This window comes from Esox lucius, chromosome 13 (assembly GCF_011004845.1).
Source record: "Esox lucius isolate fEsoLuc1 chromosome 13, fEsoLuc1.pri, whole genome shotgun sequence".
Lineage (NCBI taxonomy): Eukaryota > Metazoa > Chordata > Actinopteri > Esociformes > Esocidae > Esox > Esox lucius.
In genome coordinates, this window is record NC_047581.1 from 11,953,953 (window position 1) to 12,242,310 (window position 288,358).

The following is a 288,358-nucleotide window of genomic DNA, read 5'->3' on the forward strand; positions in this document are numbered from 1 at the left end:
ATTACTACACTTTTTTTAACCCTGTTTCCAAAAATTTGGGACACTGTGTAAAATGTAAAGAAAAACAGAATGCAATGAGGTGCAAATCATTTAAACCCTATATTCAATAGAAAGTAGGACAAAGACAACATATAAAATGTTGAAACCGAGAAATGTTTGTCCTGCACAAGGCTGGGATGGGCTACAGGACAATAGGCAAGCAGCTTGGTGAGAAGGCAACAGCTGTTGGCGCAATTATTAGGAAATGGAACAAGTTCAAGATGACGGTCAATCTCCCTCGGTCTGGGGCTCCATGCAAGATCTCACCTCGTGGGGCATCAATGATCTTGAGGAAGGTGAGGGATCAGAAGAGAGCTGGGACCACAATCTCAAAGAAAACCATTAGTAACACACTACGCCGTCATTAATTAAAATCCTGCAGCCCACGCAAGGTCCCCTTGCTCAAGCCAGCGCATGTTCCAGGCCCCACTGAAGTTTGCCAATGACCATCTGGATGATCCAGAGGAGGAATGGGTCATGTGGTCTGATGAGACAAAAATAGAGCTTTTTCATCTAAACTCCACTCGTCGTGTTTGGAGGAAGAAGAAGGATGAGTACAACCCCAAGAACACCATCCCAACCGTGAAGCATGGAGGTGGAAACATCATTCTTTGGGGATGCTTTTCAGCAAAGGGGATAGGAAGACTGCACCGTATTGAGGGGAGGGTGGATGGGGCCATGTATTGCGAGATCTTGGTCAACAACCTACTTCCCTCAGTAAGAGCATTGAAGATGGGTTGTGGCTGGGTCTTCCAGCATGACAACAACCCGAAACACACAGCCAGGGCAACTAAGGAGTGGCTCCGTAAGAAGCATCTAATGGTCCTGGAGTGGCCTAAGCCAGTCTCCAGACCTGAACTCAACAGAAAATCTTTGGAGGGAGCTGAAAGTCTGTTTTGCACAGCGACAGCCCTGAAACCTGAAGGATCTGGAGAAGGTCTGTATGGAGGAGTGGGCCAAAATCCCTGCTGCAGTGTGTGTAAACCTGGTCAAGAACTACAGGAAACATATGATCTCTGTAATTGCAAACAAAGGTTTCTGTACCAAATATTAAGTTCTGCTTTTCTGATGTCTCAAATACTAATGTCATGCAATGAAATGCAAATGATTTACTTAATTATACAATGTGGATTTTTGTTTTAGATTCCGTCACTCACAGTTGAAGTGTACCTATGATAAAGATTACAGACTTCTACATGCTTTCTAAGTGGGAAAACCTGCAAAATCGTCAGTGTATCAAATTCTTGTTCTCCCCACTGTGTATATATATATATATATATATAGATAGATCACATCCACCGTCATTATGTAAATAATAATACCTGCCAAAAATATTTATTTTCCAGCACCCTTTATACCCTGCTCATTGCACTATTATCAGTCTTACTATGTTATTGTTTTGGTTTATTATGTGTATTTATGTGTACTGTATATTACAGTTGGTGACTCTTGTTGAGCGTCCTTTGTTTAAGATTTTTATGAGTAAGCACATGAGCCTGTATAATTCAGAGTCAAATTCTTCATATGTGTACACATACCTGGCAAATAAAACTGATTCTGATTCTGTTTTTATTAGCATTTTACCCAGCGTCCCAACGTTTTTGGAAACAGGGTTGTACTTCCTATTTTAGGGCAATTGGCTTTACATGTGTTTCTGGTCAGTTAGATGTTTTTCATTAAATAATTTGTCGAAGCATAAGAGTGCTGTCAATGTCAGTCTTTATCGTAATGTTTGCATCTGCCTTTGGAGTCTGTTGTTGGTGCCTGTCAACACGAGGACCAAAAAGTTGTCAGTGAAAGTCAAAGAAGCCATTATGAGGTTAAACCATCTGAAATAATAAATCAGAAGCACAATCAAAACCTTAGGCTTACCAAAAACAACATGTTTGGGGCAGTTAGTAATTAAATATGGTTGACTTGCCTCTGTGCTCTGGTGGCTCCTTGTGGCACCTGTGGACTCAAACAAAGGACAAGGCCAGAGAGTGCATTCCTTTTAGTGTGTAAGGATTATGATCTCAACCTTCTAGTTGAAAGAGCAAAGTGAAGAAAACTAAGCCACATTGAATGTGCTTCAGAAGACACATTTATCGACATAGACTGTCCGATGTCCACTGGGAGTATTTGCAAGAAATAGCAGAAATAACTACGTAAAAAAGTGTTGTCATTTCTAATTATTGGAACAAATTTGAATAAATAAAATATTTTTTTAGTAACTGTTTCATTTCAAAACCAACCTTTTGGGAGTGAAAATAAAATGTTCACTCTGGAATACTTGGGCAATGTATATGCATGAAGAACCCTGGCTTTCAGTGGAAAACAGCTCTCTTGTTCTGTCTTTTACCCTTACAATCTCTATTTCCTTCAATACATCTTTTTGTCTGTCTTTGTCTTTCACTTCACCTTTTCTCTCTTTAACACGTTCTGTTTGGGAATGATGCATGACATGCCATGCCACTAAAGATGCAATGACTGCTAATACTCAGCAACATTTTTGAATTTTGAAAGAACTCAGAAATACTACATATGATGAAAAATAAATGTCTAGCTCACAGCTGAATGTAGCATTTGTGTTAAAGAGTTTTTCCTTCATTTTTTCTTATAGTCTGCATGCACTATTTTAGCCTACCCAGTGTAGCACTGCTTAGTTTCTATAAGTCCTTGGTAGTGTAATTTTGTAATAGGCAACTAAAACAGTTATACAGTGTACTTGGTCACTGATGTAGTTAATGCCTGGTGTCAATGGAGCATGCTGTCCTAGCCTCCATACTGTCATGGTTCTGTGCTCATGCAGCAATAACAGTTTCCCCCGATTTTTCCTATGCACACCGCTCCCATTGGTTCACCTTCACTCAGTGAGACGTTGGGAGCCCGTGGGAGCCAAGAGGCTGATACTCGGCCAGGCACAGGTTGTAAAATCACTGTGCATTACAGAGGGGCGGGTCGGCGAGATTGTTGAGAGCTATAAGAGGCTATTAATTAACTAGGGCTGGTTCTTAAATCCTAACTGCAAGGCAGTTAGAGATATTTTTAGATTAATTTGATTAAGTTTAAAACTGTAAAATCATTTGCCTAGCTATTTGCTTTCAGTAATTAGCTATTGTATCTCATTTCACTTTCACTTATCTCATTGTAATTAGTTTAGATCGTATTTTGCATAGCCTACATCTCAACTACTTTGTATATGCTGTTCCAAAACCAATAAGTAAGGCATGGATCAATCAATCAAAACAAATTGTTAATGCTGTCATAAAGTAGGTTTTGCATTTCCAAATCTAATATTGCTCCTAGAACTATTTGTTATGCATAAAAACAGATCCTTGTAGATTCATACCAAAAACAGTTGAAGCCTACAGTACAGCACCAACGCTTACTGAGGAGCAAGAGACCGCCCACAGTTAAGAAAGCGCGGTAAGGAGCTTTAGCCAATGGAATTTGAGCATATCCGGCTTCACCGGGAAAGGGGGAAGTTCAGATAGTTGTCATTTCAGCTACTCATGGTTTTCTAAAACTTAATTCGAATGCAACAACATACAGGTTCGTAGCTCATTTCGTTTATCAGGTTTATAACTTTTTGAAAATATAACGGTCTTATGAACCCGTGGTTTCAAAAACAGTTTATAGTTGTATTTGAAGCATCAAATAGCAACTGTGCCTGGCTTCGCTGCTGACGGCGTTACAAAGAAATCCTGGTAATTATGGCTGCTAAACGTGTATCGCCTATTTTGTGCTTACCTACTCATGGTTTACTTACTACTTTACCCACTACTCAGATTAAGTTCTCTCTGGTATAGTGTTTTTTGGGTCCTGTCTTTGAACGATATAAGAATTTATTGGCTATCATATCAACAGAGTGGTTACATGTACGTCTCAAACCGAGAGAGAATGACATACTGACATCTTGTGGTGGCTTTTAAGTTTTCTCTTTGAAGAGCTACATAGACTGTTGCAGCCATAGTTATCTTGTTACAGCACACCTTTGAGCAACAACACTCTTGTTGAATTCATGCTGAAATTATAAAACTGTTACTAATTTTGTCTTCCTGAAATAACTTAATTTGAAACGTTTACAAACACATAATTGACCCTTGTAAGGTGGGCCAGAGAAGTGATTAATTTAAAATCAAGCAAAACCTGAAGTATTGTAGCAAGACACTGGGAGTTTATAAGATGACTAAGGAAATAATACCAGTGATCTGATTTGGCGTAACAAGCTGCTGTGATGTCATCAGTGCCAGTAGAGCAGAGCTTTGTGGGCTCCGATGTTTGCATCTCTCCTTTACTTCTCACTGAAAAATAATTCCAAGAAGAAGACAGGTTCTAATTAACTGCCGAGGGTGGTCTCATCTTGTACAATCACAACATCTGAAGAATTTCATTTTAAACATGAAAATAATTAGACAAATCTGCTGTGCCTTTAGGCCCTTCATGTTTTAGCTGATATTTCCTGTAATGTTTTTTGTTAGAACTCTGTCAGTGCCAGTCTTTTATGATGTTTTTGTTACAGTTTAAGAGCCGAATTTAGGGTAACTCCTAAAAAATCCTGGGTGAATTGTAAGCCAGGTTGTCTATATAGGGGACAATGGGGACGGCCTAAACCTCTGGTTCCCTGAAGGAGGGAAAGAGGTCTGACACCTACAGTAAATCGGGTACACACTCACCTACCAGCTGCACAACCTGAGCTCAACACTTTCAAGGCCAGAGGGTACTCAAGCCCAACCGGAACGTGGTTGAATCAGGACACAGCACCTCGATAGCAAAGGCCCTCGTTTCGTTGTATCCTGTAACATCCTCCCGGGGACCAGGCCTATGGCCATACCGGAGGCATTTCAAAACAATCCTTCATACTAACCTGCACTTAGGAATACACCTAGCTAGCTTATTAGTGTGTGGCCGGACCCAGTTAACCCCCTGTGTGTCCATTATGTCAGATAATATAAGCACAGTTGGAAGGTCCAAACATCTGTCTGCATCATTAGTTGACATCTCTTGATACTTGATGACATACTTAAAGGCCACTTCCTTGTGGGACAGGAAATACAGGGAATTGCTTCTGGTAAAGTCATCTGGCACCAAAGTACACACGTTCACCGTGAGAAGTTGTCTTACACAAAATGGCCTTGTAAGGTGTTGCAGCTAAGAAACCATTCTTGCGGTCTCTTCTGCTTGTTGACTTTCAACAATTCAAGAATTGTTTCTAAGCTTTAACATGCCTTACATTGACATTTCTTTATCATGACTGCTTCCAGCCACACAGCCTGGCATGGTTTCAGTACAGATAAGACATTTTGATTGGTGCAACGAAGAGCAGAGGATCGATGTGGGAGGGGCTGAGCTGTGACCACACCGTCTGGAAGGCTGGACTTCAGTGTTGTCCTTGTGCTCCCATTGGCATTGAAAGAGGTGTTTGAACGATTTCGGGTTGTGAAGTCGGTGCAAGTACACCGGTCCGTATATGCCGTAGTGCAGTCACCAACGGAAAGGGAACCGTGGCATAGCTCGCAAAGTGATGTTTCTTCTTGACTGATTAGATTATTTTTGATACGACGTCAACAGTTTCCTAATTGAAAAGGTCAACTGTCCTTGACTGAAAGTCCACAAGCACAGCCCAGAAAAACCAATAACAGCAATATTGACTCGGTGTGTCCCGTCTTGTCCCGCCCCTGAATGGGTTTTGCAAACGGCACTGTTCAACCTCCACGGTGTGCAGAATCGTGTGATCCCATCACAAGTCAACAAGAGGCGTTTGTTCTTAATGTGGCTGGATCTTTTTTTCTTAAAACAAGTGATTCTATATTCACATGTCCCAGACGAACTATAGGGGCTTTCCAGCAGAGACGATGGCAAGACATTAAACAAGTCGTGTGTAGCGAGGTGGTTGTAAAACAACCTGTGGTGTCCCTCACAGACCTGTCATTATAGCTAAAAACAATAATTACACACAAGCTCGCCAGCTCCCGAGATGCGTGCGCGTACACGCACGCAAACACACTGTTCTCAAGCTACACACACGTAGTCAAACCCCCCTGACCAATTCATCCTCATCATCATAAATGGTGAAAAATGGCTGGAGGCTTTCAAAAACATGGGTTGCCAGAGAAGAACGACTGTGTAATTGCTGTGGGTTGAGTAAAACAGAATGTGAACAACACTTCCTTATCACTTGGCAATTCTATTTTAAGTAGAGTTTCATTTCCCCCCCCAATTCTAATGGAATCGTTTAGAAAATACCCTTCACAGATAAGAGGAACTATACTCACGGTTTGGGAAAAGGTCTGACCTAGCATTGGCAGAACTGTACACCATAAATTGCCATAAACTAAGGACATAAATATTAAATAATCCTCTGTGTATAGTAGCCTTAATTACACTGAACAAAAGTATAAACGCGACACTTTTGTTTTTGCACCCATTTATCATGAGCTGAACTCAAAGATCTAAGACTTTCTCTATGTACACGAAAGGCCTATTTCTCTCAAATATTGGTCACATATCTGTCTAAATCAAATTTATTTATTTCAATCAAATTTATTTATAAAGCCCTTTTTACAACAGCAGTTGTCACAAAGTGCTTTACAGAGACACCCGGCCTTAAACCCCAAGGAGCAAACAACAGTAGTGTTGAATTTCATTGTTGTAAATCTGTGTTAGTGAGTACTTCTCCTTTGCAGAGATAATCCATCCACCTCACAGGTCTGGCATATCAAGAAGCTGATTAGACAGCATGATTATTGCACAGGTGTGCCTTAGCCTGACCACAATAAAAGGCCACTCTAAAATGGGTAGTTCCGTCACACAGCACAATGACACAGATGTCGCAGGTTTTGAGGGAGTGTGCAATTGGCATGCTGACTGCAGGAATGTCCACCAGAGCTGTTGCCCGTGAACTTAATGTTCATTTCTCTGCCATAAGCAGTCTCCAAAGTCGTTTCAGAGAATTTGGTAGTACATCCAACCGGCCTCACAACCGCGGACCACGTGTAACCACACCAGCCCAGGACCTCCACATCCAGCATCTTCACCTCCAAGATCGTCTGAGACCAGCCACCCGGACAGCTGCTGCAACAATCGATTTGCATAACCAAATAATTTCTCAGAAACCGTCTCAGGGAAGCTCATCTGCATGCTCATTGTCCTCATCGGGGTCTCGACCTGACTAGTTTGTCGTCGTAACCGACTTGAGTGGGCAAATGCTCACATTCTATGGCGTCTGGCACTTTGGAGAGGTGTTCTCTTCACGGATGAATCCCGGTTTTCACTGTTGGCAGACAGCGTGGCAGATGGCAGACAGCGTGTATGGCGTTGTGTGGGTGAACGGTTTGCTCACCCACACAACGTGTTATGGACAACGAACACAGGTGCATTTTATTGATGGTATTTTGAATGCACAGAGATACCGTGACGAGATCCTGAGCTAAAAAACATCCCAGTTCTTGCATGGCCAGCATACTCACCGGACGTGTCACCCATTGAGCATGTTTGGGATGCTCTGGATCGGTGTATATGACAGTGTGTTCCAGGTCCTGCCAATATCCAGCAACTTCGCACAGCCATTGAAGAGGAGTGGACCAACATTCCACAGGCCACAATCAACAACCTGAACAACTCTATGCGAAGGAGATGTGTTGCACTGTGTGAGGCAAATTGTGGTCACACCAGATGCTGACTGGTTTTCGGACCCCCCCAATACAGTGAAACTGCGCATTTTAGAGTGGCCTATTATTGTGCCCAGACTAAGGCACACCTGTGCAGTAATCTTGATATGCCACACCTGTAAGGTGGATGGATTATCTCGGCAAAAGAGAAGTGCTCACTAACACAGATTTAGACAGATTAGTGAACAATATTTGACAGATATAGGCCTTTTGTGTACATAGAGAAAGTCTTAGATCTTTGAGTTCAGCTCATGATAAATGGGGGCAAAAACAATAGTGTTGCGTTTATAATTTTGTTCAGTGTATGAAGGACATGAGCATTTGTTTTGGCTTTAGGCCTGTACCTTAAAATGTTGGACTTGAACTAATGATTGTTAGGTAAATCTTGTCTTTGAATACATTTGGGACATTTGTTTAACCATTTTGAAATTATAATAGTTTTTAAACACTTTGGATACTGATACATTTTGTCTCAATCAAGAACTGAGTTTGGTTGCCTATATTCTTTGCATGTCATTTCTGCCTTGTCTCACTCTAGTGACTCCTTGTGGTAGGGCGGGCCCCTGCAAGCTCAATTAAAGTTGTGTGGAATGCCTTCACAACTGGTGTGTGTGTGTGTGTGTTGATGAAAATGTCTTACTTTATATTTATCAGACTCTGTCTGCCGTAGACCCTACTCTGCAACAATCCTCCCTGGCCCTGCTGTCACCATGTTGCAGACCCGGACGGGGCCTGCGGCTTGCCTGGAGCCCCAGGAAGTAGCCTTCTGGCTGGGGAAGGCAGTAGAGTGGGGCCAGGCTGAGAACCCTGACACCCGGACAGACACCTGCGTCCACCTGGGTCCTCTTAAGGCCTTCCTCCAGCTCCTCCTCACACACCTACAAACTCAGGTGAGTGGAGAGACGCCCTGCCCCGTCCTGATGGCTAGAAAACTACAATACCCCTATACTAAGGGGTTAGGGCAAGAGGAGAAGGGGTGGTTTCTAGACCAGATCAGGGACAGAGAATCTACTGGTGCTGGTACTGGATGGCGAGGGAGTGTGAGCGTAAAGCGTGTCACAGTGCAGCCTGGCTCTTCCAGCTAATTAGTGCAGCTCATCAATTTGGCTGAATCATTTAGAGCTTGGATGATTAATGAAGCACTATGCTACTGTAAACACTGTCAGGGCATGCCCTACCACACACACACACATACATGCACAAACACAAGCACACACAAACACAAGCACACACAAACACACAGAGGTCTCTCTTAAACACTGGCTAGTCTGTCTTAAGTTGGCAGCACTGCAACCTATGATGTTGAGTTAGCCAGCTAATGGTGGCTAGGGACTGCCAGTGCTAACCTAATGTATCCCTGCATCAAGTGTAGCAAAACATTTTGGGGGGATGGGGCTAATCTGAGACTCCTCTGTTAGAGGAGCTGATTACTTCCCACCTTCTCTCTTTCTCTCTCTAGCTTCCTTTCTCCCTCTTTTCTCACCCTCGCTCTTGTCTCTCCCGTCTTTCTTTGTCTCCCTCTCTGTCTCTGTTCTCACTCTCTGTGTCCATCACTCTTCCTCTCTCTTTCTGTTTCTCTCACATTCTTATTTTCGTGTGTGTGACAGCATTCACACACACACACACACACACACACACACACTCTCTCCCGCTCAGTTTTTCTCCCTTTTCTCACCCTTGCTCTTGTCTCCCCATCTTTCTTTCTCTCTCTCCCTCCTGTTCTCTTTTTGTTTTCTCTCTCTCTGTCCCTCCATCTCCCTCTTTCTATTTATCTGTCACACACACACTCTTTTCCACACACACTCACTCTCTCTCTTTTTGAAAGGGGGTCTTTATAGCGCTCCGTCACCACTGCTGGGAACAGACCTGCGTTGAGTTTTTCTTTCATTGATTTTCTCGTGTTGAATTCTAAATAGAGTCCTAGAACTATGCCGGCCTATACCCTTTATGTGGACCGGATCTGAAAAACTGTGATCAGGTCTCCGTCACCAGTCTCTGTCCCTGTCACCTGTCCCCATCACCAGTCTCTGTCTCCGTCACCTGTCCCCATCACCAGTCTCTGTCTCCGTCACCTGTCCCCATCACCAGTCTCTGTCTCCGTCACCTGTCCCCATCACCAGTCTCTGTCTCCGTCACCTGTCCCCATCACCAGTCTCTGTCCCTGTCACCTGTCCCCATCACCAGTCTCTGTCCCTGTCACCTGTCCCCATCACCAGTCTCTGTCCCTGTCACCTGTCCCCATCGCCAGTCTCTGTCTGAAGGAGAGACTGAAGGAGAGAGGGATGGGGAAGGAGAGAGGGATGGGGAAGGAGAGAGGGATGGGGAAGGAGAGAGGGATGGGGAAGGAGAGAGGGATGGGGAAGGAGAGAGGGATGGGGAAGGAGAGAGGGATGGGGAAGGAGAGAGGGATGGGGAAGGAGAGAGGGATGGGGAAGGAGCGAGGGATGGGGAAGGAGTGAAGGAGAGAGGGATGGGGAAGGAGTGAAGGAGAGAGGGATGGGGAAGGAGAGAGGGATGGGGAAGGAGAGAGGGATGGGGAAGGAGAGAGGGATGGGGAAGGAGAGAGGGATGGGGAAGGAGTGAAGGAGAGAGGGATGGGGAAGGAGTGAAGGAGAGAGGGATGGGGATGGAGTGAAGGAGAGAGGGATGGGGATGGAGTGAAGGAGAGAGGGATGGGGAAGGAGTGAAGGAGAGAGGGATGGGGAAGGAGTGAAGGAGAGAGGGATGGGGAAGGAGTGAAGGAGAGGGATGGGGAAGGAGTGAAATGGGGGGGGTTGAAGGAGTGAAGGAGCGATAGGGAGGAAGATAAGGAGCGATGGAGAGAGGGATGAGGACGGAGTGAAGGAGAAAGGGATAGGGAGGGAGTGAAGGAGCGATGGGGGGGTGAAGGAGCAATGGGGGGAGTGAAGGAGTGAAGGAGCTATGGGGGGGAGTGAAGGAGTGAACGAGCTATGGGGGGGAGTGAAGGAGAGAGGGATAGGGAAGGAGTGAAGGAGCGATAGGGAGGGAGTGAAGGAGAAGGAAGGAGTGTGAAGGAGAGAGGGATGGGTTTCATAATTGGAGTGAGATCCTTTCCCGGCAGAGAGCTCGTAAAAAGAGCGTCTGAATAAAACACTCTGCTCACTGTTGCCTTCTTTGATGAATTCAAGACTTTATTGTGGCTATCGCCCCGAGGTTGAAGAAAAGATTCCAATTAATACCAATTTCCTCATTCGCTTTGGGTTAGGACTATGGGAGCTGTGCGTATCTGTTGGGTTTTCCTTCTGGCGGGTCGGGGCCTGCTGGATACAATCACAAACACTCATTCACACTCTCTTGGAGTTAAGTGTGTGTGTGTGTGTGTGTACACTACTTTTGTGTAAAGCCATTGTGTGTAACGGCCAGGTGTGTAGTGTTCAGATCAGACTTCCACACAACCCAACAATGTCACATTGATCCACCTTGATCCAAAGATAGGCTGTGTTCCAGGTGGCTCCCCTTTTCCACATGGCTCTGCCCCACTTGAACAAGGGCAGATAGTGCACTGTTTAGCCAATAGGGTGGCGTTGGGAGACGCACGGCACGACGGGTGTTTGGTGAATCGACGTCGCCTAGTCATGTTTGTGGCCTGATGACACAATCGGACATATAAAGGACTCCTGCACAGTCCATTGTAACTTCCTGGTTGGCTACCTCATGACCAGTGACCGCTGTCTGGGTAGGCTTCACACACACACACACACACACAACAGATAGATGTCTGACGCTCTGCGTTTCATTACGTACAGTGTTAGTGTGAAGTCACTGCCGTGCATATTGTTTTGACTCATTTCTGGCGAAGAAAACTTTTTCAATAGTCACACTGTAGTGAAGTTCTTATTGTAAACGAACCTCCCTCCTGGGTTCCATCACATCACAGCACACGCAAACAAACGCACACACATGCACACAAACGCACACACACACACACATGCACACACACACACCGGCGTGTGATGTAAAACTGAGACCATGTGTTCTGTAGGGCTGGAGCAGAGCCACGCTGTCAGTGTGCTCCAGTGTACAGTATGAAACGTTGGCTGAGACGGCCGGCTCGTTAAAATGATGAACCGAGGGGACGACACCTCTGCCGCCCTGATCGTGACACACACACTTCGTGACACGCATGCCCACGTTCGACTTGTTTAGCGTGCAGCATTGATGGATGCTCTGTGGTTATCGCCCTGGGTCCTCGCTAGTCACACTGCTGGTTAAGGTGGCGTATTTGGGCAGTCATATGACGCGACTAGCTGCCGTCCCCAACAGGACCGGCGCTGGCACGGCTAGACACGTACGTCCAGTTTGTACACTTCTTATGTCATGCTGCTGTCAGCTAAAGGGGTTTGTCCCCAAATGCTCATGTGTCCTGTGACCTTTTGACCTGATGGGCCCTGCACAGACGCTGATGTTGGGACTGCATGTCAGTGTTGTGTATGTCAGTGGATTCTGCTGTTTGTTTCCAGAGCTCCACCACAGAGACCATGAGGACTCTTCCCTTTGTTGGCCAGTTCCTGGGACGCCTCTGCTGGAACCCCTGTGTAACTGCTGACGGTGAGTTGACTGTCACGAAGCCACAGACGGAGGGACGGACGGAGGGGGTAACTTTCCGGTCTTGTGTTCAGCTGAGAGCCGCCCGCTGCTGTTTCGGTGTCTTTGGAGTCTGTATTCAGAGGAACCTCAAAATGCTGTCGAGAGGAAGGCAAACCAATGGATACGGGTAAAGACATTTAATGTGTCTGTCTTCTCATAAATCACTATGTACAAACAAAATGTTTTGTAAAATGGTATTCCAACCAATCATTTAGTCTAGTTAATATGTAAAATAAAATGTAAATAAAAATATGTAGTTTTTATGACAATAAATACAGATTCTCTTTCTGTTATTATACATTATTCAGTGCCTGGATGTAAATGTACTGTAGTAAATAAGGTATCAGACTTCAAACCTACAACAGAGAAAACTGTATGACGATAAAACAACAGGACATGGTTTGTTAAAAACAACATCCAATTATTTTAATATGACTGGAGCATATAGGACGCTTATTCAGATGAAACACAATTGATCTGATATATTTTGGAATTAAGGCTAAAAAGTTTGTTCTTAGTCGTAACACATTTTCCCAAGTTGTTTCAGGACATTGAATATTTGTCTACTTCCAAAATTTTTATAGGTGTGAATTTTCTTTTTTTGTGTGAAATAGATTCTGTCATGCCGCTGTACCCCATATCACATTCTTGCTGAGAAAACATGTAATACTTGTAATATGCAGGGAGTGCCAAGTTCCTGTTGGAAATTCCTGCTGCTCCTTTAAGGTTTCCATTCGCCTCTTTGTAGCCACCTTAATGAGCTTCGATCTTGCCCTGTCACCAGTTTTGTAGGGACTTACTGTACTTTTTAATGTCCTGGTGGTGCTGTCCTTTCTCCACTTTTTAAAGATGGTATTCACTGTGTTCCATGATACAGATTTAAACTCTTGACACATTCTCATATTACTGAATTATAAATGGTACATTGAATGGTGAAATTGTGTGATGATCTAACAGTGAACACAGTCAGATCAACAATCAGGAGGTGGATGTTCACACCAGCCATGCATAGCCAAGGAAATATTGTCCCTTAACATCTCAAAGAAAGAAGCTTTTGTGAGAAGCCACAGAGAGGCTAACTATCACTTTGAAGAAGCTACAGATTTCAGTGGCTGAATGTAGAGTAATAGTGCACAGATCAATCATATCCAGAGCTCTGCATAAAACTGGCTTGTATTGGAGGATGGCAGGAAAGAAACCATTGCTCGACCATTACCATTGAAAACAATGCTGGAAAGTGTTCAGATGAGACAAAGATAAAGAGCTATGTGTGGTGGAAACCTAACTGCTCATGCCTCAACAAACACAAAATAAAAAAAACCTTGATCTCAATCCCATTGAGAATCTGTCGCATTATTTGAATATTGTGGTCAACAAGCGTCGTCTAACCAACCTGGAGCAAATCTGCCTATAAGGGCTAAAATCACTGACACTGTGCAAAGCTGATACATACATAACAAAATTCTTAAAGCTGTTATTTAAATACAATATAATACAGATCAAAATGTGTATGCACCATTTATATTTCATTATTATGAGAGAATTGGTCATGGGTTTTAATACTTTCGCAAGGCACTGTATATGTAATGCCTTCAAATGTATTTTATTTCCTACTTCTGATCTGTGCCTTTCAACAATAAGACCCTGTAGATATTTTATTAGCTCCTTGGGGACCAGGGCCATCTCTGCAGTATGCCACAAATAAACCAATGTAATCCTACAGGAACAGCTGGTTGTGTTTGGGGCTAATCAGAATAGTTTAAGGTGATGGCGAATTAACTTTCTAAATAATTTGGAATGTGATTAGTTAAACCCCCCATTATAACCAAGGCATTGACCGTTTTTAAATTTTTTTGTCACTTCTATAATGTATCATTTAAGGCAAAGAAAGGTCTGACATGATTTGTCTTGATTTAGTTTAGTTTTTTATGTACATAAATAATAGTTGCCTTTTCAATAATAGTGCATCGATTTTGGATAACCATAGTATATTGCTAACCCATGCTCTAAGAAATAGAGCTCTATGGATTTTTCTTCTGAATTAGTCTTACATACAGTTTTTCTTTGACTACCTTGATAAATTCTCTTTAAACATTTATTTTTCATAGGTCTTTCTCTTCCGAAATAGTAAATTACTTATTAATATATTGGAGTTTTGTCTCTGGGTCAGTACGAGCTTCGTGCTGCAAACCATGAAACGTAATTTGGAACGCAAATGAACCAGCTTCAGTGTGGCTTTTCACCCTTAGAATAGATGAAAGGCAGAACTTGTATGAGCTCTTGTTACTGAATGTACATTGTGATGTTGGAGACTGAGGGAAGGAGAGGGAACAAGTAAGGAGTTAAAGGTTTTAAACTTCCAGAGGGTTCACCCAGATGGCTTACCATAAACAATACTTCAGTTTTTTTGGCTAGATTAAATGTGTGTGTACTCTTTTGATAATTTTTTCATCCAATAAAACGTCTTGCTAATTAAAACAGTGCTTTTAAAGTAAACTTTTAATTCACCAGATGGTTTTTGACCTATAAGAGGGGAAGTGGGGTAGGGGTTAGAGGAGGGGGGTGGGTGTGTGTGCGTGTGTGCGTGCGTGCACACTCTTCGTGCCTGTGGTAAAGGCATGTGTTAATTTACAGTACTTTCTCAGATAGCAGACACACTCGGCTAATCATGATGTACAGTATGATGTGAAAACGAGAATATATCTAGTATAAATAGTTTTGTATAGCAAATCTATTTTAGAACCATCCAATACATAGAACTAGAACAACCATCCATTAGTCTGACTGGAACTAGAACCATCATCCAGTACTCTGACTGGAACTAGAACCAGAAACATAATCCAATAGTTTGACCAGAACTAGAATCAGAAACATCCAGTAGTCTGACTAGAACTAGAATTGAAAAAATCATCCAGTAGTCTGACTTGCACTAGAGCCAGAACCATCATCCATTAGTCTGACTGGAACTAAAACCAGAACCATCATCCATTAGTCTGACTGGAACTAGAACCACCATCCATCCTTTTGATGCTATGTTTTATGCCATCTGGCTTAGAATGCTGGCCTGCTTTTTATTAAATCTCTCTCTCATTATGTCTTATTCTGTCTCTCTTTCTGTGTATCTTTTTCTCTCTTTGTCACTGTCTCCCTGTCTGTTTTTCATTCTCTGTCTTTCTCCAATTAATTTTTTCATTGTTTTTGTGTCTGAAAACCACCCAGTCTCTGTGTCCCCTCTCATATGGCTCTAAGGCATCATCTAAAGGACCGCTTCAAGCCTAACTATGAAAGGCATTTTGGTTTTTACAGACAGAAGTTATCAGGTTATTATTATCTCTCCAGCAGGCTGGCCGGCCTCTCCCTCTCTCTCCAGCAGGCTGGCCGGCCTCTCCCTCTCTCTCCAGCAGGCTGGCCGGCCTCTCCCTCTCTCTCCAGCAGGCTGGCCGGCCTCTCCCTCTCTCTCCAGCAGGCTGGCCGGCCTCTCCCTCTCTCTCCAGCAGGCTGGCCGGCCTCTCCCTCTCTCCACCACTCTCTCTGCCTGAGTGGGTTTAGTGTGTGATGGGTGCTGTTGGTCACATAGCTACAGGCTGCATGGTTACAATGAATACTTGATTCCCTTTTCTCACGCGGATCTGCCAAAGACATGGGAAGATGGTATGAGAGACGGACAGTCTTTCCACTGATTTTGCCGTAGCGAACCCCAGAGTTCTTCAGTCTCTTTAGGGTTTCGGAGAATTCTATCATGACTTAGTAATTGTTAACAGCAGTGAAAGAAAGACCCACCAAAACCAACCCAAGTTCCTTTGCTGTTTTTTAGTTTAAATTCTTTTTTTTATTATTGGAGATCAATGGGGGGATGGTTTTTGCGCCGACTGCACATCCATGCCCCAAAGACCAGCTTAACTACATATTTCAAAAAACAACTCAACCTAAACATCAGTTGTCCATCCATTTGGTCGTCCCCCCCCCCACACTTCACCATTCCATTAATCTGCTTTCCCCTAAAACCCGCTCTGGCCTGCACCCCTGGTGGGTCCGTGTCTGTGTGTCTGTCTCAGATGGTAGTAATTGAGGCCATTTTGAGGGTGAGCGACAAGTAGGGCAGAGATGTCAGTGTGCTGTAGGGCCGGCCTGGGAGGGGAAACCACACATACCACGGTCCGACTGACTGACAGGCTCTCTCTTCAGACCTCTTCCCCCTTCTACCTCCCTCTCTCATTCTTCTCACATCTTCTGCTCTCTCTCTTCTCCCACTCCTTTCTCTCAAGCACTGGGGGTTAGTTCTTTAGTCACACATCCTCTCCGGTCCTCAGGGTTCTATCGGAGGACCCTTAAACCTCACCCGGTTGAAGCGGCATGGTGTTCCGTATGTTATGCTGTGTCTCTGAACAGACTCCAGGCTCCAAGTGTTGGGATGTCCTTCACAGTAGCTGTGAAAACAGTGAATACCTAACTGCGGAATTATACCGCAGATATTGGTTTCAAATGAAAGAGGTCAAAGCTGAATGACAACAGTGTGACCTGCACACCAACAGCGCCAGCACCCTGGCTCACAGCCATCTAACTGAGGCCTGTGTTTCCACTTCCACGTTTGGCAGGGCTTAACACCAGACCAGTTCGTCAGCACGGGCTGTGTTACACTGTACACCTCACCAGGGGCCATGTGTTGAATTGCTTCTGTCTGGCATTTTACCCTTTACTAGACAGGAAAGTGGTGATAGAGTAGAGATTCTGATTGAAAAAGATGTTTGTCGTTATTTAAAAGCAGCTGAACTAGCCCTTTGCAATATTTCATAATTAAATTGTGGGACAGAGTGATTAGATTCTTTCTGTACAAATAATCTCATGTGCCTGTTCTTAGATTTGTTTGTTTTGAGTATCTTGAGAGATATGGCCAGTGGCTTAAGGTTATCGGCTCTGCATAACCTCTATTTGAAATTCAGACTACTTTGGAGGATGTTGTCATTTTACTGGACAGAACTACAGTCCAATACATAGACTACCTTGGAGGATATTGTCATTACACTGGTCAGAACTACAGTCCAATACATAGACTACCTTGGAGGATGTTGTCATTACACTGGTCAGAACTACAGTCCAATATATAGACTACCTTGGAGGATGTTGTCATTAAATTGGTCAGAACTACAGTCCAATATATAGACTACCTTGGAGGATGTTGTCATTACACTGGTCAGAACTACAGTCCAATATATAGACTACCTTGGAGGATATTGTCATTACACTGGTCAGAACTACAGTCCAATACATAGACTACCTTGGAGGATGTTGTCATTACACTGGTCAGAACTACAGTCCAATATATAGACTACCTTGGAGGATGTTGTCATTAAATTGGTCAGAACTACAGTCCAATATATAGACTACCTTGGAGGATGTTGTCATTACACTGGTCAGAACTACAGTCCAATATATAGACTACCTTGGAGGATGTTGTCATTACACTGGTCAGAACTACAGTCCAATATATAGACTACCTTGGAGGATGTTGTCATTAAACTGGTCAGAACTACAGTCCAATATATAGACTACCTTGGAGGATGTTGTCATTAAACTGGTCAGAACTACAGTCCAATATATAGACTACCTTGGAGGATGTTGTCATTACACTGGTCAGAACTACAGTCCAATATATAGACTACCTTGGAGGATGTTGTCATTACACTGGTCAGAACTACAGTCCAATATATAGACTACCTTGGAGGATGTTGTCATTACACGGTCAGAACTACAGTCCACAAGTATTTGGATACTGACTTAAGTTTTGTTGTTTTGGCTCTACTAAGGCCATCAATGACTATGGGTTTAAAACATCTTTAATTTAAGGATACTTATAAAGTGCAAACATAGAAATTACACCCCTTTTATACATAGTCACCCCCATTTTAGAGGACCAAAAGTAATTTGACAATTGTCTGATCAGCTGTTTGGCATATATCATTGTATCGTTAGTTCAAGCACGAGAGAGCTTACAGAAGGTCTAAAAGGGATTTTAGATGTGTTATTTGCATTTGAAGTCTGGTGCTTTGTGACTGTTTCCAATAAAGCAGGCCACCATAAGGCTTTTTTATTTTATTGAACTAACCAAAACATTTGATGTCAAAATAAGCTGTTTGCTTATGGGCAAAGATTAACCTATACCAGCGTGAAGGAAAGAGGAAAGTGTGGAGAAAGAAACTGCTCATGATCCAAAGCATACCACCTAATCTGTGAAACGTGGTCGAGGTTGTGTTGTCTTGGGCATGTATGGCTGTCACTGGAACTGGCTCACTTGTCTTGACAGATTTGACTGATGATGACAGCAGCACGGTGAAATTTGAAGAGTACAGAAAAACTCTTTGCTCAGATCCAACCGAATGCCTCAAGAGTCATTTGACTGCATTTCACCCTGCAGGACAACGACCACAGACGTACTGCGAAAGCAACCAAGGGGTTTTTCAGGGCCGAAAAGTTTAATGTTCTTGACTGGCCAAGTCAATTACCTGACCTAAATCTAATTGAGCAAGTGTTAAACTCGCTGAAGACGAGACTGAAGGCAAAAATGACTAGAAACAAACATGAACCAAACATGGCTGCTGTACAGCCCTGCCAGGGAGGATACCTATATTCTGGTGATGTCTATCGGTCACAGACTTCAGGCAGCCATTTAATGCAAAGGATTTGCTACCAAGTACTAAATACAATGAGTTTAAAGATTGTTAATCTGTCAAATTACTTTTGGTCCTTAATGGAATTCTGTACAATTATGTAAAAACAGTAAATCCTACAAGGGTTATGGATCTTGCAGCACAGTATTTCCAAATGCTTTCCAGATGCTTTAGAGAGCTGTATTATGAAAATACTAAAACATTGTCAACCAACCTTTCCCTGTGGATTTGGGACAGTCAATGCAGAAACATGTCTTCCGAAGTACATCTGATGCTGTTTTGGTCCTTATGCTGCTGTCTCAACCTGGAAGTCTATACCGGGAAACTTGCACGCTGGAAGGAACACATTCTGCAGGCTTCTACCTCGATTGAACTCACTGATGCCCAAGCCGCCACAAAGCGTCTCTAGAGTGCGATAAGGAAATGCAGCCGCATTCAATTATCATCCCCTCCAACCCAGACAGTGTTGGCCCATTGCACCTCCCTCTGTGGGACTCCGTGTGTAATCCTTGATCTATGTTCAGTTTTTCCTTTAAATAATAAGGAAAATGATTATATCGTCAGAAGGTAGATCTGCACCGCTACTGTAAGATGCTTTGTAGATTCTGCACTGCTACGACCTGAGAGACTAGGTCAGGATTATCTACAATCTGAGATCATGTTTCACCCTCTGTTGTGACCCAAGCTCCGACTGTACATGCTTGTGAAATCAGCCGAGTTTATTGGTGTATCTGAGGCCTCTCTGAAATATGCTTGTTAAAACCAGGGCCCCGTGGAAGAATGTTAATTTCTGAACAGGCTCATATGTTGTCCATACATGCGCTCTCATGTAACCATTGGAATGCCTTTCTTGTCCACATATGGTTGGAATGATATGATACGATACCATAGGAAGTGATGTATAGTAATGCTATGCACTCATTAGCTTTGAAGTGGTGGACACAAGAAGGTGCTAGAAGGATGACTTAGTGTACACACACTTTCACTATCTCATGAAAATGCAGTTCGGATGGGAAACACAAACTTTATGCCCTCCCCGAAAACACTGTCTAAGTTGCTAGTGGAAGTCGAAGTTAAAATAGTTGCAACTCTGACCCTTGAAGTCAGTAACTTGTTGGCTTGCCGTAGGTGGTCTAACCATTCTGAGAACAAACTGATTCTGCCTTGTGTTGGGTGCATCATTCAAGTGGACACCTGATCAAAGTAAAGTTGTCTACTTACAAGGAACGAAACCGGCTTGCCACAATACTGCATCCGTGAGCAAAGTGAAATCCCGTAAGGCACCATGTTATTTCGGAGCTTGGGCAATTTCACACAATAGAATGGATATGCGTGCCTAATTCAATGACCTGCGTGGGTTTCTATCTGATTTAGAGACTTGACACGTGAAAGATGAAGTAGCTAAAATAAATGTGTTATGATTTGAATTGAATTGAAGAATTCCAATGTGTGCCTAAAGTAATGTTTTTTTTTAAAGCCTTAGCCACTCTTTGGAAGTTTTGTCAGCCTAAGATGGCAAGCGGGTGGGTGGGTGGGTGGGTGGGGATGGTGGTTGGGGGGGTTGGGGGGGTGGCTGGTTTGGGATTCATAGCCCCTCACTCACTGAATAACACACAAACACATCATGTTAATCACTGTCAAATGTACCTTATTCCTAATGAACAGTTTTTCTGCTCCACAGAATGTGTTATATCAGCTGGCTATAGAGGAAGACAGTGCAACACACATGTTAGTGAAAAGTGTGGGCCTGCCACTAAAGGAGTACCATGGGAAGGTTTTAAGAAAGGTAATATATTAATGCTTTAGATGTGTTTAAATAATTGTATCATGTTACATTAAATAATCATAACACGGTTGTATCTGTCAAAATCCGCAGTTCTGTAACAATGCCCGTTTTATTACAGTACTTGATAAACCCTTTTTCAAGTGGCAAAAAATCTCCAAGGATTACAGATGGAGAATTGCAATAGTTAATAGAATTGATACAGCTTGGGGTCACAAAGTCTCTTGCCGGAAGAGAACAACCCTTCCAAACCACAAAGTGCCTGGTGTTTTCTACACTTTATTGGACCTTTTGATTGCAAGGTTCATGGTCTGATGAGTCAAAAAAATTAGTGTTTTTTTTTTTTTAACACCAGAGGTTGGTTTGGTGTAAAACGAGCTACGGTCATGCAGATTAGAACCTAATACCCACTGTGAAGTATGGTGGTAGATCTTTGATGTGGGGTTGTTTTGCTTCCAAAGGTCCTGGGAGCCTTGTTAGGGGTACTTGGCAACATACAGACGAGTGACAAATGAAAGGAATAAGTGGAAGAACATAATGAATGCAGTTGCTTTCATACCGGTGTACTGCCTGATACAATTAAGCAATTAACATCCTATCATGCTCTGTGGCATGTATTAAAATGCTGAGCAGGCCCAGTTGACCTTGATTTTGGATTAAGATGGCAAGAAGAAAGGATCTTAGTGACTTTGAAAGAGGGTTCAGTATTGGGGCACAGATGGCAGGAGCTTCAGTCACAAAGACTGCCCAACTGCGTAGTGTTTCAATAGGGACAGTGACTCAAGTTATGTCTGCATTTAGATCTATGGGAAAAATAATCAGTAAATTGGGTCAGAAATTGTGGTCGACATCGAATATTTGATGACCGTGACACTCGTGCATTACTGTGATATGTAAGGAAAAGCAGAAGAGCATACAACTCAGATATGTTATCTTGGCGTGTCCACAAAGTACTAAATTCAGGGGTACCAATAATTGTGGCATTCATGTATTGAATATTTTTTTTTTTTTGTTTTGAACAATTTTTATTAAGTTAAATGTTGGCTTCATATCAAGTTTATGAACCACAATGACCTTAACCACAATATAGCCCTTTTTGCTAATACCTTGGGTGCCAATAATTCTGGAGGACACAGTATTTCATAATGTATTTAAATAACCGTATGGAGATGTGTATCTGTGTATGCTTGTCTCTGTAACTTCAGATGGTGTGCTTGTTAATGGAGGAGGTTGGGCAAAGCTGCAGCAGTTTGTCTGACCCTAACCTTAGGTACAGAATCTTAAATTTTTCTTACCACCACAAGCGTTAATACTACCAATAATACCATCCCTACTACTACCACCACCGCCACTGCCAGTACTACTACCACCACAGTGACCAATACTACTACTACTACCACTGCCAATACTACTACTACCACTGCCAATACTACTACTACCACTGCCAATACTACTACTACCACTGCCAATACTACTACTACCACTGCCAATACTACTACTACCACTGCCAATACTACTACTACTACTACTGCCACCACCAATGCTACTGCTACCACCATTATTTCTACTACTACCACTGTCACCACCATTACTACTACTACCGCCAACACCAATACTACTACTACTAACAACCGCCACCACCAATACTAACAATAATACTGCCACCACTACTATGTTTAGCTCTGTTCCTCTTACTTTTCATTACTCTGTTCTCCTGATGTGACCTCATGTCCCGCAGGTGTTCCTGTGACAGCGTTCTTGCTGCATCAGTGGCATGTGTCCCCTTGGTTTCATGTCCTGAGACGGCACCTCTCATTAGATCGTTGCTGCAGCGGCCATTGACCTGTGATAGGGCAACTCTCAGCAAGGACTTCCTGGATGCTGTAAGCTCCGCCTACTCCAAGTAAGGACGTAGGGTGTGAGAACCTCCTTCAGCAGTTCCTACACCCTCAGTGTCTGAAGTGCTGTTGTAACATAAGTGTAGAAAACATGTTTGCCCATGGTAAAAACACACACATCATGCATCTCCCAGTCTCACACTCCCTTCACTTTCTGTGAGGATTGGTTGAACAGTGCAATTCTTGACTGACATTGATCTACATCCCAGACCTGACTGACCTTGCTGTATCTATCTATCTGTGTGTGTGTGTTACAGAAAGCAGTTGTCTCTGGAGCTCCAGTCAGTGGTGTGTCTGTGGTGTCATAGTCTGACCAGCCTAGAGGGGGCAGCAATGTCTCTCTTGGACTCCGTCCTCTCCGACTCAGCCACAAGACCACACGGCCTGGAACACAAAATCACTTGCTCACTACTGGTGTGTGTTTTAGATCAGTGATACCAGGGCGCATCCTTAGTCCTCCATCAGTGGTTAGGTAGACCCAAGGTCTGGGTCTGTGGTGTAGGAATAACTACCACACCTGAGATGGAGAGTGAATTGGGTGCTAGTGCATCCTAGCAGTATAGTCATTCTTAGATTCCACTGCCTTCTTGATGTCCGCCTCTCGTCTTAAATTCTCGGAGCGGTGTATTCTGCCTCTCTTCTTAAATTCTCGGAGCGGTGTATTCCGCCTCTCGTCTTAAATTCTCGGAGCGGTGTATTCCGCCTCTCGTCTTAAATTCTCGGAGCGGTGTATTCCGCCTCTCGTCTTAAATTCTCGGAGCGGTGTATTCCGCCTCTCGTCTTAAATTCTCGGAGCGGTGTATTCCGCCTCTCGTCTTAAATGTCACTGATTAGTTCGGAACTCCTCTCATCTGCTCGTGTAGGTCTTAAACTAAACCCGGCAGACTCTAGGCCCTCCTTGGAATTAGTTTTGCCCCCCCCCCCACCATGAACTCCTTTGCCCATCCACACCTCTTTCTGTCTTCCCATCCTGCCGGTATATATTTATTTACTCTACCTCATATCGTCTGATTGGCCTGTCATTATAAGGTTGGCGTTTCACAGCTCAGGGTTGGTTTGTTTGAGGGCATCTGGCCTGCTGCATCCATCAGAACGTCTGAGCAGTGAGGGAGGCCTAGGTTGGGTGCCACTTACTCTGTGTTTGTTTGGATCGTGTGTGTATATTCATGTAGTGTGTGTGCGCGTGTATTTGTAGAGGTTGTGTGATTCCGTGTGTGTGTTGGGGGGGGGTAGAGGTTGTGTGTGTGTGTGTGTGTGTGTGTGTGTGTGTGTGTGTGTGTGTGTGTGTGAGAGAGACAGGCGTAGGAGCTGCCTGGCTCCCTCGGTTGTTTAAACTGCAATCAGAAATGTGAAATGAGGCTCAAAACATTCCTGTTTTGAGCCTTTTTCTGCTTCCTCCTCCCTCTGAGATGGAGGTTCAATAACAGTAACCAGGGCCTTCCTAGGCCCTGCTGGCCTGCCAACAACAGGATGTTTGGTGCGTGTTGTAATTGAACCTCCTTCAAGTGTTAGCGGAAGGCACGGAGGAGGAGAACGATAAAATCCCATCTGTTTTCACTAGGGGAAACCATCATACCACCATCACACACACACACCCAGTCACACCCAGACACACACACACATCCAGTCACACACACACACATCCAGTCACACACACAGACCCACGTGCGTGTCTCCCTTGTTTAGTCAACTGAGCCAAGGAGTGGCACAGTACTGCATGAGGAATATGTATGGTGTGTTGTGAAGGTGTGTGTCAGAAGATGGGAGATGTCAAGTAGAGGGAGGTTGTCCAGGCACAGGTAGATGGAATAGCGCGCCTTGACCACTGGAGGGGGACGTTACTTTTACACAGACAGGTCTTTTTAATCCTTATTTTACCAGCTATGTTGACTGAGGATGCTTTGGCATTGCACAACTCTACGCTTCGTATCATTTAAGCTGCCTACCACTTTTTAACCTTTTATTGGAGCAACAAAGTGGACGCTTTTGGTTTTGTCCCAAAATTGTGCTTAACTCCCTATAGTGCACTGATCTAGCCCTGTGGGGGGGTGTTGGAATTATACAAACCAACATTTCCCATAGACGCTCCCCCATGGCCTCCCCCTCTCTCATACAGCATCAAAGCCTCAGGAGAGACAGGTGGTGTTCCTATATGAAGGGTTCTTGCTTTATTACTATGAAAAGGTCTGGAGGGATGGGAACTGAAGCCGTGTATCTTTACTGCCTGCTGGCCCATATGAGAACTGAGAGGAATGGGTGAGGGAGGGAGGTTAATAAAGGATGTTTTCAGGATAAAAGATGTATAAAAGGGTGCGGGGGGGGAGAGGCACGCATGTACAGTGCAGCTGTCGAATGTTTTCACCGAGGCATTTTAAAACGTGTTAAATCCAAACCACATGACGAGTGTATTGGGAGAGGCAGAGGGAGGGAGAAGCCAGAGATGGTAGTGGAGTTATGAACTAATGGCGGGGAACAACGTGTGAAAACAGGGTAGCGTCATTTTGATGAGGGTATTTTGTAGACGGTATAGTAGTGACACCGTGTGGGGGACCAGATGAATTGATACAGCCCGTACTGGCCACCCCTGGCATGTAACTGTGTTTGTGTTTCAGCCAAAAGCCTGCTCCCTGCACGTCTTCATGTTCCTAGTAGTGAATGACATCTTCAGGTAAGCAGTCGGGACACATTCCTACACATGAATAAAGTCGATATATCTGTGTGTGCGTGTTCAGTGTTGGCTGGATTGCTTGAACAAATTGAATATGTTGCTGATAACAATTAACCGATTACTTAAAAAAAATCATAAATAATGTGATCCCTTGGATTATCCAAAATGAGTCACTATCTGATTACTTTTATATTGCTTCTAGTACCCAGAAGTTTTTTTTTTTGTGCTGTTTATTTGGTTTAGAGGCTGGGTTAGTACCCATTGGGCAGGAACAGTCAGCTCCCAAGCCTTAAGGGAATATTCATCAGCAGCCTTGTGTGCTTGGAGGGCCTATATTTGATTGAATAGCTCCCCATTGGTGCAAGAATCTGTTGACCCAAGTAACTGATGGTCCAAGAAACTGATTGGTCCAAGAAACCGTCGTTTTGCGGATGTCATCAACCTGTAGGGTGAGGAATCCATTGCGGCTGCCATGGCGCCCACAATGTCTGTCTCAGGGTGGTCAGAAAATCCGGAATTGGAATAAACTGGGAAAAGTTTAGATCTCGCTATAGCTAGGTTGTTAAAGAGATCTGGGACCACGGCCATTCCTTCAGTTAAAAGTACAACTACTAAAATTTGTGGGAACTGATGCCACAGTGCCAGGGACACAACCCCTCTGGTTCTGGACACCTAGGGACCTTTTTTAAAAATACAGTTAAAAATACTTTTAGTACCTTAAATAGTTAATCTTACATAGAAGCAAATACCCTTAAAACTGACACTGTACACTAACCTCATAGTCAAATATAAAGTGTGAAAAAAAACAAGCAGAAACTCAAAATGGATTTTACTGTCACTGGCTTATCTTCTTGGCATCCTGGGCAATGTTCAACACTTGTGGTCTCTGTAGGTCCATGCTGGTGCAGGTGGAGGGTAACCAGAGGCTGCTCTCTCTCATCCACACCTTCACTCTGTGCTTCCTTAGAGACCTGGCAATGCTGCAGTCTCAGGTAAGAACCCTCCGAAACATTGAACTAGAATGTACGTAGAGCCTCTGCTTGTAAGAATTTTACTGGCAACCTCATGGATCCAGTCAAAAATGTTAAACCCACTGACAAATAAAGGTAACCTAATTTAACAAATTCTGATTATACCTTTTATGCAATAATCTACAAAACACAATTTCATAGGGCTGAAAAAATAAGTACACCCTTACCTGCTGAAATATCTTCATGTAGCTTCATGTGACTGAGAAGAATTTTGACCATTATTCTTTACCATACTGCTTGTAATTGCCATATTTGTATTGACATACATAGAATGTCCTCACATTCTGCTCAGGAATTTATTGGTACAATATGGAATTCATGGTTGACTTTATGATTGGAAGTTGACCAGGCCCTAAAGCAGCAAAGCAGCCCCAAAACATAATGCCATGGGCCTGGATGCTTCACAGTTTGAATTAGGCTCTTCTGTTCAAAGGAAGTGTATATCGTTTTCACCAAAGATGGTGACTGGCATTACGGCCAAACAGTTCCATCTTTGAGCCATCTGTACTGAGCACATTGTTTTAGTAGTTTTGGTCTTCCTCCTTCCTTACCTCCCATGTAGGCCAAGTTTATGCCGTCTTTTTCTGACAGTTGACTCATGTTCTTCAACATTGATCGTGGCAAGAGGGGTGTGTAGATCATAGATGTTTCCTTAGGGACCTTCGAGAATTCTATGAACATCTTTCAATCACCTCTTGGGCACAATTTGGTGGGACAAGATTAGATTAGATTCAACTTTATTGTCATTGAACAGTACGAGTACAGTACAACGAAATGCAGTTAACATCTGACCAGAAGGGCAAATAGAAGAGGGCAGGAAATGTACAAGTATTAAGTTCAACAAACAAGTATTGTTACAAGTGTAATGTGTAGATGTGCACTGAAGGCAAATACAGTACAAATGGCAATTCTAAATAAGCAATGAAGACAAATAGGCGAGGGCAGAAAATGTACAAGTATTATGTGCAAGTGGGAATTTTATAGTTGTGCGATCAGGCAAATGCAAGTACAAGTGGCAATTCTGAGTGTGCAATCAAGCAGGTTGTAGGTGTAAGGTAGTCTGTGCAGCATGTGCTGGTGCTGGAACAAGGGGACCTGTACCGCCTGCCTGATGGTAGGAGGACAAACAGTTTGTGGCCTGGATGTGAAGGGTCTCTGATGATGCCGCGCGCCCTACACAAACACTGCTTGCACTGGAGGACTACGATGGCTGGGAGCTGGGCACTAGTGATGTGCTGGGCGGGTTTTGCCACCTGTTGTTGGGCCTTCCAGTCGGCCACGGAGCATCCGCCAAACCAGACTGTTGCACAGTTTGCAAGAATGCTCTGGATTGTGCCAAGGTTGAAGCTCACAAGGATCTGGGAAGACAGACGGGCCTTCCTCAGTAACAGGGTGCTGCTCTACGGTGGTTCAGTTCTTATTTGAAAGATAGAACCTTTTGTGTTAATATTGGAAATATATCCTCATCAGCAGCGATCACATGCGTTGTATATGCTCCCTTTGGGATCCATTCTCCAACTCCTTGAAGTCCCTTTTTGTCTTCCTTAAAGATATTAAGTGCTGGATGTCTAAAAACTTTCTACAACTTAATGAGAGTAATACGGAGGTTGTACTATTTGGCCCCCCCAAATCAGTTGAGGAACACACATGTGCACCCCCTTGCAAGACCTTTACGTGTCATCTTTGATTCAACGTTAAAATTTGACAAAAATGGATTCTGTTGTCAAAGGTTGCTTTTTTCATCTGAGGACTATTGCAAAACTAAAATCCTTCCTCTCTCTTAAGGACTTGGAAATTGTTATACATGCTATTATATCGTCTCAAATTGATTATTGCAATTGTTTGTACTCTGGAATTTGTCACTCATCATTATCAGGAAGGCTGGACCCTCCTTAATTACTCTGTAATGATTGTGTAATAAACCTGATTCAAATCTTAGGTGTTTTTTTGTGCTGGTAATATAGACCGGTGTATTAACTTATTCCTCATAAGGACATAGCATTTGTTTTATTCAAACAGTGTGATTTGTGAAAGAGGAAAAAGTTTCCTGGGAGTGTACTTAATCTTTCTGTTGATTCCAGCAGTTAAATATTTTTGCAGCACATGAATTTCACAGTAGTTAGGTTTGTATGTACGATGTGATTTCTATTTAGGTAGCTTTGCATTGTATCCCCACTAGGGGGCATAGATGATGTAGTATATCCTTTGTTTCCTCTCACCTGTGTCCGTGTGTGTGTGTGTGTGTGTGTGTTTGTTTCCACATCTCATTTCAGGAATGTGTGTCCTTTAAGGCTTTTTTCCCACAAACACCCCAGAGCCTACTAGTCCCTCTGCTGACCCATCCTTCAGGTAGTGTGCGTGCGTGTGTATGTGTGTTTAAATCATCCTATCCTCGTGTGGTTTCCCAAACTACATGACTCTACCCTGGAGTCCTGGCTTGTTGATATAGGCCATCACAGTGGTTCCCAAACATTTCCAGTTACTGTACCACCAACAGAATTTTGCTCTGCTTGGAGTAGCCCTGAAGTACCCCCTCATGTTAATTTCACTAGTAAGCCTATGGTGTCATGAGTATTTTCAAGTTCCCTTGTGGAGAGGCCAAGTACTCTCCGGGGTCCTAGTACCCCTGGTTGGGAACCACTGATCTAGAGACATGCTTGTTACCAACCCACACGCAGGGTTAACTATTAGTGTGTGTGTGTGTTTCTGATCGTCCACGTGTGTGCATCCACCTGAGACCAGCGAATAACAGGACACTGAGTTTTCTGACTTCAAGTCAATACTTTTTGTTTTTCCACCCCCCCTTCCCCAGAGATGGCCCTGGAGGCGTGGCCACAACACCTGACCTGGGTCGCTGCGTCCCTACGGGCCCTGGTGGAGGAGGCAGAAGGGGAGGAGGAAGGCAGCGGGTGAGAGAGTGTGGTGGACATGGAGTCCAACAGGGAGTAGTTCCTGGACCACAGGAAACATGGCTTTTCTTCTGTTAGATTTATAAAACATTCTCTCAATTGCAAATCATCTTTTGTTCCTGTCCATTCGTTGCATTACGATGACTTTTCTTTGAAGTATATGCAATAATCTGTCACAAATCCCTGACGTTTCTTGGAAAGGTTCTGCCAGTTATGAGAATACTCAAGTGCAGGATGGCATTTAATTTAGACCCAGAGCGAAGCAACCACGTCTCCCTGGTACCTACAAGCAGATAGTACTATAAGTGCATCTCAATTGCAAAACCTTGGAGGACTGTGCACTGATCCGTTTTTGACAAATTGTGAGGCGATATTTACTTCTACATATTATTTCCCAATGCACTTTTACATAGGTTCATCTAATAAACATTTCTGTCATCACACCACCTTATTTCCAATGATGGCCACAGTTTAATATTTTAAGGTGTGATATATTGGTTTTATATATTTATATATCCATGATCTGCCTTGACCCAAGTTCAGTACCCTGATGTTCTGACCAAATATACAGTAGGAACCAGACATTATTTAAATACATCTTTCCTAAAATATAAAGCCTTGTATAAACACCTTAAGCACTTCTCAGTGATTGTGCATGTAGGGCGAGTGCTCTAGTGTGAAATGGTGATGCTGTGGGCTTGAGTTTTCCCTGAGAAATGTTGTACGTTTTGGTCACTCCACCATTCATTGACTGAACACGTCAAGTGTTGAGTGCCTTTTCTTGTGAATGTACTGAAGAGTACTTTCATCAATATAAGATGCGTTATTAACATTTATAAACGCAAAAAATGACACCTTAGTATAAAACTGTAGTCCTGTCAAGATGCAGCTTTTTATAACAGCTAAAAATTTGAAGGTATTCAAAAAATAATTTAACAACATTAAAAAAACTACTTGTATATGTATATACACTGATCAGCCATAACATTATGACCACTGACAGGTGAAGTGAATAACACTGATAATCTTATCTTGGCACCTGTCAGTGGGTGGGATGTATTAGGCAGCAAGTGAACATTCTGTCCTCAAAGGTAATGTGTTAGAAGCAGGAAAAATGGGCAAGCATAAAAATCTAAACGACTTTGACAAGGGCCATATTGTGATGGCTAGACAACTGGGTCAGAGCATCTCCAAAACTGGTACTATAAGTGCATCTCTGGCAAAACCATTGTGGGGTGTTACCGGTCTGCAGTGGTCAGTACCTATCAAAAGTGGTCAGAGGAAGGAAAAGCGGTGAACCGGCGACAGGGTCATGGGCGGCCAAGGCTCATTGATGCACATGGGGAGTGAAGGCTGGCCCGTGTGGTCCAATCAACAGATGAGCTACTGTAGCGCAAACTGCTGAAAATGTTGCGTATGGGAAACCTTGGGTCCAGGCATTCATGTGGATTTTACTTTGACATGTACCACCTACCTAAGCATTGTTGCAGACCACGTGCACCCTTTCATGGCAACGGTATCCCTGATGGCATTGGCCTCTTTCAGCAGGATAAAGAGCCCTGCCACAAAGCAAAAATGGTTCAGGAATTGTTTGAGGAACACAACAACGAGTTTAAGGTGTTGACTTGGCCTCCAAATTCCCCAGGTCTCAATCCAATCGAGCATCAGTGGGATGTGCTGGACTAACAGGTCAGATCTAGGGAGGCCCCTCCTTGCAATTTACAGGACTTAAAGGAACTGCTGCTAACGTCTTGGTGCCAGATACCACAGCACACCTTCAGAGGTCTAGTGGAGTCCATGCCTCGACAGGTCAGGGCTGTTTTGGCAGCAAAAGTGGGACCTACACAATATTAGGCAGGTGGTCATAATGTTAGGCTGATCGGTGTATGTTCAGTCAAATAATGGTGGGTGTGAAGACCCAAATGTTTTTTCTCAAGCCCTCAGTGTTACGGTCACCATTTCACACTAGAGCACTCACCCTTACATATGGACAATCACTGAGAAGTGATAAATGTGGTAATACAATCTGATAAGGTTTAATATTTTAGGAAAGATGTATTTGAATAGTGTCTGGTTTGTACTGTACTTTTGGTCAAGTCCTGGGACAGAAGACCAATGCATCACACCTTAAAATATTAAACTGTGCCATCATAAATACACTACCCGTCATAAGTTTGGACAAACTTTTGACTAGTACTGTATATTAATTTCAATATCCGTAACTATCTATCAACTTTTAATGAACCTTTTATTAATGGTACCTTTTTATAGTGTGTTTCCTATTTGGTATTAACTGGGGATGTTTCATGGTTTGGAAGCTATGCCTCTTCAGCAGCACCAGCCCAGCTCTCGTTTCTCTCTCCTTGGCTGTTAACTGGGAGGTTTTATGGATGTGTCCCCTGCTATAGAACATACTAGCCCCTCTCGTTGTGTGCTATTACAGCCTGTTAGCTTGAGAGCAGTACAAGGGTAGAAGGTTGGTGTGATAGAGACTGCTGATAAAGACATTGTGATTGATTCATGGATAGTGATGGCAGAGAGAGAAGAGAGAGATGGTGGCCCAGTCCAGGGATTGGGACTGATGACTCGCTGCCCTCCAGCTGCGGCTTCTAAATCGGCCCATTATCCTGACCGCTCCATACCGGAACGCTGGGATAAAATCCCTACCTCTCCCAGCCAGCGGTGGGAAAGAGCTTTCAGAACAGAGGTACAGCTGCCAAGACCTTCTGAACTGAGCAGTTTGGGAGTGGGAGGAAGCAAAGGAAATAATGATGGAATTGAGGAAACGTGAGAGAGATTGTTACTCAAACTCTTTTATCCAAAGGCTGGTGCAGCTGTCTGACCTGTTGCTTGACTGTCTACCACTGAGGAAACCACCCCTTTTCAGTCTGGAACTAAACTCCTCAGTCTGAAAATACCTTTTAGTCTGGAACTAACCCCCTCTATTTAAAACTACCTCTTTCAATCTGGAACTAAACCCCTTTCAGTCGTTGAACTACACCCTTTCAGTCTGAAATCAGCCCCTTTCAATCTGAAAACTCATCCTCTCCATCTAGAAACCACCTCTTTCTTCTCCCCTCCCACATCCTTCTCCAATCCACTCATTTCTGCAACAGTAGTTTAACTCTTGTGGTTTCCTCTTGTCACCCAGGGGTCCGTGTACTGTGTTCGAGGCCTGGTTCCTGCTGGTTCAGTGTGCTGACTGGGTGGAAGTGGCCAGCCAGCTCCTGGTCTCAGCCACGCCCTGGGATGTTTGTCCTCTTCTGTGGCTGCTGACCTTCTACCACCACCCCACCAACGGGCCTCACAACCGGGAGCGGCTGCTGGTACGTGTGCCCCCCCCCCCCACCCAGGTCTGCACTTAGCCACTCCCCCCTCGTGGATATAAAACAGAGTGGTGTGAACATGTCCGGAGGGAGTTGGACCATTTGTTAATCAGCGCAAGGTGATGGCTGTACCACAGGCGTCAACTGACTCCACCGACGGCTGGTGGCCTGCTCTGACCTACCCGTCCTTGCTGACCGGGTCGGCTGGTCTCAAAATAGCACGGCCAATAAATAGATGGATGAATAATGGACTATGGGATGAATAATAGATTGTTTCTCCAGGTTAGCAGGGGAACGAGAATGGGAAATGAGCGGGAGAAACAGAGAGGGGAGAGAAGGTATGAGAGGGAGGAGAGAGAAAGTGAGTGGGGTGGAGGTGAATGAGGCTGATGCCGTATTGATCCTCCCAGTCTCCTGGCTGTCTACTCTTATTCTGGGTTTAACGTTGTATCGGTGGCGTACACGTTATAGCAGATGTTGTTGCTGGTGTCGGCCCCTAAACAATGCAGTCAGTTTAAGTCATTAGCATGTAAAAACAAAGTACAAATATTAATTTTTTAAATGCAATCAAATTGATAATTCAAAAAGGGTCTGCGTGAACAACGTTGCTTCTAAAAATAAAGATGCCATTGCATGCATTTCTAGTTGATATATAATATAATACTTTTAAGAAAATAAGAACCACCTCAATTATAAATGATAATTGTACTATAAATAATTAAATACTTTCTATATATATATATATATATATATATATAGATGTATAGATATATATATCCATGTGATACATACTGTATATCCAGATGGATAAGGTGCTCACCATTTGATACATACTGTATATCCAGATGGATAAGCTGCTCACCATGTGATACATACTGTATATCCAGATGGATAAGGTTCTCACCATTTGATACATACTGTATATCCAGATGGATAAGGTTCTCACCATTTGATACATACTGTATATCCAGATGGATAAGGTTCTCACCATTTGATGCATACTGTATATCCAGATGGATAAGGTTCTCACCATTTGATACATACTGTATATGCAGATGCAGGTCGCAATTCAGACAACTTATTTTTGAATGAGTAAGGAGTGATGACCGTGTCAAGTTTGAGTCCTTGGCAGCAGAGAACTGAAAAGAATGATGACCAAAGAAAGTGTTCACTTTATTAGGGAACCTCTGACTGTTTGCTCCAATGAATTTTGAGGTAGTGAGAAAGAAATCAGACTAAGATTTTTGGATTGAGTAAGTGAGTGACAGACAGAACACACAAGGTACCATAATACCCATAACCTGTCCAGAAATAACCTCTGGAACCTATCCTCTAGAGTCTAAACAACTTGCTGAGATATGAGAGTGATTATTGTGTGGTGACATGGCGTGAGGTAAATTAACCTTATATTTCCTAACACCAGGGGTGTAGATCGGTGTGCTAGTGTTATTTGAGAAGGTCTGGTCACGTACATTTCCTAGGTGGCAATTACGAGTAATGTTCCATTTAGGTCGATTCCCTTGAATCATTAATGAAGTAGAATATAGTCCACATGAAGATTAGTAGCTCATTACCTGTGTTGTTTATTTGATACAGTTTTAGCAAATATTTGTAAAGGGTGCCAATGCTTTTCTAGATATGGTTAATTTTGCCCTTTCTGTTTGAAGATTTTGATTTGACAATTACATGTTATTGTGGATGGGTGTACCCAGAAAAACTCCTCCCACCTCATAACATGAAGAAAATTTAAATATCATACATGTTAGTGTCCTCCATGCAAATTCTCAGGCAACAATATTCATACATTTTTAAGTTAATTATGAACTTAAACAGGTTTAAGTTCATTATGTAATTCAATTGTTAAACGCTTGGCATTATATATAGCCACAAACAGATCAATTAAATGGAATGGAGAGTTCTGGTAATCTGTGAATGCTTATTATTATGAATGCCTTAGGAATGCCCACCGATACCCAAGTTTATAAAAACACTCATACACTCACCAAAAGGATTATTACTAACACCTGTTCCATTTCTCATTAATGCAATTATCTAATCAACCAATCACATGGCAGTTGCTTCAATGCATTTAGGGGTGTGGTCCTGGTCAAGACAATCTCCTGAACTCCAAACTGAATGTCAGAATGGGAAAGAAAGGTGATTTAAGCAATTTTGAGCGTGGCATGGTTGTTGGTGCCATACGGGCCGCTCTGAGTATTTCACAATCTGCTCAGTTACTGGGATTTTCACGCACAACCATTTCTAGGGTTTACAAAGAATGGTGTGAGAAGGGAAAAACATCCAGTATGCGGCAGTCCTTAGGGCGAAAATGCCTTGTTGATGCTAGAGGTCAGAGGAGAATGGGCCGACTGATTCAAGCTAATAACTACTCGTTACAACCGAGGTATGCAGCAAAGCATTTGTGAAGCCACAACACGCGCAACCTTGAGGCGGATGGGCTACAACAGCAGAAGACCCCACCGGGTACCACTCATCTCCACTACAAATAGGAAAAAGAGGCTACAATTTGCATGAGCTCACCAAAATTGGACAGTTGAAGACTGGAAGAATGTTGCCTGGTCTGATGAGTCTCGATTTCTGTTGAGACATTCAGATGGTAGAGTCAGAATTTGGCGTAAACAGAATGAGAACATGGATCCATTATGCCTTGTTACCACTGTGCAAGCTGCTGGTGGTGGTGTAATGGTGTGGGGGATGTTTTCTTGGCACACTTTAGGCCCCTTAGTGCAATTGGGCATCGTTTAAATGCTATGGCCTACCTGAGCATTGTTTCTGACCATGTCCATCCCTTTATGACCACCATGTACACATCCTCTGATGGCTACTTCCAGCAGGATAATGCACCATGTCACAAAGCTCGAATCATTTCAAATTGGTTTCTTGAACATGACAATGAGTTCACTGTACTGAAATGGCCCCCACAGTCACCAGATCTCAACCCAATAGAGCATCTTTGGGATGTGGTGGAACGGGAGCTTCGTGCCCTGGATGTGCATCCTACAAATCTCCATCAACTGCAAGATGCTATCCTATCAATATGGGCCAACATTTCTAAAGAATGCTTTCAGCACCTTCTTGAATCAATGCCACGTAGAATTAAGGCTGTTCAGATGGCGAAAGAGGGTCAAACACATTATTAGTATGGTGTTCCTAATAATCCTTTAGGGTGAGTGTACACTGTAGCACTGTGGAAAAGTACTGTGGTATAAAAGTGACGAGTTGAGAGGTGTAGAAAGCATAACCTTTGGTAGCAGGGACACCGACAGAAATCCAAGGGCCCGGGACAGAATTTAATGTGTAGGACCCAAACCATGGGCCAAAAAATCTATAAATTGTTGTGATATTACTTTCCAAAAAACGGGTCATAAATGTTTTATTGTTTAATGTTTTAATTCATAACTAGGCCACATTCAAATCCCTTTTTTTTTTCTCAACACAGGTAAATAATTATGTCACATCTTCTCAATTCATAACCTACTCAGACCCAATCAGCCATTACTGAACTGCTACAAATATTTAGACTTTCTCTTTTAGTTTTGTCCTTCCATTTCTGTGTTCCTACCTTTGGTTGCATGGTGGCAGTGTTTTAGCCAGATAGCTATTATAGTTAGACAAATTTATGTTGGTTCAATTTATTATTTTTATTTTAAAGCTGCACTAGGTAGGATATTTTTCTGTAAAAAAAACAATTACAGCATTTTTAAATTACTCACTGTTCAGAAAGCGGTTCGGCACCAATTCCTGATAGAGAATAACGTTCTGAATAAAAATATGAACAATAGAATTACCTGTTCCAAAAAAAGTGCTAAGAGTTCGATGTTCTTCTTATCCTTGCTAACATTAGCTTAGTGTTCCTAGTAGCTAGCTGTAGAGAGTAGGTGTAAGTCTTCTTTTGCGTTTTTGTGGTGTATGCTGTAGTACATGAGAGGAATTGACTGTTTATAGTTTAAGCAAACTTTGCTCCCTATGGCATACTTATGGTATATCATCCAGGTAAAATCTACATTCACAAAATAAGCCAAGGAGGAAAGCCCGCCACGCAGATGGCGATTGGCTAGAACGGGATTGCTGGAACAGAATTGGTTGGGAAGTAGTGGCATGCTCCAAAAATTATAAATGAACATTCCACTGAAGAAATCCTACCTAGCGCAGCTTTAATAAAGTTGTGTTGGTGCTTGTGTTAAGGTATTACTCTGATTGGATGTAGGTGTTAGGGTATCACTGATTGGCTGTTGGTAGAACAAACAATTTTTTCAGAAAAAGGTTGAATCACAAAGCTGTATAAAAAAACAGCGAAGAGAAAAAATATGAATTCCCATCATCAATGCAATTATTCTGTTTCATAATTGTGTATATTTCTCAATAGGACTGAACACTAACATGGACTGACTAAATTATAATGATATGTAAGCCAACCAAATGGGTCCCCCACCAGGCCTGGACCCGGGACAACACCCCCCCCCCCCCCCCCCCACCTCTCCCTATTACTGTTTGATTGCACACTTATTCAGTATTGAAATCAAAAAGGCAGGTCTGTCTGTTTCCAGGTGGTGGCCAGAGAAGCCTGGGATCACCTTATGTCGCTATTCCTGGTCTCCGCTCCGCCCCTACCTGCTGATCAACTGCAGTCATTGGCCAAGTTGTCAGCCAGCCCCGAGCAGGGGTCCCTTGCCTCGCTATTGGTCATCAACCTCCTGGTCAACTTTGCGGTTTTCTCTCACAACACCCTGATTGATGCCGCCAAGGAAATAGTCAGCAATGTGAGCTTACTGCAGGACACACAATTGTGCTCACATTGTGTGTTCTAATAGACTTTGTCTTTCTCATCTAAATTACTTCAATGTTGAGTGAGTTCTAATCTACCTTAACATTGAGTTTGTTTTAATCCACTTTAATGTTGTGTGTGTTCTAATGTACCTTAACGTTCACTGTTTTCAAATTTACTTTAACATTGTGTGTGTTCTAATCTGCCTTAATTTTTAGTTTGTTCTAATTTACTTTAACATCTAGTGTTGTAATCTACTATAACGTTGTGTGTGTTCTAATCTACCGTAACATAGTGTTCTTATCTAACTTAATGTTCAGTGTATTCTCATCTACATTAACTCTGTGTGTGTTCTAATCTACCTTAATGTTGTGTGTTTCCTCTAGGTGGTGCAGCAGTCAGGGCTGGTCCATGAAGCAGTGTGGATTCTCAACATGGTTGAGCTCAGACTAACCAGACACAGATCTTCCTCAAGTCTGACTGACAGAGTTCAGCCTAGAACCAGGGCTCTTCTGGAAACCCTCACACATGGTATACAAGCTGACACAGAGACACACACAGACAACACAACCTGACGGACACATGATCATTATGACATGAATTGGACTCACACAGAGCTGTGCTAGGTCGCTCCACCAGCCAGAACCGAACTGCAATGCCATGACACTGACAGGACACCCAGTCGTGGTCAAAAGTATTGGCACCCATTAACTTTTTTACCCAAATGTTAATTGAAATTTGGAATCCGCAATTCTGTTAATATTATAGAACCTTTGTTTTTAAGTCAGGACCAAATATATCCTGTTAAATCAGAAAATATGCAGAAAATGTCATTATTGACACCCTAGACACCCTATTTGTTAGCACAGCCTTTGGTCGAAATAACGGCAATAAACGTCTTCCATCGATGAGTTCCTGCACCACTGGCAGTTAACTCACTATTCTGGTGGTTTCCCACTGTTCTGGTGTAAACTGCTCCAATTCTCCCAGACTTGAAGGGTGACCCAGAGCTGCCAAGTTCAGATCTCTGTACAGGTTTTTAATAGGATTTAGGCCTGGACTCATTCCTGGGCACTTCAGAGCAGTCCAGAGTCATTGTCCTGCTGGAACACTTATGACCTTTGACCAAACCCCTGCTTTTTAACACTGTGTTTGATGCTGTGCTCCAAAAGGCCTTGTTATTCACCTGACTTCATGATCCACACATTCAAGACACCCAGTCCCAGACTGCAAAGCCATGCCAAAACATCACTAAACCACCTCTATTTGACTGTGGGGAAAGTGTTATTGTCTTTGAAGGCTTTATTTTATTTTCTGTCAACAGAGATGGTGTGCTTTACCAAAAAGCTCTAATTTGGTCTCAGCTGTCCACAGATGAGTGTCCTAGAAGGCTTGTGGCATGTTCAGGTGTGTTTTGGCAAATTGGAGTCTGGCTTTCTTACGTCTCTCTGTCAGCATTTGGTCCCATACCATACAACCCCCTTTCACTGAGTTGGCAACAGATGGTGAATCTGTGTGGCAGTTATATCAAGGTGCTTTCTAAACCATTTGAAAGAGATTATTGGCTCTCATCAAGTTCTTTTGCAGCCAAGTCCAGGGAGATTGGCTACAGTAGCATGGGTCTTAAACGTCTTGATAACATTGGGTGGAAACAGGAACATCAAAGTCTCTGGAGACTTGTAGCCTTGAGATTCCATGCTTGGCTACAATCTTGTATGACCTCCTGTTTTTCTTTTTTGTTTCTCCATGCCCATTGTGGTCCCCACAGTGACATAAAACAGGAGAATGAGTTATTTTCTCTATTCAAACTGGTTGGATTAGGGATTTTCATATCTGCATCTGTAACTCATCTGGAGTTCCTAAGTAAAAGCCAATCAACACTCTGGAAATCAAATTATTTCTATGATTTAGTAAATTGTTCAACTGCATACCGAAAGAAACACAGAAGAAATGTTTGAAATCCAAAAGTTTGAAAGACATTATTAGAATAAAGTGCGCGGGCGCCATTTATTTTGTCTGTGACTGTACAGACAGACGAGGGAGGACCACAGTGGGACGATTAACAGTGACAACCATAAAAACCAGACACATGGTAATGGGAGGGGCCTGTGTGGGGGGGGTCTCTTCTGACAAGTCATTTGGATGTGTTCCTCCACCTAGGCCGAAACTGCTTAGCTGTGCGAGGTGAAGTAGTAGTCTGAGAACATTTTCCTCCTGAGACTGGGCCTGGAACACCTGTTATGGACTGTTCTGCAGAATGTCTGCATCACCTAATCAGTACTGTTTAACACTAATGAACTGTGAAGTCAACTTGGGCGGGTGGGTCTGATTTGTTAATGCTATCTGATTAAACAACTGGTTGGAGTCTGTCTTTTCATTCTGTACACTGACTGACTTTCACACTTAAGTCAACACCAGGCTCTTTCAGCAAAGTCCCTCACCTCTTTCCAGTCCAATAAATCAGAAAAAATGCATGAAGGAAAATACATGCTCAATAATGATAATAGGGGCTTCATTAAGTCTGCATCAACATGGTGAACTTTTAAGTCGTATTCTCACGTCAACACCTTGTATTCACAATAAACAACGTGTATGTCAGCATTACATGTCTACGATGCAGTCTGTAACCATTCAGCATTACAAATGGATTGGTGCTATAGGATGGATATTGTTTAGCTGCCCTGCAGGATGGAAACCATTTCCTCCCCAATGAAAACACTTGTTACAACATCATGAAAAGGACTTCCACTGTTTTACTGTGTTTTATTGAAAGACACGTGGTCAAGTGTAGAAAAGATACATTACAAGTCTACAATCCTAAGAAGTGTCTGACAACCTAACAAGCAGTTCGCTAACATCATTCATTTTAGTATAAATGCATGTAATTACCGATGCCGTAAGAACAGACTTTCCCGTTAAAAACACCCTGCATTAGTCCGTGAGGTAAGAGGTTTATTATGGAAACGTGTTGTCTGGTGGTATTTCCTCTGTAAACTCTTAGAAATCCCAGTCTTAGACTAAACAGTGAGCAGCCATGATGTTTCCACATAGACATACAAACATGACAGGCTTTCACTCTATACTTCTAAGACCTAAACATATACCTCGCCTTTAGAATGGCTGGACAGGTTCCTCCAAAGCTATGGGGTTCCCCAATGATGCCATTGTCCTCAAATATCGCCCTTCTTCTGTCCATGGTCAATGTGCCCTGTTGTTCTCTGGTGAAGGGTGTTTAGGGCATAATCTAGGGCGTAAGGTGCCATTTAGGACACGCACATCTGGACAGGACACAAGGGGGTTGGGAGTCTGGTTCTGTCTTCCAGTCCGGAAGGGAAATAGGGTGAGCATTACTTCCTGGTGATCCCTGGCGTTTCCTGTCCCTCCCGTGTCCCGAGGCTGGCAGCTGGACAGCCTGTGAAAGAGAACAGTGGGAGAAGAGGAGCTGCTATCAGAACAATTACAACGTACAGTAACGTACAGTTCAAAATACAGCGGCAACAGTCATAAAGTGACTTGTCTGCCTTCTCATTGGGATCTTCCTTTACAGGGTGTAAGCGTTAATCAGGGGTCCAAGGAAGAGTGCTACGGGGGAACTACATGGAGGTTGATTCTGTCTGCTGGTGGTGGTGCATTGGTCAGCAGGGCCGGAGGGTGACTGGTGTGCTGGTGTGGGCTGGACTCCTGTTCCTGCTGAACTGAGCCAGCCATTCAGTAGTACTGTAATCAGCTCAGTAGGCACAGGAGGCACAGTCCTCAAAGACCAGTTGTGTCACAAGCTGTCGTGCGGTTGATGACGGTCTTTGTCGCGGTGACACACCTGCGCCACTGAGAGGCAAGTCTCTTCCAGGTTCTGATATCAAATCGACAGCCCATTCAAAATAACAGTAAGGCCAGGTGGGTGTGAGAACGGCACGGACGGTTCTGCTTTGTATTTATACACCAGTAACAAGTCATGGGTAGCGGGGTTTTGCTGGGACAACCACTTCACCAGGAATATGGCACCTTAAATCACACAAGAGCTTAACATTGAAGTTCACGTAGAATTTAAACATATGAAAGGAAAGAAAATGACTAAGTCGTTCATCTGTGTCTATGTTTCAGTCATTCTATGGACAAATATGACAGGAACCCATGTTAAGGTTCAATATAATTCCTGCCGCTGTTTCCATATGCTAGCAGTTTAACATTTGCTGCACAAATCTGAGTCCAGATACTGCTATCAGCATTCTTCATGTTCGATGTCCAAACTGTCTGAAGGCATCTGATATTCACCGTGAAGCTCAACAAAGGGCCCTTATAGATGATTTCAACATGATGTGCCACATTAGAATATCGCTTCCTTGACGCTGTAGCATTTGTAAAACAAACACCACTCAAGTCCTGGTATCAATTTAAGCCCTTTTCACACATCATGTTCAAATTATGTTTGGAAAATAGTGCCAGGGGAACTTAACCAAAGCATGGATTCCTCTCAAACCTTTGTCCATATATTATTATAAGGTAACTTGGATGAATTATCCCTTTTAAATGTATTAAAGTTGACTTCTACATTAGAAAGACCAAAAAAGTGAGGCTTACATGTCCTTTCTATACATTTTCATAGGGCTTTGATGTGGCCAGGCCCATTTCCCTCCCATTAGGCTGCAATAAATCAGGCCTTACATATCAACTCCGATGGTAATTCCTCTCTTTTACAGGCCTTTGATAGTCATTACTCTTTAAACAAGCCCTAAATATAGACCTTTACAGGCAGGCTCCACATGGCCCTCATTTCTAATTCACACATCTGTCCTCGTTTAGAGCGGCCATTTTGTTCGAGGAGGAAAATACCACAGTACTGCAGCAGCTCTCCTACCGCTTCCCATCCTGTCTCCAACAATTATCTTTCCAGTCCAGTATGTTCTCTCTAATCCATTGTTCAGGATGCAATCAAAAGTGCATTATAGTACAGCACACAGTATTGGACACAACGTGCCTTTTAAAAGCAATTTCCGCCACGTTCTGCGGATGTCAGCTCCGGCATAATTACCTTCAAAAGTCAAGTGCCATTGATTAGTTACTGTCTGAGCTGTTGGGATAGTTCGAATGGGACCATGTCCGTTTCCGTACAGCACACTTGCACTGCAACCAACGCTCTAAGAAAAGAGATTGTGCCACTTGATACTGCTAATATCACCCATAGACGCTGCTGTATGGTTGGACAATCTGCCTAGAGTTTTTAAAGAGGATGATGAGGAGGAGGAGGACGAAGATGGTCCTCCATGGCCCATTGTCATAGTGGCTCACTGAGCAGTAGCATTAGCTGTGTCGCCTCGTTCCTCATTAGCACGGTCTCCTGTGTCCCACATCCCACCCCATATCCATCAGCCCAGGGAGAGAAAGGGAGAGGACACAGAGGGAAAGGGAGAGGACACTGAGAGAGAAAGAGAGAGAGGGTGGCAAGAGACAGTGAGAAAACAGAATGGGCAGGAGAGCATATCGGTGAGCTCATTAGTGACTGCAGCACATCAAACTCATGAAGGAGACTCAAAAGTTGGAATTCCCATGGAATGCACAACCACCCACATGCCGCTGAATGTTTACTGTACATTTCCAGTGTGGGGGGTCTCTTCTGACAAGCTGAAACAGGACCGACGAATTACTCCAGAACGCAGATCTGTTAGTGTGCTCGCGGTATGGGGGAGGACTCATCCTCTCCTGTGTCTCTCTTGCTACCCTCTCTTCATCTGATTCATGTGCATCATGCTCTCCTCGGGTGCAGAACTTAGCCACTGTGAACAAAGAGGAGATCAATCACTGTTCACCAATCAGCTAAGCTCTGCACCTGGTGGGAAAGAGGTCACTCTGCCTGACCGGCTGGTGGACGTACAGACGGACGGACACACAAACATGGACACACACACGGACACACACACGCACACACAGCAGGCTTCACATGGACACAAAAAAAAAAGAAGAAAAAAAGGTTCCGCTCTTTCACATATCTCCCCCGCGTGAGGCCTCCCTCCGTCATCCCACACACTGCCCCTCTCAGATTATCATGTCTTATTTGACTTCATTCTTGTGGGCAGCTGAGCGGCGGAGCCTCTGGTTGTCATGGCAGCCGGCAGGGTCTGGCCTGGGTGGTAATCCCTGGCAATGTGATTTTATCTTAAGTCACAAATCAGCACGCCAGGAACCCTCCCAGGGCAGACGTGAAAGACCAGGATATGCACTCTTTTCTTTGTGTTTTTCCACCCCTCTGTCCCATCTTTCCATTTCAATGTAAAGGGCTTGGTCGACATGGGAAACATTTGTTTGTTTACATTCGCCTGTCATCTCTTTTTCTCTCTACTCTGTTTATCCCTAGCTTGGCGTACCGGGAAACCTCAGAATCCTTGCAGTAAAGGTGATACCCGTAAATCCGCTCTCTCTTTCTGTCTTTTCCCTTAACCTAGCTTCATCACACAAGGACCCATCCAAGCCTGGACAAACCTCTCTGGCTCTGACCCACCCCAGCCTTACTCTACAAAAGCACCCAAAACTAGCCAGCTAGATCCTCTTCTCTCCCATTCGCCACGCTCCGCTACACAGACGATATGCCCCTCATTAAGCGGATCAGGAGGGATTCCACAGGCATGTACAAGGGGGAGAAGAGAAGGAGCCAGAGCCCCCCTACCTCTTGAGAAATGGGAGAAAAGTTCTAGTCGACTGGGGGTTTGAAAGAGACAGGTTATTGAACCTTGTCTCTTCTAGATATGATGTAGTGTTTTTGATCCTAGTATGTTATACAGAACTCTGTTTAGTCCAAATTGTAGATATGAAAATGAGGGCTTAGTCCTTTGCTTTCAGACAGAGACTGACTGAGACATGGCCAGTACAAATAGGTGTGTTATTTTGTTAAGTAAAACAGAGGGTACTGTGACCGCAGACAGAAGTAGGTGTTTTGGGATGTTGGTAGCACAGCAGAGCCTGTTTTATTCTGATCCAAATTGGGCCTGTACTGAAGCTGAACATTAATGTGTACTGAGGAAGTGAATGATGATGGCCAGACATCGCTGGACAAAGATGGAGAGCCACTGTGACAGGAAGGGCCGAGGGACAGAGGCCCCAGCAGAGTGAATGTATAAAGTGATTTATCAGGGTAGAGACAGAGCACTCGCCTGGAAAACCTTTCTCCTTCCCTATGCACACACATAAATCTGTCCTCTGTGTGTGTGTGTGTGTGTGTGTGTGTGTGTGTGTGTGTGTGTGTGTGTGTGTGTGTGTGTGTGTGTGTGTGTGTGTGAATGAAAGCCTCCTTCCAGTCTTGCTTTGCCACATCCAGATAGAGGATTAAAAAAAGAAAAGAAAGAAAGTGCAGTAAAATCGACCTTTTCCCCAATTTGAGACATTGAGACATTTTGATGATTAGAAGGTTAAGTGGTGTAAAGAGGGTGTTGGATGTTTTTGAAGGCATTTAAAAGAATTAATGAAGTTCAACCAAAACATACTCATTTAGGACTACTGGATGACGTATCATTGGTGAATATGAACTGGTACCTTTTTGTCCTCCAACAAGACTTCATACACAACTTCTTAATGCCAATAACAAAGTTCACTACAAATACATAGTGCCCTCTTGTCTCTGACATTATTACAACACAATTAAAGACTGGAGTATAGACTATGTAGGGTAGGCCTATATTATACATTAATAATAAAATCAATATAATGGTAATACAATACAATAATAATCATTAAACTGAGTTCCATTTTTCTAATTTGTTATCCTGTAACATTTGCCTCTATATATTGCGTAATGACACAGATGCCAAATCTTAATTTTGTGCATTATTATAAAGATCAGAATTTGCCACCTCAATATTTGCAGGCATTGGTGAAAATATATATTTTTAGGAGCTGGTAAGATTTCATTGGAAGATCCAACAGAACAGACGTTTTTTAGTGGATCCTATCCGTATTGACATATGGTGTAACATTCTCTCTGTGTGGGGTTTGAGAAGAAGCTGCTGCATCTTTGGCCGTTCCAGGAGAACACTCATAGGCTCTATCACTGTTGGGCAACCGGACACCTGAGAAGTACTCTGCTGCGATTCTGGAGAAAAAAAATCACTTTCCAGAAATGAGCAGTCGAGTCGCATGACTGGGCCTCCAGTACGTCACTTTTTTTGTGACTTGAGACTAGGTGAAAAAAGGAAACATTTCCTACTCGACGTGATACCTAACACTAGTGACCAGATTCAATGGGGTGAAATACCAGACAGTCAGACAAAGACCCACCCACACACCCACCACCTAGATAACAAGGAGGGCCTACTATTTTACTATACATAACATTTTATTTTCACATGCATAAAAACAATATCTTGTGTGTGTACAGTCATTGTGTAGATACAGTATGAAGCAACAAAAGAGCATTTCACTCAGAAAAACACATTATGCGTTTCTCTGAAAAGGGCAAAGACGAACAATTTCCACTGTAAAAGCTATACTATAATAAAATATTGCATATGTGACAAATTAAAGAAATTGGATTGAAACAACAATAAAAGACACTTTGCACTCTGGATAACATGAACACATTATGATCTGAAAAACCAGCAAAGGAACTGGCCCAGAATTAAATTAGGAAATGTTGCTGCCCTCGCTGGATTTGAACCTCAGGTCTCCCACGTGAGAAGCTGTGTCTTTAACCACTATTCCACAGAGCTATTTGTGCGTGTGTGTGTTTGTGTCGGTATAGCATCTCGACATTAGATCATGCATTTTGTCATGAATTAACACTATGCCAAGTTAGAAAATTTCGCTTGACACCATTAAGCAATGTGTTAAACTAACGTCTCTTATTAAGTTTACCTCCACAACAAATAGCATCTATGAACTGTATGTCTTTTGCCACTGGCTGTTTTAACACCTTATTAGCCAGTAATAGTCCTACTAGTATCTACTTACTACTTGGAATAGTCATAAGAATTGAGCAATAGCTGGCGAGACATTACACTGCCAAAGCTATTTCATTTCATGGCACAACACCATTCAATTTTCTTTCATTTGTGAATGACATTGATACAATAAATCTCAATATAGGTGATAACTTACTTTCTTGTCATGTGAAAACACAGCAGAATCATGGAAACCCCTACTCTTTTACTTCCCAAAGGGGTGATCTATCCTATATTATCCCAAAAAGCATGCACGGATGCATACTACGAAAATCCACCAAAAATAGTCTCAATATAATCGTAAACAGTTTTATTTTAGGCTTACTATAACGCAGCTACTGAGGGTTAGCCATCAAAGTTTTTGTCTATCCTAACCCAAAAAGCATGCACGGATGTGTACTTAAAAAATGCACCAGAAATAGTCGCAATTTAAACAGTTTTACATAATGTAGCATTAATGAATAAATCCTAATGCATAATTTGTTTTGCCTGTGATAAGGCTTGAATGCAGAATCCATTGGTTGATAGCCCACATCTCTAACTACTACGCTATTTAAGAACGGTCAGTCAATCAGTCCTGGTCACCCTACATATCACTTCCTTGGACTTGAACGCATGCTGCCGGGACGCTCACAGACCTAGGGGTCCATGTTCTCAACCAGCATTCATCGGGTGAGGGGGTTGGACAACACAACAACACTTGATTCGAATTGGAATTTCCTTACTGTCACTCAAACTAGCCCTATCATGTAGCTGTTAGCATTAGGTAGTCAATCCGGACGCGATTGAGAACTAGCTATCATGGCATCTGGATTGGTTCTGAAAATCTTTACATTTGGATTCAAAGACTAAGTCCTGGTTTGGTGGAAAATGAAAGCATTGTGTGAAACATGCAAAACTAAAGTTACTGTGCTGTGCCTAGCTTACGTGAGGTAAGGTCAGAATTAAATAGGCTACTGTACTGTTGAAATAAAGTTAGCAAAATGGGGAGATGGGAAACTAAATTATATTCAAATAACTTCCTGGTGATTAGTTTAGCAACAGTCATATTCATGGAGGGTTATACAGTAGGTTCCTCCATTCTCATTTACCAATGAGAATTGCATCCTTATTTCTTTATCTAAGTATTTCTGGTAATATTCTCAAATGTACTATCATGCAATCTAGCTCCTCCTAGCATTATTTTTCAAAGTGGACAACATTTTTGTTTTGTTTTGTAAATATTTTCATAGGCTTTATGTTACTATAACACAATTGTATTTAAAAACATAAATACAACATGTAATACATAAAGACAACCTACTGAATAATATTAGCTACAGTACATCCCCCGTATCCAAGAGGGATCGGTTCTGCAAATCCTCGCGGATGTGGAAAATCGCAGATAAGTATTCATTCAAGACATCGCATCAAGGAAAACAACATACCGTGCGCGTGACCGTTTATGTGCATAACCGTTATGTTTCTTTATATTTTCTTTATATTTGCACGTCATGCAATTAACCGGATCGACGCTTGGATGTCTGAAATTAGCGCGTTTTTAGAATTTCAGACTTCTTGAAAGATTACCGCGCATAATTGAGTTGAATGTGGAACCGCGGATAGCTGGGGGCTAACTGTCAAGAATTAAACATCAAAAAAAGATTTGATTATCTTCATTGTGTAACAGTTTTCTCAAGAGACTTGAAACCAAAAAATTGTGACTTGACGCAATCTGAGCTATGCAACTTGGGACTTGCCCATTACTTGGGACTTGACTCGAGAATTGAAACTTAAGACTTGATTAGGATTTGCAAAAATGCGACTTGGTCCCGTCTGCCGCTTTCTCACTTCAAAAGATGAACACACAGATACAGAGATAGATATGACAGAAATGCATATAAATACAGTCAACTAATGATATTCACTGAAACAGCTTGGTCATGACTGTGGCCATCACATCAGAGCAAGTAGAAATTTAGGTCAACTGCAGGGCACAAATAGTTTCATTAGGTCTAAATAGCAGTCTTTCAAGTCTCCCTCTCTCCTCGCTGGGAGGATAGTAACAAATAAACCCATAGCTGTTATAAGAAGCCTGAGACCACCTGCTCTACTGGTGAGAACACACAGACACACATAACGCAACACACACGCAGAATTTTTTTTGGGGGGGGGGGCAAACAGTAAAAAATAAATATGCAACTGAACAGAGACAGTCCTCTCTCCAGTCTGAAAGCACTAGCTGAACCCTCTCATCCACTGTGGGTTTGTTTGAGGAACACATACCCAAATTCCTGCCCTGACAAACACATCCTGACGGCACTACTGTGAAACCACGGAAAAGGAGTGATCCTGAGCTTATTCACACACACACACACTCGCTCCTCCAAACAGAGCTTGAGGAGGAATGTATGAGAGAGAGGTGGCCAGGTCACTTCAGTGTGGCCTTTGACTGAGGGCAAAATACACATTACGCAAAGAGTTTTTTCCGTTATAGTACAGCACTCTCAGCCATTACACACTAAATCTAGACATGGCAGAGGAGCAAACAAAGAAATAAGAGGAAGAGATGTCTCCCCACTATCTTGAAGCTTGACATAAAACAGGACAGTTTCATTTGGAAAGAACACTCCATTTAGCCAAGGCACCTCTCCTGACATATACATCACCTTAAAGACGCCATTATCAATTTTAACAAAAAATTTGAAAAAAATAAATATATATGGTACCTAGAAGTATAAGATCAGCCGGGCGGGACCATACCTGTTGTCTGACAGCTCATAGGACCATCTCCTCCACCACTCTGCGAGCTGATTGGTCCATCTCATCCTGGAGTAATGAGAGGCAGTGCCTGGCTAGCGCCTGCTGCCTAGCATCCTCATGAACCATTAATTCACCGTACAGATACACACCCATGGCCTGGAGACCAAAACACAAATGCAGTCAGCTTAAAACAAAGATACACACCCACAACATATTTCTGTGTGTGAGTTACCTGGTCGTGTTGGAGGAAGTGTTCCACATCGTGGTACGCCTCAGTGTGCTTGTGTTTGACCACCAACTCACACCAGCGGTGCCTCACCTGAAAGACAAAACAACACATTGACAGAGGCTCTCAGGATCGGTTCTTGATCATGGACTAAAAAGAACCCTGTACCATCTCTCTCCCTCATCTCCCCCTCCCTCCCTCCTAGCTTGTGTGTAAGATGCTTGGCCTTTCTCCCAGAGGATCAATGGGAGCTCTGTTACCGCGGTGACCGGAGAGATCAGAGACTGTCTCGGGCTTTGCCTCCCTCCTCATCTCCTCTCTCTCTGTGTCTGTGTTCTAGCCTTTTGCTGTTAACACACTAGCCTCGGGACTTTTAAGTTTCATTTGCCCCCCCCCCCCCCCATGACCTTGTCTCATCGTACCTATTCACAACAGGTTTGGGAGAGTCCATCTTATCAGACCACTACTGTCGCTCAACCAGGATGTCTCCAGCAGTTCTGGCACGCTTGGAGGAGAGCACATTATCTGGCCTACATTTTGCAGGTTTTTCCACTTACAAATCATGTAGAAGTCTGTCATTTTTATCATAGGTACTCTTCGACTGTGAGTGACGGAATCTAAAACATAAATCCTGAAAATCACTTTGTATGATTTTTAAGTAATTAATTAGCATTTTATTGCATGACATAAGTATTTGATACATCAGAAAAGCAGAACTTAATATTTGGTACAGAAACCTTTGTTTGCAATTATAGAGATAATACATTTCCTGTAGTTCTTGACCAGATTTGCACACACTACAGCAGGGATTTTGGCCCACTCCTCCATACAGACCTTCCCCAGATCCTTCAGGTTTCGGGACTGTCGCTGGGCAATATGGACTTTCAGCTCCCTCCCTCCCTTGAGATGCTTCTTAGTTGCCCTGGCTGTGTGTTTCGGGTTGTTGTCATGCTGGAAGATCCGGCCACAACCCATCTTCAATGCTCTTACTGAGGGAAGGAGGTTGTCGACCAAGATCTCGCAATACATGGCCCCATCCATCCTCCCCTCAATACGGTGCAGTCTTCCTGTCCCCTTTGCTGAAAAGCATCCCCAAAGAATGATGTTTCCACCTCCATGCTTCACGGTTGGGATTGTGTTCTTGGGGTTGTACTCATCCTTCTTCTTCCTCCAAACACGGCGAGTGGAGTTTAGACCAAAAAGCTCTATTTTTGTCTCATCAGACCACATGACCTTCTCCCATTCCTCCTCTGGATCATCCAGATGGTCATTGGCAAACTTCAGACGGGTCTGGACCTGCGCTGGCTTGAGCAGGGGGACCTTGCGTGCACTGCAGGATTTTAATCCATGACAGCGTAGTGTGTTACTAATGGTTTTCTTTGAGACTGTGGTCCCAGCTCTCTTCAGGTCATTGACCAGGTCCTGCCGTGTAGTTCTGGGCTGATCCCTCACCTTCCTCATGATCATTGATGCCCCACGAGGTGAGATCTTGCATGGAGCCCCAGACCGAGGGAGATTGACCGTCATCTTGAACTTCTTCCATTTTCTAATAATTGCGCCAACAGTTGTTGCCTTCTCACCAAGCTGCTTGCCTATTGTCCTGTAGCCCATCCCAGCCTTGTGCAATTTTATCCCTGATGTCTTTACACAGCTCTCTGGTCTTGGCCATTGTGGAGAGGTTGGAGTCTGTTTGATTGAGTGTGTGGACAGGTGTCTATTATACAGGTAACAAGTTCAAACAGGTGCAGTTAATACTGGTAATGAGTGGAGAACAGGAGGGCTTCTTAAAGAAAAACAGGTCTGTGAGAGCAGGAATTATTTCTGGTTGGTAGGTGATCAAATACTTATGTCATGCAATAAAATGAAAATGAATTATTTAAAAACCATACAATGTGATTTTCTGGATATTTGTTTTAGATTCTGTCTCACACAGTTGAAGTGTACCTATGATAAAAATGACAGACCTCTACATGCTTTGTAAGTTGGAAAACCTGCAAAATCAGCAGTGTATCAATTACCAACCTAATGCAGGAGCATTAATGAACAGGAGCATAAATGAACACTGATGGATGCAGCAATAAGGAGGAGTCCTTTACTTCTTAAGTCATGCTTGATGTTCTACATACACACACACACACACACACTCTGATTTGCCTTTCACCTGTGTGTGGGAGCGTGAGAACAGTGAGAAACAACGAGTAATGCAGGGTCTTTGAATGTATCCTTTCACATGGCAGCCTCCTACATAAACATTACCTTTACAGGCCTCAGATGACCTCTCACTCTCTTTCCTCTCCAGTGCTTCACTTCTCTTCACTTTCCTGTTTGTAATTATCACGTCTCTTGTGTTCTTTCATTTTTTCTCACACAGTCAGCTTCCCTCCATCTATCCCCCCCATTCTTTTTCTTTTTGTAACGATCTACAATTTTTATATCACACCTCAGAAACCAGACAGACAACTGTAGGGTGGGCGACTTAACAACCAATGTAATAGATTTTAGCCAGGTGTAATAGCTAACTAGCATGCCATTTCAATGTTACCATACTGCATTTTTAGCTATTTTATCTCTTTTCACCTTGTTGCTTCACTATAACCATGTACATCTCTCCAGTTTGCCTATATCTCAGTGTATGTGTGTTGGACTTTATTAATTTCCCTCAAAGAGCCCGGCAGAAAAACAAGGAATCAATATGCCTGTCAGCCATGCAGTTTGTCACTGATGAGACACGAGGAGATGAAAACATAGGTAAACACTTAAATGCACCCACACACACCCATATTCAATCACACACACACACATACACACACACACAAACACACACCTGTAGGCCTGATGGTTTGATTGTGCAATCAATCAGTTCTGCTTGTGACATCCTGGCTATGAGTGAATGTGTTGTAATAAATGTAGGAATGTCCTGTGTAATTGGTGCGTCTCCCCACAGAGGGAGAGGGCTGGTGAGGGTGTGCGTGGGGGTTAAGATGGGGGTGAGGGTGTTAAGGTGGGGGCAAGAGGGGCACCAGCAGCTGTCTGCCCCCAGGGGTTCTCCACAGGAATGTAGAGCAGAGAGCCCAGAAACCAGGCCAGAGACAGACGTTTCTCCTGGTGGTGAAATAATACCTCTCAAGAAAGCGTCCACTAGGGGCAACAGTGAGAACTATTAGAGATTAGTAGACTGCGGTTGGGGATGGTGGATGGGAGGTGTGGCCTTTGCCTCAAAGCGCCGCGTGTTCAATCACAGAGACCGGGAAACTAGCACATGCTGCCACTTTCCAGGTTGTTTCCATTTGAACCCTTCCCTAAACATAATCCTTAAAGTAAACCAGTAGAAATGATAGGCTTCGCAAACTTAACCACGTCACCCGTAGACATCTCTGACATAAAAAACGTCTGACTCTTCAGTGAACTGAAGCATCTATTGTAGAAGTGACTCCCTGAGAGCTTGTTGTACAGAGAGCAGCTGCTGAGACTATGCATGGCAGCAGCGCCACGCTGGCCTGGAGGCTACACCCATTACAATGTTCCAACTGGGAGACACTGATCAAAATGTTCCTTCCTTAGCACAAACCGATCAAGGTCACTGTTTCTCTAAGTACGTCCACGTAGAACAGATGAACACATCTGGATCTCTGTCTTTGTCTCTCTAATGCTACCTAATGAGTTTCCTTTGTGTGGTTTAGTGTTGCAGACACCGTTCCTTTCTGATTAGAACCTTTACAAATGTACCGTGCACATGACTGACCAGTGACGTACAGACTCATACAAACACATTTAGGAATGTATATCCTCACAGAGGAGTGATAGAATGATTCCCATAAATAAGTCCCTTAACCAAAACCCAAACTTAAACCGGAACCTAACCACAAACCCTATTCTAACCCAAAAAAAGTGAATCAAAAATAGCCTTTTTTTTTTTGCATGGACATTTCGTCAGTATCCACAGTGATTTTCGGTCCTTATCAGCATCATTGAAAACCACATGAAAGCAGGTCAGCCACAGTAATTCACCCTGACACATACAAACACGCATTTATCCATAGAGACACATTCCTACCTAGATTCACATTCATTATTAGAGGAAAACTCATCTGAGGAAAGCACATCTGTTGGCCCAAACATACATAGTGGTGCTCACGCACAAACCCACACACACATACGGGTTTAAGCCAGTGCTTGCACACTATCCTTTACACCACATTAAATGCTTACACGCATCTCACACACATTCCACAACACACAAACGAAAGAACAGAGCACTAACCACTAACACCAAGAAACTCAAGCGTGACGAATTCCCCCATTTAACCTGCTACAGATGCCACATCTTAATTTTAGCACTTCCTTGGTGCAGGAATGACTCTGTACAGCGGTGAGAACTATTAGAGATTAGTAGACAAGTAACTTGAGTTAGTAGGATATACAAACTTGAGTTCATTCAAGATTTAAAAAGGCTTGTAATGTTTTTTATTAATGTTGATTTGCCCAAAGAAAATTAGGGTTAACTGTCTTGCTCAGGGACATAGCCACATATTTTTTTTACTTTACCGGCATACAAAATAATCTGACCACTATGCTACCTGCTGCCACAAAAACAGAAAACATATCAACCTCTACCAAAACTTTTCATTAATTATAATCTGCATAACAATTCACACTTCTTATTGCTGCATGATTATGTTCCAGTTGTGTGCAATTGTCTGAAATGATGACAAGGCATCTATTTACTAGCTTCCCCTCAACCAATTGAACAGTGGTAATCTGAAAGAATAGCCCTTACTTGTTTGACTTCTCCAAAACCGATTGATAATGCATTTTGTGGTGGAATAAATTAAAACCATTGGAGGAAGGACAAAATGCACACAGATTTATGCACAAACGCAAACTGACACAAACAACTCATTATCACATGTCGCCAAATAATACATAAAGAACTGTTCAATAAGAACTTGGTATGGTGTGGGTGACTCAGTTTCTTTATAGGAACCATTTCATTTGACCTCTGATTTTGGCGATGAAAATCTCTGTTAGCCTCCTGACAACGCAGTCCTGGCCAGACAACGCAGTCCACTCTTTACAGTCATTCACTTATTGACTTAGATTAGAGATTTGGGCGTTCCACTTTAAATGGGTACAAATGGAAGAGGATCAGTTCTAGGATGTGACATTTTGGATCATGTAGGCCTATCTACTTACACAGGGTGCTGGATGTAACAGATGTCAGAACAACAGACTGTAGCCTGCAGTCGCTCTGTACTAACATCTAAACTGAACATACAACCTGATCCCATACAGGCCTTAATATGACTTATACACAGCATTAAAAAAGAGCAAAAATATAACATCTCGTTTTTTGATTTTTTTTTTTTTTACAAGACCGGGCCTGAGTTAATGACAGCTCTGGTACACTTTCCATCCATTAACACAACTATAGCTGCACACTGCTGCACACAGCGCTAAAGTACAGTAAAGCCTCTGCAGCCACACACACTAACCACCTTCTACACCCTAACACACACAAACACACACAGACAAACAAACCTTATCTACTCTGAGACACAGCTATAGCGTAGGCCTATATGTGTGTTCTTAAAGAATGTCCCACTGTACTACAGATCAGGCCAGAGGAAACGGATGTGAGGACTAATGAAAACAAAGGTGTGTGTGTTCTTACTTCGGCGTCCTGCTCCTGTAGATTGTACGTTCTCTGAATCGTACACAGCGATGTCACACTTAGTTCCGCCTCCTCCAGAAGAAGCTCCAATAGCAACACCAGCTGCTCCGGAGTCACCTGGTCATTAGAAGGGGGGGGGGGGGGGGGGGGGGGGGTTATTTGTGGCTTTCAACATGTTGAACTACATCAGTAGGATTTACTTGACCATGTACCCACACACAACACATAAAAAAAAAAGAGACACACTAACAATCACCTCTGTCCACACTAACACCATCCAATCAATGTCCACACTAACATAAAGTATTTCATAAATGTATCCAGTCAATGTCCACACTAACATAAAGTATTTCATAAATGTATCCTGTCAATGTCCACACTAACATACAGTATTTCATAAATGTATCCAGTCAATGTCCACACTAACATAAAGTATTTCATAATTGTATCCAGTCAATGTCCACACTAACATACAGTATTTCATAAATGTATCCAGTCAATGTCCACACTAACATAAAGTATTTCATAATTGTATCCAGTCAATGTCCACACTAACATACAGTATTTCATAAATGTATCCAGTCAATGTCCACACTAACATACAGTATTCCAGTTCCATACCCTCTTGGAAAAATGTTTCATTTAGTTTGAGGGGTAGTTTATGAAACACATTGACTGTTTCATAAAAAGAAAAAAACAGATAAAATCCTGAATTCAGTAAACAGTCACTAGAATGCAAATACACTTGGTTGGTTATGAATATTTATATTCATCTGGAAAATATTGAAATGCTGCTGTGGCAAGTGTTCAGGGAATGTAAGTCTTTGGAGGATGATGAGACTTCTTAACAGCAGAAAGTCTCAAATTAAAGTTATTGTCTCTATTGTCTATGAAAGCTCTATGAAAAAGCCTTCAACAGAAACACATAGCAGGTTTCTCGTATATTCACCTTGAAACCATGTGGTTTGATAATGCCTCAGAATGGGACTTGCCTATGGCAGGAGCGGACGAAAGACGTTTTGGTTTCAATTGGTTCATTTCTCAGTAACCTTCCAGCTTGACCCTTAGAACCTCCCCCATGCATTATCGACTTCAAAGTGTGAGCAGGAAGCCAAGACACTCTACTCCCATTTCTTTTGTGGTGGTGGTGGTGGTGGTGGGGGGGGGCTAATTGACCAGGCTCTGCAGAGGTGGTGTCTGTGACAACATTTAACAGTTAACAATAAACTTTGTGCCCCAAGGACCACAGACGGACAGTCACAGGCACCTCCTCTGTAGGACGGTGCCAATAAACAGTCAGGAGCGGCACCGCCCCACCGCCCCACCACTCCATTTCTCTAGCGAGCATCTTAGAAATATTTTGTTTGCTCAAACTCGATCACCTTGCCTACCCAAAAATAAAATGGTCAATGTGAGTCAAGTTAGTAGAAAAGACTTGAGGAGTAATATGTTTGACAGGATTTATTATTATTGTGGAGTCTTTGTGATTTTATAAACGAGGGCCTCCAGAGAAACACCCCCAAGGTGCTGTGAGCTATGCCCAGCCTTGCCTGTCTCTTCCTGGGATAAACGAGGCATGCTGTATTCCCTTCTCCCTGGTTCTCCGTCTGCCTGGGATTTGGAGCCGTGAAAATGGAGCATAGTGTGTGTCTGTGTGTGTGTGTGTGTCTGTGTGTGTGTGTGTCTGTGTGTGTGTGTATTCGTGTGAGTGTGTAATTGGGTGGAGGCCAAGCTAATCTTCCTGTATTATCACATCAGGATCTGGGACTGGTTCTCACACACACATACATTTTTCCTCCATATTTTGCATCTCTTTTGCATTCCTTCCTTTGTCAACATTTCTTGGTAAACACTGTAACCGCAACACACTTATAGTGAAAACATTCTTCCCTAAATGGTTCGGAAAATCCAACAGAATCTCTGTCCTACCAGAAAGCGCTCTATATTTGTCCATTTCAAGTATTTGACCACTGGCTGCTCTGAGAGAACCCCTTTCAGATGCTGTCAAATAACTATACACTGCAAACCGACAATTATTTACTTTGAAGACTCTGAGTATCTGTCTGTCTTTCCTGAAGTTCCTCCTCCTATTTAGTGAGGTGATTATTAAGCCTCCATGGTGAACGTTCTCTGAGAAGCCCACCCATGATTCTCTTCTGTGCCCGGGCCTTTGAAAAGCCAAAGGAATCCAGTTATAAAACCATTCATTTCTGTAACACTCTCTCTCACACACACACACACACACACACAAGCACGCACATACGCATACACTCCATCTGTGTGAGGGGTTTATGTGTGGTTTATGTGTAAATCAGAGATAGCGGATAAGTTTCCCCACTCTAGGGGAAAAATACTTTCATCACCGGACTATTGGGGCTATTGTAATAAGATCAAACAGCCTGTGTGTGTGGTGCCACCCTGGGCGCCCTCTCTAAATGGTAGGGAGTTCCCAGGCAGGGAGTTCACCCTTTCCCTTCTCCATAACAAGCAAGCATACAAGCATACTTGCGCACGTGCACTCACTCCTTGCGCTATGTTTGCTCCTGCCTGTCTTTTCCATACCCCCTCCCCACATTAAAGAGACCCATTATCCGTCCTCTCATTTCTTCCATCCATTGGAACCTCACGGCAATCCACGAATCCCACTACGGAATAAACACTAATAAACAATTCTCGCCTTCCCGGGCATTTCCCTCCCCACCAAAAAAAAAGAATAAGTGGTCGGTCCAATTGTGTAGCCCCTCCAGCCTTGTCTAATGGTCTTTTCCTGCCTCATCAGGCCCGAACGCCTGGTCTGGACCAGCAGGGGATTATTGTCATCATTCATGCTCCTGGATGATTTAGTGTTTCGGGACATCAGTGAAATGGGATTTAATTCCCACTGCTATCAAACCTAATGTTACCACACAGAGGCTGAGTGAAGCCCCAGAGAAGTGGTCACGTCACCCACAATACATGGCCCACAAATGACTCCGCCCACGGTAATCGCACTGCTACAACACCCTCAATGGAACAACAAGGGAAGTTGTTGAAGTGTTTTAGAAACCGTCTGCTTCCATCCCTGAATACTGATTGGCTGTAAGCCATGGTTTATAAGATGGCGCGCCACGGACGTTATACAAAGGACTTCTTACTGTTAGAATTGGTAACTGTTATATAACAGCAGGGTTTTTCCTGCATGTAAAACTCAAGGGCAACTGCCTTCCACAAAATCTCACACCGCCTCTGTGTTGGCATGTTAAAACCTAATTTTGTGCTCATACTAAAATACCAGCGAAATATTGTAGTGAAATAGCTTTGTGGTTGCTGCTGTTACTAATTTATCGTCATTATTAAAACTAGATCACTGATTTTGCCTTTGTGTAATAAACAGTGAACAAAACCTTACCTGATTTGAAATTAGCACTCTAGAGACGTGCGTTCTGGAGGATTTCATCAGTCCAGTGTGTCTGTTTAATGGCTTGCAATGATAAACGTCTGCATTTAGCTTCAAAGGATGTCTTCCACAATGGTATTCCATAAAAATGAAGGCCATCTTTTTTACATTACTTTTCTGATACCGAACAGCCCAACAATAACTTTTTTTCCTTTAGTCAGATGATCTTGTCCATTTCCCTACACTTGTTCCCGTAGTTTTCTGCCACAACCAAACGCTTATGATGTAACCTTGATGACCACTCCAAATTGGTCTATTGGGTTATTTGTAATGGGCTTGGGCGGGTCGATTTACAGATAGCCTAGGATTGTATAGAAAATATATCATTTGAGCGTTTTTTTGGTGGATTATGCGGGTTTAACGGTTTACTGTCAATGATCTGGCAACCTTGCATACAGGACCAGAGCGGTCCTGACATTGTGGAGATGAGTAACGTCGGAAAACGTCTTTTATATCCAAGCATGTGAAAATATTTAAATAAAACATTATAACACCTAAACTACATCCAATCTGCATACTATACTTTTAGTGTTTCAGATGACCTCTAGTTGAATCTCAGATTTTTTTCAAGAGACAAACAAGGATGACTGATTACAAAAAATTTGATCAGATTAGGATATGTACTGCCCCGAAATACATTATATATACAATAAACAGTGTAAAAAATAGAATTAACATATTTAAGTCACTAACAATATAAATATATGAACATAAAGACGCTCGATCAGTGCATGCAAAAAGTACAGCTGAATGAAGTCAAGAGAGGGAGATAAACGATGAAGCGTCAAGGCTTGGATGGAGAAAAAGAAAACACAAAAAGGCTTTACTACATACTATATATATAGCTATGTTCTAGGCATAAGCGACAAATGCGTTCCCTTAGGGCCCCAGACTGCTAGGGAGCCCCCAACCACTAGGGTAGAGGGGGCCACTAATCAAATCTTGCTTAGGGCCCTCAAAAGGCTAGAGCCGGCACTGCCAACTGTTCTATGGAGGTACTGCCTTGTAAGAGCTTACAAGGTCATGAAATAAACACTGCTTACGACGACACTCTAGCTTACTACTAGCAGAAAAGGGTGTTTCAGTTATACTGTATGTTTATGTTTGTTATTACTGCTATTGTCTGAAATACTGTCACATTTTGATATTGTCTGAAATGCATGCACCCCCCACCCCCTTGAGATCTTTGTTGGAACAGGACTCACTGGAAAAAGAGATTTATCTCAATGAGACAACTTGTATGAATAAAGGTTGAATAAAACAATGAATTATGCAGTGTCATTAACAGGGATGTAATGAAATATGCTGGTAAATTACAACAACATAATAACCCCAAAAAACAACTGATCTTCTCCTCAACAGATAATCACACATCAACACACGTCATGGAATTACAGCTAGCACAATACCAAAGGAAGATTATGACATGTTTATCAAACACAGGAAATGTAGTCGTGGCTAATATATACAATATGCTATATTGCAGTTATTCTTAGTGTGTTTGAAGTGCCTGTGCTTTTGCAGGAGCAAAAATAGATGACTGTATTGTTACTGTATATAAGTTGACATCAATCAGGGCCAGACTTCCACATCTGGGAACTCCATAGATCCCGAAGGACGTGTCAGAAATGTTTGAAACATTTTCTAAATCAGGGGCATTCGGGTACGAGCTTTGCTTGCCAGGTCTCTAACCCTGCCCTAATTTTAATTCATGTATCTTCAAAAAAATCCCTTTAGCCTTTTGTCCACCTGCTGAATCTGTGCGACTTTCCCTAACCGGAATATGTTCATGGCTGGTCACACCTCGACTACATCCACTGACTCTCTTTCTCACTCATCCTACTCTCCCTGACAGAACTGCAGACCACACAAACCACCAGGTTTGATTTCCATGCAAATGAGACTTGAAGAATGACTCCGACATAAAAAGACAGAGGTGGACAGACAGGCAAAATGCCAAGAGAAGCTCTGCCCTACAATTAAGAGTTCTATATTCGTCCATTTGAAGTATTTAGCCACTGGTTGGTCCGAGAGAATACCATTTAGAGGTTGTCGAGGCGTCAAGATAAATAACTGCAGCCTAAAAAAGCAAGGAAAATGATTTAGGATGGATACTTTGACTGCACATAGATCTTTTGTTCTCTCTTTTTCTCGTTTGGTAGAATCACTGTCTTTCTATCCTCCTGCCTCTCCCCTCTCTTCATCTGTGGGCCTTTGTGTCGGTCTCTACTGACATCCACGGTTAAGGTTGTTTGAGGCCCAACCAAGATCTACCTGCCATGGCATTTGAAGACAGAATTGGACTAACAGAACAAGAGACAGATGGACAATATTTCCCTGCTTTCCCCCAGGGGACAATTAACCTGTTACTGTTCACCATTTCCATGACAACGGCACTGAATATCACACAAAACAAGTGTGGTCTGTGTGTGTTAGTGTGGTCCATATACACTCACCTAAAGGATTATTAGGAACACCTGTTCAATTTCTCATTAATGCAATTATCTAATCAACCAATCAATATGGCAGTTGCTTCAATACATTTAGGGGTGTGGTCCTGGTCAAGACAATCTCCTAAACTCCAAACTGAATGTCAGAAAGGGAAAGAAAGGTGATTTAAGCAATTTTGAGCATGGCATGGTTGTTGGTGCCAGACGGGCCGCTCTGAGTATTTCACAATCTGCTCAGTTACTGGGATTTTCATGCACAACCATTTCTAGGGTTTACAAAGAATGGTGTGAAAAGGGAAAAACATCCAGTATGCGGCAGTCCTGTGGGCGAAAATGCCTTGTTGATGCTAGAGGTCAGAGGAGAATGGGCCGACTGATTCAAACTGATAGAAGAGCAACTTTGACTGAAATAACCACTCGTTACAACTGAGGTATGCAGCAAAGCATTTGTGAAGCCACAACACGCACAACCTTGAGGCGGATGGGCTACAATACCAGAAGACCCCACCGGGTACCACTCATCTCCACTACAAATAGGAAAAAGAGGCTACAATTTGCACAAGCTCACCAAAATTGGACAGTTGAAGACTGGAAGAATGTTGCCTGGTCTGATGAGTCTCGATTTCTGTTGAGACATTCAGATGGTAGAGTCAGAATTTGGCGTAAAGAGAATGAGAACATGGATCCATCATGCCTTGTTACCATTGTGCAGGCTGCTGGTGGTGGTGTAATGGTTTGGGGGATGTTTTCTTGGCAAACTTTAGGCCCCTTAGTGCCAATTGGGCATCGTTTAAATGCCACAGCCTACCTGAGCATTGTTTCTGACCATGTCCATCCCTTTATGACCACCATGTACCCATCCTCTGATGGCTACTTCTAGCAGGATAATGCACCATGTCACAAAGCTCGAATCATTTCAAATTGGTTTCTTGAACATGACAATGAGTTCACTGTACTGAAATGGCCCCCACAGTCACCAGATCTCAACCCAATAGAGCATCTTTGGGATGTGGTGGAACGGGAGCTTTGTGCCCTGGATGTGCATCCCACAAATCTCCATCAACTGCAAGATGCTATCCTATCAATATGGGCCAACATTTCTAAAGAAAGTTTCAGCACCTTGTTGAATCAATGCCACGTAGAATTAAGGCAGTTCTGAAGGCAAAAGGGGGTCAAACACAGTATTAGTATGGTGTTCCTAATAATCCTTTAGGTGAGTGTATAAGTGTGTTTGCCTCATGTGTATATTTGTGTGCATACATTTTTAGGGCCCTATGCAATCAAATTTCTTCCTCAAATTCCGTTGTGTTCTGTGTTTTACGATTTACACTAATTTAATCATCACAGTGTCCAATAATGTGAATGAATAAATATTATATAACAGTATATTTGTAATGATGCAACACAACGTTGCAATATTTTTGCCCTATTTTTTTATACATTTTATAACATTTTTATAAATAAACACAATCAGCGATAGTTAGCTAGATGGAGAGGCAGACAGCTGCGGAGATTATGTATCGCTGCATTTCACCACGATAGCTCATCGTTTGGAATCTCAGATTTTGCATGCCGATAATTCACATTGCAGGATGTAAATGTAGGATATTGCAACGGTATATTAGGCTGTTCATAAATTGGTCGAACACACAAGATAGGTGCTCTCATTTTCGGGAAAGGCTTCTCCCTGTATGCAGTGGTTCACTAGAAGCAGCTTTCTTAGCTTTTCAAAGGGGATGGCACACAGTCACAAAGTCCAGGATTCTTTTCTCATCTTGAATCTGCTGATGCGCTTCCATTAGTAGCCTAATGGTCGTTTGCAGAGGCATGATGTGGCTAACACTGTGCTTTCCTTTGTCCTTCACATGGGCTTAGGACTTAAAGTGGTCATGACGTATTTTTACGCGTCCAATCAATAGTATGTTGACAGAATCTGCAAAACAAGTTGTCGCCTGACAAGCTGTCGCTGTGAATTTAACGGTTAGGGTCGATTTTGTTTCTCAATATTTACAGCCAAGTTGTGAGGTGACGTATGGATCCCACGAACGACCCCCCCACCTTCAATAATTAGGCCTACTTATGATCATTTTAAAAATACATTTCAGCCAAATTATGGAAAGTTCTGCAGTATTACACGTTTTACAGTCATTTACATTTTTATTACCAAATTCCGCGATTCCATCCGTGTTTTCCGCATCGCGATGTAGGGGCCCCTACATCATGTTTATGCTAGGATTAGTGTGGTCCATGTATATGTTAGCGAAGGCATAGAGCTTAAAATCAAACTCTTTATAAGCTCACCAGGGCAGAGCCTTAAAAGTGAACTCACTGCTAATATCCATCCAGGTCTATACTACTAATGTTGGAACGCTTTATAATGTGGTTCTTATTAACGTTAGTACATCTTCCCAAATATACATATCGGCAGTCAGACACATTGGCATTTCGATTAGCTGTTTGTCTAAGTGCCTCTGTCATGCCTCTCTTCTTTCCGGCGGTGTGTGTGTGTGTGTTAGAATGCGTGTTCAGTCACATTGCATTATGGGTAATGGAGATGAGAAATCACTGTGACATTATAAAACCTAACAGGGATTTCTCTGAGGCCAATGGACAATGTGTGTGTGTGTGTGTCTGACCATTCAGTCGCTCCATTGCCTTTTATTCCTGCCTGACCACAGACTCATAAAAGCTCTCTGGCACCACCAGCCAAACGCTTCAGCCCCCACAACAGGTACTTGGATTTCACTCTCTCAACCCCCCCCCCCCCACCCCACCCCCATTTCCCTTCCTCTCATCCTCCATTTCTCAATCTCCCTCCATCTTCATTCTTCCATCTTTAATGTTTTGCCGCTATAACCCTCCATCCTATATCACCTCCTCACTCATTTATCTGCCCCTCTCAAAATGTTCCTCCCATACAGGGAGATGACTTTATTGAATTATAGATCACATGGGAGCAGGATGCCTCTTGCTGTGAGTGTGTGTGTGTGTGTTTATTGAACGCTTTCAGGAACAGTGAACAGCAATAGTAATGATTCTGTGCAGTGAGTCACATGTTGCTCTATTAGTTTAACAGCCTGGGAAACACAGCAGTCTGTCTTTCTGATGACATCACAGACTCATGACCTCAGAGCCGGTGGATGTCTCAGGATTATGACCTCACACATCAGCTGTATTCTCCTTTTACCGCATCAGAATCATCCTCTGGGATGGACACGCTGAATATGGTGTTTGTACAGGTCTGGCATTTACATTGTTTTCAAGATACCCCCAAAATGCTTCTTTTTTTTTGCCTGATTGTCTGACACAAACACACAGTTTCTTCCACAGACAGTGCTGCTGATTAGAAGGGAGAACAGGAGAAGAACATATCATTATGGGGTGTTGATAAGACACACTACACACAGTTGATCCACGCCATAGACAACATATCACTGTGTGTGTGTGTGTGTGTGAAACCTCAGCACCAGGTCCTCCACACAGCTGTTTTGGTAGGTACCCCTAGGAAACCTCCTGTACACGGTTTTCTAGGTTTGACCTTTACCTTTCACCGTGACCTAACACTGCTCACCGATTGGGTAGACGCCCCTTGACCCATGGCCTGATGGGAACAATGCTACTGCAGCTCACCCGGGCTAACTCACAGCAGCTGAGATAACACACACACAGATAATACAACACGCTCACAGATAGTACAACACGCTCACAGATTGTACAACACTCCAGGGATATGGAACTTCATAGAATCCTAGTTGCTTCTAAAGTGTGTCTAAATCAGCCCTTTCAAACCCAATATAATCTCTGGTGGAAAGAACTCGGCAAACGTAACTAGTACTGTCAACTCACATCCACTAGCAGGCGAAAGAGAAACATCTGAACATCACAAACCTGTAGAAGTTGAATAAGTTGCTGCCACTCAATGTTTCAAAGCAACAAGTATGGAATGTGTCCCTTGTGAAATGCTGCCTCACCTCCACCTCATCCTCTACCCTCAGTAGAGAGAACTCTGTTGGACTTCACACGTAGCCGCGCATACACGCGCGCAAGCTTACAGAGATGCCTTTGACATAGACCAGAACAAAAGACTGTGTGTGTGTTTGTATGCGTGCGTGTGTGTGTGTGTGTGTGTGTGTGTGTGTGTGTGTGAGGGCGAAAGCAGGCCCGGCAGTGACAAATAAAAACAGTTGGGGGTGAGCTTTGACAACACAACACACAACACACAGTCAATATGTAATGTATTTCGTAAAGGCTAACAAAAATAGGAATGTTTTAAGGTTCAATTTCCTTCAGTGGGTTATGTCTAAATACAGTCACCATTGTCCCACATAAGTAGGATCTAGGGTTGGGGGGGGTTGGAGGGGTCCTCAGTAAGGAATACCAATTCTCATGCAGGGACACACACATGGGCACCCACACATATACATTGTGTAGGTTATGGCAATGTTTAGGTAATGTTGACCTTGTCATATGAGGTACCCTGTCATACAAGGAGAAAGAAAAGTCCATTTGGGAAATGAAAATAGCACTTACTGATTGGAAAAAAAGTTAAAAGGTCAACACAGACAGAATTATAGGGATTGATGTCAAAACCAGACTGATACGACCACGACTGTTTAAAGATATGCCAAATATGGATCCATCACTACTGAAAGACAGGGAGCGAGAGTAAGGGAAGAGAGGGAGAGACAAGGGGGTAAGACAGAGAAACACAGAGGAAAGGAGGGAAAGAGATTGGTTCTAACACACATCTTGCACATACACTACAAGACTCACAGACCACTACAGGATCAGATCATGTCCGATAATTGGTCATTACAACCAGGAAGTGTGAGCACAGCCCGGTCTAATTGGTAAAATCAAAACATGCTGAGTCACAGTGAGAAAGCCAGATAAAACTGGACCCTGCTACATCATCTACACCATCATCATCAGCTCAATTCAATAAGGGGAGAGAGAGCCCATTTCCCCTGTCCTTGGCTCCGTCAGCCTATTTACCAACATAATCCTGAATGACACCCGGGTCCATACAACACAGCACACTACACTGTTGACCTGGGAATAGTGTGTGATTTGGGACGGGCCTGTGGAATAGTGTGTGATTTGGGACGGGCCTGTGGGTATTAGCACGCTGAGGGCTGGATAGTACACATCACCAGTTAATTAAGGAGCAGGAGGGCTCAAAAGCAATTATCAAAGCTTTGTTTAGGGTGTTTAAGGGAGGTTTAGGGTGTTAGAGTTGTCTGTCTGGTACAGTCACATGTTTGTGTGCACGCGTGAGAGAAAGAAGCTTGTTTACACTGAAATGAGGATAACAGCTCATTAGAGAAGTGATACACACAGAGAGACGTTTCTCATGCTATAACATCATAACGCATCCAACCAGAGCCAAGTTAACAGAGGGAAATAATGGGATATTCTGGAACCCAAACAGACTGCTGGCGTTCAATAGAGACTTCGATTCTATGACATTTCTGGCATATTTGGTTGCGGTTGTGGAATTTGTGTGTGTGTGTGTGTGTGTGTGGTTGGCTTCCAGTTTTCCAGCCTGTCTTTGACTACGAGGCCACACAGAGCTGGGTGTCCATGTTTGATCTCTGTGTGTGGTGCATCAATCTGGGCTGTTACCCAACGCCTCTCTATGCACAAACTGGATTGCTAGTTTTACAACTATATATAAGGCATTGATATAAACAGTGCGGGAAAAGAGAGAAGAGTTTTAGCTGAAAGGTCAGTAGGTCACAACAGAACCCACGCTGCAGCAGTACAGACGCAAGGCCGCAGCCTAGACCTCTGGATCACCCCCGGCTACACGACTCACCGCATCTCACCACAACCCCGATGAAGCCTGTCATTTGACACGGTCGCTATGATTGAGGAGCGGAAATAGAATGCGCTCAATTCAATTCCCCCCGCGTCAACAGTTGATCCACACACATAGTAGCATACACTACTATACAATGAGGTGAAACCAGCGTTTAAACACAGATACCAACCCAACCTCACCAAAACAAGCTTGTATTTCATTTCGCAACGTGTCTCTACAACTCCGTAATGGCGCCTTATTCCATATCCAACTGACTTTCTACGTTGTGCTGTTTGCCACAGAGTACACCCCCTCAGTCTCTGCCCGTATGCTCCCAGCCATTACACCACTTTGAGAACAGCCAATAGGAAAACAGAGCCATTACACCACTATGAGACCAGCCAATAGGAACACAGAGACATTAGAACACATTAATTCTAAAGTGGACTCCCAGAGCAAGTGCTGCCTATTAGAACTTTTCACCCCACTGGTCTGACCCAACTATCCCGAAAACGTAAGCCATGAGTTAAGACTGCCTGAGCCAGCAGAGACATGCGCACGTGCACGTGCACACACACACACACAAACACGGGTCTCAGATATGTGTAGTAATTTGAATCATGTGCGGGCGCCTCCATAATCCAAGTCTGTGGGCCCAATAGCATAATGTTATCATTACTCTGAGTGTGGACTGTTCACACCGTATGGACGTCTTTATTATACGTTTGTCCGGATGGAAAAAAAGCATTGGTTACACTTTATTTGGATAGTCAAAATTACCATCTGTAAATGCTCTACAGATATTCATACCATGGCCTATGTTTGAAGTCACTCTGGTTTTCTATCTACTCTTGAAAAATGTGTAGACCTTAAAGAAATCTGTCTTAAACATTATCAAGATAGGGAGTGGCCTCTAAAATTCTGAAATTATTTAGGGTAACGGGCCGACATTGGCTATCACAACTCCCCTGGCCATGCCCATGACACGCCCCTGACCAAGTCCAACACCTAAGCCCCTTTTTCATTCAGATAAAATACTGCATATTCATACCAGAATCAGAATGAATACCTAACCATTGTCATACCTTAACCTTATGAATCTGAAAGAATATCTAATCCTGATCATCTTTGCACAGTATGCTTCTGGCAAAGCAGTCTTATTTAGATACAAGAGATGTCTATTTGAAATGTCAAATTAAAAGCTTATATTACATGTCCATCAGCAATATTTTACATGTTAATATTAATTCACAAAGACCCATAGCTACAGTGTTTAATCAGCCAATGGGCTACAATTCTAATGTTTGAAAGCCATGGAAGGTAGCATGCTAACTAATGATGTAGCTGAGTCAGTGAAACTTTATATTAAACAAAGGGGAATAGGGTTAGGATGTTGCTAACCAATGTTACACACACAAGGTTGAATACGTTCCACCAAAAGCAAGCTGTCCTACGTTATCTTGGAATGTGAAGGAAGACAATTTATATTTTTACAGGTTACATTTTGTAATTACATTTTTGACTGGGAATAGGCCTTAAAACACCGGATTTTAACTGAATTGAAACATCTGATTCTCACATAAATGTGTGTAATCTGCTATGGTGTGTGTGTATGTGCAAAAGTTAAGGAGGTCAATTGCGTTAGAGCAGTCTTGAGGATCGTGTTGGACCCTCTACACTATACACTCACCTAAAGGATTATTAGGAACACCTGTTCAATTTCTCATTAATGCAATTATCTAATCAACCAATCACATGGCACAACTCCAAACTGAATGTCAGAATGGGAAAGAAAGGTGATTTAAGCAATTTTGAGCGTGGCATGGTTGTTGGTGCCAGACGGGCCGCTCTGAGTATTTCACAATCTGCTCAGTTACTGGGATTTTCACGCACAACCATTTCTAGGGTTTACAAAGAACGGTGTGAAAAGGGAAAAACATTCAGTATGCAGCAGTCCTGTGGGCGAAAATGCCTTGTTGATGCTAGAGGTCAGAGGAGAATGGGCCGACTGATTCAAACTGATAGAAGAGCAACTTTGACTGAAATAACCACTTGTTACAACCGAGGTATGCAGCAAAGCATTTGTGAAGCCACAACACGCACAACCTTGAGGCGGATGGGCTATAACAGCAGAAGACCCCACCGGGTACCACTCATCTCCACTACAAATAGGAAAAAGAGGCTACAATTTGCACCAGCTCACCAAAATTGGACAGTTGAAGACTGGAAGAATGTTGCCTGGTCTGATGAGTCTCGATTTCTGTTGAGACATTCAGATGGTAGAGTCAGAATTTGGCGTAAACAGAATGAGAACATGGATCCATCCTGCCTTGTTACCACTGTGCAGGCTGCTGGTGGTGGTGTAATGGTGTGGGGGATGTTTTCTTGGCACACTTTAGGCATCGTTAAAGCCACGGCCTACCTGAGGATTGTTTCTGACCATGTCCATCCCTTTATGACCACCATGTACCCATCCTCTGATGGCTACTTCCAGCAGGATAATGCACCATGTCACAAAGCTCGAATCATTTCAAATTGGTTTCTTGAACATGACAATGAGTTCACTGAAATGGCCCCCACAGTCACCAAATCTCAACCCAATAGAGCATCTTTGGGATGTGGTGGAACGGGAGCTTCGTGCCCTGGATGTGCATCCCACAAATCTCCATCAACTGCAAGATGCAGTTCCTATCAATATGGGCCAACATTTCTAAAGAATGCTTTCAGCACCTTGTTGAATCAATGCCACGTATAATTAAGGCAGTTCTGAAGGCGAAAGGGGGTCAAACACAGTATTAGTATGGTGTTCCTAATAATCCTTTAGGTGAGCGTATAACACACTTTACCATTACCCAACCTCTCTACACTATATATAACACACTTCATCATGACCCAACCTCTCAACACTATATATAACACACTTCATCATAACCCAACCTCTCTACACTAAATAACACACTTCATCATGACCCAACCTCTCTACACTATATATAACACACTTCATCATGACCCAACCTCTCTACACTAAATAACACACTTCATCATGACCCAACCTCTCTACACTAAATAACACACTTCATCATGACCCAACCTCTCTACACTATATATAACACACTTCTTCATTACCCAACCTCTCTACACTAAATAACACACTTCATCATGACCCAACCTCTCTACACTATATATAACACACTTCATCATGACCCAACCTCACAACACTATATATAACACACTTCATCATGACCCAACCTCACAACACTATATATAACACGCTTCATCATGACCCAACCTCTCAATACTATATATAACTCAACACTATGTACCCAGCCACTGTACACTATATAGAGATTACAACAAATTGTGTGTGAACTGACGTTTGGTATGGATCCAAAATTAACTCTAGTGAGCTGATGAAGAAACACATTACTTCAGTTTGTTTGTGTGTGTGAGTGTGTGTGGGAGTGTGTGAGAGTGCCTCTGTTTCTGTCAGATGTATTTTCCATGTGTGCTGGAAAGACTAACACAGCTGCATTTTAATGACAGTGAAATGTTTCCTTCTTTCTTTCTCCCGCTCTCCTTCTTTCCCTCTCCCTCTTTCTGTATCTGTGTGTGCATATATTCCTGGGAGAGTCGTGAAGCACAAAGTGCCACTTTACTAAACGATTCTGCCAGCAGTTAAATGACACATCAGAATGGGAATACATAACTACAGGGAGTCCCGTGTGCAGGCGTGCACGCATGCACACACACACACGCACGCATGCACACACACACACGCACGCATGCACACACACACACGCACGCATGCACACACATACACGCACTCCCATGGAGTGATGAGATGTGAGCTTTAAATGACCCTGAATAAGAGCTACTGCTGGGTGATAAATGAGACAGGCACAAAGAGGTAACTAGCTCTGTCTCAGTGGTTTCCAACCTTTTATGAACCATGGCAAAACCCGATGGGATAGAATATTCTGCGGCACACTTAACATGGCCATTTAAATTTATTTATTTAACGGTAACGACCGCCATCTCTTCTGATTCACACTGGAAATCATGTTTTCCTTTTTGTTTATGAAATAGGGTTTATCTGAAGAAGAAAAATATAATTGTGTGCATAGTTCCTCACTCATGGGTAATTTGGGTCATTAGGCATCTCCTGATCTGCAACAGAAATTAGTTCCAGTTAAACAGGTCTTTAGTTTTGAACGGTTCAAGGTAGAGACCAGCAGTTTTCTGCGTCATAAACAAAAAGTTATACATTGTTGTAGTTTAGTGAAGGCTGGCCAAACCGTGCTAAACAGTCTCACAAGCCAAATTAAATGACACAAATGATTTTGCTTGTGATGTGTGCCCTTAACAAAATGACTGTAACAAAAGTCTGAACCCCCCGGTGTAAGAAAGAAAACCGCTATAGTCTTATTCTTAGTCCTTAAACGGCTAACACAGATAAAACCTCCTATTCAAACGTATTGTCTGAGTGGTCACATTAATGAATGTGAAAAGGAAAAGTAATGCAGTGCAGCTTAGAGATGCTCAATCTATCTCTATCTACCTTTATATATCTGTATTGACAGTTTATCTTAAATGTATATATATATATATATATATATAGCCTTTCCTCTCTATATAGCTTTCTCTGTCTATATTTATTTATTTTATATTTATTTTATTTCCATCGCTGCACATTTTCCTTAACCCCAATAACTATCGCCATGTACATTCGTAGGCAAAATTGACTGTGACCCTTACAAAATTTTTTATTCCATGGTTAATATTACAGCACCTTTTTAATTTAGAAACAGTTATATATCCTTTTAGATCGGAATAATACACAGAAAAGGCATTGACTAAGTTATCACACCCTAAACTCAATACAGGCTAGCACAGCCTTTGGTCAGAAATAACTGCAATCACACACATCTTGTAGCCCTCGATGAGTTCCTGCACCTCTGTACTGGCGCTTTGGCCCAATACTCTGGTGAAAATTGCTCCAGTATTTTCTGATTTGAAGGGGGACTCCCAACTTCTGTTTTCAGATGTCTCCACTGGTTTTCCAGTAAAATCCTGTGTAAATTGGTTAATTATAAACGGGCAAAATCTGTCCTTGAAAAATGACATCATATACTGTAGAGTGATAGCATACCCTGCTATTTTAAATACATAGCTATAACTTTCCCAGCAAATAGCATTTGATTAATGAAAGGCCCTACTTTTAATGGACACTCTGGAGTGCGATAAAGAGGAAAACTGTGGAACCAATTAGTGACTAACATAAAGCAGACGTCGATTACGGTTGAAATAAAACATGCTTTTAAACAGTTCAGTGTTTGTCTGTCTGTGAGCGTAAACTGAAAGAATAAATTGAATTTTGACTGATTTATGGTTCATAAGTCCAGGCCCGATACAAGTGCGCCACACACACAATTCCTAGCCAATCTTGAAATCCAAAAACAACAGATATGTACTAATTGGGTTGGAGTGTATGGGAGCACGTTAGTTTAACATAAGAACAACCTTTCCTCCCCCTTCCTCAATTACATTAGTCCTCTAGTCAATGCACCAGTGTTCTTGCTCCTGCTACAATAATCGGTCAACGAAGAGCCAAGGAGAGGGACTACTTTCCCCAACGGCTTTGTGCATTGACAAAGTGATTGACCGTGTTTGATAAGGTGTAGCGGAAAACATTTGCAATAAAAGGAGAGCTCTTCTCGCTCTTTCTCTCTCTCACACATGAATCGAAGCTAGGAGAACTCTTTCCTTCTGGTTTGTTTTGTGGAATGTGGTAATCCACTCTCCTGTGTGTGCGCGTGCGTGCGTTTGTCTATACATGCATATAATGGAAGGCACATGACACCCAGGTGTCGTCTCCCGCTCCTCTTTAGTGTAAGCCTTCACGGGTCCGGTCAGGTGATTCAGGCGATGCTCTGAGGATCCCCGTTTACACGAATGAGACATGCAACATTGGAGAGAGGAGGCACGCCACACATGGGCCTGCCTATCAACCTACATTCCATGCGTCATGCCATGGAATACCTGCACAGCTTAAATGAAGTCATTCTTTACCGGACACCATCCGATACCAGGCTGAGACCTCGATGTCTGGCCATGCAAGGGTCAATATGCCACAGACGAGCAACTCAGTAGCACACACAGGTCTAAAGTGGTGTATGTGCGTGTGTTACAGGTCCAGCCGACTTCATAGTGTCTATAACCAAGACTCTAGACAGGTCTTAGTTAGACAGGCCACATTCTTCACTAGTTAAGAGATATAGTGTACCTCACCAGAGAGAGCTGTAGAGTGTACCTCACCAGAGAGATGTAGAGTGTACCTCACCAGAGAGATGTAGAGTGTACCTCACCAGAGAGAGCTGTAGAGTGTACCTCACCAGAGAGAGCTGTAGAGTGTACCTCACCAGAGAGAGCTGTAGAGTGTACCTCACCAGAGAGATGTAGAGTGTACCTCACCAGAGAGATGTAGAGTGTACCTCACCAGAGAGAGCTGTAGAGTGTACCTCACCAGAGAGATGTAGAGTGTACCTCACCAGAGAGATGTAGAGTGTACCTCACCAGAGAGAGCTGTAGAGTGTACCTCACCAGAGAGAGCTGTAGAGTGTACCTCACCAGAGAGAGCTGTAGAGTGTACCTCACCAGAGAGATGTAGAGTGTACCTCACCAGAGAGATGTAGAGTGTACCTCACCAGAGAGAGCTGTAGAGTGTACCTCACCAGAGAGATGTAGAGTGTACCTCACCAGAGAGATGTAGAGTGTACCTCACCAGAGAGATGTAGAGTGTACCTCACCAGAGAGATGTAGAGTGTACCTCACCAGAGAGAGCTGTAGAGTGTACCTCACCAGAGAGATGTAGAGTGTACCTCACCAGAGAGCTGTAGAGTGTACCTCACCAGAGAGCTGTAGAGTGTACCTCACCAGAGAGAGCTGTAGAGTGTACCTCACCAGAGAGAGCTGTAGAGTGTACCTCACCAGAGAGATGTAGAGTGTACCTCACCAGAGAGAGCTGTAGAGTGTACCTCACCAGAGAGATGTAGAGTGTACCTCACCAGAGAGATGTAGAGTGTACCTCACCAGAGATATGTAGAGTGTACCTCACCAGAGAGAGCTGTAGAGTGTAACTCACCAGAGAGCTGTAGAGTGTACCTCACCAGAGAGAGCTGTAGAGTGTACCTCACCAGAGAGAGCTGTAGAGTATACCTCACCAGAGAGAGCTGTAGTGTGCATACACACACACATTGTTTTTTTTTACGGCACATTTTCCATTTCCAAGTCTTCCCGCTGCTTCCACATTATCTGTGATGAGGTCCAAACGGAAACAGCCATTTCCTTCCACACTCCCCTCTTTCCCTCAACTGTCCCCCAACTCTCTCTTCCTATCATCCATATACACCCTTTGTCATAAATCACACTGTTGGAATGGATGGAGAAAACATAAAGAGAGAGAAAGACAGGGGGAGAGACGGGTGAGAAAGGCAGAAAAATTGAGAAGAGAAGGAAAATCTGATGTTTGGTAAACTGCTCTCAGTGCATCTCAGCAGCAGTGGGGAGGGGTTTGCTGCTTTACAAAGGCATGGTTTATGGTCATATGTAAGCAGGGTTATCATCAGCAGTCATTGCAATCAACAAGTCTGAAGACAAAAACTCAATTTCCCAGCTTCCACGGCTATTATGACAGATCAGGCCCATTGCAAACAGTCCAAGCTACTGCAGCACAAACGCTGTCTAGTCTCACTACAAACCCAAGGATGACTTACTCCTAGTAACTGGTTAGCTATGAAATTAGAACAGTACAAATATGTGTACACATAAGCATGAAAGCACAAAGGGGTGAGGTATATTGCCAAAATACCATCGCTAACAGCTCTTCTTCAGCATGGACACAGGCCTTAGCCGTGGTATACTGGCAATGTATTACAAACCCCTGAGATGCCTTATTGCTCTTATAAACCGGTTAGTGACACAATTACAGCAGAACATAATGATGAGATGTCATGCCCATGGTATACCGTCTCGTATACCTCAGTCAGCATTCATGATTCATTCCACCCAGTTTAAATGGTCTGACATAACACAGATTTCAGCCAATCAGCAATCAGGGCTCTGACCATTGAGTTAATATTAGTGCTTTGCCTTCACAGCTTACACACAGGTCCGTGAGGTAAGCTTCTAGCAGGACATTTTTGCAACAGGAAGTAGCACAGTCACTGGTGACGTGACTTCAGGAAATAGCACAGCCACTGTTGACTTGAGTTCAGGATATTAGCAAAGGCAGGGGACAGACATCCATGGCACCTGTTGCTATGGCTACCCGTAAACTGTGGTAAGTGGCCCGTCGGCTACTGTAGGTGTGAATGAGGTAATATAGTGTGATATTTTGTTGCTTGGAGACTATTATTACCCATTTTCTCTGCGTTGCCAAGCAGTGTATAGCAAGCAGAGTCTCTGCATACAAGCTGAATGGAACAGCCCGATATATGGCGTGCAGGCTTTCGTTCCAGCCCAGGTCTCGATCGGCAGATTTAAAAAATCAAGCGCATTGGAACTATGATTATATCCATCAATAAGTCACATCAGATGTTTTAGTGTTAAAAGGGGAAAAAAACCTGTGTAGCGTGTTTGGAAATCGGCTGTTGCCCGCCAGTCCCAGACTGCCTGCCCCTACAGGGTTTCCTGAGCTGATTAGCAGGGGCAGACAGACCTTCTCATTATGCCGACCACAGATGAAAATGAGAGCAGAATGAGGCCCATTACCACAAGAGCGTGACTAATATTCTTCAGCAGACCCTTGATTCACACACACACAAGTGCACAAAGTATGTGTACAAGCATGGTCACATCTATACACATACACACACGAACACATAAGTATACACACACACAAACGGTACATAAAAGTAAGGAAGGAGGCAATAAAGTCTGGCTCTATTAAAGTGACCCTGATCTCAGGCCTTTTCCCTCTGTGGGGGGTGTCTGGCTTTCTATACACCATGTGTGAGTGTCTGTGTGTGTGTGTATCCAGACCTGTAATCATCTATGTCATTAGTGCTAAACGGTACACTGGCCCTGCTCAAGGCACATTTTTTTTGGACCATTCTGGACCAAGATCCAGTCTACTGCCCTCTCTCGCTTTTTTATTGTCTCACCTATTCTTTAAGCTGCCCTCCTTTCTGCCATCGGTTGTTTGTCTCTCTCCTCTCCCATTGTCTCATCTTTTCTAATCCTACTCTGCTGTCTATTGGCACTCCTCCCTCTCTCCTCCGTCTTTCATCCCATCTCCACCTCTGTCTGACCATCCTTTCCAGCTACCCCCTCCCCCGTACCCAACCCTCAGTTTCCAGAGCCAGTCGGGTTGATGATTTATTGACATTTGACTAGTGTAGGGGAGGGGAAGGGGGAGGGGGAGCCAGGCACGTTTGAAGTATACGAAGGAGTAATATAAAATACACCTGGCCCATCCAGAGACTGCCTCTGTACACCCAAACAAAGGGAGGGGGGGGGGTGTCGAGGTGGAGGGGGTCACCTCGTGTTTCCTTTCAGGCCAGCTTTTACGGCGTAACTTCAAACGCTAAACCTCCCCCCTCTCTCTCCCAAGTCTATTGTGCCTGGCCAAGCGGACAGTAATTGGCTATTCTTTCATAGGCCAGGTTCGCCACTAACTCTCAACAGGAAGAGGCCCTTTCGCTGTCCCTGTGTGAGTGTGAGTGTGTTTGCGTGTGTGTGTCACCTCAGGGGTCATAAATATGCCAACCAGCAGGTTCAGGTGGGGAAAATGTTCACACATGGTGGAGTTTGGTTGGAGTTAAACATGACAGTAAATCCAGCAGGGTTTGTCACATTGGTAAACAGTTAGGGTTCAATAGACGACTGGAATTACTTTGGCCTGTTAACAGGAACAAGGCAGTCTACAGTCAGTACGGATAACTAGGGTTTACTCAAACTGAAAACGCATGGCTTAAATAACCCTATTAAATCAATGGAGTATTCACAGCCCCTCTGGAGGTCCTGTTTTCTCATGCATGTGTGTATATATATATATACACACACACACACACACACACACACACACACACACACACACACACACACACACACACACACACACACACACACACACACACACACACACACACACACACACACACACACACATATATATATATATATACGCACACACATATACACGTACATATATACACACATACATTTACATATACATACATATAAACATACACATATTGTATGTATATACACATACACATACATATATACACACATATAAATATACATACATATATATATATAGCCAGTCAGAAGTTTGGACACACCAACCCATTCAAGGGTATTTTATATTTTTTTCTATTTTTCACATTTTAGTTTTGATGTCTTCACTAATATTCTATGACATTACTCATATGGAATCAAATAATCACCAGACAAGTGTTAAACAAATCAAAATACAATAATATTTCGGATTATTCAATGTAGCCACCCTTTGCCTTGATGACACTTTTGGTCACTCTCTGCCTTTTCTCAACTAGCTTCATGAGGTAGCCACATATACTGAGCACTTGTTGGCTGCTTTTCCTTCACTCTGTGGTCAAACACATCCCAAACCCTCTCAATGAGGTTGAGGTAGGGAGATTGTGAAGGTAATTTGATGCAACAATCCAGCACTCTCCATCTTGGTCAAATAGACATTACACATCCTGGAAGTGTGTTTTGGGTCTTTATTCTGTTAAAAGCAGATGGGACTGCGTATCGCTGCAGAATGCTGTTGAGTGTGCCTTGAATTCTAAATAAATCACAGTGTCACCAGCAAAGCACCCCCACACCGTCACACCTCATCAATCCATGCTTCACGGTGGGAGCCAAACATAAAGAGATCCTCTTTTTACTCATTCTGCGTGTCAAAAAAGAGAGTGGATAGAACCTAAAATCTCAAATTTGAACAAATCACAACACTGGTCTAATGTCAATTTCTTGTATGTCTTGGCTCAAGTGTATGTCTTGTCTCTTCTTGTTGTTGTCCTTCAGAAGTGGTTTCTTTGCAGCAATTCAACCATGAAGGCCTGATTCACAGTCTCCTCTGAACAGCCGAGATGTGTCTGTTACTTGTTTTCTGTGAAGCATTTATTTAGGATATAATCTGAGGTGGAGTTAATTGCAGATTTCTCAGGTAGGTAACTCTAATGAACTAATCCTCTGCAGCAGAGATAACTCTGTCTTCCTGTCCTTGGCTGTCCTCATGAGTGTCAGTTTCATAGTGCCTGAGGGTTTTTGCAACTGCACTTGAAGCAACTTTCAAAGTGTGTGAGATTTTTCAGATTGACTGACCTTCAGTAATGGTGGATTGTCGTTTCTCTTTGCTTATTTGAGACGTTCTTGCCATAGCATGAACTACTACAGTAATGACATAATGAAGGTCTTCTGTGTACCAACCCTTTTGTCTCAAACGCATTAAGAAGGAACACAAATTCAATTTTAACAAGGCTCACCTGTTAATTAAACAAGGCACACCTGGTATATTTGGAAGCCTACACTATAATATGTATGTGTTATTTCATAGCTTTGATATCTTCACTATTATCCTACAATGTGGAAAATAGTAAAACTAAAGAAATACCCTTGAATGAGTAGGTGTGTCAAAACATTTGACTGGTGCTGTGTGTGTGTGTGTGATATATATATATATATATATATATATATATATAAAGATTATTTTTTGGTTTGCATTAATTGTAGCTTACATTCTGTGAAGGTTTGCTCAAACCCCTCTGGGTGAAAAAGTTTGTATCCATCTAACAACATGTAAGGTACATGGTGAATGAACATGCTAGGCTCCAGTTGAAACCCTCAGGAACAGCTCAGCCAGGAGGTTCATTAACCCAGCTAGGGTCATACAGGCTAAAGGTCACTCGCCCTCGTCGCTTGATTGGTGCTTGCTCATTAGTGATGCAGGTGTGTGTGTTTGTATGTATGTGTGTGTGTGTGTGTGTGTGTGTGTGCGTGCATGCATGTGTGAGTAGCCTTTTGGAAATCCCTCATTAACACAAACAAACTCTGACTCAAGCTCACCCCTGACTTAGAACCCTTGACCTTGGCCCAAAACACAGAGACAAGATGATAAGGCAAACACATACACTCACTTGCACATACACATGCGCACGAGCACGAGCACGCACGCACGCACGCACAGGCAAAGTTTAAACAATGACATTGCGGTGCTCTATACTAAAGCCGAATGTAAATAACACAGGTCAAACCCATAACAATAGTTAAACTACAGACAGAGGGAGATAAAGAGTACATTTAGAGAGAAAGAGAGAATGGGGGGTAAGGGAGGAGTGATGGGGGGAGAAAGAGAGAATGGGGGCTAAGAGAGGAGTAATGGGGGGAGAAAGAGAGAATAGGGGGTAAGGGAGGAGTAATGGGGGAGAAAGAGAGAATGGGGGGTAAGGGAGGAGTGATGGGGGGAGAAAGAGAGAATGGGGGGGTAAGGGAGGAGTAATGTGGGGAGAAAGAGAGAATGGGGGGTAAGGGAGGAGTGATGGGGGAGAAAGAGACAGGAAGAAGATAGCCCTGTAGAATGCACTTGGAGTGCACAGACAGAGAGCACAGACAGAGTCAGACAGTCAGATTGTGAGATAAAGGTCTATTTAAAGGAGCTCCTACCACTCTGTCCAAGTTCACCTTGGGTCTTGCTCTCTTCCGCTTTCTGCCCCTTCCAACGCTCTGATTGAGACCAATCCATTTTACTACCTGGGATGAGAAGAGAAAAAAAGGAGACAAGAGTTAGGGAAAATTAGATAAAAAGTACAAAGACAGGGGAGAAAGAAGGAGCGACAAATGGAGCAAGAGAGGGAGGACAAATTGAAAGGAAAGAAGAGAGGAGAGAGTTAGAGGAGGGAGAGGGAAGAAAAAGAGTGAGAAAGAGGAGAGGGGAGACAGAGGGGAGAGAGAAGGAAAGACAGGGGAGAGAGATAATATGAGTAAGTAACTATAAACAGACTTCAGGCGCACTTTCCATTGCTTAAGTGGAAAGACACACACACACTGGCTCCCACACAGACACAGACACACACACACATAGACAGACACACAAACGGCTGCTTGCACGCAAGCCTCAGCAGCAAGTCAGCGGTGAAGGTAGAGACAGAGAGATGTCCTCACTGTGACAGTAACCCTATCAGTGCCAAGACAGTGTGGTCACATAAAAGACATACTAGCACGCTGTCTTAGACAATAACCTCAAAGCATCTCTATAAAACAAAAACCACACGCACATTAGACACAGATCTGTTCATTCTTCCATCCATTGAGTAAGGAATGCCCCATCTATAAGATGCAAACCAACAGTGCTCTCTCTCCCCTACTCTCATTCCATCCATCCCTCTCTCCCTCTCTGTCCTTCTACCTCCATTTAACACAAACTCCAGCACTGCCGTACACAGGAGCAGAATGCACTGCATTTTGTTACAACCCGACACCAAAGCCATCGTTTCACCTCCGATACTACGCTACACACCAGATCATCACAGCAACAGATGTAAGCACCGTTCCTATGAGTGAAGGATACAGACTGAGGGAGAGATAGAAAAGGAGAGACAGGCTGAAACAGAGAGAGAGCAACAGAGAGAGAGAGCGAGACTGAGTGTAAACTGAGCGCAGGGAGTAAGAATGTATTTTCAGCAGCTGAGGAAACATCTCCTGATCTCCGTGAGCTTTTATAACGCATGAGAGAGAGAGGGGCGAGAGACGCGTTCTTACCTCCGCTTTGACTTCTTCCACCAGCCGAGTCTGTGTCCACGCGGCACTCCCTTCAAACAACCACTGAACCGGAGAGGAGCGAGTGAACCAGAGACAGAGAGAGAGAGAGAGAGAGAGAGAGAGGGGAGTGATCGAACAGGAGAAAGAGGAATGTTGAGCCGAGGAAAAGGGAGAGAGAGAAAGCAAAGGGGAGGAGAAGAGAAGAGAAAAAACAGGGAGGGGAGGGAGAGATCAAAATCACTTGTTCCTTTTGGACGGAAACTCGCAGCCTGACTTTGGAGGATGATAGAGAGGAGGGAAGAAGAGGTGGACGAGGGCTGAAAAAAATTCCCCTCATTAAATAAAGTGTCTGGCAAAGTCAATAATGATCCCGTTTATGCCAATATACACACACATATATGTATTTACTATACATACATGAATGTATGCTCACCCAAAGGACACGTCTATCTGCATGCGCCTATGCATGGAACCCCCCCCGCCACACACAGCACTTAGCCATATTAAAGTTACCAGCCAAGCCACTGCTCAACTCTGTTTCACAACAAAATCAGAGCAATGACAAAGACAGAGACCAAGAGAATGACAATAAGGTGGAAAGAGAGAACAGATGAAAAGAGGAGGGGTGGGGTAGACCGAGAAAAAGACGGAGACAGAGGTTAGAGAGAATGAGATGGGTTAGAAAAAGAGAGAGCAAGATGGAATGGGTAAGAGAGAGGAGAAAACAAGCTGTGTCATTAACAGGTCTGGGAGAGAAATGTGTTACGAGTGTTTACACACTCGCAAACACACACACAAAACAGATAGAGGACAGGCTACTAGACACTCAAACATAGCTGCTGTACACACAAGCTAGAAGTCTCATAACTCTTGATCATATTTTTAAAACACACACAGACACACACACACAGCAGCAAAGCAGCTGTCAATATTTCCACAGACGCTTTTGAGGCAGTTAGTCCAAAACTAAAGTTGTGTTGAAATTCATATTTTTTCCTGTGTTAGCGTTTTTGTCTGGGAAGTGTTTTGGTGAGTGTTTGTGAAAAGAGAGAGAGGGAGAGAAGGGAGTGGGTAGTGTAGAATCTATTGAGCGTTCAGGCAGTAAATTGCCATTGTGTTGGGGATACCACACATAGCTCTTTTACAGCTAGATCACGGCTGCCATTCCCTGCATAGCAAGGCTTTTGTACTCCTCTCATACACATACACTGTGTTTTCATGACTTTTCAAAACGTACTTTTTTTACATTCAAAAACCTATTCTCTCTAAATCCAACCTAACTTTAAAGTATAACCCTAAATCCCAACCCAAATAAGCAGACTTAAAATAAGTTGCAGCATTTTAGTTCTGGAATGGTAGAAAAACAAGTATACACACACACGCACACACACACACACACACACACACACACACACACTCGCGCGCGCGCGCGCCCACACACACACGCATGGAAACCACAACAACAAAGTTATCTTTTTTTTTGTTACATATACATGTAATATATTTGTTGGACACATGGATATTAGCAAAAAACCAACCACATTAATTGTTAAAGGTATGGAAAAAAGCTCTCGAACCTAAACCTCACTAAAACACTTTTAAACCATTATACAATAAACATAAAGAGAAATTAAAATTCATAGTGTGGAAAACAATAAGCAAACTTCTACCTTACTTTTGATACATTATTTTATAGCTTTGCTTGTCTGTTTCGGATCATTGTCTGGTCCAGTTAAGCTTTAGCTTTTTGTCAGATAAGCTTACATTCTTCCCAATAATTCTCTGGAACAAAATGGAATTCATGGGTGACTTAAAAATTGTGATTTGGCCTGCCAGGCCCTGAGGACTAAAGCAGCCCCACACCATAATGCCACCACCTCCATGCTTTACAGTTAGGAGGTTCTTCTGTTCAAAGGCAGTGTTTTGTTTTCAACAAACATGGTGTCTGGCATTGCAACTAAACAACTTCACATTCGACTCATTTGTCCAGAACACACAGTCGTTTCTTTGCCCAGGTGATGTCTGGCAAATGCCAGTTGTGTCTTTATATTATTTTTGGGAGCAGAGGCTTCTTTCTTTCTGACATCCCAGGTAAGACACGTTTGTGGAGTCTATTTCTGACAGTTGACTCATGCATTTCATAATTGTTTGGGACAAGAGAAGCCTGTAGATCACTTGATGTTACCCTGGGGTTACCACAAACTTCCATGAAAATCTGTCGATCAGCCCTTCTGCTGAATTTGGTAGGACAACCTGTCCTATGTAGATTGCCAGTGGTCTGGACTTTTCTCCTTTTGTAGATGATCTGTCGGACAGTGGGATGATGTACTTCAAATTGCATGGAAATGCAAACCCTCCCAGACTCCCAGACTCATGGCCATCAGTAAACGTTCTTTTGATGGCTTTGGTGAGGCCTCTTGAACTTGGCATGATGTGCTCACAAGTGATTTTAATTAAAGATAAAAAGCGTTTTTTCTTAAATAGGTCACCTTTATCAATTAATGTGAGTATGTTAATCAATGGATGTGGTTGGAATTTAGCCCAAATATTAATGTGTCCAAACACGTAAAATAAAATAAAAAGGAGAACTTCCCAGGGGGTGTACTTACTTTTCACATGACTGTATACTCTGTGTAGTGAGCTTTATGGTTTACAATGGCTGTGATGGCATGTGATCAAAAATAGCTAGTGTATTGCAATGCTAACAGCAATGACATCTGATAACAGGTACTGGTTTGAAACATTGTTCCCAAAATATCCTGGTTTCACAGAATTCTTAGTCAAAGAATTTAAGGAGATTCAGCACATTCCGTCCTGAATCCAGGAATATTCCAACTAAGACTTGCAGAAACCAGACCTTTTGGGGAAAATGTGTGTGATTTTCCATATATAGGTAGAGTGAATATAATTCCAATTTATCTGATCAAAATAGTCCTTCCCATGCTCTTGGGACTGGAGGGGGGCCCACCTCAGTAGCAACATGACCAACCCTCGGTTCATCTTCCTCACGCTGCCTTGTTGGTCATTTTATCAGCGGTCTAAAATAGACTGCAGTCAGTTCCCATTCCACTAGGCTTTTCTGGGCTGTGTGTCAATATCATTGTTTATTATTAGGTCTCTAAACTGCAATTTTCTATTTCCAGCCCCATTAAAGTACAATGTACAATTCACTTGAAAATAATGGATCAAGTCAAGGAATAAAAACGGTCTGTTTCTAAAAGGTTCAGATTGACCCAGGTGCTGCAAACCCTTAACAACACATCAGACATGAAAATAGAAGAAACTGACTCTTAGCCAATCAGCTGTCATTCCCATCCCCAATAAGCCAGTGTCAGCAAACACAGCCCTCCATCGACCTTCACTTATTCCGAGGTTGGGATGATGACGACATCAGCCTGGTGCATATTCCAGGAGGTGAAAGTTGCCAGACAGAGGAACACCACAAGGTAATTAAGAACTGTTACCATGGTGATTCTGAATAGTCATTAGAGTAGATTGATTGTTAGCTAATTGGCGGAGTAGGAGGGCTGTGACTAGAAGAGAACTGAAAGTTATCAGGCCATAAATGGTATCTGTGCACTGGAGGCTCCAAACGAAAAACATTTTACAGAAACATCCATATAATGTATGTCAATGAAAATAAAATTGTCAAGTGACACTGCAAAATACCTTATTTGAACACAGAATTGGGAGACAGGAGAAAGAAAGGGATTGAGAGAAAGGAAGAGGAAGAGAATAAGAGTAAGTAATAGAGACAGAGGTAGAGACAGTGAAAAAGGAAAAGGGGGGGGGGGGGTGTTAGTGAGTTTCAGCTCAAAATGTTAAACCTCTGCATCCTTTTATAAATCAGAAATGTATTGATACTAAACAGAATCACAATGTTTGTATAGTATCAAAATAACTACTGAAACAGTGAGGTACAGTGTCTATAGAAAGTTTACACCCCCTTGAACCAATTGCTACACATTAATATTTGGTGGAAATACAGCTGGCGTGGATTACAGATGGCAGCCGGTTTCATTTCAAATACTTTTTTGTACGATGCACCAATGCTTTCCCTGACAAGTGAAATGTCCTAATAACATAATGCTGCCGCCTGCATTTTTTGAGTGATGTGTTTTTTTGGTTTTTGATAAACTTCTTTAGTTTTAGTTAAATCCGACAATTAAATCACGTAGCTTCATTTTAATTACATACTGTAGCTACATAATCTCTTGTTTGTGTTGTTCCTTCTGACAAGATCCAAGGTTTCTTGAGTAATGGGTTCCTAGTTGCCACTTCAACAAACAAGCCACATGACACATGCACACTTTGACTTGGTCATAAAAGCATTTGGTACTATAGCCCAACAGAGAACTGCCTAATTTATCCTGAAATGATGTGATCACTACAATTTAACACAGGTGGAGGATAACGTGGAACTTGACTTCCAAGGCAATCGGTTACAATTGAGCTAATATAGGATTGCTATTACAAGGGTCGTGGAGACTTATCCAATTATGACATTGCTCTATTGCATTTTTTGAAATATTTTTACACAAATAGCATTAAAAGTGCATGGGGTATAGATAAAAAAAATGCTAATGGAAATGCAGGAAACTCTGAGGCAGTGGCATAACAGAATGATAAAATGTTCATGGTTACATCAGTGAGAAGAAAGTTTTTTTTGAAAGAACACGATTTGCATTTTCGGGGGTAAATTACCTCTTCAAGATGGATGCACTCTACTACAAGAAAACTTGCACATACTGTTTTTTACCTTTGGTTTCTGTCACTGATTCTCTTCCTTTCATAATATTATGAAACAAAATAACATTAACGGTGGTACGAATGACAGCGCCAGAGTCCAACCTCCACTTCAGCAAAGCACTCTAGGCTTTTTCTAGCCAATGTCAGCCACTCAGCTTACCTTAGGAATTCCTGGTCGATCCAGCCAGTCGGCATGAATAGCTTCAAGGGTGAGGCCTTGTCTGGAACACATGACAGAACATAATTATTATTGTCCATGTAACCAATTATTATTGGCAATGTTATTGCCTAAGATACAACAACAAAACACCATCCTGAGAAATTGTTATCGGAATGGTCCAAAATGTTAGTACAGGACAATTCTGGCTTACACCTAAACATTCACACTCATTCAAATGAACATGCCCACACAGATTCACACAAATCAGCACATGCTAACACACACGCACACGCACACACACACACACACACAAACACACACAGGTCTCCTAAGCCTGTGTGAGTCTCGTTCAGTCCATGGTGTTTACAGTTGGAGGCAGTAGACACAAATATTGACTGTCACTAACTCTCCTCCGAACTCTCGCTTTAATTCAATCTCCGCTCTGGACAGAGGCTACACTAGCGGCTAGGAAAAGAAAGCACTTCCAGAGGAGGAGTGAGCAGAAACAGTAGATATAAAGGGACAGGCAAGGATTAGGTGAGAGAAACAGAGGGAGGAATAAAGGGACAGAGGGTGAGGCAAGTAAAGGAAGGATAGCAGGAAGAGGGATGACAAATTGAGAAAAAGCAAGGGAGTGAGACAAGTAGCGAACAGAGTGCACATATAGGGAGCAGCTCTCCCATCGGAGTCCAAGAAATATCACTGAATCGGGGTTTAGTTGTCCATTTATGCATTACTCATATCTACTTACCTCTCTTTGTCAGGGAAGGTCTCCAGCAGCATTTGCAAGAAATCCTGAACCAAAACATAAAACATTAATTGCATGTCGTTTGGAGATGAAACGGTATACAAGTGCTGTATGTGGGTGAAAGGATTGACATTCTTTAAATAATTCTCTGTCTGGGAACCTAGGTCACTGCTTTGGGTCGGTTTGTGAAACATTCATTAACGAACGGGACCTGGGTTCCGGCACTGCAGGCAGCCACTGACAGCCACAAGCTTCTAGCGGGAGGCACACATCTCGACGTTTGGTAACGTAGAGTCATGAGGGGAGAACAGCATTTCCACAGAGACGGACCGCTTGAACCCTTTTAGCCCCTCCGCAGCCCACACTAACGGTCTCTCTGCCGTAGAATGCCGAGCGCATTAATGAGTTAACCACTATGGGGTGGACATGTGTAAGGGTTACCAGCAGCTCTTTCAGCAGTGCAGGAGTTTGACATATTAGTAATGAGTCGAGCACTGGAACGCAATACAGCTGCCTCATTATAGCCAGGTGTTTGAATCCTGGTTACGGCATACAAACAGTGCCTGGGGCCTGTTAGGGTGGTGCAAAATCGGGCCAGCACCCAGGGTGGACGGACGGTTTTTGGGCCAGGGCTGCCTTGCTCTTTGTGCTCTAGCAGTTATTTTTGGTACGTTGGGCGCCTGTAAGCTCAATCGTGGTTGCTGGCCCGGGGAATGTGTTCACCTCCAGCATGCGTGTCGGCCAAAACGTAACACCTGGGAGAGCAGTGTGATAAGAAGTGGAATCATTCTGGGAGACGTGTGGGTGGAGACGTCTCCTTTAACGACTCTCCCGAACCTGCTATAGAGTCATTGAGTCATTGCAGTGCAGCAAGAGCATAATCGCAAATTGGGAAAAATTTAATTGGGCTACACTTGCTTTTTCAATGAACCGTTACTAGTAATGCAGAAGCGTCTACCTGAGAGAGAATGAGTTGTCCATGGTATTTCATTACAAAGAGTTTGAAGAAACTGAGGAACCTTTCATCTTCTACTTTGCTGGCCAGGAACCTGAGGAGGAAGTAGCCCTAGAAAAGAACATGAGCACATAAACACACGGGGCATCAATCACCAAATATACACCTAGAAAAATAGGAGACAACAACAGATGGTTAAGTAACCATGACGCTCCGCTCTCACTACTAGAATTCTGGTCCTCACCTTGAGGTAGTGAACTTGCATGAAGTTTTTCTCAGGGTTGAGAGCATGTTTGACAAAGGATGACCCAGACTCACTGACCTGGCCTGTGCTTTCCATGTTGGGCCTACACACAGAAATAAAGTCAGTCAGAATGACACACAGTCAGAGCAGACACACAGTCAGAGCAGTCAGATAAATACAGACATGCTGTCAGACAGGTAATCTGATGCAGCACCATTACTCTCCGTCTTGGTCTAACAGCCCTTACACAGCCTGGACATGTGTTTTGGACTCACAGAAATGGTCTAATGTCCATATCTCATGTGTCTTGGCCCAAGCAATTCTCTTCTTATTGGTGCCCTTCAGTAGAGTAACTAGACCAAAAATGCCTGATTCGTGCAGTTTCCTCAGAACAGTTGATGTTGGGATGTATCTGTTACTTGAACTCTGTGAAGGATTTATTTGGGCAGTAATCTGAGGTGCAGTTAATTGCAGATTTCTGAGGCAGGTAACTCTAATGGACTGTGTCTTCCTTTCCTGTGGCAGCCCTCATGAGGGCCAATTTCACTAGCGCTTTATGACCACACTTGAAGAAACTTCTAAAGTTCTGACTCACTCAGGACTTAAAGTAGTAATGGACTGTTATTTCTTTTAGCTTATTTTAGATGTTCTTGCCATAACATGGACTGCTACAGTACAGACATAATGATGGTCTTCTGTATACCAACCCTACCTTGTCACAACACAACTGATGAAAAGCATTACGAAGGAAAGGAATTCCACAAATTGCATTTTAACAAGGCACACCTGTTAATTGAAATACATTCCAGGTGACTATGTCATGAATCTGGTTGAGAGATTGCAGAGTGCGCAAAGCTGTCATCAAGGCAAAGGTGGCTACCTTGAACAATCTACAATATGAAAAGTATTTTTGAAATACTGTTTTGAAATACTGTTTAAAACCTATTTTGCATTATTTCATAGTTTTGATATCTTCACAAATTTTCTACATGTGGAAAATACCTTTGAATGAGTAGATGTGTCCCAACTTTACTGGCATTGTACATACAGTACATACAAACAGTACGATTTTTCTATTAGTACACTGTGTCAAAGTACTTTCTTGCAGTTTTCAATGTTAGCCCAATGAATAGTTTTTTTACACAAGGCCTACACATTTAATTAACTGTTTAAATGTGTTTTCAGGAAAAGTGAGTCAACCAAGCAATATATATTTTACAATTTTAATTTTTTATCAAGATGTTACCATTTAAGTTCTGTAGCAAATGGCAGGGAAGCTAAACCATGTCTTTAGTCTATAAGGAAACACTGTATGCAATCCTCACTTTAACAGGCCCTTAAAGTGAGGATTGAGACAGTATACTAGTTAGAATTGACAGTCACAAGGACCAGTATTTAAGTCCAACTGATTAACTGTTTAATGGATTGGAAAATTGATGAGATTTATTTTTCTCAAAATGTGTATATATAGCTGTTTCGAGAATATTTTGGGTTGTTGCTATTCAGATGTTTTTCCTTTATGTGTAAATTATTAGAATTATTATTTGTTAAATTATCAATCAACTTGGTGTGGAAAACCGGATAAGGTAGAAAAACATTAGCAAGTACGCCAATAAATCAGCAGGAAGAATCGCCTCTCAACCCACATTCTCTAAATATAAATCTTCTGAAAGGGACAGATTAACTATGGGGCCCTCATGGGCCTGGATCTAAAAACCAGTATGTGGGTGTGTGTCTGTGTGCACGCGCATTTGTATGAATGTGAATGCATGTGTAAGTGATTACCTCCTCACATAAAAACTGTGTGTGTGTGTGTTCAAATTTGGATTTGAAAATTGACCGACTGAACTTGAACAACAACAACAACACCAGTCTTCAGAGGAGCAGTTTGCTGCTTTGGATGGGGAGTGCCAGTTTGGGTTGTCCCATCTCATCAAGCCTTCTAAAATGCTCGGAGCGCTGACAGCAAAACGACATGTTTATTTATTATATTTCACAACCTCTAATGGCTAACTGTAAAGCAACATCAGGTCTGGGAGGGAGGGCTTTTCTAGGAAGTCTATCCCACATCAAGAGGTCTGTCACTGGCCTGTACCCAACACTGGAACTGGGATCCTTTGACCCACAGTGCTACTGCTCCTAATGACACTCCTGGCCATTAAGTTGGTAATATATTGAAAAACTGACAGAGACACGGCTCATTGGGTCTAAAACTGCCATAGGTAAACAGAGGGCAAAACTAGCATTTTGTGCTACAAATGAGATCATAATTATGTATTTCTGTTGCTTCCCATAATTTGAGATTTCAACAGGTTGATTGGAATTATGGTGTCAGTAATTGTGCAGAGATTGCACTAGCAAAATGAGTAGTCGTGAAATGAATAGGGTTATTTCAGAAAAGAGCGGAGCAATCAGAATGTATGGGTGTGTGTTTTTACATTATTCATACAATAGGGCTGCACAATATATTGTTTCAGCATGGACATTACGATGTACGCATCCGCAATAGTCACATCGTAGAACGTGTGATTTAGTAAGGTCAACATATATCAGTCTACAATATAAACATTTTTCAAATGGAAAACTAGCATTATATCTGTCTGATATAACGTAAATTACTCAGATTTATGGGTTATTGGATATACAGTTAATAATAATAATAATTATTATTATTTTAAACACAGATTTTGTTGCTGCACGTGGTTGACATGAAGGCTCTGCTTGCACGTGACGAAATGATGAGCGAGGATCAGGCAAAAAAGGCCGAAATGGAGTATTTGGTTGCAAAAAGAAATGCTACAGACAGGATGATGTGGACCAAAAACAAGTACTTTGTCGAGAGTGCCTTGCAATTGTTCCCACAATACGACCAATTTGTTCGATCATTTAAGGCGGCACCACAAATCTTCGTATGATGAGTGCAAAGCATCTCAATGCCGTCCAAAGCAAAAAGGTTCCAAACGGCAGAGAAAAATCACAGATTCAATAACATTCCAAGTCGCCAAAGACATGGTACCAATTAAAACGGTTACCAAAGAGGGTTTTAAAAACATGATCCGTTTGTTTGACAAGCGGTATGTAATATCATCACGCAACTATTTTTTCACAAGTTGCCATCCCAGAGCTGTACGAGAAATGACACAAGTTGAAACAGAGCTGTCACAACTGGAATATTATACAGCAACAGTAGATTTGTGGTCTAGCTGGACAATGGAGCCCTACATAAGTCTGACCGTGCACTTTATTAATGAGGACTTCTACCTGAAAAGTCACTGTTTGCAAACTGCATTTTCCCAGAGGATCATACAAGTGAGAACATGGATGAGAGAAGCTTTAGCAGATTGGGGCCTAGATGAGATTTGTCTAATCTGTATAACAGCCAATGCCGCCAACATGGTGAAGGCTGCACCTTTGTCAGTCATAGGGCCACACCCTTATGGAATGTCAAGTCTCTTCACTAAGGCTTTCAGCTTCATGACATGATCGAAATCCTCACTTTTTAACCCCTGCCACACTTTTACACATTGTATTTCCAAATGCTTTTAAAGAAACTAACTGCACACCAGATGACCAAATCAACCAGCAGAATGTATGGACATACTTGTCTAGCACACATCCATCAACTAAACTTTCATGACAAGCACACAGTGAACTGTAAGATGAATATTCTTACTTCCTCTCACTTGCATGAAACAAAGTAGCAGTTTCAGTGTTTGTCGTGCCCACTATATTTCCCAAAAATATGATTGCCTCTTCAGGCCTGTTGGGCAGATTTAGAGTAGTAGTTGTAATGGAAAATGCACTTAAAAATGGCAAATCTACCACAGATGCAATGTCGCATCGTGAGCTGCCACAATGAAGACTTGTCTCAAGCTGATAAACACAGATATTAACAAGCTTTTACATTTATTTTGCAATTCTTCACCTGTTGTTGTAGACTTGGTATTTGTATACATGTTATCCTAGAGACAAATTGTAGCTGTTCAGGTAAAAATTTACATAGCCAACTAGACTGTCTAAAGAGAGCAATGCAGATTGGGTTTTATAGTAAACTTGAGTCTAAACAAATGTCCAAAAAAGTGACATTGCTGGCTAACTAATTACAGAAACAAAATGCTAATAAATGTCACAATATTGTTCTAATATTTAGTTGCATAATAAATGATTGTTTAAAAGATATATATATATATATATATATATATATATACACACTCACCTAAAGGATTATTAGGAACCCCTGTTCAATTTCTCATTAATGCAATTATCTAATCAACCAATCACATGGCAGTTGCTTCAATGCATTTAGGGGTGTGGTCCTGGTCAAGACAATCTCCTGAACTCCAAACTGAATGTCAGAATGGGAAAGAAAGGTGATTTATGCAATTTTGAGCGTGGCATGGTTGTTGGTGCCAGACGGGCCGGTCTGAGTATTTCACAATCTGCTGAGTTACTGGGATTTACACGCACAACCATTTCTAGGGTTCACAAAGAATGGTGTGAAAAGGGAAGAACATCCAGTATGCAGCAGTCCTGTGGGTGAAAATGCCTTGTTGATGCTAGAGGTCAGAGGAGAATGGGCCGACTGATTCAAGCTGACAGAAGAGCAACTTTGACTGAAATAACCACTCGTTAAAACTGCAAGATGCTATCCTATCAATATGGGCCAACATTTCTAAAGAATGCTTTCAGCACCTTCTTGAATCAATGCCACGTAGAATTAAGGCAGTTCTGAAGGCGAAAGGGGGTCAAACTCAGTATTAGTATGGTGTTCCTAATAATCCTTTAGGTGAGTATATATATATATATATATATATATATATACACACACACACAGTGGGGAGAACAAGTATTTGATACACTGCCAATTTTGCAGGTTTTCCCACTTACAAAGCATGTAGTCTGTATTTCTATCATAGGTACACTTCAACTGTGAGTGAAGGAATCTAAAACAAAAATACAGAAAATCACATTGTATGATTTTTAAGTAATTAATTTTCATTTTATTGAATGACATTAGTATTTGATACATCAGAAAAGCAGAACTTAATATTTGGTACAGAAACCTTTGTTTGCAATTACAGAGATCATACGTTTCCTGTAGTTCTTGACCAGGTTTGCACACACTGCAGCAGGGACTTTGGCCCACTAGTTCTGGGCTGATCCCTCACCTTCCTCATGATCATTGATGCCCCACATGGTGAGATTTGCATGGAGCCCCAGACCGAGGGAGATTGACCGTCATCTTCCATTTTCTAATCTTCCATTTTCAACAGTTGTTGCCTTCTCACCAAGCTGCTTGCCTATTGTCCTGTAGCCCACCCCAGCCTCGTGCAGGTCTACAATTTTATCCCTGATGTCCTTACACAGCTCTCTGGTCTTGGCCATTGTGGAGAGGTTGGAGTCTGTTTGATTGAGTGTGTGGACAGGTGTCTTTTATACAGGTAATTCGTTTTTTGTTTTAGATTGCGTCTCTCACAGTTGAAGTGTACCTATGATAAAAATGAAAGACCTCTACATGCTTTGTAAGTAGGAAAACCTGCAAAACCGGCAGTGAATCAAATACTTGTTCTCCCCACTGTGTATATATATATATATATTTACTGTCTGAATTTTCTTTTATGCAAAGCGGCTCTTTTTGCAACAGAATAAGGAAGTGAATAGGTCCAGTCAGTTGGCGTAATTCCTCTTACTGGTCCTGCACATTCAACATGCTGCCATTGTGCAGAAGGCAGGCCACAAATCACATCCAGATTTATAACGGCATTGTATAGTGTTTATACGACCTCACCACGCTACGCTTTAACTTTACTGGCCATGACTCACTGAGCCCTGCCTTGCTAATAACAGATGTACACAATTCACACACAGACATACAGACACACAGAGACACAGAGACAAAGAGACACAGAGACACAGAGACAAAGAGACAAAGAGACACAGACACACATTAAACAAACAAAAAAACAATACAAAGTGAAGAGTGAACCTTGTAATGTCTGCCGTTGAACGTGATGATAGTTTTGGTTAAAATGTCAGTTTAGAGAAGATAAACTCAGGCTGCCAATACTGAGCCTTTGAAGGATCAGTCTGCTCCAATACACATGCAGGGCAGGCGCCCGGCTAGCCGATCAATACACTCCCCAACCCTGACTACGTCTCACAGCTTTATGCTATTGAAGGAGGCTAGGGTAGAGAAAGGATAAAAGACACGGACAGATTCTTCATGACAACCCACTCTGGAAATGACAAAGAGGCGAAATGCGTGCATGTACCCACAAACACAGACACACACAAACACAACACTCATCATGAAAACGCGGAGTATCTGTGCAATCTATCTATCTGACGCTGCTTCTCCTCTCAGCCATCCGGGCGATTGTTTGTGATTGTTTCCGGTTACATAGGGCTGGTCAGCTACCTGATTTGTCCTTTTCCAACCAGTTAATGGAATTTAAACTGCATTAGGGCAAGTGAGATTGGGGGACAAGAGGGGATGAGATTGGAAGAGAGGAAATTACAGTGTTCGGTTAGCTCAGTGTGAACTAAAGAGGAAAATCATCAGCTTGAAATCACAGGAAACACACTATATGTGTTTGTCTCGGTGTGACTGTGATTGTGTGTGTGATTTTGTGTGCATTATCACCAAATTGAGGAGGGAAAAAGAGCCTATAAAATGTATGTATCTATAACGAAAACTAGCAATGGTTGGGTTTACCAAGGGAGATGTAAAGATGCAGAAGACATAGTTGATATAACAGATTGTAGGTAACTAATTACACTTAAGTTACTGTGGGTTACTAATAACTCCTCTAGGTTAGCTTACCTAAGCCAGGTAAAAAAATAAAAATCATTAACCTGGGAAATGAAGATGTCCTGAGGATGTCCATGGGGGGCCAATGACCCAACCACGTTGCTCGCAGGCAATTACTCTTCACCACTGTTCAAGCCAGAGCTCTCACCTTTTCCTCTAGTCCTTGGATGTGTCTTCTGTTGTCATTTCTCTGGGAGTGCTGATGTGATGTGAGGCAGGCTTCTCTTCCTCTTGCGCCATCCCTGCCAACCCCCCCCCCCCCCCCCCCGCCAGGGCCCGAATGTCTGTGTCCACAGGTGATAAGACTGACCCATTTTTAGACAGGAGCATATCTCCCTTGAGCAGTCTGTGTGTGTGAGTTCAGAGTGGGGGGTTACAGACAGAGAGAAACTGAATGTGTTCACTATGTGTGTTAAAAGATGCAACAGATGTGTGGAGACAGATTCATCATAGAGCTGTTCGACAAAGGATCGCACCCATTACAATATCCAAGACGGATGACTGGTTTCAGGCATGTGTGCGTACACACGTGTGTATTCATTCTTGGGGGGGCGTGGCCACAGTGTGTGTGTGCGTACACACGTGTGTATTCATTCTTGGGGGGGCGTGGCCACAGTGTGTGTGTGCGTGCATGTGTGTGTGCATCTCAAAGGATATCAGAGGCTATTACCAGAGCGGACATCACTTTATGTCACACACACAGGTCTATAGCCCCCCAAGGAGCTTCCTTACGTCTACAGATTACACAGGTCTCAGTGTGGAAACCGGATAAGGTAGAAAAACACTAGCAAGTACGCCAATAAATCAGCAGGAAGAATCGCTTCTCAACCCACATTCTCTAAATATAAATCTTCTGAAAGGGACAGATAAACTATGGGGCCCTCATGGGCCTGGATCTAAAAACCAGTATGTGGGTGTGTGTCTGTGTGCACGCGCATTTGTATGAATGTGAATGCATGTGTAAGTGATTACCTCCTCACATAAAAACTGTGTGTGTGTGTTCAAATTTGGATTTGAACATTGACCGACTGAACTTGAACAACAACAACAACACCAGTCTTCAGAGGAGCAGTTTACTGCTTTGGATGGGGAGTGCCAGTTTGGGTTGTCCCATCTCATCAAGCCTTCTAAAATGCTCGGAGCGCTGACAGCAAAACGACATGTTTATTTATTATATTTCACAACCACTAATGGCTAACTGTAAAGCAACATCAGGTCTGGGAGGGAGGGCTTTTCTAGGAAGTCTATCCCACATCAAGAGGTCTGTCACTGGCCTGTACCCAACACTGGAACTGGGATCCTCTGACCCACAGTGCTACTGCTCCTAATGACACTCCAGGCCATTACGTTGGTAATATATTGAAAAACTGACAGAGACACGGCTCATTGGGTCTAAAACTGCCATAGGTAAACAGAGGGCAAAACTAGCATTTTGTGTTACAAATGAGATCATGAGTATGTATTTCTGTTGCTTCCCATTCTTTGAGATTTCAACAGGTTGATTGGAATTATGGTGTCAGTAATTGTGCAGAGATTGCACTAGCAAAATGAGTAGTCGTGAAATGAATAGGGTTATTTCAGAAAAGAGCGGAGCAATCAGAATGTATGGGTGTGTGTTTTTACATTATTCATTCAGCACTGTCTTAATGCCAAGTTTACCTACACCAATTAACTAATAACCCCGTTCTTCAATGTCTTACTCCTTTGTCAGTCATAGGGCCACACCCTTATGGAATGTCAAGTCTCTTCACTAAGGCTTTCAGCTTCATGACATGATCGAAATCCTCACTTTTTAACCCCTGCCACACTTTTACACATTGTATTTCCAAATGCTTTTAAAGAAACTAACTGCACGCCAGATGACCAAATCAACCAGCAGAATGTATGGTCACACTTGCAATGTCGCATTGTGAGCTGCCACAACGAAGACTTGTCTCAACCTTCTTCACCTGTTTATGTAGACTTTGGTATTTGTATACATGTTATTCTAGAAACAAATTGTAGCTATTCAGAAATGTACATAGCCAACCAGACTGTCTAAAGAGAGCATTGCAGGTTGGGTTTTATAGTCAACCTAAGTCTAAATAGATGTCCACAAAAGTGACATTGCTGGCTAACTAATTACAGATACAAATAGATGCAAATAAATGTCACAATATTGTTCTAATATTTAGTTGCATACTTTTACTGTATAAACCATAGAAGGGTGTGATGTTGTGTAAATTTTCCATTTACAATCCATGCTGACTGGCTGATTCCACCCTTGACAATACAGCAGTGTTTCCCAATCCTGGCCCTTGGGACCCAAAGGGGTGCACATTTTTGTTTTTGCCCTAGCACTCGCCAACCTGTTTTAAATGTTGCCCTACCACTTACACACTTGATTGACATAATCAACCTATCACCAAGTCTTTATATTGGATCAAGTGTGTGAGTAATAGGGCAAAAACATGCACCCCTTTGGGTCCCCAGGACCAGGATTGGGAAACACTGCAATACAGATGTCAAATGAGTATCTGTGTCTCTTTGTGGCCACACCTGCCCCACCTGAGTCTGAGGAATGCACTGTTATGTTAGCTCTACTCATATACAACACATGCCCGCGAATACACTTACTGCCCAACCCACCAGCTATCACCAGAGCTCAAACCATGTATTGGACAATTACTAATGCTACAGACACAACGGCTATAAATCAGTGGATTAAATTGACAACACTGAAAGAAAAATGGTAAGGGGTGGACTACAGACAAACAACAAACCTGTCAGTCAAATCGACAGACAGGCCAGTTAACCAATGAGAAATTGACCTGAGGATTTGCAGCTGGTCCTCTGAGTTTTGTAGTTCCTCGGAGAGCCTCCTCCACCTCAACAATGCCTTGAGTTTAGACTGCTCGTCTGTCTCAGTTCTGGACAACTAGACAAAGAGAACAGACAGACAGAGAGAACAGACAGACAGAGAGAACAGACAGACAGAAACACAGTGATTGTAAAATGGATGGAGGGGAGGTCAGAAAAAGACAGAAAAGAAATGGAGAAAGGGAAGAGCGAAAGCAACTAAAATTTACAATTCAAACTTCATAAACTTGATAGTGATAAAAATTTTGACACAAAATAAGTTGGAGCCAATTGGGTTTCCTACTGTTTTAGCCTATAATTCTTGTTTTAGGAGCAAAATAGAGCGCTGTATAGGGGACATGGTTCTATGTGAGAAGCCTCCCATGCCAGGGTTGAACTGTTTACCCTGAGCAAAGCCCATGTCATTAAAACGACATGATTAAAGAGCATAGAAAAAAATATTCTGAGTAATTCTATATGGCGAGGGGAAGGGAGTGGGAGGATTGTAACTGTACAGACATGAAACAGCTTCATCCTCCTCTTTCTCCTTCTTTTCAATGACTTTATGATGGGACCAAGATTTCTACTTCATGTGGGAACAAAATGTTCCATAACAGTAAGTCTAATTGGCTTTGGATGCAATCGGCTCAGGAGTTTGGGTTTACAAATGGTGCTTGTTACAATTTGAAATGTAAAGCAGAGTTGAGTCAGTTTACCAAACTACTCTGGAGGGTATTAACACAGAATAACAATGTTTGGTGACATTATATGGAGAGAAAAGGATAGGGAGATTTTTCTTTGTGTGGAGTGGACATAAAAACAATCCTCTTCATAATTTTAGCCTTCTGTTCTCGTTTTTCTTTGTACCTATTGATCCTTCGTTTATTCAAAGGACGCTTTTGAGATGCAGTGCGAGAGTTTGCACCAGCAAATAACACCAAGCAGTGAACAAAATAACTATTATATTTCAAATGATTGGGAAGGCACATAATCATGCAGATTGCAAAACTTTGTTGAAATAAAATGTCCCTTAAAAGACACAACTTTGAAGAAAGGTCTAAAATTAAATAGTGCCTCAGGGTGTACTAGGTTTTAGTGTTTTTGTTTAGTTTTTTCAAACAGACCTGTGCTTAATAATGTCCCCCTCAAATCCCTTTCCCTATACATCAGAAACCAAATAGTGCTTCAGGATTATCCTGTTCAGTAACCTGCTGTTACCCATCTCTCCTCTATCTGGCCTGCATAGTCCAGTAGATCTGCTGTTACCCATCTCTCCTCTATCTGGCCTTCATAGTCCAGTAGATCTGCTGTTACCCATCTCTCCTCTATCTGGCCTTCATAGTCCAGTAGATCTGCTGTTACCCATCTCTCCTCTATCTGGCCTTCATAGTCTAGTAGATCTGCTGTTACCCATCTCTCTTCTATCTGGCCTGTATAGTCCAGTAGATCTGCTGTTACCCATCTCTCCTCTATCTGGCCTTCATAGTCTAGTAGATCTGCTGTTACCCATCTCTCTTCTATCTGGCCTGTATAGTCCAGTAGATCTGCTGTTACCCATCTCTCTTCTATCTGGCCTGCATAGTCCAATAGACCTGCTGTGCTCTGGCCCAGATTGGTCCTCAAAGTATGTCTGAAGTCCTCGCTAATCTGCAGGTTGCCATAGCAACAAACACAATAACTCATAGCTATGTCATCCCTCCACGTATTTTCCTTTGGACTGACTTGGGGTGAATATTTCCATTTAACCCCAGATCCAGGATCAGCTCTTACCCCAGCGCCAAATCCTAACATCAATCACGACACAGGGAAATGCATGACGAGTATCTGGGAGTAAACAAATCCAAGTCCAGGACTCTTTGATTATTTGACAACAGAGCGCTGACGGTCTGGTACCTGCTGTGCCCGGGCCCAGATCACATCTTCCAAGTAGGTGGCGAATCCCTCACTGATCCACTCCTCAGTCCAGTCCCGGGCCCCGATGGCCAGGCCAAACCACGAGTGGGAGAGCTCATGGCACAGACGAGACCCGCACAGAGACAGGCCCGGCTGTACTCCTCCAACTCCATCCCTCTCTCCGCACAGCACACTCTGGGACAGGAATATGATGTGGGGGCTGGAGGGATGGGGGTTACATTGAATACACATGAATATACATGTACATGGGCAAGCAGGGGGGAAAAAAACTACTAATCATGTAGGTATTAGCATAAAAAGAATTTACATAGTATGTAAAGAGAACAACAAAGACCCGCAGAATACTTCAACATCACTAATCATGCACAGACGGAGAAAGAGATGAGGATTGGTGGAAAACCTATAATTACAGGGGAGGAGAACACAGCCCTAACGACGCCATGACACGTGTGTGCTTGGGTGAGTGCGTGACGATTGGGGAGTGTGTCCTGGTTTTACTATACTTGCGAGGACCGGAATCCTGACAGGGAAATTTGACCATGTGAAACATGTACATTATTGACGTAGGGGTTTGGGTAGAGGTTACAAATGGAACAGAGTTAAACAGTGTTTGTGTGTGCTTGTATTACTATCTAAAACAATTAAAATCATGTGTCTATTTCTGTCTTAATAAAAAAATATTAAGAATAGGGCTGAATGGTGAGAGTTTAGATTTAGAATTAGTATTAGATTTTAAGTTAAGTTTAGATTTCAGATTGAGATTAATAATTTGAGGAAAATAGGACTTTGAAAGGGAATACTATCCCTTTCAAAGGATAGTGAAACATAAATGTGTGCAACAGCTCCTTCACTACAGCCTAACCTGATCAGTGTTAATCCTTCCGTAAAAACATAACGACAAAAAAGAAAGCTGTTTGTGAAAAAAACACATTCATCATTGGAAGCTTAATTAAAACCGTGGGGGTAGAAAGTGCTTCAACCACTTGGAGAGGGTCCCGAACGTACCCAAGGGGCTCTGAGATTTGGGAGGCAGACTGTGCATGGGTGAAAGGTCACTACACTATACCAGGTAGGAGCCTGAGACTGGTCCTGTGTTGTACACAACACACTTATCAGAGCTGGATTATTCATCCAGTCAGAAGGATGATATGGTACACACACGTTGGTTCTACAGGGAGAAATAGCATTAACAACCCTTTAGGAATACACAGCTGTGAAACAATGCTCACCAACTGTACATGCTATCAGAAATTTGATCCAATCTAAGTTGAGTAAGGGGGAGAAGAACCAACACTGGTTTCTATGAAGGTCAGCACATTCTCCTGGCATTCCAGCGTAATGCTTAAGAAATGGGAGACAGGTTTAGTAAATAGTCCAAGCTCTGATTTAGATGACGATCTGCCCTTCCCATAACGTTAAGACCATTATTTGTGGCTAATGAAATCACCCACATTAAGATTTCCCCCTCAGCGGTCAACATTAGGTTGGATCAGGATTTGGAAAGTTTCTCTGGCTACTAGGGTTGACAGTGACCAGCCAAAACAAACAGTCAACATTACTTGATCATAAACTCACTAATAAGCTAGCATTAATATAGAGTTTGGTTATGAAATATATTATGTTTACGTTTAGTGCTACCATTTACACAATGTATGGTTGCCCCATGAAAGACATTTTGGTTAATGGGTTATTATGGTGTAAAATCATAATTTTATGTAATTTTATAGGTGCTTTGTGTAACATAACAGAATGACAGAAAATAATGTGATAATCAGTTGGGTGAATAATCAGCATTATAAAACATGTTCTGAGATTTCTGATTTAAAAAGGTTTCCAGATTTAAAAGTGTAAAACAATGCCACTTAAAATAATTTAAGATTACCATATTTTTACCAAATACCAAACTGATATCCATTTATCTACCAAATATTAACGTATGGGGTTGGAATACTTTCAAGTATTGAAGTATCATATTTCAGTTTTTGAAAGAATTCGAACAAATATTTCCAAATGTCACCTTACATTAATTGAAATCCAGTTTCAGTGTTTAAATATTATACATCTAAATTATAATATAACATTTGTAATTCAGTGATGAGTTACAAGGATCTGGATGAGGTCATTCTACCCACAACCTATAGGGAAACATGATTCATTTATAGTATGCGGTTACAGTACGCTGTAAAAATGTTTTTTGACAGGAATTGCAATTTACTCACAAAAAAAACCCACAGTCCAGCTATAAATAAAGATGTTGAAATTATTTGTTAATGTAACTTCACAAAATCCAACGTAATATGTTGCTCAAGTGGTAAGCATTGTATAGATAATCAAATAATAAGAAGAAATGTACAAAATAAAATGATAACACTCAGTGGAAGTCAGTTTCGATTTGTCCAATAATGTGAAAATTACTTTGACACTGTGAGCAAAGCTGATACATACCAAAAGTGGAAATTGTACAGAAAGCTGTCGCTACTAAATGTTAATGTATGGGCATGGAATACCTATTCAAGCATCATATTTCAGCTTTTAAAAGAATTCAAACAAATACTTCCAAAAATAAAACTAATGTCACATTAAATTAATTGTTCTTTATTTTTTTATGATATTAAATATTAGTGTTATCTTTCTCTATCTTTTAGTTGGGAAATCAGTTAGCAATAGTAGGATTTTAGCAGCGGAGGAGTGGGGGGAGGTGTTTGCATCCATGAGAGAAAGCTCAGCTCCGACCACTGTAAAAGGTTTTTTTGACAGAAATTGCAATTATAAAATACTCATGAAAAAAAACATTCAGCCCAACTAAAAATAAAGATGTGTGAATTTAATTTCCACAAAATCATGGATGCCGCATCCTCTGGGCTAAAGAGGAGAGGGACCATCCGACATATTATCAGCACACAGTTCAAAAGCCAGCATCTGTGATGGTATGAGGGTGCATTAGTGCACATGGCATGGGTGACTTGCACACCTGTGAGTGAAGGCACCATTAATAATGAACAATATATACAGGTTTTGGATCAACATATGCCGCCATCCAGACTGTGTCTTTTTCAGGGAAGGCCTTGCTCATTTCAGCAAGACAATGCCAAACCACATTCTGTACGTATTTCAACAGCATGGCTCAGTAGTAAAAAAAGTGGATGCTAAACTGGCCTCTATGCAGTCCAGATCTGTCACCCATTGAACATTTAGTGCATTATGAAACAAAAAATACGACCAAGGAGACCCCAACATTTTGAGCAGCTGGAATCCTATATCAAGCAATAATGGGAAAACATTTCACTTTCAAAACTAGTGCAATTGGTCTCCGCAGTTCCCAAATGCTTACAGAGTATCATTAAAAGAAGAGGTGATGCAACACAGTGGCAAACATGCCACTGTCCCAACTTTTTTAAAGCGTGTTGCCGGCATCAAATTCAAAATGGGAATGTATCAACATTTGATGTTTTCTTTGTACTATTTTCAAATAAATATAGGGCTAAATGATGTCAAATCCATGTGTGAAAAAGTTTGTTGTGTCATTAGGTGCAATGGATAAAGATAAACGGATATAAATTCTGTCAGGCAAATTATGTTCAATGATGAGATCAATTTTAATGGTACAGACAGACACAGGTCCTAACATGTTCGCAGAAAAACCTCCCGTTGATGCTGGTGGAAAGTTGTGCTCAAACTACCCACAGACATATAGGTTACACAAACAAATCATCAGTTACATAAATCAATGCAAAACATAAAAATACTCCAGAAGAAGTGATATAATTACAGACTAGACAGGATTTGAAACACCATAATAGCATTTAGAAGCATTAGCAATAGGAAAAAACACCAAAAGAGAATGAATTTAATGAGAACACCAAAACAGTGTTTTCAACCTTTTCCTGTAGTGCTCCCAGTCCCATTCAAGTTCATCACAAACTCACCTGTCTGATTAGAAACAGCTGCGAAGCCAATTGTCCAAACACCTTTTGTACCCTACAATGGCTAAATGAGCTGTAATTTCTAAATGTTCATTGAATGTGAATTAAAGTGTGTTCAAATTAAAACTGACAGTATACAATTTAACCCCATAGTCATTATATAATTTTAAATCCAAATTGGAATATAGAGCTAAAAAATGTGTCACTATCCAAATACTTGGATGGCCGAGATGGAGATGTACATACAGGTGGTGTTGTTCTTATGACAGTAGTCAAATACCATTAACTTAAAATGAAGGTTTGCCTTCAATTGGTTGCAGCTCAGTTGACACAAGTTTGTTATAAAAAAGATATATTATCAGTGCACAAAGCCAAGAATGTCACCAAAATAATTGATCATCATCTGACTACTTTTGAACCATGAGAAGCAGTCGTTCTGGTCAAATGGTACAGGAAAATGGCCTATCACAAAAGCTTATCACAACATTTCTGCTTCCGAATGCCAACAAAGCAATGCTACACCTCAACCCCTCCTCCACATTTACTGGGTTGGTTGAAAGGACCAGAAGAGATTCTCCCGTGACATTTTTTTTTCTTCTCCTCATCAACACCATTACATGGGGGATCTAGTTTCAGGCATTTCTTTGAGAGCTCGCTACGTAAGGTTATACCCAACCCTACCCTGAAGGGGCTGAGTGTGAGTGAGAGACAGACTATTCTTCACACAGCACAGCAGAAGAATGGGAGTAGGGTCAGAGGTGCAAATGAATGGGCTTCTCTATTCCTGATCGTGTAACTGGAGCCGGCTGTGTTTATTCCGTTCAGATGTTCTAGAACTCTGTACACTTCAAATGTTCACTTGCCAGGCAGGCAACCTCAAACTTAATAAACATACCAGTACTGAGATAACATCGGTTATTTCCTGCCTAAATGTTTCATTACTGAGTTATAAGCTGCGACCCACAATTTGGCAGAAAGATAGAGGACATGGATCTAGACCAACTTGAATCAGTATTCATCATTTCCCATTTACCATAAAAGTAAATTGTGGGAGGCAGGGCATTTGCTATACATATGAGTGTGGGTGTGTGCGTTTGTGACTTGGATGTGGGTCTGTGTTGCGTTAACACACCGTTCTTTAAAAGCATATGAACATCCACAAACATCTAAACTGCATCTAACATCTGTTTTTTTTTTTTGGTGGCTAATAGCCGTGAGGAACAGTAGTACTGATTCTGTTAAGATTAGCTTCATGACTGTATTTATGCCATAATCTTGTTTCCCCACAACTAGATAAGTGGGCCTTTTGTTGTTGGCTCCGGCAGTATGTGTGTGTGTGTGTGTGTGTGTGCGTGCGCACGAGTGAATGCTCACAACAAAGACAGTCTTTCAGGGACGTTGCCCTCACATGCTCTTACGGAGGAGGTGGAATCCGTCAGTGACAAACCGAGTCGTCCCACCAGTGGGGGTGGTCACACAACAACAGCAACATACACACCCATGACACAAACACACACACACACACAAATACAAATACACACGGCAATAAAGGACGAGAACACAGACTGTCCCTCAGTGACTACTAGGATCTGTCACATTCTTACTCAAAGTGACCTGCATATGGCATTGGAAATTAAATCAAATATCATGTCTAGTTTAACGGTCAATTATTTCCCTCTTTAGCGCTGTGAAGCAAATAAAAAACCCAAAGCTAGCGACAGTCCAGGTTGGCTGCAAACTCGGTGTAACAACCCAGTTCCCTGTTGTCCAAAAAAAATTTAAAAAAGGAACTTCCTGCCATGGAGGGAAAGTCTGGCTAAAGTTTTAGAGGTGTTAGAGAAGAGATTCAGATTTAGTGCAAAACCAATGAAAGTGCGTTTCGCTCCTCCATTCCTCCATCCATAATTCATCTCTCCATCCTGACCAGAGTTAGTTTGTTCCTAAGCAGCGGGGCGGCTGGATACATTATGCAGCAGCAGGTCCTATCAGACCTCTGTAATGACATCCCAGCAGCACGCTTCCATGGGGAGCCAGTGGGTCGGGGAAGTGGGGGGGGGGGGTGTATGACTGATACTCTGACTGTCCCAAGAGGCAGATTGACTTCAGTTTAAAGAGCACCACACACACAGACACACAACCATCTACACACACACATGTATAAATACACAAAAGCCACACCAAGCTCAAAATACATTTCTCAATTCCATATTTTGGTTGTATTTTAGAAGTGGATGATTTATTTGTCAGCTACCGGTCTTTTAAAATGATTACTTTTTTAAAAACAAATAAAACAAACTCGATCTGTGGCCCTATCCACATACAGCTCCGGAAAAAATTAAGATACCATGGCAACTTCTTCTTTCCTTTCCAAAAAAGTCGAAAAGGAAAGTTGTGAGTGAAGAACAGAAGCATTCAATTTGCAGTGGCATCTTAATTTTAACCCTTCTGTATCTTTAATCACAGAATGTTGTTTCTTTCCTCTACTGAGAATGAAATATGTATTGGTAAATTCTATACAAAATACTGTAAGATCTTAACAATGGGTGGGTGGTATTTTGGTACAAAACATGTCTGCCTTGTGTTTATATTCTAAATAACATCAATCATGAATAATAATGTTACACAACAAGCCATTGGAGAAAAAAGGATATTTCGAGGGGGCAGGAAAAACTATCTTTGGGTCGGCATCTTAGAAAGAGCTAGTTGGATAAAGGCTCATTTCATCCTCATTCATTAAATTACACCAAAGCGTATTGTGAGAGAACGGTATCATGGGGGCTCGAGGACCCAGAGGTGAACCCAGGTGAAGGGGTGAGTAGGGTAGAGAACCTTCAATACACCTGCTGTCACTGACGGAAGTCTTGTCTCTACCCTAATTAGCAACCTCAGCATGGAACAGCAATCGGGAAGAGAACGTCACTACTCCCAGTTGAAACGCAGATCCTCCTCATCAATTTAATGCACTGCCTAGTTCCACTAGACCTAAGGTATGTGTACGTTCTCTTGTCAAATGACAGAGCAGTACAGTGTAAAGGTTTTACCCGGCCCTTTTAGAACCAGCTTTGTCTTTATGTCCTTAAATCATGGTCTAGGACCAGGAGGGTCCTTTTTGTACCTGCACCACGAATAGCTTTTTTGCCTTTCTTTGAACCTTTTACAGTATATGAAAATAATTGTTTTATTATTTTCAAAGATTATAACTCATTTATTATAATTTATTTCATTCTGGGGACACAAAAAAGCTATTCCTAGTCAAATGTGTATCTTTTGGAAACCTAAACCTAACCATGACCCCAATCTTACCCTAAAGCTAACTCAAAATTGAATTTTAACCCCCTAACCACACCTTTTTGCCTAAACTCAAACTATGAGTCACAAATAGCCTTTTTCATAGTGGGAAGAAATGTCCACATGATCAAACTGTCCTAGTTTCACTTGGACATTTTGGGGATTTGCATTCCCGATCAGTTCAGAAAAATGTGAACACACACCTATGAGGTCCTAAGCCTCAATAAGCCCGAATTTCAGATAGAGTGGCGCTGGCTTGTGGGTACCATTGTCTGTTGTTTTATTTCTCCCTCTGACTCTGTGGGCTTATTTTAGACACAGGGGCCTATTTGACCAAACTCCTACCGCCCTCTGTCCTTTTTATAACAAGTCTGACTTCAAATGTCTGGCATTCCAGGGCTGGCGGAGGATCAGTTGTGTGCTGTTGTGCCGTGCTCCGTTCCCAGGCTGGCCCCAGAGGACCGCTGAATGCCACACCATGTAGGGCCACATCACATGCGCCAGGGCAGGGCCCCCGGCCCCTAGCACCACCACTTGCATCACGTCCTGAAAATACACAGCGCTGCCGCTATCAGAGCCGCTAGCAATGAGAAGACAGTCTGTGGTGAAGACCCGGCACGAACACAGACAGACTCGCCCCACCTCACATTACCTCTCCCACACAGTGGTCTACCCACAGCTGGTTCTAGCTGGGCAGGTATGTGTGTGTGTGTGGTGATCTCCGGACCAAAGTAATGGGATCCATATGGATCACGGCAAGACAGCACACACACGTACACACCGGGGCGGTAGAGACACTAGAGGGGACGCCACTCAGGCGGTTCTGATGCGTAGTGCGACCCCTTTTCTCTGGCTATTCATTTGATTGTTCCACCACATCCTTGTTCAGTGGCCCGATGCCTGTCAACATACAATGCAGAGTAAAGACACATAAAACCCAGACACACTGACAGACACCAAGACCCACACTCCCACCCCTGGAGACACACACTCACAGACACTAAGACACACAACCTCACAGACACCAAGACACACGCTCACTGACATCAAGACAGACACCAAGACACACACACACTCACAGACATGGAGAGAGTCTAAGTTGGGCTGGGTTCTGAAGCGATAGCAGATGTTACTCCTATCCACTGTGCTGATGGTTTGGAAGTGTTCCGTAAAGTCCAGTCATATCCTCAAAGGCTTATGACCATGATGTCATGGATGAGGAATGTTCATTTAGTAACGTGTCAGGATGTTGGAGAGATCAGAGTGAGGAATCTCTTCTCCTACTTCACAATCTTTTAGAAAACAGGAAACACCGTCCTCCAGGGGACTCTGAGTACAGCATTGGGGCTGTTAGAGACAAAACAGGCATGCACAAACGGAAACACTTGTCCCTAATTAAAGAAAACTATCAACCCTTATCAATGTTATTATCTTTTCATCTGGGGCAGACTACTTTATGACACATAAACTGGCCACTAGTGCAACAACAAGTGCTAATAAATTCGAAAAGTCGCCCTCCAGCCAATCTTCCAGTGTTCTCTAGATTTTTTTTTTTAAATCAAAGGATGGAAGCCTATGAGTGACCCAGTTTAATCCTGCAATTAATTCACAGTGCCAAAATAAAAGGTTGCTTAGAAGTTGAAGGCTTTTGGCTACAACTAGCTAGCTAGCAATATGTTGACATTGAATTCACCCTCCCATTGTAGTACCCAATACTCCTGCAAACAGTCCCAGCCAGACAGCTTTGATAGGATGTAACCTAGCTTTACATACGACGAGGAGAACTTTAGCAGCTAACTTGAAGGCTGACATTTCTCATAAAATGTTAATCATTGTTTTGTGTAGTGCAAAACTACAGGACCCATCTATGGTGGTAATGTCTAAATCTGGGTGTACTTCAGTGTCTGAATGCTTACACAGCATAAACAGGCAAGCTAGCTTAGCTAAACTGTCAGAATACAGCAGTGATCCAGCTGGTGGTTTCATAGCAACGGCTTCGCCGGCCCAAATTCTTTCGGGTGAAGTTGGAAAACTGGCTCTGCCGGCAGCTTGGGAAGGGCAGGGGTAAACAACTCCAGGATTTTTGGAATCGACTCAGACCCCTGTGGTTGGAGCTTCTACTCCCAAGACACGCGCTGAAACAGCGCATACAGAGTACGCACATAGGCTACACTACCTAATTGTTGTCCTCCTAGGAAGACACCATAAGCATTCTAGAAAGGACTTAAAAAGCATAATGCTGCCACTTTCCAATCAATTTAATGGCCTATTTTTTTGTTCCAAAAAGGTTGGGATGCTGTGTAAAATGCAAATAAAAACAGAATGCAATGAAGTCCAAATCATTTATCCCTACATGCAATTGAAAAAGAATAAAGACAACATATCATATCGTCAAACTGAGAAATGATATTGCTTTTGAAAAAAATACACACCCACTTTTTTGTGTAATGCTAAAAAACTAAACCTGGTGGAATATGACACCACTAATCAGGTCAATTGGCGACAGGTCAGTAACATGATTGGGTATTAAAAGATCATTCCCGAGAGGATGGGTCTGTCAGAAGTGAGGATGGGAGGTGTTCACTACTCTGTGAAAGACTGTGTGGGCAAATAGAGAAATGTCATTTAAAAAAAAAAAATTGCTAAGAGTTTGGGGATCTCATCAAAGGTAAATAACATAATTAAAAGATTCAGAGAATGCGGAAAAATCTCTATATACAAGGAAGGACGCAAATCAATATTGGATGGCCGTGAACTTTAGGTACCTCAGACGGCACTGCATTAAAAACAGACAGGGACAGGGGCATGTTTACCACTGTGTTGCAACACCTCTTCTCTTAACAATACTGTAAGCGTTTGGAATCTGCGGAGAACAATTGCGGAAGTTTTGTAAGTAAAATGTACAGTGAGGGAAAAAAGTATTTGATCCCCTGCTGATTTTGTACGTTTGCCCACTGACAAAGAAATGATCAGTCTATAATTTTAATGGCAGGATTATTTGAACAGTGAGAGACCGAATAACAACAACATAATCCAGAAAATTCATTTTTTTTATTGATTTGCATTTTAATGAGTTAAATAAGTATTTGACCCCCTCTCAATCAGAAAGATTTCAGGCTCCCAAGTGTCTTTTATGTGCTCCTAATTTCAGCTTGTTACCTGTATAAAAGACACCTGTGCACAGAAGCAATCAATCAATCAGATTCCAAACTCACCACCATGGCCAAGACCACAGAGCTGTCCAAGGATGTCAGGGACAAGATTGTGGACCTACACAAGGATGGAATGGGCTACAAAGACCACCGCCAAGCAGCTTGGTGATAAGGTGACAACAGCTGGTGCGATTATTCGCAAATGGAAGAAACACAAAAGAACTGTCAATCTCCCTCGGTCTGGGGCTCCATGCAAGATCTCACCTTGTGGAGTTGCAATGATCATGAGAATAGAGGAATCAGCCCAGAACTACACGGGAGGATCTTGTCAATGATCTCAAGGTAGCTGGGACCATAGTCACTAAGAAAACATTTGGTAACACATGTGTTTTTCTGCTAAAGGGACAGGACAACTTCACCCCATCAAAGGGACGATGGATGGGGCTATGTACCATCAAATCTTGGATGAGAACCTCCTTCCCCTAGATTTGTCCTTCTGTGCTCCTAGTTTTGCTTGCATGGTGGCAATGTTTTAGCCAGATAGCTACTGTAGTTAGACAAATGTATGTTGTAGCTACAGAGAGTTGGTCAAAGTTTTCTTTTGTGTTTAGCGTAGTGTATGTGGCCATTGGACAAGGGAGGAATTTACTGTTTGTCGTCCTGGTCTCTAGCTGCCATTATAGTTTCTTACAGTAAGCAAACTTCACTCCCTATGGCATACTTATGCTATATCATCCAGGTAAAATGCACATTCACAAAATAAGCCAAGGAGAAAAGCCCGCCTCGCATAAGGCGATTGGCTGGAATGGGATTGCTGGAACAGAATTGGCTGAGAAGTAGCGGCGTGGTCCAAAAATTATAAATTGGCATTCCACTGGCATTTAACTTTTGTTTTTTACTGAAGAAATCCTAACTAGTTGCAGCTTAAATAAAGCTGTGTCAGTGCTGGTGTTAGCATATCACTCCGATTGGATGTAGATGTTAGGGTATCACTGATTGTCTGTTGGTAGAACAAACCATTTTTTACAGAAAAGGGTTGAATCATAACGCTGTATATAAAAATAGCAAAGAGAAAAAACAATCCCTTCCTCAATGCAATTCTTCTGTTTATTAACTGTGTAACTTTTGCAATAGTACTGAATACAACCATCGGTTGACTTATACTTAAGCCAAATGGGGCCCGCAACGACGTTTACAGTTGTCCCCCCCCATCAGCGTCACTGGGTAGAGCCCATGCAGGGATGTCCACTCCAGAATCCTGTCTGGTTTTATTGTAGTGCCGTCTGAGGGCCCAAAGATCACGGCCATCCAATATTGGTTTTCTTTGTACAATTTTTCTTATTGAATATTGGATTTAAATGATCTGCACATTATTGCATTCTGTTTTAATTTAGATTTTACCCAGCATGCCAACCCTTTGGAAATGGGGTGGTGGAATAATGTGGGGTTATTGGAGCCTAACAAGATGGTCTATAGAGGCCTGGGGAAAGTTGTTAAGTTGAAATACAACCATTGAGTAACATTCTACTTAGGTGAATGTGTAATACATTGAGACTGGAAAATATAGATGACAATAATAAAGCCCCTACAAGACTGTTCTTTGTGCCTATCCCTCCCTCAAACTCTTCGACGTGATGTGTTCAGTCTTTGGCCTGTTGCATATTTGTAAGCAAATTGTAATAATTTTTCCTGGCAAGTTCATGAGGCAATAAAAAACCCAAGGGTATTTATCCATGCTATTCATATGTATCTAAATATAGTGCCTTGGTGTACACATGCAGTTAGATATATGTGACAGAGAACAACAGGTGTCATTTGGCTCTAGGGGACAGATACAAGAGACTAATTTCTTATTGTGGTTATTTAACTCATAATAGAGGAGATTGGGATTCTTCAAGCAGAGGCTGTTCGTCAGTGCTGAAAGAAGCATGTTGGAAGAAAGTCAATGTGACAATGAGTAGAGAAGGGAATCAGACAGACAGCAGGCAGAGACAGACAGCAAGCAGAGAGACAGACGGCAGGCAGAGACAGACAGCATGCAGAGACAGACAGACAGACAGGATGCAGAGACAGACAGACAGTAGGCAGAGACAGACAGAGACAAAGCATTTGTTAAGGCTACAGGTTTATTTAACCAGACGGACTGTTAATCAAAAACAAAATCACATTTAAAACTTCGGCATTCTTTTTATTACATTCTGATGTAAATTAAAAACAGGTGTATCAAAGAGTCAAAGCTCATTTATCTTTGCGCAGATGTATGGTAAGAATGTACGTACAGGTATATACAAAACAGCCATAAACTCTGAAATTTGACAACCTGTGCAGTAAAAAAGGGAAAACCTATCTTCTCTCCCTCAGGCTGCAGCTAAAGCCAAGACCCATCAGGACAATTTGTCCTGAATATTTCACAGCACTGTTTGAAATGTCTCGTTCTGGTCGGATCAGCAGAGGTCCCGCAGATGATGTCTGGCTCAAACCAGACTAATGAAATTACCCACTATCCTCAGCCCCAAAGAGCCTGTCATAAAAAAGATACTGCATAAACATTGCCACCCCCCCACCCCTCACAACACAATGGGCCCATCCATCACACAATGGAATGGTTGCAGTGGACTCATCCATTAGTCAGTGGAATAGGTGTGTGCAGCGATAGGCCTGTCTTCCCAAGGCTGTTAATCCAGAGTTATGGTACTCTGCCTGGGTTACTGTTAACCACAGGGCAAAATGGCAGCTGCTGCCAGCTCTTTTAGAGAGCAGAAACCGTTTAATATAGTTTGTGGTCTTCAGAGACCACAGCTATAGACGCCAGTATTCATCGCATTAATTGTGTAGATAAACTAGATTATATCACTTGGTCTGCTGAACATCAACCTACGAGCCAGTGGAGCAGTGTCTTCTGGAGCTAATCAGGAGCCTGAGTGTTTTATTTATTCCTCTCCTGACTGTCCCATAACTGTCTGTTACATATGATTTTAATGTGATGTGAATCCATATTTTGTTGATAAACTGGTTTAGAGACAGTCCTCATCTAAAAACAGTGCAAGGCAATAAAGGCAAGGGCAACTCTAGGTAGTTTTTTTTTACTTAAAAAATACAGCAATTCAAAACATAATTACTATTTTGACGTTTTGGTCACAGAATGACAAAAACAGCACTAACCACAATTTTGTGATTGTACTGGTTACCGTCTCAACATCTCTCTGTCATTGTGGAATTGCCCACTTGAGACCTTGGCACTGGAAGGTTCTACTAACATTTGGTTAAAAAATTGGTAATTCATGTAAAGTTAATAACTGAACCTTACATTTATTTATAAGTCGGCCTTGTATTTTGGAATGATTTTGTCAAGGTTCCTCACTTTCACAGAGATGTCCAAAACCTTAGATTTTTATGGTAAAAAAAAAAATCAACCCATCTATGTGCCTACAGTAAGTCCAAAAGGAGGGTCTAAGGTTTTGAGTGAGAAACAGAAGGGTTAAAATTAAGAGACCACTGCAAATTGATTGCTTTTGTTCCTCACTCAAAACTTTCCTTTTCAACTTTTTTGGAAAGGAAATAAAAAGGTGCAGTGGCCTCTTAATTTTTTCCAGAGCTGTATATTTTATATTCTGGGCAGACAGAACTTAATTACTGAATCCAGAGACCATAAGGGTTATAGTCTGCAATTGCAACTTAAAAAAAAAAAAGATTTTCAGAGTCTCTTGGTAAAGACATTATTTGGTCACTAAAGAAGACAGCGCAACAACGGCTGAAACAGTATGGCGTCTTAAAAAAGGCCTGAGTAAGGCCTACATTAAAATGATCAGATAAATTATCTTTCAGCTAAACTTTAAATAAAAATGTTAGATAACTGCCAACAGTCTTCTGATGAGGGATTCTTTATATAAAATTGCAGAAAAAGCCCCCCCCCCCAAAAAAGTGTTAACGTCTAGGTTTGGTGAACAGCCTCAAGGGGAACAAATGCTAACCGATAAAACAGATCTAGGCACTGGCATAACTATCAGGGGTGCGGCTGCCTCAGGGCCCACAGTGGATGGGGACACCGTGGTGGGCCGTGGTTATTGGGGAACCCGTGGTGGTTGGGGGGCCAGTGGTAAATGGGGCTTGTATCCTTCGTTAAAAGACCAGGTATATGTTAGAAGTGAAGCAGGATGGAATTCAACTACATGAGGAGAGATGGAGCTGAGAAAAGGCATGCAAAAGTGTAAAAAGGCCCCTCTGGGAAAAAAGAATCTCAGGGATTTATTTTTCAAATATAGTCTTTTAGCAATTACTAAAGTGTTTGGCTGGACATTCCTGCCTTTCTCCCCAGGAGCAGGTATGCAGAGCCTTCTGCCAATGGTCAGGTTCTAGTGCCTGGAGGAGAGAGGTCTGCTTAAGACGTGGGGAAAGAGCCAGCCCGACTATTTGATTAACAGCTGTCTTTGGTGCCAAAGTCCCTGGGTCTGAAAGAGCCGCTCTCTGTCGCACACTTCTAGAGTTACCCGGCACATCACCCTGTAGAGGGAGAATAAATGAAGGAAATCCACTGAGAGAAAGGGAGAAGAGGGAGGGGGAGGCAAGGACAGAAAGAGGAGGAGGGATAGAGAATTAGACTATAAAACAGATTGATAATAAGGCAAGGAAAAATGCAGGACATACTCCCAACATCTGATGACCATGCCCTCCAATTTTCTAATGCCATCTGCTCTGCCCTCCCCCTTCACCATGGCCCCAATTCACCTGAAGAACGAGCAAATAAGTGAATCACTGCTTAGTCTAACTCAACACTATGGCCCCACTCCCAACCAAACCTGTTCTCTTTCACCGCCTCCTCTCCCTGGTTCACACCTGAACTCCGTACCCTGAAGCAAACTGGCCGCCGCCTGGAACTCCTGACTAATTAGTCGGGTCTCACCATCCATGAAGCCTACCAACTCCATGTCTGTACTTAAAGAGAGGCCCTCAATGACATCAGGTCCTCCTCCTCCAACATCATTTATAGCTCCAATATGATTAATAGCTCCAATATGAACACCCGGACTATTCTCTACGGTCAGCAACCTACTCCAGCCCTGTGCTGATACCTTCTCCACGCCCACCACCTCACTTGCTAGCCATTTTCTACAGTTTTTCAAAGACAAGATCACATGAAACCCACCCCCCCACATTCCTCCCCATTGACTACACTTACACCTCTAACATCCGACCCATCTCCAACCCAATAAAATGCACTACTGTTCAAACGCTCGGGGTCACATCAAAATGTCCTTGTTTTCAAATGACTTTTTTGGTCCATTTAAATAAGATTTATTAGAAATACAGTGTAGACATGATTAATGTTGTTAACGACTATTGAGGCTGGAAACAGCTGATTTTTTATGGAATAACTACATAGGCGTACAGAGGGGTTAAAATTAAGAGACCAAATTGAACGCAAATTGTTCCTCACTCAAATTGTTCCTCACTTTTTTGGAAAGAAAAAGGTGCAGTGGTCTCTTAATTTTTTCCCGAGCTGTATTTGCTAATCCAAGGTCATCATTTTGAAAGGCAAATTGATCATCAGAAAAACCTTTTGCAATTATGTTAGCACAGCTGAAAACTGTTGTGCTGATTAAAGAAGCAATAAAACTAGCCTTCTTTAGATAATTTAAGTATCTGAAGCATCAGCAACTGTGGGTTCGATTACAGGCTCAAAATGTCCAGACTTTCTTCTGAATCTCATCAGTCTATCCTTGTTCTGAGAAATAAAAGCTATTCCATGGGAGAAATTGCCAAGAAACATTGTGTACCAAACCCTTCACAGAACAGCTAAAACTGGCTCTAACCAGAATAGAAGGATTGGGAGGACCTGGTGCACAACTAAGCAAAAGGACACATTTGAGTGTCTAGTTTGAGAAACAGACACCTAGCATGTCCTCAACTGGCAGTTTCATTAAATAGTGCCGGCAAAACACCAGTCTCAATGTCAACAGTGAAGAGGTGACTCCGGGATGCTGGCCTTCTTGGCAGAATTGCAAAGAAAAAGCCATATCTCAGACTGGCCAATAAAAAGAAAAGATTACGATGGCCAAAAGAAAACAGACACTGGACAGAGGAAGTTGGGAAAAAAGGGCCAGCATGATTATTATTAGTCTCCTAGAACTGAGCACATCTAATGGATCTCTTTTCCCCAGTCTCAACCCTCTCATGACCTCTCCTCGTTATCCCTCTCAGTCCACAGTCCCTCCCAGTCTCTGCTATTCCAAAGTCTTGGCTTGTCTCCATGTCAACCTAAAAGCATAAACTAGTGCAGTTTGAATGTGGCGTAGAACATCACTGTCACATGACACTGACCACACCAGGGTTGTCATGGTGCCATCAAAGATCCATTTAGCTGCCACAAGTTGCACAAACTGAAGAGACAACACCATGACACTGTCGTTTCGTCACATTAACAGACTGTTGATACAGGAGAAGGGCTGCTTTCTCTCTGGTGTTCTCCAGCAACACGCCTGTGTGAAAGGATGGACAGCGAGTTGCTATGAGCTGACCTAGCTAACTCCGCTCCCCCAGAAACTTCCTCCATCCACCTGCAACAGGGTACCCACATCTTTTTAGTACCTTAACAAATCCAAACATGGATTTTGAAAGAGTTAGCCTGAGGGGAACACTAGAAGCCAGCATCAGGTTCTCCCAGCCCGTACAATCATGGTATAAAAGTAAAAACTGATCCCAAAACAGGACATTTCCGAGACATTTGTGAACAAAAAGCCTGTCTCAGACACGCACGTATGCATGCACTCCAGGCTCGTCCCCTTCACTTCCTCCCTATGGGCACCCATGGACAATCTTTCTTCCTCTGACCCATAAACAAAACAGCCGCGGTGGTTTGATGTCAAGCCGAACACCTCCCTGTGCAACCAGTCCCAGAGGTCAGGAAGGGTCGCAAGCGGAACACAACTCCAATGTGTGTGACATATATACGGCTAACCGGGCTCAGAAGTACAACGAGTGGAACAGGCGTTTTAACAACCTACTAATACTCCACATATTTGTTGAACCAGACAGACCAGTAGGCTAGCTGTACCTCCCAAGACACTGTAAGTTGACCTTGTCGTTCCCTCACCCATTCACACTCGCGAAGGACACTCGGGAGAGGCAATATCAAGTCAAGCTCTCTCACCGAATCAAAAACTGTACTTTTATCTTAATCTTGAGAACAAAGTAATTGCTTGCGCATTAAGCCATTGGTTTCTGTGGTATTTCAGTGTTGCTCTCCCCTGAAGAACGTAGAGGGAGTTGGCATGGGCTCAGTGTGAGCCGATGTTGCTGAGAGAAGGGAATGAAGTGCACCGAATGACTATCAGTGCCCGCCATCTAGGACGGGGGGGGGGCGCTGCCTCCATCGAGAAAACCACCAGCCACTGCAAACAAATGAGATGGCTCCTACTCCCATCAGATCCTGTATGTTTAAGACACAACCTGAGGGAAATATCAAGACAAATCATATCTAAACTGGTGGCCTTAAAGTTGAGCTGTTGAACACAAACAACAAACCACGTGGTCACTCTTCTCACATGGCCTATGTGTCTCAATAGAACAAAATGTCTAATCCACAATAATCCCTAAAACAACAAATAAAAAAAGGACACACGCCAAATAGTAATTTTCAAAAACAAATGTATCCACGCAATGGGTTATCGTCCTAGGACTCCATTAAAGCAGGTCAAATAAAGGACACAGTCTCTCACCATGATATACTTTATGTAATACAAGATGAAACCAGGCCATTGTTTTAAAACTCTGCGTCATTCAGACACAATATGAACATTATGGCCTCCATTACGTGATGTCCAACAAACCCGTCAAAACCACCAGATTCTCTTGGCAAGAGAAAGTCCTAATTTGCCCATGCAGCGAGTTAAGTATGTCTTTCTATGTCCTGGTGTGTCTGAGAGGATAGCTGTGGGACATATACAGCCAGACGCTTCAAACAGAGGGGAAACGCCATGCCCTTCCTGAAACACCCTTCTGGAACAGGGTGACGTGGTCCAGACGTTATGTGGCGTTTATAAATTAGTACACAAACAAAAGGGCCGCGCGCACGCACGCACACACGCACGCACGCACCGACCTTCATTAGGTCATTCCAAAGTCAAGCAAGGATTGAGCAGGGGTGAGTGTGTGGAACAATCTGTTCAATATCAATAAACAATCTACCTTGCGTGTGTGTGTGTGTGTGTGTGTGTGAACATGTGAATGTCCTGACTGCAGTTTACTTTGTCTTAATATACTTTCAAATTATACACAGTAAAGCACTTCTATGATCAATAGCCATTCACATATGTGTTTACAAGGTTTTGGTTTTACAACATTCCATCCACTAGACAATTCGCTGTTTTTAACCTGAGTGGAAGTGTTTTTGAGCTAAATAGCTTCCCTGCTGTCCCTGCTCCTCCTGCTGCTCCTACGCCCCCTCTTTCATCTCTGCTCTCTCCTCTTCGGTCTCCTCCTCCTCCATGTCTGCGTCATGAGAGGATACACACAGCGGTTCATACCAGAGCTTTTAACAGCATTACCGTGGTGATGCTACCGACAGACAGAGAGACAGCCGGACAGACAGGCAGACAAACGGGGCCACCACTATCTGCTGATTGGACCCAGAGGTGTATTCCTTCATGGAGGATGTGAAAAAGTGAAGATTCTCTACAAGCAGACAGTAACCACAAAAAACAAACTAATAAACAAGACTTGCCGTGCATGCTAACTCCCCTGACAGAGGCATGTGTTGCTCTCTGGTAACTGCCTGTCTATTTGCACGTATAAACTGTCTTCAGTAGACAGCAACACAGTGTACGTGGCACAGAAATCCACTCCAGACGAGTCCTTACTAGACTTGTTAATCTTTGTCTTCCCTCCCTCCCTCTCTCTCTCTCTCTCCCTCCCTCCCGTATCTGGGTATAAAAACCCACCAACCCTTCTCACCCCCGACTCCTTTCTCGGCCCCAGCACAACAACTTAATGTCCCCCATCTCCCCTTCTCCCCTCAGCCACCCCTGTTGTTCTTTATACGAGGGGGCAGGGTAGAAAGCAGTGTTTGGCCCGGCCCCAAAGTCTCAGGCCCACATACACTACTACTCAATCTGCAGATTAAATAGCTGAAACCTCTGAAGTCCTTCCAGGGTCTAATGGCTTTTGTTGCTGGGAATAATCCACACATCCTCTCCCACATCCTGGGGGTTCCGTGGCTAAACCCTCCTTAAACTCTCCTCACGTCCACCCCTTCTCCATGTTTTGTTAACCTTCCACCGTTGCGGGGCGCCTTTGGGTTTGGGTCTGGCTCCCCCGACCACTCCCAGCCTCCACGTCTCTATCTCTGGCTCACGTTCGGTCAACCGTTCCCTCCTGTCTGTAACGGGAGGCCTACACGTCATGTCGACACAAGGTGGGAGCGCGTGCAGGGTTGGGGGGGGGGGGGGGAGCAGGGCCTGTGTCTACCTGGCAGGTGTCTACCTGGCCAAGTTGAATCTCTTCACTGTAGTCCACAGCGACTCGGCTGATATTCAAACTGCCAGGAGAGGAAGGCAGGAGAGAATGAAACAGCCTTGGACTGTCAGCATTTTGACATTTATTCCAAATAAATAACAGAAGAAGAAAGGTGAAAACAAATCATGAGGGAAAGAGTTTCACTGCCAAAAAAGGGTTATGCGAGAGTGTTTGACAAGTCGCTATGTGAGCGGGAGCACTCCGGTAACCTTTTGTCCTTCCCAATGACATAAGAACCTGTGGAGTACTTTCAGCTCTGACTTAATTTCCTGTGGAAGTCTACAGAAGGCGGTCTGGCGCAGGGAGAGAGAGGATGCCGGCTACACACTTGGACCCTGTCCACTGGCCACCCAAAATAGGTCTTTATTTTATCAAGAGAATGGAAAAAAGACAGGACTTCATTGCGGTTTGTCTTTCCATTTCATCTTTAGACCCAGTTCATTTAAATGACTGGATTTCGCTCACAGTGAAAAAGCAACTTCAAATGATTTCCGACAGAAAAACAGAACTTGATTTCCCCAAAAATGAAAACAACAGAACATTCAATGGGGACTGTCTCTACACAGGCCTATCTCCTCATTGAATTACAGGAAAAGATACAGACGTCACAATTCCAAATAGCCTGGGACATTCTGGGACTGTTAATCGGACCAAAACGCAATTGCAAATGAATCTACTGTACAAATATTATGAATGTAGTAGAGACACAGACTTTCATATTTTCTCAGCAAAGCCAGGGACTATTAATCAAAACAGCAACACAAAATCTTGTCTAGCCCACACAGAGAAAGATGTAGAATACAGCTCAACTAAGGAAGAGTAAAAAAAGAGGTGTTAAAGGATTGCCTGTAAGCATGGAGGCAGTGGACCGCTCTAGTTGGCCACGTTTACAACCCCCAACACCTCAAGACACAGAAGTGGAGGAAGAGAGAGAAGAACAAGAAAAGGAACCAATTAGACAAAACTCCACAGTTCTCAAAACTAGTCCCCTACATTAGCTAGCATCCAAACCAACAACAGGTATAACAGGGCTGCTACACTACATTCAATGCATTAAATTAGAAAGAGATTAATGTAGATGGCTAGCTATACAGTTATGAAAACAATGACTCCAATCACTCCATGGCAGGTTCGTTTCTTTAGAATCACTCCACGGCTGGTTCGTTTCATTAGAATCGCTCCACGGCTGGTTCGTTTCTTTAGAATCGCTCCACGGCTGGTTCGTTTCTTTAGAATCGCTCCACGGCTGGTTCGTTTCTTTAGAATCGCTCCACGGCTGGTTCGTTTCTTTAGAATCGCTCCACGGCTGGTTCGTTTCTTTAGAATCGCTCCACGGCTGGTTCGTTTCTTTAGAATCGCTCCACGGCTGGTTCGTTTCTTTAGAATCACTCCACGGCTGGTTCGTTTCTTTAGAATCACTCCACGGCTGGTTCGTTTCTTTAGAATCACTCCACGGCTGGTTCGTTTCTTTAGAATCACTCCACGGCTGGTTCGTTTCTTTAGAAACGCTCCATGGCTGGTTCGTTTCTTTAGAAAACAATGATAGTTGAATAGCCAACCACTATGATGTGTGAACTACTATGTAAATCGAAAGCAATGACTGAATCTCAAATTGCATACTATTTACTACAAGTACGTACTTCACGGATGATGGTGACGTACATACTGTTTTGAATATAGTAAGCTAGTATGCCAGTATTGGGACATACTACTTCGTCTTAAAATGGCCTCTTGACATTAGATCATTTTGTCACGTATTAACATCACACCAAGAATAATTCGCTAGACACCATAAAGCATTGTGTTTAACTGACTAACGTTACTTATTAAGTGTACTTCCACCACAAATAGCATCTATGAACTGCATGGCTTCCGCCACTGTCCGTTTTAAGAGCTTATTAGCCAGTAATACGCCTACTAGTATCTATTTACTACTTGGAATAGTCAAGAGAATTGAGCAATTTCTTGCAAGACTGAAGATGAACTTAACACTGCCAAAGCAATTTCATTTCATGGAACAACAATTGTAGGAACCCCTCCTCTTTTACTGTGCAAGGGTCTATATTACCCCAAAAAGCATGCATGGATGCGTACTTAAAAAATCCACCAGAAATAGTCACAATATAACCGTAAACAGTTATATTTTAGGCTTACTATTAACATAGCTACTGAAGCTTGTAGCCAGCAACTTTTGTCTTTCCTGAACAAATACTAATTTGTAATTTGATTTTTCCATGGCGAGGATCGAACACTGGTTGCGTTCATGGCAGTCCGCATCTCTAATCACTACGCTATTTAACAGTGGGTAGCCACTCACTCAGTCAATAAGAGACATTCACTCTTCTTGGCTGGCTCCACTTAGGCAGTCCAGCAAAAAGATGACGGAGGTCAGTTACGTAGATGAACAGAGCGAGATTGTGAGACAGATGAAGTTCATTTGTCCATATATTTTCAAATGTACGTTTTGGCTTAGAATGACTTCACTTGAGATGTAGAGTAGAAGAGTAGAGACTATGATTTTATTGAAATCATTAATAATACGGACAATAATATTGACTGAAGCACAGTGCAAAGCTGACAGTAAACCAATGTCCGTGTAATTACAGAGATTTTATTGTGCGTTCAATAAAAAACCCTTATGTACAATGTGGAGGGGTTTCAGGAGGTATTTAATTTGGTTTAAATAGGATATTTCAAACTATACCACAGCAGAGTGGGCAGCAGGATGAACGGTGACTCTGGGTAGGTCTGCTTACTGCATTAGAACACAGTATGGTTGACTGTGCCATAAACAATACCCAAAAAGAAAAAAAATCTGTGCTTTTATGGTCATGCCACAACTGCTGTAGTCAGACCACTGCTAAATTAAGAAATATCTGAAAACTGATAACCCACCACTAAAAAGGTAAAACCACCACTAAAAAGGTAAAACCAGAGCCTAAAATTCTCTCTACAGCCCACACACAAGTGGAAAAAAACAGGCCATGCAGAATGAAACATTGTATAGTATCGATCTTGAAAGTATGATTTCCATTATTTAATTTTTTTATAAATATAAAGAAGATGAAGATTGTGTTAATCTGGCCACTACTAAATACATTTACATAGTCAAACTGTCTAGAAAATCCATGTGAAAAAGGCAAAAGAATAGGACACAAAAAATGAAAAACATCCAAAAAGGACCTGAATGTTCTACTTTCAGAAAACAGCCAAGACTTTTTTCAAACCAAAAACAGAGTAAACCAGGAAAAGAAGATTACTAGCCGGCCCTAAACAAATATAACAAGTTATTGTGATTGCCCACCAATGAGCTTGACAAAATAAAGGAGGCAGTTAATTTAAATTATTTATATTAACTATGGAGGAAATTATGGAAGGGGGGAAGAGCTCCCAACCAAATAATGTGATATCTGCCAACAGCATTTGGAAAACTTCTGTAAATTCACAGAAAAGAAACATAAGAATGACAGGGGCACTGTGAAGTATCTCGCCTCTAATTTGAACAAATGTACAAAGATTGCATCTAATGTGACTGAATATCATCCTATTTCCTTACCAGACAAGATTGGAATAGTATTAGCTAGTCCAGGGTGGTTTAGGGTGGGGGGATACCACTGCGAGTGTCAATGCTAACTGATAGACGGACCGGCAAGATAGATTAAATGGGGAATATTTCAGGCACTTGCAACAATTTTGTTGTGAGTGCTCAGGCTGTTTGACTACATCCATATTACCCAAATAAGCATTGAGTCTCAGTTACGAGTGGCTTGGGAAAGGTTTCTATAGCATAATAATGCCAGAATCCAGGCCCGAAGCCTAAATGTATTCCTTACCAAGAACCAAAAAAATATAATAATAGTGCATATACTTCACACCTTGATTAAAAAACGATCCATAAAATTAAGAAAGGGAAATATTTGGCTTTCATACTTTGAAAAAGCCTTTGACTCACAAACTCCTTAAAAGTGGTGTTGGAGGCAAGATCTAGGAAATTATTTATGTAATGTATGCAAACAAACATGTAAAACAAAAAGTCCAACCTTGTTAATATTTTATATGTTGATGACTTGGTCATTATTTTACCTACAGAACGAGGACTGTCTTTACTACACTGCACACACAATTATTAGGCAAGTGAGTATTGCTCATTGGATTGGATTGAATCATTTTCAGGTGATATGTATTGGTGTGATGAGGGAGGGTGTGGCAACAGTGAAGAACACCTTATATCAAGGTGTGCATAATTATTAGGCAGCTTCATGACCTCAGGTGAAATGGGCCAAAAGAGAGATTTAACTGACACTGAAAAGTCATAAATTGTAAAATGCCTTTCAGACAGATGCAAAACCCTTGAAATAGCTAAGGTATTGAGGCGTTTGATCACCGGACACTCAAACGGACACGTTTTGTTGCAAATAGTAAATTGGGGTGACAAATTAACTGGAAAAGGTTTGAAAAGAATTAAACGTGAAGTTACCAGGAACCCATTATCCTCCATCTCATCTCATCTTCATACGCTTATCCGGTATCGGTGCCACCATTATCCTCCAGTGCCACCGTATTCCAGAACTGCATCCTACCTGGAGTGGCCAGAAGTACATTGTGTCAAGTGCTCAGAGACATGGCCAAGGTCAAGAAGGCTGAAAGAAGACCACCACTGAATAAGATTCACACGTTTAAGCGTATAGATTGGGCAAAGAAATACCTGAAGACAGATTTTTCAAAGGTTTTATGGACAGATGAAATGAGTGACTCTTCATGGACCAGATGAATGGGCCCGTGGCTGGATCACTAATGGACACAGCACCACTTCAGTCAGACTCCAGCCAGGTGGAGGAAAGGTACTGGTATGGGCTGCTATTATTAAGGATGAGGTAGTTGGACCTTTTCAGGTTGAAGATGGACTGAAACTCAACTCCCATAACTACTGCCAGTTTCTGGAAGATTTTTTCAAGCCGTGGTACTGGAAGAGTTCCTCAACATTCAAGAAGGCCATGTTCTTTATGCAGGACAATGCTCCATCACATGCATCCAAGTACTCCAATGCTTGGCTAGCAAGCAAGGGCCTCAAAGATTTACCTGACTTAAATCCTATTGAGAACTTGTGGACCCTTCTCAAACATGAGATTTACAGTCAGGGAAGACAACACATCTCTTTGAACAGCATTTGGGAGGCTGTGGTTGCTGCTTCAGCGAAAGTTGATTGTGAACAGATCAAGAAACTGACAGACTGCATGGATGGAAGGCTCGTGGCAGTTATTGAAAAGAAGGGTGGCTATATCGGTCACTGAATATATTTGAAAGGCCAGACATTTTGTGTAACTTATTATTTTCACTTAAAAATTTGAGTGAGTTGGAGAAAATATTTTTGTAATTTAGTTACCTATTAATACTGCACACTAATTGTTGCCTAATAATTGTGCACACTTATGTATTCCCCTGAGAAAGATCAAAACTCCTTTTTCCTTTGATAAACATTCAGGTTTGAGGTTAAATTATATTTTGGATTGACTGAGAGCATTGTGTTTGTTCAACAATAAAATAAATCTTGAGGAATACGATTTGCCTAATAATTGTGCACAGTATTGTAAGGATTGGGCATTGTTCATTGATTTTTCTTTCAGAAAAAGTCTAGATTTCAGGAAATTAGACACCACTTTACCTTACAAAAAACAACCTCACACACTGCACCAATGAAACTTATTTTGGTCAAAATACAAGTTAATCTGGGCGTTCTGACATGAGCATAAAAGTTAGAATGATACTGTATTAATTTAACGCTCCAATTACAATTTGGCTTACAGTGTTCGACAGTTTCAAATCTCCAATCTGGGGAAATATGGGGCACCAATAAACTTTAAATTGATAATCTTGAGACAGAAACTTGTTGTTGGTGTTCACAAAAACGCCTCTAACCTAGTCTGTAGCGCAGAACTTGGGAGATTCTTGGGGAAGGGGTGTACACCCAGGATGGCGTGGGCAGCAGCCAGACAGCGAGGCAGCATTGCATTCTGTTTTTATTAAAATTTTACTCAGCGTCCCAACCTTTATAGCAATAAAAAGAAATCCGAAACAACTACACAGTGCCCTACCGACTGGCAGTCTGAGCCAACACTCTGTGGATGACCTTTGACCTGGAGAGTCAGCCCAGTGGTGGGGTTAAGGTGTCGGGCTGGGGTCCCGGCTGCTGTCAGCCATCCTACCCTTACAGACCCACGGAGTAAAGAATATGAGGAGAAACATGGCAGCCGCTAGTCGGCAGTTAAGTGTAGGATACCGTCCGTTCATGTCGAGAATGTAAAGACGCATGGCCAGTTTCACACGGAGCCAAACAAAAAAAACAGTTCCATGCACTTCCCCATCTTGTCCCGTTCTTACCTGGCCATGCCCAGGCTGGAGAAGCCTGCCGGGACGATGAGGATGTCGAGGCGAGGGAAGGGGTGGACACCCAGGGTGGCGTGGGCAGCAGCCAGACAGCGAGGCAGCAGAGGGAGGATCTGGAACTGGGCCTTCGGCACCAGAGAGGGGGGGGCAAACACCCGGTGAGGGATGATCCGCTGGCTCCAGGCGGATGCCTCTGTGAATCGGCACGGATAATCAACGTGGCAACAGGAGACGTTATTTTCCCCCGAGACCGTGCAGCCGCTCTCAAAGTGCTTCTCGTCTTTTAGGGCCGATCGCTCAAACATAAACTGTGGGCTGGCGGCAAATGGAAGGTCCAAGCTGTGTTACGTGGAGAAGAGGGGAAAAATCCTCTAGTTAGTCCTGAAGATCCAGGATATGACAAGCCTTGTATTTTCACTGATTTCACTACAGGCTTCAAGAGAGAGATGGAAATACTGAACATTACATCACAGCAAAGCGAAAGACAACCCAAACATTACATCTCATTCATCTTCCATTCAGTTACATTGACTCCATTTTAGTTTTACAACTGTGTGTGTTCCAAGCCCAAAACCCACGTTTGATCCAAGTTTCCTCTCAGGCTGTTCACTGAGAATAAAGGCGCTCCTTGTGGCAGGAGAAGTCCCCGGGTTAAAGTGTGGGTATGGCTGGGTTCGAGGTAAACCATAAGAGCAGGAGGGAGGGGGACTGCTCTTACGGGAATTGGAGTCCCCTAACCACAGCTTTAGGCACTGTCTGTGGTCCGCTCTTCAGTGTCAGACCATGGTCTACCACCTGGTACGGCCGGGTTGGAAGGAAATCATGAGGGGGAGAGGAGGGGTCTTACGGGAAATATATCCTACCTGCCAGTGTGTGAATGGGGGGCCCCAAACAGGGCTGTCTGCTGTGCTGTGGGGACGAGGCTCCAGCTACCCACTGCCAAAGTAAAGGTGGAGGCAGGCATAGGCATTGTGACATAGTAGTCCCAGCTACAAAGACCTGGACAACAGAGAGAGAGAGACACGCAAGGAGAGAGAAACAAAGGGAGCAGGAGCAAGGGAGAGAACGAGTGGGTGGAAGAGAGCAGGAGGGATGGTGACAGAGAGGGAGAAAGAGACAAAAGAGAGAATGGGAGACTTTTTGTCTTTAATGAGGCAACTATATTTGGCCAACTACTCGCACACACACACACACGCACGCATGCACACACACACACACACACCTAAACTGCATCTTGTAAGAAAGGGAGGTAGAGAATGAGGGAGGGGGAGAAAAGGGGAGAGAGCGAGAAGAGAGAGAACGGGCGAGTGAACTGGAGAAGAGTCAGTACTTCTACACATCCTAGTTAGAACTTCACCACCGATGAGTAATCTGGTACCTGTTTCCTGCAGGTGAGTGGGCTCGGCCTGGTTCTCTCCACTCAACAGAACTACACACCCCCTGGGGGCTCGCACCCGGGCCTGCCACGTAGACATGGCAACAGGAGGCTCCTGGCAGGGAAAGAGGGCCCGGTTGTTGATGGGCGAGCCGGCAGTGTAAACACACGACCTGGATGAGTAAACAGGGTGAATGTACTGTAAACTACCTCCTCCATATTACCATTCATGGGACGTGCCGGGACTGAATTCGACCATGTGTTGTCAGCCAGGCACCTTTTAAAGGCAGTGCTCAAGTGTTTGCCAAGTCCTCATTCATGATAAATGGTGTGTATGTTGCCTCAATTGGAAATTACCTTTAAATCATGGCCTTACATTAAAAAAATTCATACAGAAAGCCAACAGGAAAGAAGTTGTATACACTTGGTGTTAACATACAAATACATAAATCATACACTTAAGCAAAAAGGCACGAGGGGGTATGGTATATGGCCAATATACCACAGCTAAGAGCTGTACCTAGGGACAAGGCATTCAAACCACAGGAGGGTTACAATCATAAATGCTGATTGCCAAAGAACAGCTCTTAGCTATGGTATATTGGTATATACCACACCACCTAGCGCTTCATTGCTATAATATACCAAAGCAATCTGCCAACAAGATTCAACATTTAAGGTTCAAATTAAAGTTTATAACAGATACCACACTGCTCAAAATAATTAAGGGAACACTGAAATCATACATCAGGTCTCTGTGAATGAAATGTATTAAAGATTTTGGTCTCTACTGTACATTGTGTAATTTGTTGAGAGCAAAACAACAACAGTCAATGGAAACCAAAATCACAAACCGATTGAACGCTGGATTCAACTCATAATGTGACTCAGTAGTGTGTATGGCCTCCATGTGTCTGTATGTACTCCTGACAACATCTGGGCATCCTCCTGATGAGATAGCAGATGGTGTCCTAGGGGATCTCCTCCTAAGTCTGGATCAGGCATCAGTGAGCTGCTGGACAGTCTGTGGTGCTACCTGGCTGCGTTGGATGCACTGATTCAGATCTGGGGATTGTGAGGGCAAGTCAATGGTATCAATTCCTTCGTCATCCAGGAACTGCCTACACACTCTGGCCACATGAGGCCAGGCATTCTCCTGCACCAGGAGGAACCCAGGGCCCACTCCACCAGTGTAAGGTCTGACGATAGGTTCCATCCCAGTAACAGCAGTCAGTGTACCACGTGGAGGTCTGTGCAATCCTCCAAGGATATGCCTCCCCAGACCATCACTGACCCACAGCCAAACCAGTCATGCTGGATGATATCGCAGGCAGCATAACGTTCACCATGGCATCTCCAGACTCTTTCATGTCTGTCACGTGTGCTCAGAGTGAACCTGCTCTCATCTGTGAAAAGAACGGGGCGCCAATGGCAGACCTGCCACTTCTGGTGTTCTCTAGCAAATGCCAATTGAGCTGCATGGTGCTGGGCTGTGAGCACAGGTCCCACTAGAGGACGTCGGGCCTTCATGCCACCCTCATGACAGTTTGGTCAGAAACATGCACACCAGTAGCCCGCTGGAGGTCATTCTGTAGGGCTCTGGAAGTGCTCCTCCTGTTCCTCCTCACACAAAGGAGGAGATACCGGTCCTGCTGATTGGTTGATGCCCTTCTACGGCCTTGTCCAGCTCTCCTTGTGTAACGGCCCATCTCCTGGTATCTCCTCCATGCTCTTGAGACTGTACTGGGAGACCCAGCAAACCTTCTTGCGACGGCACGTATGGATGTGCCATCCTGGAGGAGCTGGACTACCTGTGGAACCTGAATGGGCTGCAGTTACCACCTAATGCTACCAGTAATGGGTAAGACACTAGCAAAACACAAAACTAGAGAATAATCCGTTTTTGGGGTTATCTTGCTGTTGCCTCTCCAGTGCACCTGTTGTCACTTTCATTTGCATGAAAACAGGTGACAATGATTCACAATTGATTATTCTTCCTAACTGGACAGATTGATATCCCTGAAGTTTAACTGACTTGGTGTTATACTGTGATGATTACGTGTTCCCTTAATTTCTTTGAGCAGTGTATATTTTCCAGTTTGTCTTGATACTCCACCTGTTGTCCTGGTCTTTAGTCCACCTGACAGAGCCTCCCTCTGGCTTGGTCTCATAGCAGATTCGCAGGGCTCGGGGGAACTCCTGGGGCGTCCGAGTCCCCCTATGCCGCACTTGCAGGCTCCAACGATCAGTGTGGAAGACAAGGGGTCTCCCACTCTCAGAAGCAGGGGCACGACTGCACTGAGAGTACAGGTGATGTTGCTTTTTCCACTGGGTGGCAGGAAGGGATATCAGCCTCTGAATGAGCACAGCTGATTGGCTGCCTGGTTGTGGTTCCACCACCGACTCCTCGCCCCTGACCTCTTCTAGGAGACCCAGCAGGTCCAAGACAGATGCCACATCCAGCTCCTCAACCTTTGACACAGCAAGGTCACAGCAGTCCAGAACTAAGGTGAAGTCTCCGTTACTCTCGTCCTCCCAGGAGTCAGCAGTCTTAGATGGTTGGGCAGTGTATAGATCACCTTCCCCAGCCCCAGGTCCTTCCCCAGCCCAAGCTCCTTCTCCAGCCCCAGGGCCTGGCTCCAGGAACAGCACCAGAGTACCAGTGATAACCTGCGTGTGGAAGTGTATGTCCAGGTCCAGGACATAGTGTCTGACCAGAATGTGGCTGGTGTTGGCTCTGAGGGGCAGATCGTCTCTGTCTGGGTTCACATCATCACCCATGGCACCATCCAAAGTTCAGAGGTCATCTAGTTAATTCTAAAGAGAAAAGCACAACGTCATTTGATCCATCCATTGACATCAACTGACTTAGAAACAAATGAATTTTATATGTTACAAATCAACTGTCAGCTGGGTAAGGATATCCACATATAGGGATGACAAACAACTTGTTTCTAATCTCCAATACCATTTAAGTGAGTCTGCTACATGGCATATTAACCCAGAGTAGTGCAGGAGTTGGCAACTAGAATGGATTGTCTAAGGTGGGTAGTTGCAGGCCGTTACATAATTCATGTAATTTGTAAACAGCCTAAAAACAATAAACCACACACACCACCAAGCAATAATAATGTACTTTTTTTTTTTATTGCAGGGAATATTTGGTGATATTAAATCCGACCCCACTATGTAAAAGTTAATGTAGTCCACCAGGTATTTTTTTTTTTTTAAATGGGTGGAGAAAAAACATCAAGAACAATCATTGGGCAATAATTTAGTATCATTATGTGTTGAGAAAAATCATCAGAGATTATTTCCCAGTGTGATTCAGTGCCTGGACCTGTTCACGTTGCTGTAAGCAATATGTGCGTGTTCCGGAGTCTTATCTTTCAGGAATGTGGTCACAATATTTTGAAGGTTAAACCATTCACAAACTCAGAGCAATGTTTGTAGTGAAACAACAAAAAACCCTCTCTTCCTTACAACCGCATTAAGCGGCTAATTGATGTGACTCACATAACCGCAGGTCTACGTAGAAAGCAAAACAACATTAAAAAGAATTACTTTGAAGGGCAAAGAAAAAAGAATTACCTGCTGTCGACCCCTGGTGTAGGGTTACATGCAAGACACTTTCTATTGGAACCAAACAGGTAACAACAGTATGACATTACATGTTGGCATAATTTCCTGGGACAAGACAGATCTAATGGAACCAACCAGGTAACAACAGTATGACTTTACATGTTGGCATAATTTCCTGGGACTAGACAGATCTAATGGAACCAACCAGGTAACAACAGTATGACATTACATGTTGGCATAATTTCCTGGGACAAGACAGATCTAATCCAAGCCTAAGGCAAGAGCTGCAATGGCCAACTCCAATAAAGCCACTCAGTCAGCTCACTAGATAGACTACTCCTACTAGGCCAACTAACAATAGAATCAGTTTCACAATCACATGCAATTATCCAAAGCAAGTTCCAAAAAGCCAACTGTTTTTAAATATTTTGATGGTTCCCTATGAGAAGCACATTGCCGACACATTGCCGTTAAAACCCAGAGCTAGCGTTTAAATTTCCCCTTCCCCAGCCCCAGTTATGGAGGCTTGGCACACCACGGCTGTAATTAAACATTACAGCGTCAATTCTTCACACGTCCCCCTGAGAGGAGCTAGGGAAACACACTAAGAAATAGCTGGCATCAACTTCAATGCAAATGTATGTTATGGCCCGGGTGCTTGATTTGAACTGCCTCAGCACTGTCTGGGTTGGGAGAGAGATGGTCCGCTAGGGGTGGCTTGTCATTACCCGTTCATCCTGGATTGTAGGGTGACTGCAAGATGATTTGTTGACTTGGTATGAGAGCAATGTGATTAAATGCAGAATGGGCCGGCGTGTGTTTTGGAGGACCCACTGTCTTTTGACTCTCCCAAGCACTCATGGAATTGCTTTGTTGATGCAAGGTCTTAATCATGAATTGGATACCATGAAAGTGGGAAAAGTGATAAATAATCTGTGGTGCTATTAATTATCATGGAATGTTGTGATTTTAAAGTAATAAGGCTAAAATGTCCAGCGATGGAGGCGGGGAGAGATTCAATCTCTGCTTCACTGAGGGGATATCATGGAGAAAACAGAGGTTATGAAACATGTGAAGACATGTTTTACTCCGCATTAAGGGGCTACACTGAAAGACAGCCAAGCTCATAACTCAGTGATCATGCCCAAACTAGGCCTGGTAATCCATGTTAATGATCCTTCGTGAGAGGATTGACTAACTACCTGCCCATCAGGGGTTTAAATCATTTCCGTAAAGACACTTAGGCCACAGAACAAAGAAGAAATTCCCCAGGAAATGTCAGTGTTTGACAGCACACTTGTAAACATGTATCTGATGACTAAGTAGGCTACAATAACGAATACTCCACCCTCAGGTTTTGGGTTGCAACTCTGCACTTTGAATGTAGTAGACTACTTTTAAAATCTATTACTGTACGTCCTTAACATTTCATATTTCTCTAATTTAGCAGACGCTCATTTACGCAGTTAGTTTAAGTTAATGTTAGTATGCTAGAACAACTACACAACCCAGTGGTAGCGCCATGTAGACCCTAACTGAAGAGTTAAGGGTATTTCCATCCTTGTTTACTTGTTTCTGTATATTAAGTGGCTACACATATATTATATTTAGATCTAATGCGTGTTATGTTCGTTCTAGAGGGGGGAAGAGCAGAAGTGCACTGCAGACTGTCAAACTGGCTGCAAAGTTAAAATAAATCATTCGATAATTAGAACTTCCAGATATGCATGTTATTAAAACGAAATGCGCAAAATGCGTAATTTCATAATCATGTTTTCGGTTGGGATACAGTGATAAAAATCATACAGCAACACCGTAAACAATAAAAGTCCATTCTCTTGACTGTAGCCTACCAGAAGTACACGAACCTGTTTACATCCAGTACCGTCCAGCACCCGGCACAAGCGTGTCTTGTCCTCGGCAAGCGCTTATGTCGTCATATTCAAGCGACGGGAAGTACCTGAGGGAAAATATGTAGTTTTTTGTTTTCTAGTGCAACATCAAATGAACCACTTTAATAACCTACGGAATAACTTGATACTACCAAAATAACACGTTCTAAAATATACACAGAAAATATAAAATATCGCCATTAAAATATGACATTGGTTTGGTTTGTTATCTTTTAAAAACCTAGATTGATCACCTCAGATGTTTAAGAAAAAGATAATTTCAATTACCCTTAGGCTACATAGAGGTTGAAAAGGGGTTGTCAATCTCTAGTGCTCTAGGCACCTTTTAAAGGCAGTGCTCAAGTGTTAGTGGAGTCATCATTCATGATAATGGTATGTTGCCTCGATTGGAAATTACATTTAAATACAGGCTTTCTATTATCTACAGTAAAACAAAAACAATCATACCCATAAGCTCACGGGAAAGAAGTTTCTATACACTTGGTCTTAACATACAAATACATAAATCATACACTTAAGCAAAAAGGCTATTTCCTTAATAAATTTGCATGGATATCAATTTCAATATATATACCAACCGGTAACAAACTAACGGAAAAACCATCATGAAATGTCTCAAAGTGTTGGGCCACCATTAGCTACCAAAACAGCTTTTAACTTGACATAGACAAGTTACAGAAACTCAGCTGGAGAGATGGAACAACATTCTTTCAAAACATATTTCCTCATTTGATGTGATGATGATGATAATGGTGGTGAGGAGGTCAACTGGGCCATGCCACAGGGCATGATAGGATGTTAATTGTATCATACAGTACACCTGAATGGAAGCATCTGTGTTCATTATGTTCCTTCAAACCATTTACTCACTTTTTTCCTTTAATTCATGAGTGAATGGGTGTGTCCAAACCTTTCACTGGTATTATATATATAGCTCCGGAAAAAATTAAGAGAAAGTTTTGAGTGAGAAACAGAAGGGTTAAAATGGAGACACCACTGCAAATTGAACACTTCTGTTCCTCACTCAAAACATTCCTTTTCAACTTTTTTGCAAAGGAAAGAAAAAGGTGCAGTGGTTTCTTAATTTTTTCTGGAGCTGTATATATACATATTTCTTTTATATATAGTTGACTTTTTATACTTCAAAAATCTTAGGAATATAATTTAAATGTAAAAACTCTATGAAAAAATAAAAAGCTATTTTCCATCCCACTTTTTTTAAACAGACTTCAGCCAAGAGTATTACATTACCTAAGGAGGTAGGTTTCTGCAGCTGGTCTGGGATTTGATATTCCCCCCTTTATGTAAAACAGGTGAAGTTTCATCACTTTGACATAAGCTGTAATATTCCATCTAAGACCCATGAAGATGAATATTGACACAACACTTGGTGCTACTGAGAAAAGTATACAGTATAACTTGGATTGTGGAACCATGAGACCTTCAGGACCAGACTAGCTCTAATTATGTAGTGATGGATTACTAATAACCACAAGAAAGATGTACAGATTTTAAGTTTAATTGCATTAAGTGTATGACATTAATGTGTACATGATTTTACTAAAATGACAAATATTCATTAAAGCATTGACAAACAGAACAAAAACTCAAAAACAGGTTCCAGTGCTTATTAGTTGGCCACTGTATGTCCAATACCTTTTGTAACTTACTGTCCTGTAATGTGGCTACATTGTAACAAGAGTAGAATTTGAGAGAATGCTCATTGGGCTTTGCACTCAGTTTTCCAAGTAGTATTGCAATGGATTTCTATACTGGAATGCATGACATTCTGCAACATCACATCAACATTAAAAAACAGACAAGATTAAGAGCCTAATCTGAGCAAATACTTTAAAACCTGTCTTATTACAGTAAACATTGTAGGATGTCTTTAGTATGGCACCGTGTTAGCATCCTAATACATAGTTTTCATGAAAGTATTTACACCAGTGTGCCCCAATCCTGGTCGCGGGGACCCCAAAGGGGCACATCTATGTTTTTTGCCCTAGCACTCACCCACCTGATTCAAATGTTGCGCTACCACTCACACACTTGATTGACGTTGTTAACATACCAAGTCTTTATTTTGAAAAACGTTCACCCCTTGGTGTCCCCAAGACCAGGATTGGGAAACACTGCTTTAAACAATCTAGATATGTGCACAGACTGTCACATCCAGTCAAAGTAACCAACATTGTTTCAATATTGGTATTGCTACAGCTAGTGATGACATTGTAAATTATCTTAAATATAATTTTTTAATTAAGAAAGTTATTAAATATTTATGAGAACTGTAAACATTTTATTCGTATTCTCTAACAAGTCATCTGTGTAGCATTTAAGTTCCTGTTTAAACGCAGCTATGCCCCTTTTTGGTTTGGTAGGTAGTGGCATTAGAGAAGTTCTATGTACCATGACTCGTTTGTGAACTCATAATAAATTAATCACTGGTAGTATCTACATAGCCAATCAGGTCAAGAAAACATACATAAAATATAACATCACAAGTTAACTGAGTAGTTTTATTTTACAGTGTGACAGTATGTAGATTTGCACGGACACAAGTGCAAGTCCAAAGGCCTTTCTGCAATAAACAGAGTGATTTATCATCAGTCATTTAGTAGGAGGCAGATTTAATTCATTCTTTATCAGGACACTGAAAAAATATACCTTGTTCCACAAGCAGTCTGCGCACACACACAGACATACACACGCGCACTCGCACTCGCACTATTCAGTCCCTGGGCCTGCAAGGATCTTAATATGGGACTTTTACCCTTCTTTCTCAAACAGTCGGCAGTATCATTAGAACTCTCAGTATGCAAAGAACTGAAGAGAACTAATAACAGGGGGAAAAAATTAGTTCAAATTGGCAAAATGTTTAAGTCAACTTTTCCTATAAAATGTGCTCATTGTTCTCTCATACAACATACTGCGTTTCCTGTAAGAAAAAAACCAACAAACATGAAATGGCAACGTATTAATCCAGACATGACTGAAGGTTCTCCATGGTGGAATCACGCGTATACTGCTCTTCCTCGATGAATGAAGACCGCTTGCTTCCTCCCCACTTGTCACCTACTTGTCCTCTTTTACAGCTACCTGTGTTCTCTGCCGCAGACGAGTCTGTCCTTCTCAGGGGTTTTCCTCAAGGGCCCTGCGGAAACTGAGCCGCTTGATGGAATCCCTTAGGAGGGAACGCAGAGAGGAGGACACTGTTTAATTGGTGGTGAAAATAAATAGGCAACTTGAAAGAAAAAAAACAGCAGCAGCTGTCAGTCTCAGATGACAGCAGAGAAATGGGACTGCTGATAGGATTAACATGTAACTGAAATAATCATCCCTAATGAATTCGGCCAAACAAATGTGTCCCAGGTATATATTGTGTCCCAGGTATATATTGTGTCCCAGGTATATATTGTGCACTTGTCTCCACAAGGTCCGATAGGGATCTGGTCAACACTAGTGCACCAAATGCTGGAAACGGAGTGTCATTTGGGGACGCAGCACAAATTTCAATTTCGACGCACTCCTCCACACATTGGCCACTACTGAAATCAATCCTGCCCACTTGAAGTATCACCTGTTCTCCAGGCGCGGCTTGATGAGGGGTTTGTAGAGCTCGGGTATCTTCCTCTCAAGCATCGGCCGTAGATTCTCTCTCAGGCGATTGTAGTTCTTCTTCAGCTCCTGCTGGTACTCTTTCTGGTCCGGCGTGATCAAGTGCTTGTTCTTCTCCACGGCCTCGCCGCACCTGCCGAGGAAAAGGGCCAAGCAAGCACACCATAGGGGTTGGTCTCTGTTGTTTCCTCTCACATCTTTACCTTTGCCTGACCTGAGAGGACATTCCACTGAGCCAACACGAGCAGTCTCTTTTCAGTTCGAGCATTCAGTTGAAAGGGATTTCATTTCCTAATTTTTCTATCAACGGATCTAGGTTCATTTCCTGAGTTAAATAAGTGACGATGTGGATTTTGACCCGAAAATCTTTTCACATCGACACTGAATAATGGTTTCACCTTATTGGACAATTTGTGTGTCCATCTGTGTTTCATTTTGCCCCCCCCCCATACTGCTCAAAGAAGAAAGTGCGCGTTGTAGTACTGTGTGGAGAGTGGCAAAGAGTAGGGTGACCCATGACCAAACAAACTACCCTGACGCTGGTCAGGTCAGGCCGCGGTCATATTACTACATGCGTACTGGCCAACAGACAAACGAGACAGAGGGAAATTGAAAGACGAGGATTCTTAAAAATCCACATGGTTGCACTTAATGTAAGTATTATTGGAGTGATTGTAGGCTGTGCATGTAACCTAATGTATTGGGAGCTTGAAACAAGATCCTTATTTAATGGTCTTGCCGAGAAAGCGGGGAAAAAATGGTTCACTTGAGTTCACCTCTGCACAGTTCGACCAGTAAATATGTAAGAGAAGGTTGCCTTGCTGACGTCTAAAACCGGATGTCGTTTCACAGTTTCTCACTGTTACCCCTTAAAAGTTTTCACATTTGACTGCTGGTGACCCCATTGAGGGTGGCTGTGCGTGTTACAAGGTGTGGTCCTTGTTGGCCAGGTACAGTTTGTTAAAACTCACTTTTCTTTGAAAAAGTTTTTCAAAGAAAAGTGTTTTTTCAAAGGCTCCGCCCCTCATCTCACTACAGTTTTGAATGTGCATTTGATATTTCTCCAACACCCACTCTTCATGCTTCTCAGTATTTTCTAGTTTTTTTTTACTTTTAAACTGCTTATTTTGATATCTATTGCATTTAAATAGTATTTAAAGTCTAAATCCTAATCTCCCTTTAACTGTGCATCTACCAAAAGAAGAATTTGTCAGTGTTGTATATATCTGTAGACTTTCAAACAAATAATAAAAAGGTCCAAATGATGTCCTTTCACATGATATACTTCTACCAGGTAAGCATACTTTGAAGTTTTGAGGTTTGAGGGAAATGTCAAAGAAGCCGTCAACCCACAAAACATTATTAGCAACTGAGTGATCAAATGGGGAAACAAGCAAGACAGATGAATTGGCAGATACTGTGTAAGTTTCGTTTTTTGGCAATAATATCTAAAGAGGGGTGGGTTAATGACAAGGTTGCATTTATTAGGTATGCATTGGTTAGTTAGAAAAAGGTTTTTGCTGTCAATGACTGGAATTAATTGCAAAAGACTGTTATTCATCTAAAATCAAACTGTCTGAGCTGCTATCTAAGCACTGTTTGGTGCATGGGCCCCCTTACCTGGTATTACAGCAGTTGTGGCTGATAACATAAAGGACGAGTTATCAGTGTCGTTGCTGAACCCCTAATAATTACTGTAAGGTACCGTAACAGTGCAATGTAAATGCAAGAGGACTGCTGGTAAAAAACCTAAACAAAAGCATTTAACTTCCTCCAGGAAAACCTCCAATGTGCCGTGTAGCTACTCGCTAGCCATCGCCATTACAACTGAAAAAAGCAACTTGAGAAGCTTGTGCCAGCTTGCATGAATTATGGAGGGAAAAAAACATTTTTTAAATTACAGTAAATATTTGCCAGCCTGCCAGCAGCAATCAAGGAAGTTGGAATGTGACATGAGGGTTCCAAAATGAAAGCCACCTTTCCGAGGCAAACTATACGTTCCCACGCGACACACACACAAACTAACACACAAACTAACACACATACACTCCAGGTACACAACCTGGACCAAATCACCACATTCCCTACCTGATCCGTTTAGACGGTTGGTTTAAATTATGATTTAAATAGTCAAACTATAATGAAAGTCCATAGGGAACAATAAAGGTTTTCTGTTCAATTTGAAACCAAACAAAGCTGAGTGACATTAACCCCTGCCGTGCTGTGTTTTATCTAGGGTTACAAAATTCCAGGAACCTTTAATAAATGACCTGGTTGTCATTAAATCCTGGTTAGAAGTTTTCCAGAACATGGAAAGAAAAAATTCCAGCATACTCAATTCAGGACTTTTTGGAAAATAGGGAATTTATTCAAAGATTCCAGAATTTAGCAACCCCTGGTGCATACAGAGGCCCCCTTTTCATGTGCTTCTTTATTTCCAAAATGGAAATGTAGTATTTTAGAATGTGTCCGTGCTTATAAGCCCCACTTTTTTTTATAAACCATTAATGCCAGCCCACAAATTTATATTCCACAACAATACGGACATACGGAAAAATTACAGAATTAAACGGAAGCCAAAGCAAGAGACCAGTTTTGGGGTCAATTCCATTTAAAATCCAGTAAATTCAGGAAGTGCACTGCCATTTCAATACCCTTCTATGCTTTTCAATGAGGAAAATGTGGAATTGCAACTGGGTTTACTTTGTAGGACGGACTGCATATGAGAGACCCCGAATCAGAGTGTGAGTGATATGTTTCCCATCCTTCGTTGGCTGGCGTGCCATGCAGTTGCTCTGTGGTGTTTGGTTTGGCTCTCACCTCATGATAAACTCTTTGAAACACAGGCGCAATTTGTTGTGGTGACGGAAGAGCTTGGGGTCCGCAGGGATCTCATTCAAAAAGACCTGGGCCACCTCCAGCGGTCCCTTTAGAGAGAGAAGGAGAGACAGAAAGAGAGAGGGAGAACGAGAGAGTGATAAATGGAAGAAAATGAGGTCAAGAAAAAAATTATTTAATAGAGAAAGAAAGTGTATGAGTGAGGATGATGAATGCCTCACTTTCGGTAGAGGAAACTACTCCCTAACTGAGTGCTTAGTAATGATAGGGTCTCAAATGGCTCCCCGTGTCCTATTTAGTACACTGCCTTTGACCAGTGCTCAACACTGGGAATGGGGCGCAATATGCAGGAGTGTTTCAATGCAAGAACTAGCTTGGGCTGTATCCCAGAGGCCTTAGCTGGGCTCAGAAAAGACACATCTGAATGAAATTGGATCAAATTAAGTACAATGTGTTTTCTTTATGGAATTAGACTTATTGCCAGCAGCTAATGGCCTGTAGTCCATATTTGGAATATAATAACAGATTTGTTGTCTATGGAGAAATGGGTTGGCTATGTCGAACACTCGTCATTTGTCGGCAACCTTTGACCTCACGTCAGACTGCTGCTTTTTATAAATCTTTATATATATTTTCAGGCATGTTATGCTTTGTCAGACAGGGAAATGGTGAAAGATAGAGTTCTGTCTGAAAAAGCAGTAGGTTGGATCCGAACCCAGACTGCAGCAGTAAATGTGCATCGGAGGCAGCGGCTGGACAACTCCAGGTCACTTCCCCGCGAGGACCTCTAATATACCGGCCCAGATATCTGGCAGGGCGTGGCTAAGTATGAATCTACTTCCTCTGTGTTTTACTATTATAGTTAAATTGTTAAGTCAGAACAAAAAACAGTAAATCATATACTCTTCGGTTCTTTTCACTTGCTGTGTCCAATAACCATGATTTGAAATGAAAGGGAGCAAAGTATTTCAGAATGTGAACATTGCAGTATGGATCTCCTTCACCTCACCGTTGACCAACTCAAATGGGGAGCAGGCATCCTCATCAAAGCTTTGAGAGTTCAACAACTCATCAGTAACTCAGTAGCCTAAGACAAGGTGAATACGTCCCCTGGCCGTGAGAGATAATGCCAACGTGCCCAAAGGCTGTAGTGCTCAGCCGGGACATAAGGAAGAGATCAGACGACGCAGACCCGGATTAGCGCTCTCTGTCTGCCTAATGTCACCACAAGCAGCCATTTGGCTCGCCATTGATTTCCTCTCAGGGATCTTGTTATTCAAGTGTTCATCACGAACCCACAGCACGCTCATGTGGTACCATGTCGCACCGCGCATAGCAAACAAGCCCTGACGAGCACTCTAAACGGATGTGCTAAACGTGGGCCTGGAAAGACGGACCGAAACCGTGGCTCTCTGCTGATTAGACCCAGGGCTGTGTTTGTTTATGGACAGCGTAGACGTTTTAGTTTGTGTATACAGACAGCGGGTTAAACCTTAGGTTGCTGTCAGATTAGGCTACACAACAGAGAGCAGGGGACCTAATGTTGTAGCTTCATCATTACTCTGGCTTTCAGATGACGTTTGACAGGAGCTGTAAGCCGTCAGATCAAAGGCGTTTCGGTGTTTAGAGCAGACATGAAAGGAGAGGTTGTGAATTAGGGTTCTGACTGTACCAACCGAGGCGGCGTACCAGAGATGTGAACTGGATTCTTTGATGTGTCATCTAACCCCCTGCGATAGATCATGTTAACTCGCTAGACTGGATGTTTCCTCTGTAGATTACAGAGGGGGATTCATGAGAAAACAACAAGACTACACAGACTATATAGGCTATGCAATCACTTCGGTTGGCCTTCCTCCTTTTTGTTTTGATTTGTTGCGTCAATGAGTAACAGCAATAATTCAGCAACAGTTCATTGGTCCATTCCCAATGTCTTCCCCAACCTGGACAGGAAGAGAAGTAAAACAGAGAGGCAGGACAGGTCGCTGGGTGTACCTGGTTGACAGTGGCTCCCACAGATCCCTGTAGAAGCATCTGGAGCATCTTAGCATCGGGTTGCTCCTTGTGTGTGGCTAACGCTAACTCCCTGGTCTTCTTCTGCATGTCCTCAATGGCCACCTCAATGGGAGTCAGGTCAAACTGAGGATGGGATTGAAAATGTCAGACGTAAACCACATTTGGTCAGAGAGCAGTCTCACAGTCTTTTCTTGCCTAATGAGAATCAACCTGGCAAGATGAACCTACGTACCTCTTCTTTCTGGATGACGTTGATCCGCGTCTTGACGTACGGGAAGGCGTGCATGGTGGTGAGGATGGTCTTCCTCTTGTACTGCTCATTGAGCTCGCCGCGGGGCCGCCCCGCCTTGGTGAAGGGTGTGGTGTACATGAAACGGCGCAGGTTGAAGTTCTTCTCAAAGTTTGTCAGGCGGTCCTTCATCTCGTAGTCATCAAAGTAGGGCTCCACGTACGTTATCTGGATGTAAGCCTGGGGGGGGGGTTCTCTCAATCATTACACAGCACAGGTCAGAGTAGTGACACAGGGTGCGCGGATGACTGTGGTGTGTAGTGTCAGTGTGTGGATGACTGTGTGGTGTATTGTCAGTGTGTGGATGACTGTGTTGTGTACTGTCAGTGTGTGGATGACTGTGTGGTGTATTGTCAGTGTGTGGATGACTGTGTGGTGTATTGTCAGTGTGTGGTGTATTGTCAGTGTGTGGATGTAGTGTGTGGTGTATTTTCAGTGTGTGGATGACTGCGTGGTGTATTGTCAGTGTGTGGTGTATTGTCAGTGTGTGGTGTATTGTCAGTGTGTGGATGTAGTGTGTGGTGTATTGTCAGTGTGTGGATGACTGCGTGGTGTATTGTCAGTGTGTGGATGTAGTGTGTGGTGTGTTTTCAGTGTGTGGATGACTGTGTGGTGTATTGTCAGTGTGTGGATGTAGTGTGTGGTGTGTGGATGACTGCGTGGTGTATTGTCAGTGTGTGGATGTAGTGTGTGGTTTATTGTCAGTGTGTGGATGTAGTGTGTGGTTTATTGTCAGTGTGTGGATGTAGTGTGTGGTGTATTGTCAGTGTGTGGATGTAGTGTGTGGTGTATTGTCAGTGTGTGGATGTAGTGTGTGGTGTATTGTCAGTGTGTGGATGTAGTGTATGGTGTATTGTCAGTGTGTGGATGCAGTGTGTGGTGTATTGTCAGTGTGTGGATGCAGTGTATGGTGTATTGTCAGTGTGTGGATGCAGTGTTATACTGTACCTTGTTAGCATCCAGCTTGCTTCTGTCTACTGGTGTAGAGTCCTTGATCATCTCCAGGGAATTTCCAAAACACTGACTGTAGAAGTTCTACAACAACACATAAAGTAAGTATATAAATAAAAAGTATACTCATATGAACAGATTTAGCACTCATAAATAAATACAATACTCATACAAACAGATTCAGTACTCGTATAAATAAATGCAACAGATGTAGTACTCATGAATAGATGATTGCTTGTTCATCCAGTTACCTCCAGTCTATGAGATATCTCTGGCAGGTGGGTGATCCCAGGCTCCTTGTAAACAAACTCCCGTTCGTCCAGGTCTCCAAATTTGGCTCCATAAAAACCCACCCGGAAATATGTCCCAAACATCCTTTTCTGGCCCTAGGAGCACAAGACAAACACATATTGCGTCTTTTGCGGAACAGTAAACAGGAAGACGGCTCATCCCCCAAGTGTGACCCGTTGCTGTGCCATTGTAAATGGAAGTGGAAGCCCTTAATATACAGCAGTTCATGCGGCATGTTGTCTCTACCTTCTGAATTATGTTGTCAAAAGCTTTCTGGAGTTTTTGGTGAGTGGTGGCCAGCTCTCTGAAATCTCTGTGAGCCTCCAGGACAGGCACGATGATCTTGTACACCTCATTCACAGCCTCATAAAGACCACCCTGGAAACATGTCAACAACACTCACTGCCACAATAAACTACTGTTTTATCACTTCTGCTTAGTGTGTGACATGAAAACCCACCAGGAACACCCACTGTCACAACAAACTATTAACAGTTTTGTTTCTTTGTGTGTATTTGAGTCAGGGAAAGAGAGAGAAGCAAAGAGAGAGAGAGAAAGAAGAGGAGAGAAAGGGAGGGAGGGGGGAGGGAGACATACGCTACTGAAGAGTTCTGCAGCCTGCTCCAGGAGGCCGACCAGACCACTGGTGGTGAAGTATCGCCCTGAACACACCCCGTCCTCATCCGGGGAGAGGATGTCATCCGACACGGCCGACTCCTCCAGCACGTTGGGAGAGATGTTCTACAGAACCAACCGAAAGTCAGAAGCCAAACAATGGAGCAATAATATAGTATATAAATGGTATTGTGATCTGAGCTATAGCTCCCCCCTGTGGCCACAGCCAACATGCCAGGATCAACAGTGTGTGTCCACAGTGTAGGTAACCCACCTGAAAGGTAACACTGCCCACTGGTAGGTACTTATGGTCCTCTAACATGCTCAGGTATTCCGCCACCAAGGCTGCGGCATGGACCAGACACATGGCAGACTCCGTGAAACACTTCCTGTTCTTGTGCTTCTCTGCCATGTTGTGCAGCCAGGTCAACCTCAGGTCAGGAGACGTCTGGTAACCCTTCGCTATCCTGGAGATTTGGGCCGAGGCGGAGGGGTTACGCTTCATTCAAAAATCAAACGCTTTACCCTATCCCTGAGGCAGTACTAGTAAATCAGCTACGGCAATTGCTTTACCGTGCATTCTGATTGGCCGGGAGGACTGGGAGGATATACTTGCAGAATGTAAGCAGATGACAAGCACTGAGAGTATAAGCACTGTGTACACACACACACACACACTCACGCACAAACCCAGATGTCTCCAGTAAACTGCTACCACATGGTCACCATAGTGAAGGAGAAACAGAGGAGAAAACAACCAAACCACAGACAAATAGGAACCAGGAGCACAACACACACACAGCCCTGCAGCAGAAGAGTGTGTGTGTGAGCGTGTGTTTGAGTGTACCTGTACATGAGGTCCATAAGCATCTCTGGATCTTCCTGGAACTCCCTCATCTTCACCGTGTCTGACAGGATACTATTCAGGTTCCTCAGGAGCTCATCCACCTACACACACACACGTGCACACACGCACACACACACACACGCACGCACGCGCACACACACACACACACGCACATGCACACACACGAGCACACACACGCACATATTGATAGTAGGCGGTGGCTGACATCAGTGTGTGTGAACGCCGTTCCCTCAGAGTGTGTGAGTTTGTTACCTGCGATGGCAGCGCTGTGCTCTGCATCTCCATGTCTTCCTCGGCGTAGGCCAGTATGGTACGCAGAGACCTGCGGAGGTACTCCTCCTGGAAGTCCTCCGACTTCCCCACCAAGGAGGCCAGAGACATGGTGACCTGCATCTTCACCCGGGAGAAGTTCTGCGGGGGTGGGGGAAGGGGGTTGACGTTAAACAGGCTAGTCGCGGCTTCATGGCTGGCCCCATCCACGAAACACAGAGAAAGAACATGATATTGGTGGGTCACACGTTGGCTAATAAGTATGTGTGGTCTGCTTGCCAGCCTGCGCTGTGTCCATGTGTCTGTGAGTGTTCTCCTGGTCCGTTTGTAATACGGACCAGAATTCCTCACAGGCGTAGTAAACCAAGGAAAGTACAGCTATTATTTATTTTCTTCGGTCCTCACTTCTAGATAGGATGTTTCTGGCTTAGGGGTCAGGTTTAAGGGTTAAAGTGACGCTTTAGGTTCGGAGTTTGAGGATTTGATTTAGTTGTACGGGTTTTAGTCATGGAATTAGGGGTTACGGTTAGTTGCGAGGAAAACAGGACATTCGATGCAAATCCATTGTTACACCCGATCAGGTCCTAAGTACGAATGCACTACAAGGCAGTGTGTGTTTGGTTCAGACTCTCCATCTTCTCTTCTGTCTAGTTCAGGTCAGTTGTTGCTACAATCTCATCCAGGTAACAGAGGGCCTGACACATGCGTATGTCAGCCCATCCATCTCCACCATCAGCAGCAAAGCAGGAAATGATCTCCCATTAGAGGAGACATAATCACCAATGAATCATCTCCCATTCTGTTAAACCCAGCATGGAGGACTGGGCCAAAACATCTGTCTGTTTGATGGTGTCGTGTATGTTTGTGTCTGTGTGTATGTGTGTCATCAGCTTGAGTGATGGCCTCACTCCTTTCTCTTTTTAGTCACTGTCTTCTACTCCCTCAGTCTCCGTCCCCTTTCAGTCTCCGTCCCCTTTCAGTCTTCGTCCCCTTTCAGTTTCGTCTCTCCATTCAGAGTCTCTGTCAGCCTGACAGATGGCCATACTCCAACTATCCATCATAAACTCTCCTTCATTCCTTTCTTTACATCCTTCACTTCTCTATGTGCTTTCTGGAATAGCATTGTTCTTTTTTGACTAGCAAGCAAACAAAACAAGTGACTAGCCAAAGACTACAGGTCCAATAAGAAACCTGGTTTTATTCAGATGTTAATCTGAAAGGCAAAGGGTGGAATATAGAATCAAAGAGCAAATGAAGGACCTGGGAGTGATAAATAAGGATGCTGTGTACATTGACATGTCTGTTATGGAGCTGATATGAAACATCTTAAACACACAGAGGTAAAGGACATCCACTCTCCATTAAAGGCAGTGGAGATAAGCTCACTTTTTTGACTTTCCCTCTCCCACACCCTGTTTTACACACAGACACACACACACACACACACAGTCATTCGTTATAGAAAGGCAGGACACAGGCCTAGACATTGACATATCTCCCTGTACCCAGTAACACATCATTCAGCAACGTTCTCTACTGAGCTCAAAATAGACATGGAAAAGACATTAAAGCTGGGTGGTGGAGGAAAAATGATGAGAGGGAACGTGTGGGAGTGTGTGTGTGTGTGTGTGTGTGTGTGTGAGTGAGTGTGTGTGTGTGTTTCTGTGTGTGTGTACATCACTTTGGCAATGTAAACAAATGTTTCCCATGCCAATAAAGCCTTTTCTATTGAAATTTCAAATTCAGAGAGTGAGTGTGCGCGTGTGCGTATGACTGTGCGCGTGTACTCACGTTGGCTGAGCTGAAGCTGTATCTCATGATTAGGTAGAGGGTTGCGCAGGCCTGACTTCTGTTCCCATCCACAGAACTGCTACAGTGTTGGAGCACCTTCTGACACAGGTCCGCACACTGCTCCGCTTCCTCTTCAAACAACAGCTCACCAAACTGCAACACACACACACACATCTGTTAACACCATAACACACACACACACACACACACGCACGCACGACAGAGTGAGTACAGGCCATGGAGGCCTACCTTGACGACTAGGGCTCTCAGCGTGCTGAAGCAGTGACACAGGAAGGTTGTACTCTGATTACAGGTGAGACAGTGAAGCAACACCCTCAACACTCCGCCCACGACACTGTCCTTACAGTCAACCAATGGGACAGCCTGCAGGGGAGACAGACAGTCATGAGCACCAACCACAGTCGAGAGAATAGCCAATGGGTCTGGGGAGGCAGCACGATGTAGGCCCAGTACAATAGCGTATCCTGTTTAAAATGCATTATGTGTACCTGAACTATGGTCTCCAGTAGGTCCAGGACTATGAGATTGGACTCAGTTGCCAGATTCCCACTGATCAGAGCCTCCTGGTCCAGCTCTGCTTTTGTTCTGAGGGGAAAGGCACAGACAGAATTGTGAGACTTTGATCCAGCTCTATAGGCTTTCTCCAAAGGGTCAAGACTACCAGCCTGTCCAGTGTATGTACCTAACCTACTAGTGTGTGTGTGTGTGTGTGTGTGTGTGTGTGTGTGAAACTTACTTGTCCTGTTTTTCATTGGTCTGCCTCCACTGGGTGAGGTCTTTCCTCCAGCGCAGGTTCTCTCTCTGCCCTGCACGGTCATTTCCTGTCAGGGTCAAAGGTCGGCAGTGAAAACCCCCCACCGGCTAATAATCCAAACGAACCCCTCAGACTACCAGGGTCCCTTTTCAGCTAGTCAGAGCTTCGGCAGACATACTTAGAAGACGTGTACAGTGGCTGAAGCTACATTTGATCAATCAGAGACGGTGGGACTGACCTCCGACCCGCCGCATCATCTCCCCCCGGGCTCCAATGCCTCTCAGCAGGGAGTCTTCCAGCTGCATCTTGGCTTGCTGGGACTTCTGTAAGGCCTGAGTGCTCACCTTATCGCTGCTCTGTTTGCCCTGAACCCGTGCGCACACACACACACACACACCTAAACAGTTAAAACAACATACAACAGCAACAACAACAGGGACTTTTCACGACCCCGACGCGTGAAGTGGCTGCAGGGAGCGCTCGGACGTCTTTACCCGGTACTCGAAACAGGACACGCAGATAGTGAGGAGCTCCAGCAGCCTGTTGAGCTGTGCCGGGGGCATGTCTACGGTCCAGCGCTGGATCAGACTCCTCTCAGCGTTCTTCATGACCCACAGGAAACACACCAGCAGGTTCCTGCTGGTCTCCGCTGAAAGGGTGGCCACCGCCTTACCGGACTGGTTCAGAGGGGAGACGGGGAATGAACGACGTAAGATACACTCCCACACACACACACAGAGGACGGCCGCTGCCTCGGAAGGCTGGTAGACAAGAGGAAACGCGTGAAACAGATGTCTCCAGACATTTAGCGCAACGTGAGCTGACGTGTTTCTGACGAGTCGTCCTTTCTGAGTGCAAACGCGCTCCATCTAATTCCCAAGTTAGAGATGTACGCTCCATACATGGCGGTGATTGATTGCTACCAAAGAGTGGGACTCCATTACAATGTAGTAGATTCTGAGACGGATGAATGTTTCTCACTGATTCCATAGATAGGCCTACAATAACTCAGACGTGTCCCGCACACGGCTGCGTGAAACCACAGTCGGCACGTCACATAGCCTATATAGGGCAGATATTCATCCGGCACAGACAGGCCATGAGAGGGGAGATGAAGTGGCTGTGTTCGCCGGTCGTTACGGTGCTGTTGCCGTGGCTACGTTTGACGGATGTGCGTGTCGACCGCGACAGCCCAGTTCACTTATGATTATAATGCCCGCCTATAAAGCATCTGCCGCTCATGTGTGTGCGCACGTGTGCGTGTGTGTGTGTGTGTGAGAGGGACACAGAGCTGGAGATTCAGAATGGATTGAGTGTGTGTGTGCATTGGACAGCTCATCAGTCTACAGCACAGCAGCCCACCTGCATACACAGACAGGGACACCACTGCCAGTCAGGAAAACACAGAGCACCCATAACTCTAGTCTATGTGTAAGGTACTCTAGTCTATGTGTAAGGTACTCTAGTCTATGTGTAAGATACTCTAGTCTATGTGTAAGGTACTCAAGTCTATTTGTAAGGTACTCTAGTCTATGTGTAGGGTACTCGAGTCTATGTGTAAGGTACTCAAGTCTATGTGTAAGGTACTCTAGTCTATGTGTAAGGTACTCTAGTCTATGTGTAAGGCACTCTAGTCTATGTGTAAGGTACTCAAGTCTATGTGTAAGGTAATCTAGTCTATGTGTAAGGTACTCTAGTTTATGTATAAGGTACTCGAGTCTATGTGTAAGGTACTCTAGTCTATGTATAAGGTACCCTAGTCTATGTGTAAGGTACCCTTGTCTGTGTAAGGTACTCTAGTCTATGTGTAAGGTACTCAAGTCTATGTGTAAAGGTACTCTAGTGTAAGTGTAAAGGTACTCTAGTCTATGTGTAAGGTACTCTAGTCTATGTGTAAGGTACTTGAGTCTATGTGTAAGGTACTCTAGTCTAAGTATAAAGGGACTCTAGTCTATGTGTAAGGTACTCTAGTCTAAGTATAAAGGTACTCTAGTCTATGTGTAAGGTACTTGAGTCTATGTGTAAGGTACTCTAGTCTATGTGTAAGGTACTTGAGTCTATGTGTAAGGTACTCTAGTCTAAGTATAAAGGGACTCTAGTCTATGTGTAAGGTACTCTAGTCTATGTGTAAGGTACTCTAGTCTATGTGTAAGGTACTTGAGTCTATGTGTAAGGTACTCTAGTCTAAGTATAAAGGGACTCTAGTCTATGTGTAAGGTACTCTAGTCTAAGTATAAAGGTACTCTAGTCTATGTGTAAGGTACTTGAGTCTATGTGTAAGGTACTCTAGTCTGTGTATAAGGTAAGGAATTGACCCCTGTAATCGAAATGCTGATAAATTATAGTTGATTAAAAATAATACAAAGATTAAGCTAGCCCCCCCCCCCCCCCCCCCCCCCCCCCCCCCCCGGTCTGAAGGAAGAACCCTGCGTGTGAATCGAGAAAGTCCAACTGATGCTGAACTGTGGAAACATCCCTACAGCCTTACCACAGATGCCATGGAAACCAGGGCATTCCTTGCCAAGGTGTTGAAGGGGTTGCCAGCGATTGCCATGGCGATGGACTGATTGATGGGCGGGACGTTGTCGGGGTCTTCGTCCGGCCCACCGGTCTTGTTTTTACCTCCCCGAGCCTCGGATACTACAGGGAAATATTTTCACGCTTCATTTAGACAGAACAAAAGTCACTAATGGAAACAGAGGTGGACAGGGAGACAGTTGAATGGGTCGCCCACGGTATGGAACCCTGACCACCAGTGGGAAGCGACATTTTGTTGAGACTGCAAATAATAACCAAAACTGCCCATCCCTCATCACAGTTTACAATCGACTTAGTTCCAAACCAATCCAAACTCCTTAGCGACGGTCTACATTAAGGGCCAACGTGTAAGGTCCCTGGGTGCGTATGGAATGCGGCCGGGCCAGTACCTGTGAAGTCCAGGTAGTTGATGGAGTCGATGATGATGCCCACCAGGGGGAGATAGAGAGTGGCCACCTTGGCTCTGACCTCAGGCCGGGCACAGCGATGGTCCAGGTCGTGGGCACACAGCAAGCTGTAGGTGGCGTTGATGGCTTTTCTCTGGACCTTACCGCTACACACACATACCTAATAAGCACACAGGTATGTGTGTGTGTGTGTGTGTGTGTGTGTATATATGTATGTGTGTGTGTGTGTGTATGTGTGTATATGTGTGTATGTACGTATGTATGTATGTGTGTGTGTGTGTGTGTGTGTGTGTATGTGTGTACTGACCCCTCTGACTCCATGTCCAGTGCGGCGCTGAGCTCCGTTAGTAGTAGCCCAGTAAGGTAGTGCTGCTGTTTAAACTCCTGAGACAGATCAAACAGCCCAAGAATCCTTTGCTCCTGTAAACTACACGAACTGGAACTCTGCAGATAGCAACGTGGGAGGGAGGGAGAGAGGGAGAGATAAAAAGACCAGAACCAGTTCACTTGACTCAACCGTAATTCAGTCAACACCACATGCTCCTCTACAACACCACACCGTAACATCAAATCCTAAAGCCTGGTGATTGCTGGGGACTGGTGGATAACATTTTGACTGACACGCAGACTGACCTGTGAGGAGATGGATGGGCATGGGGAGGCGGGTGCGGAAGCGGGACTACTGAAGTACAAGCTAAGGTTGAGGTAGTGCTCGTGACTGCACAGGATACGCAGGAACTCCAGTCGCATGCTGATCAAGACTGGCACAGAAACGCTCTTTGCCGACATCTGGAAATAACCAAATACAGAGAGAGTTATGGGAAGGTCACAGGGTCGAGGACAGGTCAGGGACTGGGATACGGTCAAAGACAGACCTACATCCTAGGAAATGGTCACAATCTGGTTACATTAGTACTTTGTGATGCTGTACCGACCTCAATGCAAATACCATGTTTTATCGCGAATCGTAATAACAACAATGGCTGTAGCTGTGGGAGGCTAGATTATTGAGGGAGTGACCTGGTTGCAGTAGTTTCTGATCAGGATGAAGACAAAGCCGCGGTCCATGAGAGACAGCAGGTCATACAGGAAGAAGGCCAGGCTGATGTTCACCTTCTCTGCCTGCTCCAACTCCTAACAGAAACAACACAAGCAGGCAATTCCATATTTTCAGTGAATACCAGACAACCACCTCCTCAGAAACATGAGGTCGGAAACATATCAGATGAAAAAAAGATTACAACAGTATACTGGCACTGGCATAATGTGATGAAGTAAGTGTATGAAAATGGCTTGCGTGTGTTTATCATCCTAAACGGATGCTGACCTTCTGCTGTTTGACCAGGATGGTCCCGATCTCAGCGGTAACCACGGAGACGATGGTGGTGATGTCATCTTTGAAGCGGTCAGAGAAGCGGCTCCTGCGAGGGACATCATGTTTTTCCAGCTGGCAAACATGCTGGGCCATGCTCTTCACCTAAACGCACACAGACACACGGACACATGCATTCATTAATTGTAGTGGAGAAGAACCTCCACTATAGGGTTTTGCCATTCAAATAATTACACTGAATCCACTCACCAGCAGTTCAAAGAAGAACCAGGCATATTTGTATGCGTTTTCTCTGCAGACTCCAGTACTGACCACCATCTGTAGAGCCAGCTCCTCATGGAATTGCTGTTGGGGGCAACAACAAGAACCTCAGGTCACTAACAACACCAGTGTCTGGTATAGAACATGTAGAACACAGAACTCTTCACATGGATCACATCCATACTGCGCTATATTAGTGTTTTAACATATGATTTATTAACATACAACCTGCATGTTGGAGAGAAAGACTGAGAGACAGGTACAGAAAGAATATTCCCTAATCTAAGAAGATTAACCTGGAAAAACGCATTATCAGCCAGCTGGTCTTGGGACTGTTCCAAAACAAAGAACGCCACAGAGCCCCATGACTCATACAAATCATGAGACAATGAACCAGTAACTATTTGAAAGACTGGAAAGTAAACAACGCAAATTGGAATGCTACCTATTCTTAAACAGAGAGTACAAAGTGGCAGAATACCTGACCACTGTGACTGACACAAAATTAAGAAAAAGATTGATTGTGTACACACAGTGAGCATGGCTTGTTATCTAGAGCTCAAGACAGACTATGAGTACGCTGCCAACAAATCAGGTGGAAACTGAGCTGCACTTCCTAATTTCCATGAATTTTTTAATGTACGACCACATTAGAGATACACACTGCCCACAGATTACACTGACCCCACAATGTTTTTTTAAAACAACTCCCAATTGTGATATGCCACCAAAAGAAATGAGGAATCAGTGGAGCAAACCCAACATAATTGAATGCGCTCATTGTTACAACTTGGTACATAACAAATAATTTAATATTTCAAAAGGTATTTATCCTTTTGAAACTTTTTGTACTTAAAGTTTACAAGTTTTTATTTTATTTATTATTTTCATAATTTATTAGGTATTTTTTCTACATGCTTTGGCAATGTACTGTAAACAAATGTTTTTCCATGCCATTAAAAATAATTTGAAAAGAGAGAGAAAGACATGGAGAGAGAAGAACAGAGATGGAGAGAGACTGACTGACTGACTGATTGACTGTTAGTGCCAACTGCCAACAGTTGTCAGTCCAACACAAACCAGAGCTAGCCAAAGCACCAGAGTCAGTGAAATCAGATACACTGTTTCAAAGGGAAGGGCCAAGTCTTATTCGCACATGGCTTCAAAGCAGAGTGATTTGATTTGACAATGCGCATACACACAAACACGCACACAGACTTGCACACACACACAGTGTTGTGTCTGTTAAGTCATTGTGATTGTATAGAACCAAAGATCAAAGTCACACGGTCAACTTCTATTTTACGTGCCACTGTGGTTTTCTTCAGGGCCGTAAATATCCATATGAAGATAAGTCACAGAGAGGAGTACACTGGCTCCAATCATAGGGCATTATAAACAGTCTGGTTAGAGCACTAAATACTGAATGGCTGTTGTTTATCAGAAGGTATACCACGGATGTTATATATTTTTTTATGTTCTGAATACACTGACAACCAATGTACAATAGCAATATCACTTATGACTTTGTGTTATTCAGCCAGTTCTCCACCGTGGCCTCCTCCTCCCAAACATGACTTGCTGTTACTGTCTGTGTTTTGGCTAGAACACAGACAGAAATGCTGCGTTCTGGTCTGCTAAGTATCACCCTGCCCTCCGCTGGTGACTATTGGCATTGCAGAGGTGATCAGGACATCTGTTCTGGGGTGGGCGGGGAGGACAGGGGGGGCATGCGTTACCTTTCTATTGGAGGGCCGGGTTCCACCTGTGGAGCTCTGCGGGTGGCTGCTGACATCCACATAGGTAGACATGCGACTGCCAGGGTTGTTCTGGCCCTGAGGGGGGGGACAGCGCCCACAGGCTGGTCAGGAACTTGAACCTCACCGCCGTCAGCTGGTGTGTCTTTAGACACCAAGACAAAACTACCGGGCTGCACTTGTCAGTACCTTAGCGTCCATGATGTTTCTGACCTCGGCGTCCTCTGCGCTGTGTGGACCTGGTATGTCGGGGTTACTGCTGCTTCGGATCCGAGACTGTAGTAACATGCTTCCTACTTGGGTGGCTGAGGCCCGCCCCATTGTACTATAACGGCCCTCGGCAGGTGGTACCACCCCCCCTGGACCTGGACACACACACACACGTGAACAGAATAAGGAGGTTTTAACGATCTACAGTTCTATAGAAACGCATTGGGTACATTTAACCTGTTTTAATGATGACTGCATCACAGTGTTCGGCAGAACAGTTCTGCTCCTAAGGCTGTTCGGATATAGTGGGACTGTCTAAAACAGTCCCGTGGCCATGACAACATGTGGTGGATCCTACCTGGGTTAAGCGTCTCCCGGGGAGAGTCAGGGAGACGAAACACCCAGTACAGATACGTTGCCAGGAGACCGTTCCTTCCCTGCTGGTCACGGGCCAACTCCTGGCTGTTATGGAGACTGTTGACGATAGAAACCACCGACTCAAACGCTATCTGGGCCAGGTTGGCTATGGAATAAACACACACACAAGCAAACAGGGTGTGAATGAAATGGGTCAAATATATCAGGTACTCTCTCATACTACCAGTCGGTATTGTCAACTGATTCCCTGTCTATGTCAAAATGTCTATGTGAATGCCCAGGAGACATTGTGTCTGTTTGAAAGACCAGGTGACCTCCCCCAAAATAAAGGTACCAGTCTGTCTGAAAGACCAGGTGACCTCCCCCCAAAATAAAGGTACCAGTCTGTCTGAAAGACCAGGTGACCTCTTCATGTACTGAAGTACCAGTCTGTCTGAAAGACCAGGTGACCTCTTCCTATATTGAAGTACCAGTCTGTCTGAAAGACCAGGTGACCTCTTCCTATATTGAAGTACCTGTCTGTCTGAAAGACCAGGTGACCTCTTCCTATATTGAAGTACCTGTCTGTCCAGCAATGACCATAGGCTGCATGATGAGGGTGAATAGTTTATCTAGGACCAGGTGAAGGTAGAGGACCAAAGGTTCCAGTCTGGAGGAGGACAGGGAGATGATGCTCAGCTTCAGCTCATGCTCCAGCTTGTTCTCCGGAATCTTCTCTTCCCGAACCCGGAGTGGGAAAGTTACTCCGCCCCCCAGAGCGTGGCACAACGTGAAAAAACGCTCCAAGTGGTTATCCTGGAGTTAAGGGTGGAGCAGTTATATGAATCACAGTGTGTGTGGGTGTGTGTGTGTGTGTGTGTGTGTGTGTATATGTGTGTGTAATACACCCACCTGTGTGTGTACAGAGGACACTGCCTGTATCTCTAGGTTAAACACTCCTTTGTGACTCTCCATCCACTTGACTGGGGGAACCTGAGTGGGAATCTTCTGCAGAAAGAGACAAGGACAGAGAGTTTGACAAATTATCTTTTTTTTTTACGATCTAACAAAATATAAAAACACAAATATTCAATTACATGAGCTGGGTGGCAAAAAACCTTGGTGGTTTGAGCATCAGCCTACTGACTGAAAGGTTGCTGCATTAAATACAAATAAACTATGTTGTTCTGTTCTTGAGAAAGACAGTTAATTGATGGCCAAATGAATGGTTACCTCAGGTGAGTGCAGTGAGTAGTTGACAGGCAGTTTGTCCAGGGCGATGGGGAGGCAGTACTGACCAGTCTGTAGTCTGTCAGTACTCAGTATAGGTAACCACTGCACAACAGCAGGAAACAGACCATCAATCAGCCAGTATAGAGCACAGTGATTATGGACATCCACATTTACCGTACATAGCATTAAGGGAACAACAACAACAACAACAAACATATTGTGCGACAGTGTCTATGGATTATACATAAACATGGTTGAACGGATGTATCCAGGATCATGTTCAATGGAATAACAGCATATCCATAGTGAAATACCTGAAAAGACCAGGGTGTACTGAGACCCAATTGGGCCTGATAACATGATGGTCCTGACCAATTTAAAAAAAATGTTTACCAACAATTCTGTTGCAAATGGTTCCCTTCGCAACAAGAGCCAGAGTTTCTACTGGACAGATTTAAGTAGGGCCCTCTACCGTTTGGTGAACCTGTCAGGAGTTTTGTTGTTAATGGAACAGGGTATTTATAACGCTTCAATTACACAGGCAGGCAAATTCAAATATTCTGCCATTAACCGGTCTTTTAAACAATCAGATAAATGGGCAAAAGATCATAATGGGACCGCCTGTTTAAATGTGTCTTATCTGAACAGGAGTTCTGATCTAAGACCAGTTTACTTTTAAATAGACAGACAGACACCAATACTTGTACTCCCAGGTCCATAATCAATGAAGGGCCACGAGAAAGCAGGGGTCAGGAGTCAGTTCAGATACTTGAATACTTGAACTCCCATGTCCATAATCAATGAAGGGCCACGAGAGAGCAGGGGTCAGGAGTCAGACTTACAGAGTATCCTATGAGGGCCTCAACAGAGGACGTCTGGTTCTGTTTCTGCTGACAGCTGATATGGTAGAAAGTGAACAACAGGTGGTGTCTTTCAGTCAGCCTGGCAGGCAGCGATATCTTCACCTCCTCATAGAAGTCTGGAGATCTGAAACCCCGTCACACACGGAAGTCAGAACAGTTCAGAGAGAACGCAAACATCGTGCGCGTCATGCTGCTGCCATTTTGTGATCATTTAACATGCAGTGTGTAGAACTGTATCCACTTGCTTGTTATGGTAGGTGACTGGGGTGTACACTTCCTGCACAAACTCCGGCCCGCTCGATTTTCCAAAAATGACCTACGGTACAAGGGAAAAAAAGCAGAGTCGAATAAAACACTGTCAAGGCATTGGTGTATGTGTGTTTGTGTGTGTGTGTGTGTGTTTGTCTCACAGGCAGCACACAGCTGGGGTCTTCGCCGCTCATGAACTGAATTTTAACAGTGATGTTCCTTGCTGAAGCCAGCCTGTTGACAAAGTTGAGACGCTGGGGGTACACAAAGAGCAGGTTCCTGAGGGGGGGGGGGGCAGAGGGAGGAAAGAATGTATTAGAGAAAGAAAGGGAGAATGAAGGAGCAAGCAAGAGAGAGAAGGGAAGGAGAATGTGTAACACTGCACACTGGCAAGACCTAACGATGTGATACAAGACAAAGACCCAGAAGACACAGCAGGGAAATACGGGGGACTCAGATTAGCTCTCATTCTTCCAAGGTGCACACTTGTTCCTGAATCGATAGGAAATAGAATAACTGGTGTAAGCTCCCGCTAGCCCAAACCAGAAAATGAAACGAACATTGTAGCTGTGTGGGACATAGCGCTGGAGTGCACACTTCAGGAGAAACGAGGCGTTAATGGGACGCGGCATCCACGGCATCTAGTTAAATGGCAGCTCCCAGAGTCAGCTGGCGAGGAGCCTGTCCACATTAGAGTCACGTCCACTAGGGGGCACTGTGCGCTAGGCAGAAATTGATGAGATTGTACGGTTCACTGGATGGGCCTGGACAATGGGCTCTCACCAATGATGCAAATATGGTCTGAGCATTAGTGCGAAATTATAAATCATGCTACAATCTTTCCTTAGAGATGGGACGCACCCTTTGGGCTGTATTCCCTAAGACAGCACACTACACCCTTTATAGTTTATGTTTGACCGGGACCCACTGGGTGCCATCTTGACCTAGTGAGCAGGGAGGGGTATAGCTTTAACAGCACTGGGGGTGGTCTCAGACCATACTCATGGAGGAACCAGTAAACCTCTTCAGGAGGTTGACGGAAACTACCCGGGCCTCGAAGCTGTGTTAAGCACAGACAAACCTGGAACTGAAATGTGTAAAGCTTCACGTAAAGAGGAATAGAATTTGGCGTAGACAGAAAAGAGGCTGTTATGGGGAGGGACTAATGGACCTGGCAAACCAGTTTACAGGAGATTAGCACTGTGGCGAAATCAATCCGCTGCGCCGTTGAACATAGAGCATGTAAGCATGCAAGCATGCGTGACTGGAAGTGTGTGTGTCGCATTCAATGACTCATGGGCACGCTCACCTGTAAGTGCTGTGAGGAACATAGACCTCGCTGGAGGGGAACTCCAACACTTCCTTGATGGGTCGTAGGTTCTTCTCGGACACTGGCTTGACCGGGATGAGCTCAGTAGAAAGACTGGCCACTGGGTTGTCGTGGACCGGCGTGACGTCCAATCGGATTGTACCTAGCACAGAGAAAAGGATAAACTGGTACCATGCAGTTTAAAAAAACATGATGCTTCTTAGAAGTTGGAAGTAATGCATGGAAATGTTGGTGTCCCACATTCTGAATAACACAGAACGGTTCATTCAGTGTTCTCAAATGCATGCCAGTCACGCTTCAACACAAACACAGGAACACTCACAGACGCAAACCTGTTCTTAGAACTGGGACATTACTTGTCGGGTTGAATGGCGTTTAAAAGCACGTACAGACATGCAGGTCAGGCCAAGTAGTCACCTGATATGGTTTTAATTCTCCTCTGGAGGGACGAGAACCTCTTGATGTCCGCCAGGAACTTAAACAGGTCTTCGTCGCTCAGACGGTCCCCTTCCTGAAATACAACGGGGTCTAGTTCAGTGAAACAAACACGGGCATAAGAGAGTGCATCCTGAAAGACAATTTGTAATGCGCTAAAAACAACAACACGGTTTTGGGCGAAACTGAAGAGACAGAGGGGACGTCCTCGAACCCCTCATAATTAATTTTAAAGACGGAGGGTCATGGACACAGAGAATTTCTTTCAGCTTTTCGCTTTAACAACACACATGAAAGTAGTGCTTGGGGCAGATATTGCCGAGCGCAACTCTCAACTCTTAGTTCTTGTGGTAAAAATTCCTGTGCTGGTCAACAGATGCCGACTAGATGGAAAAATGCAGCCTCGCTATGCGATGCAAAGTATGCAGAATCTAGGGAATGCTTGCATGATATCTGGCTAGCTATGAGCAACCATTATGAAATGTGAATGAGGTGTGCAAAGAATGAGATCTCAAGGTGACAGCAACAACGTCAAGCATTCTGTCAAAGACACTCTCTGAGCACATCAATGCTTATATGGCCGCAGCGACTCGTGTGGATGTGGGGGCAACGTTCACTCTAGTCCATGTGTCCAGACCTGCTTGCAGAAGGTGCTGATGGTGATGGTGGCAGGCTTGAATGCGGACATGTTACACTGGTCCTCCATGCTACCGAACCTCTCAGAGTTCCTTCTGGGCAGCTGGCCTCTCTTCTCCAGACTGCTGGACTTACCTGGATAGAGAGGGGAAATGGACCGAGTCAAGGCCGGTTTAAGATGTTCCAGGAATGGAAAGCCTTGGCGCCATTAGTTATTAGTAAACCAACTGTCCCACATACCAACACGATTACGCGCACACACACACACACACACACAGACACACACTGACTGACCGCTGACGCTGTCAGAGCTGTCCGTCGTATCTCGGTCCAGTGTGGCTGTGCTGATGACATTCATGATGTTGACGGTGGCCCAGGCGAAAGGCATTCTGTAGCGGCCCAGTCTCTGGCAGAACATCTCTGACTGACTCTTCAGCTTCTCCAGCTTGTCCTTATTCTGACCCAGGGAACCACCATTACAACCTATAGCTGGTGTGCCTGTGTGTGTGTGTGTGTGTGTGTGTGAGTATGCCACTGTACCTTTGCTGAGTCAGTCTCCTTCATGACCATGTATGGTTCAGCACAGTCACCAATCTCTCCCTGTTGTAGTACCTTCTCTATCTGGAACACAGGCAGAACACAGACACATGTCACCGACCAAGATAACACTGGACACAGGACAGTTACTAACCTAACCACAGATTGACAGAGGCCTCATGGGTAATACTATTCCTTACCTACCTTACCACACAGATGGACAGAGGCATCATGGGTAATACTGTTCCTTACCTACCAGAGGCATCATGGGTAATACTATTCATTACCTACCTTACCACACAGATGGACAGAGGCATCATGGGTAATACTGTTCATTACCTACCAGAGGCATTTGGGTAATACTGTACTATTTTGACCTTAGATTGACCAGCAACTATAGTTCATATTTACATTTCAGTCATTGAGCAGGTGATCTTATTTTACAATTAGTGCATTTATCTTAAAATAGCCAGGTGAGATAAAATGTACTACTACCGTGATTAATACTTAACTACTTTGAGGGACCAATATCAGTAGAGTCAGTCCTAACAGGAAATTGTTTTTATTTGTCAGTCAGTGCACAGGGGAGGTATTACCTTGATGACCAGGTAGATGTCTGGTGAGGGGTATGTGATGGAGAAGATGGCAGCTCTGGAAAGTGTGGATTGGTCAATCTGTGGCGTGTGGGGTTTCAGGAAACCTTTAAACTGGTCCGAGTTCAGATCACAGTAGAAGTTCTCTGATATCTGAGAAATGGGAACATAGAGTGTTCAGGTTCACCACAGGGTCCATTCATCTCTTTCAAACCTTCCTAGCATGAAGGTTTGCACATTAAATTGAGCTGTCCTGTTTGGACTGCAATGTTGTTCGCTGAGAACACAGATTAGAAACCTGACAGCCAACTAACAACGCTGTTCAAAGATGTTATTACAACTCTGCATTCCACACACACAATGTTAATACAAATGTTTATTTGCCTATTCAATGATATGGCCCATTTTGTTATCCATATCCTACATCATACGGCTGGATAGACCATCAGGAAGTAGGCAGGACAAACATAACTTGTCCATTCTGGTTTTGATACAGTGCGCCCTAATGAATTCCACTCAGTAACTGGGATTAAGACCTTTCTCCTCATCATACAGTCCATCTGGTCAATGTCCTCCAGAATTCTGACCTATGTCATAGAGGCTGGAATGCAGACAAGAGCGCTGTTCAACCCACTCCAACAGCCAGCTAATAGCTCTACTACAAATCACCATTACAATGACAGTACACTGGACCAACTGCAGATACAGTCAAACCCGTTGGCACTTGTGGACTTCATCATGGAGCGCAATACAGCATGCCGATCCTTTTTCTTATTCTGAGAACCAGTTTAATGACTATTTCCATGCTGTAGCCACCCTTGATTGGCCCGAAGGCAACACAAATGACACTGGAAACGAGACAAATGACCTCTAACCAAATTAACTACGATATGACATAGTCCGGGTGACTTCTGTATTTTATATGTTCTATCTTGTGGTGTGCAGTTGTAAATCAAACAAAAGCGTGTGTGAAATGTCATGTGAGTTTCTATTAAGAACACACTGACAACAACTCCCCATTCCACATCATTACTACTCCTCAACACGTCACAGCAGGACTGCTATGCCTCCCCCTCTCCCGCCCCCTCTTCTCTCTCTCTCTCAGATAATGAACCAGAGTCGGTAGAGGTTTTCATGGGTTAGGTTGATATCTGGGTCAAAAGTTAACAACAAAAGCAAAGAATTCCAAAGCCCTTCATATTGAGCTTGATATGACCCAGCAGAGTGGGAGATGTTTGTGTGATAATTATAACCCTCCTCCCTAGACAAATGTTTCCTACATGCCAGGGAAAGCACTGGAAGCCCCGGTCGGACGTTCAGGACACAACTGGATTAGAGAAACGTTTTAAAAGGAATTATATCAACATCTGCTGCATATTTCCCAGATGTGAAATGAAAACAAAACCAAACACAGCTTTGAAGTGCGTTGAAACTGGAGTGACAGATGCAGAGAGCAATGGAGATCGAGAGAGAAGAGACTGACCGACTGACAATAGTTTAATCAGACCTTCTGTTCCACGCTGACTCACATATTGTAATAGGTTAGAAAAGGTAGATGCTTTTCTCTCCTGGCCCAAAACTGAAGGCTTCTTCATAAGTCGTTGACAGGGTTATTCCTCTTCCTATACTGATTTAATAGCAACAATAACACACAATGATGGACATCACAGAGAATAGCAGGACCTGGTCCACCGCTATGCAGAAGTTGCAGGACATAATAAAAGGGAAATGCACTACAAAAAAGAAATAACCACACAAACTTCAAAGCCAGGATACACTGTGCAGTATGCAGTGAGACCATGAATGTGCGGTGAGACCATGAATGTGCGGTGAGACCACGGATGTGCGGTAAAACCACGGATGTGCGGTGAGACCACGGATGTGTGGTGAGACCACGGATGTGCGGTGAGACCACGGATGTGCGGTGAGACCACGGATGTGCGGTGAGACCACGGATGTGCGGTGAGACCACGGATTTGTGGTGAGACCACGGATGTGCGGTGAGACCACGGATGCACGGTGAGACCATGGATGTGCGGTGAGACCACGGATGTGCGGTGAGACCACGGACTTGTGGTGAGACCACGGATACGCCGCCATTTGGTGCAGTGCGGCCCGTAGGGCTGCATGATTCACCAAATGATGATCCAAATTGCCATATTGACGTGTGCAACATCCAAACCGCTAGCTGTCAAAAGCTGCATGGCATTCACCTGCTGGCTTGATTCCAAACTGACATTTTGTACCCAAGAAAGAATCATCTTCTGTGGGTGTGGAAGGAAATCATGGCAATTGATGCCTCTACATGGCCTTAATGACTCATCAAAAACACACGGCCCTTCATCCAAAATGGCCATTGTACCGTCCAAGTTTAATACCTGTAGGCTTTTCCTAGTTTATGTATTTGTATATTCAATGAAGTGCAGAAGTGTCAGACACAGACTGCACAATAAAGGCCATCTGGAAAGCCCTGCACAATATAATTTGTATTTCCTTAAGTGTGACTTAGTCTTTGTTTATTATGTTTACTGCATGGGAAGACGTCTGTTTCAAGTTAGCTATGCCATTGATACACTGTCCCACATGATGTTATCTACGCTGTAAAGATTTACATTTATAATCATAATTGAAATATTTGGCAAAAGTTTTGTGAAGCCCTAGTCTGTTCAGAGTGTCCGGTTAGCGCAGTGTGGCCAGTGTGTTCAGCGAGCACAGTGCATCCAGTTTTTACAGTGAGTACAGTGTGGCCAATTAGGGCAGTGTCAAGTGAGCGCAGCATGTCCAGTGTGTAGTGTGGCCAGTGAGCGCAGCGTGTCCAGTGAGCACAGCGTGTCCAGTGTGTAGTGTGGACAGTGAGCGCAGCGTGTTCAGTGTGTAGTGTGGCCAGTGAGCACAGCGAGTCCAGTGTGTAGTGTGGACAGTGAGCGCAGCGTGTTCAGTGTGTAGTGAGGCCAGTGAGCGCAGCGTGTCCAGTGTGTAGTGTGGCCAGTGAGCGCAGCGTGTCCAGTGTGGCCAGTCTTTCTGATCCTGTGAGGCACATATGCATCATCCTTTAAACCTAAAACCTACACGCTTTGGCCAAATTATTTGAGCTTGAATAGATCACATTAGGGTTGCTCGACAGACAGACAGTGGGTGGTGCAGTAAATGACGAAGGTTCAGGACCTCTGAATGACTGGCAAGAAGGTGCATGCAGTCGCCCTTAAACCAGTGGGAGCCATGTTATCTTCCTACCTAGACAAATCTGTTGAATCACTAGTATTGGTCAACACCAGGCACAATTCTACCTCACATCCTTAACAAGCATTAACGTCCCAACAACTTCAAGCATCACATCATGAAGGCAATGTAAAACATACAACAGCCCAAAGAATATGACATGAAAAAACACAAAATAACAGAAAGAAAAGGAAATTTAGAAATGCACCTTTTTCTTCTCCCTTAGGTCGTACAGGGCCAGGGTAGCAAACAGGGGCTCAATGTCAATCTCAAATCTAAGAGAGGACAAACACAACCATTATACACAAGATAAAAAAGACAGAAATAGATAGAGATACAAAGACATTTCGTTTTATCTTTAAGCTTTTGGAATTACTTAAAAATCACTAAAATAACTAATTCCATCATTCTTATTTGCTTAGGCAAAGAGAACACATCTATCATGTACTAAATTCACATTCAAATTGAATTAAAACGAATTGAGAGAAATACTTAAAGAGATACTTAGAAAGAGTTGCATGTTAAAAAAGTAGTACATTTAAGTCCATTTTATTGGTCATTAGATCCCGATGACCCGGATGGATTTGTGATCATGTGACCAACAGGGTCATCAGCAGAGATCTGGAAAGGCACTTTGAAGTTCCTCTAACTTGGCTTCATTATGGGGGATGCCTTCTGTGACCATGTTTATGATATTACTCTTTGTGACAGTCCCCTCTCTCTGACACCCTTTTACACTGGGCGTAACTATCAGGGGGGCAGGGGTGCGGCTGCCCCAGTGCCCAGGGTGGGTGGGGGTCCCGGGGTGGGTGGGATGGGCCGCGGTGGGTCCTGCCTGGCTCCAATGATAAATATGTTTTTGTCATTTTATGTTGTGTTGTTCTATGTAGTTATCTTAGTCAGACGTCGGCTGTGAGGTTATTCTACGCCCGGATCGGCTTCACATGCTTATATACCAAATCGTCCTTTTTCTTCCCGGGGTGGGAGCGGCATGTAAGGACAGCTTGCACCCCGGCCAGGCATCACCATGCTACACCAGTGCCCTTGTACACACACACACACACACACACACACTTGGTTCTCACATACAGGTAGCTAGGGAGTTAGAAACAAAGTTAGTTTTCATTCTGGGATAGCTAGTTGAATTCACGTACTTGATGGCTTGGCATCGGATGAGGATCCTGTCTCCTACGTGCTCCTTGGGACATTCGGGAATGGGCCGGATCTCAACTGCATCGTCCTGGAATGCCAGAGGAATGTCATGGATCCATCCACTAAATTAAAATCAAACCTGCCCAGAAACATACTGTGCGTGGGTGTGAGTGTGTGCATTTGAGTGTCTCTCACTTCGTCGGCGGGTGGGTACAGGGCGAAAAGCTCTGGATGGCGGTTCGTCTGCCGGGCTTCCTGGTTAAACCTATCAAGGTCTTCATGGTTATTGAAACGCAGCAGCCCCTCCACTCTGGGGTCAGGGGTGAGACCAGAGCGAAGGTCAAAGTCAGAGGAGGTTAGGGTCTTTCGGGAGTCATCACTGAGACCTGCCAAGGAGGGTGACCGGACCTGAAACAATAAAGACAGTATTAGGAGGGAAAGATCATGGAGTGAAAACATCCAAAATAATCCAAATTCTTCCAACAAAGTAATCTTACCTCCCCCAACAAATTAATCTGATGTCGTGGAAACAAAATAATCTTCCCTCTCCCGACAAAATAATCTTCTCGGACACAAAATAATCTTACTTCTAGGGAGCAAAATAATCTTACCTCTCCCCAGAAAATGATCTAACTTCTCGTAAACAATTCTGAAGCACTTCACGGTTGGTAACTTTGTACAGTACGCTTGCAAAACTGAGCAGTACAGGCTGCTACATTTTACATTTCACTGGATTCCTCCACCTTTCAGTTACTGGTCAGATGCTAATCGCTACGCTACCTACCGGTCCATACCATACAAAGTATATAAATGCAGCGAAATAACATACTCTCCACATACAGTCCTACATAGTGGCTCAGATTTTGGAACATACCGAATAGGAGACCCAGTTGCGCAGTTTGTGTGAGGTGTGTCGTGGCCATAGGACGTCACCATGGCTTATTTATGTGAAGACATCCAGAGACGAGAGAAAAGCTCATGGAATCCATGACTAACGGCTTCCCCTCCAGGAGAGCCCAGTAATCCTGAGCCCAGGGTGCACCCTGCCACCACGGAGCGAATGGTGCTAATCAGGGGATATTACAACCATGAGGAATCGCTCACCCACTGCGCTTCCGGACTGGTCTTGCCAGGTTCAGACCCAACCAGAACAACACCGCCAACAACCCCCTTCTTCCTCCCAACAACACCCTGGCCTTCATCCACCCTCTGTTTTAATCTTGGAGAACAATCAATCAATCAATCAAACTTATAAAGCCCTTTTTACAACAGAAGTTGTCACAAAGTGCTTTTACAGTAACAACCGGCCTTAAACAGTAGTGTTGAATTTCAGTGGCTAGATAACTCCCTAAGAAGGCTGAAATTTAGGAAGAAACCTAGAGAGGACCCAGGCTCAGAGGGGTGACCAGTCCTCTTCTGGCTGTGCCGGGTGAGATATTAAGAGTCCATTTGGAATAATTAATAAATGCATGTGGGATAAATCCAGAGTCTATTTAAATGTAGACTAGGTCAGAACTATGACCAGATGGATAAAAACAGGCCCCCCAAACAAGGTACTCCGCAGGTGTGGACCAGGACCTCATACCCTCCTTAAGTTAAAAACAGGAGGAGACTGGGAAAATTCAGAAAATGCATTCCTCATATCAACAATGATTTATAGTGGAGAAGGAGAACTTAGTGGGGAAGCAGAACTGACCCAATCCCCCAGCACAATAGTATAGCAGCGTAAGACCTTGGGACTGAGACGGGGGGAGGTCCGGCGACACTATGGCCCTACCTGGGGGAGGCCCCGGACAGAACATTTGCCTCATTTGGGAGAAAAACCAATATTGGATTTGAATTACTCATATATTTCAACAATTCATGAACTTGGGACTTGAAAACATGAGAGGAAAGATTCCTCCATCTTCCATCTAACCTCAGCTCTCCCACCACCGGCCTCTACATGTCCCTTTCCCCAACGGGGCCTCACCAATCCGGGCAGCGGGGTTCCTGGCAAGCCCACAGGATTGCTAATGACCCCCAGAGAACTGCAGTGTTGGAGCAGGGGACCCCTAGAAAGGCTGGGGGACAATAGGCCCGTTCATCTCCTCTTCCCCCCTTCTCTTCTGGAGCGAATGGGAACCCACGACTGAACAAGGGCCTTTGGTTTGGGTGATTAGAGCATGGCCAGGCTGGGGGAAACTGGCTAGGGTTCATTCAACTTGGCTCAGGCCGCAGCAGGGATCTGTTGGATAGTGGCGGGGGCTGTTGGACCGAGATGGGGGCTGTTGGACAGAGGTGGCGGGGCTGTTGGACAGAGGTGGTGGGGCTGTTGGACAGAGGTGGCGGGGGCTGTTGGACAGAGTGAGGCTTGACCTTGGTACTGGGTTGCACTCCTGGGGTTGGAACTTTGAGCTTGAGACTGGGAGCTGGGAGAGTTGTGACTGCGGCTGGAAGCTGGCTGAGTGCTGCCTGGGGACTTGGCAGGTCAGAGAGCTGGATCCTGGTCTGGCCTGGTGACTGAATGAATATTCATGCCCGGTTGTGTGCAGAGACGGGTGGGTGGAGGGTGCCAGGGTGGAGGGAGGAAATAGGAATGACAAACACTTCTGTGTTCAGTGTGGTTCTCCCCAACCCCTCCTTCTCTCTCTTTCTCTAAGCCTCTCCATCTTTCTCTATTCACCATTACATGTTTGATGTCAGGAAAACTAGCATGATACAATTCTAGTTTGCAGGTGTCACATTTGGTATGTCATCTCTATGCGACAGAACACAAGATATAATGTTCGCTTAGTTCTGCCTGCTGTGTAATCAGCTGCAGCAGGGCCGAAAAAGAAACGCCTCCACATCTGGTTACACAGGGAAAGAAAGCTGGATTGAAGGATGTTTCCTGTTTCTTTCAACACCACCGCCAATGGTGTCAATGTGCTCTCTACAAACCCAAATATGATAGGCTTAATGATACCTTATTCGTTTTATACTTGTGTTGTGTGTTGTGCTTACTGATATCTCCTGTTTCTCCGGCTGGACATCAGACTCAAAGGTCTGTTTCAGGAGTGTTTTGTGTAGATTTGACCGCTCTGAATATGCATTCCAACCATCTCCCTGGCACCTGTCCAAAAAACATGGTAATTGATACACCAGCATCATTAGAAACTAAAACAACACAGTTACATACAGCTCCGGAAACAATTAAAAGACCACTGCACCTTTTTCTTTCCTTTTCAAAAAAGTCGTAAAGGAATGCTTTGAGTGAGGAACAGAAGGGTTAAAATTAAGAGACCACTGCAAATTGAACACTTCTGTTCCTCACACAAAACATTTATTTTCAACTTTTTTGGAAAGGATTGAGAAAAAGGTATAATTGTCACTTTCTGGAGCTGTATCCTTTAACAATGGCCACATACTAACACCCTAACTAGGGAACTCTCTCTGTCTGTCTGTGTGTATGTGTGTGTGTGTGTGTGTGTGTGTGTGTGTGTGTGTGTGTGTGTGTGAGAGAGAGAGAACCAGCCAGAGACAAGGGCCTTGGCTGTGATAAGAAATCAGGGTGTGGTGTGTCTGAGGATGGATAAAGGTCTTATCACAGTTTCTCAGACATCCCTGTTTCCTGTCAAAGAAATGAACTGACAATGTGAGAAAGATATACTGACAAACTGAAAGAAAGATAGACTGACAGAAAGCTAGACTGACAGAAAGATAGACTGACAGAAAGCTAGACTGACAGAAAGATAGACTGACAGAAAGCTAGACTGTGACGCTGCCTACTATTTAGAAGATCCTTTTTAGGATGTTAAATGTTCTAGGAAAAACCCTTTGCCTTACAAATAATCCTTGTTTTTAGCTGCGTAGTTTCTCTACAGCATTCCTCTGTGTTGTCTGCAGATTAGAAAAGAGACCGTCCCCACAACATGTCTAGTAGGCAATGAAAGAAATCTTACCTTCTGCTGACCACCAACCAGGGCTGGGTGTAACTCTGAGCACAGTCCCTCACGTGGGAATCCAACTCCGCTCTACAGGGATACAAGGAAGACAGAGGAATGACAAGCGCATTAAACACACACACACGCAACTCTGTGTACACACACACACACACACACACGCACATGCACGCACACACACACAACACACAGCCCGAGCCATTGAAATCATTCCGCATTCCTGTCTCATCATCATCATTTGTCCCATCATGCTCAAGGTGAGAGACAATCTTGAAGCGCTATGATATGAGTGGGAACTATTTCACTATTTCACACCCTCTGGCGGTGAAAGATAAACCGGGGGTATGCTTTCTCCATGACGTGTTACGCCACGGTGGTAAGACCCAGGGATGTGTGCCAGTGTTGGGGCATGTTCAGGAAGAGCTTCGGCAACTTTGAGACTGCGGAACATATGGATGTTTCACCGCCTGTCAAGGTCGTCAACCAAATGGAACAAATTCTATGCTGACAGATATTCTGCAGCTTATTCTGTAACGGTCATGTGATCGTGCGACCCACCCCTCCTCGGGCACGGAGTGGCGCACGGTTCGACACTCCTTCTCAACCAGTTCCACTGCCAGGTTGTCGTTGGGGAAATCTCCAAACTCCTGCATGAGGGCAGAGTCTCCGCTCCGTAGCTGCGACATCAGAAACTCCTCCAGATCCAAAGGCTCCACGGCGTCATAAGTCTGGGGCTGGAGAGAGAGAGACAGACAGCACAGCATCAATAGACTGGGGCTGGAGAGAGTGAGAGACAGACAGCACAGCATCAATAGACTGGGGCTGGAGAGAGTGAGAGAGACAGACAGCACAGCATCAATAGACTGGGACTGGAGAGAGTGAGAGAGACAGACAGCACAGCATCAATAGACTGGGACTGGAGAGGGAGAGAGACAGACAGCACAGCATCAATAGACTGGGGCTGGAGAGAGTGAGAGACAGACCGCACAGCATCAATAGACTGGGGCTGGAGAGAGTGAGAGACAGACAGCACAGCATCAATAGACTGGGACTGGAGAGAGTGAGAGACAGACCGCACAGCATCAATAGACTGGGTCTGGAGAGAGTGAGAGAAACAGACAGCACAGCATCAATAGACTGGGACTGGAGAGAGTGAGAGAGACAGACAGCACAGCATCAATAGACTGGGGCTGGAGAGAGTGAGAGACAGACAGCACAGCATCAATAGACATGGCCTGGAGAGAGACAGATAGCACAGCATCAGCGCGACAGGCTGAGTGCAAGTTTGTGTAACAGCAGCACGAAAAAAAATGAGGAAACATAGAAACCCTACAGACCAGGATGGACATGTAAAATATCACCTGGTCCTTAATCAATATAAGATGCTACAAGATATTTTAAAGAAAATCTATCTACATCTGTAAAGGAATGCAATTCAACAATTGAAATAGGCTTCACTTTAGTTCAGTAGTTAACTGATTTGAAGAGAGAGACTGGGACTAGGGAGGAGAGAGACACTGGAACTAGGGAGGAGAGAGAGACTGTGACTAGGGTGGAGAGAGAGAGAGACTGGGACGAGTGAGGAGAGAGAGAGACTGGGACTAAGGAGGAGAGAGAGAGAGAGACTGGGACTAGGGAGGAGGGAGAGTCTGGGACTAAGGAGGAGAGAGACTGGGACTAGGGTGGAGAGAGAGAGAGACTGGGACTAAGGAGGAGAGAGAGAGACTGGGACTAGGGAGGAGGGAGAGTCTGGGACTAAGGAGGAGAGAGACTGGGACTAGGGTGGAGAGAGAGAGAGACTGGGACTAAGGAGGAGAGAGAGAGACTGGGACTAGGGAGGAGGGAGAGTCTGGGACTAAGGAGGAGAGAGACTGGGACTAGGGTGGAGAGAGTGAGAGACTGGGACTAAGGAGGAGAGAGACTGGGACTAAGGAGGTGAGAGACTGGGACTAAGGTGGAGAGACAGTGACTGGGACTAGGGTGGAGAGGTGGAGAGACAGAGTGGGACTAGGGTGAAGATTAGAACTAGGATGGAAAGAGACTAGAACTAGGGAGGAGTGAGACTGTGAATAGGTAGGAGAGACTGGGACTACGGAGGAGAGAGAGAGCAAGAGAGAAAAGCTGAAAAGTTTTTACTTCTTATTGCAGAAGTACACACTGAAACTAAAAAATGACACTGCAACAGCATGACAGTGATCTCAAAGTTCTAATCTCCCCACTGGAGTGCATCAAAATGGGGTACTGATAGAGGTTAACAGTCAGATTGTTCCATCAATTTTTTCATTGGCTTGAATGAAAGGAATGCTCGGACCTAAAGCATACCAAGAGGTTAACAACACATTGTCTTAGGAGCATGGGTGGGGGGCAAAGTGAGTGAGTGAGTGAGATCAAGTGAGAAAGAATGAAAAACAGAAAGCTTAATCATCCCTGAAGGCGGTGGGGGTATGGTTTCTACAGCCATCAGTCACATCCAAATACTACAGAGCAGGGAGGAGTAGGTGGACAAGTTGGATCACCACTCTAAAAACCCACAGACCTTTCAGGAATGACAGGGAAAACTCATACATTCCAGGAACGTCACATTTAAACCTGGGATCAGATGCAGGCAACTGGCCTCCATGACTGGGTGCCTTTCCTGACCCATCATGCCAGGACATATGATTGATTTTGGTTTTAAAAGGGTCTTTATGTTAAATCGCACAAGAATCATTAGACAAAAACAGTTCATGCTAAGTTGTCGTCACGCTCTCTTGCTGTGGTCTTCAATGGAACCACTCCCGACATGAAAGCTGTAACAGACACGCACATAAACGAGCAACTAAATCGTAATACAAGGGTACAAGAAATTCTGATCCAATGACATCAGCAGAGAGATAATTGTGTGGGTGCAAGGCAAGTAGTTCCATTATTATACAGGGATCAGTGAACTGGGACTCAGATCTGCAATAGGCTCTTAAGAACAACAGTTCATGGTTCTACATTTAAAAATATATATATATTACGATACTGTAAGCCAACTTAGGGGAAGACCTCAATGGCCCAGAATGGAGGATAACCAGAAGAGCACTTCAGAGAGGCTTAGACCGCGCAATAAATGAAAAGCCAGCCTATAATCACTAATCTACAAACAAGAGAGAAAAACATATGCCCCTTTAAATGACATCCTATTTAGCCGTACAAACACTGGGCAACATCACCCGTCTTGTTCAACCCAAGGTGTTGATAAAAGAGTCAAAGAAATAAACACTCTTCATGTCAACAGGTAATGCTATGAGATGAGGGGCTGCTTCAGAGATTAATTTCAGATGTGTATCTTCACACATGTTCCTGGGGGAGGGGCTGAAGAGCTGAACCTATGCTGGTGAACACACATCTGATCAAACGTGTGGCAGCTTTGGTGGGTGATGTCAAATTTGCTCAAATGTAAAAAAGATAAAAGACAAAAATAGAATGTCAGCTTGTGCGCCGCCATCCGTTTGAATGCTGCTCCCTGAGACACATCTCTGCCACAAGGCTCATTTGCGTGACAGCCAGGTGTCAGATGAGGTAGAGAGAACTGAGTACTGTACAACATGTACTATTTATGCAGTGTTTATACAGAGGATGTAGTGTGACATTGGTTTAACGTGGAATATATTTAGGAACACCAAAGAGCAGATGATATACACTCACCTAAAGGATTATTAGGAACACCTGTTCAATTTCTCATTAATGCAATTATCTAATCAACCAATCACATGGCAGTTGCTTCAATGCATTTAGGGGTGTGGTCCTGGTCAAGACAATCTCCTGAACTCCAAACTGAATGGCAGAATGGGAAAGAAAGGTGATTTAAGCAATTTTGAGCGTGGCATGGTTGTTGGTATGTATTTCACAATCTGCTCAGTTAGTATTTCACAATCTGCTCAGTTACTGGGATTTTCACGCACAACCACTTCTAGGGTTTACATAGAATGGTGTGAAAAGGGAAAAACATCCAGTATGTGGCAGTCCTGTGGGCGAAAATGCCTTGTTGATGCTAGAGGTCAGAGGAGAATGGGCCGACGGATTCAAGCTGATAGAAGAGCAATTTTGACTGAAACAACCACTCGTTACAACCGAGGTATGCAGAAAAGCATTTGTGAAGCCACAACACGCACAACCTTGAGGAGGATGGGGCTACAACAGCAGAAGACCCCACCGGGTACCACTCATCTCCACTACAAATAGAAAAAAGAGGCTACAATTTGCACGAGCTCACCAAAATTGGACAGTTGAAGACTGGACTGTTGCTGGTTTAAACCCCAAGGGAAAGAAGCCTGTAGATCAGTCCCTGAGAGAGACAGTAAATCCTAATTAACCAGGTTGTTGCTTGAGATAGGAATGGGTACTTAATAAGGTAACAAAAATTTTTTACAAAAATTGTAAATTGAAGTTGCACTTAAACACGGAGACTTGTGAGAGAAGCCACAGAGAAGACAACAATCACTTTGAAGAAGCTACAGAGTTCAGTGGTTGGGAGTGGAGTAACGGTGCACGAGTCAACCACATGAAGAGCTCTGCATAACACTGGCCAAGAAAGGGTGGCAAGAAAGAAGCGTTGTTTAAAAAGTACAATCTCAAAAGATCTGGAGAAAGCATAAGATTGATGCAGGTTTGAGGTGGGAAATCAATTTTGTAGTCAGATGAAACCAAGATAGAACTTTTTAGCAAAAACTGAAAGGGGAATTTGTGCCGTAAAACAAACACTGCCCTTGCCTCAACACACACCATCCCAACAGTAAAGTCTGGAGGTGGCAGCATCATGTTGTGAGGATACATACAAGGACAGTTTAAAACTGACGGAAGAATGGATGGCTAAAAATACATAGAAATGTTCCAACATAAAACAAATACCACGTGTCATGACTTAAGTAAAAATTCTAATTTGACCCGTTGGTAATTCAGTAATATGAGAGAAATAGTCAGGTGCTTGAATACATTTGCACTGAACGTAGATAGACAGGGAACAATTTAGACAGAGTGAAGGAAAGAGAGAGAAATTCCAAATAAATATCTAAAACATGCCACAATTTTACAACCTCCTAAAAACAACCAACCCCCACTCCTACCAGCACAAAGCCCTGAAATGCCAAAAAAATTATATTTCCTGTAAAGTCCCCTCCACCAGATAGTCCTGAGGGTAAGTTCAAAATTTTGTATCAACCCAAATAGGACAATCTGGCGCAGCAAAATGAAAGGCGTTACCCATTTGGAAAACATCATAACATCCCAAAGTGAGATTCAATGCTATTTGGCTGTAGGATTTGACAGCCTGGGCTCAGATGCCGGTCATCACAGGCCCATCTGGCTACACACAGAAGACAGTGCTCCTTATGTAATCACAGAGTGGTCGAGGCACATCTGCACTACCAATTACACCGAGGTAAATACACAGACCGGAGCTTCCTTTCCGAGTTTTTGGATTGAATATGAATCTATAAATCTATGGCTGAATCTAATATATATTTGGTGAAAAGCCAAAATGTGACGTTCTGGCCTTCAGGTATGTGGCCTCCTGCTCTAAGTCAGAGTGCAAACATACAACAGGAGACATATTTGCTTTTATCTGGTTTCTTTAGAACATGCCAAGTAGCTTTTCAGTCATGTTCAGACAGGCTTACTACTACCGTTTTGGTTATTAATAAAATGTCCCATATTATTATATTTATTATTAGCTTATTGCTGTGGTTAAATGAACACTTTGACAATGCACTTTATCTTGTGACAGAGAAAGGGAGAGACAGGGAGAGAGAGAGAAAAGGGTTAGATAAAGACTGAGTGAAAAAGGTATTGAGAGAAAGAGGGGGAGAAGAAGAGAGTAAGAGAGACAGAGGTAGAGAAACAGCATGCAGCAGAGTGCTTAAAGCATTTCTTCCTTCCTTTCGCTCTGTTGTTCATGTCATCCTCAGTGTTTTCAATCACCCAAGGGCCAGGCTAGGCAGAAAACAGGAACTTGCAACACATATAGAGACATAAAAACACAAAAAAACTGATAAAAACAAAAAAGCAAAGATGACTTCAGAATAAAATATGGTGTTTTTTGCAGATGGTTCCAGGCCTCATAGTATGTGATGGGTTTAGTATGAGGAGGGAATCTGGAACAGCACTCTAATCCTCACTTATTTTAGTGGATTCCCCAGACGTTTAAATACTTGGGGAGTCATGGCTACATATGCACTTCTATAATATACAGCTCCGGAAAAAATTAAGAGACCAATACACCTTTATATTTCCTTTCCAAAAAAGTCGAAAAGGAAAGTTTTGAGTGAGGAACAGAAGCGTTCAATTTGCAGGGGTCTCATAATTTTAACCCTTTTGCTCCTACAGAGCAATGTTCTCAGCTGGGCCAGCTAATGGGTTTGATCCACACCAGCAGTCAGACTGTGGGACTTCCACACTTTCATACCAAGTAGCAGGAATGGAATGCAGTTCAATAAAAATGACTGTATGCTGCAAGACATGTTATAATGACTTTTGTGCATTTATATAATACGAGCAAATAGATTGATGGGAAAATTAACAAAAATCAGTATTATTATATACCGGATATACTGTTTGAATATTGCATATTTTTTGTACAACATTATAATAGTAATTGCACAATTAAGTTTTACTACTCCTAAACTAGTCGTTTAAACATAATAACTTTATTTTTTATTTGTGAGACAATTCGTTATCAGAACTTGTATTTCTATATCTGACACAATTTTATGTTCTCACGTCTCCGTCTTGTGTTCAACTGCAGCAGAGAGTCTTAAAAATGTTGTGATAATATTGTACAGTGAGCTCCCATGTAAAATGACAGATATCCAAATATAAAATGTAATGTATTTTGTCTTTGAGGCGTTTGTATTTTGTCCAAAAGCTTTTTAAAGATGCAAAATCTAAAGAGTGAAACATCTGTACTACTCAATTAAATGTGTCATTTCAACCTAATGAATGACTGGCTGGACCCTACTTTCCCAAACGGAAATGACTACACACATGCTGCACCAAATACCCAGTCTAACAACACAACAAATCTCTCTAAACACACACATTTTAAATACTAAATTCACCTGACTGTTAGTAGAAAAACACGCCCGCTAAATTAGAAGTTGACTTACCCTGCTAAATACTCAACATGCAACAGGGAAGTTGACAAAATGGCGCATTCCGGAAACAAGAGCTACAGACTGTCGGCTGACGGATAACGTTTTCTGACACAACTCTCTTCCTCTACAAGAGTTAACCACAAGCTTTCAGAAGACTTGCAAGACTCGCACAGAATCTCTGACCTAAATCCAAAGTGACTCCTAGCACCGAGCCCAATGCAGCATGGCATGTGAATGTTTTGGATGGGTTGAACAATATGCTGGAATTACTCTTAACCTTTCAGAGTGGAGCAACCATAATATTGCTAATGTTTAGTCAATGTTTTTGAAGGTCTCTAAGTAGGTAAGGGATGTGACTGGGAGCAAATTAGGGACAAAGCTGTTTGACTACAGGAAGTGACATCAACAAGGCCACCACCATTAGGCTCCCCAACCACAGATATAAGGAAGTCAACAGTCCGTCTCAACTACTGTATAACCACGCAACCAAGGGTTGTGAATGAAGGCCGCCACGGAAACGTACGTGGATGGAACAGCTGAGTGAAGACTGTACATTTGAGCGGTGGAGTCTGTTTCCTACCTAAAGTGGACTAGAATGCGATGAATATTAATTACTCCGTGGGGAAACCAAACAATGGTTCTCTATGGCTAAAATAAGCAAGGTGTTGTAACAGTCTTCATTTGGTTTTGCCGATGCCGCTCTCCCTGCAACATGCAGTCATGTCATTTTTCGGAAAATGTATTAAGTACCAATAACATCATCCAAAATTCCATGACTGTAACAGCCATAGTCTACACTCTAACAGGAAATGGTAAATACAGAGAAGCACAACATAACCATCACCCATCACTTTGGAAAACATTTTAACTACTAAAAATACATATTACTAAAAGTCCCCAAAATAAAGATGAATCATAAAAATAACCATTATCATCCCACATGTCAGCCTCCAGCTCGGCACGATGGGTTAATATCAACATTCAGATTATTGTATTAAAAAACGCCCCCCTGCATCGCAAATCCACAGATATTACAGATTTGCCAGTGTAAGCTGGAAGGTAGGAAGACAGTCCCCATCTCCCTTCAGTAGCCCTGACCCATTTCCCAAGCAGGTTAGAGATTAACAGGAACAACAAGGGGAGGGGCCAATTCTCCAGCCTCCGGCCTAGTCTGCTGACTACCAGCCGACATAGAAATATCAAAGGGCTGAAGCTAAGAGTCTGAGAGTGAGACAGTCAGACCCACAGACAGATATGACTTACCGTAAACCCTGACGCCTTAAGCCTGTCAAATATAGTGAGGTATTAGTGCACTTAGTATTAAACAGAGAGACAGAGAGAGAGAGACAGAGACAGAGAGAGAGAGACACAGAGAGACAGAGAGAGAGACACAGAGAGACAGAGGGAGAGAGATGAGTAGCAGAGACAGATAGAGATGACTGTGTGAGAGAGAGATGAGTGAAAGAGTATGACAGAGTGAGAGATAAGTGACTGAGTGAGCGAGCGAGAGGGTATTTCCATTAGGTGCTGTTAGGGCAGTTGCTTCTGTTCATGTTGTGAAAATAAGTGAGTTAGGAAGCTGGGACTAGCAAGTGGCCAAAAAGCACCAGCTAAATGTAACCACTCTACCACCAATAATGAAATTCTGATTATGAATGACTGCAGGAATGTTCACCAGAGCTGTTGCCAAAGAACTGAATGTTCATTTCGCTTACGTAAGTTGCCTCAACATTGTTTTAGAGAATTCGTCAGTAAGTTCAAATGGCCTCACAACTCCAGACCACGAATAATCACACCAGACCAGGACCTCCACACTGAGCATTTCCTGTAGAACAGCCACCAGGACAGCTGATAAAACCGTGGGTTTGCTCAACACTACAAAATGACAGAAACTACAGGGAACCTAATTGGAGTGGTCAACGCCCTCACCAGGGTCTCGACCTGACTGCGGTTTGACATCATAAGCAACTTCATGGGTCAATACTCACCTTCTATGGGCGCTGTCTTGAAGTGTGCTCTTCAAGAATGAAACCTGGTTTCAATTATACTGGACAGGTGGCAGAGAGGGTGTATAGCAAACTAACTTTTTGGTCTACAAACCACTGTGGGAGGTAGCTAGATCAAAATAAATCAGATGACTTACCAGCCAAAATATAATTGACATATTAAAAACATAACGCACAAATATGCTGTGTAATAATTCTTCAATATTTAATGTATTCTCATGAAGTAGCAACGCGGTAGATTGCAACATTTTTGTGACTGAGTCTCTTAACTAATCAGATGTGACAGAAAATGTCAGCTGCCACTTTAAGGGAAAGAAGGTTGCCATGGGAACAGAGTCACTGTGCTTGCCTCTGTTGGGCAGTGTATCTGTCACTCATTAGCTCAGTGTTGTTCATTGCTAGGCCCTGGGCCATAGATGGCCCCTGGTGGCTGTCTGTGGGCCCCTTCATGTGTCCACAATTGCATTAAGGGTGCATTATTTTGTCTTGTGGCTGCCCGCAAACTAATGTTGTGTGGCCCTGTTGGAAAAATTGTGAAGATCACTACATCGGCTCGAATCCAATTCAACTTTGCTAACAGTTGCAGTTTAAACTCTAAAATTGAAATACCACGATGCTCATAAAACAAAACAATTTCAGATACTGAGAATCAAAGGATTAATTCTAATTGTAAAAATATTCCCCTCCGCAGGTTTTCAATATTTTTTTTTATCAATTGACCTCTTCCCGGTCTTGTAGCCCCTGCTGTTGTTGAATAAATTAAAACCCAGCTATTAAACAAACAACAGAAATTATTTGAAAACAGCTATGGCAGATTTTGTCTAAATCGCAAACTGCATACTCATACTTCAGACAGATCTTTTGATGAAGGAATAACGTTAACCATCACGAGCTGTCGGAATACGATGTTTGAGAAAGCAAATAGGTAAAATTGCAGGAAGACATGCCACACACAGATCTCGTGACAGAAATTAGAGCAACCAACTTTAGCCTTTTTACTTTTCCCGTACAAGCGTTAATGTCAAGCACTGTGAACACATAAATAAAGCTGAAAGCAGAAACATTTTCCGGCTACTTAAAGTCCTGCAAACCTCCCAGACAATCAAACATTTCAAAAGAAAGACATTAACAAGGAACATTCTCAGCACTTTCTATTGCACTGTTCCACATACAACTCAGATTGCCATAAATATATAAACAAAAAGATTTGCTCTCCATGAAAAGGGTTGGAGTGAAAACCTACAGAAGGGTATCTCTTCAGGAACATGGTTGGAGACCATTAGTCCAGATATAAGATGCTGAAGTTAATGTCCTGTCATTAAATAAGAGACAACTGCTATCCCCATTTCACACACGAGTCATTGTATATCTGATAGATCCATTGCTTTTTGTTAAAAACAAATAATGTGTTATGTTCCATGTATAATATCTGTTTTTTAGAAATACGCTCAAATAATTATTTTGGTAATACTTTCAATACATATCTTTAACCATAGTGGCAGTAGTAAAAGCAGTAATACTAGTATTATTCATGGAAGAACTAGAATTAGTATTACTAATACTTCCAGTACTGGTAGTGGAAGTACTAGTGTTAACAGTAGCAGTCGTAGTAGTAGTAGTAGTAGTAGTAGCAGTATTTGCAGTAGTAGTAGCAGTATTCGCAGTAGTAGTAGCAGCAGTAGCAGTATTAGCAGCAGTAGCAGTAGTAGTAGCAGTAGTAGTAGCAGCAGTAGTGTTACTCACCATGGTGAAGAACGTGGAGGCAGATGCGTTGGAGCCATGACGACTGTGTTGCTTGGGTACCTGAGGGGAGCTATAGACGTGCTTCCGAATCTCAGCAGACGAATGTCTGAAACGTGACAGAGGAGAAACTCTTAGAGTGGCACAGCCAAACACAGTTGACCATAAAGGTACTGGAGGGAAAGATTGGACACAGTCACGCAACGTCATCAGGTCTGAAGACAACACCACGCATGCAGGCCTGATCCAACAACCATGAGTCATCCTACAGGGAGGAATGCAAACTGGCATTGTGGTGCCAGGATAACTACCTCTCCCTCAGTGTCAGAAAACAAAGGAGAGGATTGTTGACTAGAAAGCAGAGAAGGGAACACACCCCAATCCACATCAACGCAGCCACAGTGAAGAGATTCAGCCGTTTAAAGTTCATCACTGTTTACACAGACAAAGGAGGAGAGCTGCTGTTGGGAGGAGAGCTGCTGTTGGGCACTCTTGGTGAAAGTGGACCATGTCAGGTACTAAAGATGTCAGACATGGCACGCTGGGTCCTCTACAAATACTACTACAGTACTATGGCGATCATCCTGACCAGCTGGATCTTGATATGTATGGGAACTATTCCGTATGTGATCCCATGACCTTACAGTGGCTAATTAAGATGGTCAAATACATCACTGGGACCAAGCTCCCACCCATCCAGGACAAATATCCAAAGTGGTGCTTGACAAAGGCCTGTAACATTATCAAGGACCCTAGACACCCCAGCCCCTCATTGGTCATCCACTTACCATCAGACAGACGGGTTAGAGCAGCATTTCTGAAATGTTTTGTGGCAGGGACTGGCAAAGCATGGCTTTATTCCTCTCGGGACCCTTAAGAAAAACAGTGGCCATCTTGTTTTCTTATTATAAAAATTTCTGCTTCTACCATATCTGATGAAAAATACCCTAAGTCAGTGAATTAACTTGAAAATAGTAACATAACACGGCCCATCAAGCAATTCACTTTTTTATTTAAGGACAAATTTGGGCTGTTAAAATTACATGATTAAATAAAAGACTGCAAGTGATTGTCAAAACTAATTATAAAGCAAGTAATTGTCAAAACTGCTTATATAAATATCCAGCCTACATCCCCAAAGAGCAAGTAACAACAACGCATTGCTGCAGTGAATCCCTGATTTTAATCTGAGATTTATGATAAACACAAATAAATAAAAAAAAAATTCTTTATTTGTTCCAACTGCAAATTAGAGAGGAGGAAGGAGGGGAAAGGGAGAGTAGAAAGGAAGGAGAGGGGGAAGGAGAGAAGGAAGGAGAGGGGGAAGGAGAGAAGGAAGGAGAGAAGGAAGGAGAGGGGGAAGGAGAGGGGGAAGGAGAGGAGGAAGGAGAGGAGGAAGGAGAGGGGGAAGTAGAGGGAGAAGTAGAGGGAGAAGGAGAGGGGGAAGTAGAGGGGGAAGGAGAGGAGGAAGGAGAGAAGGAAGGAGAGAAGGAAGGAGAGGAGGAAGGAGTGGAGGAAGGAGTGGAGGAAGATGCAGAGGAAGCAGAGGGGGGAGAAAAGGGGGAAGGGGAGGGAGAAGGAGAGATGGAAGGAGAGGGAGAAGGAAGGAGAGGGGGAAGGAGAAATGGAAAGAGAGGGGGAAGGAGAGCTGGAAAGACAAATGGAAGGAAAGATGTAAGGAGGGGGAATGAGAGTGGGAAGGAAGGACAGGGGGAAGGAGAGATGGAAGGAGAGATGGAAGGAGGGGGAATGAGAGAGGGAATGAGAGAGGGAAGGAAGGAGAGGGGTAAGGAAGGAGAGGGGGACAGCCGGCAGATTCAATAACACCATTGTACTTGTGGTTAATAATGTGCCGGTTGGTCCTCAACGACCACAAGACCAGCTAGTTGTTTTCCCCTAAACAAAAGAGTAGTATGCAGCAGTGAGACCCTGCCAAGCCAACACGGCTGGGATAAACATGGTGCCTCTGAAGAATCACATCAAGCAGAAAATCTTACTGACAGTTGAATGGACGGCATGAACAGAGGTGTGTACAGTGCTGTGAAAAATAATTTGCGCCCTGTCTGATGTTCTTCTAATGTTTATGTGGGTTGTAGTGAAGAGCACATTATAGTAAATAATGTTTGATGCTCAGGATGAGGAAAAGGTTACAATAAAAAAATTCAAAATGTTTGGATATCCAAGTGAGCACAGTTGGATCACTAATCAGGAAGTGGAAGCTGGACAATGCCACATGAGTAAAAACAAAGGCTATACCTCAAAAATCGGCACACGAACAAGGAGATGTGTGAGAAAAGTGACAGTGGCCAGCAATTACTTTGAAGGAGCTACAGGAGTTCAGTATCTGGGATTGGAGTAATGGTGCAACAGTCATCCATATCAAGACCTCTGCGTAACACTGACCTGTATACAAGTGTGGCAAGAAAGAAGCAATTATACGAAAAGCACCATCTGAAAGCAAGTACCATTTGAAATCAAGGGATTTGTGGTAAATCCCACTTTAATTCCAGTCAATTCAGGTAGTACTGTGAATTTCTGAGACCGAACTCTAACAAAAAGCCTAAATTAAAAACACTAATGTTTTTCAAAACCCCACTGAGATGTTGAAGGCATCTGAAACTACCAGTTAATGAACAAAAACTGACTGAGTGGAGGATCGTAAGAAATGCAGATGCTTCCATACAGGTGTACTGCATGATACAATATAAACAATTAGCATCCTGTCATGCTCTGTGGCATGAATAGAAATGGGTGAACGGGCCCAGTAGTCCTCGATTCTGGATGAAGATGCCAAGAGGGAAGCATCTTTGAGTGACTTTGAAAGAGGGTTTATTATTAGGCCTATTCCAGCATCACAATGCCCCAATTCTTAGGGTAGTAAGGGTCACTGAACGATCTGATGAGTAGGAAAATGATGGGAATCATAGGCAATGGCCTTCACAGTCACCAGATCTCAGTCCAATTGAACACCTACAGGAGATTTTGGACTGAAATGCAAGACAGCCCTCTCCACTACCATCATCAAAACACTAAACGAGGGTATATCTATTTGGAAGAATGTTGTTCCATCAGTCCAGTAGTTTCACAGGTGCTGCATAACAATATATACACTCACCTAAAGGATTATTAGGAACACCTGTTCAATTTCTCATTAATGCAATTATCTAATCAACCAATCACATGGCAGTTGCTTCAATTCATTTAGGGGTGTGGTCCTGGTCAAGACAATCTCCTTAACTCCAAACTGAATGGCAGAATGGGAAAGAAAGGTGATTTAAGCCATTTTGAGCGTGGCATGGTTGTTGGTGCCAGTCGGGCCGGTCTGAGTGTTTCACAATCTGCTCAGTTACTGGGATTTACACGCACAACCATTTCTAGGGTTCACAAAGAATGGTGTGAAAAGGGAAGAACATCCAGTATGCAGCAGTCCTGTGGGTGAAAATGCCTTGTTGATGCTAGAGGTCAGAGGAGAATGGGCCGACTGATTCAAGCTGATAGAAGAGCAACTTTGACTGAAATAACCACTCTTTACAACCGAGGTATGCAGCAAAGCATTTGTGAAGCCACAACACGCACAACCTTGAGGCGGATGGGCTACAACAGCAGAAGACCCCACCGGGTACCACTCATCTCCACTACAAATAAGAAAACGAGGCTACAATTTGCACCAGCTCACCAAAATTGGACAGTTGAAGACTGGAAGAATGTTGCCTGGTCTGATGAGTCTCGATTTCTGTTGAGACATTCAGATGGTCAGAATTTGGCGTAAACAGAATGAGAACATGGATCCATCATGCCTTGTTACCACTGTGCAGGCTGGTGGTGGTGGTATAATGGTGTGGGGGATGTTTTCTTGGCACACTTTAGGCCCCTTAGTGCCAATTGGGCATCGTTTAAATGCCACGGCCCACCTGAGCATTGTTTCTGACCATGTCCATCCCTTTATGACCACCATGTACCCATCCTCTGATGGCTACTTCCAGCAGGATAATGCACCATGTCACAAAGCTCGAATCATTTCAAATTGGTTTCTTGAACAATGAGTTCACTGTACTGAAATGGCCCCCACAGTCACCAGATCTCAACCCAATAGAGCATCTTTGGGATGTGGTGGAATGGGAGCTTCGTGCCCTGGATGTGCATCCCACAAATCTCCATCAACTGCAAGATGCTATCCTTTCAATATGGGCCAACATTCCTAAAGAATGCATTCAGCACCTTGTTGAATCAATGCCACGTAGAATTAAGGCAGTTCTGAAGGCGACAGGGGGTCAAACACAGTATTAGTATGGTGTTCCTGATAATCCTTTAGGTGAGTGTATATATTTTTTTTAAATAACATATTCATCCTCTCCAGGAACCATCACCTTATCGTGGTGGAAAGGTTTGTGTGTTCCCCCGGCTGAGTGCCGCTATGTTAGAGTTTACCCCAGTGGATGAGAGGGTCGCCTCCCTGCGCCTACGGGTTGTGGGGGGGGGGATCTCTGACTGTTGTTTGTGCATATGCCCCCAACAGCAGTTCGGAGTTTTTGGCCTTCTTGGAGACCCTGAATGGAGTCCTGTATGGGGCTCCAGTAGGGGACTCCATAATTCTGCTGGGGGACTTCAACGCACACGTGGGCAATGATGGAGACACCTGGAGAGGCGTGATAGGGAGGAACGGCCTCCCTGATCTGAACTTGAGTAGTCGTTTGTTGTTAGAGTTCTGTGCTAGTCATGGATTATCTATAACAAACACCATGTTCGAACATAAAGATAGTCATACGTGTACGTGGTACCAGAGCACCCTAGGCCAAAGGTCGATGATTGATTTTGTGATCGTGTCATCGGATCTGAGACCGCATGTTTTGGACACTCGGGTAAAGAGAGGGGCGGAGCTGTCAACCGATCACCATCTGGTGGTGAGTTGGGTCAGGGGGTGGGGGAAGACTCTGGACAGACCGGGAAAACCCAAACGGGTAGTGCGGGTGAACTGGGAACGTCTGGAGGAGGCCCCCGTCCGAAAGATCTTCAACTCACACCTCCGGCTGAGCTTTTCTGGCATCCCTGTGGAGGTTGGGGGCATTGAACCTGAGTGGTCGATGTTCAAAATCTCCATTGCCAAAGCTGCGGCGGGGAGCTGTGGTCTAAAGGTCTTAGGTGCATCAAGGGGCAGTAACCCTCGAACACCCTGGTAGACACCGGATTCTGTCCTGGTCGCGGAACAACCGACCAGCTCTTTACTCTTGCAAGGATCCTGGAGGGGGCCTGGGAATATGCCCATCCAGTCTACATGTGTTTTGTGGATCTGGAGAAGGCGTATGACCGGGTCCCCCGGGAGATACTGTGGGAGGAGTATGGGGTGAGGAGGTCCCTTCTGAGGGCTATCCAATCCCTGTACGTCCAAAGTGAGAGCTGTGTTCGGGTTCTCGGTAGTAAGTCGGACTCGTTCCAGGTGGGAGGTGGCCTCCGCCAGGGCTGCGCTTTGTCACCAATCCTGTTTGTAACTTTTATGGACAGGATATCGAGGCGTAGTCGGGGTGGGGTTGCAGTTCGGTGTCCTGGGGATTTCATTGCTGCTTTTTGCGGATGATGTGGTCCTGATGGCATCAATGGTCTGTGACCTTCAGCACTCACTGGACCGCAGCTGAGTGCGAAGCGGTTGGGATGAGGATTAGCACCTCTAAATCTGGGGCCATGGTTCTCAGCAGGAAACTGATGGAGTGCCTTCTCCAGGTAGGGAATGGGTTTTCTCAGAAGGGTGGCTGACTTCTCCCTTAGGGATAGGGTGAGAAGCTCAGCCATCCGTGAGGAACTCAGAGTAGAGCCGCTGCTCCTTTGCATCAAAAGGAGCCAGTTGAGGTGGTTCGGGCATCTGGTAAGGATGTCCCCAGGATGTCTCCCTAGGGAGGTGTTCCAGGCACGTCCAACTGGGAGGAGACCTTGGGGTAGGCCCAGGACTAGGTGGAGAGATTATATTTCGACACTGGCCTGGGAACGCCTCAGGATCCTGGCAAATGTGGCTCAGGAAAGGGAAGTTTGGGGTCCCCTGCTGGGGCTGCTGCCCCCGCAACCCGATATGGATAAGCAGATGAAGATGAGATGAGGAGATGAGATAACATAATCATTGTTTAACCACAATTTTGTGCTGTTTGTTCAGTAAAAAAAAATAAAGTTAAAACCCTGGGGGTATCTCATCCTTAGGCTCAATTCAGCTCATGTGCCACTATTGGTGCTGCCTGTTCATTACCTCTCCGCGGACATCATTTAGTTCACTGTTCTGCCACTGATCACCTCAAAGCCTTCCCCAAACAACCATGTGATGCTAACCAACAGACACTGACAGTAGCCAGCAGTTCCATTTCAGTTCAGCTGCTAGCACAGTTTATGGCTACCCACACATAACATTTAGACAACATTCCTTTTGTAGAATAAGTTTGAATTTGGACCAAATTAGGTAGGGCTATTTCTTTACCACACAGTGGTTGGACTTTGTTCTGTGTTCATTTGCATGCTGCTGTCATCCAAACTGCCTGACTCGCCCAGGTCCTGACCTTCAGAGCCATGACGCTGACTGCGGCTGCAGCTATTGCTAACAGGCTCAGTGACCACATGGAATGAGACTCGGCAGTGTGTGTGTGTGTGTGTGTGTGTGTGTATCTGTGAGAGAGAGTGAGAGAAAGAATAGCAAAAAGAGAAAGACTGAGAATAACAGAGAGCAGCTGTTAAATGCATAAGTCATCCTAATTCCAAAACGGTTATTTGGATGACCTACGCGTGAAGGTGTGTCATAACACACTGATGACATCACGCCCCTTCTGACAGTTTGCCTAGAGGGTTACATAACAAGAGCCCAAAGGCCATGGCAGGAATGCCGCAGGTAGTCTCCACACCTTCATGTGTGTCTAAGGAATAAGAGCCTGACCAGGATGTTAAAGCAATGGGGTTAGGTCTGGAATCTAAACAAGCCCTTACAAAAAGCCATGATTGCATGCCTCCTCAGCCTCTAGATCAACTCATCATATGTGCATATCTTCTACTGTACTTCTATACAATTGCTTTAGAGGTTAAAACCTACAATTTAGAAGTGGAATTGGAAAATAAAAACACATTTATGTCTTCTGATTCAAGGACAGTGTGCTTTCTGAGGTGGGCATGTATTGCACTACACTCAAGGCCATGAAGTCAGTTGTCAATAAAAACATTGAATATTTCAGTGATCAGAGACAGACTTGTACGACCCATCCCCTGACCTTCATACCCATCCCCCGGCCTTCATACCCATCCCCCTGCCTTCATACCCATCCCCCGGCCTTCATACCCATCCCCCGGCCTTCATACCCATCCCCCGGCCTTCATACTCATCCCCCTGCCTTCATACCCATCCCCAGGCCTTCATACCCATCCCCCTGCCTTCATACTCATCCCCCTGCCTTCATACCCATCCCCAGGCCTTCATACCCATCCCCAGGCCTTCATACCCATCCCCCTGCCTTCATACTCATCCCCCGGCCTTCATACCCATCCCCCGGCCTTCATACCCATCCCCCGGCCTTCATACCCATCCCCCGGCCTTCATACCCATCCCCCGGCCTTCATACCCATCCCCCGGCCTTCATACCCATCCCCCGGCCTTCATACCCATCCCCCGGCCTTCATACCCAACCCCCTGCCTTCATACCCAACCCCCTGCCTTCATACCCATCCCCCGGCCTTCATACCCATCCCCCGGCCTTCATACCCATCCCCTGGCCTTCATACCCATCCCCCGGCCTTCATACCCATCCCCTGGCCTGCATCAAGCTGCGGCCTGCCACGTTCTGTCCACACATGGCTCCTCCATCTCTCAATACAACTCTCACATGGTTACACTCTGCAGGAAGCAGGCTGATAAGTCTTAATAGGCAGTAGCTAGCTAGACACACACACACACACACACACACACACATACACACATACACACACTTGTTCCAAATGCATTATATTTCGGATTTTATTTCTCTAAAGAAATATGCAACTCAGCAGCAATCGTTTTTTTTCTCAACAGATAAGAAGATTTTTGACACACTTGGTTGAAACCCCTCCGATCCTGCCCACTGAGAAGCTGTGGCATGAAGAGGAAACACACATGGAGTGGCTTTTGATTTGGTTTCTGATAAGCACGATTCAGACGATATATCTGACTGTAACCGTTGACTGTCATGGAGATGACATCCATCAAAGTTGGGAGGAGTCAGTTGCATAGTTACACTCTCGCTGTTGCGAAACATCTACTCACTTCCAGAAACAGGGTGTTTCTGGTCGTCTCATCTGCAGCTTTAATAAGACGTTGTGGTATAATGAGGTGTCAGGCTAGCTGCTCAACATTTTAAATACTGTTGTTGCTGAGTTAGCGGCAATTCCTCTTGTCAGCAGAAAACTGAAAGTCTCGTCATTTTAAGAGAACACACACATCCACAAAGTGTCTTAAATCCTCTAATGACAACAGCCAGGCCCCTCAGACATGAGGTGACGTCATTTTGAACATAATAATGTGTTGGGGTAAGTAATGTCAAGAAGTGGCTGCAGCAGACACCCCTCTACTCGCCCATGTAACATTATTGCCTATTCAATAACATCAGTGTTGTGAAAGATCGCCACACCCAAGAGGAAGTGCACAAGAAGGTCCTCAGGATCACAACAGTGTTGGTTCTGTCGCTTTATGAGCTTCATGACCGTTGCTAGTATTCCATGTCGTATTCCAACAGAGATGTTCCCACAAAACCATCTGTAAGCAAAACCACCAGTCACATATATTCTTACTTCAAGAGGTTTGGGGTCCCTGTCAAAGTCAATAGGTTTATGCTGATGTCAGCTTAGTCATGCCATATTGTTTGTGTGTGTGTTTCTGAATTAACAGGGACATAAATGTCACAAAACCATCTGTAAGGTCTGACTGTTTGTAGCTACAAACTAACAGTGGACATATTTAAAAGGCTTAGGCAGGCACGAACAAGCACGTTGGTTGTATTGCTCAGAAGAAATAGATTAAACATGGTCAATCAGGGGACTAGAAATCCAATTGCTAAATGATTCATGGTGAGACAACTGGAAAGGGCTTAGACAGACATACAATCTGCAGCAGCTTCAATTTTATTTACTTTGTATTTAATGATGTGTAGTATATTGTCTCTTGCAGAATGGACGTTGTAAACGCCCCATGTTGTAAATGCCCCAGTTCAACTGACCCGATCAGAACCCAAAATAGACATTTGTTGTACTTCAACAAAACACTGTATATCCTCAAGACATGAAATACAGAAGATGTATTTATATTCATTTGAAATATATATACTCTGTCTATTCATTTGAAAGAGGGTGAATATATTTCCACCGCTTCTTTCAAAAATCTGTGTAAATTGCTTATTGTTTCTACTACTATAATGAGTGGGGATTAAAGTAGCTGGATGCTGGGATAACTGTTCTGTCTGACTGAATTTGACCGGTCACTTACATTGTTTCTTCAGGAAGTTTGGGGCCTCTGTCGTACTCAATAGGTTTATGCTGATGTCAGCTTTATCATGCTGTTATGTTTGTGTGTGTGTTTCTTACTTAACTATATAACAAGGACAACAGTGTCTCTAAACTTTGGTTAAACTACAACAATTTGACTAATGGAGACTATTTTACTGTTGTCAATTTGAAAGAGGCCACGTTTTGTGTAAATGTTAGGTTTAGGGCAAAAGTTACAATTGGGGTACCGATTAGAAATAGGGCAATGCATATACGGTTAGGGTTATTCATTAGGGCCAAGTTAGGTTTAAATTAGGCATAAATGTTAGCTTACCGAGGTTAAGGTTAGGTTTAAGGTTAGAGTTATGGTTAGGATTAGTGAAGGTAATTCAATGGAAATCAACTGTCCCCATTTAGATAGCCAAGTAAGTGTGTGTATGTGTGTGTGTGCGTGTGTGTGTACATGTGCATGTGGTGTGATAGGTAGAGTAGCCTACATATGTTTTACAGTGCTCTTTTTAAACATACTCTTGATTTTGCATAACCATTCTATGGGAAGTATTGTATTGGGGGACGTTGTGTGTGAAATGTTTGTGCGCATGCGTGATCCTGATTTTGTGTGTGTATTAATATTCTGGTGGGCATCGCCCCAGTCACATGACCCAATGCCGGGTGGCATGAAAAACTAAACTACCGTCCCAAATTAGTTCTGCCATTTTAATACAGCATGTAACACCCTGTATGACTGTGGCAGCTAACAGGACAGTGCTCAGTCTTCTGACCATGTCGGGCTGCACACTATCTGTCATGCCAGCACTTTGCATGTAGTGGCCTTGTGTTCCTCTGGGCATTTCCGGATGGTTCTGTTGCCTCATTCGGTTTTATAAAACTCCCAGCTATGCAGCTTTGTCAAGGCTCAGAGCCATCAGATAGATAAACCAGTAATTTAGCCAAGGGCCCATTATTACCACTGAGTCACTATGTAGGAGGTGGGGGATCCATTGTGTCTCGACAGTCTAAAGTTGCTTCACCTACTGGACTTCTCCTTTTCACTTGAACTAATCGGTGTCAATAGTCCGCATTCCATTACTGAGCCACAAATTCTGCTTTCTGACTGTAACAACAGTGTAATAAACGTGCATACACCCTTGTGCTACACTAGAGTAATGGGGTTTCCATTGCTAGGGCAGAAAATAAGGACTCTTGGACAGATTCAATAACATCTGCACAAACAAAACAACTGCTTTGCAATATATTCCAGTTCCCATTTGGCCTTTGATATGTAAATACCAGCTAGAACGACCAGTGTCCGGTGTTGGGCCCGAGGCGAGACCAGGTCTGCCTGCTTTCACTTGACCCACATGACTTAACCATCTAATAAAGAAAAAAAAAGAAAGTCTTAGCTTATTGGGTAAAACACAGAAGTAAATCTTCCATCCTGTGCCAATACAGGAGCCTCCAGGCACAGACTAAAATATGTCTCAGTCAGTACTATCGGTAGCATCAGAACTCAACTTCCTGTCCAGGAGGGCTGGGCAGAGGGAAGAGGCAGACACTCAAGAACATCAGAGATCTGGCAGGATTCTTTTCCTGTGTTGCCCAAAGTGAGCAGGGTGGATGACATTTGTTGCATAGAGATTCCAGACCATGCATTTAGGAGGGCCCTCAATCAGTCCCAGTCTGCTGTCCACACCACCGGCAACCAACATCTTCAAAGTGTGATGCTCGTTTGCGGTGCTTAAACTGACAACATCTAGTGTAGAACTGCAAACGGTGTTCATGAGATGATCTGTTAACTGAGTCATTAAAAGTCAGGACATTCCTTCTAGAGAGCAGATATTCGCACTTCTCTTCAATTCCCCCACTATCTTGGCCAAGAAACAAGTACTTCCTGTTTTAAAACTGTCATTGGGTGAAAAGAGAAGAGAAACAAATGCAGCTGTGTCAAAAAGAAGGATTTCCTACTCACCCAATCTTAATAGAGGAAGAGGAATCTACTGCTCTGCGCAAGCATGTCTAACCGGCAGGATGTTTGAGAGTACTGGGCAGGCCGTGAAGGGCCAAATGGCTTGACTGGACCGCCTGCCTATGCAATCAATACGGCGAAACGTTGATTTTATAGTGTTTCAATTTTGCTAACATACTGTATTGCTCGCCATATGCATTTCAATACAGATAAAGCAAACTAGCACAAAAATAACATCATAATACTTTCTCAACAATATCATAGTCCACATTGATAAGTTGTCTAATAACTGTTATTAAATGTAAAGCATAACCACCGTTCTCTCTCGCTCTCTCTCTCTCTCTCTCTCACTCACACACACACACACACACACACACACAATCCTAAACTCTCACAAGTGGGTTACCAGTCCCTACAGTCAGCAACAAAACCCCACGTGGACAGTATATGCTATACAGAGACGGTCCATTAGCTGGCTCAGCAGTTGACTCAAGCAGCAAGTGAGGATGCTCTGCCTTTTAGTAACTAATCGAAACCTTATTAAAAAAAGACGCTGCCCCAACCTAGACTTCAGTCAAACTGACAAGCAGTAATTGGCCAGTTTCATGAACATACTGAAGACACAGATTATATTTTGACATAAATTAACAGGAAACAAACGGATAAACCCAGGTTGCTGTTTTGGATACATAGGCCTATATGTTAAGACAGTGACAAAGTGATGAGGAAAGTTTTCAAAATACAAGGGCTTTCATAAAAATAATTAACCATTTGTATAGCTTAAAACCACTGTAGGCTATAGCCATGGGAGACGTGTTATACCAGCGCGTTAAGCCATGACACAATGGTATCACATGGACTACTTCCTCCCCACCTGGCCAATGTGTCAGAGCAGAAACAATGACTACATCCCTCTCTTCTGTAGCATCTCCATCAACTGCGCTGGTTGATGAGCTTCATACACACCACGCAGAGGGGAAACGATCAAATCGAAAACAAAAGACATAAAAACAATCAAATTTGAAGGAAATGCAGCCGACAAAATGTTTGCATCAGTCCAATGAGGTCATTGGGAAGTAAGTTGACAGGAAATGTTTTTTTTTCTTTTCTGAACTTTAGGGAGAGAAATATGAAAACAGTGTAACACAGCTGGAATATAAACTTTTAGTTTTAGTCTTCTATATTAAAGATAGCAGAACAAAATGTTTGATAGGGTTTTAAGTGACCAATGACCAATATCCTTTACAATACCCTTACTCATAGAGAATCATTATGATTAATATAACCATCCAAGCAAATACTTGTGTGTTTAACTGAAAGAAATGAAACTTACCCATGAGTAGCCTAGCCTACAGTACTAATATTCAATCACAACATGTAGCTGCCTGTTTAGGAATCCAATCGTCTTTCTTTGGCATACAACCCAGCGTAAATCAGTAGCCTGGAGTTTACTTAAACCAAACGTGATGCAAACGATATTAAGGTGTATGAGAGACAAACATTACCTGTTGATCTTTAGAGCGAACGCACGTCGCTCCGCGCTCGCGAGAGACGCCATGTGTAGTTTAGCCCCTATTCCTTTACTGTTTCCCTGCAGAATGGTAACTTTTTCTATGGCGCTGCTGGCACAAATGTCATCGCAAGCCTCATCTTCGCGGTGCATGAGTTCTGGGTGGAAACTTCCGCGTTTGAAACCTTCCCCATCCCATACACCGGCTACGGAGTGGGAGGGGATCAGACACGCACACTCTAGCTGCTAGGTAAGCCCTTTAAGTTTGCTTATTAAGCAGTCTGGCGTGTGTGTGTTTATGTTTGATAGAGAATGAATGAGAGAGGAATAAACAGGGAAAGGAGAGAGGGGTGTGTTGGAATGCACATATTGACATAAACCTTTGATCTGTTCCGATCCCCCATGTGTGTTGTTGCACAGCTTTGTCTATTTCAAATATGTCTAATACTGAAGCACTATTTCAGCATGTACATCATAATGTAAGCTTGTATTTTTTACATAAAACATGAAATGTTTCCTGTGTTAGTTCACCCTTATTCCAAATGATTCTATAGCCAGAAAGATACCAAATAGATTGACAACGTTTAGTACAGCTGGCATACTAGATTAAGTGTTAGTTACATAGAAGAAAATGTCACCTGCATACAGCGTGTCTTTACGTTTATAACTATGCATGTATAACTATCTTTTATAACTATCTGAGTGTGATCTGATAACTTTGAGAAGAGGCTTGATGGCCCAACAAAATGTGACATCCCTCTGTAGAGTGCACAGTAATTAACCTGGAAGAGCATATTATTTCCACTTGAGATGAGGCAGGCCTGATACAAGTAAAATAGTTTGTGCTACAAATGAGTTGGTCCTATTTTGAGAACTGTGTTGAAGAGAACAGTGGATCTATATGACCCTACTACTTCCGGACAGGTGTCCTTGTTTTATTTTTTACCAGCCCCAACATGTGGGGTTAGCAATGCATCATTATTACTGGCCTGGTCTTACATATTGTGCAGGTTAAGGTGAGAGCAAATTGTGGATTTTTTTTTAACCTAGAGTGGTCTAATGGGATGCATCTGGAGCACATAGACCTGCACAGGCGCAACATTGGTTTTGATCTGGGCCACTGCTCTTTCAGCAAAAATCCCCCTTTAGCTATTCAAACTGTTTGGTCTCGAACAGGTTGTTGATTATTCTTTTTTGTAGAAACATAGATGTATATATTAATCAAAGTGGTATATTATAATCTTAATTTGGCCTCTTACAGTAAAAAGTGTGACGGCTTGAGTAGACTAGAGAAGGTATTACTTAAAAATAGGACTTTAGCTTTGTTTAAAAAATGGAATGTGCTGCACTCCTAAAAATATAGTTTCTGTGGACTCCCTTGGAATGCTAAACTGAAGCAATTCGCGTTGGTAGACTGTCATATAATTGTTTTTGAGGAGTCCAGTGTTAACTCTTCTTTTGACTTGCTACTTTCTGTTATTTTCCCTGTCGAAGATACACTTCACACACAACTGTAATTATATGTAGCGCAACACGCTGAGCAGCTCTTAGCCGTGGTATATTGGCCATATTGTGGATCATATCGTGGCTTATTGCACCACACCCCCACGATATGATCCACAATGTGGCCAATATACCAAGGCTAAGAAAAAAAAAAGAAAAGTTTGTGATGTATGGTCTCCTAGGGTCTCATATACCACAGCTTTCGGCCAGTCAGCATTCAGGATTCGAACCCCCTGATTTATAAACATCATTGACATACTGCACTTTACTGTTAGCCCGGTAAGTGATTGAATAGCTAGGTGCAAGCGCCCTCTACCGTCAAACAATCACTTTGTGTTAACTTGACATAAGTAGAACGTAGATGACGATCCACGGCACATTTGTAGTTCATTCGTTGTATTGATTGGAGGAATTTATTTTCCTTAAATTACCATGTACATCCTTTGATCAATATTTTACGAATATCTTTGTCTCAGATAGGTAGGGCGGTAATACGGAACCAAAATTCGGAACTATTTAACTAGTTATACATTTTCTCCCACGGATTATATACATAGTTGTACGGAGCTTAAACAAAATTAAAAGGCTCGCCTGAGAGTAACGTTAGCATGGATATAGTTGTCCCTCTATGAATTACTCTAAAACCAGGTAAATATAATAAATTACCTTCATTAGCTTTAGACTGGTAGTTACATATTAAACGGACAATTGTAAGCGCACCATAGCTCCACTTCAGATCGCTGTATGGATAGCACGTAACGGTGTTATGTACCGTAGCAACATGTCTTGTTGTTCGGCTTAAGTTAAAGCATATTTCTACCTAGCTGTTGCTATGCTAATAGGTCTAGATTCTCCATTAGATCCATGAATTAATCAGTTGATCAGAATAGTCATCCATCTGGCCACTCTGGGTGCTGGCGTATGTTCATTATTTTAGGTCCATGTCTGTGAGTTATTCTTTCGATTAACCAGAATTTGGTTACAAATTAGTTTTCATCCTTAAGTTCAGTTAAAAGCCCCACATCATTACTAGCCAGTTCCGCAAACGTTCTGACGTTGAAATAGGTTTGTTGGTGGCCTCGTTCTAGCAGCTTATAAAATAAACTACACTATACGATTGTAGGCTACACTATACTACAGCTGGTGCATGGGTTCGAATCCAAAAGCTTTCTCTTTCACCACTTTCCGGTCCAATGAGGCATGAAGTGCTTGTTTGTTACTCACAACAATATGGTACTTTGTAGGGAGTTCCTGCTATTACCAATATGTACTTCTGAAAAGGTCTACATTTAAATTCTGTACCAGATAGTAATGTGTAGTTATTTTTATTGACTATTTTGTAAGGCATGTAGCCCATACATTACATTTACCCAAGAATAGAATCAATGGGGAATCTTCTGTAGTGTAGCCCCTTTACAGTTTACCTATAAAATGATAGGGCTTTTAGTTCCCTGAAATGTTGACATTGTCCAGTTCACCTCAGGTCCATAACAGGCTGGTTTCTCCTGGGTCTCTTACCTCTCACCGTCTGATCCTGTTAAGACATGATGAGCATAATGTTGTGTGCTGAGTAGCACGGTAGGGCTTAATTAAATCATTACAGAGCACAGCACACCTTTAATTTTAGCATTCTCAGTTGTTCTGTACAATTAAGAATTCTACAGGTGGCAACATTTGAAATATGCTACCAGATTTGGATCTCTTGGACTTCTCGGCGTGACACATTTCCCAAAAACAAATATGTATGACTTATTTTCAAAGGGTGTCATCGTAATCTGATCAGCAGCTTGTGGGGAACAATTTAATACATAAAATCTTTGCCACTGCGAAGTGAACGAACATTTGGCCCAAGGACTGACTACCTGCAGCAGCAAGTCAACCAGCTAGCTAACTACAGCACCACTGAATCTGTGTAAACAAGCAGTACTGTAAGCTAGCAGTCTGAAGAATATGTCAGATTTACCCAAAGCCTGTTGGTGCTAACTTGAACCTGTAATTGCTAATTAGAACCTGTAATTGCTAATTAGTTAAATGCTAGGTAACAATGTAACACTGTTCATACTATACCTGTTTACAGATTGTCCTATTTGCACACACAATAGTCATGGATGAGGTCTTAATGGACGAGGAGGATGACTGCCCAGAATTGGTCCCGATTGCAGGAAAGCCTCTCTCACACGGAACGCAGATCCCCGTTACCATCATCACAGGCTACCTCGGTATGATTTGGCTGTTCAGTCTAGTGCCCTCCCCTATCAAATCTGCTGTGAGGTCCGCAAATGTGTGACGCCATCAAGCCATGCACTAAAACACCTGGTTGGCAAGCTCAAACATTCTGAATCAGATTTGTGTTTTGCTGGGTTGGAACAAAAGCCTGCCCAACCTGAGTCACCTTGTGGTTAGGGTTGGTGAGTGGTGATTGACCAATGAGCATTAAATTAATTACAATTAAAGTAGATAAAGTAATTGCTGTACGGTTTGAATGTAATTCTAATTTCTTAAGCCCCAAATAACCAATTTCTAACCCATTCAGGTGCTGGGAAGACAACCCTGTTGAATTACATTTTAACTGAGCAACACAATAAGAGAATTGCTGTCATACTCAATGAATTTGGAGAAGGTATGTTTATTTTTATGGTTTATATTTTACCAAAACTGTGTTCAGTTATTCAATTTGTTTGATAGTTGTACCGCAGGGTCAAGTGCTCTAGGGGGCAGCAGAGAGCTGTTTGAGGAAACTGGTGGATTATGTCTTGCCCTCTGCATTTAAGATGAACACCATCCCAAGCCAGGAAGTAATATAGAAATCTGTTGTTAGTCGCACATGGTGTGTTAATATACCTTGGGGCAGCATCGATCATGGGGAAGACTGGTTTACTGGTGCATGAAGTTGACCTACAATACTGTGTTCATGTGATCAAAATTAGGCTAGAGGATTAAAGTTGAGTTTGAACAGATTTTTGCATAAATAGCTGCAATAATCAGCTGCAATGACCTTAATAGTAGTGAATCCTTTCCTTGTGTTTTAGTTTTTCACTGTGCATTTATTGTGGTTTCTGTTTGTTTGTTAGAATACATAATGTTTCCTACTCTGATAAGTATTGTTGTCCCTCATTTGTCCTTTAGGTAGCGCTCTGGAGAAGTCTCTCGCTGTGAGCCAAGCAGGAGAGCTGTATGAGGAATGGCTGGAGCTCAGGAATGGCTGTCTCTGCTGCTCTGTCAAGTAAGATTGAAACAATAAGAAATATTTGGAGAGCTAATCCCCTTCCGCTCCATTCCATTTGAATTCTGTTTATACATCAGACCTCTTGATTTTCTAATCGTTCCTAATCTAACCAATCATTACCTCTCTTAGAGACAATGGCCTGATAGCCATAGAAAACCTTATGCAGAAGAAAGGAAAGTTTGACTATATTCTCCTGGAAACAACAGGACTTGCTGATCCAGGTGAGTTTCATGCATTATGTGAAGCCAAAATACATCACAAACCTTCACAGTTGAATTCAACTTTAACCAGTAGCTGTTTGTGGTTGACATTACTGTGTAGCATGTTTTTTGTGGATATGCTTGGTTAGCTCAGCCTTTTTCCACTCTACTTATCAAAACTGTAATCTTTGTTATACTAGTTAGGCACCATTTAAACCCTTTAGATATGTTCTCACATTGAAATATCAGAGCCACATTGTATCCAGGAAATTTCCATCAGACAACCAACGACCCAGTATTTTTTTGTGTGGAAATCAATTCCCGATCTGACTGGAGTCTGAGATCAACCAGATCTAGTCCAAAATATGTCTGACAAGAGGGGAAATAGTTGTAAATCGGGTCAGCTTTTTATCATGGCCAAATTAATGTGTCAGATAATACTATTGTAATTTTCCTTCTAGCCTGCTAAATTGGCCTATAAGCCCTTTGAAAGCACATTTTGGGATGACTGATTGTAGGCTAGTAACGGTCTTTACTCTCCCCACAGCGGCAGAGCTTCTGAATTTTTTTTTTACACAGTCTACAGTATTTGACATCCATTGCAATTAAATTAATATGTATTTGAACAATGTTTCCAATACCTTTCCACCAAATCCCATATCTCCATTAGAAAAGTCATAAAATTAAAAAACACTTCTCCATTGCACACCCAACTAACACTAGCACATTGCTATGGAAAATTGTTTAAACAATGTTACAATCAGCCTATAAAAGTTAAATTAAACAAAAGCTCAAACCAGGCAAAGAGAGGAAGACAGGCAGGGAAGAGATGCTGAAAGAGTCTAAGAACCAACTGCAATTTGTAGGAAATGGGATTCCTAAAATATATTTGTATACAATGGACCTACAGCAAATAGTTAATAGCTCTCTGCAATCAGGCATTTTCCCAACGTCTCTAAAAACAGCTGCCATTAAGCCCCTATTAAAAAAAGAGAACACTGGATGCATCTATAATGAACAACTACAGTGGAGAGAGCAAGTATTTGATACACTGCCGATTTTGCAGGATTTACCACTTACAAAGCATGTAGAAGTCTGTCGTTTTTATCATAGGTACTCTTCAACTGTGGGTGACGGAAACTAAAACAAAAATCCAGAAAATCACTTTGTATGATTTTTAAGTAATTAATTTGCATTCTATTGCATGACATAAGTATTTGATACATCAGAAAAGCAGAACTTAATATCAACTGCAAGATGCTATCCTATCAATATGGGCCAACATTTCTAAAGAATGCTTTCAGCACCTTGTTGAATCAATGCCACGTAGAATTAAGGCAGTTCTGAAGGCGAAAGGGGGTCAAACACAGTATTAGTATGGTGTTCCTAATAATCCTTTAGGTGAGTGTATATGCCTGAATACTGATCCTGAATATATATGGCTCTCGAACCATTTGACAACAGCTCAATAGACTCTCTGTGTCACTGTAGAGAGCATATAAATACCTGGATGAACCAACATTTTCTACAATTAAACCAAGATAGTTGTGTTTGGCAACAAAAATAAAAGAACAAGTATTAGTAAAGAGCTGGATTCTCAGGCCCTTAAAACCAGGGATCAAGTGCGTAATCTTGGTGTTTTGATTGTTAAATGTGAGGTCTGAGTCAGTCATATCAAAGCGGTCACCAAAACAGCGTTCTATCGTCTAAAAAATATAGCCAGAATCAAAGGCTTGGTGTCCCAAAAAGATGAAGAGAAGCTCATCCATGCTTTTATTTCTAGTAGGGTTGACTACTGAAATGGCCTCTTAACTGGACTCCCGAAAAAGACTGTAAAACAGCTGCAGCTCATTCAGAATGCTGCTGCTAGAATGTTAACCAGGACCAAGAGAACAGAGCACATTACTCCGATTCTTAAATCTTTGCATTGGCTTCCAGTCAGTTACAGAATAGATTTCAAAGTGGTGCTTTTAGTTTATAAATCTCAGAATGGTTTAGGAACTGAATACATTTCTGATATGTTTGAAGAACAGTGATCCATGATCACAGTTCAGCTAGTAGAGCCCAGAGTCCAAACTAAACATGGAGAAGCTGCATTTAGCAAAACTGGAATAAACTACCAGAAGATCTTAGACGTGCCCCAAAAGTATCCATTTTTAATAGTCATAGCTGACCGAGTCCTATACTGGATTGAATCTTGGGTAATCGGGTTTGTGTGCATTCGTGAAATCCTCTTATTTCCACACCGGGGCAACATTAATTGATAATCTTTATTCTCCTATGTCTGCCTGGAACATGGCTGGACATGAAAAACAAGTTCACATGGCATATGTTTAAATAAAATGTTACTTTTTCACAATGACATTTGAAGCCAGACTGATAATTCTCTCAGCTAAGCAGATGGATGCCCTTGTATTTCGGGTTTCTGTTGGCGTTGGAGAACCTACATGGCATTTCTGTCATGCTGATGAGACTAGCGAGAACATTTTAGTTGAATCTTAGTTCGGTGTGATTATTTCCATCCTTCGAGGATTGATTTGCCTCTCTTTTTTTGGTAAAATTTTCAATACCGTTCTATACACATACGTTTCAAGACAAGCCCAGCGTTTTTTTAAAGCCAGGACCAACGTTTCGCTCTAAGACAGTGTCGGGGGCCGGGGAATTGAGGGATGATATCTGAACAGCCAATTTCCTTCAGGACAGGGAAGCCATCAGTCCGTAAACGTTTAGCTAGGGAATCAGGCGAAAAGGGAAATCAATAGGAGGCTATTATGGGGTGAGCTTCGAGACAACTGGACTGTGTCAATAAGTGACAGGTGTCAGAGGTCCAGAGATGCCGCCACCCACAGTCCAATGGGCCACACACCCCACCCGGGTCCGGCTGAGCGTGTTCAGTCCGGGACCCCTCAGTCCTCCACTCTGTCATTGGCTGAGACAGGCTGATTATTGACTGAGACGAGACTGTCATTGGCCCAGACAGGAATGTCAGTCAGAAAGCTCCCACGGGAAGGCCCCCCCCTCCCCGCTGGAGGAAGAAGCCGGACGGTTGGTGTGTCCGATGTCACTCACAAAACAGCGTTTTCATTACCCTTCTATCAAATATTTACCGTGCTTTCTTATTCTCGCCTGACGGTTTGACAAAAGGGCATTATGTGAACAGGCTAGGCCTGCCGCGCCAACATAGATGCTGGAATAACTTCCGTCAATGAGAAATGAAAATGCCTGGGAACGAAAAATGGAAAGCCGCTCAAATGAGTTTGATCTGGTCCACAGAGTTCTAGCAGGATAGGTGCAATCCAGTGTGTCTGCTTTGGTCTGAATGCAAGCTGCAGTGCTTTGGAAACATCTCCTGGTGATGTCTCATTTCCCTTCTTGAATGTTCTTCCCACCCCACGGATGTTGCTGGGTCTAAAATGTCTGTCTAATCCCTCAGGTGCCGTGGCCTCGATGTTCTGGGTGGATTCAGAACTAGGGAGCGACATCTACCTAGATGGTAAAAAAAAAATTTTTTATGTCCCGCGCGTTGTCGAGGGTGTTCAAAAGCAGGAGGTGTGTATTCCACGTGGTCGTCGTTGAGGGCGGATGTGTGGGTGGAGGGTGTTGAACCTGTTGTCGCAGAACAGAGAGGTTTGGAATGTCTAGTGCCTATCAGCTGTTGCTTGTGTAATAACAGATAATGCTTGGCTAGACCTCATGAGGACTCGCAATGAGAAAGTGACTAAAACACACGGGCTAAACCAAACACCAAAAGGCCTTCGGGGTCAGAGTTCATTGGAGAGTCCATCAGTCTTTCTCAGTGCCCTTTCTGGTTTTGTTTGCAGGTATTGTTACAGTAATCGACGCAAAATTCGGAATGCAGGTAAAGGCGCATTGACACGCATCCATCTGTTGTACTTTTTCTGAATTTCTCTCAATACCCCTGTAGTTTTTTTAAATGTTGGAAGAATCCTCTCTACCAGGGTATGCAAATAATATTTCATAAAAGCTGCATGTCAAGAGTCATATTGTTAAGTTGAAATCATACGGTGCTTTGATTCTGTTAAAGTTCTGTATATAGAGAGTTCCAAACAACCACACAAAACACGCACCCTCCCTATTGGAATGCCTTGATACTGGGTTAGGAGGCGACACCTGGTTAACAGGCTGTAATCTCAGGGTGTCACACTCGGCCAGTCAACGCGTTCAAGGCTCACACGGAGAGGGATGGATGGAGGGAGGGAGACAGATTGAACCTGAAGGGGTAATTGATATCAGAGCGGGTCACTCCTTCGCCCCCCTTGTCCCCCCCACCCAGTCCCTCTGAATTGCCCATCCTACCAGGGCCGGGTCAGAACTCGAGCCCCGTGCCTTTCACTCACAACAGGGCCCACGAGGTTCAGGTTATTGGCAAGGCTGATTAGCGTGACGCTGGTTGTATGACAGTGGTGGCCATCGTGTTTAGTTTTTAATCTCCATCAATGGCGTCTGGTGACAGGTCGGTGTTCAGGGGTCAGGGGAGGTTACGAACCCAAGTGCCTCTTGTTATTACATATTTCACTCAGGAGATTGAAGGCAGCGATCGCTTCCTCCCCGACACAGGTCTGGACACAAATAGAAAATAGATCTGTTTATCTCTCGTGGTTTGAAAATGTTTCGGCAGGTGATTTCCGCCACGTATCACAGGTTGGGAAGATGAGAGTCGTTCGCATTCTTCTCTTCATTTGGGGGTTGTCACTGTTTGTGTCAACTGTGACATGAGGATGAGTGAACCGTTTAGGGGTTTTGGGGGGGGGCGGGGGGGCTCTAGATGGATTTTCCAATTCCAGGGCAGAATCACGTTTCATAGGAGGTTTGAGATGTAGAGTGTACTTTTCTTCACATTGTTAGACTTAAGAGGGGCAGTGAAGTGTCATGGACAGAAAAATTATCTCACTCATGTTTTGGTTCTTTTCCTGCAGCATCTCATGGAGGAGAAACCAGAAGGACTGGTCAATGAAGCAGCTAGGTATGCTATGACTGTACACCTGGTAGTACCTGACTCACACTGTCCGCCTGGTAGACCCTGACCCACACTGTCCGCCTGGTAGACCCTGACCCACACTGTCCGCCTGGTAGACCCTGACCCACACTGTCCGCCTGGTAGACCCTGACCCACACTGTCCGCCTGGTAGACCCTGACCCACACTGTCCGCCTGGTAGACCCTGACCCACACTGTCCGCCTGGTAGACCCTGACCCACACTGTCCGCCTGGTAGACCCTGACCCACACTGTCCGCCTGGTAGACCCTGACCCACACTGTCCGCCTGGTAGACCCTGACCCACACTGTCCGCCTGGTAGACCCTGATCAAAACACTTTCATAAAACGGCCAGAATGTGCTTCTTGGCCTTAGGTTTCTCTACCTTTCAACAAATTGTCTCTTTCTCCCCATCATCTAACTGAGGGAAGAAATGTGTTGTGGGGATACGATCACTAATTCTGTTTATAATTACACCCACATATACATCCTCTCATGTTGCCTGGGAGACGTTGTTGACCCTACAGAGAGGAATGTCTACCCCCCCGCCCCGAACCTCAGCTCTCTGTCTGTATTTGTGTTTTCCTCTCTAACAAAATCGGCTCCCATTTGACCGTGGCGTGTCTTATACCATGCCACCCCCACAGTCTATATACCCTCCCCAGGGGGCTGCAGGGAAGACAACTCACTGGAGGGTCAGCCCCCGTGGTCCCACCAGACGTCTTTTCAGAAGCCTTTCTGTATTTGTTCTGCTAATCTTGGTTAAACCAGGACTGAAGACTTGGGTAATTGGTTCAGATGCACACCTTGTTTGTGTGAAGGGATCGAAAGCAGATGCAAGACTTTAATTCTCTTCGCTCATTATGGACAAGACTATTGGCCCAATAGTCCCGTCCTCTTTGAAAATATCAACCCCCCCCCCTCCTGACAGGTCTGCAGTACCACTGACGTTGTTCCTCGGTTGTTATTGCAGGCAGGTAGCCCTTGCCGACCTGGCCATCATAAACAAGACAGACCTGGTCTCCAGCGAGGAGCTCATCCACATCACAGACGCAGTCAGGTGACCGTTCCTCTCTCCGTACTAAAGCAATGTGCTGGTGCTAGCCACACCGACCACCGGTTCCTCTGACCGTTACTGGGCTTTTCGGGTTGTTGGGGTCAGATGTAGTAAAACGTGTTATGTTGTATTCATTGCTCTACTTCACTCTGCAGGTCTATAAATGGTCTGGTCAAGATTCTGGAGACTCAGAAGTCACGGTGGGTTGGTTCGTTGGCCCTAGCCGAATGCATGTCGGAGGGCGATTTGAACGCCTGGTCCCACCCGTTGATGTTAGACGCATGCAGCTTCCAACGAGGCCCCAACACAACGCCATCACCTCCCCCTCCCATGTTATCCCAGCTTTGTCCCCGGTAACACACGAAACATATCAGGCATAACGTTGCCTTCAAGGCGCCCAACCTTCTCGCGACCCCACCCGCCGCGCGCACAAACACGACCCCCTCCCGACCCCATGGTGTCCTGTTACCCACAGACCCCTGCTCTCTGACCCCAGTCCAGTGCCCCGCCGGGCACCACCCATTCAGTGCGTGCGTGGGCGGGTGGGGGCCTGGAAACCAGGTCAGAGCTGCACTGCGTGTATCAAAGGCAGGGCGTTTGGGCTGCGCCCCCAGAGAAATGCACATGAAAGCGGACAGAGGGCTAGCCGGGCAGACGTTCCCCGGGCCTCCTGCCGTGCCAGCGGACCTCCGTGGACCGGGTCTCATCAGGGTCAACGCCGGGGCAGAGGAATCCCGGTATCATCTAGCCCAGTGGGATCGGATTGTCCGCAGTGTCGCGTTCAATGCGTCCGCATGGCGTCGTGGAAGATCAAAGCGTTTTCTGGCACCTTTAAGACAACCCAGCCCCTCCTGTTTTTAATAAAACCCCCGAAATCAGCCGCGTTTCACCTGCTGATGTTACTTTTGCGTCTTGTTTCCGCAGGGTGGACCTGTCCGAAGTGCTGGATCTGCATTCCTTTGACCAGAAGGATGGAGTTAAGTAAGTGCGCGCACGTGGAAGGGCCGATAGGACTCAACCACTCCCAACGGCCCTTTAAACCGGCCGTCGGAAGTGCCTGTGGTTTGCTGACATCCTGGTAAACACGACAGAGGGGCAGCCTCTGAAGAGCCACCACCGTAGTTGTCGACCGCGTTGGCCTTGGGGGGGAAGGGAAGGGGGGGGTTCTCATTGTTACCACAGTAAAACATCCCCAGCATCACATGAAGGAGGCCACATTGGTGGTAAACCTCTTCCCCATCCAGCTTCAGAGGATTAGAACTGCGTGTGCGTTGGAACCTGAGGAGAGTCGTCCAAACACACTTGTCCATACAGATCGGTCTTTTCCCCAGCGTCCCACCCCCTCTGCCCCCCCCCCTGCCCAGAGCACACGCTGGCTGTTTGAAGTGACCCCCCGCCACTCCTCTTGTGTGGCACCAGCAGCAGAGGGCTAAAGCTGCTGGACAACATTTGTCCTCCTTGTGGGGTGGGTTGGGGGTTGGGCCGGAGAAACACATTGGGACGGGATCTGGGGGTTCAGGGTTCACAGCTGATCTTCATTCTCTTCAAATGCTCCTGACACGCACGCGCACCTACTCACAAACACACGCGCACAGACATGCGCGCCCACACAGAGACGAATACAGTATACTACCCCGTTTTCCTAAGTGGGTCAATGATTTGGTTGGTGTCTGAAGCGTATTAACGCTATGAAACTATTGACATTTTTATGAATACTAAAACATATGGCTCAACTCTCCCTTCTGTTTAAGGAGCGTTGGGATCTGAAGGGCCTAAATTTCATTCAGAGCAGCTGGACACACCTAAAATCATAATGCAAACATTTGAAATGTCAAGTAAAAGATTAAATGAACCCCTTGTGTATAGATGTGTGAAGTTAAACTACATTTATATGCTGGGAATAATTCTTCCTACATTGGGGTTTTGTTTAATGTCATTTAGTAACCAAATCCTGTGTCATGTTGTTTGCTTAAAACGATTTATGAAGGATAAGCTGGGTGTGAACAGTGAATTGTCATGTCAGCCAAGTTACTGAGACCCTGCCAACCTGTTGCTTTTTTTCTTCCAGTTTGGCCGAAAAACTGCAGCTTGTGAAAACAACACGACCACATCTAGACAAGGTATTGATGCAAGGAGTGTCAACATTGGACTATATCTCTTTGGTCTAGTTTTTGGTCATCCACCGCTCACAATCAGGTATTGATATAGAGGAAATTAGCTGTAGATTGGTGATAAGGAAACACAGGTTGGAATACATTACATGTCGGCCCCTGCGCTGAGAGGGAACAGGCCCCAGCTATACAGCCTGGGGCAGTGAGGACCTGAATGCCTGCGGGGGCTGACACACTAGTGACAAGTCCCCACCCTGCTCCACTGTGTTTCTGCTTGAGACACACCAGGTAAACGGGTAAGCCTTCTCTCGTCCCCAACTCAAAAGACATCCTTCCTGATTATCCAGCCTCACAAGCCGTTTTGTACAGAAACACTAGGGGTAGTCATGGGCAAACGTATGTATGGAGCAGGTCATAAACATTTACCAAATATCTTCGGGAGGATGGGGCTGGGGGGGGGGGGGGTTCCCACAATTCCTGTCTGAAAGGGATGTGAGAGTGTCTCGGCCTGGCATTGGTCGTCAGGCTTTAAATGTGCTCACGTTATTTACACCTCACAACAACTACCACGGGGTGGGGGGCGGGTTGCATTGTCAAATGTTTTTGCCGGGTCCCCTTTCCCGCATGAAGCTAAACCGCCCTTGTACCCCCGTCTTCCCCCTCTAGCCCCCCCCCCCTTCAAGTAACTCTTTTCATGCTAATGGAAGCTCTGTTTTTCTGTTGTTATACCAAATAAAAAAGGAAGTGTGTAGCCTTCACACTTCCACACAATGTCCTAGATGTCTGCAGAGTGCCCTTAATGCTGTGAGGAAGTATACAAAGGAGGGGCGGGGTGAGGTTTAGGCTGCTCCATAGGGTTGAGCTTCTTGACATATTTGTTGACACAGTCAACTGTTTAACCTGAAACTGAAGCTTAACCTCAAGTTAGCTCCAATTAACCGTATCGCAAGCACATTATATTGATGTTAATTAAATAATTATTTTATTTTTAGTGATTTAATGCATGTAAAGATGTGGTTTCCAAAGAACGTCTCCTAATCAAATGATCAATTACAACCATTACATTATCTGTTTGAAGGCCGAAAAAAAGTAACAATATTAAGCCTGTACTGTACATGTTCTTCGTGTTTAGAGTATCCTGACAGTAACATTTGAAGTGGCTGGGAGTCTTTCAGAGGATCTCTTGAATGTCTTCATCCAGGTTAGCACTCCTCACACACATTAACATTGACAAATCATTCATGTTAAAGGTGGTGAATCTCTGACCGCTGTAACTGTTTTCAAACCAAAGTATGTAATCTAATCACAATTGAAATGTTTTACATGCGATTATTCCTTTTCTAGGATCTCTTATGGGAGAAAGCATTCAAGAACAAAGCTGGACTTCCCATGGATGTTATCCGTTTGAAGGTGAAACGCATCATTCAGCCTCTGTCAATTGTTTTAACAGGCTACTCAGTACATTTCACTATATTCCTTCAGTTTAAATCATTCATGCATTAATTTAGGTTGATCGAAAATATTAGTCTAGAAATATTTAATACGCCAACAGATCTTAAGATAGGATTCAGCCATTTGTGTGTTTCCGGTCAGTCAAGGTGGTCCCTGAGGTAAATGAGCATGTGTGTGTCTGCCGTCCCAGGGGATAGTGTCCATCGCAGGACAGCCCCGTCAGGTGATGTTGCAGGGGGTCCACGAGCTGTATGAGCTGGATGAGACGCCGCAGTTGTGGGGGGAGGAGCCAAGGGTCAACCGCCTGGTCTTCATAGGTCAGCAGGGTGTACGCGTGAGCGTGCGTGCATGTCTGAGCATGTGCACACAAAACCATTGTGTCTAAGTATACCTCACTTCGTAATGACTGACCAACCTTTGCATCCCTTTGTGTCTACAGGGAGAAACCTTGACCCAGAGGTCCTACTGGAACAGTTTATAACAACTGTACTGAAGGTGGGGGAAAGTACTTAGACAAGACCACCACCGCCCCCAGCCCTGCGCTGGTCTCTCGTCACAGTGAATTTTCCATATATACTCATACCTACTGCACCTGGGTAATCCTCACTAATATATGTTAAGTTCCACTTCAGGTGAGGAGAACTTTGAACCAATGTGGTATTTACTGTTAACCAGGACAACACTTCCCAGCACAGGCTTCTAACATACTGTTCAGAGCTATATGCTTCCGGGCCTGACTTCAGAGTTCCCCGTCTAAGCTCAGGAACCAGGATCTTGTTTCTCATTAGACAGATCTCCAAGTGTTATTTCAAAATACGTTAGGTGCACTCTGACAAAAAGGTTACAAAAGGCTTCTATGTCTGTCCCTTTGGGAGAACCATTTGAATAAGCCTTTTTAGATTCCAGCCAAAGAACCCTTTATTTCAAGGAACTGCTGGTTATCTCGCTCAAACTGGTTTTTCGTGACAGATCTATTGTACCATGATTGTTGACCACAGCAGGTATTTCACTGAAAAAAGTCTAAGTAAAAATATTCAAGAAACTGCTTTTGACCAACCTGGTCCAATCCAATCCAACTGCTCCAGATATGTTGTCTACACGCATTTGATTTGACTATGTGAGGGGATTTCATCCGTCACCCACCAGACTAGTCATCTGACATTGCCCCTCAGTCAAGATAGAGAGAACTTGAAAATGATTATCCTTACTGTCATTTTCTCTATAAATGATTTTAAACTTTGGATTCATCATTGTGCCGCTGTGTTTAAGATCTGTACATTATTGGTTTTGGACCGGCTTGTATTTCAAAAGCGTGCACAACACAAATTGAGCCTGCTGTAAATGTTTACATGCTTGACAAGGTTGTGCTACATTATTTTATTTTTTTTCTGATATTATGTTATGGTGATTACATTATTAAAATAAATAAGTGTTGTTAATTAATCTAATGTTTGGGGGTTTATGATATTTTTCATATTTATCAACAGAGAAAAAGTAGATTATAGTAGTAATCTCTTGATACTTAATCATTTTGAACCAGATATTTTAATAAACCTTTAAACTCTAGTGTCCTTGTCTGAAGTGACATAGGTAAATCCAATTATATATTCATGCTAGAATGCATTCTATAACAGGCTCTGTCAACATTTAAGAAATGTTATTTTCGGGTTCATGTGAAATTAAAAAGAAAACTGCATTTTGCCCTGTACAATTTGATGTTATGTCATCCTTGATGAATGTTTAAAGTTATACCCGAAGACATGTCATTTCGTAACTAAAGGTCTGGCGTACTTCTAAATGTGCGTCTAATTTGTACTTGGTTTGAGTTGGTTATATTTATTTTAGGCTTAATTACTGATATTAGCTTGTGTTTAGGTAGTTTTAGGCAATTCTACTATGTTTGTCCATTGCGGTGAACACACACACACACACACACACACACACACACACACACACACACACACACACACACACACACACACACACACATTAAGGTTAGGAAATGGGTGGAGTATTCCCAACTTTACATATGCAATTTAGATGGAGTTTCTGAGGACAATGTTAACACATCCTCGCACAGCACCGCGGTTTGCTTTAAAGATGGCTGTGGGCGGCCACTCACTCCGACCATAAATCCCAACCATGTCCCATTGCCCTAAGCTCAAGGTGCAGCTGTATTCCGATTCTGATGCTGATCGGCTCGTTAAGTTACCACTATAGGCGCTTTTCTCTCGGCCATGGGGAGCCGTCCCACGGCCATTTCCACGGTCACACCACCTGCGGGCATCCCGAGGTGGCAAACTAAACGAAACCACAGGGGTCTGAGGGGGGTAAAACGCTGCATTTCTTATCGGGGTTTAGGCGTGGTGTTTAAACTTCCCATCGTATCCCCGCCTCCAGCCGAGCTACTGTACTGCTCTATTCTATGCCCCGCGGAGGTCCTGCATTGCTTTTAATAGGCCTAATTGAACAGGAAATGTTCCATGGTTCAAAGTGAATCATATCTATTTAGGGTCGTCGGCCTAATGTTGACCTGTGAATAAAGCTAACCACACTGCCAATAAAATAAGGTTATAAAGTTGACTGAAATACATTTGCCTCTAGAGTAGGCTACGATATACAGAATAGTCCTATTCAATCTTTTTATTAATGTGTAGACGTGTAATCTAGTGTAATCTAGTAATCTAGTGAAAGAATATTAGATAAACGGAATTTCGTAAATGTAAAGTATCTGGCTTGAAACACCATTTAATTGTGTTCCATTTCTTTCAAATAAATGGCATATTTAGATAATCGTCAACATGTTATAGTTATATTAAACTGTTCTTTCAGAAGTTTGTTTCCATTAACGTTGAGGTGTCTGCAAACTGGAGCAATTAGCATCTGGATTCTTCTCCGCATTAGCTTTCCCCTAGCAGCCGTGACACCCCGCGGCGAGGGTCTACTCTGATAGGTCTGGGTTTGAAAAACACTGGGTTGGGGGAGGGGGTGCAGCAGCCTACCACTAATAAAAAACCCAAACTCCCACGGTCAACACAACCTGGCTGACCATTAGCAAGGGAACTGTAAAGGGCCGAGCAAGTCACATATCGTTGTGCGCTTTTAACCGTGCATGGTAGACATAGTTGGAGAGGACGTGCATATTAAGAATTAATGATACTTTGGTTCGAGTTGGGCTTTTACGCGTGCGTGGACATTGAGGAGTGAGCAATGACCCTCTCCAAGGAGTACGAAGCGTCCCAGCAGACTGGCTTGGATCTGGACGAGGATGAAGTAGACATAGTTGGAGAGGACGAGGTTCTCCATGACCAGCATCTTCTTTACCGGACCGAGAACACAACAGAGACTATATCCGCCGAATCCAGCGTTGAACTTGACTGCTCTGAGTTCGACTCGTGCGGGGAAAGCGAGAACAGTTTCTGTACAGACGCACCTTCAGTGGGAAGACCGCACGGCGCTGTAAAGCCACCTTACTCCTACATCGCTCTCATCACCATGGCGATACTGCAGAGTCCTCTAAAGAAACTGACTCTGAGTGGCATCTGCGACTTCATCAGCAACAAATTTCCTTACTACCGGGAGAAGTTTCCGGCATGGCAGAACTCCATCAGGCACAACCTGTCACTTAACGACTGCTTTATCAAGATACCGAGGGAGCCTGGAAACCCAGGAAAAGGCAACTACTGGTCTCTTGACCCCGCATCCGAGGACATGTTTGACAACGGCAGTTTTCTCAGGCGTAGAAAGAGGTTTAAAAGAAACCAGCCGGAGTATGTGAAAGATGGACTCATGTTTTACCCTAACTTTAGTTGTTATCAGTTTTACGACCGACCTTACTGCGTCCGAAGCCAAGTGAGCGTACCGGCTTCCCCTGTCCGTTACATGCCTGTTCAGGATGGACTCGTTATGCCACCTTACTCTTACTTACAGTATCCCAATCTTAGCAGCGGCGGTAAGGCACCCAAAGACTTCAGAATGCAACTTTACGCAACCACGCATGCGGAACAGAAACTTGCGCGTAACACACAGACCAAATGTTCTTTTAGTATTGACAGCATTATGAGTAAATCCTGTCCTTCTAGACCACAGAAACCAAATCAAGGAAACCCCAACCCGCGTTGTTCTACAGACTATGGTCATCTCCTTACGGGCCCTGGTTGTTTGGTTCCGACCTTACTTCAAGCGCCTAGGACTCCGTTTTGCCCAAACGCAATGTTAAGGGTTGATCCTTCAATTACAGGCAGTGTCCCACTGTCTTACACTCGTTGTTGAACTGTTTGTTAAATCTTTAGAAAGAAATCTGTATATGTTTAAAAGTGAAACAATGATAATTGTTGGTGGCACGTTTACGCATTTCTCAAATAAATTATTTAAGATGCATGTTATGTTCATTCATTTTTGTTTATGTCAAAAGTCAATGTAAATAAGACTAATATATTTGTTAGAATAGGCTGTCAATGTGAAAGTGCAAATAAAAATGGTAACACTTGCCATATGCCATTGTATTATGTTTCTATGTTTGGATGTTTCTTTATTAACATAAAACAATAAATCATGTTGCCCATATTATGCTACTGTCTACATTTCTTTCCTGTCATTACTTATTTCCTTCCTCACGTTTATTTAAACAGATGTTGATGACAAAAATAATTGATTTAGGACAAAGTAAGTAAGCCAAGTATTAAGCCCGGAGTGTGGATTCTGTTATGATTTTTTGTGGGTAATATAAAAAAGGAATAGCCTTCTAATCTAGTGTGAGCAAAGCAGGTAAATATTTTCTATATAAGGCGCACTTACTCCAAAATAGTTCCAGCATGTCTAAACAACATAATGCTTTGTGCACTCGCGCTCCAACCAAGATTAGTGATGGCTGGTTTTACATTAAGAAGCCGCGCCTCTTCTTAGAATGACAGCGCTTCTCCTTAGAATGCAAAACTATACATCATTCTATGACTCATTATTATGCCAGATGCCTTCAGATGTCACATAATTAGATGACAAGATACTATTTGTGGGAAAATGTCACATGATCTCAGATAAATACATTTATCTCATGAGCTTGACAAAACAAGGGATTTACTTTATTAATACGTTTCCTCTGGACTACCGCTTTGGACACCACTGCGATTTAATAAAAATAGTTTTTCAAAAATAGATTTGTGAATTGTGTTTGTACAGTAAAATGAAATGTTAGTTTAAAATGCATTCAGGGATTTGTGGCCACTGTTTAAAAAGTGGTGCTGTGAGTCAAAATGGGTCCCCGAACATGGTGTACTATCATTTATGTGCTAATATGTCCCGCATGTCGAACTTGGAATTTCATGGCCAACTGCGGTGTGCTTTTGATTCTACTTAAAGATAATGCACATTTGAATAATACATTACATAAGTATATTCAGATCAACATGGAAGGTTTAAAAATGTGCATTTGCAAAAGTCTCAGGCTGCATCTGAGACTTTTGAGAGAAACCAGTAGCATTTTACAATATTGCTTCCTCCGCAGTCCGTCCAACCCACATAGGCGTGACCAGCAACCACAGCAGGTGGGCAGAGCCCATTGGCCTAACAGCACCAATGCAACAATATTGTTTTCTTCACTTTACACACAGAGCCTTGAACACAGTAACAACTGTCACCCACAAAACATTGTTACCATCTCTGCAGGATATTCACAGTAAATGAAAACCTCCTACACACTATACAAGCAGCTCTCACCTGGCCACATTCCGCTGGCCTTGTTAATGCAAATAGGATGTCGGGCTGCAATAAGCAAGTTATGTCACTAGGGATTGTAAACCATTAGCTTTTATTGGTTACTCTGTAACATTGCCTTGAATTTACATAACGTTTTAAGCTTAGTTGAACTTTTTCAACAGAAATCGAGACTCATCAGACCAGGCAACATTCTTCCAGTCTTTAAATGTTCAATTTTGGTGAGCTCGTGCAAATTGTAGCCTCTTTTTCCTATTTGTAGTGGAGATGAGTGGTACCCGGTGGGGTCTTCTGCTGTTGTAGCCCATCCGCCTCAAGGTTGTGCGTGTTGTGGCTTCACAAATGCTTTGCTGCATACCTCGGTTGTAACGAGTGGTTATTTCAGTCAAAGTTGCTCTTCTATCAGCTTGAATCAGTCGGCCCATTCTCCTCTGACCTCTAGCATCAACAAGGCATTTTCGCCCACAGGACTGCCGCATACTGGATGTTTTTCCCTTTTCACACCATTCTTTGTAAACCCTAGAAATGGTTGTGTGTGAAAATCCCAGTAACTGAGCAGATTGTGAAATACTCAGACCGGCCCGTATGGCACCAACAACCATGCCACGCTCAAAATTGCTTAAATCACCTTTCTTTCCCATTCTGACATTCAGTTTGGAGTTCAGGAGATTGTGTTGACCAGGACCACACCCCTAAATGCATTGAAGCAACTGCCATGTGATTGGTTGATTAGATAATTGCATTAATGAGAAATTGAACAGGTGTTCCTAATAATCCTTTAGGTGAGTGTATATATCACTAAATCTCTATGAATTGGTCATCTATATGTGTGGCTATGTGGTAATCTATCTATATTATTTAATGTTTAATCTATCTGTGATTTTGTCATTTATGTACCTTTATGAATTTATTTTATCACCTATCTCTGTATGAATCTTCGATTTTTAATGTTGATGTTTTCGATTTTTATTGTTGATCTATTTATCTGTGAGTTGATCATCTATCTGTTGGTCATCTATCTAATTCATACAGATAGACAGATGACTTATTCAGATAGAAATCTATATGTACATCTCTGAATCTATTCGTATAAATTGGTAATTATCTATCTCTATGATTCATAGAGCAAGATAGATTACTTATTCCGATAGATATCTATTTATCTCTATGAATTGGTCATCTATCTATGAGTCATCTATCTATCTGTAACGATAGATATATGACTTATTCAGGTAGAAATCAATATATCTCTCTGAATTGGTCAACTCTGTCTATTGGTCATTTATCTATTTCTATGAATTTCTAGAGATAGATAGATGATTTATTCCGATAGTATTACATGTTTTATTAATTGCTTATCTACCTATCTGTTGATCATCTAGGGAGAGGGGGAGAGAGGGCCCCAAATCTATTTTTGCTTAGGACCCCCAAAAGGCTAGAGCTGGCACTGCTAGCCTTGTCTGGTGTTTCCCTTTGCGGTGTGCTGCCTAGTGTATCCTGAATAGGCTATTATGATTCTGATGACAAAGTTTGGCCAACATAGAGGTTATTCTTATATTACTAAAAGCATTTTACAAATATAATTTAATATGATAACTAAATAGCATTTTTCAAATGGTATATCTGAAATAGAAGTTTGATGTGAGGTATATAGGGGGCATCAACATTAAGATACATCAAGAATATTGTTTGGGTATGAGTTAACTGACATTTTAAAAGTGAGATTTTCACAGTCATGTCCTAACAGTTACTTTTAAAAATCTGTTTTAACATTTATTTCAACCAGCTGTAGGTTTATGCAATGCTGCCACCGTGTGGCCAAAGTTTGAGTCAAGATAAAGATAAAGATTAGGTCTAGGTCTTTTAGTAGGCTACGTATGGAAATATTTTCCCAACACACTCCAATTACAGGACCAGTACATCTTTTTAACAATATGCATTTTAAAGGAAAGTTGATTCCAGTGTTGCGATGTCCACCAGTTAATGCATCTGTGTGAACAAGCACATGCGTCAGTCAGTCTTTCTGTCAGTTTCTTTCTATCTACTAGCCTAGTGGATTTAGTTTTTATAATTCAGCATAAAGTTAGATATGAAAAATATTTGAAATTTGAGCTTGAAGTGTAATATTATCTATGAAAGTTGGAGGAATGCGTTTTAATACCCAGGCTATAGCCTAGAGTGCGCACTCCGTGCGGCCCCATCCGTGGTAAGCATAGCCGAAGTACATTTTCATTGAACAAGTCTGATTCTTTTAAGCTTGCCAACTGACATTGCTTTGATTCTAACGGATCAGAAAGTGTCGTTAGACACAAGCAGCGTCCAGTTACATTCCCCGCCCGACACAATTCTCCCCGAACACTGTGCTATTTTTGGACCTAGGCGCAGCTGATTGTAGGAGCTTTGGCCCTCCTTGATTTTGGCAGGCGTCTGTCCTTGTGGAGAGTTGGGTTTATTTGGAAAACAGGGAGTTGTCAGGCGGAAGAGAAGACTTGGCTTAGCATTTAAAACCCCTTACTTTAAGTGTACTGTATGCATCTGTTGAAAGCATAGCCTACAGTATAACTAACTAGCCTATTTCAAACCGAGCTAACTATGCAAAATATATGTTGACGCGAACTTTTCATCACAGCCGTCCCACTGGAAAAGCGCTGAAGTGCTGTCATTGCGAGACTGCATTTCTTCCCATCTAAAGTGGTACTTCTGGATGACTAGCGTGGACATCAACTGGCAAAACGGATCGTATCTTTGCATATATTCCGCGCGTTCCCTCTATCCACAGGACAGTAAGGTTAGGCATCTGACCGTGTTATTTTTGTAAAATACATACTCGTGTAGCCAGCAGACGCGTCCCTCCCGGTGGGTTCTTGTTTGGAGGATGGAGACGAACCCCATTCCCGTGGTAACGGTCCAAACGAGCCCGTTTGATGACCAGCGGCCTGGTACCAACGGACTTAGGCGAAAGACAGCGGTGTTCGAGGGCAAGAAGAACTATTTGCAGAACTACATTCAAAGCGTGCTGTCGTCCATTGACCTGAGGGACAGGCAGGGATGTACAATGGTGGTGGGCAGCGACGGACGCTACTTCAGCAGAGCCGCCACCGAGATTATTGTGCAGATGGCCGCGGCCAACGGGGTAAGACATGTCATGACAGAAAGTTTAGAGTTGTTCATAGTTCGCGGTAATGATGGTGGTGATTAGGATGATGATTATGATTAATGATTTACTTGATAAATCCCCCCAAATGCCTCTGCGTTGTATAGGCAATAGGCTACATGGGCTATTATTTACACCCGAAATTTGAAGCCTACACCGTGTAGCGAGCGCGCGCGCGTGTGTGTCCGTGTACGTGCTTGCGTGCCAAAGCGGTTTACGCAGAGCTCTTGGAGGGGGCGGTATTCTCAGACCTTTGTGATAGCCTATCACGCTTGGTAATATGCCAAATTAAAATCTGAGGTAGATGGGTATTTTTTCTGCTGGCCTAGCCAAATGTCTTCTTGCCTGCCCAGCCTTATCAGCTGTTCCATCACTCCTTTCATTTCCTGACGCACACCTCCGGCCGTTGCCTTGTTGGAGGTTAGAGAATATTCAAACTCACAGGAGATACGCGTTGGGAACGAATATTTAGTGAAATGCTGGATGTACCGTACAGAATGATTACAGGTCTATAAAATGTGTTATGACAGGGCACAGCAGCTGTGAAATGTGCCACCAAAGTGTCCTTTTCAACTAGTGTCTGGAATAGATATAAAATGCTCTTTCGGGAAGTATGTTGTCAGTAACAGAGCTGATGTGTTGTTTTCTTGAACACAGTCATGTTTTCTCTCTGAATCCTGAAATCAAGGGATGCACCAACGTCATAATGAATTCCTCATGAATGAGGACACTTATTACAAATACTTGAGATTGTAGCCTAGAGCCAGAACATGAGACGCCCATGGCAGTCTAAAATCAGAAATTAGAAAGAACTTTATTGTCAGGTAAGTTTCACAACAGGAATTTGTTCTAGCCCATTAATGCAACAATTTATACAAAGGAAATAAAAACAAAGAAAAACAGTACACTGATCTTAAAAACAGTACCCTGAGCTTGAAAACAGTACACTGAGCATGAATGACTAAAAAGATTTGTCCAGTTGAGTGTTGTGTGTGTATGTGAGGAGGGGGTTATAGATTTGTCCAGCTGAAGGTATTTGTGTATGTGGGGAGGGGTTACAGATTTGTCCAGTTGAGGGTTGTGTGTATGTGAGGAGTGGACTATAGTCCGTTTGGTTCCGGGGGCATGTTCATGAGGCCAACTGCTGTAGGAAAGAAAACTGTTCTTGTGGTGAGAGGTTTTGGGCCTGACAGACCTCAACCATCTGCTAAAGGGGAGCGTTCTGAATAGTCCAAATGTACCCAATACCCCAGTTCAATGGTTGTAAAATGTCTGTAACCTTCTTCGTGCCAAATCAAGCATCATGAAGCATATTTAAATTAAGTGGTTTGAATTAAACCATTATATTAGTATTATGTTAGGAACCACGCAACTACTCGTCTTGGTGTGTACACAACCCATAAACCAATGCATCACAGAGAATATCAATTTAAAAAACAGCTCACTGACAGAGCTACATAAAATGTCAATAAGCTATGTGCCTACCAATGAATGGTCAGTTAAAGTAAAATAATTGCATATGAAGATAGTTCTCAGTATGAGATTAATTTTGCTAATGGTCCTCCAACTCTGTCTGTATGTCCGTCAGATCGGCCGACTTGTGATTGGCCACAATGGTCTCCTCTCCACCCCTGCTGTGTCCTGCATCATCAGGAAGATCAAAGCCATTGGTGGAATAATCCTAACAGCCAGTCATAACCCAGGGGGCCCTGGGGGAGATTTTGGAGTCAAATTCAACGTGGCCAATGGAGGTGAGGTGCATATTTGACTGATTGCTGTCAATCAGTGGATTGATGGATGTCTCCTAAGGTGGTTTCCTTTCCGCTGGTGGTTCTGCTCGCTCTTCCTGGCTTAAGCCCAGGTTATTGAAGATGACCTGGCTTAATCCCCTTGAGATGCACCATCTCATTTTGGAGAGGGTCCTATAAGGATGAGTAGCAACAATAAGTTGTTATTAGACACGATTTGTGTATTTGTTAAGTGACATGTATACAAATACATGATTTATTAAGTGAGGTGTGAAAGTTGATACTGTAGCAATGATTTATGATCCTAACTGATTAATTTCAGAAAAAAATAAACAGTCAAATCAATCTGATCCTGGATGGCAGAAAAGAGTGTCAGTCTCTTTCTGACCCTGAAATTTTTTTTTAGAAAAAACATCGCCAAGGGTTTATCGTGGAATCTCAATCATCTTCCAGTCATATAAAAAGAGCAGTGGAATGGCCTTCTTCGTCCCTCATGTCTCATCCCTCATGTCTCACACTTGTCATCTCTGAGAGCCTGCGGACTGTGGCTCTCAAAAAGGACTGTACACAATTTCTCCTTTGTTTGTGTCTACTGTACATGGCCCAGTAGCTGCTGAAAATTGTAGCTGTCTACTGCACATTGTGCTGTAGACAGCAGATTTAAATGTTCCTTAAGCGTTATGTAATGACTCCTCTTCTTGGAGCAAATCGTTATCTAACTTCCTGTGACTATCCAACAGTTCAATACACATTATTAGCCCGCCTCAGAAGAATGCTGTATTGTGAAAAAACAACAAAAGGGATATCCTTAATAATCATGTACCCCTCACTCAACAGGCCCATCTCCAGACACGGTCATGGAGAAGATTGCCCAGGTGAGTAGGACCCTGGAAGAGTACGCCATCTGTCCCGACCTCCGCATTGACCTGGGCAGGCTGGGACGCCACGACTTCGACCTGGAGAACAAGTTCAAACCCTTCAGAGGTACAGGACGCGCACACCACGCAAACATGATCACACACATTGGCCTGGCGTGAAACTCGCCTATGCTTTTAGCCGGTTGATATGCAGGAATGTGATAAACTGAGCCTCTCATCTGCTGTTTGTTCGCAGTTGAGATAGTTGACTCAGTGGAGGTCTACCTAAACCTGCTGAGAACCATCTTTGACTTCAGTTCCATCAAGAGCCTTCTGACGGGACCAGAACAGCTGAAGATACGCATCGATGCCATGAACGGCGGTAGGGCTGGAGTCACACAGTCTGTACTGGACCAGGAGATCAGTGCCGTATTCTGTGGTATTGTAATGTAGCTAATTTTATTGTTTTTTCAGTGATGGGTCCGTACGTGCGTCGTATCCTGTGCGACGAGCTGGGGGCCCCGGCCAACTCTGCCGTCAACTGTGTCCCCATGGAAGACTTTGGGGGACGGCCTCCAGAGCCCAACCTCACGTATGCAGCCTCATTGGTCAATGCCATGAAGGGTGGAGACTTTGGTTTCGGCGCTGCATTCGATGCCGACGGGGTAAGGCAGCTCCAACCAAGAGGAGGATATATAATGTAAACCACCTCAGTTCACTTTCAGGGAAGCGGGTGAGGAGGTATATAATGTAAACCACCTCAGTTCACTTTCAGGGAAGCGGATGAGGAGGATATATAATGTAAACCACCTCAGTTCACTTTCAGGGAAGCGGATGAGGAGGGTATATAATTTAAACCACCACAGTTCACATTCAGGGAAGCGGATGAGGAGGATATATAATGTAAACCACCACAGTTCGCATTCAGGGAAGCGGATGAGGAGGATATATAATGTAAACCAACACAGTTTACATTCATGGAAGCGGATGAGGAGGATATATAATGTAAACCACCACAGTTCGCATTCAGGGAAGCGGATGAGGAGGATATATAATGTAAACCAACACAGTTTACATTCATGGAAGCGGATGAGGAGGATATATAATGTTAACCACCACAGTTCACATTCAGGGTAGCGTATGAGCGTCTCTGGGTCGGCTTAAATGGGTAGAGTTTACACATTTAGGACTATTCCGTTGGTTCCATGACTGCAAACCAAATCAAGTGAAGTGTCTGACACAAAGCGCTGTGCATATATGGCCTACAGTCAGCTATCTGGTGGGAACTCGTAACAGTCTTTATTTATTTTCATGTATATTTATTTGCAGGTCTGTGACAGGATGTTAGACATTTGGACCAACTAACATAATAAACATAATCTTCGACACAGTCATTTTTACCACTGCCCTGCTCATGCACTTAGCTTCATTAGCTGGCCTTGGCATTGTGTTACTAAGGAAGTCTGTGTACCGTACATTTGAAATCATTGGGAGTAACCTAGGAGTTTTCAGGCATAAAAATACATTCCTGACCACAGTCCTAACATCCGGTTTTCAGGGGAAAAGGAAATTAGGTTGAAGATACTGTATCTCTGAAAACCGGATGTTTCCAGTTTCGTCCAATGGCTCTAAGGGTGGGTTGGGAGAAATGCAAATGGTTGATTGACTGGTAGGACATGACAGAGTATCAGCCAACATTTCCCTGTAACATTTTAAAATTGTTGGAGGATTTGAAAATGTGTTTGTTCTGTTATTTCTTTGTGGATTGATGAATGGTGGATGAGCATATTTTCTGGTGTTTGTATTTGCAGGACAGGTATATGATCCTGGGTGAGAATGGTTTCTTTGTGAACCCGTCAGACTCCTTGGCTATCATGGCTGCCAACCTCTCCTGTATCCCGTACTTCAGACAGATGGGAGTTAAAGGCTTTGCTAGGAGTATGGCTACCAGCACTGCCATAGACAGGTGAGACACATACACACGGACAATCCTGTTCCCTTTTTGGCTTTGGGTTTAAACGGATGACTGTAGTCAGTTGTGGATGACGGCTGGGGTCTTCAAGGTTTGGCATCACAGGGATTTTTACCAACTTCAGATTCCGAAACCCAACTCTGTACCCACTGCTCATCATCTTAGCTTCATCTTTCTATCCCCTCTTTTCTCTGTGTGTCTCTTTCTCTCTGTCTCTCTCAATTAAATTCAAAAGGAGTCTTAATGGCATTGATGGATGGTTGCCAATATTGCCGAAGCAAACGTGTTTAGGCAAAAATAATGACCCATTAAAAAAACAACAACAGTAAAGTAACTACTGTGGAAAATGTTTAGTTTATGTATTTTGGATAGAGATTTAGATTTGTTTGATTGATGGTCTAGTGGTTAAATGTAGCCGGTGTTCCTGGGCCAACTGCTCTAAAAGGTCACTGTCTGCATTTCTCGGGTTGAATAAGAATGCCTTGTGATAATAATATGGATCACAGTGTGTTAGGTGAGTCCAAAATGTAGTGTCCCTCTGTCTCTCTCTCCCTCTCTCTAAAGCTTTCTCTCTGTCTCTCTTTCTCTCTGTCTATTTCCTGCCCTGGTCCTTTCTCTGAAAATGGTGGACGCCTCAGAGTGGAGAATCACCCTCTATGAATAACTTAGTGTTCTCACACACACAGAGACACACAAAGACACACACACAGCATTCGTTGCCTATAAATACTGCCCAGGGCCCACACACTAAGACCTGTTACATAAAGCTATCCCAGAGCAGTGGTGAGTGAGACGATGTGATCAAGTGGTCAGTAATATACATTAACAATCACTGTCTGTGTGTGTGTGTGTGTGTGTCAGTCTTCTTACAGATGGACACACTCTTGTGTCACACAGCACTTCCATGTAATCCACCACCAATCAATACAAACACCCTCATGACTAAATCACATGACTCACACACATATCTCACACTGTTGAAGAACTGTCTTGTACCATGGTCTGCATATCGCTATGGTCTCGTAGTGTGTAATTTAGTTAATTACTGTAGAGTTGTAACATGACGACTGGTACTGTAGAGTTGTAACATAGTAACTGGTACTGGTGAGTTGTAACATGGTGATTGGTACTGCAGAGTTGTAACATGGTGACTGGTACTGTTGAGTTGTAACATGGTGACTGGTACTCTGGAGTTGTAACATGGTGACTGGTACTGTAGTGTTGTAACATGGTGACTGGTACTGTAGAGTTGTAACATGGTGACTGGTACTGTAGAGTTGTAACATGGTGACTGGTACTGTAGAGTTGTAACATGGTGACTGGTACTGTAGAGTTGTAACATGGTGACTGGTACTGTTGAATATTAACATGGTGGCAACTATTCTATTATCACATAATGGCCTTCCCCCCGTGAAATGTTTACAGAGCATGGTGGAAACAAACAAAAACCAGTCAGAAGCAGTCCTCTGGGCTGAAACTGCTTGTTGATGAGATAGGTTTATGGAGAATGGTAGGAATCGTGCAATCTAACAGGCAGGCGGAGAAAACGGCAAATAACATTGCAGTGCAACAGTGAAATACAAAATCTTGGAACCCACAACCTGTCGGTCCTTGTCACCGATAGGTTATTGCAGAAAACTGTAACACCACATTCCACTTCTATCAGCTAAAAACCATTATAATTTTCTCCAGTGGGCATGCATGGAGCAACAACACTGGAAAATGTATAAATGGAAAAACACTGCCTGGTCCGATTAATATCAGTTTACTTCAGTAGCCTACACAGATCCCGGCTCGGCAGATCATCTTTGAGATGGAACAAGCTGTTATCAGCATGAATGTACCACCCGCTTCAGCAAATGTGTGATGTCATCACATCAGCAAGGACCAACTTCCCTGTGGAATATTTCCAATACGTTGTGGAATCCATCAACTGAAGAATACTGGCTCTACTGGAGGCAAAGGATGTCAGACCTGATACTAAATGGATGTACCTAATTAACTGGTGTACATAATTCCTACATTTATTGTAAATAAAGCTTTAAAAAAATTCCAGTCAGTATTTGGTCTCAGTTTGGTCCCTGAGGTCAAAACAGTGGAGATAAATAAGAGGATGTGTTTCGTGCTGCAGGACATTGGGGACAATCGCAGAGCAAGTAGCCGACAAAGAGGCGCTAAATCTTTCACCTCTGAATGTCAGGGACGCGTGTGTGTGGATGCGATTAGCGTATATGAAAGGGTGTGACTTTGAGAGAGTGTGTTTGTGTGTGTGTGTGTGTTTGTGTGTGCGAAGCCCTGTGTTGTTGCATTGACGACATGGAAGGTGGGAGAGGAAACATCTGCCTCTCCTTTGGCCACACCAAAAGGGGAGGAGGAGGAGGCGGCGTGGAGAGGTCAGACTGGGTCATTTTGTTGTGCCTGTTATGAACAACAAAACTTAAATACTGTGTCAGTTCTGTCTCACTGAGGCCAATGTACTGGCCTCCATACTGGGCTATGAGAACCTCAACTAACACCAGTCACATCAATAAAAGTAGATGTGGTAGGGTTAGGAAGCAACTTCTAAAGACCAGAAGGGTGTTTGTCCATTTGTGTGTTTGCGGGGGTCTTTGTGTGCACACATGTAGGTACATGCATTCGGGTGTTTGTCTGCATGTGTATCTGATTTGCAAGCCTGGAAAGTGAGACCTTGCCAGTGAGACACTGCTGAGCCAAGCACCTGTTTTAAATCCCCCCAGTCCTTCTCCGTTACCTGGATCCTGAAGAGGGGGACAACGCGGGTACATCTGGAGGACATTCAGGAGACCTAGGTCCATCCTGTCCACAATGTCATCTTAGCCATGCCAGTCATAGGATACGGAATACGAATGTTTGACTTCTCCCACACAGAGGTGGTGCCGGTATAGAAACACGATTGAAGGACATGGGAAATGTATTGTGTCATACTGTGTATTTGTTACTAAGGGATACAGCTAAAACTTATTTGGATGTCAAACAGTATCTGATGTAGGGAGCTGTGTTAAAATGCAGAAGACCTGGGTGGATCTGACTGACCCTAACACCCCCCCCCCCCCCCCCCGACATCTCCACTAACGCTGTAAGGTGCTCTGGATAAGAGTGTCAGCTTTTAATGATTAAAATGTAACTGTAACACTCATCTGCCGACATCCCCCTTCCTGACAAATAGTTCCAGGCACAAGGTTGTTTCTGCTGTGAATGGAGGGAGAGAGAGTGTGAGAAAAAAGGGAGGAAGGCGAAGGGATGGAGGAGGTATAGAGGGAGAAATAAGGAGGTGTTCAAGCACTGGAGAGATTAAACGGGTTTAACATTTAACAGTTTGATTGACTGTTGGACATATTTCTCAGATACATGGCCACATAACTGTGTTTACCACTCCCAGTCAACAACGTTATGGACAAACTTATCATACTGATATATATTTTGCAAGGTATTTTTAGGCTTTCTTTGACATGAAAGTGTGTAAAGACAGAAGAGTGGGCTGGACTCGACCCAACGCTGCAACATAGTTTATATGTGTTCCAGAGGAGTGGGCCCGACTTGAACCCACGCTGCAACATAGTTTATATGTGTTCCAGAGGAGTGGGCCCGACTTGAACCCACGCTGCAACATAGTTTATATGTGTTCCAGAGGAGTGGGCCCGACTTGAACCCACGCTGCAACATAGTTTATATGTGTTCCAGAGGAGTAGGCCCGACTTGAACCCACGCTGCAACATAGTTTATATGTGTTCCAGAGGAGTGGGCCCGACTTGAACCCACGCTGCAACATAGTTTATATGTGTTCCAGAGGAGTAGGCCCGACTTGAACCCACGCTGCAACATAGTTTATATGTGTTCCAGAGGAGTGGGCCCGACTTGAACCCACGCTGCAACATAGTTTATATGTGTTCCAGAGGAGTGGGCCCGACTTGAACCCACACTGCAACATAGTTTATATGTGTTCCAGAGGAGTGGGCCCGACTTGAACCCACACTGCAACATAGTTTATATGTGTTCCAGAGGAGTGGGCCCGACTTGAACCTACGTAATTTCGATGTGTTCACGAGCTGCTGGACCAACCTAGGCCATTGGAACATTCCAAAATCAATCTTTCCCATCAATCCAGTTCAAGAATAAACACACGTGTCAGTCGTTGAGAATTTAACCTCAGCCATTCTCGCGCTTGCCATTAGATGACCGACAGGAGTAATATAGTCACTTGTTTTGTGTGTGTATCAGGTCGGAAGGGACTTGGAGCTCATGTTATGTTATGTTATGTCAGGTTGTGGTCAGGGCGCAGCTGTTGCTAGAATTAAAAGCACTAGGAAACCACCACATTTCCTCTCTTATCCTAACATCCCACGAACATTGAAGCAATATTCTGTGCAACCAGGGCCATGCTGGGTGCTTGTGTTGGCCACGGTCAGAGTTTCCGATTTCTTGTAGGAACGGCAGGTTTTGTGTTCCAGAGCTGTTCCCCCTGAGTTATACCCCCGGTGCTGACACCATTAGCAACAAAATTCCAGAAGTCAGACGTGTAAATCTAGTGATGTGTGTTCAGCGAGGTTTCCAACGGCAACAGTACATTATGTCAGTACTTTGAAAAACCCATTTGTGAAGCCCTGTCATATTTAAGAGTGGGGAGATGATGGTTGTCATCCATGCATTCGATTTAATGGACGTCATGTAAAATAGGGGAGAAGACAATGTTATAACTCATGTTCTCTTTCAAATATCCACATTGACAATGTGTAGTTAATATGACCTTGTCTCACAGAAAGGGTTTAGGAAAAGAAGAGAGAGCAGCGTCTCCCTCTTCACCTGCCTGCTCTCCTCTCATGTTCCACTCTCTCTGCTCTATGATCTCTAAATCTCCCTCTATCACGCTCTCTCTCTCTACCCCCCTTTGATATAATTAGTATCCCTTCCTCTGTAGGCTTCCCAAATATACCTCTCTCTATCCCTTCTTCTTTTCTCACCCTTTCTGCATCCACCCCCCACTTCTTCGCTCCCATTTTTCCCTCTGTGACTGTGAGAGTACATGGACCATTCTCAAAACTAACATCAGCTGAAAGGTTAGCTATCACTGTTAATTTTTTTCCTTCTCCCTTATTAAGTTATTGGATGAATAGATGGCATATTGCCTTTGCTGGCCAGGTGCCTGAAATGTCTCTTAGTAGTATGAAGTCTCACTTTGAAGCTGGAGAAAGTGGCTCCTCATTTAATGAGATAGGCTAGTGTGGATTATGTTCTCCAGAAGTGATTTGTATGATCAACATGGTCTGCATGTGTATATGAGTGTAAGATATGTAACCTCATGTAATCAATGTGTGTGTGTGTGTAGGGTAGCCAAGGCCCTGAAGGTGGCGCTGTATGAGACTCCTACAGGCTGGAGGTTCTTTGGGAACCTAATGGACTCAGGGAGGTGCTCGGTCTGTGGAGAGGAGAGCTTTGGGACAAGTAAGTGTTACGGAATGTTTTCTCCTGTTTGACATTTACCTTGATCTGAGTCCTACAGCACCTCGTCGGCACTCTGTTCACCTTTTAGCAGAATCCAGTCTGCTTCTGGACCTTCTGTGATACTGTAGAGAATATCATAACTGAATAAAGGGACCCGCCTCTTGTGGGAGTCTTCCAAGCATAGAAGATGTGTGAGGATATGTGTGTGTGTGTGTGTAAATATTCCCCATTCTTCTGCTATAAAAGGAGAGAGGAGCTCTGTGAATCACCAGAACCCACAGGCCTCTGCTGGCAGCTGCTCAGCCCACCATATCTCTCTCACTCTTCTAATTCTCCAATTCATTTATCTGTTTGTCTGTCTCTCTCTCTCGCACGCGTTTCACCAGAGGCACGCGTTTCACCAGAAAGACAACGTAAAGAATCTGAGATGGAAAGAGAGACAAGAGGTTGAAGTGAGCAAGAAGAGCAAGGGATGGAAGGAGAGAAACAGAGAGTGTGGTTAAGGAGGTCATTAAGGAAAGAATGAAGAGGGGGAATGTAGAGCAGGGAGGAAGAGGAGAGATGAATAGGACTGAATGCTGTGGAAGTGTTTGCTCTGCCCTGCCCTTTTAAGGCCAAACGGCGAAAAGAAGCTCTGAGCAGTCCTAAATCAAAACCAAGTTTTATGTTTTTGGGTGGGGCTAAGTATCTATACTTCCTGTACAGTTTTCTTCACAAATTCCTACCTCAATCAATTTAAATATATTACATCATGAAGACTTAAGATCTTGTAAAAGAGCTTAATAAAATCATTACATTGTTACTACCTTCAAAGTGGCAAAGAATAAAATGAATGGCTTTCAGCTAGATGATAGAAAGGTCAGAAAAAAGAATAGAATGATGATGCAGACAGCGGAAGAAATAATCTTGTGGTTCTAAACTGATGACAGAGGAATTGGATTTTGTTTTATGAGACCTTGTAAAGAGCTCCTCTTTGTGTGTGTGCTGCACGAGCGCACGCACTTTTCCGAACAAAAATGTACTTCAGTGAAATCTTAAAAACAGCTGAGACAGTCGAAATGACCAACTGTCAGTTCACTCCACAGCAAAGTCTGCACCTGTTAGTTTTTACAATAAATAAAACAGTACATGCAAAAGGGAAACAATCAGATCTAAACACACCACCTCAATAAAGTAATTTTCTGATCCCATCTAAAACTAACTGGTGTGAACTTTGCACTGTGGCTCACACATAGATCTGTTCCTCAGGGCGTGTTTCAATTATGCTAGATGTTCTGCGACATTTTGAAGAAGACTTGAGACACTAGCTCATTTTGTTGTGTACAATTACAGATATCGATATGTCGAGGCTGCACCTTCCAAACTAGCGTGCGCCACATGTTCGATAGAGCCCCTCCTGAGCTTTGCAAGTGTGAAGACCACTGTGTCGAAACGCTATGGAAATAATTATGCAAACTAAGATAATTCTATCTACCGTTTTATTCTCTGTCTTGTAATGTAAACAAGCCCTTTATGAAGAATACCCTCCCTCTGTTAAAAGAGCTCCTTTTTAAGAACACTGAGTTTGAGCTGACTAATCTCCCCACAGAGAGACAAGCTGCTCTTCAGATGCCAGTTTCTCCTTGATAGTGTTGGGGAATGGTGCCATGTGGACTTTTATTCAAATACTACCCACTTAAACACTGACTAGATAGGAGTGACTGCAAAATTAGTAATAATATAAAACAAATGCATACACTTATTAACTCTGGCGCTTCTACAACCCTGTGTTTCAACCTGAACTAAAGAGCATCTGTCAGTGATATAAACAAACTATCAACGGGTTGTGAAAGAGACGGCTCTCTGTTCCTCCATTGGCAGTCTGTCGAAAGATACCTGCCGCCTAGATAGACTCTGGAGAGGAGAGGCATCCAGGGTTTGTGTGAGGGCCAGATAAACAAACTAGTGGCTGTTAAATTATATGTCTCACAGTTGAACTGAACAAAGGGTTCTTGTGAGTATGTCTGTGAAAAATTCCTTTTGAAATACACCTTGTTTTTGTCAGTTTCAGCCAAGGAATCTTTGAGGGTCCCCTCAGGCCGCATCTTAAAGGCAACCTATTCCTTACACAGTGCACTCGTTTTGATGAAAGCCCATAGGACCACATATATGGAGGCTGGTTATGTGTTAACCGGGCTAACCCCCCCCCTCCCCATTTGTTCTATGGCCAGGTTCAAACCACATCCGTGAGAAGGACGGCCTGTGGTCAGTGCTGGTGTGGCTTTCCATCATGGCTGCCAGAAAGCAGGGCGTGGAAATGATCGTCAAGGACCACTGGGCCAAGCTCGGACGCAACTACTTCTGCAGGTTGCTATAGTCCAAGCTGCAATCAACGGATTGATAGGAAATGTAAAGTCAGTGCAGAATGACATGCTACTCATCCCATTACCAGTGTCCTTGTACAGACTGTGACCTACTGTTATAGAACGTAGAAATGCCTGAGGGATGGATGAGTCCCCCGACCCTGCCCCGGATGAGTCTGTTATGAAGCCCCTATCAACCCCCACTCCTATCTCTTATTTTAGCTGATTCCCTATGAGAAATGGAGAGACGTGTACCAAAACTGTTCCCATGCTCTGTCCAAATTCATAACTGTCGATATTCCCATGCAAACATTTTTAATCTCAGTCTCAACACAGGCCAGGTCTGTGAAGATACATTTAGTTTTATTTAAGGATATTCAGTGTCTGTTAACGTCAAGGCTCCGGCATTGTTTAAAAAAGCACTAAAAGGAATTTCAGTTAACTTTATCTTAGTCGGTTTGTCTCCATTATTGTGGTTTCTTGGAGCGTTGCCACGTTTGTGTGTGTGTGTGTGTGTGTTTGTGTGTGCAACCTTGTGTTCACACCTGTGTTTATGTTCCCAGATTTGACTACGATGGTGTGGACCCCAGAGTAGCCTTCTATCTGATGAGAGACTTGGAGGCGGTGATCACGGATAAGGCCTTCCCCAGCCAGAAGTTTGCTGTGGGCAGTAACGTCTATTGTGTGGAGCGCGCTGATAACTTTGAGTACATCGATCCTGTGGACGGAACTGTCGCCCGCAACCAGGTCAGGTCCAACTGACATAAGACTCCGAGGGGAGAAAGAGGAGGAGAGGGGGAGGATAGGAGAGAGAGAGTCCCATGTAGCTCTGTCAGGAGAGCATTGCACTGGCAATGCCAGAGGTTGTTTCCCACAGGGGACCAGGAATTTTATACTGTCGTTACTGCAAGTTGCTGTGGATAAGGGCGTCAGCTAAATAAGGAGAAACAAAGAAAGCGGAGGAGAGAGGGTGGTTTTGTTGTCAAAGACAAGGTCAATATAAACATTTCAATATAATTTATTAAGACTACATTTACTAAGACAAAAAAATCAAAGTGAAACTTTGTAGGCATCATAACAGACACACATTCACACGGCTTGATGAATGTGTCCGGCTCGCTTACAATCACTGAAATGAAAGCTGGACAGTTAGGGAGCGTCCACAATTCCCAGAACGACGGCCGGAGGATTATCCGTTTTCTTGACCACCCAGTGAGCCGTGTATCCACATGGGGTTCCATGTTTGGGCATGGCTGTCTCTCATGCTCTACAGACAGTAAACACACGGACACACAGACACACACGCGGCGGAGCACTGCTTTGCTTCAGTATTGAAAGCCAGACACCGGACAGCAAAAGGGGGTTAAGAATTACAATAATGCTGAGATATATAACCTGTGGTTAGGAACAAACGCCTGCTGTTGATGTTGAACATACTTTCGACCACCCCCACCTTTCAGGCGTTTGTCTCGCTGTGGGAGGGGACCCACGGGTCACAGATGACCTATCTGTTTTTTTTTTAGCGATCCTACAGTACGCAGCACATTTATGGTTGTAATGTCTGCGGCATTTGCTCTGCTGATGTTGAGTCATCGGAAGACTCTCAATGCTTTAGGTGGGTCCCACTGGCTAATGACTGACGTTTTAGGTTGGCCTTTATTCTAATTGGTAGATTTGGTTCAGAGGTCTTTCAATATAATTGGCCCCAGTAGAAATTATTGTATTGTGATTGGTGGAAATTGAGTCTGCGACAGACTTTCTCACACCAGATGAGTGTTTTATACGCCCAACTGTTGGGGAATGTTACAAACACACATTTTACATTGTACCATCCTTATATAAACCTCAATAGAATTTTCCTTATTCTAAATCCTACATTTTCAAACCCTAAATCTCAACCCCAACTCTAACCAAAATTGTAACATCTAACACACACATTGTAGTACTTTAGAAGACACTCTTATCCAGAATGGATTACGGACCAATAAGGATTAATTGGCTAGCTCAAGCGCAGAACACATTTTTTTTTACATGACGGAATCGAGCAGGTGACATTTTGGTTACTGGTCTAAGAACCTATTCACTCAGCTGTCTGGTGCCTCTGCCTCTTAACACCACAATCTTTTATCATCCCATCTGCCTCTAAACACAACAGACCTTTAATGTCCCACTCTGCCTCTAAACATAAAAGCCTTTTAATGTCCCACTCTGCCTCTAAACTCCACAGCCTTTTAATGACCCCCTCTGCCTCTAAACACCACAGCTTTGTAATCACCCTCTGCCTCTAAACACAAAATATCTTAAAACTAAAAGTAGCTGCTAACTGATTTAGGAATACTTGTTTAAAAAAATGGGCCAGTCAGTCCTAACTTTAGGACAAAATGTTTGGCCTAGGAGTATTTCACAAAGTGTTTTAGCACTAAAATCAGCTCCTTAATCTGTGAAAAGTTAGGAGTAGTCAAGAGGACTCCTAAGTCACTAAAACCAAGTCACAAATAATCCTAAAAGGGCTGCTGCCGGCAATCCACCTGGTAATCAGGTCGACGTTATTTTTTTTTTTAATTGATACTGAGTTTTTAACAAGGTATCGGCTTAATCACAAGGGTATTATGATCATAGTAGAGCTAGTCATTGATGCAGTCACTTCACCAACAAACAGAAACAACCTAATAACACCAGAGATCAAGGTTGTGACAACTCTACGCTACTTGGCCACAGGGAAATTGAACTACATATATCTCAGTCATCTGTCAGTAAAATATTACATCAAACAATAAATGCCCTCCCGAGACCCCATATTCTATTCTTATTTGAATATATTTATTTCAACATGGCAACATGACACATCCTTTACCCGCCAATCACTGTGTGCATAGTAAGCTTGTTCATGGAACACAACATCATCCCTAGCAACAGGGTCAACCCCGCCCTTTCTCTAAGACTTCTCCCCATTTCTTTGTAAAAGTTGGTCTTAGCAGCTTTGTGAATAGGTTTTTAGAGAAAACCCCTAGCTAGGAACTTTTAGTGCTGATTAGGAGTCCTCCTAGTGGTGAGATGAAATGTTTTGTGAATACGGCCCCAGGTTTCCTCGCTCGCTGCCTCTGTCATCCTGTCCTCCCCACAACCCCGCCCCCGGCGGTGCGTTTCACTCAGCTGACTCTGCTCTGTCCTGGAATGTGTGGAAACTCTCCTGGCGTCGACACTTCTCAGCTCCGGCTCACACTACAAACTAATGACACATTTAAATCCTGCTGGTCATCCGTCGGTGTTGGGAGTCTTGGACTGCGAAGAATTACGCCCAGAGAGATGGAAGCGAGCGTGTGTGTGTGTGTGTTTAGTCCGTCACACTTCCAAACCTGGACTGTGTGACTGGAGGATCAGACTGGGGCCGTCCTTCACTGTCAAAGTGGTCCAGAGACACAGCGGTTCCAGCTAGTTAGTCACCCCCCCCAGGCCCCCCCATGGTGGAGCCCGTTCCTCCTGCTTCCCCCTGTTCATATTATTATAGGATACATTCCTTACACAGACAGGGCTGGGTCAGCTGTCTCTCCTGTCTCTCCTGGCTGTTTGTCTGCATGTCTTTGAAAGGGAGGATGGTGTCAGCTGTCCAACACTTACAAACATATGTAACTCACACACACACACATTGCAGAAAATACCCTTAAACAACAAATTCACAAACATTGACATGCTCTACACACACACATGGAAAAATGTGGTGACAAGTGGCAGAAGAGAGGCTTTACAGAGCTATGCCTGGTTTAGCTCTGCAGCCTGCTACTGAATTCTTAGCTCGTAGTCAGACTACATACACAACATACATCTGATGCTGACACACATACAAACACATTCACACACACATACATTCTCACACACACAGACAGACAGGGTTGCACTTACCACGCACTTACCACACACTCATGCGCCCGCACACGCACCCACGCAGCAAGAGCAACGCTTTCCTGATGCATACGACATGAGCGGCATCTAGTGGATGTTAGTTGATACTGTATTACAAAACACTGAAGGTCTCACTGACTGTGTCTCACTGCTTCTAGTTTGTCTGTCTACCTGGCGTGTCAGTCTATAAATCAACCAGATAATCAATAGAATGTTTCTGCACTATGCATACCTAGCCGGAAATCCCAAAGAGCAAGCAAACGACTCTGACTACCCTCTTGACTTGCAATGTGCGTCAACAGGGTCTGCGGATTGTCTTCACGGATGCGTCCCGCTTGGTCTTCCGTCTGAGTGGGAGTGGGGGAAGGGCTGGGGCCACGGTCCGGATCTATGCCGAGAGCTACGAGAAAGACCCTGAGAGACAGAACAGAGAAACACAGGTATGGAGTTCATACTGGAGTCCACAATATTATATGTGGTTTAAGGACCATTAAAAAACGAATTATAATATATGAAGGTAAGAATGTTAAGCAATCTTCAATGGTTGTTTCTCCTCCTTCTGGCACAAAATTACAGTGTATCCCTGTTGAAATTTGTCCCAAAATAGAATTAAATGTAAATAAAAGTTTTTATGCCGAGTTGACTTTGTTTCGAAAATGACTCTTTTATAATGACACTTTCAAATCCCAAAAAATCTTATCATTGACTCTAGCCATATCTTGGCGGCCGTAGCTTCCTACAACTTAGACAATTACAGCTTTAACATCCTAAAAACACAGAAATGAACTACATATAAACTAGTTTAGCACACAGATCAAAAACGGAAGTATAGTCGTATGTGAAGTTTAACCGCAGACCGCCTTCTACCTCTGAAGTCTCTGAGGCATCCACATTGTCCTAAAGCCGACAAACTATTAGATTTAAACAGCCATATGTGGCTGCTGGAATGGTTTAATTATGGCGCTTTTGAAATGGCCTATTTTAAATGATTATTTTGGAGCTAGGCTGCATTCCTAATGAACAGTAAGATCTATAAATAGCCAGGGGGTGGTTGAAGAGCTGCATGTGGCTCAAGAGCCAAGAGATGCTGACCCCAGCACTAGTGGTGAGCCTTAGATCCCCAAATGAATCTTTATGACAGTTACCATACAGTTTCCTGTTGTTCAGACAGTACCGCCAAAATATTAGCAACAATTCTAATTGCTTTGAGATCATAAAGTTTAAACTTCTTATTGGCTCATGAAAACCAGATTTGGCGTATTCTTCCACCAGACCGTCCGCACATTTTAGTGAGCCAGAAAACCGGTGCCATTGCATCTGAAGACTTTTTCTGAAGACTGACCCAGGATTTCCTTTTGTTCTTTTAGGCGAGCTGTTATTATTATTAAGCCTTGAATTTCCAGGTCTTTTTGCAGCATCTTGATTTGGGTGTGCCTATCAATGCTAGGGACTAAGGAATATGTTAGGATCCGAAGAAATGAAAGGAGCAAAGTCCCTGTACAAAGGTCTTTTGAACCCAACCCTGGGATGCGTAGTTGAACATACTGTCTACTGTGCACAGGGTTTGTGGACTTGTGACATGTCTTTTTTCCATATGTTGTGTCCCAGGCCGTGCTGGGTCCCCTCATTGCCATTGCCCTGAAGATCTCTGACATCCACGAGAGGACCGGTCACCGAGGCCCCAGCGTCATCACCTGAGCATTGCTCCGCCACACATGCTTGTGCATGTACGCGCGCGCGCGCACACACACACACCCGCACGCACACACACACACACACACACCCGCACGCACACACACACTCACGAGTGCTTACTTCCGACTAATCACAAAATGTTAACTTTTATGTAATCTGCAAAGAAAAGAAGCAAAGGTATGGTTGATTAACAGACCTTGACATAAGACCTCCAATGAATGTTTTCTTCTCCGGAAGAGTGGGTGCCTTCTTATATAGGCCACTAAAGGAATTAGAAGTCCAGTTTGTTTTATATCTTGTTTATTTGTGCCTTTTTTAACTTTATTTTTTATGTAGTCACATGCTGCATTTCACCTTTCAGGAGGTTTATGCCCTGTGCACATACACAGTCTGCACACACCCACACGTTTTCAATCAGGCACCACAATGGAATTGAAAATGTACAAAATGTAGCTGGCAGAGCCCCCTATTCATTCAGGCTGAATGAAAACTCATTTAAATGACACAAGGACGTAGAGGATATCGTGTATACCAGAGAGAATTCCATGTTAGGGTGAATTCCCCTTTAGAAACATTCAATTCAGATGAAAAGGCTCAGAGAGGCAGACGTATAGCAGTACAAAGACAAGAGATGAACACAAAAAAAGAATGTGGAATGAAATTAAAATGAGTAAATCTCTTCAATGTTATTCAATGGTGTATTAGGGGTTGGTATTTGGTTTACTTTCTGGATTGACTGGAATGTGTATTAAATTGAGTTAAACCCTGGCATTGTGGTAATGTTTATCTGGACCTTTGATTTGCAGTAGGTATGTTAATGTAGTCCCAAATATGCATAGCCATTTGTCACCCATTTGGCATGATACTCTATCAACTGTGAAATAAATAATTACCTTTAGAGATTAAGTCAATTAACATTACTCCTCTGATTTACTGTTAGTTTAACCCAAACTTTGCACACAAAGTATGGTATCTGGCGACCTGTTGAAACAGTCCACATGATCCTATTCTAAAGGGATGCCACCACATATAGTTCTGCTCTTTATTAGGTAGTCTGTTTGGCCTTTGTAATCAAAGTAAGCTATAGGTGTATTTAATTTATGTTTTTTAACCAAATAAACTATCTTTTGTGTGTAATCTCTTTTTACTTTGTCTTTGCATTGCTATACAACTCTGTTTACAGTATGTCCTAACTATGCCGGGTTGGTTTGATTAAGAGTCCACCTGGTCAATGGAACCATAAGCATAGGACATTGTGAAGTCAGTCCAGTACCTTTGGTGGGTGTCAAAGTATCGGTGCCATAAAGGTTGTCTACCTAAGTATAGGTCAGTTGCTGCTGTCATACAGGACTGTCTTGTACATGTTTCCAGTGTGCCACACTGCAGAAGTACTAGAAACCCATAAAGAGTTGTGGCCCAGTGCTAACACTCCTGGCTGCAGGCACACGTCTCCTTGCCGGAGACCAGGGTTCGAAGTCTGTCTTTACCTCTAGGTTTTTACCTTCCCCGTCTCCCTCCGATTCCTACTGGCAATGAAAGCCTTGCAAAAACAAATGTTCAAACATGAGGATTATCCACCCTTCCGTGAACCTTCATAGTTATTTCTTCAGGTTATGACCTTTATTCTACTCATCCGTTTGCAATACGCTAGACCTGATTATCAACTTCTGATCTGTAATGAATGTACACAACGGAAATAAACGACACCACTAGTTATCGTCTGCAGGACATCTTTTTATGGTTGTTTTGGTTTCTTTACTTTTCCATGTAATTTTATGTTTTGTTGAGGAGCTTGAATGTTGTAAAACCGATGTTATGAAACAAATATGCTTCATTTTTGCTCATAAATGTTTTTTGCTTACAATATCAAAATTTACCAATTCTCTGTGGCTAAAGAATAAAGAACAAAATAAGAGTGCACTTCAATTCCATGTATACCAGTGATATTAACAAGTGGCTGATTGTATACAGATAACAATATTGCACTCGAAGTCACATCCATCAGCGAGCAAACAAACAGTTCTGTCATGTGGATTAGTAATCCCAGAGACATCAATGTCTAGAATATGTGTGTCACACTTTGATCCACTAGTAGCAGACAACCTGATTGTATAAGATACTACTGTTCGGCTGAAGCAGCTATACCAGAGATCAGCTAACTCCTACAACCCAGATATTCATTGTCTGACGGGGTTAGGATGTTTTTGTTCTCACATTAGCTCAAGTCAAATTTTTATATTTAAAACATTCTTGGAGGGCTAGATTACCTTTACCATTACAAATAGAGATCATCATGTAATGTTTCTAATCTACTCCCATCCTGTCCCTCCCCAGCCAACCAGAGAAAAATCTGAAAATCTCTAACCATCTGTCTTCACTGGTCCTATCTTACATTGCATTTTAATAGCTCCCATTTATCCCCATTCACCAGGAGCATACAACACCATTTGATCTGACACAGCTGTGTCTTGAAAAGGTCAGAGGCACAGGGCCACTCGTTTTAAACTATGCTTAAGGGTGATGTCATCACCTTCCAGTGTCCACCACCTATTAACTGTCACGCTGAGTTGCAAGCACTGTCCTTTCCGGAATGTTCTGGCCTTTATGGAATCCCTGCGTGAGGCTCCAGGGCCATCTCAGTGGTTCTACGAGGTTAAAGGCGTCGTTCTGGGGTGACAGAGGCAGGGGCAGATTGAACTTTAGGCCATCTTCCTGAAAACTCTAGCAAACAGGCAAAGCTACAGCAGAAGAAGGCAGAGCTGTGGTTCAGCTGATTGTTTATGGTAAATCTAGGTCTAAAGGAGAATACTGACACACCATGTACATTATTGAAAGCAAATCTAACAGGCAATGAGCCTTACAGCACATTTTACAACTATTGGCACGTATGACTGTAAGGAAACACTAAGGAAGTCACTATAGTTTTGGAAAAGGGATCAAATTTAATGACAAAATGAATGATATGCAAGTGATTTAGGTATTACGGAATCTGTCCCCAGGTGACTGTGAGAACAGAGCTGTATCTGTGGACGGTTTTGCCAGGGACATTGTGGCAGTCTAGTCCTCGAGTCCATCTTGTTTTTCACACCAAGGAGGATATTGAAGAAGACATTTGTGAGGAGGGATATGGAACCACAGACGATGAGAGGGAGGGTCAGGATGGTCTGCAGGGTGTTGCAGTAGGTATAGTGGAGCAATACCAGGAAGTTGGGCTCCACACACACAAGGCCACAGCCCAGGGCAAGCAGCACCATAGGGGCCCAGGAACACAGATCCTTCCTTGTATCCATGATTGCTGGTTATTCTCTTTCTCTTTATACAGCAGTCCTCAGGCAGTCATTGCACGCAAAGGATATGTGTGCAAATACTAAACATAAAGAAACTGCTTAAATTTAACATTGTGTTATGACACATGAAATACCTAGCCTTGACCAAAAACACATTTCAAAATCACAATTTTAAATAATGAACAAACACTGTATAATCAAACATCCATAGGCACATAATCACTAAACAACATTGGCATGAGCTCAGAACCAGAAAGTCTTTATGACTTGAGGTATGGCTGATTATTGAGTTATAATTATAGATTCACAGAGATCCATCAGAGGGCCAGTTCCATTACTGCTGGGGACGTGGACGGCGCTGAAGGACTGCTCATTAATCAGCTGGACCCCTGATGAAGACCTGCCCTTTGTCGATCCTAGCGTCATTAATACACATCACGCCCAGTCACTCTGCCCAGTAAGCGATATCCAACATCAGGCTACATTGCTCATCTATTATGATGTCAAGCACACCGCATGGCGCGGTAGGACTACGCAAGCGCTGGAGTGACGCACAGTACACATAAATGTCAGAGGCAGTCGCATACAATATCCATATGCACCAACAAACACATGCCCGACTATGTACTGACTGCAGTGAAGGCAGAGACGCCCTCGGGCGGATCACTGCCGACACCTACAGTTAACTCTAGAAACGCAGAGGGGGCGCTATTGGACTGCTTTTTTGTGTTTTAAAAAAAGGGACGACTTGACACGGTGGACAAGTGGGCATGCAATATAAATTGTGACATTACATGTGGTGAGCCTTTAAACAGTGTGCTAGTACCAGGGCTGCCGGCAAAGGGGTGGCGGGGAACCAAATGCCACAACACAACAAAGACATGTTTTCCTCTGAATTGTTTTTGTATTGTTGTATCTCATTTTATTTAAACCAATCAATTAGAAAACGTTGCTTGATATACAACCATGTATCATCTCAAAATATCCTGGTCCTTGCGCCACGCTAGTTGCGATTACCTGCAGTACTTGCCTGACAGTGTGCGCGCGCAAGTCAATCAATGTCAGCGAGACTGACTGTAGCTTGCAAGTTGTCAGTTCCTGTCCACAGCTAAAAGTCGTTATTGTACTTCCAAGTACCGGGACAAATAGTTAACGTTGTGTCAAGCCAAGCCAACGATGTTTGAAATTGGTGGACGTTTTTTAAATTATTGATATTCCAGTTTTCTTAAAAGGATGGAAGATAAGCGACACAACTTTGCTAACTAGGTTGGTGTCACTTATAATAACTATAGGCGAGGAGGTTAGCTAGCTAGGGTGCGGGGTGAGGTGAACTAATAAATGAAAGCTGTCTGAAAGGTGTTTCCTTGCTCATTAGGGACAGAGCAGCCAAACGGCAAACAGACAACGATGAAGCCGGACAGACAGGACTTGTAGACAGACATGGACTCAAGGTCATTAAGGTAGGAGATTAAGACGGTAGAATAATCAGCCTCCAAAATTAGCAAGATATTATTTTATTTTATAGTAATGCATTGCAGTCGCTATACTTTTCATGATTAGATATTAGACCTAAGTTACCTACTTTAGGGGAATTCTCAAAATCATTGAAAGCTGCCTGAAAGGGCTTTCCTTGCTCATCAGACAGCAGACAAAACAGACAAAGATGAGGCACGACATTCAGAAAGACATGGACTCTAGATCAGTAAGTTAGAGGATTAAGATGTCTTCTAATCATTGTTGCTTGAATTTTTTTCTTCAAATTTCTTAATAGTACAATATAATCAGTAGACCTAAATCAAAGCCACATGGGTTATTCCGTTTTTTTGCGATGGTAGTGCATGAGCAAGGATGTGTGTGAAGCTTGACTTAAAAAAAGTCGGAAACATCTTTACAATGAACAACCGCAAAAAGGGACATAAGTTTTATAACTTAAAGACTAAGTCATATCAAAGTGAAATTGCATATTGTATATATTTCCTCAGAAGTGATTGTTTGTAGTTTTGAAGTATTACATAAAAATATACAGTATGTTATTACAAGTACATAAAATACAAGAACATGAATTATAGATGACGTTACAGTGTGAAAGTTAGTGTGTATAGTTTAAAATAGGTTCCACGGTAGGTTGTAGTTTCATGTCAGATATGATGAATATTGTTTGTTATAAACATTATAGCTCATTAAAAAATGACATGCCATTTGGATTTTGTAAAATAGCTAGACTACAAGCTTGAATGAATACACATCATATAGGGCAATTTTACAATTTCATGCCCCCGAACCCCTTGAACACCAACCAACAAACAAAATTGGTCACACAACTTTCAGAGAAGTGGAGCCACCTCTGGCTAGTACTATTGGCAACAGGAACCAGAACCAATACATCAGAAGAAAAACTGGACATTTGTGATTTCCTGGAAGCAGCAACGTGACTGTTGGAAGCAGCAACGTGACTGTTGGATCCATACTGGACTAACTTGGAGTAACATTAGAAACATGATGTTCATACCCTCCGATGTAAAGACACTTGCAATTCTATGGGACTATTTTGGACCATGTGGTGGATAATGTCAATCTGGTTTTGATAGCCAAAGTCTAGGTTGGGGAATTGTGGTTGAGATTTCCCCCACATGGTCTCAGCTTACAGCCCTCCTGGGCTCTAGGCTGCAGATAACGTCTGTCTAAAACTATGCACTTGGGTCACAGTCAGTTTATAATGGAGAAGTCAAAGAAAAAGGTGGAGATCACGCAAGGCGATCTAGATAACATTAAAAAAAACTCACTTTTGTGATTGACATTGAGTACAGTGGCTTCAGAAAGTATTCAGACCCCATCACTTTCACTACATTTGGTTTACAATTAATTTAAACAATTTTTTAGATTTTTTTTACCACTATTGAAAATAAATCTTCACTTCAACACCATTGTCAGATATCGATAACGTAATTTAACAAATTACACTGAAAGATTCTACTTTGAAATAATTTATTAAAGAAAAATCCACAGAATTGCAGAAGAAAAAATAAATACACCTCTTGCTGGTGTTCAAGTTTGAATGGAAGATGTTTGGAATCACCTAAACTCGTCCTCAAGGCTCATTCGGCCAAAACAAAAGAGTTTGAGAGTTTCTTTGTAGAAATGGGTGACCTGCAAGAAAGACAACCATCTATGCAGCACTCCAGAAATCAGGCCTTTATGGTAGAGTGGCTAGATGGAAGCAGTTCCTGAGTAAAAGCTTGTGACAAGCCATCTGAACGACTGAGAGCCTGACGAAAAATATTTGGTCTGATGTGACCAAAATCAATCTTTTCGCTCGAAGGCCAAGCTCTACATCTGGTGAAAACAATGTACTGCTCATCACCTGGGTAACACTATACCTACAGTCAAGCAAGGTGGTGGGAGCATCGTGCTACAGAGATGCTTCTCGGCGGCAGGGACTGGGAGACTGGTCAGGAATGAGGATGGGATGACCAGAGAAAAATAAGAGTCTTTGAAAAGAAACCTGATCCAGAGTGCACAGGGCCTAAGATTGGGGCCATGTTGACCTCCCATCTGAGATTGTAGATGATGGTCCCTAGGAATTTTACAGATTTAGACGAATTTCACTTAAGCCCTAAATCTCAATGGTGGAGTTTTCCTGAAGTCAACCACCACCTCCACAGATTTGTGTTAACTTACAAATATTTTTCACAGGCCATATGTCCACATTAAATTGATTAATTGCTGTCAGTGATGGGACCAACCGGAGTGGTTTTATTTGTAAACTTGTATAGCTTGACAGATGTATTATTGAAGGTAAAGTCATTAGTGTTGAGTCAGGAGAGAGGGGGTGAGTGCACTGCGGCACCTTGCGGTGCTCCATTGCGGAATGTTTTGAGATGGGACAGGACTATTAAACAGTTGCCATATTGTTGTGGTCCTGTTCAGCTATGTCTGTTGATCATGGCACTTACGTCAGGTTTGTGGGTTTCACATCCACTGTTGGCCTGTATGAAAAAAAGTATGTACTCACTAGGGGTGTCGGGATATACCGGTATTGACAATAAACATTATATTTAAAACATTAAATATTGATATTATGTTAATAATACACATGATAATATCGTATTCACTAGGCAAAACTGAAGATGTATTTTTCCAAATCCCCTCTTGGTTTATACCTTATTCATGTCACTTTTAGACAAACGATGTATGTCCTTAGTCAAGGACCTGTGGACCTGTGCACTGGGCTTGAAATCAACTTGTTAGCCTGAATAGAACCCCTGGGAGAGATCCGCAAAGATGCGCCGTTTTTGTAGCCTATTCACATGGAAAAAAGGACGTTGTATTTTTCCCAAAACTCCTATCGGTTTTTCCATAGCTTATTAATGGACAAACGATACATGTTCTTAAACAACAAGTCTGGACCTATACACTAGCGTTTTAATTAACGCCTTTTCGTAGCCTATTCACTAGGTGAAAATGTTTTGTATTCTTCCTAAAACTCCTTTTAGTGTTAGGCCTTGTGGATAATTTTGTTTATCAGTTCATCTGGTTGTAATTGTAATTGTTCTTTTTGTACGCTTTTATTTTTTTATTTGTACAGATATGGTTACAGACTCTCTCCACCTCCAAACACTCGTATTTTGAGTGTAGTTCATTTGCCAAAAAAGAGAAAGGGAAACACATTAGACAAAGTAGAAGATTCATTTGACTGATAGCATTTTTTTTCTTCAGATTTTCTAATATCATTACCGTGAATTATTTTGGCCACGATAATTGTGTAGAGAAAATGTGATATTGTGACAGCCCTAGTACTCACTACTGTAAGATGCTCTTGATCACAGCGTCTGTTAAATGACTTCAGTATAGTTGTGACAACAATAACATTTTCTTAAGTATAGCTAACTCTTCTTAGGATGGCCGTGATTATATATTTTGCCACAAAAACTGATCAAAGGGTAAGGGGTTAGGGGAAGAGCTGAGGCTCATTAAATGTTTAGGGCTGTCACTCGTGATTATTTTGGTCATGTTGGATAAAAATAAAACTGATTATTAGTTTTTACCAATACTACATAATAAAAAGTTATTACCAATTCTACATTGCAACTGTTTTGGTTATGATTGGTACTGCAATACGTACTAAATAAATTACACTTTGTGCTTAATGACTGAAATACAATGTTTTGTTTACTTTCCTAATTAACTCAAATCCTATCCTTTGCAAATAATATTCCACAAAAATTGACTTGATGATGATGATTGCTCAAGCAAAGGCATAGTAGGGAGAGATTGCAAAGCACGAGGGTAGTAGAAACACGTCGTTGTATACCTTTAACATTATAGAATCACATCTTGTTTGATAGCAGCTGCGACCATATGAATACATTGACACTAACTTTAATAATGACGTTAAAATAAAACTTCTAGTAGTTTTTCAGTCAGCTCCACAAGTTAACGTACTGTACATTCCCTACCCCCCTTGCGGGAGAACACACTTCGCTGTCGTAGCTAAATGGAAAACTAACCTTGGTTATGTCTTATTCTGATTCCTCCGGGAATGAATGCTTCCTCATCAGATGTTGCGGTGGGGTGAAGTTCTGTAATGAAATGCAAGTTCAGTTTCGCAGGAGTGACATACAACCAGGTTATCTTTACTTTTTTAGAGTGAAACTTTGGACATCTGTCTTTTGTTTTTTGCTGAGACTATGCAAGACGGTCTTCAACGTTCACCACAATTTTTGTTATGGAATTTTTTTTTGTAATCTAATTGCTCGAGTTACTCGATGAATCATGACTGCCTTACAGGTGTTGGGAAGATGGTTGATTAACCCTTGTGCCCTCCTCAAATTTACTACCCTCTTGACACCTTCAAGAACAAAAATGTCCCATTGACTTCCATAATAAAAAAAAAATATTATCTCACTGCCATTACAGTATAAAACCATGCATTCTGTAATGTAAGCATTTCATTTTGAAGAAAAGCACACACACACACTTTTACTGTATTCTACCAGATTCAACCATTTTCCCATTGTAGGCCAATGGATGAAATTCTTGTATTTTTTGCCAGTTATATTATGGAACCATGTGACTACCAAGGGGCCCCAAGAGTTTTTGTGTGCATGTGTGTGCACATGTGTGTGTATGTGTTTGTTTGTTTGTGTGTGTGTTTGCGCGTGGTGGAATACAGTAAACATTTCAAATATCTCTACTTTTCTTCAGAATGGAATGCTTACATTACAGAATGCATGGTTTTATACTGTAATGGCAGTGAGATTTAAAAAAAATAGTTTTTAATGGAAGTCAATGTGACATTTTTGTCCACAAATGTGTCAAGAGGGTAAAAAGACATGTAAGAGTTAAAGATATTGGATTTCAAAAATGTAACTAAAAATAAGAATTCTGCCAAAAAATCATGCCCCTAGTTGCAACACAGACAAAATTATCACCAAATTAACATGAAAAAATTTAGCAAAAAGGACTAAAATGTCCGAGGGTGGCATAAGGGTTAAAAACAAAATACACATTTAAGATTAATATTATTTAAAAATGTATCAATAATGATAAATTTTTTGTTAATTTAGTTATCCAGAGCGACTTATGTAGTGAGTGCATTCATTACCGACATGGTCCACTGTGGCACCGTTGTATTCTGGGGTTGCAAGCACCATGCTCTGTCAAATGAGCAACGCTGGACCACCTCTGCATAGTAAACGTAGGAAAAAGTTTAATGTTTTACTCTGCAAACTTGTTGCAAATACTATTATTCATAATGCATTTTGGTTAGGTGATTTGCGAGGTGGAGAGCATTACTTTAGAAGATGAGAAAGAAAATGACGCACCACAGTTTATGGCAACTTCACTGCCAATTTCAGACAGTGAAACATTAACTGGTCCAGTAACTCAAACAAAACTATTTATAAAACAATGTCTGATTAAATATATGGTGGTAAAGTCACATACCTAACCCCTGCAAAATCAAAAGAATGTGTTAATAACCTACTTGGTAAACATTTGTCTGAAAATGTCAAAGACACTGCTTTACTTATCTCTGCAAAACATTTACCAGTCCCTGCTGTTGTGGAGATTTTTGCTATAAGTTCTTTTCACCTATGACGAATTGCCAAGACGAAGACAGGCTACAGCACCCTTGGTTAAAATGTTACAGTACTAAAGAAACACGGGATTTGATGAATAGTATTGTATTTAATATTTTTATAAATCCTATGCCTTATGTTGTCTCTATTCACATGGATGACAATAGTAAAGAATTATGGTGGAAAAGAATACATATTGTGAGCAGTGAATTCTGGAAGACAACATGGAACAGCTTTTTTTCCTTAGACACTGTTTTCAAACCATTAAAATTGAATTTAAAGAAAGGAAAGAGGTGGACTCCATAATACAAACATTTTCATGATTTCTTTTTTTTTTATGTTCAACTCAAGCTAAAGCTATTTTTTAAATGGCCTGGTATGATCCAGTGTTCTCTTGAAGTAAGGGATTGAATCTTTCTTCAAAAAAATTATGGCCTCTATCTTTCCACACTGTCTATATCACCCCGGTTATTACCCAATTTTCTTAAAAAAATAAATACTAAAATTGTTCCTTTCATATCAGTTCATTCAACTATACAAAATCAAAACTGTGGATGTTTTTCAAGTAACTTGAATCATACTAGAATATACTTTTCTACTATGCTTGTGGAGTGGTTCTGTTTGCCAGATGGGTCAAATCCATAGGATCATATGGAGCATATGGTGTGCATAGAATACAGTTCCCTTCAGAATTATTGGTCGGCTTGATAAAGGGGAGCAAAAAAGGCTTTGATAAAATGGCATTGCTGTTCATCAGCTTGATGTTATACCTTAGAGAAATGTATTGTTAGTTGAGGTAACATTTGCAAAGAATAAAAACTCCAAAAACGTGTGGCATGATAAGTGACATCCCTAGGAATTCTTTAAATCTAATAAAAATATTTTGGATACATATATTCTAAAGTTTATCGGAATCTTTAGGAATACTTTTAAGTGTTTTTGCAAGACGGATCGGTGACGGATCGGTCCAGCTTCTGCAGTAATGCAGTCGATGTATCGGTCTGTCGTGGTGAAGAAAGAGCTGAGCCGCAAGGCGAAGCTCTCGATTTACCAGTCAATCTACGTTCCTACTCTCACCTATGGTCATGAGCTTTGGGTCATGACCGAAAGGACAAGATCCCGGATACAGGCGGCCGAAATGAGCTTTCTCCGCAGGGTGGCCGGGCGATCCCTTAGAGATAGGGTGAGAAGCTCGGTCACCCGGGAGGAGCTCAGAGTAGAGCCGCTGCTCCTCCACATCGAGAGGGGTCAGCTGAGGTGGCTTGGGCATCTGTTTCGGATGCCTCCGGAACGCCTTCCTGGGAAGGTGTTCCGGTCCCGTCCCACCGGGAGGAGACCCCGGGGAAGACCTAGGACACGCTGGAGGGACTATGTCTCCCGGCTGGCCTGGGAACGCCTCGGTGTCCCCCCGGAAGAGCTAGAGGAAGTGTCTGGGGAGAGGGAAGTCTGGGCATCCCTGCTTAGACTGCTGCCCCCGCGACCCGGCCCCGGATAAGCGGAAGAAGATGGTATGGTATGGTATGGTTTTTGCAAGACTTCCTGTTTCTCTAGGGTATACATTTGGACAGATCTTGCTAGAACACTTGCTTTGTTCTCATCAATATGAGACATCTGACCATAGAAGCCAGTTCCAATCAAAGTTCCAATGACAATCAACTAACTCCAGGCATTGATGCTTTGGTTTTTTGGCATGGATAGCAGTGTGGTATGGCCCATTAGTACAAAATTGTTGTTGGACATTCCTTGAATTTGGGAATTTCCAAAGAATCCTTAAGGCTTGTGTAGATAAAATCTCAATTTAGAATTAAGCCAGTAGCTGTTGATGAACATGTGCTCAGTGCTATGTAAACTCTTGCCAAAACATCTGAATGGACTTTGAGGTGACTAGGTTTGCAGTTGATTAAAATATATGACAGATCTTAGGAGCAGGATTTAGATCGTAAAGTGCACTACACTGCAACAACCTCTAGAAATAAAAGCACAACGCAACCATTGGATTACCTGCATAATTCTGTGACATGATCAGTTGTCACAGCTGTAAGCCCGCTAGTTCCATTGTGTTATCAGAAGACAAGTTATTTAGATATGATTATATGATGCAGAAAGGAAAGCTGGGATGTGAAAGTTGTCCAATTTAGATTTTATCAAAAGTTGTATCTGGAAGAGTATTACTGAGACCTTATATTCAGAAGGCCACCAGAGCCGGGGGGCATTGATCAGGTTAATATTTATATGCTGAATGGGGAACAGGGTAGTTGCTTACCTTGTAGCTGGGAACTAGCCATGTAGTAGGGGAGGATATCCAGGTGGTTAGTCTGTCGTCCAGACTACACCGTTAGTTGGAGACTGGAGCAGAAGAGGATCGATGGGAAGATCGATGGAGTCCCAGGGAGAAATAATAGCCCAGTTACTTCTCCCCAGCTGGCCCACGCACACCACACACACACACACACACATCAGAGGACTCAGTAGACTGGAGGTGTGGATGTCATACACACTGGTCCCTTCATTTACACTTTCATAATACAGTGCTGTTTGAAAGTTTGTAAACCTTACAGGGATAGTTGTCATTTTTTTCTAAAATATTTTTTAGAAAAAACACCAACAAAAAAATACTATATATTTTTATTCTTTATTTAACAAACGTTTATTATTCAACCAAAACTACAAAGGTTTGTAAACACTGTGATGTGAATTTTTGGTGCAACATATGGTGCAATGTGTTAGGAATGGTATAGAGTTACAGTGTCTTGTTTCTCTGAAGCTAAGGCCAGAGAGGTAATAATCACACAGTATAACTCACATTAATGAACGCAGGACCAGTGGATCAGCCATAAAGAATGATGGGGAGTCGTAGGGAACAGCCTCATGTCTTTGACCTAGGTTGGCAGAACTCCATGTGGTGTAAATCTCTAGTGGCTCGAGTTTAGGCTGCAGAGAGGAGAGAAAGAGAGAGAAGGAAGGAAGGGGGAGAGGGAACGAAGACAGAAACAGGATTTACATCTTCCCCGAGACACGATCAGGTCAAAACCTTTTCTCTGATCTTTCAGTAAGGGAAATATAAAACTTCTTTTCACTGCAGCTGGTGGACCAGATATTGAATGCTGCAACACTGAGAAAAGATCTTCAAATGTGTGATGCGATAAGTACATGAAGTCATAGTATCAGAGGTCACGCTTTATCCGGGGAAATTAAGACTTCATAACATTGTACGTGTTTCCGGCAGGAATATCGCTAGCCTTCCAGGAATGTATGTTTCTCTTTAGGGTGAGAAAGACACGCAGCTATGGGTACACACACACACACATTGGTAACCCTGGCTATGCTTTGCTCACTCATTTTTCCCTCTCTCTCCGTTCATCGGTATGCAGGTGGCTCAGGCAGGGTCTGGCTGTGGCAGTGAGGGACGGGTGGGCAGACCGGGCTGTGCCGCTCCCTCTACATGTCTGCTAAATGACAGTAATTATTTTCCTGGGCTGCAGGCAACTCATGCATGTTTTATTCCCTCCTCCACCTCCCCCATCTGCCTTGGTCAATTGTGGTGCACTCTGCATCAGACCACTTCTCCAACGCATCTCTCTTTGTGGGCCTCTATCTCCCAGCCCATCGTTCCCAGTAACATTGGGATGTATGGAGAAAACAAGGATATGTCCCACCGTGATCTGTTGCGATGGTTAATGATGCCACACGATGTTGGAATCGTTCCAGTGAGGTGACTGCCTCATCTGTCCAATGTAAAGCACTTTCAGCCTGCAAGAGTAGTTTAAGTGTTAATCCAATTCGCCGTCCTGACAACAGTGGTGTGGTTCTGGCACAAAACACCTGACGTATGCGGAGATTCACATTGATGGAGGATAAGGTGAGTTATTCAAACTCACACAGAACAAAAGACATGTTGAAGCTGGGGGGGCGGGGGGCGGGGGGCGGGGGGGGGGGGGTACTGGATGAAGACCATCTATTAAAACCAAGGGATTGTTGTATCTTTTTATTCATTAGCCACATCATGTTGTGTGTCACACCACGGTATGACACACAGCTCATTTGGTGTGGCTCTTGGGATCACTAATACCCCAGCAGCCTTCATCAGGAACATGTGGCTGTTCTCTCCTGGGCACAGTTTAGTGTCATTCATAACTGGAGGAAGGGGTATTAGCCAGATGGTGCATTGGGTGGCATCTATTTTCCAGCCATCCATTAAGACAGCCTTTGTGACAACCTATGTAGTGCAGCCAGCCATCTCAATTCCAGCCTGCTTCTGGAAATCCACAGGGCTTCGCCAGCTTCGATTCTTGACCAGCCATAACAAACCTCGATTAGCTGCATTCCAAAGAACCAGGGATGATTGAAGAAGATACTGTAGTTCTGCTGTCAACGGTTCAGTGTTTCTCATTCTTTGTGTTTGAAGTGGGTACCATGGTACTCAAACATTTCAACACACGTGGAAGCCAGCACTGACATTTCAACCGTCAAACAAAGATAATTGAGGTGAATGAAATCCAAATGATATGAAATATAATACCATCTATTCAAATGTTTAATCATTGAGATGCATGAACTCTCTCTCATACACACACACCTCTGCAACACAGCCTTGCTATTACTCTCAAACTCTCACTTTATCAGCAGAGGTGTCAGGGTCACCATGGCAACAGCATAATGGGGTTGCCCTAATCCAATCCCAGGGGCAAGTGGGGGCCTGATGGAGAATGGCTCTGGACCTGAGTCCTATTCAAGTCAAGACTAATGTGTCAGAGAGCAAGTGGATGCACAGATATTGAAGAGAGCTGACTGTCGCCTCATACTGAACTCTTAGTGGCCTGGCTTTTCTCTGCCTTTATCTCTAGCTTTCCTCGCCTTCATTTTCTGTCATTTCCCCAACTTCATCTCCCCTTTATTCTCCCTACCTCCCTCCCAGCCTCTTTATCCATTCTCCTGTCCTTTTTTCCCCGTCTCACTTCTTGTCTGTTCTTTCCTTTCCATCCTAACCCCTCTCTAGGATGTCAGTGGAACCTGAGGATATCCTTCTGTTATTGTTATCCCTACTGGTTGAAGTCATGAATGATCACACAGTACACAGGCACCCACACATGCACACACACAAAAGATCATACTGACACACACTCGTTAACACTGTCGTGTCCTCTCTCAGTAAAAATGGAAGAGGACACCCAATAGATTCTGAATGACAGCCCGGGTGTGCAGGAGACATTCAGTCACAATTAAATAACAACACCTTTCACCATTAGAGCCTTCCTTCATCAGGTCATCCATGCAACACAGCCATACATATTGTGGAAGTGACTTCCAGTGAGCAATACTGCATTGGGGGGGGGGGGGGTGGGGGCTAATGTGTGTTACTCCTGTCACTGGGTATGCATATAGAGAAGCATAGGGCTAGCCTGCAGCCATCTGTATCTGCAGGTGGGGGAGGGGGACAGGTTAGTGATGAAATGTGCATCTCTGACTCCCTATCTCATCAACACAGCAAGAGGACACTGCTGACTGCAGAGCCAGAGCATATCAAGGCAACAGGACAATCAACGGAGTCTTGCTGACAAAAATTATATGACCTTTATTTATCTTTATCTTCCACTGTTCCTCTTTTCCATTGTTTCTATTTATTGGACACTGGAAGCTGACCTTAGATGAGGAGAGGCTAGACATCGCAGAGTTCCTCTCCTTTAACCTGTTGTCATGTAGAATGTAAAGGAACTTGGCACATTAAACATCGCCATTAACCATGCCACTGGACCACGTTTATACCGTAAACACATGGACATCATTTATGTAAAGTACTGTCTGACATCTCCCTGCACAAACTTAGGTATTGTTTGAAAACTCTCATTGTTTGAGAGATAACACATTTTTTCTAATAAATCATTCTGCCAGCAATTTACAAAATCTATGTGTAGCTTCTATTCAATAACCAGAATATTCTTTACCGAGGTCCTTCACTGCGAGACAATAGAACATGGGGGGGGGGGGGGGCATTACAGTGAACAATAAGTGCATTTTATTATGGCTGAGTGGCAGAAAGCTATTAAGTAGACTAAGCAGGGCTGTGAGTTTTACCTCTATTTCTCTCTCTCTTTTCATATGACATGGTTCTAAACCCGGGGAGAGAGATTTAGAGACTTGGATGGAGATCCGGCAGTGTCCTGGCACTGACAGTGTGAGATGAAGTGAGAAAGTGTTTTTGAGAACAGGTCAGTGCTACATAAATCTCTTTATATTTGTTAATTGTCCTTGGAAACCATCGCATAGCAACACTCTGGGGCCCAGTTCATATCTGAGCCAGAGGTATGGGGCATTGGTTGAGCAGACGAATGGAATGTCCTCCTGCCACAGATCTGAGGAGAGGGCTGGAGCACGGATATGGGGGGAGAGTCGAAAGACTACTGGTGACCTTCACTGCCCCTACACCGACAACTCATTATATTATTGTATGTTTAGAATTAATGGTTATGTTCATAACCTCTGAAAGTTTTTTTCTGCCTTGTGTAGAGACTGAGAAGGAGCTAGCTGCAAAACACGGTTGGAGGATCTAGCCCTGTTCCAAATCCCAGCCTAGCATAGCATGGTATTAGCATGTAAATATCAGCATTTTTAAATGAATGTGAGAAACCAAAGGGGATTTGTTACATGACATTGAAGGACAAGGTCCTCTGTTCCAAATAATCATCCTGTGGCTTATAGAATTGCACTTGGCTGCCCAGTTACACATCACGCCGTTTTGATGAGTTTGTTGGAACAGATTTGACCTTCGTGAGCAAATGCTCTGAAAGTATTAACATCAACATAGGACTACCATGTAACACAATTCTATCAAGGTTGATATGACTTTACAATTCTGTTATTTGTTCTTAAAAGGGTCCAGTTGTCAATTAAATAAAAAAAAAGATGAGTCTTCTGTTTTTCCACAGGGTGTGTAACTTATGGCACTGAATTTCTCTTTGTCAGGTGCTTTAACTCAGTCCTGGAGGACATATTAACTTGGTACCCTTAAATAAAGTCCTTTAAATAAAGCTGGAGTTAAATAATGAGAGAGCTGTTCCCACCCTGAAGTCCCCTCGGCTTAAAATGAACTTCTCTCTTTTTATTAATGTCCCCTTATCGCTCATCGCGCTCACTGACCCGCCTCGCCAACCCTGTCCCACTCAAACTAGACCAGCAAGTGGTTGCTCGCCGCCTATGTAATAGAGGGCAATTTTTAAATTAAAATTTAAAAACCTCCTCGATCTCCGCGAGGCAGGTGGCGGGAGAGGCGTGTGGAGCGGCGAGTGAATGTCTTGATCAGGTTCCATGGGCAGGTACCCCGGGCCGGTGAGGTGGAATGATAAATGAGGGGCATTAATCTCGGTGACAGAGAGAGGAGTTAGCAGCAGCGATAGCGCCGCTAACGGCTTTAATTAGCATTTAATCAGACGCCCCGGGCCGACGGAGGGGAGAGGAGAAGATCAAACTGTAACAGCCCTTTCAGAAGAGAATGAAGACAACCCCACTGGTGACCGGGCTGCTGGGAGCACTGCTCACTAGCATATCATCAGTAGGCCTATGATCTCTCTGGTACGTTGGTTTAGAAAGGCAAGACAGCTCTTGCACCATAAAGGTTCAGACCTCTTTTCAGAGGCTATCACATTCAAACATCCAGATCAGAAGGAAGTCCCACTGGTGGCCAAATCACTAGGCACTGCTGATGGTAACTGGTTTAGTGAGAAAACTCACCAGCTTGTCAGAGGTTGCAGTATGGAATCCTCAGGTAGGATGCTTGTTCAAACCAAGTTTGAAGGACCGTTATAAAGAGTTCTACTTTGAAAAGACTGGCATCTGTTTCTGAGTCCACAGCTTTAATTCATTAAGTACTGTACATTTACCCATACCCAGAATTACATGAAGTTGCAAGTTGCTGCTAAATGACAGGTCATTAACTTATTGGACTGCCCAATACTGGGAGAGTGCGTTTTTGTGTTCCACGTGCATTAGGTAAGAAAAACAGCAGACAACCTAAGGTTCTTCTCACAAGAGTGATTTTGTGTGTGTGTGATTGGTTTGCAGTGGGATATAATTAACTTGGGCATGTACAGGTGTGGGTGATGGAGTTTTTTTATCCCTCCCTATTTAATGGGGTCTTACCAGTCACACGTGGGCTGTGTAGCGGATTGTTTGTGAGGAGGTGCGAGAAGCGGTGCTGCGCCGAATGCGTTGTTGAACCTCCCTCTGATCTGTGGTAATCAAGAAAACGTGTGACTCAACCTTGCCTTGGAACTGGTTGGTGGAAGTATCCAATGGACTGACAGGCTACGGCAGTTCTCGCTATCTGGGACGCAACATTGGGACTCAAGACTGCAGGGGGTCAACCTTTTAATTAGGCTATTCCCTTTTTTGTAATTAGAATTAAAAAAAAAAAGACAGAAGATCGTAACCATTGTGTCACATAATTTCTCTGTTCAGCTCTGAAATCAATGCATGTTACCTTATTAATATGCACAAATAGAGAGAGTTACATATATATAATTTTACTGTTTTCTAAATTCATCTGAGGGCCGCACAAAGAGGGGGTGGGGGCTGCATGTGGCCCGTGGGCCTTCTGTTGTTCATGCCTGGTCTAGGGGAACAGTCTCAAAATCTTGACAGGATATGCGGAACATGGACGAACTAAATCTGTAAAGAGGAACAGCGGTCACAAGTCGAAGCTGATCAACAGGGATGGAGGAACACTTGACAGGATAGTTCAAAACCCCAAAGGCACAGCCTTCAAAAATGACCACAGAATTAAATCAATCTATATTGTAAAAAAGTGCCAAAATGCTAGGGGTGCAGTAACACTGAGCTAGAGCTTACTGCTAGATTGTTATTTTGCTAGATATTAAATCATAATTTTATTAGTCATATTTACTAATGATATGATAAAAAACGATTCTGCTCATTTTGACCAGCTTGCTGAAATAAATTATGTGAATGTGAATGTTCTTGGGTCTTTTATTTCTATGAATGCAGATAGAAATATTTATCCAAAATCTTTGGTTGAGTCGATAAGCTAACATTAGCTGGCTATGTTTCCGAGCAGACACTCCATTATTCTATGTGCTGCTGAAAAAAAGACAAAGCAACCATTCAGGTGGAAAGATTTCTGGAGAAGTGGGTGACTGAGGTGGAACAGGGCAGCAATGATCATGGCTGGATATTTTTTAACTCTATTGTCATGTAGGACCTCGTCGGAGGGCAGACGGCGGTTGATTACTCTTTTGGTGCAACATACAATGCAATGAAACAAACCTAAACCAGTCACCGATGAAGAGATTGGACTCAGATCAGGCTGTCCGTGTATGTGCTGGTGTGACTTTTTCATGATTCCAAAGACGTTGTCCTCCCACCTCAGATTGTATTTGAAAGATCTTGCCGAATTAACAGCTGACCCCTCAACCTGGAGAGAGAGGTTGGGGGCTTTTCCTAAAGCCAACCAGCAACTCTACTGTTTTGTCTGTGTTGAGTACCAGGCCACCTGCCTGTCGACCTCTCCATGTTACCTGGACCCTTCACCATCAAAGATGAAACCAACCAGATAAAGATCCCCACATTTCACCACCTTACACAATACAGAATTGCACATGCATGAAATATCTCTCCACATTTAAACTAAATATATTTTTACAATATAGTACTGCGGTATAGGACTAATGGTTTCCCCCTCAAGTAGACATTTATGATGATACAGAGTATGGAGGATGCTTGAGTGTGTTGTATGTGCGCGCACGTGTTAGTTTGATGGTGATGGGGAGGAAAAGAGCATTTGGCACAAGAGGGACACATGATCATGATGTCATTAGTGGTATACAGTAAGGCAGGTCTGTACAGGCAGCTATACCACAGCAGGGACCCAGGGGATGTCATTAACACCTGCCATTGAACAGGTTTCATCAGCTACGACCAGTCTAACGCACGCACACACGCACACTCACATACAGAAGAGGACAGAAGAGAAGAGGAGAAAAGAAGAGAGAACTTCCAAACCTCGATCTCCTAACACTGAGGCAACGTTGTTGGTGCTCCTGTATGTGTAAAAAGCGTTACAGATTCCCAAACCCCCGACTCTCATAAGAAGGTCCCAATCACATCTCTGTAAAATGGACAGCTCCAACTTCCCTCTGACAGAAGTCCTAGTTGGTGAGTGACAGAAAGTACCGGTCCATTTTATAGTATTCATGTGTATTTCTCTGTGGACAAATCTACCTCATAACTGTTCACAGTTGTACACATGTTAACACAAAGGGTGATGTACACAGACAGACGCCGGCGCACACAGACAGACGCCGGCGCACACAGACAGACGCCGGCGCACACAGACAGACGCCGGCGCACACAGACAGACGCCGGCGCACACAGACAGATCCCGGCGCACACAGACAGATGCCGGCGCACACAGACAGATCCCGGCGCACACAGACAGATGCCGGCGCACACAGACAGATGCCGGCGCACACAGACAGATGCCGGCGCACACAGACAGATGCCGGCGCACACAGACAGATGCCGGCGCACACAGACAGATGCCGGCGCACACAGACACATCCTGGTGCACACAGACACATCCTGGTACACACAGACACATCCTGGTACACACAGACACATCCTGGTACACACAGATACATCCTGGTACACACAGACACATCCTGGTGCACACAGACACATCCTGGTGCACACAGACACATCCTGGTGCACACAGACACATCCTGGTACACACAGACACATCCTGGTACACACAGACACATCCTGGTACACACAGACACATACTGGTGCACACAGACACATCCTGGTACACACAGACACATCCTGGTGCACACAGACACATCCTGGTGCACACAGACACATCCTGGTGCACACAGACACATCCTGGTGCACCGAGCTGGTGTTGCTGTATTGCTGGGCTTTCCTCTGTGTGCCTGTGCTTCATTACTGTTCACACGCGGACAGTTGCAGTGTTTCTGTGTCAATATTTAATGAGGGATGGGAGTCCAGGGACCCTACGGCTGTCAGGACTGCCTGTAGTGTTGAGGTACCACCTGTTTTCTCTCTCTCCCCTAACACCACACACACACACACACGCGTGCGCATGCAAACACGCGCACGCAAACACACAGACCAGGTACTCTCAACACTGTGGTCGAGAGCCCCAAACCATGATTTACTCACTATGGATGTCAGAATGTAATTTAAGACTACTGCTTAATAGATTCACTGGTGAGAGCTGAAATCTACACAACAATTTGTTTATTTCTGCTGGTGTGTTTGATGTTGCTACTGATCAACACTGTCTAAACTGACTGAGCTCAAGTGGCTGGTCTGTTTCTATGTCAGCCAACACATCTGGTTGATTAGTGGTGTATACAGGAAAGAAATGCAATGACACTCTAACCTCTTAATACAAAACTAAGGAGACCAATGGGTACCTTTCAAAAAAAAGCTAACTTTAATTAAAACAAAAAAAATTCAATCATCGACTCATTAACAAGATTATAAAACAGTGATTTTAGTTACATAAATAAATTGATATCGGTGTATCAAATCTTAATTTCATAAGTATGTATACATGGATCATTGTAATAAATAAAACTGGAAAACAGAAGATTCCATTTCCTACACAAACAGAAAAAGAAAAAAAACACCTAGAAAGAAAAGGAGGAAATCCTTTCATTAGAGGACGAGAGACACAGGACGACGTTTTTCACCAAACACACATGAGGAACTGCTTTGTTCAAAGCACAAAGAGTGTACACAGCCAGTCAGTTACTAATTAAGGACACTAAAGCTGGGACCAAGGTGGCTTGGCTTTCACTTCTTGGAACGTATTTGTTTGGTTGTTAGAACTCCTGTTTGGTTACTTTAAAGCGTTTAAGACAAGGCAAGAGAAAAGGCTGTTTCTTCTTTAAAGAACAAAAGAGAAAGCGCTTCGAAAAAAAGGAGAGAAAAAAAAAAGAAAGAAAAAAGTTCTGAGTACAATGGCCCGACCGTACAAAGAGACAGCGGTCTTGTAAGCGGCACGGTCAGATGAAAGAGAGAACAGGACTGTAGCCCACCACAGCAGAGCACAACTCCTGTCCTTAAGGATCACAGCCCTGCTGGTTTTAAGGGTTTGGTCACTTTCAATCGGGGACCAGAGGTTTCACACCACTGGTTAGCCATGTTCTAACTCTAAACTCTTTGAATCCGATGAGTGAGAAAACAGGCAGACCAGTAAGCCTTGAGGATCAGAGTTCTGCACAACTGGAGGTCAGTGGTTTCTCCACAGCTGATCAGTGTTATGAGGCCGTGTAATGAGAAGTCAGTGCTTGCGTTACTATGCGGCGTGTATGAATCCAATAATGCACATCAGTTCCAGAAGTCAATTGGATCATTGTGAAAAGTGACCGTTTGAGAGACAAAGATTTTTTTCCCCCGCCAGACTCCAAAAACTTGATAGCAGTCCAATAATCAGAATCAATGTTTTAGTATTGACACCCCATTTGTGAACTTTCAGTAACCTAGCATAAACATGACCAAATCAGTCTTTTTGATATGGTATGAGGCCAAAAAAGACAAAATTCTAAAAGAAGAAAATGAAAAATAGAAAAAGGACAAGCTACAGCGGCTTCAAGTATTTCACATTACATAGAATACTCTGTATAAATTAGTTAACATATACTTTAGAATCCTCCATATTCAGACTTATACTATTGTATATACACAGCACAATATACGCTTGCTCGTGTCGTGTCACATTTTGTTTCCTGTACTTTTTTTTCTTCCTTTTTCTGTTAGTTTTAGAGAAATCCCTGAGAACGTCTGTTGACAGTTGCTTAAGGTTCTACACATAGAATAGGCCTATTAGAACCAAATTCTAATGGAATTCTAATTATTCTATGGTTCCACACACACAGAAAGCATTGACACTGGCCTATCCTGGAGCTACACTTTCCTATTCTACAACCATGATCACTATGGTAATGTAGTGTATTACAGAGTCCAACACATCGTTCAATAGTCTGGGTAACTAGTTGGTACCGGTGTGTTTCTGTTTTAGACAACTTGTGGTTATCTTGCCAAGGCAGCAACGTACTGTGGCATTGAGTACAGAAAGAGTCAGGTAACCAGGCAGGTCTTCTGAATACAGAAATAGTCAGGTTACCAGGCTAGTCTTCTGAATACAGAAACAGGTAACCAGGCTAGTCTGCGTACAGAAACAGGTAACCAGGCTAGTCTTCTGAATACAGAAAACGCCAGGTAACCAGGCTAGTCTTCTGAATACAGAAAAAGCCAGGTAACCAGGCTAGTCGTCTGAATACAGAAACAGTCAGGTAACCAGGGTAGTCTTCTGCATACAGGAACTTGGCATGTTTCTGAATACAGACACCTTTTTCCCCAAATACCAATTTTCTGGACCTTAAGTAAAGTGGATAAAGCTGGAGAAGGTATGGGGAAATGTCTCAAGCAACTGTTCATGTTAAAGTAACTGCCAAGTTATATAATGTTATGTAATACTCTATATAGAATGAGCTGGCTGAACAGCCGACTGGAGGAATGTAAACCGGCCAATCAACAGGCTACACACATTCATATTGATCCTTTTTTTTTAAAGATGTAATATTGGGTATTTTCTGCTTTATTGATAGAATGAAAGGTGGTAAAATAGAGTAGAGTTTTTGAAGATATAGCAGTAGACTAGAACCCATACTGCAGTGGCATATGTGGCCCGGAACATTGGCTTAAACTGCCAACCTAGTGTGCCACATTCAATACCAATTTTTAGCTGTCATACACATTTTTAGAAAACTATTTCACTCATGTTGTAAGTAATTACAAGTCATTACATATTTCATAAAAATCTGGCAACACCGGGCAGTTACTTTAACTCACATACAGGTTTCTACATTTTGGGATATATCTGTTATAATACATGCTAGTACTCTTTTTGATACTACCCAATATCCTCATCTTACAGCGCATGTGCCATTGCTGTTGTCCTGCATTGCAGACCTCAGTCTAACACATATTCATTATTACCGCATATGCTTGGGGGAAAGAGACAACACCAGTCTAACAGCTTTACTTTACAACTAGAATCTAACTCACGCCTTTGACCCAGAGAAAACACAAGTGCTGAGCCGACAGAAAAGCTAAATGGTGGTTTTCTCATGGAGCCGAGCAGTGCTTCCTAAGTCCTGTAGCTAATAGCCAAGATGTGCCTGTCTGTGTGGTTTTAAAGCCATAGCGTCTGTTTGAGGCTGCCAATGCGTTTTTTTTACGAGTACTTTTGCACAAGGGGCCTTTAGCCACTTGATTACATATATAGTCAGTATATTAAACAACAAAAACGAAAGAAAGAAAAATGCTAATAAAAAAAACAGAATAAGCCATTTCAGTTCTCCTCGTTTTCCTCTCGCACGCACATAAAGAAATACTCACACGACATTCACAATGTGACACATTTCCTCTTCTGAAAAAAATAAAATAAAAAAACAAAATAAAAAAACATGTCTGTACACATGGTAATAATAATAATAATAGTAATAACGTTTAAAACGGTAACAACAGCAAGAACGATAATACCGTGTGGCTCTGTTGAGTATTTTTTCCTTCTAGTTTCGCTTTGTCCTGAAACTCTTTACCTGTCCGTGTTTGAGTCCGAAGAAGTTCAAAAGGCAGACTCGAGTTAATAGAAAAGTACTAAGGGCTGATCCTGGTCAGCCAAACCTCTCTCTCACCAGCATCATGAGTTTCTTCTTGCCCTTGTAGATCTGTTTGAGGTTGTCTATGAACTGCGTGAACTGGATGTGTCCGTCGTGGGCCATGAGGAACGTCTCCCGGGCTTTCCCCAGGAACTCGATGAACTCGCTGTAGTGCCGCGGGCTGATGTGTGTCAGGCGAGAGTGTGTGGTGTTGATGTAGGCCCCGATGGTGGCGTCCAACAGCTGCCTGAGCGGCGCCTTGTCCAGCGACATCAGCTTCCCAGAGTTCCTGCGGCTGTTCAACGCCGACACCATCCCCGGCGTGGTCAGCGTGCACCGCCGCAAAATGTCAGACAGCACCGTGGCGCACTTCACGCTCTTGACCACCAGGGGGATGACGGCGGCTAGCTCATTCTTCCCCAGGGAGTGGCTGAGCGCGCAGGCCCACAGCACGTCGTTGATCGCCGGGTGGGTGTCCTGGTTGTAGCTGAGGTTGAGGTGGGTCATGGCTAGCGTGGCTAGCTTGTACGCCCTCATGGGGTAGCCCCTGTGCTCCATGTACCTAGCTATCGTGAACAGCTGCGTGTAGCTCATCCCGGTGGCGGCGGCGTCCAGCACGATCTGGTAGGCCGTCTCAAAGGCGATGTGGTCCTTCTCGCAGAGCGTCAGGGCCGAGAGGGCGCAGTTCTGTGGGTCCTTCATGGCGCACTGCAGGGCCAGGGTCCGGGCGGATGAAGCCAGGTTCTCCTGCTGGTGGCAGTCCAGGTGCAGGCGGACGATGGTGGTGTTGGACATGACGGTGGTGGCCACGATGCTGGTGGCCTCGGTCGGGGTGAACAGGGTGAACCAGCTCTGCATGATGCTGTCCAGAGCATACACACCTGGGACGCGCAGGACAGGCCGGGGCGTTAACCGAGACACAAACCAGTCAGAATGCACTTTTATCAGAACACACACTGCTCCGGAAAAAATTAAGAGACCACTGCACCTTTTTCTTTCCAAAAAAGTCGAAAAGGAAGGTTTTGAGTGAGGAACAAAAGCAATCAATTTACAGTGGTCTCTTGATTTTAACCGTTCTGTTCCTCACTCAAAACCTTCCCTTTCAACTTTTTTGTGGAGCTTCTGTGGCATGTAATTCTTTATCGTAAGCAGACAGCTGGACTCGAAGCCCATGTCATCACCAATGAAATACATTATAGAAAGGAAACCGTTGTACACGTACCTACTTCGGTGGCACAGGTCACTAACCAGCGCACCATCTCCCTTCTCCTCCAGTTTAACGTCGACAGGGTGATCCTCATTACCTGACAGATGACAAGCGGTTAGGGATGGGAGCAGGTGTGTGGGTGTGTGCGGTGGGGTGTGTGGGCGCGTGCGGTCGGGTGTGTGGGCGTGTGTGGCGGGGTGTGTGGGCGCGTGCGTTGGGGTGTGTGGGCGCGTGCGGTGGGGTGTGTGGGCGCGTGCGGTGTGTGTGTGGGTACCTGTAGGCCCAGTTCCAGAGAGACTTTGAGCAGTGTGATGTCAGGCAGGCTGTCCATCAGTGTGGCAATCTTGAAGGCATCCTGGGCCAGCTTAAAGATGTGTGACGAGGAGTGGATGTTCTTCTGAATGGACTCTAGTACCGTCTCGAGCTTGCGGCTGTCACCTGGTTGACACACGCACGTTACAGTGACCAAGAGAGCCAAACCTGTGTGTGTGTGTGTGTGTTTGTGTTTGTGTGTGTGTGTGTGTTCACCTTTGGCTGCGGTGAGCATGGTGGAGGCCAGTTCACACTGCTGGGACTCTATGTGGGACAGGGTGAACCAGCGAGGGTAGCGGTTGGGAACCACTGACACCAGGTGGTGGGGTCGCGACAGGTCACCTGGCGAGGCTGTGGACTCCAACACAGGCAACCTGAGATGTGCAGAGAAATCATATGTTTGATTGGCGCACACACGCGCGCCCACATACGCACACGCACGCGCAGGCACAGACAGGTCGACTGACTGACAGCACATTGAAGGGCAGTCTTCACTTCCGCTGCCGCGGACAGCTCATCTCAGATTCAAGCCTCTGCTTCCAGCCGAGTTTCAAAGGTCTCACTCCCTTTGAAAGAGAGGAGAACCTGGGCAGATCTCAGCCAATCACAAAGCTAATTGAGTCCATGGGGAAATTAGAGGATTCACCTCCCAGTCCTATATGGCTGGACACACATCAAACACATACCTACACACACATTTTGGTGCATGTATGTGCATGCTTGCACACGCACACACACAGCTCACTCAGAAATCCTATCAAAATAATGATACAAGGCTAAGCAAAATGCCAGTTCAGGGCCAGAGATAGGTCTTAATAGAGATAGGTCTAAATAGAGATAGGTCTAAATAGAGATAGGTCTAAATAGAGATAGGTCTAAATAACTGACATTCCTAATTGGTCAATGTCACTCAGTTTTGTCCTTGCTTGGTTGAAAAGAAAACCATTCAAACTGAGAAAGCCTATTCAAATGATTCAGAAACATAATACTGTCTCAAAAGTAAAAATAAATATGGGAAATCATATTTTGCCCATATTGCCCCGCCCCAGATAGTTCCGCTACCACAAAGTCAGGATGTATCGTTGATCTTCATCTGGACTTTCTCGGATCTAGACAAGGTAATTTGGGTCGGCCTGCAAACTAAATAAAGTGGGAGAACTGTGTGAGTGTGAACACTGAGCAGGGTGTGAAATGGAGGTGCCGATGCCATAGCAACAAGGAGTTTGTTCCAAACACATCTAAAGAGCTGCTAAAAGCACCCCCACACCAGGGGGGATTCTAGAACATGCCTTCGGTGGAACTAAGCAGAAACACCCTCCCAAAGCTGGAACCCTTCGACAACACTCCTGTCCCTGACTTAGAACGATCACTGGTCTGGGAGCTTTTAAAAGACCTGGTCTGAAAACAATGACTTTTTGAATTCAAATTGTTGTCCACTGTAAGAATTGGGAATCTACGTCCTCTATTCCAGTTCAAAAACAAATACCCTGTATTACATAGAGTAGAATTCTGCTGCTCTTTCTCTCTTTACTGGTCTTACTCAAAGCCTACTCAAGGAAAATACACTGACATTACTAGCTGCAAAGCTAGACTGTACATCAGGAGTTATATATTCTAACTTACTTTACGAGGAAAGTAAATTAAGAGCCAATTCTTATTTCCAGTAACAGCCTGGCCACGGTACCCTTCCCTTCCTGTAGGGGATGGGTACCGGGACTAAAGAAAAAGAAATTGACAACAGAGAGGGTAGGGAAACTCCAGTCCTGGGGGGCTGCACAACCAGAGTGCGGCTAACTACCGCGTTATACATCAACCATGACCGTTATGATCTGTCCATTTTAACCACTACACCGTAAATGCTCAATGACCTGTTTTAAGGCAACACTCAAAACAGTAATCAAATTCATACTTTTACAACAACACTTAGCCTCCACTTTGATCCATTTAACAGGACGTTCTAATGCACCATCAGCCTCAGCTGACGCTTTGATACTTTTCACACCAGATGTGTTCAAGGTCGAGGGTACCAGGGGCCTTAGGGCCAGAGGCCCCTAGGGGCCCAGCACAGAGAGATGCACCAGACAGTTTTACAGGATGAAACTGGTGGAAGTGGTATTTACATGCATGCAATAGTGAATCTCAAACACAACTCAATGCTATATAAGGTTCCTCAAAAAGGAAGAAATCGGTCTTAACGCACAGAGCGAAAGACAAGGGTAGACAGAGAAACAACGAAAGGGACAGAGAAAGACACACACACACACACACACCCCCGAGAAATAACAAAGAGAAACATGAAGAGAGACAAAGAGAGAAATTGAATAGACACGGATCGAAGTGAAAGAGTAACTAGATCCGGTTCCTTCCTAGTCCGGCCCTGGTCTCTGGTGAACATCAGTACGACTACTGAACTCTCTACCTCCCGCTTTTCACCCGCAGACAAAGTAAACACTTCACATAGGTCTGGTCACTTCCCCAATCCATCAGTCATAGCATCCGCTGTAAGGCCTCTACTCAAGACCTCTTCCTTACACACAAGTGCTCCCCAAGTCAGCACAAAGACTAACAGTCCAGACTAGAAGGCCCTTAAGAAACTGGGCTGGATTCCACATCTTCAAAACTCGAAGCATTAACTAGGAGGTGGGCACTGTCTTTCTGCGTCTTCTCCCACCCCGCCCTGCACCAGATAAAAGTAGCGGTCTACCCTTACTATAATGCACTGCATCCTTAAGCCGAGATAACTTGTGACATGATGTGCATACGGAAAGGCTGTCTGCGCCCACGACAGTGTTCCAATGGGTCATTAAAAGCCGGGCCTTTTACCTGGCGCTATATTTACCCAGTAGCCCGTGTCTCGTGGGAGCGGGAAGGCATCCGCTGCTGTCACGCTACACGGGCAACGGGCTCCGTCACGTTCCACTCATCGTTATGCGAGCAGACGGACGGAAACACTGCCAGGTCTCCAGAGCGGGGGGCCATGTGATCCTACCTCACCGCTTCCCTCCACGGAGCTGCCAGGGCAGGGCCAGGCTGAAGAGCCGAGGCCTGAGGAAACGCGCTGGCAAATTAGCACTACGCTCCAGCCACCTCTTTCAGCGCCCAATGCTACGTGGCATTGCTCTCATTCATTCGCAATCATTTAGCGTCAGCGTTCGGTTAGCATTGTTCAAAGAGTAGCTTGAGGACTGAATGGTAGGTGTTGGTATCGGCGTTAGCCATGTAGCCACATAGTGGCCCTGTCCCAATAGGCCAGCCCGCTCACACGCTAATTGAACTCTCATTAACATCATTAATATTCACAGATTATTCTCCCGCCTACTAACAACTAAACGTGCACGCGCACGCACGCACACGAACTAACAAATATATCCAGGGAGAGACTCACCGCATGGCTCTCAGTGCAATCTTGTACGCCAGTTCAGCGTCGTGAGGTAGGAGGGAGGTGAAGAGATAGCGGGCGAAGGTGTGCATGGGTACGCTCTCTCTGTAGACAAGCTCTCCCAGACCACTGTATGGGCCACCTGGACACAGAACAGGAGGACAACGTTGTTAACCTCCATACAGATAGAACCAACGGACAAAACAGAGGGAAAGAGAAGTAACGGACAGACAGCCGACGGGACACGTGTCGCAGGCAGGAAGAGAGGGATGAAGCATTTTGCAACAATTATAGAAGACAGAAATATCAGCAGCACAAAATAAGAAATATATTTTATTATACATGTATTCCGGTCTGTGGCCGTAATGGAGAATGTGTGACTACAGTATACTTATAAGTGTGTCTTATTGCGTGGCTAGACAGTGGTTTCAGAGTTTCCTGCTCTCGCTCCAGAGGAGAAAAGGCCACGCAGAACAAAACGGTCACCATGAGGTCATAATGTGCAGACAGAGGCCTCCCTCCCCTCATTTCCACCGGTTTATTTTAGACTGAACAGCACCCCCCGACCACAGACCACATCACACATGGGCCCCACTATAGACACTCTTAGGCCTTAGAGCCTGGGACTGAATTTACCAACACAGCCCAGAGGTGGGTGGTCGATCTGGGCAGAGGCTAGCTTGGGGTTAGGGTGGGACTGGAGGTTTGAGGGCTGACTACCATCTCTCCCACTCCCACAAGAAAACCCCAGCAGTCCCATTCTGTCCCAGTTGATGATGTCAGCACTGCATGTTTAGTGTGTGTGTGTGTGTGTCTGCTGACATGTTCCTGGTGTTACAGTGGGAGAGTTATTTACGTCTTGCTTAGGGCGTTTCTAGTTATATTTACCTCACAAACTGAAAGATAATAAATATTCAGGCCGAGGGGTGAAATTTGTTAATTCCTGCTTCTGCTTCGGTGTGGAGACTGTGGTAGGACAACAGGCACGAGAAGGAAAGTCTCAAAGCCATCTGTTTTCACAGATGAGCCACAGAAACGCACACATTCTCAACAATGCTACAAAAGACTATTGAACATGGTATCTAACAGGCAAAGTGAACAGCAGCGACGTGTGTGTCCTCACTCTCTAACAAGAAGACGGCCTGCTTGCGGAAGATCTTGACCAGCGTGTCGTCCAGCTCCACTTCCTGCAGCTTGGCCAGTAGCTGCTCTTCGTTGCGACACACCTTCTCCTGGGCGTACAGCCCATCAGGCATGACCCTTTGCTGCCCTAAGCCTATCAGAGCGGTCTCCACGGCCAGCGCCACGTACGATTCGCCCTCGCCTAGCAACCGCTGAACTGGCAACCTCTGCAGCTCTGCACGACTCACCACACTGGAACAGTCTGAGCGAGAGAGACAGGGAAGGAGAGACACTTGAGAGTTAGTGCCTAGTAGTCTGTTTACAGTTTGTCCATTCTCTGAGGTTTTGGAACGTCCCTCTCCCACACCACTGAGGGTCAGCACCCTATTCCCAAGACACTGCAGTACATAACACCACAGCCCCGGTCAGAGGGATTTGGGACCAGCCCAAGATCTCCAGCTAGTTCTTTTCCATATCACCGGGCCAGCTTAGGGTGTGCCTGGACTATTTTGGACTAGCAGTGGAGAGGAAAGAGAGGGAGCGAAATGAGGAATGTGAGCATTTGGTGAAGGGTGAGAGAGGGCATGGAGAGGGACCATCTGCAGGGTGTCCGTTCCCTCTGCCCGGAGTGGCTGAAGACACGCTTTGGTGGAGAATTTCACCAACCAGTGAAACACAGTTTTACCAAGACTGATGTCCTTTCTGTTCTGAATCGTTCAGTGGGGTCTTTGTCTAACATGTAATTAACATACAATAACATATAATTAACGCTATATTCAGAAATTCCGATTTGTCCACCTAATACACCGGATGATGACTGCGTTCCGGATTACATTTAAAACAACTTATTGAAAAGATAAAAATAAGCTGGATGGTTTTGACCATTCTACTGTTTGGAAAATCTTCATTGGAGCAGATTATGACAAAGACATTATATTTTGACCATTAGTTTACGCAGATGATCATCTACAGAGTTGATATTGTACCCATTATTTCAAAATCTGTGCTTTTGATTAGACGCTCTATCAACGAGGAGCGGAGAAAGAAGAGATGAATATGTACCTGAGAGGTCAAGGCATGTGTTGGCCCCCTCCTCCGTCCCCCGACCAGTCTCTGTGAGAGTGCTGAACAGGGTGCCGATGGGGTCCAGGGGGTGGCCCACCCAGCCCTCCATGTTAGTGATAGATGTGCCTTTATGGAGCAGCTCTGACACGGACAAGACAGGAGAAATGTCAACTAAGGACACAGTAGCACAGCATTAACCCTATTGACAGTACTGCTTCGGGACTTAGCGTAGCTCTACAAGCGACACACAGTAACGTAGTAGTAACCCTGTCGAGTACAGCTTCAGTATCTAGCATGGCTCTAGTACTGGCCAATGGGGTCGAACAGGGCAGTCTAACCTTTCTTATGTCGGCGGAAGTGTTCTAGTTGTCTCTGCTGCTGACGACGCAGCGTGTTTACAACGGCAATGGCCAATCGCAGCGCTTCACGGGGGTAACCATGGGAACGCAGGGCATCCACCCGAGCACAAGCCGTTGGGACGTGTTCTGAGAGGGAAAGAGAGAGAAGAGAGAAGTCAATATGCCCACACACAAACGCGTGCACGCACGCACACAGACACACAGACAGACAGACACACAGACACACACACACACACAAAGACACACACACACACAAAGACAGACACACACAAAGACAGACACACACACACACAGACAGACACACACACAGACAGACACACACACAGACAGACAGACACACACACAGACACACAGACAGACACACAGACAGACACACAGACAGACACACACAGACAGACACACACAGACAGACACACACAGACAGACACACACAGACAGACACACAGACACACAGATACAGACACACACACAGACACACAGATACAGACACACACAGACACACACACAGACACACACACAGACAGACACACACACAGACACACAGAGAGTCTTTTCTTGCAAACATACCGTGCCACATGGGCCATCCACGAGCGTCAAATAGGGAGCCGTCCTGATTATCGTGGTAACAGTAGTTGGCATAGAGGTCGCTGGCAATGATGTGCTGCAGGTGGCGATCCTGCCAGTGGAGGTCACAGGCCTCGATTGCCCTCGTGAACACTGTCCTATGGGGACGCGACTCTGATGGGAGAGAGGGAGTCTGGCGTTAGACAGGGAGGAGGAGGAGGGAGGGAGATGGGGAGAGAGGGAGGGAGAGAGAGGTAGAGATTAAAGTGTTAGACAGAGCCGAGGAGGAATGGAGGGAGGAGGGAGGGAGATGGAGGGATGGAGGGAGTGGGAGAAAACGGCACTGGAGAGAGGAGGGTTCAAACATTAGCCGCAGGCTAACAACAGAGGGAGATGGAGAGCACATCACAGACAGACAGAAAGATGGTGGTGCGTCTCTCACCTTGGTTGCCATGGGCACCCTGAGGCAGGGAGTGGGTGAGGTTGGGCAGATCGTTGCCATGGTTACCATCCTCCCAGGGACACACGTCCACGCTGTTCCACCTCCTCAGCTGTCTGAGCCACGAACATTTCTGCTCCGCCTTACAGTGGGGGTTCAACACGATGCACATCCACAGAGCCCCTGTACACACACATGCACACGCACGCGCACACACACACGCACACGCACACGCACACGCGCAAACATAGTAGAAACAGTGAAAATTCATGAAAAGTCAAAAATACTGTTGTTACATCTGCTTAATGGAGTAAGATATTCACTTGTTTAGAAATGTAAAAAGTTAAAAAAAATATTGAAGATACTTGAAAGTAGGTATATGACATATTGCATAACAAGAGAGAAAAGGTTTATACATTTTTGGTGGGACATAGTCAACTGAATGTCAAACATTAATATTATCTTATTTGAAATAATAAGAGTTGCCAGTTTTTAAACCCCATATTGCCCTTTTATATGTTTTGTGTACATTGTATATGATTTGTGTACGTATATTGATTGAATAATGTTTGATAATAACAAAGAATTTGCATATACATATGGGAATTATTTTAAAAAAGACTGGAGTTGTCAATCTTGCCCAAGAGACACTGCGTGACGTCATTTTGTTCCATTAAATATCTGTGTGCATTCACACTGCAGACTGCGCTTTGGCAGTGACTGGCTGGGAAGCCCTAGGGGCATGCAAATTGCCGGTCTGGATCACAGTGTAGGGGAGGCATGGTCAGCAGGGATTTCCTGGTCTCATAGCGCCTTAACAACTCGCCTTAACAACTGCCTCAGGCAGCTCGGGGGCCTTCAAAGTTAATTGTGGTCATCAGGTGACTGTGTCCTGACACGAGCTGTGGAAAACAGCAGAATTGTTTCGCCCGGATGCATGGGAGGAAGGCATGGTTCGATATTAAACTTTTCCGAATCCATTGGGATTTTTAGGGTTTTTTTGCATTTACATAGGTTTGTAAAGAAAATTAGACATGACAAAACTGGAGTGAAAAAAAAGACAAAAGCAGGTAAAAAAAAAACTAAATACAAGAACATGATTTGGGGTGGCAGCCTTAAAAAAACAAGGCATTTAAAAAAATCTCTGGGCTTTCGTATGCTTTTATCATTTTAGTGAAGTATGGAATAGGAAAACTCTGATAGTGGTCTGTTATGGGTTGCCCCTCCAGTGATCTGGTGAGAGGTTGTCAGTCTGCAAATTGATTTGTTAGACTGATTGTATTTTTTTCCCCCAATTTCACAACGTCCAATTTGCAATTATGGCTTTGCCTTGTGGCAACAGCTCAACAGCTGATGCGAGACAGTCACATTGTCCTCTGCTGCGATTTTGCCATGTCATTCCACTAAGCACTAGTTGCTCAAGCAAGAAGATTGTAGTGGCACACACATGCTGGAGGAGAACACATCCCTGGCCAACAACTAGCCGACCTACCACAAGGAGTCTCTAGAGTGCAACGAGTCAAAGCAGGCCTGTCTGACGTCCAAAGAACTGCAGGGATTTAGCAAATGTCAGGCAGATATTCTCCTGTCTGCTCTCAGGGGATGTGATTCTGAGGGTTTCAAGTGCTTGCTGGTAGCTGTGACACGACCTGCCCAGAATGATTCTGCAGGATGTCTATGGACACGCTCCAGCAGTCAGGGTTTCAGTGAGGCTAAGGTTCCAGGCAGGGACAGTCTTATGTGGCAAATGTAGATGCCCGTTAAATCCACTGTGGAAACAGCAAAGCACCAAATGTACTTCAGGAAGAACCGCTTCCTGATTGCACTTGTGGCTATAGGTGTCCAGTCCTGCTGACAAGCGGAACGTTTGACCCCCATTATTTCTTTTCCAGAAAGATGTCACAACCGACAGTCTTTCCTATACTGTTTGTCAGGGGACTCTCAGGGAATACTGTTGCATACAAGCTTCAATTGCCATTTACAAGCCAAAGTAACAGACACACAGTAGGACCAAGCATGCCATAATTAAAGTAGTAAAATATACAGTATCCATCAAAGGTTTGGACATACCTACTCAATCAAGGGTTTTTCTTAATTTTTACTTATTTCCACATTGAAGAATACTTGTGAAGACATCAAAACTACAAAATAACACTTATGGAATCATGTAGCAACCAAAATATTTCATATTGTAGATTCTTCAAAGTAGTCACCCTTACCTAGATGACAGCTTTGCACACTCTTTGCATTCTATCAACCAGCTTCATGAGATATTCATTTGGAATGTATTTCAATTAACAGGTGTGCCTTAAAGAGTCATTATGTGGAACTGCTTTCCTTCTTAATGCATTTGAGCCAATCGACTGTGTTGTAACCAGTTAAGGTTGAAAGACAGAATACTATCATTTTGCCTTTAATGTAGTCCATATTATGAAGAGCAAGAAGAGCTAAATAAGAAAAGAGGAAATGACAGTCCATCATCACTTTAAGACATGAAGACATGAAAATGCCAAGAACTTTGAAAGTTTCTTCAAGGGAAGTCCTGCACTGAGGACCGCCACAGGAATGGAAGCCAGTTCCCTCTGCTGCAGAGGATATGTTCATTAGAGTTACCAGCCTCAGAAATAGGCAATTACCTGCATCTCAGACTGGTGTGATAGTGTGGGGTGCCTTTCTGGTGACACTGACTATGATTTATTTAGAATTCAAGACCACCATCTTATTTGGTTTTCGCCGAGTGGGACTATCATTTATTTTTCAACAGGACAATGACCCAAACCCTTAACTGTTGTGTGGCTGGGAGCTTCGTGGGTCACTTCATGTAAGCCAAGCAGACAGTTTTATTTTGTGACCAGTGAGTTTCTCTAGATTATTATCTAAATGAAACATTTTTAGCAACTGTTTTACCCATTATTTCTCTCCCGATTCCCCCAAAGGTCAAGGAGTAAAAATAACATTGGATGACTATTTCTATTTTGAAAGCAAACATTGAAGGGGTAACTAGCTGGCAAAAATAGTATACACTTCCAAGCTAAGGACACACACACACACACACACACACACACAGTCTCGTACTATCAAGGCCATGTTTGACTAAAGGCATAAATCAGAATTATATTATGAAAGTTGGATGTTTTTAACCAAACAGCAAAACATTGTTTTGTTTTTCTTTTCATGTGCCTGCTGTGTAAAAATAGATTTAAAAAAATGCATCCAACTTTTCAAAGACGAGTAGGGTTTAATAAAGCGATGCCTATTTTTTCACCCAAAAACAGTTTGAAAGGAGTTGCATATTTGTTGTAGTATACGAAAGCATTTCTTGTGTTCTAGAGTTAAATGAATAGATTTATCTCTGACATGCAATGAAAACTATTCTTTTTGACTCTCCTGAATCTTTGAAAAGTGGAAACTGTTTTTCCTTCCCACACCGTCACAGACACACACTGCATACATGTCTGATGTAAACAAACTAAAGACTGAAACAGAAAGATCTCCAAGGACATCACCACAGATCCAAGAATATGTAGGACGCTAGGGTCATGTAGACAAATCAAAAACATGTCAGATAATATACACCTACATACTCGCGGTCCTCCAGAAAAACTATGATTGGGCAACGATTACGAAAGAGAAACGGTCCTTTGGAAGAGAGGAACCAGGACATTGAGAGGGTAGATGGCCAAAGAATTTAGTTGGAGTGGTTGACCGATAGAATTTGGGGAGAAATAAGGGAAGGAAGGCCTGTTGTTTGAAGGAAGAAAGGAGAAGAGGCCCTGAGGAGGAGTAAAGACAAAAGAAACCAGCTGATCCGAGAGAGGCAGCTTTTGCTTTTGCCACACATCAAGCAGTCAGAAAAGGACTCTGGGAGATAATTTGATGTCTGTGCTTCAAAGCATTGTTACACTTCTAAAAATATAAATTAAAGAAAAATGTCCACTTGCTGTGTGTGTGACTGATTCACAAAGTCATCCCAAAAAACAGAGAAGTAGTCCAGAAGCCAAAACAGACAGCTAAACCAAAACAAAACACCAACAATAAAGGCTGGAGATAAAACAGCTGTCGTTGTCGTGGTAACAGAGCAGTTTCTGAGTTCTGACTGTCTGTCAGGCGATAAGGAGTAACAAGCCAGTAATCCACTCAAAGACGATTATAGTCTCTGTGCCTACCCACAGGGTTTCACGAACCTGGGGGGAACCAAAAAAAAAATTGACCTTGTGTTGATCTTTCCCGGTCCCCACAAGGAAAAAGAATATTGTCACTTAGGGTTAAGGTTTAGGATAATAATCCTTCAGGGGTCAAAGTTAGGCATAATTGGTTAGGTTTAGGGTAAGGTTCTTGGGTTTAAGTTTGAAGAAAGATAGGATGTTGAATAGGGATAATCGTTTGTGTCTCCAGAAGGACATTCCTAGTCAGTGAGCAGGTGAGTGAGTTACTGTTGTGTATGTGTCCCATAACCTAGTAAATAATGCATTTGTGGAAACAAATAAAAACAAGAGGTTGACATTCAGGGACTTTCCTCCCTTTATTCACACATGAACAGGAGAGCAGAATAGCACAACATATGTTTCATAATCACGAGACCGTAATGTGTGTCCGTGTGTGTGTGTGTCATCTGTAAGGAAAGGCCACGGCGGACAGGCAAGTGCTTCCCATTAAAATTATCACTGCCCTTTTCAATGACGATAATAACAAATAATCGGGAACGGATTTACGCTGTGGACATTGTTCTCACCAATACCCAGCACGTCAATCCTAAGCCAATAGATGAATGAAAGGTATAGCACAGATTGAGTGTCTGGGACATAGCGGCACAGTGTCAGAGGGAATACAGCAATCAATCAATGTACAGTATATAAAGTAGCCTACTGTGTGTGTGTGTGTGTGTGTGTGTGTGCTCACCTAGTTCGTCCCAGAGCTGTCTGTATTTGTCTGTCATAGTGGTACCCTGCTGTCGCCACAGTGCCAGTCGAGGATCGGCCATGAACTGTTCTGTGATCAGTGTTAACATCCGCGCTCCATTGGAGTCTCGCATACGCAGCATCTCTCTCACCTATAGAACAGGGAGGATGGCATCAGCGTGTGTGTGTGTGTGTGTGTGTGTGTGTGTGTGTGTGTGTGTGTATCAACAGCTTAATGTAGGGAGACATTAAAATCAAGGCAGCGGGTTCTGATGGTCATCCAGTCATTACACAGTGGTCAACACATTAGGGCTAGGCTTAATATTCCACATAATAGTTGGGCTTAATAATCCACATTAGGGCTAGGCTTAATATTCCACATAAAAGTAAGGCTTAATATTCCACATAATAGTTAGACTTAACATTCCACATTAGGGCTAGGCTTAATCTTAAGGCTATGTCTAAATTGCACCCTTATTTCCTACGCAGTGAACTATTTTAGAGTCTAGATGGGGCCTGGTCACAATCTATAGTGGGCATTTTGGAGTTTTAACATCAGCGCCAGGCTAAATATTTAACATTAGCGCCAGGCTAATTAATTACCATTAGCGCCAGGGTAAATATTTAACAATAGCCCCTATGCGTAATATATGCTAGTAGAGCGTATCATAATGTTGAGTTTGGCCCAGCAGACAGATTACAACTTATGTGGCATAGAGACAGCCTAAGTGTACATCAACGGCTAAAAGCAACATCAAACCTCAACCACAATGGCACTGTTTAATGTATGTGCCAACTGTCATGCTAATGGGCCTTTAGACAAACAGAGTATTAGTGGCTTTGAACTGAACAGAAACCACTTGCCTGTGGAAATACAGGGAGAAATGCAGCTGTTTTGATGTTAATGACTCTGTAAACGTGATATAAACCAATGTTTCAACCTCTTCTACTAAAGCAATAAGGCATGAGGTGTGGTATATAGCCAATTTATCACATCTAAAAGCTTTTCGTAGGCATGACGCATCTAGGAGTTCCTGGACACATCACTTAGGCATGGTATATTGGCAATATCTACAAACCCCTGAGATGCGTGATGCTATTATGAACCGGTTATCGACCAAATTTGAACAATAAAAAGTGATGTGGTCTGTCATATATCACAGCTATCAGCCAGTCGTAATTTAGGATATTAAGCACAGAGTTTATAATAGTAATTTAGTAATGTTAGGTTAAGTTTAAAACAGAGACAACACAGAGTATGGTTTGTGTTACCTTGCTGAACAGCAGGTTGAGTTGTTTCCCAGAGCCATGGTAGCCCCCCTGAGACAGGAAGAGTTTGACCTGCTCCTGAACCTGCTCCTCGTCCAGGTGCCAACAGTTCTCATCATCCACACTGGCCCCTGCCGTGGGGTCTGGGGCCCCTACACACAGAGACATATTAGTACACACAAAGAAGACAAAGAGAAATATTAATAATATTAACAACTCATATTAATACAGCTGGATAAAATTTATAGAGATAGAGGAGCAATTCATAGATTTGTAAAGATCAACAATATATAGAAATAAGTATTTAAAAACAATGAATTGACGTTGATTGACAAATACAGAGATATATAAACAATGAATAGGGCAAGACTGATGAACAATTAATTTAGACAGGCCTAGATAAACAAATCATATTGATAAACATTATGATAGCAAGATAGATCAGCTCGCCAAAACAGCTCAGAAACGCTGGAGCAGCCCAGACACTTTGATTTGGCTTATCCATTGTTCCACCACCCCTTTGTCCGGCACTAAGCATGTAGAAGCTACAGGGAACAAACCCCTCGTTTAGTTTCCATTGCAGCCCAAAGACCTGATCTCCTGATTGCACACCAGTCTGAGACCTTTGTCGCTTCCTCTCCTGGCTAAACTTCTCGACACACCGTTTAAAGTCACTGTCAGAGCTGAAGACGCACCACCACCACTCCACAGGTTCTGAGCCTGGAGTAGTATATGTGAAGGAATACAAGGACAGTCGAGGATCCCTTTGTGCTGCTGTATCCAGGAAGGACCATAGATCTAGTCACACGCCCTTCCTAACAGGATCAGCCAGGACCGGTCCTCAACAACCAGTGATGCCTCCTTGAGAAGATCAGAAATCAGATACCAAGGACATCACATGCTCCAAGCCCTCCGTGCTTCTACCAGAATACAGTATGGGCTGCGCTATGCTGTGTGTAGACGACTCTCTGTGACACTGTCAAAGGGGCACAATTAACTGTCAACGTTCTGTAGAAGTTACTTTTCTATTTTCTTGAATTGCATGTGTTATTTCTCTCGCATTCCAATTCAGCGATGTCCAATTCCCATTCACGGCCTTGCCTCATCGCCGCAACTCCAAAGTAGGTGCGGGACGTTCGAAGATCAAGCCAAAATTCCTCGAAGCATGTCTCACCATGCCGGTCCAATTCTTATCAACCCAGAAGCCTTTAGCTTCCACACGTGGGCTGAGGTACAGCATTCCTTAACTAAACATTAACAGTTGAGTTTCAGGCGCCCAAACTTAACAAAAGGCATGGTTAGGTACACAAGGAATGGTTAGGTACACAAGGAATGGTTAGGTACACAAGGAATGGTTAGGTACACAAGGAATGGTTAGGTACACAAGGCCGTACCTCCGGTGCCACTTGGGCTTGAATCCGCTCCACCACTACTCCAAAAACATTATTTTCTATCTATTCCCACTTTCATTTCTAAGAAAGCATATAAATGTTGAACTTTTTAATAGCTCTTGTGGATCACCGTTGGACGGGTCAAAGATTTGTAAATTTTAGTAAAAATTATTTTTTTTCACTGGAAGCAACCGGTAGATTATTATAATCAAATTCCACTGTCAAATGCATGTAAAATTGTTTAATTAATACCATAAACACTACCAAGTGTTATTCTTTGTATAATGTATGACATTGTTGGACCACCTGCAATCCCCCCAAGGACCATTAGTTGTTTGCAAACCACAGGTTGAAAACCACTATAAAGGCACCCCCCCCAAAACCTTCCAGACCCATCTTGTGACCCCTCTTGCTCTACCTCTCTCTTTACTTCTTTCCCTCCTTCACTAAGGCCATCCTCCTCTCTCCAAGGGTAATGAAGGCCTGGTCTCTATTGTTGATGAGAGGTGGACAGAGAATCTCTCTATGGGAAATAAAGGCCCGGTCTATAGTGTTAATTAGAAGGGGACAGAGCGTTGCTCCATGGGAAATAAAGGCCTGGTCTGTAGTGTTGATTAGAAGTGGAAAGAGCGCTTCATTTACAAGCAGCATCAGGGTAATGAGCTACATTGATTTGCCTAGACCTTACCTTTAGCACAGAATCAATACACGCACTTGCATACACAGTCACAAACACACAGAAATACTCACCGTGAACCTGGTTGATCTCAGAGTTGGTTGACAGTATCTCATCTGCAAGTTTCTGTGCGGTAGGCAGCACCTCAGTGTGGTGCACTGATATCAGGTACTGGACAAACTTCTGCAGCTGATCTCGGCTCATCTGAAACAGCGTCTCTGAGATGGGCAGGTGCAGTTTGACCTGCTCGGGCTTCCGTACGCGGTACAGGGCCAGCGCCACCACGTGGGCACAGTAGAAGATGTCCTTGTTGCCGCAGCTACAGGTAACTGCAGTGATCTTACAGCGGTCAAAGCTGACACTCACGCTGCAGACCATCTCCGGCTGAGAGGAAGTAGCTGGATCTGTTACCGTCCCACTTAAATGGAAGCCTGGGAAGGAGAGGGAGATAAACTGGTTGAGTTTTAACAAGCTTTTATTGAATACAAAACATTACAATTAATATGAAACAAAAGAGAGCAGGTAGAGAGAAAGATAGAGAGAGGGCCAGGTGGAGGGAGCAAGGGAGATGGAGGGAGGACAGAGAGGAGACCAATATGTTTGTTTCAAACATCACACAAGACCTGGGTTGGACATGCCTGGAAACTGTCAAGAATGTCTGTGGTTTTCTAGAATTCCTAGTTGAAGGATTTCCTTATAAATACCTCCTGATTCCCGGGAAGGTGAATTTTGTGGAGAATCAGAAAATGTATTAAAAGGGGGTCAATATGTGATATTTTTACTTTACTACTGGCATAAATAAATGCATAAATTACCGGAAAACATCTGCTGTTAATGTTTTAAGTTAATCTTTTTTTCTACAAAATGATTCAGTGTCTGAGATATTTTAAACATCCTCGCCCATCTGTCCATCAGTTTGCATTGACTTGTATTCTCCTCATATTCTCTTTAGATACTCGCAGTGCTACCCCCACAACCTACCCACAACCTAAACCACCCTGGACTAACTAATACTACCCCCCCACCCTAAACCACTCTGGACTAACTAATACTATCCCCCCACCCTAAACCACTCTGGACTAACTAATACTATCCCCCCACCCTAAACCACTCTGGACTAACTAATACTATCCCCCCACCCTAAACCACTCTGGACTAACTAATACTATCCCCCCACCCTAAACCACCCTGGACTAACTAATACTATTCTGGTCTCGTTTGATTAGGGAAGAGGAGTTGTTTAATTCAGTCTGGCAAACATTAGAGGGAGGACTCTACACAGCGCCCCTTTAAATTTCCTGAAATTGTGAAACCCTATAAAGGACTGAGATTCTAGTTTCCCTGGTTAAGAACCACAGGATTGAACTATGTCCACTCAGGGAGACATGCCATGCCAAAAACATATAAAAGAAACTGTTCATAGTCTCCTAACATTGCACCATGACCACACTGAGTACAGGGAGACATCCTCTGGAACGGAAATGAGATCATCACAAACAGAGGCAGGTTGGATCAGCAATGAGAGCAGGAGAGATATAGAGAACGGGAGATGCAGAGTGCGTGCGAGTATCAATAATGGAGCCAGCTCATTTGAATAGTGGTTGATCTCCTTCTGAGCACTGCGTTTCCAGAGGCGGGGGTCATTATGCACCGATGAATATGCATGAGGAGGGCGGGGCTGCAAGAACCGATCCAAAACACACACTGATGAGCATATGAAAGAGATGCGGCCAGCGTGAGCTCATGCATTTATTAATATCGGGGTGGGGCCAAGGGAGACAGAGAGTGTTAGGAATTCATTAGAGATAAAAACGGATCGGGGCCAAGTGGAGACATACATGTATAAATACACTTATCAAAGGGCTGAGCTTGCTGTGATATCAGGCATGTATTAACAAGGATATCAAAGCTGCCGCTGCTAGTCGACACGGGCCCGGCGTTACCACAGGGGCTGGAGCACTTCAGCCCTAATGAAACCCACGCCGCGCTAAACTCTTCACGGACAACGAACGGAGAGTAGAAGAACACCACAGAGGTTTTAAACCCAGAGGTGAATCATCGCGAGACTTCCAGGAAAGCAGACTTGAAAAATGTGCAGGAAGTCATTTATCTACTTGAAATAGAAAGATAAAACGTATATTCATGCCAATAACTTATGTAGCTGAAACAGTAATTACTATCTTAGTCCCAATTATGTGTTTTTTTTTCTCCCAGTGCTGTGATAGATAATGCTGTCATGATATCACTTACTAGCCAGTCTGATCAGGGATTGCTATCAGAAAAGCCCTTTTGAGAATCTTAACACTACAATCTTGAGTTAGACCTCTAACCTGAGGGACTATATGTTTTCTTTACCATTTTCAGGATCCACACAGCCTTGGAATGGAAAGATTTGGCCTACTAGAATGCTACTCTTAAAAACAGTGTGTGTATCAGTGTATGTATGTATGTATGTATGTATGTATGTATGTGTGTGTGTGTGTGTGTCTCGACTGGTTCACTGTGTACTCTCCATCCTTTCACATGCCGGGCCCAGTCCAGAGAGTTTAATAACAGAACATCAGAAACATGTGCGGATCAGAAAGAACTGGGCAGCTCTGATACACGCCTTTGGAAAAGCTAATACCAACTGTCACATGTCTTTAGAAGAAACATAACCAGGGGATAAAACTAAATTTTTGGGCCACCAACCGCAGTGGCTGGTGGATGAAAAAAAAAGACCAGCCATGTTTTTGTAAAAAAATGAGGTTAACGGTCATTGACAACGCATGCATGCTTAAGCACAGGAAATGTGCTATTTTTCTGGGTGTCACAACAAACATTCATAATGAAAACAGGGCAACTATTGTTATACCAAATGCCATTAGTGTTCTTTTTGCCCCACCTTCTGGACACCTGTTGACATACAAAGCCTACACCGTGTTCAGGTGACCTGAAAACAGCCTGCACTCGTTAAGCAGGCTGATCTTTTCTCTCCAATTCAGAACGTGCAAATCAAGCACAGGCTTGGGATGAGATTAGAGGAAGGCTGTCAAAATAAGAGTCAGTGACTGGCATTGTGGTGTGTGTATATTAATAGATTTAGCAGGATCATGTTCTTTTTGATAAAAGTTGTGTTCATTGTATTGTGTTCTGAATACACAGAAGCTAATGTTTAAACCCTTTGTGATGAGGGTTATCTTGTGTTCTGGGATACATAACAATTTAGCACGCCCGGGTTTTAGGGGTCCCTCCTTCCCTCCGTTGATTGGTTCCCCCCCATTTGACAGAGAGAGGAAAAACTCATTATTAAACATTCTACTGTCCAATAATCTGTCCACCACAAACTGCCCTCCGCGCCAAAGTCTCACTTTCAATTTAGCTAAGCGCTGAACACAGGGGTTTAACCATTTACACATAAACACGCGGAAACAGCCATGCGCACATAACACATCTTCCCCTAATGACTGGTTGGTGCAGGACCTTCTGTATCTCATGTGCTAGCTATTAGGCTGTGTGTTCCTCTCCCCTGCCCCCCTCAGCCACCTCTGCCCCTTCCCAGAGGGAAGCTTATGGCTGTTTCTGTGTTGGAGAGGCCAGGGCAGGCTTTCAAAGGAACCATGGCAGACATTTTTAGAACAAGACCTCAGTGAGGTTGCCTTAGAAACCCCTCATGACCGCTCTGGTGAAATACACTTGGCTTCAAGCACAGCCAGTGTGTGTGTGTGTGTGTGTGCGCGTGTGGGTGTATATGTGTGTAAGAGATAGAGAGAGAGTGAGTGCAAGTAAGAGTGTAAGCAAGAAGTAGAAAGTGTGTGCACTCACAGGGGCCCCCGGACCACCCATATACTTGGGGGCCCACATCAAAGCACTAGCCCAGATACTCTCTCACTCTTTCTGCTTTTGAAACTGTACGAGTGGTGATAAGCCAGCAAGCTCTCTCTTGACCAGCTACAAACCCTCCTTCCTCCCATTCAACAACATGGGGCCCCCAAAATACCAAAACCCTGCTCTCATTTAATGGAAAAGAAGAGGCCACAGCCACTCCAAAATTAACCCACGCCGATCCACAGGAGGAAGAATGTAGGCTTTATATACGAGTCCAATAATAAAATTGGGTTGAGCATTTCCACATTAAGAAACCTAGTTGAGGTTAGGAGGCTGCTTGCCTAAGCACAAAAGCTATCAGTGTGCAACCACTGGGGTAAATTAGATTGAGAATCATACATATATTTCCCTGATCAAATTAAGATTCCAAGTCAATAGAAGAAATTCAGCCACAGCTGCGGGTGGGTCGTTAACTTTATTTGCTGAATTGGTTTATGAGTGACTCTGTCACTAAAATTTTATATGGCATAACCCTGTGTGTGTGTCCTGGTTTTACTATACTAGTAAATACCAAAAATATGTCATGTGTGTGTGTGTGTGTGTATATTCTTACTATACAGTGGATATCAAAAGTCAGTACATCCTTAATGAAAATGCAGCTTTAGTTGATGAAAGGGTGATCTGGCCTTTTTTCACCTTGAATAAGATATTGTAATAAATAATATTACAGTTTAAAGAAATAGATAATTAAAAATGGTCAATGCCTTTTCTTGCATTTTCTGTACACCCATTATAATGGAGGTTAAAACTGTGTTTTAAGAAGTCTGAGTAGTGGGATAGGGTGGCAAGATGGAAGCAACTACACACAAAAAAAGAACATTCAAGCCAGTATAGATTTCCCTAAACCATATTGGGGAAATGTGTCATGGTCTTATGAAACCAAGGTAAAACCTTTTGATCTTAATTCCAAAATAAAAGTTGGGGCAAAGTCAACAATGGATAATACCCGAAGTCCAAAGTACCTACTTTGAAGCAAGGTGGCATCAGCATCATGTTATGGGGCTGATTCACTTTAGTGGGAATTGGCTCTGGTCAAGTTAGAGCAGACAATGAATAGCTCCAAAATCATGATACTTTGGCACAAACCCTGCTGTCCTCAGCCAGAAAGCTGAGATTAAAGACAAAGACATAAACCACCCAAAGCACACAAAATAAAATAAAAAGCATGGCTCGCAAAAAGGAATGTCCAGTTAGAGCCGAGACCTCAATCTTGTAGAACATTGACCTAAAAGGGCAGTGCACATGAGATACCCTCACAGTTTGAGTGAGCTTAAACTGCTCTTCAAAAAGAGAGGAAGAAAATGACAAACTCCAGGTGTTCTAGCTTGATATAAACCTGCTATTGTCCAAGCAAAAGGTGTTATCACAAAGTATATGTTTTTTCAGAGAATTCTCCCTTCCCTTTTTCTTTACTTAAATGTTGCTGGTTACAAGATTTTATTAAAAGTGAAAAAAGGTAAGAAAGGTTTTGTCTTGATTCCAAATTTAGCATCAACAAAAGCTGCATTTGCAATTTAGGGTGTGTAGGCTTTTGATATCCGTTGTACATGTGAGTAACAAAAATCTCTGCAACAATAGTAAAAGAAGGAAAATGCCTCTGTCTGTGTGGGTGAAACCATGTGTGAGACTGTGTGTGTGACTGTGAGTGTGAATGTAAGAGTGAGTGTGAGAGTGAGTGGGTGAGTGAGTGAGAAAAGGATAACGTTATATAGAGAAGAGGATATAAAAGAAGAGAGAAGAGGCCCATTCACTAATTCAGCTTTGAGATCTAATCAAATGACCATATGATCTACAGACAGAGCAGCTCAATCCAGGTCTGCACCAAAGCTTGCCTCCATTTGAGCCGAGCAGAAGAAAGCAATAGAAGGGGATCCTATATTAGCCAGAGGGATCTTATGATACAGCATAAAGAAAATGTTGGTAGTCTGGAATTCCATCTGGCCTGAGTCAGAGGCCCTGAAAGGAGATTTGAGCCCCATCTGAAGAATGGTGCTGCTCTTCTCCACTGTAAGAGAATGGATGGAGCCATAGAGTTGCGTAGGGGATGCATTTCCCTAGTGGCCCTGATCAAAGGTAGTGCACTACATAGCGAAGAGGGTTCAATTTGGGACTGCAGCTTTGGGTGGAACTAGGAACCCTTTGAAAAGTGAGTGAGCAATCTTGTTCAGCCGTTAGTGATGTAATCTATCAGAAACATGCTCAAAGGGCTCGCTGTATAACTTTAAAGGGATACTTCAGGGTTTTGGCAATGAGTTCCTTTATCTACTTTCTTAGATCCAAATTAAATGGTAGATGTCATTTTTGTGTCTTTGTGTCCAGTATCAAAGAGTTTGAGGTAGTTCCACAAGTACATTTTAACTAGCATAAGCACAATGACTCAAAGTCTGTATCTTTCAGGCAATGCATCCAATATAGTTAGCAATTGTACTACCATTAGAATTCATTAATTTCCGCATATAGAGTTACAAATAGCATCAATGTGTTCATCTGCATCTAGGGAATTAGATAAATCCTGAAGAATTCACTTAAATAAATGATGTGAAGTAACCATGGAAAGATCCAGAAAGATGTTTGGGTGTGGCTCACAAAAGGAGGAAGAGGGAATCGTTTTTTGTGTGTATTAGCATCCTATAAGGAAATCCCCACACAGAGTCCTGAATCAGTGCATGCACTAGGGGTGTTGCAGTGCATTCTGGGTGAAGGCCCGGCTGGAATAACACAGCTGATCACCAAGGGTGGCCATGTTTGTGCCATGACCCAAGACAGAGCAAAGGCCGTATCCGCCACAGGTGTTGAAACACACACACACGTTCACACACACCAGAACCAGGTGTAGAAAATGAACATCTTCAGACATTCTATGTATTTCCATTCCATTACTTCAAAATACGTATTTGACAGCAAATCTGCATATTAATCATTGGGATGGAGTGTGTGTGTGTGTGTGTGAGTGTGTTCTAACGTCTGTGCATGATTGGAGGTGTCACTCTGCGGCTGCTGAAATGACATTCGGCTGTGGTCTCGCTGGATGAAGCCGCCACTTAGTTGCCACGCGATCCGTCAGGAATGACTTGCAATTTCCAAAACTATCACTTACAAAATGGAGTCTAATTTTGTTGGATTAAACTGTCAGGGTAGCCTGTTGAGTGATTCTGGAGCTTGGCAAGAGGATGGCTGTCTGACTAACCATGAGATATTCAATTGAATGATTTGTACAGCCGTGCTTTAAACTAGCCTCAAACTAGGCGTTTCCGTGTCTGAATGTCCACACTTGAGTTCTAAATTGTAGTCATTTTAAGGTATGCAGAAAAATAAAGTGTTAGAGCATGCACAATTTTCTAAAATGAAGTATGCTTTAGATGTCAAGGTGTTATTATCATTTCAGCGTCTCATCCAGTATAATGAGCTTCACACTAGGATGGTGTTCGTCTTTAAAGACCCACACGTGTCTGTCAAAATTAAAAGCAACACGAGTCAATGCAACTGCTCATTAGATTAAGTATGTTGGTTAATGCATAAATGTACACAGTATGTTTGTAATATCTTGTAGTCTGTTAAGATATAGAAATTACTAGCCTTGTATCAACTACAACCGTTTAGTGGAGCTTATTAGTGGGAGGGAAATTAGATATGTATGGAAATTAACGTGTGTAATTACCAAGAGATGTCCCTCAAGAGTCTCTTGGCTGAAGATTAATGTAAGGGGTTGATGTGTGTGTGTGTGGATGAATGTACTGGGGATCCATTGAACAGTCATTGGCAGCTCTTAAAGGCTAAGTGTTTGACAACTCGCTACACAAGAAAGAGGAAACCAGACGGTGACAGAGGACAGACTTAAATCAAACCAACCACAATGGACACACATTCTGGAGACAGCCACAACAAAAAGCCACGCTGGGGGGGAAACACACACACACACACACACACACACACACACACACACACACACACACACACACACACACACACACACACACACACACACACACACATACACACATACACACATACACACATACACACTTGGCAGGGTTTGATGATTATGTCCAAGAGGAATCTACTTCTTACACCCATGCACCTGAGAATCAGAGGAGAAGATAATTGCGTGTGTGTAAATAATATCTTTGCCCCTCCCAATCTGCTTGGAAAGTCACAGGACAGACTAGTCTACAAGTCCAAAGAGTAGTTTGCCAAAAAAAAGATCACAGTTACATTTGTTAGAAATATGAAAATGTTCACAATTTCAGACTGTAGAAAACAACTTTAGAGCTTTAGAAGTGTTTCATTGTGGTGATCAGAAAAATATTAATATGGTATTAGTTGTTTTGGCCAAACTAATCAATTTTGTGGCCATGTAGATCCACAGGGAAAGATATGACCCAAAATGTATTTATGCAGGTAAAAGCACTCAGATTTCACCTATAGGGGGTGCTAAAAGCCATCCTGAGGCTTTGCTAAAATGGTACTGTGCCAGGTTTGTTCAGAGGAATAAATTATGCAAGTGTGCACATTTTCATGCTTCTATCCCAACCTGAAGGTATTGAGCATATCTACTGAAGTCTGACGAAATGATGCCTTCTACTCTCACAAACTTGACCCGCCTGGTTCTCTTTCTCCCTCTCTCTGTGACTCCTCTCCAGACACATATTTCAGTGCTCCCTATCCCTACGCTGAACTAGTGAGTGTGCACTGACGTCACACCAGACAAGAGGAGGCACTGATCCACACACACACACACACACACACACAGGAAGCATGGGGAGCGCTCAGCTGTAGCAAGGGGTTAGGGAGGGGTAGGTTTGGCAATAAGCCAGGGTTCCTCTGAGCTCAGCACTTCCCCTTTCTGCTCCAGCCAGCCGCCGTTTGCGTAACGCAGCCCTGCTGGATCTGACTTAACCCCTTCCTTCTGGGAATCACCAGATCATTTCCCATCAACACTAACAACGCACCATTCCCCACCCTTACTCCGGCCATGCGCACACACATCACAATTTAACGTGCACATCATCCCTAGTTCCATTTCACCGACAGACAAATGAAAGACCAATACCAGTAGCCCTTTGTTTGCCATTTTGCTGTCACTTTTGTAGTGCACCGCCAATAATCTTTAGGGCAATATCGCCATTATCTCCCACTAATATACCACAACACAATAATTACTGCTACAATTTTGCGGTTAGTAACAGACACATTTGGGGAATAGTCCACACCAGCAGCTCCATTTAGGGAATAGTCCACACCAGCAGCCGCATTTAGGGAATAGTCCACACCACCAGCCGCATTTAGGGAATAGTCCACACCTACAGCTGCATTTAGGGAATAGTCCACACCAGCAGCTGCATTTGGGGAATAGTCCATACCAGCAGATGCATTTAGGGAATAGTACAAACCAGTAGCCATATTTAGGGAATAGTCCACACCAGCAGATATATTTAGGGAATAGTCCACACCAGTAGCCATATTTAGGGAATAGTCCACACCAACAGTGACATTTGGGGAATAGTCCACACCAACAGTGACATTTGGGGAATAGTCCACACCAACAGTGACATTTGGGGAATAGTCCACACCAACAGTGACATTTGGGGAATAGTCCACACCAACAGTGACATTTGGGGAATAGTCCACACCAACAGTGACATTTGGGGAATAGTCCACAGCAACAGTGACATTTAGGGAATAGTCCACATGCAAAGATCCTCTTCTGAACAGCCTGGTTTTAAGTAAGGTAGTCTAGCCAATATTCTGTCAGGCAACAACAACAACAATAAAGGTCACACAAAAGCACAACAGCTCACACACTTAATTCATTAGCAATTAGATTAGCCAACATGTCCTTATACGCCGCCCCAGGCCCTGATTAGCTCATATGAAATCACACAACATGTGCTACTAGTCACACACATCCCTCTGCTGTGTCAACTTAGGCTACTTCAAACAGAACCACAGTACGCTGAGCCTAGGCTTCAGCTAGCGCCCTATTCCACATTCAGTGAACTAGCGTCCACCAAAGCCCTCTTTCGTAGGCTATGTTGTGGAAAGGGTGTTGTTGGAGCTTTTCTTTGTCCTTCCTGAACAGGCCTTTGTCTATGTAGGCCAGACTGGGGCACCATGCCCACTGCCATCCAAGGGCTAATGCATCAGACAATTTTACCCCGAAAACAGAGACGAGAAGTGTCATTCTTCACACTAACCTTAGTGGACAAAGCCAGAAACGGGAGGATAGATGGAGGGAGGGGTAGATGAATGGATGGGAGTGGGGGGGGGGGCTCTCACAGTTAATATCACTTGACACGCGTCATCCAGCATCCCCCAGCCCTCGCTGAGCGTGTGTCAAAGCCTCAGCCGTCACACACGAATATCAAACAAAGGCCAAGACAAGCCTCTCACCAGCCCAGTGTTGCTATCGACAGATACTGAGGAGGAGTGATGGAACGAAGACATGAGGATGACGGGGGGGGGGGGGGATAGTGTTCTTAAGATGTGGTCGATTGTCTCCCCCGTAGGCAATTCCTGGAAATATTGACGATGAGGTTAAGGATATTCTCTCATGGATAGGCTATAAACGGATGGCTAGCATTCTCTCCTAACGCTGTAAGTATCTGACATTATGTACCGTACTGTACTCCTTTCTTATCTCACAGAAACACATGGAGGAGGCAGAAAAGGCTGACCCAATCCATCGATGACTTGCATAAGAGCTGTTACCAGAAAGGGGAACTGAAGCAGGCTGAATACGTCTGCTGCAGCCACTTCTGGTTTCGTCGCACCAGCTAAACGGAGACAGCTGATATTATCAAAACCTTTTTTCCCTGACAGGGCTCTCATTACATGTAAATTGCTACCCTTCATTGACAGACGACTGAGAGCAATTGCCCACTACCAGACATCCGTGGTTGTCATGGCGCCGCGAGGAAGCCTAGACTGAGAGCTCCTGTGCATTTGTTAATATTTTGTTCTTTTGAGTGTTTTCATTACACTTTTGATCATGTTTTTGTTTTTGACGGTGACATCTTAATTGTACTGCAGTAGAGTTCCAGGTAGTTTCGACCCACAGAGTTGATAGACTCCGGGCAAATTAGTTTAGACGGATTGGCTAGCTTTAGCTAGCTTGTCTGCAATCCTTTAAATTATGCATCAACAGCACACAAGGTACCATTCGTCTTTTTATTCCACCTGCCTGGGTTTCTGGAATGCGGACTGTGTTGTGAGAGGATGCAGGGGCTGGAGAAGATGTAGCTGGTCTTGTGGGTTGACTGTTGACAGTACCACCTAATACTGACAGTGTGGTGGTCTTGAAGGCCCTGACCATACTGTAGCTTAGAGCTACCAAAGCATCACCTAGGTGGCTGCCACACTTTGTGGTTTATGATCCAAATAGCTTCCAGAAAAGGATAAGAAACTCTGGGTCTGTCTGAAGATTCTACTTCCCCGTATCATCAACACCCCTGTTACTACTGCCTTTCTGAACTACCTAAACACCCTGTCAACTGTAGAAGACCATTGAGTCAAGACCTGCCACTGCCAGAATACCACATTTGTTTTTCAGTTTGAATTTAGAGCATTTTGAGATTCACTTTGCTATGAAAAGTACTATATAAAATAAATGATAATAATAATAATAATAATAATATTATTATTATTATTATTAGCAAAGGGGTTAGTTCTCCTAAATCTTTGTTGACATGTTACCATGACAATGCAGTCTTCTGAGTGAGCGTGTGTGTGTGGCGAGCTGGCCCCTGTACCTGTGTGGTGACAGTGTGCAGGAAGGCAGCCACAACACTGTAGTGGTCAGGTCAGGTCAGCTGTTTGTATTCCTTCAATTGCACCCTTCTCAAGGCTATGTTTTGAGATGCGTTCCTCAGCACCATTCTCACGGCTATGTTTTGGGGTGTGTTCCTCAGCACCATTCTCAAGGCTATGTTTTGGGGTGTGTTCCTCAGCACCATTCTCAAGGCTATGTTTTGGGGGTGTGTTCCTCAGCACCATTCTCAAGGCTATGTTTTGGGGGTGTGTTCCTCAGCACCATTCTCAAGGCTATGTTTTGAGATGCGTTCCTCAGCACCATTCTCAAGGCTATGTTTTGGGGTGTGTTCCTCAGCACCATTCTCAAGGCTATGTTTTGGGGTGTGTTCCTCAGCACCATTCTCAAGGCTATGTTTTGGGGGTGTGTTCCTCATCACCGTTCTCAAGGCTATGTTTGGGAGTGCATTCCTTAGCACCGTTCTCAAGGCTATGTTTTGGGGTGCGTTCCTCAGCACCATGTTTTTGGGGTGCCTTCCTCAACACCATTCTCAAGGCTATGTTTTGGGGGTGTGTTCCTCATCACCGTTCTCAAGGCTATGTTTTGGGGTGCGTTCCTCAGCACTGTTCTCAAGGCTATGTTTTGGCAGTGTGTTCCTCAGCACTGTTCTCAAGGCTATGTTTTGGGGTGCGTTCCTCAGCACCCTTCTCTAGGCCATGTTTTGGGGGTCTGTTCCTCAGCACTGTTCTCAAGGCTATGTTTTTTGAGGCGCGTTCCTCAGCACCCTTCTCAAGGCTATGTTTGGGGGGGGTGTTCCAGATGTGGCAGCTAATATTTACCACACAGGCAATCTGGTCCCCCACAGTTGATCTACGCCTTGTTTATACGGGGGAACAAGGTCATTGACTGCTTTAAATCAGGCCTACTCCAGAAAGATCCGTAAAAACACTACACTGACTAGTCCCAACAATGCTGTTTCATTTTCGTTCCATGCCTCTGTTTGGAGACGGCCATTAGCTCCATTTGAGATGGTCCACTGGCTGAGCAGGGAGGGGTTGGGGAGGGATGAGGGGTACGTAGCAATAATAATGGGGATTCAGAGATGACTGCTGATGAAGACGACATCCATTCTTGAATGAGGTCAATGAGTTTAATCTAAAGGAGGCCAATAGCAGTGAGTTGTGCTGTTCTCCAAAGAGACAGAGAGGGACTAATGGAGCTAGGGGAGAAGAATCAGGCAGTTGACTTAAACTGAATATATCATATCACCCCCCGCCCCCCAAACACACACACACACACACACACGCACACAGAAAACCCCAAAAAGTACTGTCAGGTCACTCCAAACAACATGAGCATGGAAAGTTCTCACTCCCTAAAAGCCCGGTGCAATCAAAATAATGTTTTGTGTGATGAAACAAACACTAAAGTTATAAAACATTTGATTCGTTTCATTCAGCAAAACAAAAATCTAATAAAAGCTTCTTTTTTTTTTGCTTTTACCGTTTTAACTTATATCAACATTTAAAAATTCAACAATTACAGAAATTACTAAATAGTATATCCCAAAACCATTTATACATTGACACTGCTTAAAAAACTGCTTAACATCAACCTTCAGCCAAAACAGTCTTCACAAATATCTGTGCAATCAAACACAGCATCCCAAAGGTTTCTTTTTCATTAGAAATGCTTAAGAAATGAAGTCATCGTCCGTTACACCACATTTAAGCCTAAATATTCCCCTCTCCTCTGTCTCTCTTCCTCACTGTTTGTTTGTTTTCTTCTTTATCATCCTTTCTCCATTCAATTTCTTTTTCTGAGGCAGGACTTTTGAAGAATCCGTGTATCATGTGAGGTTGTTCTGCGTCGTTGTTAATAAACGGCAGAGCGCAGACGCCTTTGAAGTCGATGACAGGTTTGATTCCCTTTCATCGGCACCGCTGTCAATGCCTGGTTAGGAGAGGCTCAAAGAAAAGTGGGACTCCAAAAATGAAACTTGGGAGAATGTCTTTTCTTTTTCTTAAGACAACGCTGGCAACAACAACAGCGGATCGTAGTGAGATCCAAGCTGTGGCTGGCCTAATTATCCCCAGTGCCTTCCTACAACCCCTCTGCGGTCACGTCACTACACGTTTACACAGCGGGGGGGGGGGGGGGGGGGGGGGGTGTGTGTGTGTGTGAGAGAGAGACGTCGTGTGCGTGTGAGAGTTGCATTTCGTGCGCATTACGGCGAAGGTCTCGGAACCTTCCCGTGTCGGTAGCAGGCTACCATCTGACGTGACCTGGTGCTTTAGAACTCCAGTTGGCTGTCACACACACCGAGACACACTGACAGGTGTCTGACATGCTCCACGTCTCCTGTAGTTGTGTGACGGACCTGAGGCCTTGACTGGGACTTGTCACGGTTTCCTACGTCTCTGACAGTGTGACAGACATGGGTGGGGGGGGGGGGGGGGACAAAGGCACTCTCCCCAGGGCAAACATCAAACTCAA

The 288,358-nt window shown here is 43.4% G+C and overlaps 7 protein-coding genes across 20 annotated transcripts in view; 4 read left to right on the forward strand and 3 right to left on the reverse strand.

Annotated features, from left to right (window-relative positions):
* Nucleotides 1-3,491: 3,491 nt before the first annotated feature.
* Nucleotides 3,492-38,690, forward strand: fancc (FA complementation group C). 4 transcript variants are annotated; one of them, XM_010876130.3, is made up of 15 exons: nucleotides 3,492-3,573; nucleotides 8,346-8,581; nucleotides 12,173-12,260; nucleotides 12,332-12,426; nucleotides 20,646-20,750; nucleotides 21,953-22,017; nucleotides 22,486-22,650; nucleotides 22,903-23,059; nucleotides 25,258-25,313; nucleotides 26,206-26,305; nucleotides 28,618-28,693; nucleotides 29,157-29,253; nucleotides 32,405-32,579; nucleotides 37,148-37,360; nucleotides 37,752-38,690. In XM_010876130.3, exons 1-15 carry the CDS (start codon nucleotides 3,558-3,560, stop codon nucleotides 37,938-37,940), a joined length of 1,833 nt encoding a protein of 610 aa, XP_010874432.2. In that variant the 5' UTR covers nucleotides 3,492-3,557; the 3' UTR covers nucleotides 37,941-38,690. The 4 variants fall into 4 exon arrangements, with proteins under 4 accessions (XP_010874432.2, XP_010874433.2, XP_010874435.2 ...); XM_010876131.3 differs by having other exon boundaries at nucleotides 3,498-3,573; nucleotides 8,362-8,581; XM_010876133.3 differs by lacking the exon at nucleotides 3,492-3,573 and adding an exon at nucleotides 3,582-3,728.
* A 1,408-nt stretch (nucleotides 38,691-40,098) lies between these two features.
* aopep (aminopeptidase O (putative)) lies at nucleotides 40,099-133,215 on the reverse strand. 6 transcript variants are annotated; one of them, XM_034296404.1, is made up of 19 exons: nucleotides 133,200-133,215; nucleotides 131,904-131,995; nucleotides 128,570-129,270; nucleotides 126,457-126,626; nucleotides 125,942-126,077; nucleotides 125,073-125,417; nucleotides 98,801-99,020; nucleotides 96,880-96,986; nucleotides 87,259-87,361; nucleotides 87,018-87,125; nucleotides 86,063-86,106; nucleotides 85,312-85,372; nucleotides 80,403-80,465; nucleotides 80,140-80,244; nucleotides 79,326-79,394; nucleotides 54,929-55,045; nucleotides 49,264-49,350; nucleotides 49,032-49,187; nucleotides 40,099-40,777 (listed from the first exon to the last, which is right to left on the reverse strand). In XM_034296404.1, the coding sequence occupies exons 3-18, from the start codon at nucleotides 129,232-129,234 to the stop codon at nucleotides 49,047-49,049; spliced, it is 2,541 nt and encodes an 846-aa protein (XP_034152295.1). In that variant the 5' UTR covers nucleotides 129,235-129,270; nucleotides 131,904-131,995; nucleotides 133,200-133,215; the 3' UTR covers nucleotides 40,099-40,777; nucleotides 49,032-49,046. The 6 variants fall into 6 exon arrangements, with proteins under 6 accessions (XP_034152295.1, XP_034152296.1, XP_034152293.1 ...); XM_034296405.1 differs by lacking the exon at nucleotides 133,200-133,215 and having other exon boundaries at nucleotides 79,308-79,394; nucleotides 80,161-80,244; XM_034296402.1 differs by lacking the exon at nucleotides 133,200-133,215 and having other exon boundaries at nucleotides 79,308-79,394.
* Nucleotides 133,216-133,453: 238 nt separating this feature from the next.
* On the reverse strand, nucleotides 133,454-191,280 carry dock8 (dedicator of cytokinesis 8). 2 transcript variants are annotated; one of them, XM_010876145.4, is made up of 48 exons: nucleotides 191,110-191,280; nucleotides 178,171-178,276; nucleotides 167,865-168,040; nucleotides 167,307-167,378; nucleotides 166,369-166,477; nucleotides 163,579-163,791; nucleotides 163,386-163,471; nucleotides 162,440-162,506; nucleotides 159,016-159,165; nucleotides 158,423-158,503; nucleotides 158,177-158,339; nucleotides 157,884-158,017; nucleotides 157,229-157,322; nucleotides 156,791-156,953; nucleotides 155,643-155,760; nucleotides 155,478-155,548; nucleotides 155,212-155,356; nucleotides 154,370-154,471; nucleotides 154,049-154,144; nucleotides 153,718-153,952; nucleotides 153,138-153,302; nucleotides 152,759-152,934; nucleotides 152,552-152,647; nucleotides 150,801-150,896; nucleotides 150,546-150,695; nucleotides 150,239-150,352; nucleotides 149,852-150,007; nucleotides 149,526-149,662; nucleotides 149,201-149,364; nucleotides 148,762-148,913; nucleotides 146,768-146,950; nucleotides 146,512-146,638; nucleotides 146,256-146,340; nucleotides 146,008-146,104; nucleotides 145,748-145,882; nucleotides 145,499-145,651; nucleotides 143,690-143,848; nucleotides 143,417-143,517; nucleotides 142,844-143,036; nucleotides 142,552-142,695; nucleotides 142,201-142,332; nucleotides 141,915-142,049; nucleotides 141,661-141,747; nucleotides 140,656-140,892; nucleotides 140,403-140,546; nucleotides 138,390-138,496; nucleotides 135,532-135,702; nucleotides 133,454-135,135 (listed from the first exon to the last, which is right to left on the reverse strand). In XM_010876145.4, the coding sequence occupies exons 1-48, from the start codon at nucleotides 191,265-191,267 to the stop codon at nucleotides 135,084-135,086; spliced, it is 6,387 nt and encodes a 2,128-aa protein (XP_010874447.2). In that variant the 5' UTR covers nucleotides 191,268-191,280; the 3' UTR covers nucleotides 133,454-135,083. The 2 variants fall into 2 exon arrangements, with proteins under 2 accessions (XP_010874447.2, XP_010874448.2); XM_010876146.5 differs by lacking the exons at nucleotides 178,171-178,276; nucleotides 191,110-191,280 and adding an exon at nucleotides 174,434-174,517.
* On the forward strand, nucleotides 191,254-207,457 carry cbwd (COBW domain containing). Of its 4 annotated transcripts, none has more exons than XM_010876140.4 (16): nucleotides 191,254-191,364; nucleotides 194,695-194,836; nucleotides 195,151-195,237; nucleotides 195,744-195,840; nucleotides 195,973-196,064; nucleotides 199,477-199,536; nucleotides 199,865-199,902; nucleotides 200,981-201,027; nucleotides 202,013-202,099; nucleotides 202,252-202,449; nucleotides 203,021-203,077; nucleotides 204,165-204,216; nucleotides 205,340-205,408; nucleotides 205,552-205,617; nucleotides 205,850-205,976; nucleotides 206,099-207,457. In XM_010876140.4, the coding sequence occupies exons 2-16, from the start codon at nucleotides 194,722-194,724 to the stop codon at nucleotides 206,170-206,172; spliced, it is 1,266 nt and encodes a 421-aa protein (XP_010874442.1). In that variant the 5' UTR covers nucleotides 191,254-191,364; nucleotides 194,695-194,721; the 3' UTR covers nucleotides 206,173-207,457. The 4 variants fall into 4 exon arrangements, with proteins under 4 accessions (XP_010874442.1, XP_010874444.1, XP_010874441.1 ...); XM_010876142.5 differs by lacking the exon at nucleotides 191,254-191,364 and adding an exon at nucleotides 192,988-193,265 and having other exon boundaries at nucleotides 194,720-194,836; XM_010876139.5 differs by lacking the exon at nucleotides 191,254-191,364 and adding an exon at nucleotides 192,989-193,265.
* A 1,227-nt stretch (nucleotides 207,458-208,684) lies between these two features.
* On the forward strand, nucleotides 208,685-210,002 carry foxd5 (forkhead box D5). Its single transcript, XM_020052577.1, has one exon. It carries the CDS (start codon nucleotides 208,870-208,872, stop codon nucleotides 209,929-209,931), a length of 1,062 nt encoding a protein of 353 aa, XP_019908136.1. The 5' UTR covers nucleotides 208,685-208,869; the 3' UTR covers nucleotides 209,932-210,002.
* A 3,770-nt stretch (nucleotides 210,003-213,772) lies between these two features.
* Nucleotides 213,773-232,572, forward strand: pgm5 (phosphoglucomutase 5). Its single transcript, XM_010876147.4, has 11 exons — nucleotides 213,773-214,504; nucleotides 216,114-216,276; nucleotides 217,111-217,257; nucleotides 217,387-217,512; nucleotides 217,605-217,795; nucleotides 218,942-219,096; nucleotides 224,447-224,562; nucleotides 226,773-226,908; nucleotides 227,468-227,651; nucleotides 231,107-231,244; nucleotides 232,413-232,572. Exons 1-11 carry the CDS (start codon nucleotides 214,247-214,249, stop codon nucleotides 232,500-232,502), a joined length of 1,704 nt encoding a protein of 567 aa, XP_010874449.1. The 5' UTR covers nucleotides 213,773-214,246; the 3' UTR covers nucleotides 232,503-232,572.
* A 21,737-nt stretch (nucleotides 232,573-254,309) lies between these two features.
* LOC105014114 (zinc finger SWIM domain-containing protein 6) overlaps nucleotides 254,310-288,358 on the reverse strand; it is a 46,819-nt gene continuing 12,770 nt past the window's right edge. For both annotated transcript variants that reach the window (XM_010876148.3, XM_020052804.3), the window contains exons 2-14: nucleotides 274,323-274,679; nucleotides 272,185-272,333; nucleotides 270,914-271,064; nucleotides 266,018-266,197; nucleotides 265,579-265,749; nucleotides 264,991-265,137; nucleotides 264,650-264,793; nucleotides 263,589-263,849; nucleotides 262,472-262,607; nucleotides 259,303-259,460; nucleotides 259,049-259,212; nucleotides 258,790-258,871; nucleotides 254,310-258,448 (exon numbers count right to left, since the gene is read on the reverse strand). In XM_010876148.3, coding sequence (XP_010874450.1) covers nucleotides 257,583-258,448; nucleotides 258,790-258,871; nucleotides 259,049-259,212; nucleotides 259,303-259,460; nucleotides 262,472-262,607; nucleotides 263,589-263,849; nucleotides 264,650-264,793; nucleotides 264,991-265,137; nucleotides 265,579-265,749; nucleotides 266,018-266,197; nucleotides 270,914-271,064; nucleotides 272,185-272,333; nucleotides 274,323-274,679 — 2,966 coding nt within the window. In that variant the 3' untranslated portion in view covers nucleotides 254,310-257,582. The remainder of the gene's footprint in view (nucleotides 258,449-258,789; nucleotides 258,872-259,048; nucleotides 259,213-259,302; nucleotides 259,461-262,471; nucleotides 262,608-263,588; nucleotides 263,850-264,649; nucleotides 264,794-264,990; nucleotides 265,138-265,578; nucleotides 265,750-266,017; nucleotides 266,198-270,913; nucleotides 271,065-272,184; nucleotides 272,334-274,322; nucleotides 274,680-288,358) is intronic.

What these genes read in the sequence shown, in the direction of transcription:
- fancc (XM_010876130.3), top strand. An exon ending in TCACACACCTACAAACTCAG is followed by an intron (nt 8,582 to 12,172) that starts GTGAGTGGAGAG and finishes GTTTGTTTCCAG; the next exon opens with AGCTCCACCACAGAGACCAT. An exon ending in AAATCACTTGCTCACTACTG is followed by an intron (nt 23,060 to 25,257) that starts GTGTGTGTTTTA and finishes TTTGTGTTTCAG; the next exon opens with CCAAAAGCCTGCTCCCTGCA.
- aopep (XM_034296402.1), bottom strand. Translation starts at nt 129,234, where the DNA reads ATGGGTGATGATGTGAACCCAGACAGAGACGATCTGCCCCTCAGAGCC. An exon ending in TCCAGCCTGGGCATGGCCAG is followed by an intron (nt 99,021 to 125,072) that starts GTAAGAACGGGA and finishes CCATCCCTCCAG; the next exon opens with CCCCCACATCATATTCCTGT. An exon ending in ATCGACCAGGAATTCCTAAG is followed by an intron (nt 80,466 to 85,311) that starts GTAAGCTGAGTG and finishes TCTCCGGTTCAG; the next exon opens with TGGTTGTTTGAAGGGAGTGC.
- dock8 (XM_010876145.4), bottom strand. Translation starts at nt 191,267, where the DNA reads ATGCACCGCGAAGATGAGGCTTGCGATGACATTTGTGCCAGCAGCGCC. An exon ending in ACCCCAGCTGTGTGCTGCCT is followed by an intron (nt 155,549 to 155,642) that starts GTGAGACAAACA and finishes CTTGTACCGTAG; the next exon opens with GTCATTTTTGGAAAATCGAG. An exon ending in TGAGAGCCCTAGTCGTCAAG is followed by an intron (nt 145,652 to 145,747) that starts GTAGGCCTCCAT and finishes TGTGTGTTGCAG; the next exon opens with TTTGGTGAGCTGTTGTTTGA.
- cbwd (XM_010876140.4), top strand. Translation starts at nt 194,722, where the DNA reads ATGGATGAGGTCTTAATGGACGAGGAGGATGACTGCCCAGAATTGGTC. An exon ending in TGGATGTTATCCGTTTGAAG is followed by an intron (nt 205,618 to 205,849) that starts GTGAAACGCATC and finishes CTGCCGTCCCAG; the next exon opens with GGGATAGTGTCCATCGCAGG. An exon ending in CAACCGCCTGGTCTTCATAG is followed by an intron (nt 205,977 to 206,098) that starts GTCAGCAGGGTG and finishes TTGTGTCTACAG; the next exon opens with GGAGAAACCTTGACCCAGAG.
- foxd5 (XM_020052577.1), top strand. Translation starts at nt 208,870, where the DNA reads ATGACCCTCTCCAAGGAGTACGAAGCGTCCCAGCAGACTGGCTTGGAT.
- pgm5 (XM_010876147.4), top strand. Translation starts at nt 214,247, where the DNA reads ATGGAGACGAACCCCATTCCCGTGGTAACGGTCCAAACGAGCCCGTTT. An exon ending in ATTCAACGTGGCCAATGGAG is followed by an intron (nt 216,277 to 217,110) that starts GTGAGGTGCATA and finishes CTCACTCAACAG; the next exon opens with GCCCATCTCCAGACACGGTC. An exon ending in GACAGAACAGAGAAACACAG is followed by an intron (nt 231,245 to 232,412) that starts GTATGGAGTTCA and finishes GTTGTGTCCCAG; the next exon opens with GCCGTGCTGGGTCCCCTCAT.